The 288358-nt window shown below is 43.2% G+C and overlaps 1 protein-coding gene across 1 annotated transcript; it reads left to right on the top strand.

Annotated features, from left to right (window-relative positions):
• The first annotated feature begins 88052 nt into the window (after positions 1-88052).
• Positions 88053-208980, top strand: LOC124776859. The gene is made up of 4 exons (XM_047252034.1): positions 88053-88170; positions 169004-169104; positions 193818-193970; positions 207377-208980. Exons 2-4 carry the CDS (start codon positions 169020-169022, stop codon positions 207589-207591), a joined length of 453 nt encoding a protein of 150 aa, XP_047107990.1. The 5' UTR covers positions 88053-88170; positions 169004-169019; the 3' UTR covers positions 207592-208980.
• Positions 208981-288358: the final 79378 nt, after the last annotated feature.

Genomic DNA, 288358 nt, shown 5'->3' with positions numbered 1-288358 from the left:
TTACTGTCAACTCTAACTGCTGCCTGACTATCCATGTAAAGACCTTTAATTGCTTCCAAAAGTTTGCCTCCTATTCCATAATCTCGTAGAACAGACAATAACTTCCTCCTAGGAAGCCGGTTATATGCCTTTTCTAGATCTATAAAGCATAGATACAATTCCCTGTTCCACTCATAACACTTCGCCATTATTTGCCGTAAGCTAAATATCTGGTCCTGACAATCTCTAAGAGGCCTAAACCCGCACTGATTTTCATCCAATTGGTCCTCAACTAATACTCGCTCTTTACTTTCAACAATATCTGAGAAGATTTTACACACAACGCTGATTAAAGAGATACCTCTGTGGTTGTTACAATCTTTTCTGTTTCCATGTTTAAAGATTGGTTTTGATTACTGCTTTTGTCCAGTCTGATGGAACCTGTCCTGACTCCCAGGCCATTTCAATTACCCTGTGTAGCCATTTAAGACCTGACATTCCACTGTATTTGATGAGTTCCGACTTAATTTCATCCACCCCAGCTGCTTTATTGCACTGCAATCTATTGACCATTTTCTCCACTTCCTCAAATGTGATCCTATTTCCATCATCATTCCTATCCCATTGTACCTCGAAATCTAAAACATTACTGATCGTATTTTCACCTACATTGAGCAACTCTTCAAAATATTCCCTCCATCTGGCCAAGGAATCCACAGGATTCACCAGCAGTTTTCCTGGCCTGTCCAAAATACTTGTCATTTCCTTCTTACCTCCCTTTCGAAGACTGCTAATTACACTCCAGAATGGTTTTCCAGCAGCTTGACCCAAAGTCTCCAACCTGTTTCCAAAGTCTTCCCAAGATTTCTTCTTGAATGCTGCAATTATCTGTTTGGCTTTGTTTCTTTCTTCAACATACCTTTCTCTGTCTACCTGAGTTCTATTATGTAGCCATTTTTGATACGCCTTCTTTTTCCTTTTACGGGCTGCCTTGACTGTGCTATTCCACCAAGTTGTTTGCTTCATCCTACCTTTACACACTACTGTTCCAAGACATTCTTTAGCCGCTTCTAGTACTGTGTCCTTGTACCTTGTCCATTCCTTTTCCAAAGACTAATTGACTACATTTAACTAACTGGTACCTTTCTGAGATCATTGTTACATACTTGTGCCTGATTTCCTTATCCTGAAGTTTCTCCACTCTTATCCTCCTACATATGGACCTGACCTCCTGCACTTTTGGCCTCACAATCCCAATTTCACTGCAGATTAAATAATGATCAGTGTCATCAAAGAATCCCCTGAATACACGTGTGTCCCTCACAGCCTTCCTGAATTCCTGATCTGTTATTATATGGTCAATGACAGATCTGGTTCCCCTGCCTTCCCAAGTATACCGGTGAATGTTCTTATGTTTAAAAAAGGAGTTTGTGATTACTAAGCCCATACTGGCACAGAAATCCAAGAGTTGTTTCCCGTTCCTGTTGGCCTCCATATCCTCTCCAAATTTACCCATAACCTTTTCATAGCCTTCTGTTCGATTTCCAATACTGGCATTAAAATCATCCATGAGCAGAACACTGTCCTTGTCCTTTACTCTAACAACTACATCACTGAGTGCCTCATAAAAACTATCCATCTTATCTTGATCTGTCCCTTCACAGTGCGAATATACTGACACAATCCTAATTTTCTTGCTAGACACTGTCAAATCTATCCACATCAATCGTTCGTTTACATACGTTATTGCAACTACGCTGGGTTCCATTTCTTTCCTTATGTAAAGCCCTACACCCCATTGTGCTATTCCTGCTTTGAAAAATGAAATGTAAGGTAATTTGGACGAAATAGGGGGCTCCTTCAAAGTGATCGTGTACAAAATATCTGAAATGGAAACTCACCTTTTCTTGCCAGGCGTTTGCGGTGATACGCCAGGATGATTCTTGTAAAACTGTTTGAATCTTCCAATGCTACGCATGCTTTATCCTGTGTATGTGGCAGCTCTCACTGAAGATTTGTAAATGGGGTGAAGCAATTTTTTCTGCTCCCTTTCCCTTTCGCAGCATTCAGTCACACGCAATATAGTTTTGCGAGTATCGCCACGTAATATTGGTTTCCTTCTAACCGTAGGCCTACCGGTAGGGGTTGTTGACGACTCCCGAGATGGGCCAGCAACTGCCTCTTCACTCATTTTGATAATGTTTAGCACAACTGCACAATAAAAACACGCAGAACAGTACAGTGCAAAACAATAACGAAGCAGACGACAATGGCTACCTTGTACAATACAGTCAGCTACGTAATGTTGGCAGCAGTCGAAGGGCAGCAGTCTGGATGATTGACTGATCTGGCATTGTAACAATAACCAAAACGGCCTTGCTGTGCTGGTACTGCGAACGGCTGAAAGCAAGGGGAAACTACGGCCGTAATTTTTCCCGAGGGCATGCAGCTTTACTGTATGATTAAATGATGATGGCGTCCTCTTGGGTAAAATATTCCGGAGGTAAAATAGTCCCCCATTCGGATCTCTGGGCGGGGACTATTCAAGAGGATGTCGTTATCAGGAGAAAGAAAACTGGCGTTCTACGGATCGGAGCGTGGAATGTCAGGTCCCTTAATCGGGCAGGTAGGTTAGAAAATTCGAAACGGGAAATGGATAGGTTAAAGTAAGATGTAGTGGGAATTAGTGAAGATCGGTGGCAGGAGGAACAAGACTTCTGGTCAGGTGAATACAGGGTTATAAATACAAAATCAAATAGGGGTAATGCAGGAGTAGGTTTAATATTGAATAGGAAAATAGGAACGCGGGTAAGCTACTGCAAACAGCTTAGTGAACGCATTATTGTGGCCAAGATAGATACGAAGCCCACACCTACTACAGTAGTACAAGTTTATATGCCAAGTAGCTCTGCAGATGACGAAGAAATTGAAGAAATGTGTGATGAAATAAAAGAAATTATTCAGATAGTGAAGGGAGACGAAAATTTAGTAGTCATGGGTGACTGGAATTCGAGTGTAGGAAAAGGGAGAGAAGGAAATGTAGTAGGTGAATATGGATTGGGGCTAAGAAATGAAAGAGGAAGCCGTCTGGTAGAATTTTGCACAGAGCACAACTTAATCATAGCTAACACTTGGTTTAAGAATCATGATAGAAGGTTGTATACATGGAAGAACCCTGGAGATACTAAAACGTATCAGATAGATTATATAATGGTAAGACAGAGATTTAGGAACCAGGTTTTAAATTGTAAGACATTTCCAGGCGCAGATGTGGACTCTGACCACAATCTATTGGTTATGACCTGTAGATTAAAACTGAAGAAACTGCAAAAAGGTGGGAATTTAAGGAGATGGGACCTGGATAAACTGAAAGAACCAGAGGTTGTACAGAGTTTCAGGGAGAGCATAAGGGAACAATTGACAGGAATGGGGGAAAGAAATACAGTAGAAGAAGAATAGGTAGCTTTGAGGGATAAAGTAGTGAAGGCAGCAGAGGATCAAGTAGGTAAAAAGACGAGGGCAAGTAGAAATCCTTGGGTAACAGAAGAAATATTGAATTTAATTGATGAAAGGAGAAAATATAAAAATGCAGTAAATGAAGCAGGCAAAAAGGAATACAAACGTCTCAAAAATGAGATCAACAGGAAGTGCAAAATGGCTAAGCAGGGATGGATAGAGGACAAATGTAAGGATGTAGAGGCTTATCTCACTAGGGGTAAGATAGATACTGCCTACAGGAAAATTAAAGAGACCTTTGGAGATAAGAGAACCACTTGTATGAATATTAAGAGCTCTGATGGAAACCCAGTTCTAAGCAAAGAAGGGAAAGCAGAAAGGTGGAAGGAGTATATAGAGGGTCTATACAAGGGCGATGTACTTGAGGACAATATTATGGAAATGGAAGAGGATGTAGATGAAGATGAAATGGGAGATACGATACTGCGTGAAGAGTTTGACAGAGCACTGAAAGACCTGAGTCGGAACAAGGCCCCCGGAGTAGACAACATTCCATTGGAACTACTGACGGCCTTGGGAGAGCCAGTCCTGACAAAACTCTACCATCTGGTGAGCAAAATGTATGAAACAGGCGAAATACCCTCAGACTTCAAGAAGAATATAATAATTCCAATCCCAAAGAAAGCAGGTGTTGACAGATGTGAGAATTACCGAACAATCAGCTTAATAAGCCACAGCTGCAAAATACTAACACGAATTCTTTACAGACGAATGGAAAAACTAGTAGAAGCCGACCTCGGGGAAGATCAGTTTGGATTCCGTAGAAATACTGGAACACGTGAGGCAATACTGACCTTACGACTTATCTTAGAAGAAAGATTAAGGAAAGGCAAACCTACATTTCTAGCATTTGTAGACTTAGAGAAAGCTTTTGACAATGTTGATTGGAATACTCTCTGTCAAATTCTAAAGGTGACAGGGGTAAAATACAGGGAGCTAAAGGCTATTTACAATTTGTACAGAAACCAGATGGCAGTTATAAGAGTCGAGGGACATGAAAGGGAAGCAGTGGTTGGGAAGGGAGTAAGACAGGATTGTAGCCTCTCCCCGATGTTATTCAATCTGTATATTGAGCAAGTAGTAAAGGAAACAAAAGAAAAATTCGGAGTAGGTATTAAAATCCATGGAGAAGAAATAAAAGCTTTGAGGTTCGCCGATGACATTGTAATTCTGTCAGAGACAGCAAAGGACTTGGAAGAGCAGTTGAACGGAATGGATGGTGTCTTGAAGGGAGGATATAAGATGAACATCAACAAAGGCAAAACGAGGATAATGGAATGTAGTCGAATTAAGTCGGGTGATGCTGAGGGTATTAGATTAGGGAATGAGACACTTAAAGTAATAAAGGAGTTTTGCTATTTGGGGAGCAAAATAACTGATGATGGTCGAAGTAGAGAGGATATAAAATGTAGACTGGCAATGGCAAGGAAAGCGTTTCTGAAGAAGAGAAATTTGTTAACATCGAGTATAGATTTAAGTGTCAGGAAGTCGTTTGTGAAAGTATTTGTATGGAGTGTAGCCATGTATGGAAGTGAAACATGGACGGTAAATAGTTTGGACAAGAAGAGAATAGAAGCTTTCGAAATGTGGTGCTACAGAAGAATGCTGAAGATTAGATGGGTAGATCACATAACTAATGAGGAGGTACTGAATAGGATTGGGGAGAAGAGGAGTTTGTGGCACAACTTGACCAGAAGAAGGGATCGGTTGGTAGGACATGTTCCGAGGCATCAAGGGATCACCAATTTAGTATTGGAGGGTAGCGTGGAGGGTAAAAATCGTAGGGGGAGACCAAGAGATGAATACACTAAGCAGATTCAGAAGGATGTAGGTTGCAGTAGGTACTGGGAGATGAAGAAGCTTGCACAGGATAGAATAGCATGGAGAGCTGCATCAAACCAGTCTCAGAACTGAAGACCATAACAACAACAACAACAACAACTTTAAATAAAAGGTCATCATCAGCAGTTATCTGCTATATTAGCAGGTCCTTTGCCTCTCCATTTTCGGCGATCCATTGCTTCCTTCTTAAGGCTGCTGTATGTTGTACCGTCCATCATGTCATCCAGTATCTGGAATCTCTTCCTTCCTCGCTTCCTTTTCCCTTCTACATAACCTTCTAAAACTGTTTTTATCAGTCCGTCATTCTTTCTTAATATATGCCCAATCCAGTTTCTTTTTCTTCTCTTTATTACATCTAGTAACTGCCTTTTCTCTCCCACTCTTCTCAGTACCTCTTCATTTTTTACTCTGTCCATCCAACTTATTCCTTCCATCTTCCGCCATGTCCAGATCTCAAAAGCCTTTCTCTGTCTTTTTTCCTCATAGTCCATGTTTCAGCGCCATATGGAAGAACACTCCATACAAGACATTTTATGAGTCTCTTTCTGAGTTCTCTGTCCATACCGCTGCAGAAGATTCTCCTTTTCTTATAAAACGCCTCTTTTGCCATTGCTATCCTTGTTTTAATTTCTGTGGTGCACTTCCAGTCGGTGTCTATCCTGCTTCCAAGATACTTAAAATTTTGCACCTGTTCTAGTGTTTCTCCATTCAGCACAATTTTTATTTCCTTATTTCCTCCTATTGCCAATACTTTTGTTTTATTTGTGTTAATTTCCATTCCATATTTTTTTCCGTTAGTTGCAATGGTGTCCACCAAATCCTGTTAATCCTGCTTCCAAGATACTTAAAATTTTGCACCTGTTCTAGTGTTTCTCCATTCAGCACAATTTTTATTTCCTTATTTCCTCCTATTGCCAATACTTTTGTTTTATTTGTGTTAATTTCCATTCCATATTTTTTTCCGTTAGTTGCAATGGTGTCCACCAAATCCTGTTAATTCTTTTTCCCCTGTGGCTAGAAGGACCATGTCATCAGCAAATCTCAAACACCCTACTCTTCTTCCTCCAATTTCTACTCCTTTGTCATCTAACGAGCATTGGTCGATCATGTTTACCAAGTACAATAAAAGGTAATGAATATAAGCGTTCGTACTCTACTAAATGCCTAATATAACATCCTCACACCTTTTTTGCGGTTTAAATTTTCTACTAGCGTAGTTATGACTGCGAGAAACAAAAGAAAACAGAACATATTCACAGCAGAGAAAGGCAGCATTTTTTTTCGCATTTGGTTTTAACAGAAAACCTGTACATGGTTGTTTAAAAAAATAGATAGCCTATGACCACACGAATTTTCATTGGAGTATAGTGTAGAAATATTACTTATACTTCTTTACTTTACTTTACTTTACTTACTTCTTACATTACTTAATCCTTACTTTACTTACTTACTTCTTACTTTACTTTACTTATACTTCTTTACTTAATTACTTACTTAATTACTTAATTATTCAAGAACAGTCGATATTTATTATAACAACGTTTCCCCTTTGTATATTACATACACTGAAGAGCCAAAGAAACTGGTACACCTGCCTAATATCGTGTAGAGCCCCGGTAGCACGCAGAAGTGGCGCAACACGACGTGGTATGGACTCGACCTATGTCTGAAGTAGTGCTGGAGGGAACAGACACCATGAATCATGGACTCTCCATAAACCCGTAAGAGTGCGAGGGGTTGGAGATCTCTTCTGAACAGGACGTTGTAAGGTATCCCAGATATTCTCAATAATGTTTACGTATGGGGAGTTTATTGGCCAGTGGAAGTGCTTAAATTCAGAAGAGTGTTCCTGAAGCCACTGTGTAGCGATTCTGGACGTGTGGGGTGTCGCATTGTCCTGATGGAATTGCCCGAGTCCGTCGGAATGCACAATGGACTTGAATCGATGCAGGTGATCAGACTGGATGCTTACGTACGTTTCACCTGCCAGAGTCATAACTAAACGTATCAGGGATCCCATATCACTCCAACTGCAGACGCCCCATACCATTACAGAGCCTCCACTGGCTGTAAAAGTCCCCTGCTGACATGCAGGGGCCGTGGATTCACGAGGTTGTCTCCATACTCGTACACGTCCATCCGCTCGATACAATTTGAAACGAGTCTCGTCCGACCATGTAACATGTTTAAAGACATCAACAGTCCAATGGCGGTATTGACGGGTCCAGGCGAGGCATATAGCTTTGTGTCGTGCGGTCATCAAGGATACACGACTGGGCCTTCGGCTCAGCCCATATCGATGATGTTTCGTTGAATGGTTCGCACGCTGACACTTGTTGATGGCCCAGCATTGAAATCTGCAGACGTTTGCGGAAGGGTTGCACTTCTGTTACGTTCAACGATTCTTTTCAGTCGTCGTTGGTCCCGTTCTTGCAGGGTCTTTTTCCGGCCGCAGCAATGTCGTAGTTTTACCGGATTCCTGGTATTCACGGTACACTCGTGAAATGGTCGTACGCGAAAATCCCCACTTCATCACTACTCGGAGATGCTGTGTCCCATTGCCCGTGCGCCGACTATAATATCACGTTCAAATCTTGATAACCTGCCATTATAGCAGCAGTAACCGATGTAACAACTACGCCAGACACTTGTTGTCTTATATAGGCGTTTCTAACCGCACCGCTGTTTTCTGCCTGTCTACATATCTCTGTATTTCAGAAATTATGTCTATACCAGTTTCTTTGCCTCTTCAGTGTATATTAAAAATATATAGCCGATGACGTCCAAATTTTCTTTAGAGTACCGATTAAAAATGTGAAGTAAATCGGTCAACTACTTTTGGAGATTTTTGATAACAACCTATCACCTTTCTATATTAAATTTGTATTTGCATGTCCAGTAGGTGTATATAAACGCGCTTATTCGAATGCGAAATTTAGTTAAGATTTCAAAGCAATCAGCGAAGAGCTTTCAGAGATTTAAGATTTTGAACAAACATACATTTACATTTTTATTGATACAGATAACGTTTGCCAAAAATCTGTGTAACTGAAAAGCAAATTTTGCGTCACTGACAGTTTTCCAACTGCAGTGACTGGTTTCTTGAACTGATGCACGTATTTTTTCTATATAGTACTTTTTATAAGTTCCCAAACATTTGGGAAATGGCTGACTGTTAATCTAAAATAAAGTCTGCATTTTATGTAGTCATTTAGAAGGCACCTAGTCAAAATCAGGCGCGGCTCATGATTTCCATAGTGGGGAAGGTTACGACATTTATAGTTCGGAACTAATCTATACCTCTGGTTACGTTACAGATCAGTCTGTCACCATAACCAAGATTTCGGGACGGGGGGGGGGGGGGGGATGCAATATCACACGCTAACCAAATGTTCGTATATCGTATCTTTTTCTGTTTCATAATCAACTATTAACCCTTTAACTGCTCTGGACGTGTTAAAGCGCGCGCCTTTGTACCTGCTCCTGCGTGCTCTGAACCTGTTTACGCGCGCCACCAGTCCTTCTACCTGGTACTCTGAACGTGTCTAACTCCAAGATAAAATCTATAGGTAGCTTATTTATTCTCCAACGTCACATTTCCCGATAGTTTACCACAACATACAGTACTAAAACACGATTTTTGGAGAGATCTTTAGTGTGGCATGTTGCCACGGTGTCATGGACCTTGTCTGTGAACGGCTGCCATAAGCAACCTCAGCAACCCACACTTGTGTGTTAGAAAAGTACGCATTTTAAGTGATGCTGTGTTGTCCATTGCTCTGTTAAAACTGTTTGGACACCCTTGCTTGGTTTACACTAGTTTTGTTCTTGATTCATGTTTATGTCGAGTCTAGACGCACCAGGTTCCTTCACTTCTATCCTACACTCATGTTCCAAAATTTTATTTGACAAATTGCGCACCGATTTCATAATGTTTTGTTCTCAAACTCGTGATATACTGCTCGCAAGTAAGTAAAACTCGCTAAACTCATGCATAATACATTCACAAAAGGAAACCTGCTAATAATGCAAGTTACCCGCAATCAGCAAAGACAGAAACTAAAGTAACGGGACATATTTCGCTCAAGGGGTATATTGAAGGGTTCTTTCTCCAATCATTTGTCAGAGTCTCGCTAGGTGGTGATACTTATGCTACTGTTCTCTAGTGCACTCTGGCGAGACTTTTGCAAACATATCAAAGGTCTCTGTTGGATTCCTTTCATGTTAATTTCTTAAATCTGTTATCATTTACGGCATAAATTCCTCTTCTAAATTTACTGTGGTGTTTCTGACTATCTGGGAGGAGACTGAGCAGTGAAACATGTTACTTTTACACATAAACAAGAACGATCTGTCACACTACTACACTTTAAAACACAGTTTATATGTAATTCATGTCACACAGTCTCATACGGAACCTACATCCGCTTCCTTGTATACACTGTACGAGGTGCATTCAAGTTCTAAGGCCTCCGATTTTTTTTTCTAATTAACTACTCACCCGAAATCGATGAAACTGGCGTTACTTCTCGACGTAAGCGTCCTGCAGACGTACACATTTTTCACAACGCTGACGCCATGATTCCATGGCAGCGGCGAAGGCTTCTTTAGAAGTCTGTTTTGACCACTGGAAAATCGCTGAGGCAATAGCAGCACGACTGGTGAATGTGCGGCCACGGAGAGTGTCTTTCATTATTGGAAAAGCCAAAAGTCACTAGGAGCCAGGTCAGGTGAGTAGGGAGCATGAGGAATCACTTCAAAGTTGTTATCACAAAGAAACTGTTGCGTAACGTTAGCTCGATGTGCGGGTGCGTTGTCTTGGTGAAACAGCACACGCGCAGCCCTTCCCGGACGTTTTTGTTGCAGTGCAGGAAGGAATTTGTTCTTCAAAACATTTTCGTAGGATGCACCTGTTACCGTAGTGCCCTTTGGAATGCAATGGGTAAGGATTACGCCCTCGCTGTCCCAGAACATGGACACCATCATTTTTTCAGCACTGGCGGTTACCCGAAATTTTTTTGGTGGCGGTGAATGTGTGTGCTTCCATTGAGCAGACTGGCGCTTTGTTTCTGGATTGAAAAATGGCATCCACGTCTCATCCATTCTCACAACCGACGAAAAGAAAGTCCCATTCATGCTGTCGTTGCGCGTCAACATTGCTTGGCAACATGCCACACGGGCAACCATGTGGTCGTCCGTCAGCATTTGTGGCACCCACCTGGATGACACTTTTTGCATTTTCAGGTCGTCATGCAGGACTGTGTGCACAGAACCCACAGAAATGCCAACTCTGGAGGCGATCTGTTCAACAGTCATTCGGCGATCACCCAAAACAATTCTCTCCACTTTCTCGATCATGTCGTCAGACCGGCTTGTGCGAGCCCGAGGTTGTTTGGGTTTGTTGTCACACGATGTTCTGCATTCATTAAACTGTCGCACCCACGAACGCACTTTTGACACATCCATAACTCCATCATCACATGTCTCCTTCAACTGTCGATGAATTTCAATTGGTTTCACACCACGCAAATTCAGAAAACGAATGATTGCACACTGTTCAAGTAAGGAAAACGTCGCCATTTTAAGTATTTCAAACAGTTCTCATTCTCGCCGCTGGCGGTAAAATTCCACCTGCCTTACGGTGCTGCCATATCAGGGACGTATTGACAATGAACGCGGCCTCATTTTAAAACAATGCGCATGTTTCTATCTCTTTCCAGTCCAGAGAAAAAAAATCGTAGGCCTTAGAACTTGAATGCACCTCGTATATGATAAGATACTGTCATCCCCCTTTCCCATCTGTGTGAGAGGATGAATGAGCAAATGTATTTCTAGTTGCATGCTTGATGGTAGCAGACATGCCTGTCTGCTAGAGAACAGTAGGACCAATGTCGGAACAGGTTTCTAAAAGCAGAGAGGTTTCTATTCTTAGTATGGTCCTGTCCGTCCATTGTCATGTTGGTATAGGAAGCTGCCTCTCTGATCACTTCCGTTTGTATCTGTTAAGCATGCTCGATAGGGAGCCAGGTCAGTCTGTCCGCGGCGAGCATCTGAAGTGGTACGATCTCCGGCTAAGCGCGTGTCTGCTAAATGCGTAGGACAATGGATTTCTTAAGTTCAGCCTAACTGAAAATTTAATCGCCTTTATTTCAGGTTAGCTCTAAAATATGTAATGTTATCTTAAATTGCAACGCAGTGTAATTCGAGTGTGGAGTTCAGAATATCTTCCGGTAGTTGCTTTGTCACTACTTTGTGAGTAAAGTGGAACCACATGTTGATCAGTAACTCTAAATCATCAATCTTAAATGCGAATGTGCGTGAGATTATAACGTCTCATCTTGACAATATTTTTCAATATAGCAACTTTTCTTTACGTTCAACCCACGTGGGGTGTACTTTGTGGGACCAGTACCACGTGCTTATACAATTGTTTGACCCATCAGGTTAACAGTAAGACGATAGTAATCAGTTCGAGGTTTTTCGTTTGTAAATTGCGTTTCGATGTAATTTATTTTAATTATCAAAATTATTGTGGATTTACGCTCTTTGTGTAAACCAAGTTGACCACGTGTAGCATGTGATGTAATCATCAAAGCAGCCTTCAGCTATTCTTTTCGGGAAGATTCCACAGAGAGTTAGTATGAATTTAGTATACCAGTGTGTGGTAATTTCATGAGGGAGAGGACTGCGCTACGAACGTAACTTTTTTGGGTGAAAATTGAATCGGTTGGTTGTGGTTAATTTCCTCTTGCATATGTTTCAACGTTCTTCGTATGTTATTTTATGAATGCAGTGTTGTATGCAGTCTCCCAATCTTGGCTCCATATTTGATGTGTTCCGTAAGATTACAAACTCACATTTTCACAATCCTAAATAAGGCACCAGTTTAGTTCTGAATCAAGTGTAATATGCTGAAATTTTAACGGAACAATGATCAATGTTAAAATAAATGTCCAAATGTAAACCGATTTATTTCTTTTTATTTAAATTCTCTTTTTATATATATATCACCAGTTGTCGGAAGATGACTATTAAAAGATTGTAATTAATGTTAGTCTGGTTGGAAATTTGGTAAGCTAGAGTGGATACCTGGTGAAACAGTCACTCAGTAATGCAAGGTTGACTTCCCCTTCACTTTTAACTCGTTTTTATTGTCTTGAATATCAGCACCGCTTTCAGAACACATTAATGCAACAACATTACACTTATTCCAGCAGTCCATCGGATAGCCAATGGCAGAAACGAAAAACCTGTCGAAAACACTCAAAGCACTAATACTAAAAGTCGACCACAGACCATTAAAGAATAATAGAGATATACTGAGACAGGGATTCGATACTGCAGTTTCAGAAACTCTGTTCATTCCCTTTTGATGTAAACGGTGGAATGGGAAAATTGTGTGCAGGTTGGTAAGACACCCTTAGACTGAAACACCAGAGCCTCAGTGACGTCCGTAAGTGGTGTACTCCGAGGAAAATGCGCTCCCAAAGCTCTCCTGCATGGAGCTAAGCTGCATATCAAGGCACAGCCTTAAGACTGACTACTACCCGTTCGAAAAACGTCACGTGACATCACATAGCAACAGTTCTAAAAACGTTGACCGACATAATTTAAATCCGTGTGGGAAATATGCGTAGTGCGTTCAGATAGTTTAAATTCTCCATTACGTTACTGAGAAATTTATTTTAATATATGTTTTGGCGCGGTTCCACCTCACAGCCCTTAATTACGAGCTGCGCCTGATCAAAATGTTATAACAGCTTTCACTATAATGTTACGCACAAATATTGTTAATCTTCTCCTTCTTCTTCCCTTCCTCCTATTGAGGAGCCACAATAGCATTATCGTGTCGTCTTCTTTTTCTTATAGCGAAGTAGTAAATACTTCAAAATTCTCGGGCCCCGCCCTGAGAAACAACTAGAATTATATATTAATACCTTCAGCTGCTGACGGGCGTTGATATATATCAACGAGGACAGGTGAAAATGTGTGCCCCGGCCGGGACTCGAACCCGGGATCTCGTGCTTACATGGCAGACGCTCTACTCATCTTTTTTCTTTCTTTTTTTTTTTTTTAATCTCATTTTGTCCTATATTGTTAGTTGAATTTGTTCGGGGTGGACACGTCCACTGACACCCGTTCAGATTCATCGTTGATCGCCGGCCTCTGGTGGCCGAGCGGATCTAGGCGCTTCAGTCTGGAACCGCGCGACCGCTACGGTCACAAGTTCGAATCCTGCCACGGGCATGGATGTGTGTGATGTTCTTGGGTTAGTTAGGTTTAAGTAGTTCTAAGTTCTAGGGGACTGATGACCTGAGATGTTAAGTCCCATACTGCTCAGAGGCATTTGAACCATTTTGAAGCATCGTTCATCCGTTCACTCAGTTTTTTTTTATTACAGAGGATAGCTAATTCTCTGACCGTACACGCTGAGCTACCGTGCTAGCATCCATCTGAGCCACCGAGGGCACAGAGGATAGTGCGACTGCAGGGAATATCTTTCGCACGCCTCCTGCCGAGACCTACATTCTCATCTTATGTGTCCGTACCCAACACATTCATTACTTGTGGAAGAAATTCTTACCAGTTCCCGTAAGAGTTCGGGTAATATGTGTGCATCCACACAGAAGAGGAAGGTGATGGCCGGTATTGCTAGAACTATGTATTGTGTGTGAAATCTTATGGGACTTAACTACTAAGGTCATAAGTCCCTAAGCTTACACACTACTTAACCTAAATTATCCTAAGGACAAACACACACGCCCATGCCCGAGGGAGGACTCGAACCTCCGCCGGTACCAGCCGCACAGTCCATGACTGTAGTGCCTGATACCGCTCGGATAATCACGCGCGGATTGCTAGAACTATATACATATGTGGATATGGTGTCTGGTCTTTCGAACATATCCGAAAGAACAGATACCATATCCATATAAGTATACTGAGAATCAATGGTGGCTGAGGCTGAATGGCAGTCGCGACGCCGCATATCTGAGCGACACAAGAGAGTTATGACCATCCGCTGCCGCCGTGGACAACGACCCTATAAGGGCTCTTGTCACTCGGGGGTATGACGCTATGAACCCCACTCGACTGAAGCCACCGGTGTTTCCCCAAGTACGGCCCCAGCCACGCGGGAGCTGCAGCAGACAATCGGTGACGGACTGGCTCTATGCACTGCCGATTTGGGTTTTACTTTGAAATACACAGATGTTTTGCTGCAAGAAGAAGAAAAAGGTACGGCAGTGATCTTGTGGTTTCTTAGCAGGAGGAAAAAGAACAATATTAATAGCTTTTTTGAGGCATATGACAGTGGAGGCTGTTGTAACATTTACAGCGGGCATCTTCTAAATCAGTGGTTCAGAGCACTTCTGTCACTACTACCCCTAAACGAGATTAAATATCATCCAGTACCCTAAACAAAGTTTGGGATATACAGTAATGAAACATTAAAAAAAGCATTCCGTCTTCAAGCCACAAGTGGCCCATCGGGACCATCCGACCGCCGTGTCATCCTCAGATGAGGATGTGGATAGGAAGGGCGTGTGGTCAGCACACCGCTCTCCCGGTCATTATGATGGAATGAAACATTAGACCTTAAACAAATTAACACTACTATCCTGAAAGTGAGAAAATTTATAACACTTCGTTAAGATTCATTTTCATGCATTTTCTATGTTTTTCACTAAACCAAAAAATGAGTGAATGGGGTGTTTACCTCTGTTTATTTCTAACAATCGTTTTTGAATTTGGTTTGGTGCCCGCAATGGGAGACCGGAAGTCATCTACCAATTTCTTTTAGCGTAATCAAATGTCTACTTTCACGCCTGTAAGTTATGGTGAAAGATATTGGTGCTCTTAAGGACACTTCCGTCAACAGTAGGTACTGACGACAGACCAGCTGCTAAAACAATGACAGTTGTGTTACATGAAAACTTATTAATAGCGTGTTACCTTTGCAAGGCCATGAAATTGTACTTTGGGATTGGAACACAGGTCAAATTTCCAAATATGATAAAGGAGTTACTATTAGAATTTATCACTGATGGTAAGTGGTTACTACCACTGGGCGGCGAGTAAAAGCAGTGACCAAAACGTTAAACCCGACCATTGTGAATTAAATAAATTTTAGAAAGGAAGCTTTTAACGAGTATAAACCTGAACGTTAACAAACAGTTCGTGTTAACAGTTTTGGGGCATGATAGCAAGGCCTGATCCTTTAACATGATACGCTCAAAATTTGACAGTGGCTCATTGACCAATGGAGAAGTGCATGTTGTAAATTACTTGGAGGGAAAGGAACGTAGGCAACTGGATTCGGGAACAGACTAGAATTCTAGATAACTGTGATAGTGACGGAAAAACTAGTGGAAATGGGATGGGTAGTAAGCAGAACGGTGGTAGGTGGTAAAAGGAAGTTCTTTTCTGGATTCCAAGAAATAAGAAAATACTGGGAAGACTACTTATGGATAATAGGCAGACAGATTAAAAGATACGCAATAGAAGCGTTGATTCGTATTTCCGAGGATCCCAACGCAGGGAAATCTCTAGAGGAGCCTTCTACCTAGCAGTGGATATCAGGTGGCTGCTGTAGCTGATGATTGTGATGTGTTATGCGTTAAAGTGCGCCAAAATTTTGATAATAGGTATTATTTTCAACAAATTAATTTAGAATGGTTCGTAAACGTTCATCGATTGCATTTTGTTTTCACCCCTCGGAAAGATATGAGTCCTGATTGTATTTCCACCTGTTCTTGCATATTTCGCTTAAAATCCCATGAATATAGGTTTAATAAAAATATAAGTTCACTAGCTTAATTAAATTTGTTCATCCTTGGCATCAGGAGAATTTCACCGATCTCTAGCAGTTTCCTCCCAAATCTCTGCAGGATACATCGCTAGAACTGTGGAAGAGGTACTGTCCACATTTGCCTATACACTTTCTCCTATCTACATCTATAATCCGTTAGTCACCTTTCGGTGCGTGACGGAGGGTACTTTGTGTATCCCTGTCATTTCAGCCTTTTCTTGTTCCAGTCGAGAATGGTTCGCGGAAGGATGATTGCTGGTAAGTCCCCGTGTGGGCTCGAATCTCTCTGGTTTTATCTTGATGATCTTCTCGCGAGATACAGGGCATCCAAAAGAAAAGATCTTTGGATGTGTAAATATGCAATAATTATTTTAATTGCTTTGGCCTTTTAAGAAATTGTATTTTAACTGTACCTCTGGTTTTATATGCAACTCTCTGTGAATGTAACTTGTAAAAACTTTCTATACTTTACTGGTCCATAAGCAGGGAAGCTGAATGTAAGACCTGTAGTAAAGCCCCGGCGCTACGGAAGTAGTCTGACGGGACTGGAGGAGGTGGAGTTACCGCGCTAGGCGCTTGATTCCTTTGTGGCGAATAGCAGTTCCGATCTGACTGTGACGCTGAGTGATCAGCGGCAACCTTGGTCAGCTATTGTGATTAATTTGGATGTATAAATTGAGGCAAGAAGAGCTTGCGAGCATGTAAATTAGCCTCGAGTGGAATGTAAAGTGACGTATCGACCATGATATCATTATTGGCCCTGTTTGGTTAAATTTGCGCCTCCAAAAGTTATATTAGGGCGTCGCTAACATCATGAATCATGGCTAATTTACCGCCAATTTTATAGCCACTGTAATCTGCCACAAGTGCCACCACCTTCAGTAGAACTGTTATCTAAATATGTACGTCCAGTGGATCAGGCATTATATATTGAATTATAACTTTTGTGGAACTTCTGACTTAAGTCTGGACACCTGTGAGTATCCAGTCACATTCCTAGACAGGGCCCTTTCCAAGTGAATTAATTCCAAGTATCCTGCTTTTATTAAACTACGAGTCCTACATTTCGCTTCCCTACTTATGGACAGTAAAATATACAGAGTACATTTTCAGTTTTATTGTGGTGTATTAAATATGTCTAGTTTTCTGTATAGTAGTAAATGATTTACTCTACATAAGTTTTGATCTTAAAGTTTCCTAAAGGTGTGTTCGTAAAGAAAGACTGTCATTAAATAAGAAACTGTCATTAAAAATAATCAATGACAAAAACATAAAGTGCTTATAGCTGTCTGTAAGTAAAAGCATTATTTCACTTTGAACAGGTTCATAAACTTGTAATTGTTTGTTAGTTGCTAGGTCCCCTTGTTAACTGTTGAACTAAATTTGCATTATTCATTATATTTAAAGTCGTTACTACAGGTATTTTCAATTTTCTTAATTTTGTGTGTTACCATTTAAAATTAATTACTATACTTCAAACCATACCAGTTTAACGGAGCCCATAAGCTACTTAACTTCTGTGATAAATCAAAGTAAAGACTCCTTCTGAGCGAGCGTAGCAATCAGTACAATGATTTATTCTGCATCAAAACTCTTCTTATAAATAATAACTGTACTGCCCATTTGTATAGTGTAACTTCATGTGCAAATTTCTGTAGCCCATAGTAATCAGTACTGTTTCAAATGATTATGACCTTTTTCGTGATAGTTAATTAAAATAAAAGTAGTTCATGCTATTGCCAGTCAGATTTTGTTAAGGTTCATATGCCCTCTTGCGTTTGTTCATTATACTGCATAATAGTTTTGTCAATAGTAAATGTTGTTGTAAGACAGTGTGTAATGCTGAATTTATTCGCCATTCTATGTTCTGAATAAGGGTTAGCTGTTGCGTTGTTTGCTAAGGCAAGTTGCTGTATAATATTGAGAGTAACTGTGTTCGAAGAGATTATTTATGGTATCAAGTGAGGTTAGTTTTCTTAGGTGAAGTTTATTTCCGCTTTGCCATAAAACTTGATACCGCACTGCCTGATTAGGCTAGCGACCACCTGCATATATAATTACAGTTTACTTTCGTATTAGTAGAACGTAAGTTCAAAACTCGTTTGCTTTGCTGTTGTTAGTTTCACGTACTTCGCGATTACGAAATTATAGTCCGATTCCTTGTCATTTGGTACAGCCACGGTCATTCTAAAACCTGCTTAGGAAATTAACATTACCGGTGATTGTCAATTTGCAAAGGTCCGGTGGTGTTACACAGTAAACGTGGGTCCATCAACTCATACTTTCCGAGATAAACACTTGTTTATAGGAAGGACTGCGGGACTCTTAGTTGTGGATATTAGCACAGTCGTTGCAATGGCGTTCCGTCAAATGTGTCTGCAGGATGTTATGATGTCTTATTCACTGTGCTTTACCTAGCGTTAGGTAGCCTGCAGTCAGTTGTGTGGATCAAGTCTTGTTGTAGGTTACGTTGGTTTTCGTCATGTTTGTGTTCCTTATTGTCCTTATTGTACAGTACTATCAACCCCGGGTAGGTATCATGGTGTTCCACCTTCTTCAAAAAATGTTCAAATTTGTGTGAAATCTTATGGGACCTAACTGCTAAGGTCATCAGTCCCTAAGCTTACACAATACTTAACCTAAATTATCCTAAGAACAAACACACACACCCATGCCCGAGGGAGGACTCGAACCTCCGCCGGGACCAACCGCACAGTCCATGACTGCAGCGCCTGAGACCGCTCGGTCTACCTTCTTCCAAACGCAGATTTACATGTGAGTGTTTACTGTTATTAGGCTATTTGTACGTAAAAATGGGGTAGTACATTCATATTTTCTCTCTTCCACCCTTGTTAGCAGTGGAAGCATACCACTCGACAAGTGAAATGATATTCTGCTACGGTTTAGCAAATAAACGTAGCCTGCGAGCCCATGCCTTCTAAGTTGAAAAATATCCACAGCGCTGAGTGCCCTCTGATAACCTGTTTGGCAGACTTTTTCTAGCGTTTAAGGGACACAGATACCCTTGCACGTTGGAAGATTGGCAGTGGAAGGGCCCTCACAGACGACACGCCTGACATGAAGGAGCGTGTGTTACGATCAGTGGAAAAAACCCCTGGGACTACTGTGCGACGATTAGCAGCAGCAGAAGGCGTGTCTCACTCTCTTATCTGGGGGTACTTCAGGAAGAAATGCTGTACCCATATCATCTACAGGGCGTTCAGGCCCTAAGACCACAGGATCATCATGGCAGTCGGCGGTTCTGTCGATGAGACAGTGTTCACAAGAGATGGTGTCGTGAATTTCCATAACCAGTATGTACGGGCAGACGTAAATCCCCGAGCAATGCAGGTATGAGGGCACCATCACCTATTCTCAATGAATGTATGGGCAGCAGTACTGGGATAAATTAATAGGATCCTACGTGCTACCATAAAGGTGAACTGGGGCGCATTATCTGAACTTTCTGATTAATGTACTGTCTACATTGCAGCAACTAACACAAACGTGGTTCATGCATGATGGCGCACCAGCACACTTCTGTCAAAATGTGCGTGAACGTCTGACGCAGACATTTCAGGACTACTGGACTGGTCGGCGGATGATGGGTCATCAGTCCCCTAGACTTAGAACTACTTAAACCTAATTAACCTAAGGAGATCACACACATCCATGCCCGAGGCAGGATTCGAACCTGCGATCGTAGCAGCATCACGGTTCCGGACTGAAGCGCATAGAACTGCTCGGCCACAGCGGCCGGCGTGACACTGTTGAGCGAGATTGTGCTGGGGTCTTCCCACAGACTCCCCAGCAGATAATTAATACTATACTGATGGTTTCTTTCTCCGATCGCTATGTCGACTGCTACCATGTCTGGACTCAGAACGCTTTTTATCGGGCATGTGGAGGGGTTTCTCTTCCTTAAAAAACCCACATGTGCACGCCACACCTACGTAGCTATCCTGATAGTCATTTCCTGTGTGTAGCGCACCCCTGACCTATTAAACCGATTAAGGGAGGTCCTACATTGTTCCACCAGAAGTGGAGGTGGAAAAATTAGCAACCGTACAGTCATTTAGTCTCTGGTTTAGGCGTTCCATTCGGCTCCAAACCAGAGGAACACGATCGGTTCTGTGAACAATGCAAAAACTATAGCCCCTGTTTCCACCACACGGGCGAGGCTAGCTGTCTGCAACAAATCATCCAGCGCCTGTATAAAAAGAGGGTGGGCTCTCAACCCAGGCTGCAGACATCACTTGCTCCTAGATGAGTCACCATTTGCAGCTGGGTGCATGCAGTGCGCTCAACCTCTGCCAGCAGAGCCTCCTTCTCATCTCGAACGAGACGCTCCAGCAAGCAAACAGAGTGAACACTGGAATTGTTTCCCGACATGCCCGCTATTTCCCTTAGGGGCGCCATCATCATCCTAACATTGGAGCTCCCAAAGACTTGTCCAGACCTCTCGGGAAGATCCGTCACAATCGCAACAGGCGATACATCCGGTGCTGGCTCAGATGTACTTTCGGCAGTGAGCAGTACCTCAAACTAGTTACTGAGATGTAAGCAGACTGCTGATACATTCGGCTCACGCCCATAGACTGGCGGCCCAGCCATTGTTCACTAATCACCGCCGGGAAGTGTCGATCAGTGTGGACATGAGGACCAGAAGCCGCAGCAGCATGTCAGGTGGCCAGCGCCACCGCATCCCACAACAATAGTTTGAAGCCTGTCGACTGTGGCCAGCTCAGCTTCCAGATGTTAACGGACTGTGGCCGAATCTCTCTCCCTCCATACGCAAGAGGCGCAGTCCCTAACAATTTTTAATGAATATTTCTTGTTTATTTGTGTCATGAGTAACTGACATTAACCTGAGAAGTCGGTTAGTGCAATCTAAGTTCCACTGCTACACATCTCTAGTCTACACTACCCAAGCAAGCAATAAATTTACTCAAAACAAGGAGTAAGCTAGTAAACACTAATCCACACGTTAAAATACACAGGTGCAATTCATTTCTTGCAGAAGTACATTTTAAGAACAGAATCTCAACTAAATTACTGTATATTGCTCTAACTGCTACAGCTTTACAGGCACGTCCTCTCGGCTCTGCGGTAGCCGTTACACCTTTACTTGCCAGATCCTTCAAGAGGCAAAAGGCAGAGGTTTGAAGAAAGAGCAAATATGAGGTACGTAATATATCTTCGATATAAAATAAACTCAAAAATCAAAATTTTTGTGAAAGGTATACGACAGCTTGGGGTCTTCTCATATAATAACATCCATCCGTTATGGATCGTACTAAGAATACGATGTAATGAGTTTATTTGAACATCAGTCCTCACTTGCTAAAACTGTTTTTTGAATGGAGTTATACCAGCTGCAGTTGTCATTATTTGGAATATTTATCGTGCAATCCCATATTTAGACTATATATAAATATCCCGTTAAAAAGTTAAAAAAAGTATAATAATCCGTCAATTTGTACATAAAACATTATGACATAGCAGAATACAGATTGCACTACGTGAAATAAGTTGTATGCAAATTATATAATGAAGACTGCACAAGCAGTGCCATAGCTATGGTAGCGCACACACACACACACACACACACACACACACATATATATATATATATATATATATATATATATATATAGGGTGTTACAAAAAGGTAGGGCCAAACTTTCAGGAAACATTCCTCACACACAAATAAAGAAAAGATTTTATGTGGACATGTGTCCGGAAACGCTTAATTTCCATGTTAGAGCTCATTTTAGTTTCGTCAGTATGTACTGTGTTTCCTCGATTCACCGCCAGTTGGCCCAATTGAAGGAACGTAGTGTTAGCTTCGGTGCTTGTGTTGACATGCGACTCATTGCTCTACAGTGCTAGCATCAAGCACATAAGTACGTAGCATCAACAGGTTAGTGTTCATCACGAACGTGGTTTTGCAGTCAGTGCAATGTTTACAAATGCGGAGTTGGCAGATCCCCATTTGATGTATGGAACAGCACGGGGCAATAGCCGTGGCGTGGTACGTTTGTATCGAGACAGATTTCCAGAACGAAGGTGTCCCGACAGGAAGACGTTCGAAGCAATTGATTGGCGTCTTAGGGAGAACGGAACATTCCAGCCTATGACTCGCGACTGGGGAAGACCTAGAACGACGAAGACACCTGTAATGGACGAGGCAATTCTTCGTGCAGTGACGATAACCCTAATGTCAGCGCCAGAGAAGTTGCTGCTGTACAAGGTAATGTTGTCCACGTCACTGTATGGAGAATGCTACGGGAGAACCAGTTGTTTCCGTACCATGTACAGCGTGTGCAGGCACTATCAGCAGCTGATTGGCCTCCACGGGTACACTTCTGCGAATGGTTCATCCAACGATGTGTCAATCCTCATTTCAGTGCAAATGTTCTCTTTACGGATGAGGCTTCATTCCAACGTGATCAAATTGTAAATTTTCACAATCAACATGTGTGGGCTGACGAGAATCCGCACGCAATTGTGCCATCACATCATCAACACAGATTTTCTGTGAACGTTTGGGCAGGCATTGTTGGTGATGTCTTGATTGGGCCCCACGTTCTTCCACCTACGCTCAATGGAGCACGTTGTCATGATTTCATACGGGATACTCTACCTGTGCTACTAGAACATGTGCCTTTACAAGTACGACACAACATGTGGTTCATGCACGATGGAGCTCCTGCACATTTCAGTCGAAGTGTTCGTACGCTTCTCAACAGATTCGGTGACCGATGGATTGGTAGAGGCGGACCAATTCCATGGCCTCCACGCTCTTCTGACCTCAACCCTCTTGACTTTCATTTATGGGGCATTTGAAAGCTCTTGTCTACGCAACCCCGGTACCAAATGTAGAGACTCTTCGTGCTCGTATTGTGGACGGCTGTGATACAATACGCCATTCTCCAAGGCTGCATCAGCGCATCAGGGATTCCATGCGACGGAGGGTGGATGCATGTATCCTCGCTAACGGAGGATATTTTGAACATTTCCTATAACAAAGTGTTTGAAGTCACGCTGGTACGTTCTGTTGCTGTGTGTTTCCATTCCATGATTAATGTGATTTGAAGAGAAGTAATAAAATGTTCTCTAACATGGAAAGTAAGCGTTTCCGGACACATGTCCACATAACATATTTTCTTTCTTTGTGTGTGAGGAATGTTTCCTGAAAGTTTGCCCGTACCTTTTTGTAACACCCTGTATACATGTATGGTATATGTTTTCGGAAGTAGGCTACCTGATGGTGTTATATACAAGACGAGCAAGACACCAGTACTAACATAAGTTTGATGACTCACATAATTTTGATGACCCTACACTAAGTAACTGTATCTGCTAACATAAATCAGAATAATTTCTGTTCTGTTTAGCCACTGATTTTAACTGATAATTGTTTACACTGAAGACATAATCCTGCATCGGGCATGGATGTGTGTTATGTCCTTATGTTAGTTAGGTTTAAGCAGTTCTAAGTTCTAGGGGACTGATGACCTCCGATGTTAAGTCCCATAGTGGTCAGAGCGATTTGAACCATTTGAGATAGAGTTCTTTCCCTCCTATAAAGATAGAATAATATGAAAATAGTTTGTTGTCCAAAGATTTCTACAAAATTAATTTGATAGGTGCTTCCTAAAAACAAAGAAAAGTAATGATTATATTAAAAACTAATTATTTAGTTGACAGTATATGATACGTATTTTTTGACCAAAGATAAACACCCTTTTTAATACATTTCTCTTATTGTTTCATAACAACTACTACGGGGATTTTCTTGTGTGTCTCCAGCCCCTGAACAATTCTTGGTCAGCCATTGTTGTTCTTCCCATATAAAATTCAACTTCCGGGACCTTCATGTTTGTTAGCAACGCTAACGAGATGTGCTGTTTAAGACTTTCCCGACGTAGTAACTGCTTCATTGGTTCGAAGGCGCCCCGTCAGAAAATGCTGTGGAAGATGCACAGTATTTCGACGAAACCACTACTCGTCATCCTCAGGTGCTTACTGACGTGTTACTGCAATGGCTCGCCAATACATGCGCTGATTCGCAAGAAAAGCGCAGGCGACAAGGGTTGAGGCTATAACGTCATCGTAGACGAATCACAGAGCACGGCGACATCCAGTGCTCCCTGCCGTACAAACGCGCCACTGGCTTCTCATTCGCGACTCGGGAAAAGCGCGACCGCAAACATCAGCCCAGCGCGGATGCGGGCAGAGTGTTGACGCCCAGTTTGCTTTCATGCTCTGTCTATGTTGACTCAGATTCGTTCGTCTGCGGCTGACGATGCCTCAGTAACGCCAGTGCTGGTTTCCATGCCTTGCTGAGTTGAAATCCCGTGTCTATTGATCAGGTCTTTACTTCCACGAATTTGAACTTCTATTGTAATGATGGAGTCCCAGTACGTGGAAGCGGACGAAAGGATCTTTGTCTCTCCGTAGTTCATGCTATGTCCCATGTCAAGACAGTGTTCTGCCATAGCAGACTCTTCTGGCTGACCCAGTCTTGTGTGACCTCTATGTTCAGCTCATCTATCCTTAACAGTGCGACACGAGTGAATGTTTGATTTTCCACAATGGCACGAGATTTTATATGTTCCTGGTCTCCTTAGTCCTAATTCGTCTTTAACAGAACACAGCACAGTTTCCACTCGCGCTGGAGGGCGGAAGACACATTTTATTTGACGTTTTTTGAAGAGCCTGCCAATCTTAAAGGAAGCGCCACCAGCATATGGTAGAAAAACCATCCTCTTGGAGTTCTGTGTTTCTTCTGACTGTTCTGAGCTTTAGAGGGCGCAGCTTTAAATGCATTACGAATCTATTTATCAGAGTACCCGTTTTGTACAAACACAGAGCGAAGATGGCTAAGCTCTGCTGATAAGCTCCCTGCATCAGAGATAATTCTGGCCCTATGAATGAGATTCCGCAACACGCCACTGCGTTGAGATGGGTGGTGGCAGCTGGTAGCTCGTAGATATAGGTCAGTGTGAGCCGGTTTGCGAAACAGATTGTGACCCAAGGAGCCATCTTCTTTAATGTGGACCACGGCACCAAGAAACGGGAGGTCTAGGCAGCCCGTAAAGTCGTGGTAGAATTGGCGCTTGTGCTCTTAGGTTCCTTTTAAGATGTTCAGGAGACTGGCTGGATTTGAGGAGCTCGGATGACTTCCGTTGTTCTGCGTCATTTGGAGCCTTCTGGAGACGGCGATTCGCTGGGAGTCCTGTAGTAAATCCGTCATCTCATCGAAATAAGATGTTGCAGGTAAAAGAACTGTAGCGTTTCCTTCGTCAGCAGGTAAAATAGCAATATATGTATCGTCTCTTAAAGAACGGAGAGCTTTCCTTTGTTCAGCGTTGATGTCCTGCTTCGGTGCGGCCGTCCTGGTTATGGCCCTGCAAGCCTCTCGCCTTATTTCTTCAGCAGTCTCACTCGGAAGTTCCAAGAAACGTCGCTCAATGGCAGCAGGCCGTGGCACGTCAAAACTTCCAAGTCCCACCGCCTTGCACGCCAGTCATCGCAAGAACGTAAACCACGTAGACGTACTGTGTTTAATTTCACAGATTAACAACTGAGTGATGCTGTGATGTCAGTGTTGGAAAAGGGACTAATTTTACGCCCACTTCAAAGAAATTGCCTACTAAGGTTTTTATCAGTGCCTTTGTGCAATGTGTCTTAGAACTTCCGAGTGAAATGTGTGTGTGAAATCTTATGGGACTTAACTGCTAAGGTCATCAGTCCCTAAGCTTACACATTACTTAACCTAAATTATCCGAAGGACAAACACACACACCTATGCCCGAGGGAGGATTCGAACCTCCGGCGGGATCAGCCAAACAGTCCATGACTGCAGCGCCCGAGACCGCTCGGCTAATCCCGCGCGGCCTTCCGAGTGAGACTGCTGAAGAAATAAGGTGAGAGCTTGGAGGGTTATAACCAGGACGCCCACATCGAAGCAGAACATCAACACTGAAGAAAGGAGAGCTCTCTGTTCTTTAAGAGAGGACACAGAAATTGTGATTTTACCTGCTGACAAAGGAAACGCTACAGTTCTTTTGCCTGCAACATTTTATTTCGATCACACTGACCTATATATACTAGCTGCCGTCACCCATCTGAACCCAGTGGCGTGTTGCGGAATCTCGTTCATAGAGCTAGAACTGTCTCTGATGCAGTGAGCTTATCAGCAGAGCTTAGCCATCTTCGCTCTGCGTTCGTACAAAACGGGTGCCCTGCTAAACAGATCCGTAATGCATTTAAAGCTGCACCCTCTAAAGCTCAAGAACAACTAGAAGAAACAGAGAACTCCAAGAGGATGGTTATTCTACAGTATGTTGGTGGCGTGTCCTTTAAAAAGATTGGCAGGCTCTTCAAAAAACGTCAAATAAAATGTGTCTTGCGCCCTCCAGCGCGAGTGAAAACTATGCTATGTTCTGTCAAAGACGAATTAGGTCTAAAGAGACCAGGAACATATAAAATATCGTGCCAGAGCATGAAATCATACATTACCCACACGTGTCGCACTGTTAGCGGTAGATGTGCTGAACATAGACGTCACACCAGACTGAGTCAGCCAGAGAAGTCTGCTATGGCTGAACACTGTCTTGACACGGAACACAACATAGACTACGCAGAGTCAAAGATCCTTTCGTCCGCTTCCACGTACTGGAACTCCATCATTAAAGAAGCAGTCGAAATTTGTGTAAGTAAGGACCTAATCAATAGAGACACGGGATTTCAACTCAGCAAGGCATGGGAACCAGCGCTGGCAATACTAAGGCATCAGCGGCCGCAGACGAACGAATCTGAGTCAGCAGAGACAGAGAAGTAAAGTCCGCACACTTAAACTGGGCGCCAACAGTCTTCCCGCATCCGCGCTGGGCCGCTGTTTGTGGCCACGCATTTCCAGCGTCGCGAACGAGAAATCCCGTGGCGCGTTTGTACGGCAGGGGCACTGGTTGTCGACGTTCTCTATGATTGGTCTACGATGACGTTATAGCCTCAACCCTCGTCGCCTGCGCTTTTCTTGCGAATCAGCGTATGTATTGGCGAGCCATTGCAGTAACATTTTAATAATCACCTGAGAATCACGAGCAATTGTCTCGTCGAAATATTGTGCAGCTTCCACAACATTTATTTTATTTATTTTATCGTATGGCTAGGGCCCCCCGTTGGGCAGACCGTTCGCCGGGTGGCGGTCTTTCAATTTGACGCCACTTCGGCGGCCTGCAGTCGATGAGGAGGAAAGGATGACGATGAGGACAACACAACATCCAGTCTCTGGGCGGAGAAAATTCCCCGACCCAGCCGGAAATCGAACCCGGGCCCAAAGGATTGTTAATCCGTCACGTTGACCATTCAGCTACCGGGGGCGGACATTCCACAACATAATCCGACTCGACGCCCGTGAACCAATGAAGTAACACTAACAATCTTCTGATAAAAAATCTCTTTTCGTTTATGCTTCATTGCACTGAAGTGTATAATGATATAATTTAATATTTTATGTAGCTGTCTACGCCATAATTGAGTAAACTACCTATCTTTTTGTCTAATGGTACCTGACATTCAATAAATACGTAAACATCTCTGAGAAGTTGTCAGCATTGTGAAGCCGTAAATGTAAGGACGAGCTGAAAACACAGATGTCTATGCTAGTGAAATTGCGGTTGTTATACTGTTTTATGCAATTTTTATAAATTGTATTTTTTTAAATACATATGAAGATCAGACTGGCAAAAGTAATATTGAGTGTAGTTTTTCATATAACTGCGTAGTAACAAAGAAGCCAGTGAGAACAGACTGTCCACCAATAAACACAGGACCTGTAGCGAAAAGTTCAGAGGCAATTTATGGGAAGTTTGGACAACCACACATTGCAGTGTTATATTGCACTATGCATTGTGCAGTTTTAAAATTGAAAAAAAAAAAACATTCGAAACAAAAAATTTAAATCAACGTACCAAATATGGGAACACGATGAAAGTCACTTAAATGGCGACCAAACAATAACTCTACATCAGTTGCAAGTAAAATACATTATTGACATCTTGGATATTCGGGAATCCAACCGGATGTTCGCGTCGTTCTCGCACGATATTTCAACAGCGTGCCTCGCTGTCTTCTTCAGGTGCTACCTGAGACTGATCCTTGGGTCGATCGAGTCCACTATTTATGCCTGGAAGCAGCTGGGCTTTCCCTAATCGGTCCGCGCCGGGTCGAGTGTTCCATCTGTGGTCCGCGCCCGCCAGACTCGGCTTCAATGGACCCCTCCAGTCGCAGATGTTCCGACTATCCATAAATAGGTTGGCCACCACTGGTGATAGAGGGCTGCCCATAGCCACCCCTTCTGATTGTTCGTAAAATTGACCCCCATATAGGAAGTACGTCGAGGTGAGTACATGCCTGAATAGATCAAGGCATGTACTCACCTCGATGTACTTCCTGTATGGGGGTCAATTTTATGAACAAACAGAAGCCCTCTATCACCAGTGGTGGCCAACCTATTTATGGAAAGGTTTGAAGAGGAGGCACTCTCTTCAGCCACATATCAGCCCAAGTGCTTTTTTCGGTATGTGGATGATACCTTTGTCATCTGGCCCCGTGGTAGAGAGAAGTTAGATCAGTTCCTGCTACATCTGAACTCTTGCCATCCGAACGTTCAGTTCACAATGGAAATGGAGAAGGATGGACTACGTCCGTTCTTGGATGTTCTGGTGAAGAGAAAGGCAGATGGCACATTTGGACACAGTGTGACCCGCAAACCTACGCACATTGACTTATACCTACAAGCCAGCAGTTGCCACCATCCGGCACAGAAGAATGGAGTGCTCAAAACACTGGTCCACAGAGCACAAACTCTGTCAGATCCTAATAGTCTGGCCACAGAAATAGAACACTTACAATCAGTGTTCAGCAGGAATGGGTACTCCTCTAGAGATATCCAGAAGGCACTTCAACCTGCTAACCGCCCAAAGGGTCAAGAAGAAGAACCAGAAGAGGCAAAGAAGATGGCATACCTGCCATATGCCGGACCTATCTCTGCCAAGATCAGCAGGATTCTCCAGAAATATGACATCAAGAGCATATTTTGCCCACCCACCAAAATTGGGGCTATGCTGGGGAATGTAAAAGATGACCTGGGGCTACGCAAGCCAGCTATTTACAACATACCATGCCAGTGTGGGATGTCATACATTGGCCAGACCACCAGAACTGTGAACATCAAGTGTAAAGAACACCAGAGACATACCAGACTCAGGCAGGCAACTAAATCAGCCATAGCAGAGCATTGTCTGGAACTTGGTCATTCAAAGGATTACAATGACACCAAGATTGTGACACAAACCTCAACATTTTGGGACAGTGTCATTAGAGAAGCCATTGAGATTAAGGTCACAGACAATCTAATCAACCGTGACTCGGGATACCAAATCAGCACTGCCTGGAATCCAGCGCTTGAGCTTGTGAAAACTCAACGCAGGGCACTCCGGGATTCTACAAGAAATAGAAGTGGAGACCGAGAGTACAGCCGTGAGACAAGGTGTCTGACATTGGAGACCAGATCTGACACATCCCAGATCATGAACTCGACTTCAGAAGACGGCCAGGCCGGGCGCGGACGGCGGAGGGAACACCAGCGACCAGAGAGGGACAATGTAGCCGCGTCTGGCGGGCGCGGACCTCAGACGGAACACACGACGCGGCGCGGACCGATTAGGGAGCGCCCAGCACGAAACAGAAGAGGAAATCATAGTAATAGTCAGGAGATAGAGTACCCAACATCTCAGACCAGGTCTGACACACCTCAGATGATAACCACATCCTTTGAGGACGGCCAGAACGGGCGCCGACGGCAGTCGGAACATCTGCGACTGGAGGGGTCCATTGAAGCCAAGTCTGGCGGGCGCGGACCACAGATGGAACACTCGACCCGGCGCGGACCGATTCGGGAACGCCCAACTCCTCCCAGGCATAAATACTGGACTCGATCGACCCAAGGATCAGGGTGGCGGCACTGCTCTCTTTGTCAAACGCTCCATCCGGCACTACGCTGTCCGGCTGCCCACCACACAGTTCATCGAAGCGACGGCGGTCCTTGTCGACACCCACGCAGGACTTATCACGTTTATCGCCGTGTACCGCAGTCCGCGCCGCGTCTTGGACCTGGACGATGCTCGAGCTCTCCTCCGCCATACTGGGAAACTCTTCATTGCCGGGGATCTGAATTCCAAGCATGCCGCCTGGAATTCCCTGAACACTAACAATAGCGGCCGACACCTCCTCCAGGCTCTCGAGGAAGCTAATGCCTATGCCTGCGGCCCCGAGGACCCTACGTGCTACCCGTTGTCTGGCAGGCCGGATGTGCTTGACATCGCCATCACCAAGGGCCTCCCGCAATTCCTCGACGCTGAGGTGACTCACGAGCTCAACTCGAATCACCTGCCTGTCTTCTTTCGTTTGCGAATCGCCCCGGAACATACCCCGGGCTGCCTAAACTTACGCAGGACTAATTGGACTCGCTTCCGCGACCACGTGGACTACGCCGTCTCCGTCATGGCCGCCGACGGGAACGTCGCTGAAGATTCCATTGCCCACCTTACGGATGCCATCCATGATGCGCTACATGCCTCCACCCGACCGCCGAGGCCTCCCACTCTTCGGCCGCCTGATCTGCCGCAGCATATCCTCGATATGATCCGCACTCGCAACAGATTAAACCGGGAATGGCGGATCACTCGTGACGTTGACTTGAAGAGGCGGATCAACCGGTTACGCCGTGATATAAAGGCGGGGATCGCTGACCATCGCAACCTGCTCTGGGCGAGCAAGCTTCGGTCTTTCACGCCGGATCCTTTAGGCCGGCAGTCCCTCCGGCGCCTGACGAACCGGCGCTCCAGAATGCCGCCCCTCTCAGTCGATGGCCGGACGGCGTACAGCCCGGCAGACAAGGCCACCATGATAGCGGACGTGCTCGAGCGGAATTTTCGTCCCCTGCAGGATCGGGTGGACCCCCAGCGTGTTGAAACCATCCATGGCGACGTCGCTGCCCTCCTTCGCTCCGCCGATGTCGACGCTGACGGACAAGTCCCCTGCATCACACCAGAGGAAGTCCTGGAAGGCGTCCAGCAACTTCCAGCTTCGAAAGCTCCTGGCCAGGATGACATCACGGGCCGGATCCTGAAGCACCTCCCCTGGTCGGCGGTCGTCCACCTGGCGGCCTTCTTCAACTGGGTGCTTACCTCTACGGTCTACCCCTGGGCCTGGAAGCACTCCATTGTCGTCGCGGTGCCTAAACCGGGGAAGAACAGGGCGTCGCCCGCCAGTTATCGCCCCATTAGTATCCTGCCGCATGTGAGCAAATTATTCGAGCGCCTCCTCCTCCGACGGCTCCAGCGGATCATTCAACATCACGCCATATTGCCGCCAGAGCAATTTGGCTTTCGGCCCGGACACTCTGCAGCCCAGCAAGTCCTTCGTGTGGTGGAGTCCATTACCACAGCTTTCAACCGGCGGGAGTTCCGTGGGGCTGTCTTCCTTGATGTTCAGAAAGCCTTCGACAGCGCATGGCATGAGGGTCTGCTCTGGAAACTTCACCGCTTCGGCTTCCCGGTCCACCTGGTGAAGCTTATCGCCACTTATCTTCGGGACCGCACCTTTTGTGTTAAGGTGGGTGACGCGCTCTCCACGGCACGCCGCATTGCTGCAGGGGTTCCCCAGGGCTCCGTCCTTGGGCCCGTGTTGTACACCATCTTCACGTCTGACCGTCCGACGGTGCCTCGTGTGGAAAAGGCCGTCTATGCGGACGACACAGTGATCTACTCTCGCAGCCGATGGACAGAGGTCTTAGTTCCCCGACTACAGAGTGCCTGCAGCGCCTTGGAGGACTGGGCTGCCAAATGGCGTATCGGCTTCAATCCCGCAAAGACGCAAGCCATCATTTTCACGTGGAAGAGGTCGATGCCCCGCCGCCAGCTGCGACTTTACAATACCGACCTCCCATGGCAGGTGACGGTGAAATACCTTGGCGTCCTCCTGGACAAGAAGCTGACTTGGAGGCTCCATATTGAAGACGTCCGGGCTAAAATCAACTGCCACCTGGGTGCTCTCTACCCTGTGTTAAATGAGCATTCCGCCTTATCTGTAGCGAATGGTCTCCTTATCTTCCGGCTCTACCTTCGCCCGATTTTCGACTACGCCTGCGAGGTCTGGGGCGGTGCCGCCCCCACCTATCTTCACCGGCTGCAGACGCTGCAGAACAAGATCCTGCGTCGGATTTTTCATGTTCCTGCGCGTTTCCCGCATCGCTACCTCCATGACGCCGCCAACGAGCTGGAGGTCGTGCAGCGCCATTAAGTCATCGCCCGTCGATTTCGTGCTAAGCTGGAGTCTTCGATTAACCCCCTCATCAGGCGACTGGGGGAACCAAAACCACAGCGCGGGCCGCATAGGCGTCCCCTCGCACTGCTCGGCCTTTAGCGTTGCCGGGGCACCGCCCCCCTCCATACATCTCTGGAAATTAGAAGTTCCCACCTACTGTCCCACACACACGTCTGATACACACCAAGATAAAGAAGAACAGTAACTACCGTCCCTGATGACCCCATGATGAAGGAAATGCTACATAGTAAACCCTTCGTTTCATAGCTGCCAGGAGAAGCCAGCAGAATGTGGGCTGGGCCCAAGGATCAGTCTCAGGTAGCACCTGAAGAAGACAGCGAGGCACGCTGTTGAAATATCGTGCGAGAACGACGCGAACATCCGGCTGGATTCCCGAATATCCAAGATGTCAACAGATCGCCGGGAAAGCATGAAGAATTACAAAATACATTATTGTTCTACGGTATATAAGATACACTTAAAATACACTGCTATTTACAATACTGTCTGCAAACTATTGTAGTCTCATTCTTCCACTCCTTTAAACAAGTTACGTTTTCTGGGGGGTCATTTCACACATATTCTTTTGTACGTTTTGTTTTATGTGCTTCCGGCGCTTAACCGAGTGTGGGTTTGTTCCCTTTGTCTCTTCATGTACGTCGTCAAAATATACGATCTAATCTTCTATGCATTCTTCATGCCATCATCATCATCAGCAACAGCATCTGTATTATCATCATCGTCATGTTCGACAGATTTGCCACTGTCATTTCGTACATTATCTACAGGATCATTGCGATCTATGATCTCTGATATCAGCTCCAAGTTATCGAAGACTGCACCGTGTTATATCCGAACCCACGATATGTTGGACCGCTGACTATTGGACTTCTACTATAACTGCAACGATTCACATAACCGCAGTAGTTCATTGGAAAGAACCCAGCAGCCTCATTTTATTTGCGGATATTGAGGGAAAAAAATCTGTAAACATAAGTCATACATATGAGAAACGTCAGTCGTGAGAAATTGAGGCCTGAACCAGTTGAAGGAGGTGTTTACAAAAGAGGTCAAGAGTTTTAAATCCTCAGTAAAGTGTTTCAAGACAGAAGGGCAGTGCACTTGATTGGATAATGTAAAACAATATCTCACAAGTCATGACAGGCAACGGTGTGAGAACTTTGACGGCTCTCTATGATGTATAGGTACCTAGTAAGCCACGAACAATTGCAAGGATCATTGAGCTCGTAACTGCCAGACAGATACGTTACAGTAATTGCAGACGTCTCCAAAGTCGTCTGAATATTTTACTGTGGGTGATTTACCTAATCACATGTTACATTTGAATGACAAAATTAATAACAGTAGCTTCATTAATTAAAAGAGATACTAAACAGCAAAGCACAAAATTCATTTATGTGACAGTGGTGGACGTTTTCAATTTTTAAAAAAGAAAAATGGTCAAAGTAATCGAAAATGTTCTTAGCAGGGGCAGTGATATACACCTACACAGTATCACAGTAACAGTAGATTCGAGGCGAGCGAAACAAGAATAATCAAGATCACTTCTTCACAAACCCCCATAATACTTTCTGGAAAAACTTAAAAAAGTACCGCAGAGGAACATTTTAATAACAACTACATAATTAAGCCGTAATGATGGTTAAAATAGCGCCAGAAGTAATTATACAATCACTAGACATTACATGATGTTCTCCGTGATGCAACGATTACAGCAAGCAGATGATGTAACGTTTATAGTGTACGCATGCAGACGAGACAGCAGTTGCAAAGTCTGTCTATATTTCGCACAGTATCGTACAACGTTCTACGTTACCGCGGTAGACCCTAAAAAAACTTTCACTTTATTTGAAGGCTATACTGCGCGGTAAGGAATGGGAAATCAAAGTACGAGGTGCGTCTGGAGGAAAGTTAAATCTTTTGAGGGATACTAGTATTGGTAATGCAGAACAAAAATCTTCACATGAACATATGCTGTTTTCTTAACCGCATCTGACTTACAGCTCTTTGAAAATAACAGGCGTTAGTCGCATGTGTCTCTTCACCAGAAGTCACGTACGAATACTTGGAGGGTATTCCTTTGGCAACATGACGTCGTATGTACTTTCACCACGACGGAGCTCCTGCGCATTCCGTACGACCAGTAACACAGTACCTCACTGAAACGTGTGCTTGGTGTTCGATCGGCCGCCGTGGAGTCATTTCTTGGCCACCGAGGTCACCTGATGTTAATCCATTAGCTTACTGTTTGCGGGGTTGATTAAAGAGAAATCGACAAGGCTGAGTGGATACAAAGGAGGAACTTCTCGCTCATATTTAACGTACGTATGATCAAATAAACAACCGTACGGATGACCACAGATCAGCAACACAGTAGCTATCTACGAGAGCTGCGAAACCGTTATATGTAAGTTCTCTCTGTCAAGATCGATATCGTTCTCGTTGACCATCAGAAAATGGTTAAAATGGCTCTGAGCACTATCAGACTTAACATCTGAGGTCATCAGTCCCCTAGAACTTAGAACTACTTAAACCTAACTAAACTAAGGACATCACACACATCCATGCCCGAGACAGGATTCGAACCTGCGACCGTAGCAGTCGTGCGGTTCCGGACTGAAGCGCCTAGAACCGCTCAGCAACCGCAGCCGGTCCTGGAACCATCAAACGGGTGTCAGTCACTGAAGGCGGTATCTGACTACTGGAAACGGTTTAGGCCTATTACTGTTTTCCTACTATCCGTGTGAGTTCTTAAGCTTAGGATCACAAAATTAGTCAGCCCAAGAGAAATCACTTTAATAGCTAGTAAAACCGCCTCTAGCCACGATAAAGGCTTCGGTTTTTCGAAGAAGAGAGTCCAAAAATTTGTTCAGGTACTCTACACTGCGCAACAGAACTGAGGGATAACTATTTCGAACCCCTGTAACAGCGTCCCATTGCGACGCACAAGTTTTAAATTTGGTCCAAGGTTGCCTACAACTTCATGTATAATGGTGCAAACGTGTGGCGCCCTGCGACGTCACCCTCGGGGCTGGCGACGTTTCAGACAGTAAGGCTTTGACACATACGACAAAAATTTCGAAGTTCATGCACCACATTTCACCACAATCCTGCCCAAAGCCACGGTGGACGTGTAACATTATAAGAAAGTGGTCACAGGCCCTCTTACTAACATTTCACCTCTACTTTTGATGTCTCTGCGACACCCAGCACTGAAAACACACAGGTCAACTTATGGGTAGCCGACGAAAACATTTCAGACGCACGGCCGCTCATAGACACGAAAAGGCCTCAGCGGTGGCATAAAGGCCTTCATTGAAATCACCCACTTCCCTGGGGCGTTGATTCCTATACATCTCGTGGTTGAAAAGGACAGTTCGCAAAGTGATGAGCATCGGGATGATACTCTTCACAAACCTGCGACGCTGATGAGACGCTCGGTGGTTTCAGCCATTCTGTAAGGACGTTGTGGGAACGCATCCCTATTGAACGTGATCACACCCATTTGGAGACCAGCTCCACTGCTATTTTTGTTCTCGTGTACAGGCTGGAACCACTAGGGACCGTTCAAAACCATTCGACGAAATCTGAACGTGATCCGAAGCAGCAAAACGTACTTATGCTTTTTCGACCCTCCTATTTTTCACCCTACTATGTCGTGACCACGTTGGAGTGTAACATTTATACGTGCGTGAATGAAACGGCAAAGAGCCCCTCTAAGAATCCCTAGTTCGGTAACACCCTCGATGCCACCCACGCAACTTCACTCAGCACGTTACAAATGTTCCTGTCAGAAACTTCAATACCATTTTAGTCAGGCGGCATGAAAGCAAGCAGACGTTGAGAACGGAGTGGGGCAGAGTTATTGCCTTTCCCTGACGTCATTCAGTCTGTGCCTTGAGCAAATAGCAAAGAAAAGCTAGAAGAAATTGGGAAAGGAAATCAAAAATCAAGGACAACCATTAAAAATTTTGAGGTTTTCCAATGATGTTGCAATTCTATCAGAGCCAACAAGAAACTTGTAAGTGTAATTGAATTGTACAGATATTGTATCAAAACAGATTACAAGATGAATGTCAACAAAATTAAAACAAGTGAATGGAATACAATCGTGTTAATTTAGATGATAAAAGAATTAGATTAGGCAAATTGACAGTAAAAGTAACTGACGAGTTTTGCTATTTGGGTTAGCAAAACAACTGACTATTACCGGCCGGCCGTTGTGGCCGAGCGGTTCTAGGCGCCTCAGTCTGGAACTGCGTGACCGCTACGGTCGCAGGTTCGAATCCTGCCTCGGGCATGGATGTGTGTGATGTTCTTAGGTTAGTTAGGTTTAAGTAGTTCGAAGTCTTGGGGACTGATGACCTCAGATGTTAAGTCCCATAGTACTCAGAGCCATTTGAACCATTTTTTTGACTATTGCCTGATTAGAGATAAAATAAAATTCAGACTAGAGACAGCAAGAATTGCATTTCTGCAAAATAGGAATTTGCTAACATCTACACCGTCGGAAGCAAAAATCGCAGCACCAGGAAGGAGTTGTGCAGCATAAAGGGAAGTTGGTAGGCGTGTTTCTGCATCTGAAATATGATGTCTATCCGTATCTTGCCCAGTTGCATAACAGTGGCGCTAGTATTGCCACTATGAGGATGCTAATCAGGTTTGCTTTAAATACACGCTGTAACATCGTGAGCGTTAGTTACCTTCGGGACTAGATGTGGTGAGTTGATGTTAGTCAAGAATACCTTTAACGCGAAAAAGCCGCCGTTATCAACACCACACTGAGTTTGAACGAGATCGTGTAATAGAGCTACGAGAAGCTGAATGTTTCTTCTCCGGTCTTACAGAAAGACTTGGCAGGAATATAGCCACTGTACATGATTTCTGGTGGCGCTGGTCACGTGAATGTACTGTCGCAGAAGACTGGGCTCCGAACGGCCACGTGGCACTACCGAGAGGGAAGACCATCGTGTTCGGCGTATGACTCTGGCGCATCTTACTGTAACTGCAGCAGCAATCGGCAACTTAGTGACACAACACAGTTACAAATAGATTACTTCAAGGATAGCTCCGAGCCAGACACCCCGTATCGTGCTTTCCACTGACCGTAAATCGCTGCTATTTGAGTCTTCGGTGCTCTCAAGCGAGAGCTCGTTGGCGGGAGGGTGGGGGGGGGGGGGGCTCGGGGGCGAGGGGGGGGGGGGGGGTCAGAGTGGAGGTGTGTTGTGTTTGCTGATGAAAACTGATTCTGCCTCGATACCAGTGATGGGCGTGTGTTGGTTAGGAGGCCAGCTGAGGACCAGCAAGCTACCTGTCTGCGTGTTAGACACAGTGCACCTACACTTGAAGTTAAGGGCCAGGGTGCGATATCGATTTCTTATTACAACAGGAGCACTCTGATGGTTGTCCCACACGCCCTAACTGCAAATTTGTACGTCGGTCTGGTGATTCAACTTGTGCTGCCATTCATGAACAATAACCCAGGGAGTGTTTTCCAGCAGGACAACGCTCGCCCTTATACTGCTGTTATGACACAACATCGTCTACGGAGCTCAATCACCAGATCTGTTTCCAATCGAGACAAATGGGACATTATTGGACGACAACTCCAGCGTCATCCACAAACAGCATTAATCGCCCCTGTATAGACCAGGAAAGTGCAATATTCATGCAGCTCCAGCCCACAAACTGTCATCCGGCATCTGCACAACACAATGCATGCACGTTTATGTGCTTGCATTCAACGTTCTGGCAGTTACACCGGTCTTTAATGTACCAGCATTTCACATTTCCAATGCCGCATCTCGCACATACAGTAAGCTGTGGTCTTAGTATGTTAATCACTTAAATCTGTTACCTAGACAAACGTATTTACGAAATTTCCTTACTCTAAATTATTTTCTGGTGTTGCGGTTTTTGTTTTCGTCAGTGTAACGTTCATTTAGGTGTTACGAGGGGTTTTTCAAAGTATTTGTCTGTAATGTAACCTTGTACGGTAGTGAACATAGACGGCAAGCATTTCAGAGAAGAAGTAACAGAAGGTTTTGAAATGTGGTGCTATAGAAGAATACTGAAGACTAGGTGGGTACTTCGAGAAACTAATGAAGAGGTACTGAATCGAACTCGGGAGAAACTAAGTTTATTGCACCACTTCACTGAAAAAATTATCGGTCTATAGGATACGTCCTGAAACATCAAGAAATCGTCAGTTTGCACGGAAGTGTTGGATGTAAAAAATGTAGCGGGTGACGAAGAGATGAGTACGGTAAACTGGACCAGATGGATTTAGGTCGCAGCAGTCATACAGAGATGAAGTCTCCCGTAGGATAGACTAGTGTAGAGAACTGTATCAAATCGGACTTTGGCCTGAAAGCCACAACAGCATCAAATCAGAGTATGGGACATAACAATAAATAAATAAATAAGCTATGCAGTATCAGTTGGAGCATGTGTCAGATACAACCACGGAATAAAGATAGCCGGTCGGTGTAGCCGAGCGGTTCTAGGCGCTTCAGTCTGGAACCGCACGACCACTACGGTCGCAGGTTCGAATCCTGCCTCGGGCATGGATGTGTGTGATGTCCTTAGGTTAGTTAGGTTTAAGTAGTTCTAAGTTCTAGGGGACTGATGACCTGAGCTGTTAAGTCCCATAGTACTCAGAGCCATTTGAACCATTTTTTCTGAAGAAAGATAAAGATGATAAGACATATTATACGCATGATACAGCGAAAGAGGCTGCTATGGTGTTTAGGTGTTAGAAGGACGGAGACTGAAAGGGGAATTATAAAAATAACTATCCGGGTGCCTTCTGAAAGTGAGATATAAAGAAGAGAGAGGAGAACGTGGGGTCAATGCGTATAGGAAGCCGTGGACAGTAACAAAGTGCGGGATAACTATGGCGTAATAAAGACTCCCGGGGCACTGGACGCAGGAAATGGAATATGTCGGAAAAAAATCTCTGTAAACAAGGAAAAAAACATTAAAAAAGTGTATTACCTTCCGTTGTTGTAGCTGTGGAGATATTACAGCCATAATACAGCAAACAGAATAATGGAGATAAAGAGGGTATTTGTAGGAGATGTACCGAAGTGTAGCGTCTGTGATGCAGCTCTACAGAAGACTTGCCTCTCTGTCCTTGACTTTCGAAACTCTTACATCCACGTCAGCGCTTTTGTTGTGGCCTCTCGTATGCCAGATGTATACGTCGTTTCTCATCTCATGGTGACTGTAAGACAACGTTTTGAAATGTGAGTCATAAAGTTTTAACGTCAGCGATAAGAGCCTTTCTTAGCAAAGTGAGTTCTCGGCGAGGCAGAAACTTGGCCTTTTTCTTCTCTACCATTAGACATACAACAGATAACTAATGGAAAACTCGTGGAAACTAAGTTTTATGAGACTGAGTTTTAAAAGTAACGGTGCAATTATTCACTGCAAGCCACATTATAGCGCCCGTAAACACGTTATTAATAGTTGTATGTTTTCTTGCACTCATACTAATTTATGCTGGATTGTTTAGTTATAAAGCTTCTCACAGGAAATACAAATCCGAAAAAGCAAATTTGAGTAAATCGAAGATGTACGTATTTTTTCAGAGACTGATTGTATTAATATCAATTAGTTCTCGGAAATGAATACTAGCAGCATATTATGTTATTATTTTTTTGCTATAGAATTTAGATGTTGCACTCTTTGTAGTGATTATATACTGCGTTATTAAAAACATTGTACGAATTTTGACTGATGTAATTTCATTTTGAAGGTGTAGGGATGGCTATCTAGTAGCCTGAAACGTCTAACAAAGAATATCTCGTAGTCTAATAGGAGTTCAAATTCGTCACACGTTCTTCGAGATTTGTACATCTGCATCTATACTTCTCAAGTCACCTTATGATTTGTCACGGAGTTTATCTCTGGTACCACTATCATTTCCCCCTCGGAAGCGGGACAAGAAGTTCATTGTCAGAGAAAAACCGAGAAATAATGGCCTAAGGTTAGCAGATGAAATCGAGGAAGAAAACAGGAATAGAAAGAGAAAAGCTCAGGTAATTTACGTATTTACAGACAGACTGGTTTCCTATTGGACGCAAAGAATGCAACGGTTATGGTAACTGCTAAAGATTTAATCTCCTCTTGAATGAGTGGTTATGAGTAAGTCGTACGTTACACGTAATTTGTTCTGTAGTCGTAAGACTGAAATGGAGAAACAGCTGGAGAAACATTTACTGTCGTGCATAGATGCTGGACGTATCCGATCTGGTATTGTAGTCACGAAATGATGATGCTGTTTGGTTTGTGGGGTGCTCAACTGCTCAGTCATCAGCGCCCGACACGAAATGATGATAGGTTTCTGATACGTGAGAAGAGAAAATGGAAACACCAGTGGCTAAGAGGCTGATGAAGTAGACAGAGGGTGTGAAAATTAAGTCACCTATTTGGTCGCAAACAACCTGAGTATAGGAAGGACTGATGTGACCAAACAGCCCTCACATTGCACATCGTCCCCCTATGAATGGATCTCGGCAATATCAGTCAACATAGTTCTCAGTCAATGCAATGCGTCCACAACTTTCTGCCATTCCTATGCACAAGCTCTTTTGTGAGAACCGATTTTCGTATACCAGTGGTCCTTCTACTTAAATACTGTTGCTAAAGGACTCTCCATAAAATGGGATTGATGCTTGTGCCATGGCCAGCAGCACGTTTGTTTGGCCTGTGGCTTGGCAGCTTGACCGGGTGGCACGCCATGAGAGGGTGGTCTGCCCACGCACGTGGATGATGGGACACACGAGTCTCGCTGTGGTTGAGGTACGTGGAAAAGCGGACGATGGAGTGAGTCTGCTGGCAGCCAGGAAAGGAAAGCGTTCTCTAAAGCTGACATGGCCAGGAGCTGAATTCGAAACTACATTAACGGTCAGTGTGAGACAAGGCCGCTGTGTGGGAGCAAACAATCAAATAGGGCAATTGGTTTCTTTTTCTGGGCGAGAGGACGGCCATTCCAAAGGAGATGCCGACATAGTCTTCCACATTACAAAAGGAGTACTAGTAGGTTGCTTACTGACTGACGGCGATATATTGGTCGGCTGAGGGATGCAACGTGGTGTAGTCAAGAGGTGAATCTACGAGGAACAAGCAGGCTGGTGATTCTTCCAAAGCCGCAGACAACCTGAAAGAGACAAGTAATCAACAGAATCCTCAATAAGCAGACAGAACAGTAATGAAAGTGGAAGAACAAATCAGACGCTTTCGGTGTAAAATATATCTAAGGTAGAGTTTCAGCTGATCTACATCTACATGACTGCTGAACCACTTTCACACTATTTCCCTGCTCTTCCATTCCCTAACAGCGTGCGGCAAAAAATAACACTTAAATTTCTGCGTGAGAACTGTGATTTCTCTTATTTTATTACAATGCTTATTTCTCGCTATATTGGTGGGTATCAACAAAATATTTTAGCGTTCGGAGGAGAATGTTGGTGACAGAAATTCCGTGAAGAGATCACGTCGCAACGAAAAACACTTTAAGAGTTTTCTACGTCCAGCCGATTGCTGAATCGCGGAGTGCGGCAAAGATGACAACTACGGAGCAACTGGCAATTAGAAACCTTTGTCAGTAACTGCTAAGAAGAAACATTTATTGTGAAAGAGAGAATTACCGTGATGTGTTTGTTCGCAGAGAATGGTTCTTGGCTTGTCCTTTCAGAATTTGAGTCGAGTATCCGAGTATTGTTCGAGTAGTGAGCCTCGAGAGAGATTACCTCAAGAGTGTGATGAGATCGACTCACACGAACGATATGTGAATTAGTCTGTAACGGGAATACAACCCAAGCGTGTTCAAAGCAGTTCTAAGGCGTTTAGAAAGATATTTTGAGAAAATTATCGGCTTGTGTAGAGAGTGATTATTTCGCCGATTTTGGTAGAGTACAGGAAAACCATATTGAAGTGTGATCATTTGTGATTAAGGGTAATTTATAATTTGTGGTAAGATCTTTTGGGACCAAGCTGCTGAGGACATCGGTCCCTAAGCTTACGCACTACTTAATCTAAACTAACGTACGCTAAGGACAACACACACACCCATGCACGAGGGAGGACTCGAACCTCCGACGGGGGGAGCCGCGCGGACCGTGACAAGGAGCCCCAGACCGCGCGCCTATGATTAAGGGTTTGTTGCGCTTCTTAATAGCCACGCGTTTGATGGCGAACCGTGTTTCAATATTTCTGGGAGATTTTCCATTGGATGGTATATGTGAAGTGACGTGTTGACATGAAGTTGTTTAGTTATTTTGTGGTTGACTTTAGCAAGGCTTTTGATACAGTTGACTTTGATATATTACTGTTTAAAATGAAGCAGCTGAATTTCTCAAACAGTGCAATACACTGGTTCGACAGCTACCTCAAAAACAGGAGTCAACAAGTCATTTGTGGGTCGGAAAAGTCATCATGGAAAAACGTGCGCTCTGGAGTTCCCCAAGGCTCCGTCCTTGGTCCATTACTCTTCTCACAGTACATTAATGATATTTCTTCAGTGTTTCACTCCTGCAACTACCATCTATATGCCGACGACATCCAACTGTACATAAGTGCAAGCCCCAAGAACATTGCTGACGCAGTAGCGAGTATGAACGCAGATCTTTGCTCTGTTTCTCGATGGGCACAGAACCTAGGTCTGAAACTAAGCCCCAAGAAATCCCAGGTCATACTTATATCTCATCCAAAGTTAATCAGTCGGTACTTTCGCGAAACAGTCCCTCAAATACTCCTCAATGGTACCCAACTACCACACCAAAAAACAGTAAAAGACCTTGGAATAATCTTGGATGAACACCTAAACTGGGAAGAACAAACAGTCACAGCTTGCCGGAAATCGCTCTCCTCCCTACATGCAATTCAAAAATTTAGAAAAATGTTTCCAACCCATGTTAAACAAAAATTAGTCCAAACGCTAGTCTTGCCTAATCTTTACTACAGTGATGTTGTTCAATACGGCACAAATAGTGAAAATTCGAGATGCCTCGAGCTAGTGATGAATGCTTGCGTTAGATACGTATGCAATATACGGCTGTATGATCATATTAGTCCTTCATACTCCCAGCTAGGTTGGATACGCCCACATAAGGGACGCGATCTCCACACGATGTGCTTACTTCATCGATTTCTTAGCCACTGGTGCCCCCAATACTTATCTTCTCACATTAAATACCTATCATCATTCCACAACCGCAATACCAGATCGGATACGTCTAGCATCTTGGCTGTACCATTACATAACACAAAATCGTTCTCCGTGTCATTCTCCATCTCAGCCATAAGACTATGGAACGCGCTCCCCTGTGATCTACGTCTTATCCAGAACCACTCAACATTCAAGAGGGAACTCAAGACTTACATATTAGGGACGGTATAGGCACCATTGTTGTGCCCCTCTCATCTCTTTCTTTCTCCTCTCCATCATAGCTTCGAATTTTACCACTCTATTTCTCTTCCTCTAACCTATCTACCTCTTCTATATCTCTTTCACCCCATTCTATCGTCTTACGACTCTGCTTGATGAGAATAACTCACAATCTGCAAGAATATAACGAGAAAATTCCCAACTAGCAATAGGACTGACATTCATAAAAGAAAAATATGTTTACTTTCATTTACATAGTCACTACTACTATTATTATTATTATTCTTGATTGTTATAATTATTTTTTGATTGTTATAATTATCATTGTACTACGTTTACAATCTCTATTTTTTTCTTTAACATAAATACTGCATAGCATGTTATATGTCCTTAATGTTCTGTAGAAACTGAAATTTGTTGAATCTGAGTATGCCTGGTTAGGTGTAAGAGAGGGCCTGAAGGCCCTAATCTTCCCAGGTAAAATAAATGCATAAATAAATAAATAAATAAATAAATAAAGCATGCACTTAGCGACGGTAGCGTTGCACGGCGTTATTGTGGTTGTATAGGCGTACGCAGGCACTGAGGAATAGTGACTTTTTGGTTAGGATTTATTGTGTGGCTTCGGCGTGAGCGTCGTAATATAGTAAATTACGGAAATCTCGTTGGATGCCTGAATGTGTAGTCTATATGAAAGAGAATGGGCGTCCTACGTAATACTTATTTAATGAGAAAGGATCGGAAGTTCACTGAGAATTTGATGGCTTTTCTCCTTGTCCCTAAACAACAAATCAAGAACCATTTATCAGAGAACACGCTAATTCTCTCTAAAAGAGATCATTGGGTGCTGTGTTTTGGGTTTTAAATATTAGTGAGAGTCTACGCCTAAACTGGTCGAGCTTTGTTTCATTACGTACAGTTGATATAACTGAAAAGTAGCGCATTCAGCTTGACGAATTATCAGTAATATGCGACGAAGGCCTGCGTGTTCATGTTATTCTGTGTTGATACGCTGGCCATATAGTTGTGTCTAAGCGGAAGTCATATACACAGAGTTAATTTTAAGCGGTGAGTGTGATTGATTTTATATGTGCCATATGGAAAATCAATTTTATTATCACTGTGCTGTGAGTGCGGTTGATATATGCCATTGTACAGAAAATTATCGTGTTATTACTAAGCTGTGGAGATGGTTGATTCTGTATGTGCCATTGTACAGTAAAATGTAGTTGCAAAATGTACGTAGGTAGTATTGTAGTATCTATTGATAGCGTTGTTTTGGTAAGTAGTCGGTGATGGGAGAGCTCATAGATCTAAATTTATAAATGAAAAACAGAGTATTGTGTGTGTTCCTGTGGAACATATTAACATTGTGCTTTTCATTTATAATTATGTTGTTCTATCAAGAAGCAATGGAAGGATGCGTTAACATGATCTACATTTGGGTGAGTGCTACTAAAAGTAAGTCCAGATTAAGCCAGGGAATTGTCTTCTGATTGTTTGCTTGTTCCAAGTGGTTATTTGTGGAAGGTAGTTTCTGTAACCATTTTCATGTCCGTGGCCACGGACGATATATTGTGAACTATTGATGTTGGCGCAATTTTCCTTACTGGAGCGAAGCCAAATGTAAATTTTGTTAAGGATATTGTGCTGAGGCAACGTTAGGATTTTAGCTTTCGTTTCAAGAACTCCAACTGCGCTGCAGATTAAATGCAATTGTATTAACCATTGTCAGTTGGCAATAGGAATATTTTATGTTTAATGAATTGTTTCTAAAATTGTGCTTATACCTGCACAAGCCTCAGTGTGAAACCCACTCCATCCAAATCCAACGCTAAATGTGTAAAGCTTTCCAGGACGTCTTGGTATTTTCACCTCACAAAATATACCAACAAATTTCGGAAGTCACGATGTCACGGATTGCGCGGTCCCTCCCGCAGGAGGTTTGAGTCCCCCTTCGGGCATGGGTGTTTGTGTTGTCCTTAGCGTAAGTTGGTTTAAGTAGTGTGTAAGTCTAGGGACCGATGACCTCAGCAGTTTGGCCCCTTAGACATTCACACCCATACACACATACATTCAAGCTCAATTAACTTCTGCTGCGATTAAATCTGTTAGCTATGGATTTGGAATTTAAACAAAATTCACAAAGTCACGCTCTGAATTTTTATTTCTCTCTCTCTATTCGTTTAGTCGGTTCCGACTCTTCGTGACCCCATGAACCAAATCACGCCACTTTTTCCTGTCTTGCACTTTCTCCCGTAGACCTTCCAGGTTGGAACACATTGCTTCTGTGATGCCATCGATCCATCTCATCCTCTGACGTCCTCTTCTTCTAGTTCCTTCAATCTTCCCCAGCATTAATGTTTTTTCCAGCGAGGCATGCCTTCGCATTGAGTGTCCAAAGTAGGTCAGCTTTTGTTTTAAGATTAGACCTTCCAGGGAGAAATCTGGTTTAATTTGCTCCAATATTGATCTGTTGGTTCTCTTTGCAGTCCATGGAACTCTAAGAAGTTTCCTCCAACACCACAATTCGAAGGAGTCAATTCTTCGCCGTTCAGCCTTTCTAATGGTCCAGGTCTCACATCCATACATCACAACTGGAAAGACCAGAGCCGTCACAATACGGATCTTTGTAGCTAGTGTTATATCTCTGGACCTTATAACCTTGTCAAGGTTTGACATCGCCTGTCTACCGAGCAACAGGCGTCTCCGGATTTCATGGCTGCAGTCACCGTCAGCAGAGATCTGGGAACCGAGATAACTGAATGTGGTCACTACCTCCATGGTTTCTCCTGCTATATCCCACGAATTGGTAGGTGTAGTTGCCATAATTTTCGTTTTCTTCACATTCAGCATAAGACCAGCCTTTTCACTTTCGTCTTTCACCTTCAGTAAGAGTGTTCTCAATTCTTCTTCACTTTCTGCCAACAGGATCGTATCATCCGCGTACCTGAGGTTGTTTACATTTATTCCAGCTATTTTAATTCCTGTTTCTCCTTCATCTAGCCTCGCATTCCTCATGACATGTTCTGCATACAGATTGAATAAGTACGGTGACAGTATGCAGCCTTGCCGGACCCCTTTCTGAATCTTTATCCATTTCGTTGTTCCATACATAGTTCTCACCGTGGCTTCTTGGTCAAGGTATAAACTCCGTATCAGATGAATGAGGTGATCTGGTACACCCATGTTTTTCAGTACGTTCCATAATTTGTTGTGATCGACGCAGTCAAAGGCTTTGGCGTAGTCAATAAAGCAGAGGTACACATCTTTCTGGAATTCTCTCGCTTTTTCCATAATCCACCGAATGTTAGCAATTTGATCTCTAGTTCCTCTTCCTTTCCTAAATCCAGCTTGTTCTTCTGGCAGCTCTCGATCTAGATACTGGCGAAGTCTATTTTGTAAGATTTTCAACATAACTTTGCTAGCATGTGAAATAAGTGCGATTGTTCGGTAATCTGAGCATTCTTTAGAACTTTTCTTCTTTGGAATGGGGATGAATACTGATCTTTTCCAGTCTTCTGGCCAATGCTGCGTGATCCATATTTTTCGACATATTGAGTGCAGCACTTTCACTGCATCCTTTCCAGTCACTTTAAACAATTCTGCTGGTATTTCATCATGTCCACTAGTTTTGTTATCAGCCATATTTTCAAGGGCCCACTGGATTTCGCTCTCCAAAATATCTGGCTCTAGTTCTAAATTAACATTAACATCAGCAGTAGGAGCCCTGTCATGATGCGGTTCTTTCTTGTATAGGTCTTCTACATATTCTGCCCATCTTTCCTTAACATCCTTTGCTTCACTCAGATCTTTCCCGTTTCTATCTTTTATCATTCCAATTTTTGCCTAGAATTTTCCTTTAATTTCTCTAATTTTCTTATAAAGATCTCTTGTCTTCCCCATTACGTTACTATCTTCAACTTCCTTGCACTGTTCATTAAAGAATATATTTTTATCTCTTCTAGCTAATTTCTGAAAATCTTTATTTAATTCAAACATAGCTGATCTATCTCCCTTGATTTTTGCTTTCCTTCGTTCTTCTGCAACTTGCAGTGCCTCAACTGATAGCCATCTAGCCTTCTTACTGTTCCTTTTCTTGGGAATGTGTTTCTCTGCGGCCTCCTTGACAGTATTAGCTACTTCTGTCCACATCTCTTGCGAGCTTTTGTCCTCCAGCTGTAATACATTAAATCTGTTTTGTACCTCTACAGCATACTCGGAGGGTATAGAGTTAAGGTCGTATCTGCAAGTTGGGATACTTTTTGCTACATTCTGAAGTTTCAGCGGAAATTTTGCAATCAGGAGCTCATGATCTGATCCTCAGTCAGCCCCAGGTCTTGTTGTAGCTGACTGAACCGCGCTCTTCCACCTCTGATTACAAAGTATGTAATCAATTTGGTTCCGGTGATGGCCATCTGGCGAAGTCCAGGTATATAGGCGTCGTTTTGGTAGTTGAAACAGTGTGTTAGTAATTATCAATGAATTTTCTTGGCAGAATTCTAGGAGTCTCTGTCCAGCTTCATTTGTTGTACCAAGACCATATTTCCCTGTTATACCTTCTACAGCTTCATTTCCCACTTTTGCATTTCAATCTCCAACTATGAAGACGATATCCTCTTTTGGTGTTGACAGTAGTAATTCTTGTAAATCTCCATAGAATTGGTCAATAATTTCCTTTTCAGCATCGGTTGTTGGTGCATAAACTTGAATTACTGTGATGTTTAGGGGCTGACCTTGAAGTCTGATGGACATCATTCTATCACTTTTATATTTGCATCCCATCACAGCTTTTCTCACTTTATCACTAACTATGAAGGCTACTCCATTACTTCTGTTGTTATCGTGCCCAGAATAATACACCATATGGCCATCCGAAGCAAATTCTCCCATGCCAGTCCACCTCATTTCACTTATTCCCAATATGTCGATGTTAATTTTCTCCATTTCTCTTTTCACTATGTCTAGTTTTCCTTGAGACATGGATGCTGCATTCCATGTTCCTATGCAGTGCTTCTCTTTGCACCATCTTACTCTTCGTGAAGCTCCTCTCAACCTGGTTCCCCCCGGAGATCCGATCGGGGCACTTGAAACACCGGAACATTTTGAGCTGAGCGAAGCCATGGGGTTTTTTTGGGATAGTTCAGTGGTGGTTTCCCGTTGCCTTCTACTGTCCTCCAACTCCTATCTGCTCACCGACTCAGTTTCCCGCTGGGGTTGGTTACCCAACCTTCCGCTGAGTTGCTCGGCTTAACAGGGGCACCACGTGTAGGTAGGAAGTTGGAGAATTGAGGTGACAGAGGCTGTGAGAACTCTCTCGCTGAGTTTTTGTAATCGCGTATCACCCCCATTTTATGCCAGAGTCTCATGATGTCTGCAGAGACCCCCCTCAGGTCATTTCCTGGGCCCGAATTTTTTTTTATTTAGTTTTACTAATAAGGAGGACAGAACAAATATCAATAAACCAATTTTCTAGAAATTTCTTTCACTGGAAGAGGTGTCAAAAAGTGAACACGTGTCTCGGCTTATCCATAGATACTCGACCGTTTCTGAGAAAACGACCGTCGAACATTTCGACGTAATTTAGATGCCTTTTAGTGGACGATACACTTCGCCCAAATGGTGGCGTAGTGGCTAGCATAGCCGCCTCTCTCTCTCTCTCTCTCTCTCTTTTGCATCCCGTCTTCGAAACATGATTATTGTTTTTATTTTTTTATTTATTTATCCTTGTCCGTAGAGGGTTACTATACGAACGTTTCTTTTCAAGTTATGGGATAGAAAGGCGTTATATTAATTGTAAAATAACAAATGGGTTCACAATAAGTGTCACACATTTATTATACAGTATACGGAGTGCTCGGAAATTGCAGTTACAAACTTCTAGACTTGTAGAGTGGAGTGAGTAGAAAATAGTTTGAACAGGATTCCATGTCCGGAAACGTACTGTTTCCGCTCTACAATCATTTGAAAACATAGTGGTAACGCGACCACTTCTACAGGTAGCTGATTAGGTGTTACCAAGGCTTCTTTTACAGTTCCACTCATTAACAGCCACAGAAATCTGCTCTTGTACTCGTTAACGGATTCTCTTCAATATGGCTGGCCCGCAGTGGCCTAACGGTTCTAGGAGCCGGCCGGTGTGGGCGAGCGGTTCTAGGCGCTTTAGTCTGGAACCGCGCGACCGCTACGGTCGCAGGTTCGAATCCTGCCTCGGGCATAGATGTGTGTGATGTCCCTAGGTTAGTTAGGTTTAAGCAGTTCTAAGTTCTAGGGCACTGATGACCTCAGATGTTAAGTCCCATAGTGCTCAAAGCCATTTGGGCGGTTCTAGGTGCTTCAGTCTGGAACCGCGCTGCTGCTACGGTCGCAGGTTGGGATCCTGCCTCGGGCATGGTTGTGGGTGATGTCCTTAGGTTAGTTAGGTTTCACTAGTTCCGAGTCTAGGGGTCTGATGACCTCAAATGTTAAGTCCCATAGTGCTCAGATCCATTTGAACCACTTCTCTTCGATGTGGTGCAGTACGGCCTCTTCCAATTCGCCCGTGCGTTGTCTCCTTGGAGCACCACTGTCACACCTGCTGATGTTGAAGGTACCCCTTTCTTGAAGTCGTTGCGTAATTGTGGCGAAAAGGGTATGCGATGGAGTCGGACGTTGATGCATATGACGAGCGGCTCTTCCACTACCGTGAGCTTCGCTATTCAGAAGGGTAATGTGGGCGTAATCTGCAAACGTGTACTCAGTCACCTTGCTCTAACACACACACACTCGTGAATGATGCTCGAACAAAGTCGAAGAGGTAGGATAGACATCAAATAACATCAGCGTATCCGACGTAACCACCCATCACCATGACTACCGTGTTGCATACCTAACTAGCAAACATGTTTCCAGACGACTGTACACAGAAACGGATCGTTTACGGGCATGGGGGCCTATTCAAAATATTGTCCATTCAGTCCCCTTCACACATCGTAGAAGTTTGTAACGAGAATTTCCGAACAATCTGTCTTTGCATCTGGTATTATCAGGACTTAGAATCTTTCTATATTCTTATGTTTCATTCTTACATCACTTTCTCGTCCTTACATTTAATTCTCATGTTTATCCTTCAGGAAGATTTGGTGCATTCTCTTGGGTGGTAACAATCTAATGGTTCAAAGGCTCTGAGCACTATGGGACTTAACATTTGAGGTCATCAGTTCCCTAGAACTTGGAACGACTTAAACCTAACTAACCTTGGGACATCACACATCCATGCCCGAGGCAGGATTCGAACCTGCGATCGTATCAGTCGCGTGCTTCCGTACTGAAGCGCCTAGAATCGCTCGGCCACAGCGCCCGGCGAAGACACTTCAGTCTGCACCTCAGCATTGATGTGGGAACGTTTTCCTACCAGGAAACGCTTCATGAGACAGGAGAGATGAAAGTCATACGGAACGAGGTCGGGGTTATAGGTTGTATGGTCAATGATCTCCAATCCAAACTGATTAAAAACATTTCTTATGGCGTTGGCTGTATAGGGTCCTGCATCGCCATGGATAACCGTGTGCCTCTGGTCAACATCCCACATCTCTTGTTCTGGATTTCCATCCTCAGATGTTTCAATGTCTGAAAATACCGATCAGTATTTATGGTCTCAAGCAAAGTTAAGCACTGTCGGGCTGGGCTAACACTTGGCAGACTGTCTGCTTGAATGTCATCCTCACAGGTGAACCACTACGCGGGCAATGCATGGATTGTTGTTTTGTTGCTGGTGTGGTATGCGACACCCACGTTTCATACCCAGAGACTGTATGGTCGGGAAACTCAACACCGTTCTTTTCGTACCGCTGTAGGAACGCCAATGCTGCGGCCATACGTTTGGTTTAGTGTTCATCTGTCTGTTGCCTTGGCACCCACCTTACACACAGTTTATGAAAACAAAGCCACCTGGAGACGATTTCGTACAACAGTAAGCGAGACATGTGGAGGAACTGACTAGAGAGTTCTGAAATTCTGAAGCGCCGGTTCCGCAAAATTGCTTGGCGCATACTTTCCATCAGTTCTGATGTCACTAGGGACAGTCGGCCACTATGGTCTTCATCGTAAATATTGGTTCGTCCTTCAGTGTAAATAAACAAAATGCTTACAGATGACTACTGAGCGTCTTTGGAAAGCTTACTTGATAAATGCAAGAGTTAGTCAGCTGTTAACTTACAAAATTAATTTATAGAAGAATAACACACACTGATGAAACGAAAAATTATGACCAGTGCCCACCGCAAGACTGAATTCTGCATGGTAGCATTTTGAACCCGTAACGCGGTAAGGAAAGTATACGAGCGGAATACAGACGAATAGAGATTCATTCTAAGATCTATAGCCGGTCGGGGTGGCCTAGCGGTTCTAGCCGCTACAGTCCGGAACCGCGCGACCGCTACGGTCGCAGGTTCGAATCCTGCCTCGGGCATGGATGTGTGTGATGTCTTTAGGTTAGTTAGGTTTAAGTAGTTCTAAGTTCTAGGGGACTGATGACCTTAGAAGTTAAGTACCATAGTGCTCAGAACCATTTAACATCGATAAAGGCCACAAGTGGAGAAACCCTCTGACGTAAGCGACTTTGACAAAGGGCAGGATGTTATGGCCCTTCTCCAGAAAAACAGCATCTCGAACTCGCGAAGCTGATCGGCTCCACGTGTGCTGCTGTCGTGAGCATGTGGAGTGGTCCAAGGATGGCGAAATCACGAGTAGGCGACAAGGCGCTGGACGTCTCCGCCTCGTCACAGAACGTGGAAGTCGTAGGCCTGGCCGCTTTTTAAGACAAAGCAGGCGTGATCTGTGCCATTGTGATGAGGATATGTTGTTGTGGGCGCACAACGGCTATGTCTTGAGGGCCAGCGATCTGTGACTGACCCTAGGACAGCGTACAGACAAAAATGTTTTGGAGCACACCATTCTGTCAGTGTATAGGAACAAGTGTCTCGGAGCATGGCGTTCAATGTTCGTTGTTGAACATGGAGGACCGCAGCAGATATCTGTGTATTCCCATGTTAACACAACGACGCCGTCAATTATGACTAGAGGGTCAGGGGACCGTCGAAACAGGAAATGTGTGTCGCCTGGTCGAATGAATCACATTTGTTGTTACAGTAGGCCGATGGTTGCGTCCGAAAACGCCGCCATTCGGGAGAAAGGCTGCTCGAAACATACACCACACCAGCCAGGAACGCATACGGGCGGGGGATTTGTATGATATGGCTGACGTTCACCTGGGCTTCCATGTCAGCTCTGGAATAATCGAAGGCAAGATGATGACAGCTGTGAACTACGTGAACATTATTGCATCCTTTATAAAAGACATCATACACTAATGGCCATTAAAATTGCTACACCAAGAAGAAATGCAGACGATAAACGGGTATTCATTGGACAAATATATTATACAAGAACTGACATGTGATTACATTTTCACGCAATTTGGGTGCATAGACCCTGAGAAATCAGTACCCACAACAACCACCTCGGGCCGTAATAACGGCCTTGATACGCCTGGGCATTGAGTCAAACAGAGCTTGGATGACGTGTATAGGTACAGCTGCCCATGCAGCTTCAACACGATACCACAGTTCATCAAGAGTAAGTGACTGGCGTATTGTGACGAGCCAGTTGCTCGGCCACCATTGACCAGACGTTTTCAATTGTTGAGAGATCTGGAGAATGTGCTGGCCAAGGCAGCAGTCGAACATTTTCTGTATCCAGAAAGGCCCGTACAGGACCTGCAACATGTCGTCGTGCATTATCCTGCTCAAATGTAGTGTTTCGGAAGGTTCGAATGACGGGTAGGGCCACGGGTCGTAAGACATCTGAAATGAAACGTCCACTGTTCAAAGTGCCATCAATGCGAACAAGAGGTGACCGAGCCGTGTAACCAATGGCATCCCATACCATTACATCGGGTGATACGCGAGTATGGCGGTGGCGAATACACGCTTCCAATGTGCGTTCACCGCGATATCGCCAAACACGGATGGGACCATCGTGATGCTGTAAACAGAACCTCGATTAATCCGAAAAAATGACGTTTTGCCATTCGTGCACCCAGGTTCGTTCTTGAGTACACCATCGCAGACGCTCCTGTCTGTGATGCAGCGTCAAGGGTAACCTCAGCCATGGTCTCCGAGCTGATAGTCCATGCTGCTGCAAACGTCGTCGAACTGTTCGTGCAGATGGTTGTTGTCTTGCAAACGTCCCCATCTGTTGACTCAGAGATCGAGACGTGACTGCACGATCCGTTACAGCCATGCGGATAAGATACCTGTCATCTCGACTGCTAGTGATACAAGATCGTTGGCTTCCAGCACGGCGTTCCGTATTACCCTCCTGAATCCACTGATTCCATATTCTGCTAACAGTCATTGGATCTCGACCAACGCGAGCTGCATTGTTGCGATACGATAAACCACAATCGCTATAGGCTACAATCCGACCTTTATGAAAGTCGGAAACGTGATGGTACGCATTTCTCCTCCTTACACGAGGCATCACAACAAGATTTCACCAGGTAACGCCGGTCAGCTGCCGTTTGTGTATGAGAAATCGTTTGGAAACTTTCCTCATGTCAGCACGTTGTAGGTGTCGCCACCGGCGCCAACCTTGTGTGAATGCTCTGAAAAGCTAATCATTTGCATATCTCAGCATCTTCTTCCTGTCGGTTAAATGTCGCGTCTGTAGCACGTCATCTTCGTGGTGTAGCAATTTTAATGGCCAGTAGTGTATTTACGCCAGTGACTGTAACACTTTCTTTATTTCACGATTGCAATTTCGCCCTTAGGCCATTATCAAGTGCAGATTTTTCGGCTTTAGGCCATGTCAACTTAAAATAGTAATGACAACGACACATAAATGTGCCAGCTCATTTTATGTTGACATGGCTTAAAGCCACAAAAATCTTCACTTGACAATGGACAAGACCGAAATTGAAATCGTGATATAAAGAAAGTGTTACAGTCACTGACGTAAATATGATGTCTTTTATAAAGTTCTACGTGACTGTGAATCCCAGGTATAAAAAGTTAATTAGTGCATCTCTTCATGCTTCGTATCTTCTTCGAGGGCAATGGACTCTTACAGTGAGATAGCCGTCCGTGTCACAAGTCCAGAAGCCTGGCTGCAGTGGTTTTAGGAGCTTGATACTAAACTCACGTTGATGTTTTGGCGACCAAATCCGTCTGATCTGATCCTTATCGGAGCACATAGGGAACGTTATGGCTGCCAGCTACGAGACTACAGTCTGCCGGCCGGTACTTCGCGAAAACTGCGTAACGTGGGTGTATTCATCTGGTGCCACATACCTCTGGACGTGTTGAATCCATGTCACGCAGAAATGAATCTCCACTGCGTTACACATGTGGGGCAACACGCTATAAAGTAGGCGTTCACTACGTTTTGGCCAGTCAGTGTATTTCAGAATTCAACGTGTTTGAATTGGGTGAGATTTAGAAAACCATTGTAAATTGTAAATGATCACACATTTCTCCAAGTAAGTTAAGCTGCCAAAGAAACCAATTGATTTACTATCTGATTCGCCTTAAAATTGCAACGTCTTATTGCGGTGCAAAATATGCTGTATAATATATTGGAGTACGTTTTGTGCGCTTTCCATATCTGTTCAGGCAAACAAAATCAAGCAAATAAACAGTTACTGATTTAAATATACCTCTTCCAACGAGTGTTTAGGACCTGTAATTTGTGTAAATCTTGACTTCGTATTTCAGGACATCGGGAGTTGATTTCTGCATCGTGTTTTAATAATAGCCACTATTATTGGACTTAAAACGGTGTTGTTTAAACACAGAAAAATACAGGTATGACCGTGTTATGCTTCCAAGATGTACCACATGTCGTTCCTTACAAATCCTACTATCTGATTCAGTGTGCAGATGCAGTATCGCACAGGTACTGGTATTTGTCTAGAACATTTGCGAAAAATAAATTTATCAACACCACAAATATGTAACCAAGCATTTAATTTCTGCCGGTAGGGTCGGTGTCAGTTTTGATGTCATTTGGTTCACAAACCTTGACGGGACTGTTTTCTTTTATTTTACAGTAAATTGCCCTGTAAAACATTCATGTTTATAACATGCACATAATGTAGATGTCCAACCAATAAGCCAACAGAATCACAGTGTGAATTTTAGTAATCATCACTATATTCTAGCGTGAAAAATAATAATTTGGTGTTGCTGTTGTATGTTTGTCAGTAATTATCTTTTGAAATGGCTTCATTCGTCCAAGGTAGACTCGATTTCTTCAAGATCTGATACTAGTTGGTCCGCGTCTTTGTCTCGAAATGACTGAGAACACTAATGCCATTCTGAAGTCGCCGATTTATTAGAAACTGTTTCTTTCAGAAGTGATATTGGACATGACTTTCAAATACAGTTATGTATAAATTGTCTCTTGATCTCACACTATTATGACTATCAATTAGTAATTTCGTAACAGTATGTCCGACCTTCATTACTTTTAAAAACCAACATCTATCTAACTAAATGCAATACTCAGGCTGGGCTTAGCAGCCGGAGTTGGCGGTTGCGTGTGCGTGAGGTGTGATTGCTTGTATGAATGAATAGTGTGTGTTTCTGTTTTTCTGACGAAGGCTGTGGCCGAAAGCTAATGTGTAAGTGTCTCTTAATTGTGTCTGTCTGCAACTTAACGTGTCATCTTCACGGTGAGCAGCAGCCTATCTTTTCTTACATTGTAAATGCAATATAGGTACGAATAACAACTCAGTCTACAAGCCAGATACTCTGATCAGCCAGAACATTAAGACCGCCTACGGAATAGCCGATATGCCCACCTTTGGCATGGATAACAGCGGCAACGCGTCGTGACATGGAAACAATGAGGTCTTCGTAGGTCGCTGGAAGGATTTGGCACCACTTCCGCACACACAAGTCACCTAATTCCCCTAAATTCCGGGAGGGACGCGATGAACTCTGAGGAAACATTCAGTCATATCCCAGATGTGTTCGATCGGGTTCAGATCTGGCGAGTTACGGTGGCAGCACATCAAGTGGAACTCGCCACTGTGTTCGTCGAACCAATCCATCACACTTCTGGCCCTTGTGACGTGGTGCATTATCTTACTGAAAAATGCCACTGCCGTCGGGAAATATGATCGTCATGAAGGAGTGTATGTGGTCTGCAGCCAGTGTTCCCGTTGGCCGTCGTGGTACCTTGCACGAGCTCCAGTGGATCCATGGATGCCTACGTGAATGTTCCCCAGAGCATAATGGAGCCGACGCTAGCTTGTATCCGTCCCACAGTATGGGTGTCAAGAATTGTTTTCCTGGAGGACGACGGATTCGCTCCCTCCCATTGGCATGATGAAAGTATCGGTATTAATCAGACCATGCAGTGCTCTGCCACTGCACCAACGTCCAGTATCGATGGTCAAGTGTCCATTTGAGTCGTAGCTGCCAATCTTCTGGTGTTAACATTGGCACAAGCATGGGTCGTCGGCTTTGGAGGGCCATCGTTAGGAGTGTTCGCTGCACTGTGTATTCAGACACACTTGTACCCTGTCCAGCATTAAAGTCTGATGTTAGTTCCGCCACAGTTCGCCACCTGTCCTGTTTTACCAGTCTGGCCAGCCATCGACGTTCGACATCTGTAATGAGGGGTGGCCGCCCAACCCCATGACGCCTGTACGTGGTTTCACCTCGGTTCCGCCGCGTGTTGAAGACATCAAACCATTCCCCGAACAACTGACGAGTCGTGCAGTTTCCAAAATGCTCCTGCCGAGCCTCCGGGCCATCATAGTCTGCCCTTGTTCGAACTCAGATAGATTGCGCGCCTTCACCATTTTACACACGGACATCACGCTCAATGATACTACACGCACCTTGTGTTGTTCTGACTAGCAGCTGTTCCTCTACAGGAGACGCTAGTATCGCCTGGACGAGTTTATATCGATAGTAGGTCGGTGGTCATAATGTTCCGGCTGATCAGTGTATGTATATCTGAGTATAAATATTTTCAGTAAAGTTAATGAAACTTGTTGGCAGATTAAAACTGTGCGCCAGAACGAGACTCGAACTCGGGACCATTGCCTTTCGTGGGCAAGTGATCTACCATCTGAGCTATCCAAGCAACTCTCACGCCCTGCCCCCACAGCTTCACATCTGCCAGTATCTCGTCTCCTTGAGTAAAATTAATGTTTTCTTTGTTTTTGACAACATCAAAGACATTCTGATTATTTATTATAGTCTTTTTATTTTCTAAAATATCATTCCCTTTATTTTTATTTAAAATGATCGTGGTACGTATGAGGATGATTACCTTTCTGGAGTCAATCTCTTTTTCATGTGAATCATGTTCAAATGTTTTCGTCATTTATAAAACGAGTAATGAAATAACAAAACAGGACGAAAGTAATGAAAAACAGAGTTTTTGAACAAAACATGTAGATTAAGAGAGTTCGACGAATAGTGGTATCGGACGATTGATCTACGAAGTATCAGGTGCCAAGCGATTTAGTTTAAAAGAATGAGACAGCCATTGATTGTTAGAATTACAAGATTTAGTTATATAATTACAGTCCGAAGACATGCTCTGAATAAAAAGGCCAACATATGGAATCTATATTTAGAGAATCGATCTGTCAGAACTGTTCTCTGGACTTGGAAATATTGTTATAAATGTGATATGCTCCATTATACAATGTGCGACGAATTATTCTGTTAAGTTGCTATCAGTTCTTAATCAGAAAGAATGTAATGTATATCTCACTTTGAACTTTAGTGTATTTATAAGAGGGGCGTTCAATCAGAGACGCAACACACATTTTTCTGAAGGCAGGTTGATTTTATTCAGGATCCCAAACACCTTATTACACCCCACTCTTCTGGCTACAAAACCTTATTTTACAACATAATCTTCATTCAATGCGATGGCCTTACCACAACTTACTAGCAGGGCCTGTATGCCCTCATGGTACCAGTCTACTGGCTGCATCAATAAGCTCCCCATCATCCACGTTATGATTCCCGCAGAATGAATCCTTGCGTCGTCATGGACAAGGAGTAGATAGTTTGAATTATTGTGGCGACGAACATATTGAAGTTGTTGCTTCGATTTCCTGAGGGCCGACTGGTACGTGAGCGATCGGATAGGTCTGCACGACCTAGTTGCGATGATGACAAACACTCCGCCCAACGACTCACCGTGCTTTTGTTCACTGTCAGGTCTCCGTAGAAATACTGCAAGCGCCTATGAGTCTCTACGATGCTCTGGTTTTCCGCCAAAAGAAACTCAATGACAGCTCTCTGCTTGGAACACAACTCCGTTACAGACGCCATTTTGAAGGCTACATGTAGCGTGACATCTATCGGTAGTTCATAATGCTGTAGGGGATCAAGCGAGAATGTACCACGATGTCCCGAAAAATCCGCATTTCTGGTCGAGAACAAAGACCTGTTGCATTACTTATTGAACAACACGCGTAGTATGATGATCCAAGCGCAAAGGGTAAAGTATTAGACTCCATCTTAAGAGGGTTGACCAGTGGCTTAGAAGTGCCGTAAATGGCGTGGAACTAGTACCATGCGCTCAGGCGATCCACCACCGCTGCCATAGTGCTGAAGTGGTGTGTATGTGACAGTAGGTTGTGTGGAATCAGTGCGATAACGCTGGTCGATATGGAGCCGTAACAGAACGACAGAAAGGGACCAGCGTGTTTCGTCTTCCCCATAGCCACACTATCAACGAAGACACACAATTTGATGATATACCAACTCTCAAAGAGTCCACAGGGAATGATGGACCGTTCGCAAATATGTAATAGGGCATAACAGCAATGGTCGAGGAACTATCATAACTGACAGGAATGGAAACAAATGTGCCTTATCAACGACATGTTGGTTTCAAACCCGACGAAAATTGATACTGTCAGTGTACACAGATCCATATGAGAGGTGGCATGAGCCCCCTCTCATATTTCTATCTTACGATTTTCCTCTCTAATTGCATGCGGTGGAAAGTTGCTATTCCTTCACACGCGGACTTCCCACGCAGCGTCTCTCGTCACCCTGGTGGTCCGGTGACAGGCGGCCTCTGGTGATCTTGAAAGGGTAAGCCGACGGGTGTGAGGGAGTCGAGTGAATGCTTTCCAGACGCCGACATTGTAGAATAGCGGCTGAGACACGCCCTGAAGTAGCGGCTGGGCTAGAGGTTCTGTTACTTCACAGAAACACTTTCTGGTGGACTACCAGCGAGGCGTGGGAATGACTTGTGTACCCAGGCAGTTGTGGCGGGCAAATTCCCGCGCTTTCTGCAAAATCGTAACTGTGATTGGCTTGCTCAGGGCATAGCTCCGTGACGTAGCAAAATCGGCGCAGAAATTGGCGCCAAGAATCCCCATTGGTGGAATGGTAGTGCGCCGGCAATAGAGTGGAATTTTCCGCCGGTTTTCGAGTTGCTGATTGGAACGGTTAACCACGGCCACTGTCATGGGGGCGGGAATGTTCTGTGTTCGGTTTGTACGGGTGCTCTAGTGGGTAGTCGGCTCTCGCCTTTCAGTCGGAGTAGGTTACAGCACTGAGCTCTCGCTGCTCTGGACAGCATACCTTCCGTTGGCTGTCTAATATACTTTTATTTGATTGTAACTGTTTAACGAAGTTGCTGAAGTTTCGACTTCAACGTAACTTTCCGAGTACAGTTGGTAATTGAGCGTTCTGCGTACAAGCGGCCTATGTTGTCTGTCTTGGGCAGTTTTGGCTAAAGTTGACTGTATCAGAGTTACTGTGTGACTTCGCTTGTGAAAATCAATCACTGTACCGTCAGTGATTGTGTGGCGAGCCTTCTTCGTCTCCCTCAGAAGCGCATTTGTATTGATAGGAAGTCTTTAGTCTGGAACAACCAGACCAGGACAATTTGTTTCGGGCTATACTCGCGACATGATCATCACCACGACGGGACATCGAAGCAACCAGCCATCGCTTCCAGTACGCCAGATCGTGTCCTTGCAGCTAAGAAGACAGCTTGGTAATGTACGTCCGCAGCACCGGCAAAGCAGGCATTTTTGCTAGGCGATAATCAGAGCTCAGCAGGGCGCGCCCGTTCGTCTTTTCTAACTTTGTTCTATCTTGGGTGTTCATTGTCTGAGTTCTCGCTAATGTAGCAGCAATTAATGTTGGGTTAGCTGTGTGTCTCTCTTAAGATTTGAGTTGCAAGGAATTGGCTCCACATACCACTTCGTCATAAACGTCACAATCTAGTTTAGGGACAACTTCGCCTTCACAGCGATTATTTGAGTATCCAATTTGGGCCAATTTGATGTATTGTAAATTGTTTCATGTGTTTTTGTTTATTATTTTGTGTTTAGTCTTAATAAATCATATTGTTATTTTGGACAGAAATTTCATTCTGTTAATCGGTAGAGCAACCCTATCATTTCTCACTACGTTAATGAAACCTTCCTTTATTTAACTTATTTATCAAATTAAATTATTGCAGGTGCCAAACTCTTTTCTACTCCACTTGCAGGGTTGATTACAGTCAGTTCGCGTATCTTTTTAATCCATGTGCAACAGCAAAAGCCGGAGTTAGAATAGGGGGGGCGGGGGCTTAGAGCATCATTTACATATGTAGATTGTAGAAGAATTTAGTGTTAAATACACTGCTAGCCCCGGCACCTCGCAAGGAATGGAAACAAATGTGCCTTGTGAACGACATGTTGGTTTCAAACCCGACGAAAATTGATACTGTCAGTGTACACATTCCATCTCAACCAGTTTACGAGAGAACATTGCGAAGAGAACTGCATGCAATGGACATTTGGGGTCGAATATCTCGCAAAATGACACTGAACATAAAAGTGTTCAGTAACTGACTGTAATGTCGTCAGATAAGACGCTACTTTTCCTGCTTTCAAATGATGCTAGGCGCAGAAAGTTCTGACGGCCCAAAGAATGTTGAACTCCTAATGTATCGACGCATTTTGGGGATATTTTTCGTACAATGTCTTTGTCCCAGTCACTCCGATTACTGAAAATACATGGACCAGTATTTTACGATTTTATACTGCAGAAACTCTAGGGGAAACCGAAAAGATAAAACAAAGCTTAATGGCAATCAAAATGAAGGTACTAAGACAAAAAAATGGTTCAAATGGCTCTGAGCACTATGGGACTTAACTACTGAGGTCATCAGTCCCCTAGAACTTAGAACTACTTAAACCTAACTAACCTAAGGACATCACACACATCCATGCCCGAGGCAGGATTCAAACCTGCGACCGTAGCGGTCACGCGATTCCAAACTGAAGCGCTTAGAGCCGCACGGCCACACCGGCCGGCTGGTACTAAGACAGACCCAAGGAATAGCCATAAGGGAGAAGGGAAGAAATGTATCGATAAGGGACCAATGTGATACACAAGATAGAAATAAATGTATGTCGACAAGAAAAAGAGATTGATAGGATCATGTATAAAGTGCAATGCTCCAAAGGCCTTCAACTCCAAAAAGCGCATCACTTCTTAATATTGCCTCAACGTATCATCGATTTTAATATTTCCAGAGAATGAAACTTTTGCTAAGTTGTTTGTATAATTGTCTTTAATTTTTGTTTTAAAATGTTGCAGATATGTGACACCTGATGGTCGAAGAGAGCTACGTCTGTCAAGTCAGCGAGTTTGCTACACCCGGCCGACTGCTGTGCAGCCGACTACTGAGTCGCGGCGTGCGGCAAAGATGATAACTACGAAGCAGCTGGCCACTAGAAACCTTTGCAGGCGACTGCTGAGAAGAAACGTTATTGTTAAAGAGAGAGTTAGCGTGATATGTTTGTTCGCAGAGAATGGCTCTTGGCTTGTCCTTTTAGAATTTGAGCTGAGTGTCCGAATATTATTCGAGTAGTGAACCTCGAGAGAGATTATCTCAAGAGTGTAATGAGATCGGCTGACGCGTACGGTGCGTGAATTAGTCTGCAGCGGCGATAGAACTCAAATGTGTTCAAAGCAGTTCTAACTCGTTTAGAAAGACATTATGAGAAGTTTATCGGCTTGTGCAGAAAGTGATTATTTCTCCGACTTTGGTAGAGTGTAGATTCGCCAGGTATAGCAATGTCGGGCAATGTAGCACACTCTCGTAATACTACAATAACGTGTACTGACAAGACATTGCCTACACTCAACGACGTAATCTGTGTGACTTGAAATAATCGCCTGTACTAACACAAAGACGTCACGTAAGATTTGATATTGAGCTTTTCACGCTGTAAATCACACTACAGCTCGCTACATCACTATGTACAAAAGTATGGACGCAATAACACTTTTCGTGGTTTAATGGGGTCCGTGGTTGTTATACAACAACGCATCTACCAGGCCTCATTAGGCTAGAAAGATAAGCTACCACCAATGCTAGTGTCAGTCATCAGAAAAATACTAAATGCGAGAGTCTATGAACAGTAGGAATGATATATTTTTACTTCATCAGTAACGGCAACCTACAGCGAAGCTTGCTCTGTGTACTCTGGCAACACAAGTAAACACTTTCTCAACACGCAAGGAAGTATTCTCTTCTTTGTACTATTTCTTTCTTTTGGATTCATATTTGATATAATTATAAGTAATTTCGAAATATTTGTCCATTTCTCAGACCATTATCTACGAGGGTCACTCCAAAAGAAATGCACACTATTTTTGTAAAAATACAGTTTTCATTCTGCATGTTTGGAAGTTTTACAGTGTGTAGATACATCCTTCCCGCTTGTTTTCAAACTTAGTTCAATCTGTTCCCGTGAGCGGTGCCGTCACAGCATGTCTTCAAGATGGCTGCTACACTTGACGTTCGTCAGAAGCAACGTGCTGTCATAGAATTCCTGTGTTGTGAAAACGAGACAGTGGGAAACATCCACAAGAGGTTGAAAATGTTGTATGGAGATGCAGCTGTCGATGGCAGTACAGTTAGTCAGGGGGCAAGCGGGTGACGTGTTGAAAGCGGGCACAGCAATATTGAGGATTGTCCTTGCAGCGGCAGGCCTCGTACTGCACACACTCCAGACAATGCGGAGAGAGTTAACGAATTGGTGACTGCTGACAGACGCATCACAGTGAACGAATTGTCACGCTACGTCGGGATAGGAGAAGGAAGTGTTTGAAGAATACTGAAAGTGTTGGCGTTAAAAAAGGTTTGTGCCAGGTGGGTTCCCAGGATGTTGACAGTGGCTCACAAAGAAACAAGAAAAACGGTATGCAGCGAACTTTTGGAACAGTATGAGAATGGTGGAGATGAATTTCTTGGAAGAATTGTGACAGGTGATGAAACATGGCTCCATAATTTTTCACCAGAGACGAAGAGGCAGTCAATGGAGTGGCATCATGCAAATTCACCCAAGAAAAAAAAATTCAAAACCACACCTTCTGCTGGGAAAGTTATGGCAACAGTGTTTTTCGATTCCGAAGGACTCTTGCTTGTGGACATCATGCCAAGTGGAACCACCATAAATTCTGGTGCATATGTGATGACACTGAAGAAACTTCAAGCTCGACTGAGTCGAATTCGACCACATCGGCTAAAGCAGGACGTTTTGCTGTTGCACGACAATGCACGGCCACACATCAATCAAAAAACCATGGAAGCGATCACAAAACTCGGATGGACAACACTGAAACACCCGCCTCACAGTCCTGACCTGGCTCCATGTGACTATCATTTCTTTGGAAAACTGAAAGACTCTCTTCGTGGAACAAGGTTTGAAGATGACGGCTCCCTTGTGCACGCTGCTAAACAGTGGCTCCAACAGGTTGGTCCAGAATTTTACCATGTGGGTATACAGGCGTTGGTTCCAAGATGGCGTAAGGCAGTTTGATGGATGGAAATTATGTGGAGAAATGAAAATATTGTTCCTAAAGGATGTATCTACACACTGTAAAAATGTCAAACATGTAGAATAAAAGATGGATTAAAAAAAATAGTGTGCATTTCTTTTGGAGTGACCCTCGTACATTAAAATTTCATCAGTAGTCAAAATTTGGAATGCAAAATATTAAAATATACAGTGTTTAAGGATTCTGTATGTAAAAACACGTTGTTTCATCACAGTGGTTATAACATACCTGAGTCGTTCCCACGTAGTTAATGAAATAATGTCATAGTATAACAATTACACATTTCGAACTGTTCTCAAGAGTTCTCATTTGAAGAAATTTTGTCCCCTTGTTGCCACTAACTGCTGCAGACTGAGCCACTTGTTAGGAAAATGTGGCTCGAATTATTTGAGAGGCGCCATCTGCGTGCATCATGTATTCTTGGGTGGTGTCATCGTATGCATCTTATAATTTCTCCTTTAGTACCACTAAGAGTGCATCTTTCGATATATGACAAAAACGTTAGTAGATAAATTATATATAGTACTTGCATCATCTTCAATTACGATATAGCATAACTGTAGTGTTGCCCAACACTGTGTTTCTAGAGGAGGCCGAAATGCACGCGTTTAATTACACGCTGACTGGCGTGAGGTCTGGAACAGGACAATATCTTGATAATTGTAAATAAAGTACGTAGATGATGTAATACTTAACTTTAATCCACAATTGTAGAACATCTCTCGTTACGGTACATGCTTCATAATATTAATTATCAATGGAATACGGCGCCTTGCTAGGTCGTAGCAAATGTAGCTGAAGGCTATGCTAACTATCGTCTCGGCAAATGAGAGCGTAGTTGTCAGTGAACTTTTCCTTGCAATGTCGGCTGTACAACTGGGGCGAGTGCCAGTACGTCTCTCTAGATCTGCCGTGTGGTGGCGCTCGGTCTGCTATCACTGACAGTGGCGACACGCGGGTCCGACGTATACTAATGGACTGCGGCCGATTTAAAGGCTACCACCTAGCAAGTGTGGTGTCTGGCGGTGACACCACAATAACAGTAGACAAAACTTTTTGCACAGAGTAAGATTATTTTAACACGTCTACTATTTGTCTTAAATTCTTCAAATGGTGATGTTAACGATCTATATTTGGTTTAAAAAAGTACTTCTAACAACCACTAAAACCTTTCTAAAATGTGAAAAAGGAGGCTATTAAATTGAATATTTGGTTTGTATAATATTCAAAATTATGTTCATTAACACTATCTATACTGACTGCAGCCACAGGCGCTGTCGTAGTTGTCTAAGCCTGCAACACACTGCGCTGTGCTGCGCCACTAGCTGACTGTTATACTGCATCTCTATGAGCATTGTCCTGCAAAATGATGGTCAGCCCCTGCAGAAAGTGTCATCACTTCTGTCTCTATGCTGTTCATTTTTGGAACACAACCCACGACGAGCTTAGAGACAGATGTGATGACACTTTCTGCAGGACCTGACCATCATTTTCCTGGACAATGCTCAAGCATGTATAGTGCAAGCTGTTACTGATTTATTTGACTGATGGAGCTGCTAAGTGCTATACCACCTACTGCGCTCCCCTGACTTAAGCCCTCGTGAGTTCAACTCGATTTCTAAACTGAAGAAAACACTTCACGGCATTGACTTCAGAACAAATTCGTCGGGCAATCGACTGCACCGCTCAAACTGTCAACAGGACTGTTACTGCTAAAAGTATCCTACGACTTCCACATCGCTGGCAACGGCTTATACACAATCCTGGTGACTACTTTGAAAGTCAGTAAAATTTTGAAACACCTATCAATCTGTACGAGCTGTAAATAAATAGTTGGCACTATTAAAGTTCTAACCCTCGTATATATCTACTGACATATGTAATTAAGTCAGTACGGAACACTCGTTGCGCCAGACCTACTCGCACTTATCCGGATTTTTTCATTTTTTACATTGTTATGTCTCTTACATTTTGACTAGTGATGTATAACTAAAGTAAGTAATGATCTGAAAACGAACAAATACGGCAAATCGTTCCAAGCTAGTCACCATTAACTCAAATGTGGAATCATGTAAGACAGAAAGTTAAAAAAAAAATAGTAAGATTAAATTAAATTGCTGGTCCTTCTGCTAACGCTATGTTGGTATACCGCTCTGCTCTTAGTTGAGGCAATATCCGTATCACGATCCAACCCGTTCCTGATTCTACCACGTGAGGTAGAGTTTTTCTTCCAATTATAACACAACACAACACAAGCTGCATGATGTCTGTCAGCTTACTTTGCCAACACGATCCACTGACTTGCTCCAATGACATAGCTGTAGCGTGGTAGGCAGTGTCATTGATGCTCAGCATGTATTACTGGAAACATCCCATCACTAAAAGTAACAGTAGGTGGAACCAGCTTCAAGCGGCATACCTGACGACGCCAGTCGCCAGATCTGTGTACGGTTGCAGGACTGCACCAGTGCTTACTGAATCTATTGTCCAAGAGAGTCTATTGGTAAGTGTGATACCCATTAGGTAAGGTCATATTCAACGTTCTAAACAGGGTGATTCTTCAAGGGATTGTGATCTGCACACGTACAGATGGCGGTAGTATCGTGTGTACAAGCTACACTACTGGCCATTAAAATTGCTACACCACGAAGATGACGTGCTACAGACGCGAAATTTAACCGACAGGAAGAAGATGCTGTGATATGCAAATGATAAGCTTTTCAGAGCATTCACATAAGGTTGGCGCCGGTGGCGACACCTACAACGTGCTGACGTGAGGAAAGTTTCCAACCGATTTCTCGTACACAAACAGCAGTTGACCGGCGTTACCTGGTGAAACATTGTTGTGATGCCTCGTGTAAGGATTAGAAATGCGTACCATCACGTTTCCGACTTTGATAAAGGTCGGAATGTAGGCTATCATGATTGCGGTTTATCGTATCGCGACATTGCTGCTCGCGTTGGTCGAGACCCAATGACTGTTGGCAGAATATGAAATCGGTGGGTTCGGGAAGGTAATACGGAACGCCTTGCTGGTTCCCAACGGCCTCGTATCACTAGCAGTCGTGATGACAGGCATCTTATCCTCATGGCTGTAACGGATCGCGCAACCACGTCTCGATCCCTGAGTCAACAGATGGGGACAATTGCAAGACAGCAATCATGTGCACGAACAGTTCGACGACGTTTGCAGCAGCATGGACTGTCAGCTCGGAGACCATGGCGGCGGCTACCCTCGACGCTGCATCACAGACAGGAGCGCCTGCGATGGTGTGCTCAACGACAAACCTGGGTGCACGAATGGCAAAACGTCATTCTTTTGGAGAAATCCAGGTTCTGTTTACAGCATCATGATGGTCGCATCCGTGTTTGGTGACATCGCGGCGAACGCACATTGGAAGCGTGTATTCGTCATTGCCATACTGGCATATCACCCGGCGTGATAGTATGGGGTGCCATTGGTTACACGGCTCGGTCACCTCTTGTTCGCATTGACGGCACTTTGAACAGTGGACGTTACATTTCAGATGTCTTACGACCCGTGGTTCTAGCCTTCATTCGATCCCTGCGAAACCCTACATTTCAGCAGGATAATGGACGACCGCATGTTGGAGGTCCTGTACAGGTCTTCCTGGATACAGAAAATGTTCGATTGCTGCCCTGGTCAGCACATTCTCCAGATCTCTCACCAATTGAAAACGTCTGGTCAATGGTGGCCGAGCAATTGGCTCGTCACAATACGCTAGTCACTACTCTCGATGAAGTGTGGTATCGTGTTGAAGCTGCATGGGCAGCTGTACCTGAACACGGCATCCAAGCTCTGTTTGACTCAATGCCCAGGCGTATCAAGGCCGTTATTACGGCCAGAGGTGGTTGTTCTGGGTACTGATTTCTCAGGATCTATGCATCCAAATATGTAATCATATGTCAGTACCAGTATAATATATTTGTTCAATGAATACCCGTTTATCATCTGCATTTCTTCTTGGTGTAGCAATTTTAATGGCCAGTAGTGTATAAAATGGGAGTGTATTGGTGAAGCTACCATTTGTACTAAGGAGATTCATGTAAAAACTTTCTATCGTGATTATGGAAATTAACAGACTTTGAACGCGGAATGGTAGTTGGAGCTAGACGCATGGAACACTCCTTTTCGGAAATCGTTAGGGCATTCAATATTACGAGAGCCACAATGTCAGGTGTACCAAATTACAGGCGTAACCTCGCACTGCTGGCAACGCAGTGGTCAACGGCCTCCACGTGACGACCGAGATCAGTGGCGTTTGCGTAGATTTATCAGTGCTAAGCGACAAGCATCACTGCGTGAAGGAACAGCAGAAATCAATGTGGGACGTGCGACAAACGTATCCGTTAGGATAGTGCTGCCAGAGTTGGCGTTAACGGGGTATGGCAGCAGACGACCGAAAGGAGTGCCTTTGCTAACAGCTCGACTTCGCCTGCAGCGCCTCTCCTGGGCTCGTGAACGTATGGGTTGAACCCCAGACGACTGGAAAACCGCGGCCTGGTCGGATGAGTCCAGATTTAAGCTGATAAGAGCTGATGGTGAGGTCAGAGCGTGGAGTAGACCCCACAAAGCCATGGACCCAAGTTGTCAACAAGGTATTCTGCAAGCTGGTTCTGGCTCCATAATCGTATGGGCTGTCTTTACATGGAATGGACAGAGTCCTCTGATCCAACTGAACCGATCATTATCTGGAAATGCTTATGTTCGGCTTCTTGGAGACCATCTGCAGCCAACAACAACGGAATTGTTATAGATCATAATGCTCCATATAGATGGGCCACTATTGTGTGCGATTGGTTTGAAGAATATTCTGGATAATTCGAGCGAATGATTTTTGCGAGCCAGATCTCCAGAGATGAATCCTATCGAACATTTATGGGACATAATCTAGAGGTTAGTTCGTGCACAAAATCAAGCACTGGTAACATTTCGCAGTTATGGACAGGTATAGAGACGACATGGCTCAATATTTCTACAGGGGACCTCCGACATGTTGAGTCCACGCCACGCCGAGCTGCACCATTACACCGGGCAAAGGGAGGCCCGACACAATATTAAGAGGTAAGCTTTGTCACCTTAGTTATAAGGCACATGCAGCCGCAAATGTCGAAAATACCCGAAAAGTGAATGAGAAATGTTGAACATTTGACGTCAACAGATGATGTACCTCGCCACACGTGCAGCGGTTGAGCCTATTGCTCTGTCACACCCGATCACGCAAACACAAGTCAAGTATTCACGTCGCTGCGGTTCTGGCCTACGTGCACGACTATAGCATGTGATTTTGAGGGTTCCAGCCTTGCGAGTGACAGGAAGAATTTTTCTTTTGCATTGGGTTAGACAATTATTTGGTTACAATGACGTAATATTTATTATTTTCTTTACTGGCCTCGCAGTCCCCGCTTGTTTATTGGAAAGTACAGTAAAACTAAAAACTAATATATTGCATGACAAATTAGTGAGTATAAGTAAATGAGTAGAAGTTTACAAACTGCGTCGCTACCAGTAACTGACTTATCTTTTATTTACTGAATAAAGTCTGTAAATAAAAAAATGAGGGAGGGATGGAAAAATACACAAAATAAGAACAGCTTTCGCTTGGTTACAACAACTACACCGTCATCGGATGCAGACACAGAGAGCCATGTGGTCAGCACACCACTCTCCTGGCTGTTGCTAGTTTTCGTGACCCTTGCTGCTACTTCTGAATCTACACTCCTGGAAATTGAAATAAGAACACCGTGAATTCATTGTCCCAGGAAGGGGAAACTTTATTGACACATTCCTGGGGTCAGATACATCACATGATAACACTGACAGAACCACAGGCACATAGACACAGGCAACAGAGCATGCACAATGTCGGCACTAGTACAGTGTATATCCACCTTTCGCAGCAATGCAGGCTGCTATTCTCTCATGGAGACGATCGTAGAGATGCTGGATGTAGTCCTGTGGAACGGCTTGCCATGCCATTTCCACCTGGCGCCTCAGTTGGACCAGCGTTCGTGCTGGACGTGCAGACCGCGTGAGACGACGCTTCATCCAGTCCCAAACATGCTCAATGGGGGACAGATCCGGAGATCTTGCTGGCCAGGGTAGTTGACTTACACCTTCTAGAGCACGTTGGGTGGCACGGGATACATGTGGACGTGCATTGTCCTGTTGGAACAGCAAGTTCCCTTGCCGGTCTAGGAATGGTAGAACGATGGGTTCGATGACGGTTTGGGTGTACCGTGCACTATTCAGTGTCCCCTCGACGATCACCAGTGGTGTACGGCCAGTGTAGGAGATCGCTCCCCACACCATGATGCCGGGTGTTGGCCCTGTGTGCCTCGGTCGTATGCAGTCCTGATTGTGGCGCTCACCTGCACGGCGCCAAGCACGCATACGACCATCATTGGCACCAAGGCAGAAGCGACTCTCATCGCTGAAGACGACACGTCTCCATTCGTCCCTCCATTCACGCCTGTCGCGACACCACTGCAGGCGGGCTGCACGATGTTGGGACGTGAGCGGAAGACGGCCTAACGGTGTGCGGGACCGTAGCCCAGCTTCATGGAGACGGTTGCGAATGGTCCTCGCCGATACCCCAGGAGCAACAGTGTCCCTAATTTGCTGGGAAGTGGCGGTGCGGTCCCCTACGGCACTGCGTAGGATCCTACGGTCTTGGCGCGCATCCGTGCGTCGCTGCGGTCCGGTCCCAGGTCGACGGGCACGTGCACCTTCCGCCGACCACTGGCGACAACATCGATGTACTGTGGAGACCTCACGCCCCACGTGTTGAGCAATTCGGCGGTACGTCCACCCGGCCTCCCGCATGCCCACTATACGCCCTCGCTCCAAGTCCGTCAACTGCACATACGGTTCACGTCCACGCTGTCGCGGCATGCTACCAGTGTTAAAGACTGCGATGGAGCTCCGTATGCCACGGCAAACTGGCTGACACTGACGGCGGCGGTGCACGAATGCTGCGCAGCTAGCGCCATTCGACGGCCAACACCGCGGTTCCTGGTGTGTCCGCTGTGCCGTGCGTGTGATCATTGCTTGTACAGCCCTCTCGCAGTGTCCGGAGCAAGTATGGTGGGTCTGACACACCGGTGTCAATGTGTTCTTTTTTCCATTTCCAGGAGTGTAGTAACTCCTCAATTGTCCTGACAAGGGCTGAGTGCACCCCGCTAGCCAGCAGCACTCGGCAGACCCGGACGGTGACTCAGCAAAGTGCTAGCGAAGCGTGAAAGTGCTGAACTTCAGCAATCTGTCAGTAACCAGTGTTACCACTGCGGCAAGGCCACTGGCATTTTGCTTGGTTACAGCGAGGACAATAATTTTGTCGCTTCTTGGTCTACAACAGATCACATTTGCAAAAGGTGTTTGAAAAAGGAGTAGCCCATAGGAGAGATGTCCAGCCGCTGCATATGTGACAAGGTACATAAACTGGTGACGTCACATGTTCAATATTTCTCATCCTCTTTCCGGGTATTTTTTGACATTTGCGGTTGCATGTGTTATCTATTAAATTACTTGTCTCGGTGTCATCTAAGTCTTTAGGGGTTTTTAAATGCTAATAAGTATCACCTTGTATGCATATATATATTGTCACAAGTAAATGAGTAAAAGCTTCCAAACTGCGTCACTACCAGTAACTGACTTACGTTTTATTTACTAAAAAAAGTCTGTAAATAAAAAAGGAGGGATATATGGAAATACGCAAAATAAGAACAGCTTTCACTTGCTTACAAAAAAATTTTAGAGTTTTTAGAGAAGATAAAAAGAAAAATTTTGTTATTTAGCAAAAAATGTCACAGATGCACTATTTTCCCTCGAGGGAGTCATCAAAATTTTGACGATCGGAGATGGTGTTCAAATTGCCATGTGATGAATATTGTTATAGAGATGTCGCTGAAAACGACGTCCGGTTACCTCAATGCACAACTAGCATCTGCGTTCTAATGACTATCTAACAGGATCAAAACAAACAGGCGTTTCCTTGAACCAGCTGTTCTGGAGTGTTTATCTGTGTCTCGTACACACAACACTTAATGTCCCCTCGCTACAAAAAGAAATCTTTAAGAGCTCAGCAACATTTCATAAATAATATTCATCACACAACAATTTCAAGACTGTCTATGAACATGTCTAGTGCCAAATGATCGTGGATCATACGATGGCTAAGGGTGTGCCTGTGACATTTTTGTCACATAAAAAAATTTTCTCTTGCTTGTCCTTCAAACACGATAAAAATTAGTATACGAACTTTTTCACACCTTGTTTATACAAGGTGTTTGAAAGTCTTTGCATTTATCGCCTAGGGGTTACAGCTCACCTCATGGGGAACTAGTTTTGCGAGAAGTAAAATATTTGTGACTCTTCTTGGCGACGCTAGGCGTTTTTCTGTTGATTTCATCAACTCTGGGACGACAGAAGTTCATCAAACTAGCAGTGTCTCTTAAGCAGGTGTGTTGCCTCTGCATACTATCTACCCTGTAATTTTCAACAAGAAAATCTTAATAATTAGTGGTTCTAAGTAGTGAAAGATAATTTAGAAGCGAAACATATGTTCGACCTGCCCTCTTTCACGCAGAGAAGAGGACGAGACCACAAGCAACACAGACTGCATACGCACGCCCTAGTTGCCAACGACCTACCACCTTCCACTGGCATAACTTATAACAAAGAGACGCCTAGCGTCTCTCAGAACTATCAGTGAACTTGATCCCAATGAAGTGATCCATCATCCCTAGGCATCTGCTGCAAAATTTTCAAACGCTTTGTAAATAGGATTCTTCACGCGGAATTTATATACGTAGTATTGTTGGTTGGTTGGTTGTTTTTGGGGAAGGAGACAGCGAGGTCATCGGTCTCATTGGATTAGGGAAGGACGTGAAAGGAAGTCGGCCGTGCCCTTTGAAGGGAACTATCCCGGCATTTGCCTGGAGCGATTGAGGGAAATCACGGAAAACCTAAATCAGGATGGCCGGACGCGGGATTGAACCGTCGTCCTCCCGAATGCGAGTCCAGTGTCTAACCACTGCGCCACCTCGCTCGGTCATGTAGTATTGTAAATTTTCGTTTGTTCAAAACCTTAAATATTCGAAAGTTCTTCACCTATCGCCTAGAAAGTTTGACACACTGTTGCATTCCAATACGTGCGTTACTTCATATGTCTATTTTCTTAATCTATATAAAATGCAAATAAACTGGTTATATATAAAGAGTAAACGCTATTACCGAAAAGCCAAAACTTTATTAATCGACTTAGTTCAAAATTTTACACAATAATCTAATAAAACTTCGGACGGACACGGATTATACATATAGGGTGGTCCACTGACAGTGACTGGGCCAAATACCACATGAAATTAGCATTAAACGAAAAAATAGATGAATAAATCCTTTCGAGCGTGACGGGGGAAAACAGATGGCGCTTTGGATGGCCCACTAGATGCCATTGCCATAGGTCAAACTGATAGAAAATGCTGTTCTCTTAAACAGGTACCCCCATTTTTATTACATATTCGGATAGTATGTAAATAAACAGGAATGTTTGATTTGGAACATTTGTTTCGCTTTTTCATGGATGGCGTTGTAATATTCTGACAAATGTAGTAACGCAGATAGCTCTGTCTGCAATTCATTACTTAAACTAGGAATGATAATACGCTTGTTCAGTCATAATAATTACGAGGAAGACACAATCTTGTTAAAATGGAACGTATAACAGTCGCATAAAAGGCAGATATGGTGTTTATTTATGGCTATGGTGATCAAAATGCCCAACAAGCTTGTGCTATGTATGTTGATCGTTACCCTGACAGACAGCATCCAAGTGTTCGGACTTTTCGTCGGATAGTTAATGTACACACGTCAAAAAAAGTTTTGTATCACCCTTGTTCCCAGAATTCATGAAGATAGACGTTGACTGTGGATATTGTATCACAGACACAGTCCCTTTGACTGTTCAGTAATGCCATTAAACCCGGCCAAACATGTAAAAAAGCATGCATGAGCAGTGCATATTATACGGAAGGGGTCCGACAGCCGATCAGTTCCAGTCATTCCACCAGGATGGAGGTATACGGCTCGTGTTGTCTGTAGTTCTACCATGCTTAGACGGTCAATACCCGCATTGTTACTTTGTGCCAGGAAGGGCTCTCAACAAGAGAAGTGTCCAGGCGTCTCGGAGTGAACCAAAGCCATGTTGTTCGGACATGGAGGAGACACAGAGAGACAAGAATAGTCGATGAGATGCTTCGCTCGGGCCGCCCAAGGGCGGAGGAACCCTGACAGCAACGCCACCATGTTAAATAATGCTTTTCGTGCAGCCACAGGATGTCGTGTTACGACTCAATCTGTGTGCAATAGGTTACATGATGGGCAACTTCAATTCCGACGTCCACGGGGAGGTCCATCTTTGCAACCGCGACACCATCCAGTGCGGTACAGATGGGCCCAACAACATGCCGAATGGACCGTTCCGTATTGGCATCACATTCTCTTCACCGATGAGTGTCGTTTGTGCCTTCAACCAGACAATCGTCGGAGACGAGTTTGGAGGCAGCCGGGTCAGGCTGAACGCCTTAGACACACTGTCCAGCGAGTGCAGCAAGGTTGAGGTTCCCTGCTGTTTTGGGGTGGCATTATATTGGGCCGACGTTCGCCGCTGGTGGTCATGGAAGGCGCCATAATGGCTGTACGATATGTGAATGCCATCCTCCGACCGATAGTGCAACGATATCGGCAGCATATTGGCGAGGCATTCGTCTTCATGGACGACAATTCGCGCCCCCATCGTGCACATCTTGTGAATTACTTCCTTCAGGATAACGACATCGCTCGAATAGAATGACCAGCATTTTCTCCAGACATTAACCCTATCGAACATGCTTGGGATAGATTGAACAGGCCTGTTTACGGACGACGTTACCCACCAACCACTCTCAGGGTTCTACGCCGAATCGCCGTTGAGGAGTGAGACAATCTGGAGCAACAGTGCCTTGATGAACTTGTGGATAGTATGCCACGACCAATACAGGCATTCTTCAATGGAAGAGGACATGTACTGGGTATTAGAGATACCAATGTGTACAGCAATCTGGGCCATCACCTCTGAAGGTCTCGCTGTATGGTGGTACAACATGCAATGTGTGGTTTTCATGAGCAATAAAAAGAGCGGAAAGATGTTTATGTCGACCTCTATTCCAATTTTCTGTACAGATTCCGAAACTCTCGGAACCGAGCTGATGCAAAACTGTTTTTGATGTGTGTATTTCTAGAAACCGGAAGTGTTCAGCCAAAGAAGAAGACGCAGCCAAGAACTACAACAAATGAAGATGCCAAAATAAGTGTTTTAGCTGCAGTTTAGGCTAATCCGCACATAAGTAGCAGACAAACTGAGCGAGAAACGGGAATTTGAAAGACGTCGTTTTTTGAGAATTCTACGTCATCATACCTTTCACCCGTACCATATTTCTATACACCAGGAATTGCATGGCGATGAATTTGGACGTCGTACAAATTTTTGACACTGGACACAAAATAAATTACGAGACGATAACAGGTTTTTTTTAAAGAGTTCTATTTAGTAACGAAGCGTCATTCACAAACAGAGGTAATGTAAATCGGCATAATATGCATTATTGGGCAACGGCAAATCAATGATGGCTGCGACAAGTGGAACATCAGCTACCCTGGCGGGTTAATGTATGGTGTGGAATTATGGGAGGATATCTAATTGGCTCTTCTTATATTATTAATGGCAATCTAAGTGGTGCAATGTATGCCGATTTATTAATTAATATTCACTGATTCTACTACAAGATGTTTCACTTCATGACAGATTGACGATGTACTTTCAACATGATGGATGTCTGGCACATAGCGCGCGTACAGTTGAAGCGCCATCAAATAGAATATACAATGACAGGTGGCTTGGACGTAGAAGCACCATACCGTGGCTTGCACGTTCACCGGACCTTACAACCATGGACTTCTTCATTTGGGGAAAACTGAAAGATATTTGGTATCGAGATCCACCTACAACGCCTGAAAACATGCGTCAGCGCATTGTCAATGCATGTGCGACCATTACTGAAGGCGATCTACTCTCTGGTGAGAGAAATTTCGTTACGCGTATTGCCAAATGCACTGAAGCTGAAGGACATCATTTTGAGCATTTACTACATTAATGTGGTTGTTACACCGCGCACCTGTGGTCTAGTGGTGGTATCTTTGATCAATAATCAAAACGTCTTCGGTCCCGTGTTCGAATCCCGCCGCTGCTTAAATTTCTATTAATAATCAGCACTGGCGGGCGAGGACTTCCGGCATAAGATTTCAGTCTCATTCTGCCAACAGCTTTGTCAAAGAAGGAGGAGGTGCGGACAGAGGTTCAGGGCACTCTCTTGTCCTCCGGGTGGGAAACTGCCCCTAAAGGTGGAAGAATCAGAAATGATCAACGGCATGAGGATGCAGGAGGCAATGAAAACCACTGCGTTAAAGACACATAACGTGTATCCATAGGACATGTGGCCTGTAGCTGAAGAAGTGCCATGATGATCTCTCCATTGGCGAAAGTTTCAAGATAGTCCCCGATTCGGATCTCCGGGAGGGGACTGCCAAGGGGGACGTTACCATGAGAAAAAGATTGAATAATCAACGGAAGGATAACGTTCTACGAGTCGGGGCGTGAAATGTCAGAAACTTGAACGAAGTAGGAAAACGAGAAAACCTGAAGAGGGAAATACAAAGGCTCAAACTAGACACAGTAGGGGCCAGTGAAATGAAGTGGAAAGAAGACAAGGATTTATGGTCAGATGAGTATAGGGCAACATCGACAGCAGCAGAAAATGGTATAACGGGGATAGGATTCGTTATGAACAGGAAGGTAGGGCAGAGAGTGTGTTACAGCGAACAGCTCAGTGACAGTGTTGTTCTTATCAGAATCGACAGCAAACCAACACCAACAACGATAGTTCAGGTATACATGCCGACGTTCAGGCTGAAGATAAATGATGACGTTGAAAGGGTAATACAGTGTATAAAGGGGGATGAAAATCTGTTAGTCATGGAGGACTGGACTGCAGTTTTAGGGGGAGGAGTAGAAGAAAAGGTTACAGGAGAATATGGGTTTGGAACAAGGAATGCGAAAGGAGAAAGACTAATTGAGTTCTGTAACAAGTTTCAGCTAACAACAGCGAATAACTCTGTTCAAGAATAACAAGAGGCGTAGGTATACTAGGAAAAGGCCGGGTGATACGGGAAGATTTCAGTTAGATTACATCATGGTCAGACAGAGATTCCGAAATCAGATACTGGGTTGCAAGGGGTACCCAGGAGCAGATATAGCCTCAGATCATAATACAGTAGTGTTTAAGAGTAGGCTGAGTCAGGAAGAACCAATACGCAAAGAAGTGGGATACGGAAGTACTAAGGAATAACGAGTTACGCTTGAAGTTCTCTAAGGCTATAGATACAGCAATAAGGAATAGCTCAGTAGGCAGTACAGTTGAAAAGGAATGGACATCTCTGAAAAGGGCGATCGCAGAAGTTGGGAAGGAAAACATAGGTACACAGAAGGTAACTGCGAAGAAATCATGGGTAACAGTAGATGGATCGACGAAAGGAGGAAGTACAAAAGGGTTCCGGGAAACTCAGGAATACAGAAATACGAGTCTCTGAGGAATGAAATAAATAGGAAGTGCAGGGAAGCTAAGACGAAACGGCTGCGGAAAAAATGTGAAGATATCGAAAAAGAAATGGTTGTCGGAAGGACATACTCATAATACTGGAAAGTCACATCAACCTTCTGTGACATTAAAAGCAAGGGTGGTAACACTAAAAATGCAAGGGGAATTCCACAGCTAAATGCAGAGGAGAGAGTGGATAAGTGGAAAGAATACATTGAAAGCCTCTATGCGGGGAAGATTTATCTGATGTGATAGAAAAAGAAATACGAGTCGATTTAGAAGAGACAGGGGATCCAGTATTAGAATCAGAATTTAAAAAAGCTTCGAAGAAACTAAGATCAAATAATGCTAAAGGGATGGATAAAATTCCATCAGAATTTCTAAAATCATTTGTGGAGGTGGCAACAAAACGACTATTCATGTTGCTGTGTAGAATGTCTGAGTCTGGCCACATACGACCTGAATTTACGAAAAGCATCATCCACGCTATTCCGAAGACGGTAAGAGCTGACAAGTGCGAGAATTGTCACTCATGCATCTAAGTTACTTACAAGAATAATATATAGAAGAATGGAAAAGAAAATTGAGGATGCGCTAGATGACGATCAGTTTGGCTTTAGGAAAGGTAAAGGCACGAGAGAACCAATTTTGACGTTACGGTTAAAAATAGAAGCAAGACTAAGGAAAAGTCAAGACACGTTGATAGGATTTGTCGACCTGGAAAAGCGTTCGACAACCTAAAATGGTGCAAGATATACGAAATTCTGAAAAAAGTTGGGGTAAGCTATAGGGAGAGACGGGTCATTTGCAATATGTACAAGGGCCAAGAGGGAATAATAAGAGTGGACGACCAAGAACGTAGCACTCGTATTAAAAAGGGTGTAAGACAAAGATGCAGCCTTTCGCCGCTACTGTTCACTATGTACATCGAGGAAACAATGGTGGAAATAAAAGAAAGGTTCAGGAGTGGAATTAAAATTCAAGGTGAAAGGATATCAGTGATACGATTCGCTGATGACATTGCTATCTTGAGTGAAAGGGAAGAAGAATTACATGATCTGCTGAATGGATCGGAGAAAGCCGAAGGTAACGAGAAGTAGTAGAAATGAGAACCACGAGAAACTTAATATCAATATTGATGGTCACGAAGTAGACGAAGTTAAGGAATTCTACTACCTAGGCAGTAAAATAACCAATGACGGATGGAGCAAAAAGGACATCAAAAGCAGACTCGCTATGGCAAAAAGGGCATTTCTGGCCAAGAGAAGTCTACTAATATCAAATATCGGCCTTAATTTGAGGAAAAAATTTCTGAGAATTTAAGTCTGGAGTACAGCATTGTATGGTAATGAAACATGGTCTGTGGGAAAAAAGGAACAGAAGAGAATCGTAGCATTTGAGATGTGGTGCTACTGACGAATGTTGATAATTAGGTGGACTCATAAGGTACGGAATGAGAAGGTACTGCGCAGAATCGGAGCGGAAAGGAATATGTGGAAAACACTGATAAGGAGAAGAGACATCTCTTAATAAATAAGGGAATGACTTCCGTGGTACTAGAGGGATCTGTAGATGGCAAAAACTGTAGGGGAAGACTGAGACTGGAATACACCCAGAAAATAATAGAGGATGTAGGTTGAGGTTGGCACAGGAGATGAATTCGTGGGGGGCCGCATCAAACCAGTCAGAGGACTGATGAAAAGAATAAAATAAAATAAAAAGAAAAAAACAGGTTATTACGGTTGCTCACGCAGTTACAGCATGCGTTCAAATAATTTATGGAAAGGTCACAAAAGTAGATGTATCACATCGGAACAACAGAAATAAAGTCGAAACGTAACTACTTTTTGTGTTTTAATTTAAAAAACTACATTGTTACCAACTGTTCATCTAAATGAGTAAGGCATATTATAAGTGCTGGAATATTACAGCGCCATCCATCACAAATCGAAACAAATATTCCAAATCAATCATTGATATGTATTTACGCACTGTACGAACATGTAATAAAAATTGTGGTACCTATTTTAAAAAATGCAGTTTCTATCAATTTGACCTAGGGCAGCGCCATCTAGTGGGCCATCCATAGCGCCATCTTTTTTCCCCGCCACACTCGAACGGATTTGTTCTTCGTATTTTTTCGCTTGATGCTGATTTCGTGACATATTTGGCCCGGTCACTATCGGTGAACCACCCTGTGTGTGTGTGTGTGTGTGTGTGTGTATGCGGTCTAAGGCGCCTTGTTACAGTCCGCGAGGCTCACCCCCCCCCCCCCAACCGCCACCACCACTCCCCTCCCCATCGGAGTTTCGAGTTCTCGCTCGGGCAAAGGTGTGTGTTGTCCTTAGTGTAAGTTAGTTTAAGTTAGACTGAGTAGCATAAGCTTAGGGACCGATGACCTCATACAGGGTGTATCATAATTAATGGTGTAAACGTATACTGCTGAAAGTACACGACACTAGAAGCTAAAAAATCTCAGTAAACGTGCGGTCGAAAATTCATACCTTAAGAGCTAAGAGCAATATTTTATCTTCGATGCTGTGAAACAAATCTCTTCTACTGCAAGTTCTTTGCTTTCCATATTTTGGGAACTGGCAGTAGGGACCAAAACAAGTAAAAAAGTCCGGTAAACATGTGCTCTAAAATGCATTCCTGTAAAACTATAAGCACTTGTTCATCTTTGCCACTTTGAAACACAACTCCTCTAATGAAGACGATGAACGAAGTGCTTGGATTAAAAATGGTGTAAGGCAGGGATGTGGTCTTTCGCCCCTACTGTTCAATCTGTACATCTAAGAAACAATGGTGGAAATAAAAGGAAGGTTCAGGAGTAGAATTAATATTCAAGGTGAAAGGATATCAATGATATCATTCGCTGATGACGTTGCTATCCTGAGTGAAAGTGAAGAAGAATTACACGATCTGCTGAACGGAATGAACAGTGTAATGAGATTAAATCGAAGAAAGACGAAGGTAACGAGAAGTAGTAGAAATGAGAACCGCGAGAAACTTAATATCAGTATTGATGGTCATGTAGTAGACTAAGTTAAGGAATTGTGCTACCTAGGCAGTAAAATAACCACTGACGGATGGACCAAGGAGAACATCAAAAGCAGTCTAGCAACGGTAAAAAGGGTATTCCTGGCCAAGATGAGTCTATTAGTATGAAACACAGACCTTAATTAGAGGAAGAAGTTTCTGAGAATGTACGTCTGGAGTACAACATTGTATGGTAGTGAAACGCCGACTGTGGGAAAGCAGGAGAAGAAGAGAATCGATGCATTTGAGATGTGATGCTATATACGAATGTTGAAAATTAGGTGGACTGATAAGGTAAGGAATGAGGAGGTTCCGTGCAGAATCGGAGAGGAAAGGAATATGAGGGAAACAGTGTTAAGGACAAAGGATAGGATGATAGGGTATCTGTTAAGATACCGGGGAATGACTTCCATAGTACTAGAGGAAGCTGTAGAGGGCAAAAACTGTAGACGTAAACAGAGACAGGAATTCATCCAGCAAGTGTTACTCTGAGATGAAGAAGTTGGAGTGGGTGAGGAATTCGTGGTGGACCGCATCAAACTAGTCAAAAGACCGATGACCCAAAAATAAATAAATAAATAAATAACATATGCTGCTTACACACGGCGAGAGTTTCTACTGTTCGTCTTCGTGCTTACCAAACCCTACCTTGGCCAGCAATGTCATTGGATCTCTCCCCAATTGAAAACATTTCGAGCATTATATTCAAGGCCCTCCAACCGGCTCGAGATTTTGGCAACCTAAAGCGCCGATTTTATAGAATTTGGCACGATATCCCACACGAGGACATCAAAAACACTATCAATCAACGCCAAGCCGAAAAGCTGCTTGCTTAAGGGCAGGAGGTGAAACAATATGTTACTGAACTGCTCAATTTCTGAAGCTCTTCCTGTTGAATACATCGTTCAGTTTTTTTTTTCTGAAATTGCAGTCATTTGTTTGTCGGTACATGTGCATCACATCTACCGATTTACATGCCATTCAGATAATTCCTTCCTGGTGCGTCCTATTTTTAGTCTGAGAGTGTATTACAAAAAGCTAATTGTAGAGAAAACACTAATGATGACTTAGATATTAACCTCTGCCGATTGAAAATATTTACCATTCATTGAGTTTTAGGTCTGGGAACCAACCCACATCCAGAATTTCATGTTAATAACTCTGCAAGGATTTTGAAGTAGTTCCCGTTCACAAGTGAGATTTTCGCCAGTTTTTTCAATATCATTAATATTGATTGTAGTACGTATTTTTGAGAGACAGTTCGTAACACTTATACAGAGACAAGCAATTTTCTGGGAAGGGCAACTACATCTCAGAAACAATAAAAAACACTCCACGCTCACTCAATAACCATTCAGGGTATCATGGATATAATGAGAATTAAAAAGTTATGATTGATGAGATGTTTCCAACAGCCGCATAGCTGTGTGAAGGTGCTTCTTGCGCAACTATCCGTATCACGTCAGTATAGACGCAGCTTCAGGTTTGTCTGACAAGGATACAAATAACTGTGCGATCCAGGTTCACAGTAGTATCCCATTCATTTGTTTTTTCCCCAATTTTTTTTGTAAGCCTGGTTGGTTCATCAGTCATGCTTTGCACCTTTTGACAAGTGTCTTCGGGTGTACTCAATTGTTTTATGACAGCCCACCATTGTAGTTTGACTCTTAACGTGGATAACTTCCCAAATGCTGAGTCTACATTATAACAATATAACCATTTTGGGTAAATGTCATCGTCTTTTTGTCTTTTTCGGTTGAATGCCAACACTATTTCTACTATTTCAAAAAAAATCATACAGTGATTTGTTTTTTGACAGGTAAATCTAACATGAAAATGCGTTTATACTGACGTGAAAGCTGTAGATGCGAATAAAGCACCTTCGTACAGCTATGTGGCTTTTGGGAACACCTCTTCATTCTTGACTTGTTAATTCTTATTATTTTTATGATAATTTTAATGAGTGTTGAGTGTTTTTATCGTTATTCACTTGTTGTTGTGGTCTTCAGTCAGACTAGTATGATGACGCTCTCCATGCTACTCTATCCTGTGCAAGCTTCTTCATCTCCCAGTACCTACTGCAACCTACATCCTTCTGAATCTGTTTAGTGTACTCATCTCTTGGTCTCCCTCTACGATTTTTACTCTCCACGCTGCCCTCCAATACTAAATTGTTGATCCCTTGATGCCTCAGAATATGTCCTACCAACCGATCCCTTCTTCTAGTCAAGTTGTGCCACATAATTTCTCTTCTCCCCAAATCTATTCAATACCTCCTCATTAGTTATGTGATCTATCCATCTAATCTTCAGCATTCTTCTGTAGCACCACATTTCGAAAGCTTCCATTCTCTTCTTGTCTAAACTATTTATCGTCCACGTTTCACTTCCATACAAATACTTTCCGAAACGACTTCCTGACACTTAAATCTATACTCGACGTTAACAAATTTCTCTTCTTCAGGAACGCTTTCCTTGCCACTGCCACTCTACATTTTATACCCCTCTACTTCGACCATCATCAGTTATTTTGCTCCCCAAATAGCAAAACTCATTTATTACTTATAAGCGTCTCATTTCCTAAAATAATTCCCTCAGCATCACCCGATTTAATTCGACTACATTCCATTATCTTCGTTTTGCTTTTGTTGATGTTCATGATGTTCATCTTGTATCCTCCTTTCAAGACACGGTCCATTCCGTTCAGCTGCTCTTCATGGTCGTTTGCTGTCTCTGACAGAATTCACTTATAGAAAGATAAATTCAAACAGAAGGTAATCCGCATCTGATTGGTAACGATATCACATTTTAGCTTCAGTCACTACATTCACTGACTTAATATCGAAAAATTTGTCGCAACACTGTTTGTATTCTTACAGCAATTTTCACGTATTCTTCGGTGCAACCAAACGCTGCACATGATTTCACCACTGTAATAAAGAACCTTCGCTCCCCCTTCCGAAACGTTTACAGTTAAGATAAATGGGAAAAATTCCTGAGTCACCTGTAAATGGATGCTGCCACTAGTTAGCTAACTGACCGAGATGTTGTTTTCAACACAGGGTGATTATTCTTAATGTTTAAACATCTCCGAAGGGACGTGGATAACACCGAGGCAAATGATTTCATATAAGATACATGGGGTTGCAAATGTCGGAAAATACTCCAAAAGTGGGTGACAAATGTTAAAAATGTGACGTCACCAGATGACGTACCTCGCCACCGCACGTACCGCGGTTCAGCCTTTCGGTCTGCCGCACCTGATCGTCGCAATATAAGTCAATTCATGTCACTGTGGTTGTAGGCTCAAGGTTCGAGTCTTGCGTCTGGAAGGCAGTATTTTTTTCATTGCATCAGACACTTACGTGTTTACATCGAGGTAAGATTTATTATTTTATTCATCGGCCTCGCGGTCTTCACTGGTTTATTGCAAAATACAGTATACAAAAACCTACCGTATTGCGTCGCAAGTAAATGAGTGTAAGCTTCCGAATTGCGTCGTTACCAGTAAATGATCTACGTTTTCAATACTAAATTTATTTATTTTATTTATTTATGCATTATTTTACCTGGGAAGATTAGGGCCTTCAGGCCCTCCCTTACACCTAACCAGGCATACTCAGACTGAACGAATTTCAGTTTGCACAGAACATTATGGACATACCACGTGTTATACAGTATTAATTTAAAGAAAAAAATAGAGATTGTAACAGTAGTACAAGGATAATTATAACAATCAAAAAAATTATAACAATCAAGAATAATAATAATAGTAATGACTATGTATATGAAAGTAAACATATTTTTCTTTTATGAATGTCAGTCCTATTGCTAGTTGGGAATTTTCTCGTTATGTTCTTGCAGCTTGTGAGTAATTCACATCGAGCAGAGACATAAGACGATAGAATGGGGTGAAAGAGATATAGAAGAGGTAGCTAGGTTAGAGGAAGAGAAATAGAATGGTAAAATTCGAAGCTATTATGGAGAGGATAAAGAAAGAGATGAGAGGGGCACAACAATGGTGGCTATACCGTCCCTAATATGTAAGTTTTGAGTTCTCTCTTGAATGTTGAGTGGTTCTGGATAAGACGGAGATCGCAGGGGAGCACGTTCCATGGTCGTATGGCTGAGATGGAGAATTACACGAAGAAAGATTTTGTGTTATGTAAAGGTAAAGCTATAAATAATATCTGTTAAGAGAGAAAAAAAAAAAAGATCGGACAAAGGAGAAGAAAGACAAAATAAGAACAGCTTTTACTTTGTTACAGCGAGGAAAATAATTCTGCAGCTTCTACGTTTACAACAAAAGACATTTACTAAAGGTTTGGAAGTACTGCATCGCTCAATCATCCCTTCACACGAAAGCCCAACCTCTGCTCATGTGGCGACGTACTTTTTCTGGAGACGTCGCATGTTCAACATTTCTGATTTATTTTTGGGCGATTTCCCGACAGTTGCGACCACAGGTGTTTTATATCAAATTACTTGACTCATCGTCGTCTACGTCGCTCCGGGAGTTTTTAAACGGTAATAAGACTCGCCCTATACAGGGTGTTACAAAAAGTACGGCCAAACTTTCAGGAATCATTCCTCACACACATAGAAAGAAAATATGTTATGTGGACATGTGTCCGGAAACGCTTTCTTTCCATGTTAGAGCTCATTTTATTACTTCTCTTCAAATCACATTAATTATGGAATGGCAACACACAGCAACAGAACGTACCAGCGTGACTTGTTACAGGAAATGTTCAAAATGTCCTCCGTTAGCGAGGACACATGCATCCACCCTCCGTCGCATGGAATCCCTGATGCGCTGATGCAGCCCTGGAGAATGGCGTATTGTGTCACAGCCGTCCACAATACGAGCACGAAGAGTCTCTACATTTGGTACCGGGGTTGCGTAGACAAGAGCTTTCAAATGCCCCCATAAATGAAAGTCAATAGGATTGAGGTCAGGAGAGCGTGGAGGCCATGGAATTGGTCCGCCTCTACCAATCCATTGGTCACCGAATCTGTTGTTGAGAACCGTACGAACACTTCGACTGAAATGTGCAGGAGCTCCATCGTGCATGAACCACATGTTGTGTCATACTTGTAAAGGCACATTTCTAGTAGCACAGGTAGAGTATCCCGTATGAAAACATGTGCAGGAGCTCCATCGTGCATGAACCACATGTTGTGTCGTACTTGTAAAGGTACATGTTCTAGCAGCACAGGTAGAGTATCCCGTATGAAATCATGATAACGTGCTCCATTGAGCGTAGGTGGAAGAACATAGTGCCCAATCAAGACATCACCAACAATACCTGCCCAAACGTTCACAGAAAATCTGTGTTGATGTGATTGCACAATTGCGTGCGGATTCTCGTCAGCCCACACATGTTGATTGTGAAAATTTACAATTTGATCACGTTGGAATGAAGCCACATCCGTAAAGAGAACATTTGCACTGAGGATTGACACACTGTTGGATGAACCATTCGCAGAAGTGTACCCGTGGAGGCCAGTCAGCTGCTGATAGTGCCTGCACACGCTGTACATGGTACGGAAACAACTGGTTCTCCCGTAGCACTCTCCATACAGTGACGTGGTCAACGTTACCTTGTACAGCAGCAACTTCTCTGACGCTGACATTAGGGTTATCGTCAACTGCACGAAGAACTGCCTCGTCCATTGCAGGTGTCCTCGTCGTTCTAGGTCTTCCCCAGTCGCGAGTCATGGGCTGGAATGTTCCGTGCTCACTAAGACGCCGATCAATTGCTTCGAACGTCTTACTGACGAAACTAAAATGAGCTCTAACATGTCCACATAACATATTTTCTTTATTTGTGTGTGAGGAATGTTTCCTGAAAGTTTGGCCGTACCTTTTTGTAACACCCTGTATAATGACACCGAGCGCTGTCTGTATTATCTACGGCCTAAGCTTTCACTGGGCGGCGCAAAACGACACGAGACAATTTTTCAGACGTCAGCGACACGTCTGCTTCTTAGCGCGTTGTTTGTGCCTCTCGACCGCGTACCATCGCCTCTTGCGTAGCGAGTGCTGACACTAGTTCAGCATTACCGCTTCCACCGTAATCCAGTTCGCGTCGGTTGCCCCCGCGTTGATGCGACCTTCGCCTCTTTTCCACGATCAGCCAATACGGCGATACACGTATCGTCCCCGCGGGACATGGCGGCCTTTTTTGTGCGCCGCGCGGTGACGCAAGCCGTCGACGACCGTAGCGGGCACGCCGCGCCGAGCCGCCGGGGCACAGTGTTTTCCGGCGCGGCTGGAAATATCGTGGAGAATCTGGATGGAACCGCGCTTCCTGTCGAAGGGTGCCGGCCGGCGGCTCGAACCGGACCGATCAGCTGAGTGCGTGGAGTGGACTAGGTGTCTGCTAGGCGCGGGGGATGGGGGGGGGGGGGGGGGTGTCGGCGTGCCTATAGTGGGAGGCGGGACCGCGTGGCCGGGCAGTCCGGCCGCACTACTCAACAGCGTCGCACGACCGCCGCACGCTGGACGCCTTCCACTAGCTGCTCGCTCCTCCGCCGCGTGAGGGACACCTCTGGGAAGTCTGCTACTTGCTGCTGCAGGTTTGTCAAGTTACTCCCACGAAAATGTTCCACGTCACTTAGGTTTTTCCTGAAGAGCCACCGTCCGTTACATTGTATACATTGTGATTAACGCATCCGCGATTCAAACGTTCATGGAACGAATCCTATAACTCTAAATGACGCTTTCTTCTGTATTTACATTATTGTTCTGCAGTTGACAAGTAGCGGAACTCGCGGCGAAACGGGATACTTAATGTTTAACAATTTCTATAAAATAAGGGAACACAAGGAAACACTTCTTAAAGTGATAAAAAAAAACACCTTGTAGTGTAACCTAATGTACCTTATTTTAAAATCACTTAAAACAATACATTTTGCGTTTTTTACAATTTTTCAAAGAAAGTCTTGCATATTTCCCGTTCCGCCCCACCCACGGGGCAGAATGGGATGTTGTTGTTGTTGTGGTCTTCAGTCCTGAGACTGGTTTGATGCAGCGCTCCATGCTACTCTATCCTGTGCGAGCTTCTTCGTCTCCCAGTACCTACTGCAATCTACATCCTTCTGAATCTGTTTAGTGTATTCATCTCTTGGTCTCCCTCTACGATTCTTACGCTGCCCTCCAGTACTAAATTGTTGACCCCTTGATGCCTCAGAACATGTCCTACCAACCGATCCCTTCTTCTAGTCAACTTGTGCCACATTTCAAAAGCTTCTATTCTCTTCTTGTCTAAACTATTTATCGTCCACGTTTCACTTCTATACATGGCTACACTCCATACAAATACTTTCAGAAACCACTTCCTGACACTTAAGTCTATACTCGATGTTAACAAATTTCTCTTCTTCAGAAACGCTTTCCTTGCCATTGCCAGTCTATATTTTATATCTTATATCAGATCGTCAGTTATTTTGCTCCCCAAATAGCAAAATTCCTTTACTACTTTAAATGTCTCATTTCCTAATCTAATTCCCTCAGCATCACGCGACTTAATTCGACTACATTCCATTATCCTCGTTTTGCTGTTGTTGGTGTTCATCTTATACCCTCCTTTCAAGACACTGTCCATTCCGTTCAACGGCTCTTCCAAGTCCTTTGCTGTCTCTGACAGAATTACAATGTCATCGACGAACCTCAAAGTTTTTATTTCTTCTCCATGGATTTTAATACCTACTCCGAATTTTTCCTTTGTTTCCTTTACTGCTTGCTCAATATACAGATTGAATAGCATCGGGGAGAGGCTACAACCCTGTCTCACTCCTTTCCCAACCACTGCTTCCCTTTCATGTCCCTCGACTCTAATAACTGCCATCTGGTTTCTGTACAAATTGTAAATAGCCTTCCGCTCCCTGTATTTTACCCCTGCCACCTTCAGAATTTGAAAGAGAGTATTCCAGTCAACATTGTCAAAAGCTTTCTCTAAGTCTACAAATGCTGGAAACGTAAGTTTGCCTTTCCTTAATCTTTCTTCTAAGATAAGTCGTAGGGTCAGTATTGCCTCACGTGTTCCAACATTTCTACGGAATGCAAACTGATCTTCCCCGAGGTCGGCTCTTACCAGTTTTTCCACTCGTCTGTAAAGAATTCGCGTTAGTATTCAGAATGGGATAAGGGTATTTTTTGTTAAATTATTGCATAAACGTTGAATTTGAATTACGAATATCGTATCAGACTATGACAAAATGTTGTATAACAGTCAATTCAGACTAAGGAGTGTGTAATTTAAATAATTAAAATGTCATTCTTCAAAATAAGAAAATATTTTAATGTCATTCCGAAAAATGTACAATGCTTAATAACCACCAAACCACTAACTACTAGCCCTTTCGACAATAGTCACAAATCAGTATTTCCTCTTCATTTTCACTGTCTGCTCCAACACAAGAACTGTGTGCCGAATCTGGCATGCGACCCAGCCCTCATTAGAAACAGCAGAGACACTCAGCATCCTCTCTCTCTGATTCTCTCTTGTCCATCATCTTCTTCCTTTTATTTTTCTTAAGGTCTTTGATGTCCTCTGTTTTTTTTTTTTTTTTGGGTGCACAGTTTGATATTTTTGCCTTAAGGTGCATTGCACCTGACGTCTCTGTCCTGACATTTTTTTATATTTGTGCACCCTCCTCCTTTCTGTAGGCCTACTTTACGTGCGACAGAATTCTGCAGTTCCTTCTTATTAAGAGAATCTGTTAATACGCCAGTTTTTCCTTTTCGTCTTGTAGTCCGCCGAGTATTTTGACAGATTAGTGGGACTGGAATGACAGCCTCGAGCGATAACTGGAAAGCTGAGTTGTTCGGCGAACATAGCTGGTTGGGAGAGTCAGGCATCCATGAACATCCAGGCTGGGTTTGCTTTCTACTTGCATCAAAATATGATGGCGCAGAACGGGACACTATCCCATTTTGCACCGTCCCGTTCCGCCCCAAGAGCACTTTGAGTTTAACAACTTTAATGGAGTGTAATAACTGACGTATTTAAACGCATTAAATAACTAAAGTCTAATAAATGCCATGCACTTTAAGGGAATGTGTCAATTTATGGTATACAATTAACAATTAACAGCTTACCTGGCGTTGAAATTCACCAAACGTTAGAACAACGCGGTAACGTGACGGACAACAATTCACTTAGATCTCGCACTTCAAACTAAATCAGAATGGCTTCCCTCACTTCCCTTCCATTCGGAGAAATAGTTACATGCCCATACAACATGTTGCAACACTATAGAGTCTGGAAAACAGCAATTTCCCATTGTGCGGCGCTATCCCGATCTGCCCCAAGTTCGCCTAAGTGTCTGGTACAGGGTTCATCGAAATAATTTCACGCTACTTGTCGTCCGTTCCACTCTGGAATAACGCAGGATCTACATTATTACTCTGCTATCTACAATTAAGTGCCCGGCAGAGAGTTCAGAGTCCCACCTTCAAGTTACGCCTCTACCGTTCCACTCTCTAACCACACGCGGAAAAAACGGATGCTTACATCTTTCCGGGTGGACTGTGATTATTCTTCACTTAAAACTTCCGGGCTGATAGGCCGTGGTCGATGTATAAAACCCTCTTAGCGGAGAGTTTTATACATCGACCATTTATACATCGACCACTTAACGGAGAGTTTTAGACATCGACCACGGCCTATCAGCCCGGAAGTTTTAAGTGAAGACGATACCGGCTGTGAAAGCCTAGATTCTCTGATTACTCTTATTTTATCACGATAGTCATTTCTCCCTAAGTAGGTGGGCGCCAAACAAAACATCTTCACGCTCTGAGGAGAAAGTTGGTGATTTAAATTTCATGAGATGGTCCTGCCGCAGCGAAAAATGTCTTCGTATTAATAGTGCCACCCCAATTCGTGTATGTCTGTCCTGTATCGTTATAATACATAGCGAGCTGACATTCTTTGAACTGTTTCGATGTACTTCGTCAAGCCTATCTGATGCAGATCCCTCACCGCACAGCAATACTATAGAAGAGGGCGGAAAAGCGTAGTGTAAGCAGTCTCTTTAGTAGACCTGTTACATTTTCTAAGCGTTCTGCCAATAAATCGCAGCCATTTGTTTGCTTTACCCACAATATTAGTTCTGTGATCGTTCCAGTTTAAGTTATTCGTAATTCTAATCCCCAAGTATTTAACTGAGTTTCAGCCTTTAGATTTGTGTCACTTATCGTGCAACCGAAATTTACCGGATTCCTGTTAGTAGTACTCATGTGGGTGACGTCACACTTTTTATTATATAGTGTCAATTGTCACTTTTTGCTCCATACAGATGACTAAATCGTTTTGCAATTCGCCTGATGACTTTACAAGACGGCTGCAAACAATCGAAGAGGGCTGCTCACATTGTCTCCGAAATCGTTTATGTAGATCAGGAACAGCAGAAGCCCCACAACACTTCCTTAGGAAACGCCAGATATTACTTCTGTTTTACTGGATGACTTCCTTCAGTTGCTATGAACTCTGACCTTTCTGACAAGGAATCACGAGTCACAAAACTGAAACGATGCCGCATAGCCAAGCAATTTCATTAGAAGTCGCTTGTGAGAAACAGCGTCAAAATCCTTCTGGAAGCCTAAAAAGTTGGAAACAATTTGACGTTTCCAGTCGATAGCACTCATTACTTCGTAAGAATAAAGAGCTAGTTGTGTTTCACAAGAACGATATTTTCTGAATCCCTATTGGCTGTTTGTCAATAAATCGTTTTCTTCGAGGTGATTCATAATATTCGAGCACAGTTTATGTTCCAAAATACTACTGCAAATTGACGTCGGTGATATGGGGCTGTAATTCAGCAGATTACTCCTATTTCCTTTCTTGGTAATGTTGTGACTTGTGCAGCTTTCCGTACTTAGGGTACGGATCTTTCTGCGAGCGAGCTGTTGTGTATGATTGCTAAGTATGGAGCTATTGTATCAGCGTACTCTGAAAGAAACCTGACTCGTATACAGTCTGCACTGGAGGCCTTGGCTATATATAGTGTTTTAGTCGGCTTTGCTACACCGAGGATATCTACTTCTAAGCTACTCCTGACGCTAGTTGTGCTTAATTCGAATTCTGGAATATTTAGTTCGTATTTTTTTGTGTAGGAATTTTGGGAAGTCGTGTTTAGTAACTCTGCTTTAGTGGAACTCTCATCAAAAAATCACCATTGTTATCGTGCAGTGAAGATGTTGATTGCATCTTGCCGCTGGTATACTTTACATAGGACCAGAATCTCTTGATTGTTAGTCAACGATGTAATATAGTGTCGGAAGCAAGCCTTTTTGGAAATCCGAAAAAAAGGATTTATCTGTTCTTCAGAATCTTCTCTCTGAAAGACGCGGTGTACGAATTGTGCAAGCCGTACTTCACACGATGGTTTTTCGTAAATGTGTAATGACTGAGAGAGCTTAAAATGTCTTCACAAGTGCTGTCTGACAGCTCGCAGATCTTTGAAAAATGTCCTGCTTACCGCCTTGGGTTGCTGATAAAATCTTTAGTTGAACAACCCGTTTTGGTCGAGTGACCATCATGAGGTTTCTGTGTACGAAATTAAAATAACACGTAAGGAGGATTAAAAGAGTAAAGTGTCACAAATCTGTTAATTGGTGTATGTGTGAAGAACATCACATACGTAATAAAATGTCACAACTCAATATAAAAGCATCTACAGCATCGTATCACGCGAATATAAAATCATTCCCGTCGGTTAATAAAACCATGAATTTCTCACTGAAAATAAAAGTAGGACTAGACAGTCATATAGCCCATTATGAACAAATCATATCACAAAAACATAAATGATTCGCATTTATACATAGTTACCTGTTGCAACGTCGTAATTTAAATTACATCGTCTGTATATAAACTGTGCTAGGCAGTGCACTCTTTCATGTCATATCAGCAATGGGCGTTAACGCTGAGATCGGACGATACCTCATAGAGCCGACTGCACATCTGACATCTGTTTACCGGTAGAACCAAAGATGGTCATTGACGACACATCAACAGCAACTAGTTTCTTACGATTATACAAGCTGTGTGTCGTATGCTGCGTTAAAAAGTGTGACAGTCGTAACAGGTACGCTGTATGTTGCACCTAATAGACGCTTACGCTGGTTACAGTTACAGTTGCGCTCACAGATATACACACATAAAAGTAAGAACTTACCTACAAGCATAGACACTAGTGTGAAATAAGCTACAGTCTCATTTCACATATCGTACAGAAACTGTTATCAAAAAGTTCATATAACAAGCTGAAGCGTTAGTTGCGTCTAACGTAACATCAATTAAAATTAGACACAGTAACGGAGTCGTATGCTGAATTAAAACCATGTATTATGTAGTGTACAGCTAACCCAAGTTTACTAAATGTTCTGAATTATAACATATATAAGTCCTGACTCTTACGTAGACAGACGTAGCACCAGAATGAACCATATCAACAGTGAGCGTCTAGATCTAACCATGTTCAACACGTATACGTTGAGGTAACAAGGCGATACAGATACAGCAACTATTTTTACAGAAGTCTGAAAATGAATGAAAATAATACTGCGGCTATTTTACATTTTTGAGATGAGAGATATGCTTTTCCTTTCAGGAACGACATAACGTTTGGCCTCAGTGTATGTTCAAGGTTTCTGCAACGTGTGTCCCTTTTTGTAAGTGGGGATTGTCCTACGTTCTTTTGCAGCTACGCGAAACCGTTTGCTGTTGAACAGATTGTCGTCAAACATTAACTAGGGAACGTGGCTAGTTTCACAACGTTTTCAGTGTTGAATCAAGCTGAAATTGGAGTACTACTTTATGCCGTGCGGCTCTACACGATAACGGAGATTGATTAAAACGTGTTGCATTCATGACATACATCTCTACACGGACTCCACGAGCGACGTGAGGTACAGTATGTTTTTCGGCCTTTTGTGTTCTATCTGTGAAAGTACATCTGATCGAGGCCATATCGTTGAAGCCCAGCGCATGAGGCACAACATTTGAAAACGAATGTAGGCACTAGACTTTTCACGTCTGGCCAGAGGAGAATGCACTGTCGGTACCACGATTCGGGGAAACCGTTACGCTGCCAGTTAACTGCCATGGGCAACGACATGTTGACGGGATGGGTTCCCCGTAACAGGTAAGTCGGATATAAGTCTCAGATTTGTTAGAAGGTTTCTGGGGAAGTTGGTTCCAAAGGAGAACGCTTACAAGACGTGTGGGACGAGTTCTTGAAAACCGCTTTGGCGTTTGGAGTAGGCATGAGACCAGACCTCGAAGGAATTTATAGAGGCACCACTAGGATCGTAAAGGGTCGGTATAGCATTGTCAGTGGTGCAAAAAAGATGGCTCCGAACTTAAATAGGATTCTTTGGAAGAAATCTGAAGCTGTTCTTGCGAAACCTTCTTGAGTAAATTTAGAGAACCGGTAGCAGTGGAAAGCTCTACTATAATTATGGTACTACAATTATCATACATCTTGCGTACGGATAATGATAGAAAGATCAGAGAGGTTACACCACATACAGAGTCAGTCTACAGCCAATATTCCGTAGCTCAATATGCGAATGAAATATGACAGAAAATCAACAGTAATGGTAAGAAACATTTTCCTCCAAACACTGTGCACTGGTTTGCAAAATATTTATTTAGATGCCAGTGTAGAAGACGCTACCACCGTCACTTGAGGTAATCTTGGGATGGAATCTTCTAAAAAACCACAGACGACAATCTGCACTGTTCTTGAACTTCTTGCTTTGTCTCTAATGACTCTGACACCGTCTTTCTTCTTTTCTTCGTTAATGGTGACAAGAGTAAGACTACGGATTTATTCCACGTAAGATCGAGCTCCTCGAGGTGTCTATCAAACTTATATACAGAATTCATCGTAACAATAACTGTCATACTAGTTAGCTGTTTTCTTTAGCAGCTGTTTATGAAGCCGCGTATCAAAGCAAATCAAGAGGCTGCGGAACAGCAGCCAGATATTTCGGGTGACAACTATTCAGTCCTCTTCAGGTGTTTTAAAACACTGGTCTGAATATGGCTGAGTGGTTGTTAGCCGAAATATCGTGGCGAAGTCACCCGGCGGCAATCCCGAAAACTCATAGGACGCAAATTACTGCGGGAAAACTTTAAGAATCACATAAAAAGTGTTTAGATACATTGCAGTTGTAACGATGTGAACTTCAAGACGGTTAGTTACTACTCCAAACAAGTAATCAAAAATGTTACTTTTTGCGGTCAAGATTGTGGATAAATTCACCACTTAGTTCAGAAAATGATCACTGTATCCTCCATCTCACATTAAACGTAATGTAGAGCCTTAAAATGCTCTACTTTTAATCACGCAGATTTACTTGATACGCATATGCCAAAATAAGCTTTCGAAATTTCAAAAAGAAATCTGTACGTGGCCAACGTTTTTATGTCCCACGTGTTTATATGATGCTCCCGCCTTAACCGTACAATTACGTAAGGATACAAGGATACGTAGTGGCATAACAGAACTAAAAAAAAGAACACACACACACACACACACGCACACACACACAACCCCGGTTCCGACCAAACTTTTCGGGAGGTTTCCCTTGGTCATCAAGCGAATCTTGGACTAGAATTCCCTTCCAAATATTTTCAATAATCGGGAACCTCTGCCTCATTCACAGCCTACTGTGATATTTGGCTGAAAAGAAAAACACTTATGCAACAGTCCAGCAGTACCTTTGACATTTCATGCAAACACTATGGAAAAGTATATGTTGGTTAGTCAGGCAGAGATAAGCTAGGTTATCGGATCATCATGTATGTTGGGAACTAACAACCTTTTGCGAAACATCTTTTTAGAAAAAGCCATCAATGCAATGCTCATCGTGAGTATTAAAGCAGGTATATGAAAGTACTGGAAACCTATGTCACAGAGTATACCTTAGTTGTAAATGCACAAACTCAGTTTATTTTTTCTCCTTCTGTACATTTCAGCTATACAACTTCAATGGTTTTGAAACTTCCTGGCAGATTAAAACTGTGTGCCGGACCGAGACTCGAATGGTTTATATGGTTTTGTTTATTTCAACTGTTTTTGCGTAACATGAATGTAGTACTTTACTTTGTAAACACTCCGTACTTTCTGTGTCAGTAATATCTGTGTAAGGCGCACGTCATATCATCTGTGGTTACGACATTCAGTTGTCAGCTGACGGTGGCATAGGAAGCCGTAAGTATTTTCGTGATCCAGTAAAAAATATTTTGCTGAACGCCAGAGAATTGTTTTCTACTTAAAAATTTCATAGGTTTTTTCAAGGATATATACCATTATATATTTAATGAACTCAGAGCGATCTATGCCTTGTCGGTAACTGTTTTGCTACAACGTTTCTGTGTAGTGAGGACTTAGCGAGAGACATTAGCATGAGGGAACAGCTGCGCCCCGTGGCAAGTAATGTCATCGTTGTATAACACTTCATCATCCGTAATGTGCCAGTGACCGGACTAACATCCTTGATAAGTAGTAACCTCACTGTGTGCTCCCTCTGGTGACTGTGTGAAGTACACTGCCAGCCATACGGGCTCCGTGCTAAGTTTTGAAGAATTTGCTAGCATCTCTTACGTCACCTTATGTTTTCTTATGTGAATGACACGAAATCAAGAGTGAGGAATTAGAAATATCCATCGAACGACGCTGTACTTACGAAGTTAATGTGTCTTCGTATCTCTTACTTGGGATTCGCACCTCGTTCGTTTGTTGAATTGCTCCCATGCTGTCATAAATTTTCCATCTGTCGCATTGGCTATTTTAGGAAATGAATTTTCAAACAATCATGCAGATGCTTAAGATAAAACGTACTCTCTTTCTCTTTGCAGTAATCTGCATCCTGCCTGTTTCCGACAAGCCTTTTTTCCCCTTTCTTTAAGGGAATCTAGTGATCTCATGCTGCGGTGTCATCCCTAAAAAAATCGAATACAAGAACGATGGATGAAACATCACTGCTGAGAGATTCGCCAACAAATGGAAATAATTGTCAATCAAATTTACGGACATCATTTTCATCCTAATTTACGAAAGCAGTATTAGGGTGTGAAGGTAACTTACATGAAGCACAGAAATATATCAAGTGCTTTTCGTGATTCTACTTCTTGATTTTCGTTGCCCGTTGCTCTATTTGCAAACGCGAAGGCACCATAGGAATTCGTAGTCCAACAGTTGCGCGTAACGGTATGGTGCCGGGGAAACTGCAGTACGGTTTCGTTACACAAATTCTTCCGTTAGTAATGGAGCCTTCATGATTCGTCGTGGTGTCAACAGAGGATACTGATGTCGAAACACCTCTCCAAGTTCTGCACCAGAAGTTATAACTTCTTGCTGTTCGCCACTGCTTCAGAGTCGATATTGTTTTATTAGAATATGAGAAAGGTTATCAGTACATGCACCTTGCTCTGAATTATCTACTTCTCATGAACTCCACAAGGGAAGTGTTGCGTCTCTACTCATGTGCTTGAGTCGGTGATTAGTATACTTCTAAAAACCATAATTTTTGGAGAATGACTACAGGAAACTGCCATCTCAGTTCATCACAGTTTCACAGCTTCCAGAACAGAAACGGTATATTACCATTAAAAGAAATTCATGGAAGCTCGTCATGGTTACTACGTTACGGGCACTGCGTTTCTTACATGGCTGACATTTGAATGGGAAATGAGATGCCTTGCGGAGGCGGGACTGCCGGTAAGAACTGCACTCTGCTACACGATACCTACAGCGAATACCACTCACTGCTAGATAAGACGTAATTTCTTGGAAATTACGTTTATCCCATTAAATTATGCTATCTCGTCAATGGGTAACTCGTACTTGCTTTCAAAAAAATGGCTCTAAGCGGTATGGGACTTAACATCTGAGGTCATCAGTCCCCTAGACTTAGAACAACTTAAACCTAACCAACCTAAGGACAACACAAACATTCATGCCTGAGGCAGGATTCGAACCTGCGACCGTAGCAGCAGCACGGTTCCTGACTGAAGCGCCTAGAACCGGTCGGCCACAGCGGCCGGCGTACTTCCTTGCGCTTCACCTGTTGAGTTACGAGCAGCAAAGCAATATCTAACGATATTTCTCGGCATCTTTAGCAACTAAAAGTGAAACAGGAAAATCTTGTTTGGGCACAGATTCCTTTTTTCCTCTGATCGTTTCCTGATGAGCTGAGGGTCTACATTTCTAGTGCAAGTACTATTACTGATCAGTAGTGTCTCTTTTGCTGTATCTTATGAGGATCAGAGGAGATATCGTGAACCGTCATGTAGTCCACTACACGTGAAGAGCAAGTGATTACAAAGGGTTAACGTTCCTACCCCGACATACGCCTCCCTTCGGCTCTCCTTAAGTGTTTTCGAGACTTACGATTTAATGCAGGACGAAGATGTACTGACACGTGACGAAGTATTTACCCTTTGCTTGTGTTGTATCTGTTATTTACCAATAGTCCCTCACCTCTTGTTTTTCTTGACTTCAGTCCGAAGACTTGCTTGCTTCCTCTCTCCACGCTAGTTTAGCCTGCGTAAGCCTCTTAATTTCTGCATAGCTACTGCGACCTACTGCTTACTGTAGTCAGGCCATGCTTTTCCTATACAGTTTTACCCCTCCCCTAGCAATTCACATCTATTGCCTAACTGACGATTCCTTCACTGCTCAGGCGGTATCCTATCAACAAAGACCTTCTTTTAGTCAAGATGTGCCATAAAATTCTTTTTTCTCTGTTATGGTTCGGTACTTCCCCGTTAGTTACTCGATATATCTGTCTAACCTTTAACATTCTTCTATAACACCACATTTAAAAAGCTTCTATTTACTTGTTGCCTGAACTGCTCACTGTCCACGTTTCAGGTTCGTAGAAGGTTACGCTTCATACAAAGATCTTCGGGAAAGACTTACTAACATTAAAATTTATGCTCGATGTTAACAAATTCCTCTCTTTCAGAAACACTTTTTCTGCTGTATAAAGTCTGCAGTTGATATCTTCACAACTTCGGCCATCATCATTTATTTTCCCGTCCAAAATGTAAAACTTATCTACTAATTTTGATGTCTCATGTCATAATCTAATTCCTTCAGCATTACCTGATTCAATTCAACTACATTCCATTACACTATGCTCAATACGTACACAGGAGGAAAAAGAAAATGTTACGCCCACAAGGACAGGGTCATTTTTATTAACAGCTCATGCGACAGGAAATTCATCATTGTTGGAGTGAGTATACGGTAAATTCAGACCAAATGAAACACCCACGTTACGGTAAAGGGTGGCCAAACAGTCGCGTCAGTATGCAATGTACGCCTCTCAGGCGGAAACGCAGGCGTGTGTTCTCGCACACTAACAATCGTGAAGATGGGAGATTACATCTTGTAGTAAATTTTCCCAGACACCGTACAACCTCTCTTGCAATTTGGCAATATTTCTTGCAGGCTCTGGAAGACGAGTAACTTCTCACTTCACCACATTTGTTACGTGGCCAGTTGGCGAGAGATCTGGCGCTCTTGCTAGCCTGGGTACTTACTGTACTCCAAGAAGAGCACACTGTGTGGCAGCAGTCGTAGGTAGAGGTAGACGTTCATTGTCCTGCAGATAAAGGACATCACCTTCCTGTCGAAGAAGTAGTGGTAGCACGGGGATAACAGCCCGTGCAGTGTAGCGGACACTTGTTACTTTACCCAACAGAAACACCATATGTGGTCGCGAGCTTTAACTGGTGTCTCCTCACACTATGAGCTCTGGGGAGGGACCTGCGTGTCGCGAACTCATGCACTCCGGAATAGGTCGCTCACCAAGTCTACGCTAGCCGTTTGTGTCCATCACGCGCATACAGTCAGAACCTACTCCAATCACTGAAGGCGACAGAGCGACATCCCACCATCCGACTCTTTCAATGAAGCGGTGTCGGTGGCTGCCGGGCCAGAGGCACACGTGATCTTTGTTCTACAGCCAGGAGACGGTTTACAGTGGTCCTAGGTGACACAGCAAGAGCACCATGTACCCGAATATCTTCCCTAGATACTTTTCGGTCGTCCGCCGCTGCAAGAACTGCGTCGATCTTGATGTGCATTTGCATTACGCGAACGACCAGAACCTGGTCTACAGGTGTGGGAATGTTCCACAGATCACTGCTGAAAGAACGACACACCATCGATACAATGTGCCCAACATGTTCAGCAGTACGTGGATGCGCCCATCCAGCTTCCCGCGAAAGGAGAACGTATTTGTCGGTGAGGCATGGTTGTAACCTAGAATGAATTTTGCAACCACAGTTCACCTTTAAATGTAGCATAGTTACTGCCTGCAGAGACAAGAGGGAGGACGCACAGCTAGGCTTCCTGTGCGCCATCGTATCGCCGATGACCGTGAAAAATGACTCACAAACGCTACAACCCCTCGGCATACACGTATTATACCTTGGTTCCACTGAAGACAGTCCCTGAGGAAAGCGCATTTTTGTTGCGGCACTATATATTACTTCATGTAGCTCATAGCGTCTTAATGGACAAAGATGTAAAGATAGAGAAATTGAGACTTGCCAGGTAAATATTCACACTATGTGCTTTACATTGTCAAGCTATGGGTGATCTGGATTATTGCCATCATAAAGTCTGCTGTATCTGATAATGGCAACGTAGTTTGCTGAAACTGGTCTTCGCAACAAAGGCTGTTTTAAATTGTACATCCGTTTCTGAAATATCCGCAAGAAGAAGAGACAGGATCAGAGCACATGTGTGAAGACGTGTGTTAAGGCTTCCATGGTACTTGTGGAAACTATAAGGGGAAAAAACAGTAGGAGAAGACAGAGACTTGAATATATCCAACAGATGATTGATGACGCTGGGTGCAAATACTACTCTGAGACGAGAAGGTTGGCGCGTCTGATGAAACCAGTATGACACCGAAAAAGGCGCGCCATCATCGACTGGAATACCATCTCCAATGACCGCGCGGTAGATGGGATGTTAACTCTGATCTTCCTTGAGGAAATTGGATGATTTTTTTTTTATTTCGTCCGTCTCAGTTGCACTGATATAACATTCATCTGTAGTGGTGACACACCCATTTTCAAATAAAATCGTTGCTCCTGAGCAACAGTTCGGTTTTGTCAGTCAGTAGCAACGGAGGCATAGTCTAAGATCACTGAGCGTACTTGTTGCCCACTGTATACTTTCTAGTGCTTTTTGGCACCATATTGTATAAATAATTACAGTTAACAGCACGGTGTGTGGTTTGAAAACAGTAGTATCAGCCCGAAACCGGTAACCAGTACAGCTGAATTTTATATCAGTGCAACTGAGTCGGACGAAATAAAAAATAAATTATCCAATTTCCTCAGTACTGAGCAGCTGCGTACCTCCTACCCAGTGGCAGCATGCCTCGAATTATCTAATCTTCCTTCCTTCCTTTGACTGCAATAAGAGGAGAGGAAAATTATTCTATTCGTAGCAGATGGGGCTTCAAGGCCAGATGCAGATTGTGATACGTCATTTGTCGTTTTTCACTCTCTCTGTTTTGTGTATCTACAGTACTCTGTCATGCACACATGTGCACCAATGCTGGTTCGCATGTTCAACCAATAATGCACCCCCCCCCCCCCCAAACACGCACACTCACCTCGTGAAGACGTCCGATTTCTCTTTGCACATTCCACATTCTGGGTCGATGTTTCATTCCACCCAGTCAGTAACGGTAAGCGGACAGCGCTACTCTGCAACCAGTTTATCATGCTGTATGTATAAAAGTTACTTGGAGGTTGTGTGACGCATATCTCCGCCGCTGTTCATGACTACACATCACTCGCGCCATCATTACTGACCAGCGTCCACCTGTCTTCGAAATACTGTCAATATTTTTTGCCAGTATTCAACACATTCCCGGGCCTGTGGGACGCTACTTTGACAAATTTCACGCAATTTTGAGCATGGGCAGCGGTAAGCCCAATAACATTAATGTGACCACCTGTCAAAAGCCGGAATATGGTCGCTAAGGACGGAAGGTTATTTGTGTTCCTCCACTGTGCCTTCAAGAATGACGAGACCACCCAGGCAATGCTACGGAACATTCCGCAGACCATAACGCTCCTACCGACCTGGTCCTTCCGATGATTATTATTTCTTTCAGACGTTTCACGCCATACACGCCAACGGCCATCTGTCCTATGGCAATTAAAAGACGGTTCATCTGAAAAGGCCATCTGCCGACACTCAGTGGACGTCCACTTGTGCTACTGGCGTGCAAATTCGCCTTCGTCGCCTATGAACAGCGGTTCTTCAGGAAACACTGTTCGTAATCGTCTGGTGCATCTGGGCGGTCAGTTGCTCAACAGCTACACGTATATTCGCCCGTACACATCTCAGTAGCCGTTGTCCACCGCTGTCATCCATAGTCTGTGGTGCCCACAGTTGGCTCGGCGCCTGTTATGGATAGCGCCTATTTGCCATGTATGCTATACTTCAGCCATTGCGGGACGCGAAAAATTTGCAAACATAGCCGTTTCGGAAATGCTTCTACCCTTGGACGCTTTATATACCCGCCAGTACTTGGGCTGGCACCCGCCGTCTGGGAGTAGTTGTTGCACGTTGACGTAGAACATATTAATCTGACTGGATCGTCTGTCAGACAGGGTGCGCTGCTGCGATTTTACCTTCAGCCGTAAAGTTTGTTGTCAAGCGCAAACTGTGGACGAAAGAGAAAAAGGGAAACGTTCTTTCACTTTAACTTGTTGCACGAAATCCGTTTTACGGAAACTGCAGAATATTAGAACAATTTTCTTGTGGAGATAAGTACATTAAACTAGTTAGATTGTACCAGAAACTCCTCACCCCTCGTTCTCCCCATCCCCACTTCTTTAAAAAAACTCGCATTTACATTTTCACCAGTGTGTAATACAGTGATATAATTTTGCTGGTTCTTTCAGTGGTGTATGTGGATACTGTGTGCAAAATGTTTTGCGAATAGAGTTAGTAGTAAAGAAGCTATCTCTTTATGATGATTTACGGTCTGTATTCAGATAAATGGACAATATCTCGTCTGATGTAGGAATTTATTTTTCTTTTGTTGTAATATTTTGTTTCCCTGGGGCTCCGACATTTCGCCAATCACTTATTTAGGTTAGGGTTATCCCTATGTCTTATTACCACTTGAAGATTGTCCAAATACGCCCCTCTGTCAGTGCTTACACTACAGTTTCTCCCATTCAGGTAAATAACAAAGCAAAACAGAAGTCAGTTTTACTTACAGTACACCGTCCAGTTTCTAGTGGTGACGACCAAAGCCAAATAAGTTCAGATCCTTATCAAACCGACAGTTATAATCCTGTCTTAACCTGTACTGTCTGCGTAGATGGTCAGTATTATTCACCGAGCGAGGTGGCGCAGTGGTTAGTACACTGGACTCGCATTCGGAAGGACGACGGTTCAAACCCGTGTCCGGCCATCCTGATTTACGTTTTCCGTGATTTCCCTAAATCGCTCCAGGCCAGTGCTGGGATGGTTCCTCTGAAAGGGCACGGCCGACTTCCTTCCCTAATCCGATGAGACCGATGACCTCGCTGTTTGGTCTCTTCCTCCAAACAACCAACCCAACCCTCAGTATTATTGTCTTTGTGGTTAAGCACTTTCAGCGTCATGGATCGTGTTGATTTCAATTAATAACAGGAAAAATCGCCTATATTAGTTTCTGTTGGACTACAGCAGTGTTGGCATATGAAAAAGTCATGCTCACAGTCTTGTACCCATCGGCCTTATACAGCCGTTGCAAGAATGCAGAAAACAATTTCTGGCATCTTACTGAGTATTATCCTGCGAATGCCATCTCCATGTGACACAAACAAATACACATGTACACAGTAGAATAACTCTATACTGACGCTTGCACGCATATTACCTGCCGCCAGTGCTGGCCCTGTCACACGCCTCAGCTGAAACTAAAGGAAACTGATGAGCTGCCCGCATTAATAGACAAGTCATCTGTTGTGATATCATAAAGATTGCATGTATCTGTCATACTGCACAGATTCTCCGACCTGCAGAAATCACCGGACCGTGATCTGCTCTGTGCAGCGCAGACACCATTGACCGTCGTTTACATCTTCATCTCTGTGCCATGTCGATCAGTGAACGCGCTCGTCACACCGCATACAGCACGTATAACAACACCAGTAGGGACTGGTAACGCCATGTCGCAAACGTGTTCTCACCCGTACTGAACAAAGCAAAGCCATGAGAGCTCTGTTTTTTATTAGTGTTATCGCTAACGATCTATATTTCCTCAGTTAACTTCGCTGTAGCACTATTACTATCTTAATTCATCGCAGGGTGCAATGACAGTAATGTGACCACCGCCTATGCTCGACGTCAACTCGTAATAAACACTCACAGACGGCAGGTGGCAACACTGGCAGTGGAGGGTATACAAAGTGTGACACAGAAAACACTGCAGTCGTCGTTACCGGAATTGGAGCGATTTATCTGACGTCCAAGAGGGCAAGATCATTGCCTTTCGGGCCAAGGGTGGAAGAATTTCCGAAACGGCTAAGTTTCTAAACTGTACTTGTGCTGCCGGCCGGAATGGCCGAGCGATTCTAGGCGCTACAGTCTGAAACCGCGCGACCGCTATGGTCGCAGGTTCGAATCCTACCTCGGGCATGGATGTGTGTGATGTCTTTAGCTTAGTTAGGTTTAAGTAGTTCTAAGTTCTAGGGGACTGATGACCACAGCAGTTAAGTCCCATAGTGCTCAGAGCCATTTGAACCATTTTTGTACTTGTGCTGCCGTGGTTAAAGTATACCGTTTACGGAAAAATGGAGCTATCAAAAACAGGACAACTGTGGTGCACCACGGACCATAGATGACAGGGGTAGACGACGGCTGCGTAGATGTTTACAGGTCAATATTTGTGCAAATGTTGAGAAACCGACTGCCGGGACGGGCCAAGGGGTTACCAATAGTGTCTCCTCCACGACTGCTCGGCAAACGTTGCTGCGTATGTGTTTTCGCAGCAGGCGTCTGCTTGATGCAACTATGCAAACTGCCCTTTATCGGCGAGGATAACTGGAATTTGCACGCCAGTATAGCAACTTTATGTCCACTGAGTGGCGACGTGTGGCCTTTTCAGATGACTCACTGAATGTGGCCCATTGGACAGGTGGCCTTCCCACTGTGGACGAGCGGCTCTAGGCGCTTCAGTCAGAAACCGTGCTGCTGTTACGGTCGCAGGTTCGAATCCTGCCTCGGGTATGGATGTGTGTGATGTCCTTAGGTTAATTAGGTTTAAGTAGTTCTAAGTGAAGGGCACTGATGACCTCAGATGTTAAGTCCCATAGTGCTTAGAGCCATGTGACTCATTTGAACAGGTGACCTTTGGAGTGTACGGTGTGAAACGCCTGAAAGTAAACACACGGCAACAAACGTCGGAAGTTTCCAGTACGGAGGACAGAGCGTTATGCTCTGGGGAATGCTTTCGTGGCAGTCCCTGGGTAATCTCGTCATCCTGGACGGCACAATGGAGGAACACAAGTATGCATATGTGCTGTGGGACCATGTCGACCCCTACATGCAGGTCTTGTTTCCTCGAGACGATGACATGTACCAGCAGGACAATGCGACGTGTCACATAGCTTACAACGCATATGCGAATTTCCAAGAGCGCCAGGACGAGTTTAACGTACCTCCATGCCCATCAGTATCCCCGAGAATCTGTGGGACAACCTCTGTCGGGCTGTTGATCATCAATTGAGCAACCTAGCGCAGCTGGCAAAGGCACTGTAGGCAGTATGGCTACGTGTACCTGTCGGTACCTTCGAGAACCTCATTGACTCTTCCAGCACTTCTCACAGAAAGCTGCGTTGCAAAAAGTGGTTAGTCATGCTTCTCACAGGTGGTCACATTTGTTGTGGCTTGGCAAGACAGCCAAGCCACTAGCCGGCCGGAGTGGCCGAGCGGTTAAAGGCGCTACAGTCTGGAACCGCACGACCACTACGGTCGCAGGTTCGAATCCTGCCTCGGGCATGGATGTGTGTGATGTCCTTAGGTTAGTTAGGTTTAAGTAGTTCTAAGTTCTAGGGGACTTATGACCACAGCAGTTGAGTCCCATAGTGCTCAGAGCCATTTGAACCATTTTTTGAACCAAGCCACTATGAGGAAGTCGAAAGGCACGCGTTTAAGCTCACGCAGGCTGGCGCGAGGTCTGGAACAGGACAAGGTAATTATAATAGCCAATAACGTACGTAGCTGCTGGAATACTTAACTTTAATCCATAATTGGTGAGCATCGCTCGTGACGGTACATGTTTTACAGCATCAATAGTAACTGGTAATGGCGCCTTGCTAGGTCGTAGCAAACGACGTAGCTGAAGGCTACACTAACTATCGTCTCGGCAAATGAGAGCGTAATTTGTCAGTGAACCATCGCTAGCAAAGTCGGCTGTACTAACTGGGGCGAGTGCTAGGAAGTCTCTCTAGACCTGCCGTGTGGCGGCGCTCGGTCTGCAATCACTGATAGTGGCGACACGCGGGTCCGACGTATACTAAAGGACCGCGGCCGATTTAAAGGCTACCACCTAGCAAGTGTGGTGTCTGGCGGTGACACCACAACATTAATGTCACTGGGCAATGTATCATTCACTCTAAAACTATTTCTTCATGGGGACAATATTCGATACGCAACGTTTTGGCAGCGTTGTGGAATATCAGAATCAAACCGATCCTGTGAGCGTCGGCTGCGCGTGCTCGTGAATAAATATTGTGCTTCCGCTGACCACGTGTTCCAGAGAAGAAGTGTCTTTCGTGAGCGGCGTAGTCGCCTGATCAGCTCCAACAACGTATTTGTGTATCAGCAAAACAGGACACGATTCCTCCCTACACATAAGGCTATTTATAATATCTGAAAGATTTTTAAATACAAAAGACTTACAAGGCTGTGGCTTGTTGACTCAGTATTTGGCGGATACTGACGTTTCCCGTTATACTGGACCATTGAACCCACAGCGTAATCAACACATTTGTCTGGAGACAGCCGTCACTTGCCACCCTCTGAGAAACATTCCACAATACCGCGTGCAAAGAGCTACTCCGTCTCTTCAAATATTCTGTCGGCACGTTCCTGCCAGTGCGCTACTTTCCACTTACTGCATCATTACTCGCATAAGCACAGCTCCTTTTTTTATGTCATCCGTTGTGTTCCACTGCTTGCCGCTATCTGACGCTCCGGTCAACATAAAGAATCATTTAACCCGCCACAAATCAATAGGCTCGTGAGTGGGTCAATGGCTCGTCGAATATTTTTCCTACCCTTGTATCACAGATGAGGAGGTCCTTGACAGTCCCCATAGGAACAAGTAGCTGCTGTTGGCGGTGAGAGGCTGTTATCGGCAGCTCGTGGGAAGGGTGATGTTCTCGCCAGTCGCCCGCAGTGCCAGCCAGCACCGCTGCAGATAAGCCTAATCTGTGTGGTCCCTAGACTTGCCGATAAGACCGACGGACGTCCTCCGCCAGTGGCGAATGAACTTGGCTTTCCCGTTGCAGACAAATTTATCAGTACCCAGCCCAGATGCAGAGTCCGTTAGCTGCTAAACTGCGATTCAATCAATGAAATCACCATCACTGGAACGCCTTTCTGTTTGCAGCGGCTTAGGTATTATACACGTGACAAACTAGTCATCTGCTTTACTGGGTAGGCTTTTACAAAAAAATACCTACTCGTACACTTAGCTTTCAGAGCTTTTCGGCATCTTCTACCTGAATTAAATTGAAGATAATTCAGCCCCCATCCCGCCGATTCCGAACAAGGTTCTTAGGAGGTTTCCGTTGGTTGTCAAGCAAATGTTGGATGTGGAAACATTCCCAAGTGTCACTATGTCTGCTCGACTATCAAAAATGTTCAAACGTATGTGAAATCTTCCCTAAGCTTACACACTACTTAACCTAAATTATCCTAAGGACAAACACACACACCCATGCCCGAGGGAGGACTCGAACCTCCACGGGGACCAGCCGCACAGTCCATGACTGCAGCGCCTGAGACCGCTCGGCTAATCCCGCGCGCCTCTGCTCGGCTAACAGCTCGATCTCTGTCTGGCTGAATTATTACGATAAATTGTAGAAGGCGGCTACGTACCGAATTTTCTTAATAGTTTCAGCTGTTATTTGTTAATTCCAACGAAAGTACGCTTCCTTGCAACTTTATTATTTATTTAATTTTCATGTTAATCTCATGTATGTACAGACAACAGACATCAAGACAATATTGTCTCATCTTCAGTAAGTGCCTAGATATCATTGGTACTCACATCAGTCATAGTAGCTTGTATTTCGTAGGAGACGCATATAGACACATTCCCACAGGCTATAAGCAGAAGATTTCTATAATTATTCCCCCTTTCACTAGAGGGATTAAGTATCTTCAGAAAGGAAAAAGCAAATGTATCTTCCACAAGAACAAGCAGAGACTCTGTAATAGTTTAACACTACAATACTACACAAAATTTCTAAGAAGAGTTATTAAAAAAATCAACGAAAATGCACATTATGTCAGAAATCAGTAATTCCTACGACAGGATTGGGGTTTGGGTTGTTTGGGGAAGGAGACCAGACAGCGAGATCATCGGTCTCATCGGGTTAGGGAAGGACGGGGAAGGAAGTCGGCCGTGCCCTTTCAAAGAAGCCATCCCGGCATTTGCTTGGAGCGATTTAGGGAAATCACGGAAAACCTAAATCAGGATGGCTGGACGCGGGATTGAACCGTCGTGCTCCCGAATGCGAGTCCAGTGTGCTAGCCACTGCACCACCTCGCTCGGTCATTCCTACAACAGGCTTAAGGCTATACGGAACGTAGTGAAACGAGAGACAGAACAACCAGCGACAGAACAAGATAATATAACTATTGGACTGAATGAAAGGGCTATAAATGGTGAGTCAGAGGTAGCAAAAACATTTAATAATCATTCCCTAAATTTCGCAGAAGGTATAGGTATTAACACATCAAGAGAAAAATCACAGCAGTATGTCGAAAAATCCTCATAAAATTAAGTGATATGAATGCACACTATGTGATCAAAAGTATCCGGACACCTCGCTGAAAATGACTTACAATTCCGTGGCGCCCTCCATCGGTAATGCTGGAATTCAATATGGTGTTGGCCCACCCTTAGCCTTGATGACAGCTTCCTGGCATACGTTAAATCAGGTGCTGGAAGGTTTCTTGGGGAATGGCAGCCCATTCTTCACGGAGTGCTGCACTGAGGAGAGGCATCGATGTCGGTCGGTGCGGCCTGGCACTAAGTCGGCGTTCCAGAACATCCCAAAGGTGTTCTATAGGATTCAGGTCAGGACACTGTGCAAGCCAGGCCGATACAGGGATGTTATTATCGTGTAACCACTCCGCCACAGGCTGTGCATTGTGAACAGGTGCTCGAACGTGCTGAAAGATGCAATCGCCATGCCCGAGTAGCTCTTCAACAGTGGGAAGCAAGAAGGTGCTTAAAACATCATTATAGGCCAGTGCTGCGATAGTGCAAGCCCCCTCCGTGAGAAACACGGCCACACCATAACACCACCGCCTCCGAATTTCACTGTTGGCTCTACACTCACTGCAAGATGAAGTTCGCCGGGCATTCGCCATACTCACACTCTGTCATCCAGTCGCCACATTTTGTACCGTGATTCGTCACTTCACACAACGTTTTTCCACTATTCAATTGTCAAATGTTTACACTCCTTACACCACGCGAGGTGTTGTTTAGCATTTACCGCCGTAATGTGTGTCTTATGAGCAGCCGCTCGATCGTGAAATCCACGTTTTCCCACCTCCTGCCTAACTGTCATAGTACTTGCAGTGGATCGTGATGCAGTTTCGAATTCCTGTGTGATGGTCTGGATAGATATCTGCCGATTACACATTATGACCTCCTTCGACTGCCGGCGGTCTCTGTGAGTCAACAGACGAGGTCGGTCTGTACGCTTCTGTGCTGTACGTGTCCCTTCACGTTTCCACTTGACTATGATAGCGGAAACAGTGGACCTAGGGATGTTTAGGAGTGTGGAAATCTCGCGTACAGACGTATGACACAAATGACACCCAATCACCTGACTACAGAGGTCACTGTTGTGGAGTACCTGGCAGTAGGCGACAACATAATGCATGTAATATGAAAGACGTACGTTTTTGGGGGTGTCCGGATGCTTTTTATCACATAGTGCATCACCAAGTTTTCCTTCTGAAATTGAGACTTATACGTTCTCTGAACAATAAAAGCTCATCTAGTTTTGATGGTCTTTCCAACAGAATACTAAAGTCTTGTTCCCACATAATAAGCACAGCCTTACCTGACGTATATAATGCATCACTGAAATTAAGACTCATGTTATATATTATCTATTGGTCTTCAATAGGGCACTAAAGATTTGTTCCATACAATGAGCCCAGTCTTATCTGAAATATGTAATGCATCATTAACGAAGGCATTTTTCCAGGGAGAAATGTCATTGTTAAACCTTTCTTCGCCTGGAGATGACAATTAGGAAACTTGTTGAAAAGTTGCTGCAGAACGACGTCTTAACTTGGCTCATAACGCTAAAAGACTTTATCTCCGAGATTAGCTGAGAAAGTCTAAATTCGCGTATAATATGTCAATTTGCCAACAATAATATCCTCAGAGAATTAAATAATACAATAGCACCGAATGGTATTTTATCAGACCTATCCAAGGCATTTGTGTAAGTGAATCACAATATTCTCCCAGATAAACTTAAATTTTATGGAATTCGTGGTAGAGCCAACCAATGGATAATATCATATGTGACTAAAAGAACGCAGAGAGTTGTACTTAGTCATTCAACCAATCTAATGAAGGGAAATTTTTCTGACTTTACAGGAACCATGTATGATGTAGCCCCAAGGCTCAACCTTGGGTCCGCTATTATTCCTCGTATTTATAAACGATCTTGTGTCTTTTATACAACAAGCAGGATTAGTTCTTTTTGCGGATGACATAAGTATTGTAATTAGTCCAAGCATACATACAGCAACGGAAGAAACGGCACACTATGTTCTTAGTAGAATTATTGGCTGGTTTCCTGCGAATGGTCTCACACTCAATTTTAAACAGACACGATATATTCAGTTCTGCATACCTATAGGCACTACACCAATGATAAGTGTAATACATGGTGAGAAAATAAAAAATAGATTGAAAAGTTAAAAAAAATGTAGGTGTCCATACTGATGAGAATTTAAACGGGAAACATTACTTTTGGGATCTCCTAAAACAACTTAGTTCAGCCACATTTTTACTTAGAATCATTACAAATACTTTGGAAAAGGCAAATCAGTAAGTTGACATATATTGGATATTTTCATTCAGTATTGTCGTATGGAATTATGTTCTGAGGCAACTCATCTTTATGGAAGTCTTCTTTGTTCAGAAACGTGCTATAAGAATAATATGTGATGCTCACCCACAATAATCTTGTAGACAAATTTTTAATAAGGTGTTGGCCATTTTGATTACTGCTTCGCAATATACTTATTCCCTCATGAAATTGAGTTCAAAACGAATAATGATGTAATAATTACAAAAAGAGAAGAAAAATGACGTTCATTACTACACATTTAGTTTGCCTTTACCACAAAGAAGGTGCAAAGTGCTGCGAATAATATTTTGGTGCTCACTCAGTGATATAAGATGTCTGACAGACAACAAAGTAGAATTTCAAAATAAACTGAAAAAGTCTCTCCGTGGAAACACCTTCTGTTCTGCAGAAAAATTTCTATTATTGCAGCGTGTAAAAGGTGGTGGCTAGGGGTTACTAACTCAGATATGAATATTTTTAAATAAAATAAGAACAAATTTATAAATGTTTATCAAGTAGCCATATTTACGCCTTAATTTTCGATGTGAATGTAAAGCGGTACGTCCCACCCCCTTACGATTTATAGTGAAAGTGATCCATGGAACATTAAACTGACTAACTAACTTCAATGAATACAGTGATATATGCAAACGCACTGATATATTATGACTACCATCCTAAGTTAGACTCCCTCCAAATAGTTCTATATAATTTTAGATGTGTTTGACGGAAATATCTTCACACATGGGTACACAGTAAGTAGGATTTTATACTACTGACAAAATATTATGCAAATGCTACGGGTACGGTTATCTGTAATTATTTTACTTGACTACCAAATCACGTATACTTTCGGGAATATCAACTGAGGAATATTTGACTAATACCTGCAGTTACATCATAAGTGTAATGGAGGTGGTCACACGCGAGCTTTGTGTGGAGTAGATACCTGAAGATGAGACAATATTGTCTTGAAATCGATGGTACTTGTACGAGGCGAACATTATAAGAAACTAAAAAATACAGCCACAGGAAAAATGAATTTCATTGGAATTAATGAAAGACTTACAACGGGCCAAAAGTCGAGTAGTTCATTCCATTAGGAGTAGAAATGAAAAGTGTGCGGGGTTTCCCAGGAGGAATGGTTAATATTCAAGGATATCACAGGAACGATCATTCAGAACAAAAAACTCTAGTAAACACCGGATGTAAAGTGCAGAGCTATGAGCATTTGTTCATTTCCGCTACTGTGCAAGTCATCTCGTCTACTGAACAAGTGCTCATCTATCTTAAGGTATGCAAGTTTACTTTACTAGAACTTTTTGCTTTGAATTATCGCTTTTCTCATACCTTTTCGTTGTTCCTGGGACACCCTGCGCAAGATATGCTAAATTTATTAATACACACACACACACACACACACACACACACACACATACATACATACAAACAATTGTTTGATTTTTGACTGCGTCAGCGAACTACATGGGCCCAGAAATCTGTTAATATAAACCCAGTCCCCCAGCTCTGAGCAAGATTTTCAGGATGGTGCCTTTGGTTTTCAAGAGAATGCCAGAACAGTAAATTCTCTCCCGGTTATTTGGGAATCATTGCCCCCAACTTTCACTCTGCTGGGATATTTGCCTGGGAAAAGCGAAGTTATACAGCAACTAGCCTTGTTCTAATAAGTAGGGAATAAAATTTACATGAAAACTGAAACCTTCTAGCAGATTTAAACTGTGTCGGACTAAGACGAACCTGGGATCTTTACCTTTTGAAGGGCAGAGCTCTACTGATCGAGCACTCCAGCTCTGCACACGATCCGCCCTCGCAGCTTTACTTCTTCCAGTACCTCTTTCTCTTAGTAATTTTTGGTGAGATATTTAAGATTATAGCAGAAAAAGATCACAATAATTATTTATTTATTGATTCTTGTATTCAAACCACTTCGTGAACCGGCTCCACAAGTCATCAAGGTGCGTCTGACCTGTAGATGGTCGCCTAGCCAGAAACCGTTTACTATAATGTTAAATAAATAATTACTGTGACCTGCGCTGCCTTTTTCTGTTGTACTCTATCTTCTAACTTCGAAACATCACTGGTCTTAATCCACCAGGAAGTGCAAGGCACAAGATCTCGACGAGTCTCCCACCACGTTTTACATGGAGTCAGCTACGGAATTGGACCCTTTCCTATCTCGTATTTGTCGAGAATCTTCCGTGCGGCGAGTAATTCCACGTGACTCTCAAAGGGCGCTCTATTATCTAAGAACAGTCTGGCCTTGTGTTATAGTGGTGATGTGTGTGCCTGGAAACCAAAATGTCGCGGTACCGAATGCCGGTCGGACCACAGAAAATTTCAGTCTGCCTTTAATGTAGCCTCCAACTCTCAATGACGTGAAGATTTGCCAGTAAATAAGTGTGGTTCGGATTCCACGTTCAACTATAAGTTTCATTTCCCCGCGTAGATTACTCGTGTAGCAAAGAAACACGAAAGTCGCAGAAATTTAGTTCAATTGAAAGACTTTCACGAGTCCATCAAGCCACACAGAATTATTATTAAGGAAGAAATTTACCGTTCATAAATCTTCCTACGGTTGAAAGTCTGCCGCTTGAGACCTACTTACAGCTTATCCCATTGTTTGTTTGTTCAGCGTTGCAGGTCGATGGTTCCAATATATTTTTGACATAGTCTTAATTTTATAAATAACAACCAGAAACTTCTAGCTATGACTGATTATTATTGTTCGGTACAAAATAATAACACGAACACGACGAACTGAAATAGTTCGCTGCCGCAGTATTGTACCCTTGTCCCTAGGCAAACACAGTACAACGCCATCTTGAAAACGTGCACTTTAATGTGCATTTATGTTTTGTTTTCATACAGTTCATATGCATTGTAACCATCTGTTTTAAGATGGATACGTACGGTACACACTCTGGAGGGGGAAAGGAAGCATCCAAATGACATCGGCAGTCACAAATTGCTGGTTCTGAGCCCGTTTATAATACAATGATTGAAACATACCGAAATGCGGAAGGTCTACAAACATACGAAAACAAAAATTACTAAAAAAATTGCAAGGTATTTCGTCTTCGTGCTTGGACTAAAATATTTCAAGTCCTTTCTACAGACAGTGACAGAATTAATATCAAGCTTTGCAGGATAAATTTTCAAAAACAAATCAAATACAAACTAGAACTTCAGAAAGCTGATAAAGTAAATACAAAAAACATTTCGATGTGGAAAGGGACGGATAATTTCAAGTAATTTTATGCAGTGGGCGAAAGTGTCTGTTATCTTACATCAGAGACAACTTTTATTACGTAGAATTTAGGTAATGACGAACAAAGCAGTTGTCATTGATTAGTAATTGGCAGATCGCATCGAAGCATTGTATTTGGAATATATCGAGTAGAAAGGGTCGATCTCGGCTTTATAAAAATTGTATGACACGCTATGGGAAGTGAATAGCATCTGTATTTCAAACGCGTGCATCCTGCCGCTCGCGCCATCTTTTCCGCAGTTTCGTGGTGGGCACGCTACGTCACAACGCCTTCGTTACCCCGCTGATAGACTTGGCTCCACGATCCTGGCACACTGTCTCGTATTGTACTGTGCTGGCGAGAGCTTTAGTGAGGTAACACTGAAGTATCTCGTTTACTTTGCACGCTCAAGGTCAGGAAACGCGAACAACTGTATCTGTTTCGCTTGCAAGGTCACTCACGCAGGTATTCTTCACCACTTGTAACCGAGGACTGTCACTGCACCTCTTGAACCTCTCTAGCATTATTATTATTACAAGCCGCAGTACAGCGTCTGCGAGCCTGTAGGAATGTGCAGGGACTTGACTCATCGTGAAGCGGCAGGTGGCGTCCAGAAATAGACTGGCGCAACTGTACAGGGCGTGGGCCGCTCTCACTGGTACACTTGCGGCAACTAGCAGCCAAGTCAGCGACCGGATCTGTCATACGACTGTTGACATGCGGCGTTCGACTTTGGAAAAAGCCTTCCGATTACTTTAGATAGACACTATGATGACTTCTTCAGTAAAGCCAGAGCGATTTTCTTCGCTCAACTATGATCTGGGTGCGCGACCTCAGTCGGTAAGAACGGAACTCTAATTGGATCAATTTGTTGTCCGTCTGGTATACGTCCGTTAGCCTGTCCGACTGTTTAGACCATTTTTCTCAGGATGCCGGCCGGAGTGGCCGAGCGGTTCTAGGCGCTACAGTCTGGAGCAGCGCGTCCGCTACGGTCACAGGTTCGAATCCTACCTCGGGCATGGATGTGTGTGATGTCCTTAGGTTAGTTAGGTTTAAGTAGTTCTAGGGGGACTGATGACCTCAGAAGTTAAGTCCCATAGTGCTCAGAGCCATTTGAACCATTTTTTTTTCTCAGGGACTGGTAGAGGTATCAAATTGAAATTTATGTCAGATACTAAGGTCTACGGTCTCTCAACAGGATAAAAAATTTGATCTCCTAAGTCAGCGCAGTCGAAACATACGGAAGTTATGGGTCATATTTTTATGTTCCCAAACTCACTCATCAAACCTGTAGATTAATAGGTTTCTTAATTGTGTTTCCGCTCTTTTTAAATGATTTGTAGCCTGCCTGTTTGTTTAACCAATGGCTTATCTCCATAATAAAAACCACAATTTATACCTGTCGATTCTAGTGATCTGTAACCTTCCTACTTGCTTAATGCTTCTTACCGTATGTTAAGAACGAGCATTTGTAACTGTTGTTTGCTCATTTTTTTCCGCAACTTTGTTATTTAGTCAAAATGGCTTTGAGCTTTTCAACAAAATTTACTTTTTCCAGTTTTTAAATACGTTTTAACTGTGATGGCTAGTCAGGTAGATGTGCTGTGCTGCAGCTAGTACGAGGTGCATTCAAGTTCTAAGGCCTCCGATTTTTTTTCTAATTGACTACTCACGATGAAACTGGCGTTACTTCTCGACGTAATCGCCCTGCAGACGTACACATTTTTCACAACGCTGACGCCATGATTCCATGGTAGCGGCGAAGGCTTCTTTAGGAGTCTGTTTTGACCACTGGAAAATCGCTGAGGCAATAGCAGCACGGCTGGTGAATGTGCGGCCACGGAGAGTGTCTTTCATTGTTGGAAAAAGCCAAAAGTCACTAGGAGCCAGGTCAGGTGAGTAGGGAGCATGAGGAATCACTTCAAAGTTGTTATCACAAAGAAACTGTTGCGTAACGTTAGCTCGATGTGCGGGTGCGTTGTCTTGGTGAAACAGCACACGCGCAGCCCTTCCCGGACGTTTTTGTTGCAGTGCAGGAAGGAATTTGTTCTTCAAAACATTTTCGTAGGATGCGCCTGTTACCGTAGTGCCCTTTGGAACGCAATGGCTAAGGATTACACCGTCGCTGTCCCAGAACATGGACACCATCATTTTTTCACACTGGCGGTTACCCGAAATTTTTTTGGTGGCGGTGAATCTGTGTGCTTCCATTGAGCTGACTGGCGCTTTGTTTCTGGATTGAAAAATGGCATCCACGTCTCATCCATTGTCACAACCGACGAAAAGAAAGTCCCATTCATGCTGTCGTTGCGCTTCAACATTGCTTGGCAACATGCCACACGGGCAGCCATGTGGTAGTCCGTCAGCATTTGTGGCACCCACCTGGATGACACTTTTCGCATTTTCAGGTCGTCATTCAGGATTTTGTGCACAGAACCCACAGAAATGCCAACTCTGGAGGCGATGTGTTCAACAGTCACTCGGCGATCCCCGAAAACAATTCTCTCCACTTTCTCGATCATGTCGTCAGACCGGCCTGTGCGAGCCCGAGGTTGTTTCGGTTTGTTGTCACACAATGTTCTGCCTTCATTAAACTGTCGCACTCACGAACGCACTTTCGACACATCCATAACTCCATCACCACTTGTCTCCTTCAACTGTCGATGAATTTCAATTGGTTTCACACCACGCAAATTCAGAAAACGAATGATTGCACGCTGTTCAAGGAAGGAAAACGTCGCCATTTTAAGTTTTTAAAACAGCACTCATTCTCGCCGCTGGCGGTAAAATTCCATCTGCCGTGCGGTGCTGCCATCTCTGGGACGTATTGACAATGAACGCGGCCTCATTTTAAAACAATGTGCATGTTTCTATCTCTTTCCAGTCCGGAGAAAAAAAAATCGGAGGCCTTAAACCTTGAATGCACCTCGTATTTATATTAGGTGTAGATAGAGGTCCTAAACGGAAACACAACTTGTAAATACGCACTGGTAGCTCGCGGTAGCCATCGAGTCGGATCTCTAAGCCGTGGCGGACCCACTTACTCGCGTCGCTGAAAACTCGTATCCAGCGGCCGGCCTCTGGGTCAAGATACTGGAAAGTTCACTGTAGCGCCGCTTCTCCATTGGCCCATGGCGCCACCTTAAGATGATTATTAAATAAACCTCATCATTGTACCCGTTCTTCAGCCCCTTTTTACCAGCTATGTCATTTTTGTGTATAAATTTTAAACGCTTGATTGGCACGTGACGTAAGGTCCTAATGGTGTTTCATTTGTTTAAGACTGACGTTCAGTTTCGTTTGACTTATGTTACAGGTACGAGCGCCCTCATTGTGTTTGATCTTCGTAAGCTTGTAGGCACTCTAGCGGTCGTTGCTTCTTATACACTGAAGAGCCAAAGAAATTGGTACAACTGCCTAATATCGTGTAGGGCCCCCACGAGTACGCAGAAGTGCCGCAACACGACGTGGCATGGGCTCGACTAATGTCTGAAATAGTGCTGGAGGGAATTGACGTACGGGAAAATCCCCACTTCATCGCTACCTCTCAGACGCTGTGTTCCATCGCTCATGCGCCGACCACGTTCAGACTCAAATCTTGATAACCTTCCATTGAAGCAGCAGTAACCGACATAACAACTGCGCCAAATACTTGTTGTCTTATGTAGACGTAGACGACCGTAACGCCGTATTCTGCCTGTTTACATACCTCCGTATTTGAATCTGCTTGCCTGTACCGGTTTCTTTGGTGCTTCAGTTTATAAGGGATATCTTCTATAGTCAAACCATCAGTCTGTTGGTGCTAATCTTCTTGTGTCTCGTGGTTTTCTATATTTTGCTTGTGATGCAAAGTTCTTTGGTCACCATATCTTCGCGTTTTTTATGTTACTTTCTGAGAGTTTTTCAGTACTAGGTAAAATTCTTAACGAATGTACGTTTATAATCTGTTTACTCTGGTACATTTACAGCTATTAATCTGCTGTTAATTGTGATCTAACCCTGGTAATCACTAAATTCTTATTCTATATCCATTCTTGTAGAACTGTATTGTCCAGAGTTTGCTTGACGACTGCTTTCCGATTTAAGCTTAACTGCACGATCTTCCGAGGATGGCAAATTAATTTGCCGAAACTACTCAAGAAATTAAATTAATAAAAATTTGTGCAGCTAACGCCTGATTATTTCTATTCTTAAAACGTGTTTCGCAGCTGCTGATTGACAGCCACGAATAAAATTTTAAACCTACAGATTAGCATTGCATATATACGTCGTATCCGGTTGTTCAGCGATAAAGCGTGTGCCTGGAAACCGAGAGGTCACTGGATTGAGACTCGGTTGAACAACGATTTGTTTTCAGTCTTCGTTTTAACCTAGTCTTCACCTCTGAACAATGTGAGGAGTAACTGGAAACAACTTGTGGCTGGGATTCCACTTTGCACTGTAGAACACGTTTCCCATGTTGTACACGCAAGTCTCCAAAGTGTCTTCCAATAGAAAGACTTGTAACAGACCACTGAGCCACATGAAATTATTCTTATCACCTGTATGTACATAATTTATTTTGTATGAAATTTTTAGGATGTGAATCTTTCTCGGCCTTGTCTGGTTTTTATTTTTTCTTGCTTTTGATCTATACAGAGAGTTCATCCGAGGGCAAACACCCTATGGAGAACCCCTCTGGTTCGGATAAAAGTATTGGTTCATCTTATTACCAATAAGTGAACCCCTTCTTTTATAAACAAAGCGTACAGAACTGGTGAACTTGTCTGACCCGAGGCCATGTGAACTGCGCTGACGAATGTACACGGTTTCCAAGCAGCCTTCGATAACGTAAGGCATCGCCTGGCAACAGCCAATTGACTAAGTTCACACGTATACTGAAAGGGAGGAAGGAAGATAGGTGTTTACCGATTTATTGCAGACGGCATGTTAGTCAGGATTCTTTTTTTATGGGTCATTAGCGTTCTCTTGTGACAACCTCTTCAATCTCGGCACTTGCACTCAACGTCCTCTATTTTTTTTTAATCTTTCGCAATCTACGTATTCGCCTACAGCTTCTACCTGCACAGCTCTCTCCAGCACTATGGAAGTTATTCAATGGTGTCTTAACCTGTGTCCTATTATCCTGTCTCTTCTTCACGTCATGTTTTCTACATCTTTCGTCACTCATTCTACGGAGTAAGTCCTGATCTCTTATCTTACCGATGTACCTAATTTCAACATCCTTCTTAGCACCACGTCTCAAACGTCTCGATTCTCTTATTTTTCTGTTTTCCCACAGTCTATAAGTCACTACCACGCGATGCTATACTTCGAACGTACTTTCTCACACATTTCTTTTAGATTAAAGCCTATATTTGATACTAGTTTTCTTTTGGCCAGCAACGTGCTTTTTATCTGTTAGTCTACTTTCTGCATTCTCCTTGCTTCGTCTGTCATGTGTTATTTTGCTTCCAAGGTAGCAAAATTTCTTAACTTTGTCTACTTCGCCATGCCTAATTTTGATGTTAATTTTGCAGCTAATCTAATTTCTGCTACTCCTCATTATTTTCGTCTTTCTTCGGCTTATTCTTAATCCATATTCTGTATTCATTACTGTTCATGCCTCTAGACACATCCGGCAATTATTTGTCACTTTCACTTATGATGAAAATACCATTAGTGAATCATGTAATTGATATCCTTTCACCCTGAATTTTAATCCCACTCCTAAATCGTTCTTTTATTTACGTCATTGTTCCTTCGATGTATAAATTGAGCAGTAGGGGCGAAACTACGTCCCCAGCTTACACACTTTTCAATCAGACCACTTCTATCTTAGTCTCCCATTCTTATTTTTCACTCTAGGCCCTTCTACACATTGTATTTTGTACTTTGGTTTCACGACAAACGCGATAATTGGTCTCCTGTGCCGGCCGCGGTGGTCTCGCGGTTCTAGGCGCGCAGTCCGGAACCGTGCGACTGCTATGGTCGCAGGTTCGAATCCTGCCTCGGGCATGGATGTGTGTGATGTCCTTAGGTTAGTTAGGTTTAAGTAGTTCTAAGTTCTAGGGGACTGATAACCACAGCAGTTGAGTCCCATAGTGCTCAGAGCCATTTGAACCATTTTTTTGGTCTCCTGTTGGATTGAACGCAACGGCTTAGTCTGCTTGTAGTGGTGTAAAATGGTTATTACCGCTTACCTCTATCAACAATTTTTATTTATTTTTAATTGAAGCTTGAAGCATTTCTAATATCCAACTAAATTTTTTCGTTGCTGTATTGGTACACTACTGGCCATTAAAATTGCTACACCACGAAGTTGACGTGCTACAGACGCGAAATTTAACCGACAGGAAGAAGATGCTGTGATATGGAAGTGATTAGCTTTTCAGAACATTCACACAAGGTTGGCACCGGCGGCGACACCTACAACGTGCTAACATGAGGAAAGTTTCCAACCGATTTCTCATACACAACCAGCAGTTGACCGGCGCTGCCTGGTGAAACGTTGTTGTGATGCCTCGTGTAAGGAGGAGAAATGCGTACCACCACGTTTCCGACTTTAATAAGGGTCAGATTGTAGCCTATCGCGAATGCGGTTTATCGTATCACGAAATTGCTGCTAACGGTGGTCGAGATCCAATGACTGTAAGCAGAATATGGAATCTGTGGGTTCAGGAGGGTAATACGGAACGCCGTGCTGGATCCCAACGGCCTCGTATCACTAGCAGTCGAGATGACAGGCATCTTATCCGCATGGCTGTAACGGATCGTGCAGCCACGTCTCGATCCCTGAGTCAACAGATGGGGACGTTTGCAACAACAACCATCTGCACGAATAATTCGATGACGTTTGCAGCAGCATGGGCTATTAGCTCGGAGACCATGGCTGCGGTTACCCTTGACGCTGCATCACAGCAGGAGCGCCTGCGATGGTGTACTCAACGACGAACCTGGGTGCACGAATGGCAAAACGTAATTTTTTCGGATGAATCCAGGTTCTGTTTACAGCATCATGATGGTCGCATCCGTGTTTGGCGACATCGCTGTCTACGCACATTGGAAGCGTGCATTCGTCATCGCCATACTGGCGTATCACCCGGCGTGATGGTGTGGGCTGCCATTGGTTACACGTCTCGGTCACCTCTTGTTCGCATTGACGGCACTTTGAACAGTGGACGTTACATTTCAGATGTGTTACGACCCGTGGCTCTACCCGTCATTCGAACCCTGCAAAATCCTACATTTTAGCAGGATAATGCGCGACCTCATGTTGCAGGTCCTGTACGGGCCTTTCTGGATGCAGAAAATGTTGGACTGCTGCCCTGGCCAGCACATTATCGATATCTATCACCAACTGAAAACGTCTGGTCAATGGTGGCCGAGCAACTGGCTCGTCACAATACGCCAGTCATTACTCTTGATGAACTGTGGTATAGTGTTGAAGCTGCATGGGCAGCTGTACCTGTGCACACCATCCAAGCTCTGTTTGACTCAATGCCCAGGCGTATCAAGGCCGTTATTACGGCCAGAGGTGGTTGTTGTGGGTACTGATTTCTCAGGATCTATGCACCCAAATTGCGTGAAAATGTAATCACATGTCAGCTAGTATAATATATTTGTCCAATGAATACCCGTTTATCAGCCGGCCGCGGTGGCCGTGCGGTTCTGGCGCTGCAGTCCGGAACCGCGAGGCTGCTACGGTCGCAGGTTCGAATCTTGCCTCGGGCATGGGTGTGTGTGATGTCCTTAGGTTAGTTAGGTTTAAGTAGTTCTAAGTTCTAGGGGACTTATGACCTAAGATGTTGAGTCCCATAGTGCTCAGAGCCATTTGAACCATTTGAACCCGTTTATCATCTGCATTTCTTCTTGGTGTAGCAATTTTAATGGCCAGTAATGTAAACAAGTCTGAAAATTGTCTGTGCGTTGTTAGCCATATCGTGTATTTAGTCTGCTGGAAACTGTCAAACGAGCTCCAGGTGTTTTGATTGCATAGCGGTAGCAGCTCGGACCAAGCCGCTACTTAGCCACTGCTGAAGTACTGCTTATTCTTCGTATTTTATTGTCCCTAACGGTACATATCGATAAAACAAATATCAGACTGGGCTAATTTGGGACAGCTCTATCGAATGGGCACGTATAATTCCGCTTTGATTATACTTTTGCTCGTAAATGGAAACAAACCTATACTTCTGGTGGACAGTGAGCGTCACAATGAACGACATGACGAGCGGTGTTTGTTTGGGCTGACTTCAGCTGCAAATTGCAAAATCAAAATTGCAGATATCTGCCGAAACACCAGAGAAAATGAGGGCTGCTAGGAAGGACACTCGGCACATGTAGATGTTAGTCTGGGTAAAGTCGCATCTCGAAAATAAAGAATGCTTAGCGTGCAGTGGACATCAAGATTACAATGAAGAATGAATTCAAGGAGAAAGATTAGGTGGACGAAACTGGGCATGATCTTCTTATATGAACCGTTCTGTCATTCTCCTGAATGCACTTAACAAAATTATTGAATTTTTAGATGGCATAAAGGAGGTTGGTAATATTTAATGATCACAAGAGTGCAGGGAGAGATAATTAAGATGACGTGCGCTACTAAAATACATGTAGGGGGAGTGAGGCAAGTAGATACAGGTGGGACTGTGAGCTACCGCGCATGCGCCGGACGTACATGAGTGAGTAGAGGCTGTTGTTTACCGCGACGCAGTGCCACACGGCGTCCAGCTGTCAACAGTGTACTCTATGCGTGTTTATTGTTGAAATTGTGTTTTCATGAGTAGAAAGTAATTGTTGGCTAGTGTGTTTGAGTTGGCGTTCCAGCAAGAGGATATTCTTCAGGAAGTTCACTGTTGGCACAGTTAAACGCCTGTTTCTTGGTAAGAATTTCATGATAGTTTCATCTTTCTAGACTTTATATTTTAGAGACTTATGTTTGACTTAAGAGACACTTATTCAATGGGGCAAGTTGATAGCGTAGCTGGGGCAAATTGATACAGTGTATCAACGTACCCCAATACTGTAAAAATTAGAATTTTGTTCAAAATGGTTCAAATGGCTCTGAGCACTATGGGACTTAACTTCTGAGGTCATCAGTCCCCAAGAACTTCGAATTACTTAAACCTAACTAACCTAAGGACATCACACACATCCATGCTCGAGGCAGGATTCGAACCTGCGACCGCAGCGGTCGCGCGGCTCCAGACCTAGAACCGCTCGGCCACTCCGGCCGGCTAGAGTTTTGTCTTTTCTTACAGAAACATGGTGCGGAGGGAAAGTCCCAAATGAGAGCTTTGAAAAAGCCTATGAAGCCGTCAAGACCAAAACCATATCTTTACGTGAAGCAGCTTAGCCTTCGAGATCGACAAAATGACATTGTTTAGATTTATAAGAAAAAAAAGATGAATCGCAAAGTCAAACGGTTACAATGGGGTATGCCAAACCAAGACAAATTTTTCCAGACCAATTATAATCTCAACTCGAAGAGTATATAATACACTATTCTAAAATCTACTAGTGTCTTACACCACAAAACATCAAAGTTTTAGCTTACGAACTTGCTGTGGCTAATAGGAATATCATTACATTGCCTGATTCATGGATTAACCATAAAATGGCTACAGAGGACTGGTTTAGCTTATTTATCAAAAGACACCCGCGACTATCAATCAGGGAGCCTGAGGCTACGAGCCTTAGTCGCGCCACCAGTTTCAATAAAGCCAATGTTGATCTATTTTTTGACAATTTGAAGAGTACTTTAGATAAATACAAATTTGAATCTAAGGATATTTGGAATATCGACGAGACCGGTGTGCAAACAGTTCAGAGACCAAACAAAATCGTTGCTCGGAAAGGAGTACGCCAAGTAGGGAAAGCTACGTCAGCGGAAAGGGGGCAGACTGTCACTAGAGTATTGGCTGTCAGTGCCATCGGCAACTCAGTTCCTCCGATGTTCATATTTCCAAGAGTATTCTTCAAAGATCACTTCATCATTAAAGGACTACCAGGATGTATTGTAACTTCCTACCCATCCGGATGGATCACACCTGAATCGTTTCTGAAGTTCATTAAACATTTTCACGGCCACGGGCCACGTAAGATCTACCAAGGGCAATCCCTGCTTGTTGGTTTTGGATAACCATGAATCACATTTATCTATTGAAGTGCTCAACTTCTGCAAAGAAAATGGTATCGTCATGTTGTCGTTTCCCCCGCACACTTCCCACCGCCTGCAACCGCTTGACAGGTCAGTTTATGGTCCTTTCAAGAAATTTTACTTCGCTTCAGTCGACGACTGGATGATCAACAATCCAGGGAAAACTGTAGCAATCTACGACATTCCTAGCATAGTAAAGATGGCACTACCTAGAGCAATAAATGCTACAAATATTATGTCTGGATTTAAAGCAACAGGAATCGCGCGATACAACAGAGAAGTGTTTACTGATGGTGACTTCTTGTCCAGCGCAGTCACGGATAGAGAGATGACTTCACAAGACAGCACTGTCAAGACTTCTCAGGCTGGGACAAGCAAAGTGAACCGAACTGAGACTACAACTGCAGTTCCATCTACAAGTAAGGATGTTTCTCTAGGTGTATTCACTGTAAGCCCTCAAGACATCCGCCCATACCCTAGAGCGCAAAAATATCAAAAAAGGGAATAAACCTTTAAAATACGCTATCCTTACTAGCACACCAGTAAAGGAGAGACTGGAAGAGGAAGCCAAAGAAAAGGAAGCTAAAATGGTAGCCCAGTCAGAAAACGCCAAATAAAAAGCTTTTTAAAATGATAGAGAGTCAGACTAAGGAGAAGAAGAAGGTGAACTAAAAGAAATGCGTCCCAAAGAATAAAATGAAGGTTGCATCAGAGTCTGAGGAAGAAAACGACGCCTTGTGTCTCATATGTTTGGAGCCATTCTCCGAGTCCAAGCAATGTCAGGACTGGATACAGTGCATTTCTTGCAAAGAATGGGCCTATATAGAATGTGGTAACGTCTGTAAGATGTATACTTGTATTCACTGTACATCTGACTTTGTAATCAGTGATTCTGAGTAGGTTATGGACACAATCTCATGATCTGTGTGTTTAAAATAAGATAATAATATGTCTTACGTTACCTTTGTACTATATTCTGCTTAATAAATGTTTTCGATTATCTATTGAGTGATTATTTGCTACCTTAATGTCAATTAGCTTATTATTTATACATTTGTATCAACTTGCCTCTCGCTAGTATCAACTTGCCCCCATGTGGGGAACATTGATACACTTTGCAGCATTAAACAAATATTTTAATTTTGGGAGATACATGTGGTTGATCAAAGCGTAAATACCATAGAAAAGTGCACAACTAATTGAAGTATAATATTATAATTTTCCCAATTAAAACAAAATTAAAACAAAAAATGTAAGAAATAAAATCTGAAATTTGTCTCAACATGCCTCCCTCTCCCCTACGCCAATTCATTACCAGACTCGTTACTGAGCTTTGCTGACGCATTCTTCGCAGGGATAATTCACTATTCGGTTCTCTGCATTGTTACTAAATTCAGTTGTGTTGATAACCGATATGAGTGCATGGACAGTGCAGTGTGCAATATGGTTGCACTGTTGAACGTGATTAGGAAAAAGAAAGGAAGAAGAGGATGGAAGCAGGTGGTGCCACCATAGTCTGTTCCTCTGGAACAACAACAAGGGAGTCGCCGAGCTTGACTTCCCGATATGGCGGATGGATCAACACCAACTGAGCAACGTGTTCTGGCTCCATGAGGCACTGTGGACGGATTTAATTTTTTAAACTTAAGACATTCTTAAATAGTTCAGTGAACAGAAACTGTTGACGACCACCTCTGCTTTCCTTGCCAGTGACACACTAGTGATAAACGTTTCTTATGCTGACATAACTCACACTGGTTACCTTGGACTCGAATGGCACGAGCGAGTAAAGGGAGCGCGTGCTCGGAGGATCAGTAATGTGATCAGTACACATGCTGCTCCATCGCAGTGATAATACGCAGCAGTACTAGGTAGGAACGTAACCAGTTTGGACGTGGGCAGAAGAAAACAGCCAGTGTGGCTGATATGCGGTAAAGCAGTGAGTATAATGAACCAGCTGAAATAAAGGAATATACAAAGTGTCCATAATTAAAGCTCCAGTTTCAAAACACTGTCGAAAGACCTATTGCTCAAAATGACGACAAACTCGAACAGTCCTGGAACATTCCTACAATTCGATATTTCAGATACTTCAGATAGCTTTTAGTTCTTTCGGCGATGCGTTTTCAATCTTATCTATGCTTGTAAAACGACGGACCTTTAATGTTTTCGGTATTTATGAACAGAAAAAGCTACATAGGGCCATAACGCGAATATACAGATGGACGCATCATTATAGTACTGCTTTTGTCCAAAAATCCAGGAGCAAGCAATGAACGGTGGGCAGGGGTATTATCGTTGTGCAGACGCCATGAATTGTTTCACTACAGATCTTGGTGTTTGCATAAGTTGAACTCCTTATTGATCCAACTCATGAGAACGCATGGTCCATTATGCCGCTAAAATCAAAGAACACTGTGTGCACAGCCTTCGCATCTGACCGCACTTTTCGAGCGTTTTACCGACTTGGCGATCCAAAATGCTACCTCTGTGATGATGTAGCCAAGTTTCGAATTCATATATGTACGACCATGTGTAACTACCTTAATAAGACACGTTTCTGTCGTTCTGCATCGTTGCTGACTTCATCTGGCGACTCAAAAGCAACTTGCATTCGCCGCTGCTTTTGTTCAAAATTCAAAAATTTTAGAACAGATTTTGCTGTCGCACGTTCCATATTCAAGAAAACCGTAAAATTTCGTGGCATGAGCCAGTTACTGTGTTACCACCGTCAGCGACCGTTCTTAATATTTTCTGTCACTTATTTCATCAGTTTAGGGTTTGCTGAACCGTCCAGGGCGCTCGTCATATTCATCTTCGGGGCATCTTCGAAACCTTTATAGCACTTTCCTCATACTTAAAAAAAGCAATACTTACCATTTCTAATTCAGTGCTGCATTTTATCCAGTTCCTACGGCAAAATTTAATACAAATTCTCTAATCCATTTTTATATAACACAAACAATCGCTGTTACTGACAAAACACATGTTATCCCTTTGGTAGCTCAAGATAGACTAAATATGCCATATAGATAAATCCGTACTCATAATTAAAAGACTTATTTATTAACAGAACAAGCTCGATTTGGACTAACAGCTGGCGAGGAATTGCTAAATTTCCATTACTTTCCGGACACACCACATAATTTGTGACACTGAACTTGATATCGATCACAAACTGAAAACGTACAGGGCATATGTCTTACAATCCGAGGAACATTATCTAGGAAAAAGAGAAAAGAAACAAGACTGAAATTTTCTGAATTAATAGCCCTGGCAATTTTGCTTAGCGGCCCAGAGACGTGGGTGGCTAGAGGCGAACATTTTAGTAAGATACAGAAGTCATAAATGAGACACCGAGACGCGTAAAAGGCTCCATATGACTGCATAGATTTAAAAACGCCTACATACAGTGAGAACTGGACGTTTTTGAAACAGAATCAACCAAAATGGAGAGACGCGATTCTCACATCTGATTAGAATGCCAAGAAGAGAAAAAACCAAAAGAAGTTTCATGATGCGAAAGCTTGCAGGAGGACCTGGTATTGTTCCTACTAGTGTTCTTCTATGTTGTTGTTGTTGTGTTGTTTTGCTGTTATGTTGTTGTTGTGGCCTTTAGTCCAAAGACTGGAAGACCAAGGAAACGTTGGCAACAACTTTCTCCGTGACCGAAAAAGGCGAATCACCTACTGTCTGAAGAATAAGAAGAAAAAGGAAAGAGGAAGGAGAAGAAGAAGAATGAAAAGAACTTTATTCTGAACTGCTGCATTGAGACTCGAATCCCGCTCCTCCCGAATTCGATCAGAGGCTAAACTATCTATGGTGTTGCCTGGATCGGTGAGCGCATTAAGTCCGTTTCACACGAGCGACTTTCTGATCAAAACTGACTTCTCGTTGTGGATACGCATCACGTGACTGTGCAAATCCGCAGCAAACCACGTTGCGACTGGATCAGTAACGTCCATGCTCAACTGACTGAATCGAGTGCAGAGTTCTAAAATCTTTATTGCTGCAAAATGTGTATGAACCAAAACAACTGCTAACATCAGAAGTTAACCTGTTGTCAACGATCTTTCTCCTACTATACGAAGTAATAGGTTTTGTGATTTATGTCTTCTTAATCTATATTTCGTTGTTTGTTTTACTTTTTCAGCGCATTACAAAGCTTGCAGGAGGACCTGGTATTGTTCCTCCTAGTGTTCTTCCATGTTGTTGCTGTGGTTTTGTTGTTATGCTGTTGTTGTGGTCTTTAGTCCAAAGACTGGTTTGACGCAGCTCTCCGTGCTATTCTATCGTGTGCAAGGCTTTTCATCTCTAAGTGACTACTATAACCTACTACATCCTTCTGAACCTACTTGCTGTATTCCTCTCTTGGTCTTCATCTACGATTTTTACCCCCCACGCTTCCCTCCAGTACTAAATTGGGATCCCTTGATGCCTTGGAATGTGTCCTACCAAACGGACCTTTCTTCTAGTCAGGTTGTACGATAAATTTCTCCTCTCCCCAGTTCTATTCAGTACCTCCTCATTAGTTACGTGATCTATCCATCTAATCTTCAGCATTTTTCTGTAGCACCTCATTTCAAATGAATCTATTCTCTTCTTGTCTAAACTGTTTAGCGTCCTTGTATGGTTCCATACATGGCTACACTCCATACAAATTAGAAAGTACTTCCTGATATTTAAATCTATATTCTATGTTAACAAATTTCTCTTCTTCAGAAATGCTTTTCTTGCCATTGCTAGTCTGCATTTTATATCCTCCCTGCTTCGACCGTCATCAGTTATTTTGCTGCGCAAATAGTAAACTCATCTACTACTTTAAGTGTCTCATCTCCTAATCGAATTCCCTCAGCATCCACCTACTTTAATTAGACTGCATTCCATTACCCTCGTTTTGTGTTTGTTGATGTTCATCTTATATCCTCCTTTCAAGACTCTGTCCACACCGTTCAACTGCTCTTCCAAGCAGCAAGAGAGGGGAAAAAAACCAATGTGCACTCCGTGTGCATACCGGGAGGAGTCATTCCAGATGTGGAAAGGGTCCTTCCGGATGCCATGAAGGGTACAGGGTGCACCCATCTGCAGGTGGTCGCTCATGTCGGCACCAATGATGTGTGTCGCTATGGATCGGAGGAAATCCTCTCTGGCTTCCGGCGGCTATCTGATTTGGTGAAGACTGTCAGTCTCGCTAGCGGGATGAAAGCAGAGCTCACCATCTGCAGCATCGTCGACAGAACTGACTGCGGACTTTTGGTACAGAGCCGAGTGGAGGGTCTGAATCAGAGGCTGAGACGGTTCTGCGACCGTGTGGGCTGCAGATTCCTCGACTTGCGCCATAGGGTGGTGGGGTTTCGGGTTCCGCTGGATAGGTCAGGAGTCCACTACATGCAGCAAGCGGCTACACGGGTAGCAGGGATTGTGTGGCGTGGACTGGGCGGTTTTTTAGGTTAGATGGCCTCGGGAAAGTACAGAAAGGGCAACAGCCTCAAAGGGTGCGGGGCAAAATCCAGGACATGCGGGAACCAAGCAGCAATCGGTATTGTAATTGTAAACTGTCGAAGCAGCATTGGTAAAGTACCGGAACTTCAAGCGCTGATAGAAAGCACCGAAGCTGAAATCGTTAGAGGTACAGAAAACTGGCTGAAGGCAGAGATAAATTCAGCCGAAATATTTACAAAGGCACAGACGGTGTTTAGAAAGGATAGATTGCATGCAACCGGTGGTGGTGTGTTTGTCGCTGTTAGTAGTAGTTTATCCTGTAGTGTAGTAGAAGTAGATAGTTCCTGTGAAATATCATGGGTGGAGGTTACACTCAACAACCGAGCTAGGTTAATAATTGGCTCCTTTTACCGACCTCCCGACTCAGCAGCATTAGTGGCAGAACAACAGAGAGAAAATTTGGAATACATTTCACATAAATTTTCTCAGCATATTTTAGTCTTAGGTGGAGATTTCAATTTACCAGATATAGACTGGGACACTCAGATGTTTAGGACGTGTGGTAGGGACAGAGCATCTAGTGACATACTGGAGTGCACATCCGAAAATTACCTCGATCAATTAAACAGAGAATCGGCTCGTGGAGATAACATCTTGGACCTACTGATAACAAAAAGACCCGAACTTTTCGACTCTGTAAGTGCAGAAGAAGGAATCAGTGATCATAAGGCCGTTGCAGCATCCCTGAATATGGAAGTTAATAGGAATATAAAAAAAGGGAGGAAGATTTATCTGTTTAGCAAGAGTAATAGAAGGCAGATTTCAGACTACCTAACAGATCAAAACGAAAATTTCTGTTCCGACACTGACAATGTTGAGTGTTTATGGAAAAAGTTTAAGGCAATTGTAAAATGCGTTTTAGACAGGTACGTGCCGAGCAAAACTGTGAGGGACGGGAAAAACTCACCGTGGTTCAGCAACAAAGTTAGGAAACTACTGCGAAAGCAAAGAGAGCTTCACTCCAAGTTTAAACGCAGCCAAAACCTCTCAGACAAACAGAAGCTAAACGATTAGGTGAGGGCTATGCGTGAAGCGTTCAGTGAATTCGAAAGTAAAATTCAATGTACCGACTTGACAGAAAATCCTAGGAAGTTCTGGTCGTAGGTTAAATCAGTAAGTGGCTCGAAACAGCATATCCAGACACTCCGGGATGATGATGGCAATGAAACAGAGGATGACACGCGTAAAGCTGAAATCTAAACACCTTTTTGCAAAGCTGTTTCACAGAGGAAGACCGTACTGCAGTTCCTTCTCTAAATCCTCGCACGAACGAAAAAATGGCTGACATCGAAATAAGTGTCCAAGGAATAGAAAAGCAACTGAAATCACTCAACAGAGGAAAGTCCACTGGACCTGACGGGATACCAAATCGATTCTACACAGAGTACGCGAAAGAACATGCCTCCCTTCTAATAGCCGTGTACCGCAAGTCTCTAGAGGAACGGAAGGTTCCAAATGATTGGAAAAGAGCACAGGTAGTCCCAGTCTTCAAGAAGGGTCGTCGAGCAGATGCGCAAAACTATAGACCTATATCTCTGACGTCGATTTGTTGTAGAATTTTAGAACATGTTTTTTGCTCGAGTATCATGTCGTTTTTGGAAACTCAGAATCTACTCTGTAGGAATCAACATGGATTCCGGAAACAGCGATCGTGTCAGACCCAACTCGCTTTATTTGTTCATGAGACCCAGAAAATATTAGATACAGGCTCTCAGGTAGATGCTATTTTCCTTGACTTCCGGAAGGCGTTCGATACAGTTCCGCACTGTCGCCTGATAAACAAAGTAAGAGCTTACGAAATATCAGACCAGCTGTGTGGCTGGATTGAAGAGTTTTTAGCAAACAGAACACAGCATGTTGTCATCAATGGAGAGACGTCTACAGACAAAGTAACCTCTGGCGTGCCACGGGGGAGTGTTATGGGACCATTGCTTTTCACAATATATACAAATGTCCTAGTAGATAGTGTCGGACGTTCCATGCGGCTTTTCGCGGATGATGCTGTAGTATACAGAGAAGTTGCAGCATTGGAAAATTGTAGCGATATGCAGGAAGATCTGCAGCGGATAGGCACGTGGTGCAGGGAGTGGCAACTGACCCTTAACATAGACAAATCTAATGTGTTGCGAATACATAGAAAGAAGGATCCTTTATTGTATGATTATATGATAGCGGAACAAACACTGGTAGCAATTACTTCTGTAAAATATCTGGGAGTATGCGTGCGGAACGATCTGAAGTGGAATGATCATATAAAATTAATGGTTGGTAAGGCGGGCACCAGGTTGAGATTCATTGGGAGAGTCCTTAGAAAATGTAGTCCATCAACAAAGGAGGTGGATTACAAAACACTCGTTCGACCTACACTTGAGTATTGCTCATCAGTGTGGGATCCGTACCAGATCGGGTTGACGGAGGAGATAGAGAAGATCCAAAGGTGAGCGGCGCGTTTCGTCACAGAGTTATTTGGTAAGCGTGATAGCGTTACGGAGATGTTTAGCAAACTCAAGTGGCAGACTCTGCAAGAGAAGCGCTGTGCATCGCGTTGTAGCTTGCTGTCCAGATTTCGAGAGGGTGCGTTTCTTGATGAGGTATTGAATATATTGCTTCCCCCTACTTATACCTCCCGAGGAGATGACGAATGCAAAATTAGAGAGATTAGAGCGCGCACGGAGGATTTCAGACAGTCGTTCTTCTCGCGAACCATACGCGACTGGAACAGGAAAGGGAGGTAATGACAGTGGCACGTAAAGTGCCCTCCGCCACACACCGCTGGGTGGCTTGCGGAGTATAAATGTAGACGTAGATGTAGATGCTGTCTCCGACCGAATTAAAACGTCATCGGCACACCTCCAAGTTTTTATTTCTTCTCCTTGGACTTTAATCCCTACTCCAAACACTTTTGTTTGCTTTACAGCTTGCTCAATTTACGGATTGAATAACATCGGGGATAGGCTACAACCCTGTCTAACTCCCTTCTCAGCCACTGCTTCCCTTTCGTGCCCCTAAATTCTTATAATGCCATCTGGTTTCTGTAGAAATTGAAACTTGTCACACTGATGGCTCCAAACAGGAGAATTTCCTTGGCTGTTCTGTGGTGTTCCCTGATCATGTTACCCGGATTCGCCTCCCTGCTGAATATACCGTTTTCGCAGCGGAGCTCGACGCGATCCTGAAGGCACTGGAGCTGATGCATCGTGTTCGGGACGATCGATTTCTTCTCTGCTCCGATTCTCTTAGTGCCTTACGATCACTGCAGAACCTATACCCGACTGAGGAGATGGTCCAGCTGATATGTGACCAACTATACTTGCTCCAACGGCGGGGTAAAGAGGTATCCTTCTGCTGGGTGCCTGGTCATGTCGGCATATGGGGCAATGAACAAGCCGATCGGGCTGCCAAGGAGGCCTCCAGAGAGCAGGATGTGGTCCAGTGTCCTATCCCCTTGCAGTCGGTCATTGCTGCACTCCACAGGAAGTGCATGGAGTTGTGGGAGGACGAATGGCTGGCGGTGACGGCCAATAAACTGCGGTTGGTAAAGTCAACCACTCGGCCGTGGCGTTCCTCCTGCCGGTTGCTCAGGCGGGAAGAGGTGGTTACCCCTGTTTTATGTTCCGTTTTATATTCCTGTTCTGGGATTTTTCTTGACACCCGTCTCCCTATGTTACTGAACGGGCGCTGAAGACCTTGCTGTCGTGCGCCCAAAAACCCCTCTACTACTACTACTACTACTACTGTAACTTGTCTTTCGCTCCCTGTATTTTACCCCTGCCACCTTTTGAATCCCATAAGAGAGACGAAATATCTTATGGCAAAAATACTGGACAAGGGAAAATATTACACTATGTATAAATAAATACTTAAAAGGAAACGTTCTTTAACGTAAATTCTTTAAAAAACGCACAAGTCAGCTCTGTTCAACAAGGAAAATAGCTGTCGGTGTTATGTGGCATTTACAAAGAAAACAAACATTGTAAGATAACATTATATTGTTCTTGAAAAATCGGGTTCGCCAAGATCGTCTCTAAATCTTTTTGTTGATTACCGGTTTCGGCAGATCTGTGTTACCATCATTGGATTTTGTAGTAGCAAAGATCTGTGGAAATCAGTAATCAGTAAAAATATTTACAAGAGATGTAGGTGGACTTGATTTTTCGAGAATAATATAACAATTTAGATCGCCCCAACAGTTGTCACAGTGTCAAGCTTTTATAAAGGATAACGTATTCTAAATATTGTTTGATGTGTTCTTCAGTAAATGTTTTCTATAGCAAATAAATGTAGAGGTACTGAAATGTCTGGACGATTCTTTTCCCATTCAGTTCTCAGGAGGAAATTTTACTACACGATCTTTGTCCACTATAAGTTTTGGGTTGGTCATTAATGAAGTATTATCACAGCTTATTTCTGCATTCTGTTGCTGTATTTCTATTTTTTCATGAAATTCCTGCTTTCAGCGTTCCGGTGCCAAACTGCAAAGCGGACAACTGTCGTAATACACATAATTTTGGCACTGACGTGTAAACGAAAAAAGACACTCGTGACGTACGAGCAAACAGGAGTAAACTCCAGGGGTGCTGCAGTAGACTCATTGGCTACGGGTAGTCGAGTGAAACAAGAAAGTCGCTCACGTAAAAGGGCCTTTATAGCCGGAGAACAAACTCACTTGGGAAATGATGAGGAAGGTAGACTGCCGTGGCCTTTGAAAGGAACGACTTCTTCTTGCGTCAGCGTGTATGTAGCGCGTAAAGAACCAGCCATTAAGCTGTTGTGTGCTTTACGAGTTAGTCCACAAATCTCGATCTCGACTGGTCGACCCGACAGAGGAGAAAGCTGCGTCTTAATGGGCAGCGTTTTGTATGCTGGAACGCTACGGGCTTTTAGTGCCGTCTGTGCGGCTGGAACTAGATGTGTCACGAGCGACATGGCGTCTTCACGAGCTCTGAGAGAGTCTGATGTTGCTTTTCCAGCGTCATGTAATGGGCGTAGGAGCAACAAGCTCTACAAAGATACGTCTCTAACACCCTAAGTAACAAAAGACGTAAAAAGTAAGGCAAGTTTCTTGTAACAATAATTATCTTCGCTCCTTCATTTGGACGTCTAGCACGGGCAAGTCTATTCCTGGCACTATTTTATGAACAAGGGCTTCCTCCTTCTTATCCCATCACCACAGTAATGCGCACTTAGCCAGTGTTAAGTTACTGTGATACTTCCGTATGAAAAACTGGTCGTTATTCGTGCCCCATGAGTTGTCAGCTGAGCTGACTCACTCGGAATTTCCTATTCGGCATTGAATGTAACACAGCTTCACCAAGATCAGCCTGGAATTGAGCATAAAATGCGTGACACTCTGTAACACCAATAACGCAGCACCTAACTTTGTACAAGCCTTGAAAAACACGACATCTCTGGGAAGTAACTGTCAAAGTCAATAAAATTCACCAACAGCCGTGTAACTTAAGATATTATTTTATTTTACTTTATTGTGAAGGCTACCAGTTTCAGCATTACATTATACCATCTTCAGGCCCCATACGCCTCAGTCCAAATAAAATAGCAATTCTATCACGTCTTAGAATGAGGCCATTGTGTAACGATTGATTTCACGATATCCAGTGTGTTATGGCTCTATACGACATGTCCGTTTATTTGAATAGAGGCGTATGGTGCCTGAAGATGGTATAATGGAAAGCTGAAGAGAAGCCTTCACAATAAAATAAAACAATATCTTAAGTTATACTGCTGTTGATGAATTATATTGACATTGACAATTACTTAACCAGCCGATGTTCCCTGTTCATGATGGACCAACAGAGATCTCTGGGAAGTGTCGATAGAGCTGTAATATTTCCAAGCTGTCTTTATTCGAGTACAGTGACAAAGTATTGGGTGCTGCTTTCAGTTATTAGTTTAACTCTAGACGCTGCCGGAAGTAGAGTAAAGCTGGCTGATAACAATATTTAATGTCCATTTATAGTGTAACTTGGTTACTCCTACAAGACAGTTGCAACACCAGAGAACTGTACCGAAATGCAGCACGAAATTGACCAATGGTGCAAGGACTTACAAGGTGACCAGTAAGGCGAGGTTTACTATCTTTTGACCGAAAAAAGCATGTTCTTTGAGAATTTTTTTTCTCGGGATGTGTTATAGATATTAATGCCAAGTTTGGTCAAAATGCTTATTTATATTTCCTCTACAAACTATAATTTTTTAGACCGGAAATGTCGAAGAACAAAGGCGGAAGTGCCGTTGGAATGAAACAAAATTTCGATGTAGACCTCCATGCGCGGTCTGAAATCAAAACTGAGTTGATGCTAGAGAAGTATATAAGATTCTTTAGGAGTTGTACCTCCCTTAAGTTATTTGGAGCATAGGAAACAAAATGACGGCCATTTAGAACAAAATAGGGTTCTTTCATTGATTTTTCGACTTAGTCGGCTAAGTAAAAATATTTATAGTTGATGGATCGGAATGAAAGTGGTTCAACTCCTAGACAATTTAGTTAGCTTCGTTGGAAACAATCTTTTCAGTAGATTTGAAGTTACCATACCGCGCGATAAAGAAAACAAGTCATTTCGAGAAAAACGGGTTTGAAGTTTTGACTACATATAAATGCAATATTATGCAACTTACGTTCAATCTGCTATTCCAGGTCCACAAAATAGTGCTTCCAGTTCGTCACAGAGGGCGTTCTGCTCGATCTGGGCCATCCTGCGCTGCTCCAGACCCGCTCGTAAGGCCGGTGACAAGCGGTTTCCGGCGCTTGAATCCGGTGGTCGTCCGAATGCTTGGCGAACTGCATCAAATAGAGTCCCAGGGTGACGTCCATCGTTGTCATGGTCTTCAGAATTGCTGAATACCTTTCGTTGAAACTGCTCACTGCCAGGAGAGTCGCAATCTCCACAGTCTTCGCACGAGAATGCAAATGCTTGGGGGCTAACTTCCAAACGCACGCGTTCAAACTTTCATTTGAATTTTGCGTGTTTCCTCCCAAGCACCGGTACAATAACTCGTCCTCCGAAAGAAAAAAAAACTGGTGCTTGAAAAAGGCCGATTTCAGGCAGATGATTTTTTTTGCTCAACCGCGAATAACAAACATTTCCTTCCCGTATTCGTAAAACCCGTTTCAGGGGTGGATTCTTAACACTTTTATGGATCCAAAAATGCAATTTAAATAAAGTGGATTTTTTGAACCAAAAGATAATAAACCTCCCTTAACCCAAATACATTGCCTCGAAAAAAAAAAAAAAAAAAACAGTACACCGTGTTAGAGGTTTACAATTCACTCAATTGCTGCAAGAGTGCATATGGATTACATGAAATCATTACATTTACATATCAATGGCATAAGCGGTTCTGATGTACCAGGTATCGATTTATGTTCAAACACGCATATTAGTCGGTGGTGTAGCCTCCGCAGGTAACAAAGCAGGCGCTGACTGCCATCCACTCGATCGTACAGATGACGAATACTGTCTTGGGATACGTTCTGCCATGCCTGATCGACCAGTTCACCTAGTTCTGTAGAGAGTTATTGGTTGATGAGTCACGTGAGCCACTTCTTGTCCTATTACATAACACACGTGCTTGACTGGATACAAGTTTCGAGATCCTGCTGGCTAGGTAAGTTGCTGGACGTCTTGCACAGCACACTGATTTTCATATTGGAACAACACATTACCTTCCCATTGCAATAACGGCTAAAGAAGGGGTCTAATAACATTCTGCACTTAGCCGGCCTCGGTGGCCGTGCGGTTCTTGGCGCTCCAGTCCGGAGCCGCGCTGCTGCTACGGTCGCAGGTTCGAATCCTGCCTCGGGCATGGGTGTGTGTGATGTCCTTAGGTTAGTTAGGTTTAAGTAGTTCTAAGTTCTAGGGGACTGATGACCACAGCAGTTGAGTCCCATAGTGCTCAGAGCCATTTGAGCCATTCTGCACTTACCGAGAGCTGGTTAGCGTCATTTCGAGAAACACCCGAGTGAACGCGAGTTGTAGCTTATCGCACCCCAGACCGTTAGTCCTGGGGTGGGGCCAGTTTGTTTTGGACTAATGCCCTCTGAGACAGAGCTCACCAGGTCTAGTCCAAACAACCATCACTTCTTCGCTGAAGAACGCGGCTCGCCATTCCATCTTCCAAGCGATCCTCTGTTAGCACCAGTCGAGCAGTGCACGTCGATGCTGTGGCGTGAGTGGAAGGCAGGCGAGAATGGTGCGTGCCCGTAGTCCCATCGCTAATAACCGGTTCGCAGCAGTTCGTGTCGACACGTCTGGGCTTACAAGCCATCTCATTTGTGCTAAGGTTGCTGTACGACCTGCCACTGCTGCCCTTACAATACAACGGCGGGCGTCTGTGTTGCGTGGAAGCAAGGATCATCCGAAAGGACCATCCCAGCACTCGGCAGTGCACAGTTTGACCCCTTTCAAACTCGTTCAGTCAACATTTTCGGTACGCAGCGTGCCCAATTCTTAGCGTAGGTTATTTTTTCAGTAATTGCTTCTACACTGACTTTACCGATTGATAAACGGCGACATACTTCACCAGATGCCATCCAGCAGTCGTCACGGGTGATTTGGGCGACACGGTGGACGTTCTGTCGTCGTTGCCTTCTGTAAAGCGACGAAACAATCGTCTAACAACGATGAGGTCCACCGTAGCACCTCCACACAATTTCTTAAGCCTTTCATGAATACGACTGGGCGTTTTACATTCTGCGGTAAGAAATTCATCCACAGAATTCTGTCTTAGACACTGATGCTCATAAATTAAGGATAATGTTGATACATGGTTAAATAACGCTCTGGTGGGCGGTTTGCGGGCTTAAATCACCTTGGGGTATGACCATGCGGTGCATTTGCCCTGCGGTCGTCGCACGGTGACGCTGGCAGCAGTCCACATACGCAGTGGTGTGTTGGCGCATGTCAGAGTACGGTGCAGCGAGTAAATGTGCAGACGTTTTCAGACGTGCTAATGGTGACTGTGTGTTGAAAATGGCTTAAAGACCGCATAATGATGACGTTATGAGGGATAGAATACTAGGGCGACTGGAGGCTGGTCAAAAACAGCAGGTCGTAGCACGGGCCCTTCGTGTGCCGCAAAGCGTGATCTCACGATTATGATGACGATTCCAGCTGACAAGAAACGTGTCCAGGCACTACAGTACGGGACGTTCACAGTGTACTACACCACAAGAAGACCGATACCTCACCATCAGTACCCGCAGACGGCCACACAGTCTACAGACGACAGAACAGATATGGTTCATTCGTTCGGAGACCCGCAACGTGCATTCCACTGACCCCTGGTCACAGGAGAGCCCGTAAATCCTGGTGTCAAGAACACAGTACATGATCATGGGAGCAATGGTCCCAGGTTATGTTCCCGGACGAGAGCAGGTATAGTCTGAAAAGTGATTCTCGCCGTGTTTTCATCTGGCGTGAACCAGGAACCAGATACCAACCCCTTAATGTCCTTGAAAGAGACCTGTATGGAGGTCGTGGTCTGATGGTGTGGGGTGGGATTATAACTGATGCACGTAAACCACTGCTTATCTTTGACAGAGGACCTGTTATAAGTCAGGTGTATCGGGACGTCATTTTGCACCAGTATGTCTGCCTTTTCAGCGGTGCAGTGGGTCCCTCCTTCCTCCTGATGGATGATTACGCTCGGTCCGACCGAGCTGCCACTGTGGAGGAGTACCTTGAAACAGAAGATATCAGGCGAATGGAGTGGCCTGCCTGTTCTCCAGACCTAAATCCCATCGAGGACGCTGCACGTCTTCAAACCCCTACGACACTTCAGGTGCTCCGACAGGCACTGGTGCAAGAATGGGAGACTATACCCCAGCAGCTGCTCGACCATCTGATCCAGAGTATGCCAACACGTTGTGCGGCCTGTGTAAGTGTGCATGGTGATCATACCCCATATTGATGTCGGGGTGCATGCGCAGGAAACAGTGGCGTTTTGTATCAAATGTGTTTCGGGACGGTTTCCTCAACTTATCACCAATACCGTGGACTTAGAGATCTGTGTCGTGTGTGTTCCCTATGTGCCTATGCATTTAGCGCCAGTTTTGTGTAGTGCCACGTTGTGTGGCGCCACATTCTGCAATTATCCTTAATTTATGAGCATGAGTGTACATGCGTCAGTGCGCTAAACGCTACAGGAGAGTCGTTGTGTGGAGTGGTTTACGTGTTTAATTTCCGAAGGCATGCGTTTCAAGACGAATCGGGCAAGGTATGACGGTCACGTAAGTCTCATCGTAAGGTGATTGGTGGAGTACAGAGAATAGGTACATGATGCCCCTCTAATACAATGGTACTTTTCTCAATGAGAGAACATTCACGTACGCTCAGCAAAATGGACGAGACGTTGTGATGCGCAATCCTGCTCACCAGAAGAGTCGTCATTGTTTAGAAACATTCGGTTTTCTGTCCCGGAGCGGAAGTATGTTCAATTGATAATTGCAATCAGTTTGTGGCCGGAAGATCTTTAATCACGGCGTCGTCCTTGTACCTGTGTGCCGCTATTGAATTCAGTGTTTACATCCTTTATTTCAGCAAACATCAAAAGCAACACAAAAATATCACATTCCGCGAGCACATTACAATGCGATGTATATCAAGCATCAAATCACCAGACAAAATATTTAGGATGGTGCAACCAAGTTCATAGCATTTTTGTTTTGCATGTTCTGGTTGCTACGGCTCTATTTATGGAGTATCACTGTTTTGTTATTTACTGTTACTATCTGAATTTACATATTGTCATTTCGTAATCTGGAGATGGTGAGCGGAGTTGTGGACGCTAGAAGATCGAGTGCCAAGTGGAGAAATCGGAACATTTCCGACATATTCTTCTGTTTGAGATCATTAGAGGGGGCAGCAGTGGAAGCAGCCAGAAATATTTTTGCCCTGTATTGGGATAGCACTATTGGACAAAACACGCCAATCGTTTTAACATTAGTGGCTCTCCACCTTCAGGAAGACTTTTCGGCATTTCATGAAAACCTTTAAAACATATTACTCCACAATGATTCACATTATTGTACTCGAGAACTGGCAAATGGGATGAACTGTGACAATTTCCGATCGTGCGACATTTGCATGCAGAGGGGAAGGTTACAAAATCGGGTGTGAATAAGCCAACATCACAAAAATCAGTAGGTGGCCTTATGGGCATCTCTGCTTACTCGTCATCAATTCGCTCGTTAACAACACCGACCATTCCAATCCAGTATCGCTACTGATGACGAGAAAAGGTGTCTTTATGCTAACATAACGAAAAGGAATCGTTCAGCCCATACAAAGCAGCAACTCCTCGAAAGATACTGTTATGCATGTGGTGGAACAGTGACGGTGTGATGTACTACGAATTGCTTCCCTGAGGTCTAGCCATCACTGATGACATATGTCAACAACTGAGATGTCTTGAAGAATCAATCCAAGAACAACGACCAAGAATACTGCGTGAACTAATGCTACTCTACGATGACGCCCGCCCACATTGTTACACTGACGAAATATATTATACGGGAGTTGGAATGTGGAGTCATCCCGCACCCACCTTATTCGCCTGATCTTGCGCCCCCAGATTTTCACCTTTTCCATTCTCTATTATACATCCTTCAAGGAACTTTCTTCTCGGATGAAAATGCGCTCCGAACATGGCTCGCTGAGTTCTTCGCCTCCAAATCACATAATTTCTACAGTCGCGGAATCGAAAAGTTACCAAAGCATTGGTAGACTGTTGTGAATAGTGAAGAAGAATATATCATTGATGACTAAAGTCTCTGTTACGTGCATCTCTTGTATTTATAAGCTTATGGAAAAATGCTACGAACTGATGCCACCAACTTAATATAAGACAGTACACGTACTATGTTGAGGAAAGGAAAGGAAGTGTATCTTAGTGTTTCAATACAACCTACTACCACCCGTGAAAATAGGTCACAAGTCACAAAGAAACGCTCGAGCTAATGGCTAGCCATTAACAGTGACTATTCTTGGAGATGAGTTTTTAAAAGCCCCTCTGCAGTAGTAAAAACAAACATTCAGCGGCAATATTTTTTGTATAACGTTCCTTTTGCTTGTAGCAGTAGCCAGCCGAGATTGATCAGCGTGGTGTCCCTACAGTGCGAAGTAACTGTCTGGATGATAAGTTGTGGTAAAAAGGAGCCTCACATAATTCGTATCTGCCTGTTTCCTTGACACGCAGTCTTGGGAATAATTAATCCATGAAAAATCTCCTTGCTGAAAAACAGTACAGTAGAAGAATTTGTAACCACTGAAATACAACCAAAAGGTATCAGGATATGTTTTGCTTTGTGTTATGTGTCGTATCAGCCGCTACAGAATGAAGAGGACTATCCCAGGCTATCACACTGTATAGGTCTATTGGTCGACAAGGATGTACGAGGGCTGTTTCAAAAAGTAGGGTGACTTTTCAAATTGAGCGGCAACGTAGATTCGACTATCGATCTTTTTTTTTGTTATATTGGTTCACATGTCCAGAACATATGTTCACAGTTTCAGGTATACAGTATACTTCGTTTGTTTTTGACAGAAGAAAGGTTAGACGTGTTCTAGTGGGCTCGGCGATTTTTGATTATTATAAAAATGGAGCAAGGAATTTGCATCAAAATTTGTGTGAAAAATGGAATCAAGTGCTCTAAAACACTTGAAATGTTGACAATGGCATACTGTGAGTCTGCTCTAAGTAAAAAACGTGTTCACAAGTGGTACAAGCTCTTCCAAGATGGCCGAGGAGATGCCAATGACGAACCTCGCTCTGAACGCCCCAGAAAGTCAATAACAGATGATAGCGTCGAAACTGAGAAGAATATTATTTTCGAAAATCGTCGAATTACCGCAAGAGAAGTTGCTGAGGACTTTGGCATATCGGTCTGCTCGTGTAATGCATTTTTCGGGCATGAGACGTGTGTCAGCGAGTTTGTTCCAAGGCTTCTCAATTTCGATCATAAGAACCGTCGCATGAGCATCGCTCAAGAGCTCTTGAATGACGTCAGTGATGATCCTGATTTGCTCAGAGGAGTAATAACTAGTGACGAAATATGGGTTTACGGTTATGACGTCGAAAACAAAGCCCAATCGTTCCAATGGAAGCATCCCGGAGAGCCAAGACCGAAAAAAGCACACAAACTTTGATCAAATTTCAAAGATTTGGTCACTGTTTTTTCAATTACAAAAAATGGTTCAAATGGCTCTATGGGACTTAACTTCTAAGGTCATCAGTCCCCTAGAACTTAGAACTACTTAAACCTAACTAACCTAAGGACATCACACACATCCATGCCCGAGGCAGGATTCGAACCTGCGACCGTGGCGGCCGCGCGGTTCCAGACTGTAGCGCCTTTAACCGCTTGGCCACCACGGCCGGCTTTTCAATTACAGTGGTGTAGCCCATCATGAATTTTTTCCTCAAGGTTGTACGATTAATAAGGAGTATTACCTTGACGTTATGCGCCGTTTGCGAGAAGCAACGCGCAAAAAACGTGTGGAGAAACAATTCATGGCTTTTGCATCACGATAATGCACCTGCTCATTCATAGTTGCTTGTGAGAGATTTTCTGGCCAAGTACAACATGACAATCATGCCTGTCACCACATACATCGGACTTGGCCCCCTGCGACTTTGTCCTGTTCCCAACAGTGAAGAGACCTATGAATTGACGAAGATTTTCAACGACTGAGGAAATAAATACTGCATCGCTGGAAGTACTCAAGGCTGTACCAAAAAGTGCTTATGAGAAGTGCTTCGAGGATTGGAAGAAGCGGCCGGCCGCGGTGGTCTAGTGGTTCTCGGCGCTCAGTCCGGAATCGCGCAGCCGCTACGGTCGCAGGTTCGAATCCTGCCTCGGGCATGGATGTGTGTGATGTCCTTAGGTTAGTTAGGTTTAAGTAGTTCTAAGTTCTAGGGGACTGATGACCACAGATGTTAAGTCCCATAGTGCTCAGAGCCATTTGAACCATTTTTTTTGGAAGAAGCGTTGGCATAAGTGTATTGTATCTGAGGGGGATAACTTTGAAGGGGACAACGAAAATATTTTTTTTTCATAAAAATACAGTCACCTCACTTTTGGAACACACCTAGTATTTGTAATTTCCACGCCGATACACGGTGCTGCAAGATGCTGCAGGCACTTTCTCCTGATCGTATTGCTGGCTCAAGTGACATACTTTCTACCGCACTATACGGTATAGTATCCATGCTTTACCCCTTCTCTAGCCATCGTAATTTATTTTGTACCAGGTTTCCATTAAGCACTATAGGCAACAGGTATTACCACATTTGAAACCCATATTGACTGTTAATCGACCGCGAGTCTTTGAAAAATGTAAACTGTTTTTCAGAAACCGTTTCCAGACACGAATTTCTGCGGACTTACTTAAATTATGCTATCAAGAAACATGTTTCGAGATACGAGCCTCGGCCTCAGGCTAAAAATGGTTCAAATGGCTCTGAGCTCTATGGGACTTAACTTCTGAGGTCATCAGTCCCCTAGAACTTAGAACTACTTAAACCTAACTAACCTAATGACATCACACACATCCATGCCGAATGCAGGATTCGAACCTGCGAGCGTAGCGGTCGCGCGGTTCCAGACTGTAACGCCTAGAACCGCTAGGCCACGCCGGCCGGCGCCTCAGGCTAAGACGGCAAAGCAAAAAGCATTTTTTCCAAAGTTCACACAGACTACCCAGTCACGTTAATGTGACCAACTTTCACCACATTTTGCGGCGCCGCCCGCTGCGAGACGTGCAGGAAGACAGCGAGTGAGATTCTGCAAGGTAGCGACAGGGATGTGGAGCCATGCCGACTCTGCTGCCCTGGCCAGCTGCTCTAGGTTTTGCGGTTGAGGATCCACGTTGCGAATAGCTCGATCGAGGTAGTCCCAAAGATTCTGAGTTTGGGGTTCAATCCAGGGAGTTTGGTGGCTAGGGGAGCACGGTGAACTTATCCTGGTGCTCTTGAAACCACTGTGAGCTGTGTGAGACATTCCATTGTCCTGCTGGTACATGCCATCGTGCCGAGGAAACACAGGCATCGTAACCTACATCTACATCTACATCTACATTTATACTCCGCAAGTCACCCAACGGTGTATGGCGGAGGGCACTTTACGTGCCACTGTCATTACTTCCCTTTCCTGTTTCAGTCGCGTATGGTTCGCTGGAAGAACGACTGCCGGAAAGCTTCCGTGCGCGCTCGAATCTCTCTAATTTTACATTCGTGATCCCCTGGGGGGTATAAGTAGGGGGAAGCAATATATTCGATACCTCATCCAGAAACGCACCCTCTCGAAACCTGGACAGCATGCTACACCGCGATGCACAGCACCTCTCTTGCAGAGTCTGCCACTTGAGTTTGCTAAACATCTCCGTAACTCTATCACGCTTACCAAATAACCCTGTGACGAAACGCGTCGCTCTTCTTTGGATCTTCTCTATCTCCTCCGTCAACCTGACCTGGTACGGATCCCACACTGATGAACAATACTCAAGTATGGGTCGAACGAGTGTTTTGTAAGCCACCTCCTTTGTTGATGGACTACATTTTCTAAGGACTCTCCCAATGAATCTCAGCCTGGCACCCGCCTTACCTATAATTAATTTTATCAGATCATTCCTCTTCAAATCGTTCCGCACGCATACTCCCAGATATTTTACAGAAGTAACTGCTACCAGTGTTTGTTCCGCTATCATATAATCATACAATAAAGGATCCTTCTTTCTATGTATTCGCAATACATTACATTTGCCTACGTTAAGGGTCAGTTGCCACTCCCAGCACCAAGTGACTATCCGCTGCCGATCTTCCTGCATTTCGCTGCAACTTTCTAATGTTGCAACTTCTCTGTGTACTACAGCATCATCCGCGAAAAGCCGCATGGAACTTCCGACACTATCTACTAGGTCATTTATATATAATGTGAAAAGCAATGGTCTCATAACACTCCCCTGTGGCACGCCAGAGGTTACTTTAACGTCTGTAGACGTCTCTCCAATGATAACAACTTGCTGTGTTCTGTTTTCTAAAAACTCTTCAATCCAGCCACACAGCTGGTCTGATATTCCGTAGGCTCTTACATTATTTATCAGGCGACAGTGCGGAACTATATCGAACGCCTCCCGGAAGTCAAGGAAAATGGCATCTACCTGGGAGCCTGAATCTAATATTTTCTGGGTCTCATGAACAAATAAAGCTAGTTGGGTCTGACACGATCGCTGTTTCCGGAATCCATGTTGATTCCTACAGAGTAGACTCTGGGTTTCCAGAAATGACATGATACGCGAGCAAAAAACATGTTCTAAAATTCTAGAACAGATATATAGGCCTATAGTTTTGCGCATCTGCTCGACGACCCTTCTTGAAAACTGGAACTATCTGTACTCTTTTCCAATCATTTGGAACCTTCCGTTCCTCTTGAGACTTGCGGTACACGGCTGTTAGAACGGGGGAAACTTCGTTCGCGTGCTCTGTGTAGAATCGAATTGGTATCCCGTCAGGTCCAGTGGACTTTCCTCCGTTGAGTGATTTCAGTTGCTTTTCTATTCCTTGGACACTTATTTCGATGTCAGCCATATTTTCGTTCGTGGGAGGATTTAGAGAAGGAACTGCAGTGCGGTCTTCCTCTGTGAAACAGCTTTGGAAAAAGGTGTTTAGTATTTCAGCTTTAAACGTGTCATCCTGTGTTTCAAGGCCATCATCATCCCAGAGTGTCTGGATATGCTGTTTCGATCCACTTAATGATTTAACGTAAGACCAGAACTTCCTAGGATTTTCTGTCAAGTCGGTACATAGAATTTTACTTTCGAATTCACTGAACGCTTCATGCATAGCCTTCCTTACGCTAACTTTGACATCGTTTGTCTGAGAGGTTTTGGCTGCGTTTAAACTTGGAGTGAAGCTCTCTTTGCTTTCGCAATAGTTTCCTAACTTTGTTGTTGAACCACGGTGGGTTTTTCCCGTCCCTCACACTTTTGCTCGGCACTTACCTGTATAAAACGCATTTTACGATTGCCTTGAACGTTTTCCATAAACACTCAACATTGTCAGTGTCGGAACAGAAATTTTCGTTTTGGTCTGTTAGGTGGTCTGAAATCTGCCTCCTATTACTCTTGCTAAACAGATACCTTCCTCCTTTTTTTATATTCCTATTTACTTCCATATTCTGGGATGCTGCAACGGCCTTATGATCAGTGAATCCCTCTTCTGCGCTTGCACAGTCGAAGAGTTCGGATCTGTTTGTTATCAGTAGGTCCAGGATGTTATCTCCACGAGTCGGTTCTCTTTTTAATTGCTCGAGGTAATTTTCGGATAGTGCACTCCAGTATGTAACTAGATGCTCTGTCCCTACCACCCATCCTAAACATCTGATTGTCGCAGTCTACACTCCTGGAAATGGAAAAAAGAACACATTGACACCGGTGTGTCAGACCCACCATACTTGCTCCGGACACTGCGAGAGGGCTGTACAATCAATGATCACACGCACGGCACAGCGGACACACCAGGAACCGCGGTGTTGGCCGTCGAATGGCGCTAGCTGCGCAGCATTTGTGCACCGCCGCCGTCAGTGTCAGCCAGTTTGCCGTGGCATACGGAGCTCCATCGCAGTCTTTAACACTGGTAGCATGCCGCGACAGCGTGGACGTGAACCGTATGTGCAGTTGACGGACTTTGAGCGAGGGCGTATGGTGGGCATGCGGGAGGCCGGGTGGACGTACCGCCGAATTGCTCAACGCGTGGGGCGTGAGGTCTCCACAGTACATCGATGTTGTCGCCAGTGGTCGGCGGAAGGTGCACGTGCCCGTCGACATGGGACCGGACCGCAGCGACGCACGGATGCACGCCAAGACCGTAGGATCCTACGCAGTGCCGTAGGGGACCGCACCGCCACTTCCCAGCAAATTAGGGACACTGTTGCTCCTGGGGTATCGGCGAGGACCATTCGCAACCGTCTCCATGAAGCTGGGCTACGGTCCCGCACACCGTTAGGCCGTCTTTCGCTCACGCCCCAACATCGTGCAGCCCGCCTCCAGTGGTGTCGCGACAGGCGTGAATGGAGGGACGAATGGAGACGTGTCGTCTTCAGCGATGAGAGTCGCTTCTACCTTGGTGCCAATGATGGTCGTATGCCTGTTTGGCGCCGTGCAGGTGAGCGCCACAATCAGGACTGCATACGAACGATGCACACAGGGCCAACACCCGGCATCATGGTGTGGGTAGCGATCTCCTACACTGGCCGTACACCACTGGTGATCGTCGAGGGGACACTGAATAGTGCACGGTACATCCAAACCGTCATAGAACCCATCGTTCTACCATTCCTAGACCGGCAAGGGAACTTGCTGTTCCAACAGGACAATGCACGTCCGCATGTATCCCGTGCCACCCAACGTGCTCTAGAAGGTGTAAGTCAACTACCCTGGCCAGCAAGATCTCCGGATCTGTCCCCCACTGAGCATGTTTGGGACTGGATGAAGCGTCGTCTCACGCGGTCTGCACGTCCAGCACGAACGCTGGTCCAACTGAGGCGCCAGGTGGAAATGGCATGGCAAGCCGTTCCACAGGACTACATCCAGCATCTCTACGATCGTCTCCATGGGAGAATAGCAGCCTGCATTGCTGCGAAAGGTGGATATACACTGTACTAGTGCCGACATTGTGCATGCTCTGTTGCCTGTGTCTATGTGCCTGTGGTTCTGTCAGTGTGATCATGTGATGTATCTGACCCCAGGAATGTGTCAATAAAGTTTCCCCTTCCTGGGACAATGAATTCACGGTGTTCTTATTTCAATTTCCAGTAGTGTAAATCTGGTAAATTGAAATCTCCACCTAAGACTATAACGTGCTGAGGAAATTCATATGAAATGTATTCCAGATTTTCTCTCAGTTGTTCTGCCACTAATGCTGCTGAGTTGGGAGGTCGGTAAAAGGAGCCAATTATTAACCTAGCTCGGTTGTTGAGTATAACCTCCACCCATAATAATTCACAGGAACTATCCACTTCTATTTCACTACAGGATTAGTGGTGGGGGCTCTATTGTGAATCGTGACTGTGCAGTCGGTGAGTTACTTAATGTAACGCTACATTTGACCCCTGTTTTAATCTGCCAGGAAGTTTCATATCACCGCACACTTCGCTGCAGAGTGAAACTCTCATTCTGGAAACATCCCCCAGGCTGTGGCTAAGCCATGTCTCCGCAATATCCTTTCTTTCAGGAGTGCTAGTTCTGCAAGGTTCGCAGGAGAGCTTCTGTAAAGTTTGGAAGGTAGGAGACGAGATACTGACAGAAGTAAAGCTGTGAGGACCGGGCGTGAGTCGTGCTTCGGTAGCTCAGATGAGCGTCTCTTTGCCATCGGTTTAAGTGACACTAACCTCTGCAGCAAATGCAACCTCGTTGATAGTGTGCCTCATTGTTACACATGTGGAGATCGGATTATCAACTGGAGGTGGACCAGGGAGAAAATTGCTCAAATAACAATAACTTCAGCAAACACTGTACCGACTAACATTTTCTTCAGACCAGAGGAAAGTTACTATCCTCAGGCAAAATATAACGCAGTGATTTGGTTAATGGGCAAATATACAAGTTATGTTTTTAACAATATTGGGAGCGATGAACATATTGAATACAAGATGTATATGGAAAATGAATTCGAGAAAATACTTAAATCTCAGAATCACAATAAGAAATATGGTAACATGCTCCGAATTGTCTTCAACAATATGGGTATAGGTTAGGAACTGGATTCCTAGTAGAGGGGAAATGGGTTGGGTCACGTTCCCGACCGTAACCTCACCTGCAAGTCACACATGAAAAATAAATCAGTAGTACAGCAGATACAAGAATATGGCGACAAACATCTGGTGTCTGATATAAAGGAAGATCTTGAACTCCCTATGGATGCGTTTAGAAGGCTGGAACTGACAAAAATAACAAGGCAATGAAGTATTTTGCAATGTCGCTGTTCTTCTGTCCACGTAATTTACCCTGGAAGGAACACACATCAAGGATTTACTGAATGATTAATTTGGGTCTGGGAAATGATGATGAGGAACCGGCTACAGAAGAAGAAAATGTGCATGCTGAACTGCCACCAGTTGAAGGTGACAGTGAAGGTGCTAAATTGTGCTACTGCAAAAGACTCATTCTTTGAGTGCTGTAATTTATGACTGCAATTATCTGTCACCTTCAGAATGAGATTTTCACTCTGCAGCGGAGTGTACGCTGTTATGAAACGTCCTGGCAGATTAAAACTGTGTGCCGGACCGAGACTCAAACTCGGCACCTTTGCCTTTCGCGGGCAAGTGCTCTACCATCTGAGCTACCGAAGCACGACTCACGCCCGGTTCTCACAGCTTTACTTCTGCCAGTATCTCGTCTCCTACCTTCCAAACTTTACAGAAGCTCTCCTGCTAACCAAGCAGAACTAGCACTCCTGAAAGAAAGGATACTGCGGAGACATGGATTAGCCACAGCCTGGGGGATGTTTCCAGAATGAGATTTTCACTCTGCAGCGGAGTGTGCGCTGATATGAAACTTCCTGGCAGATGAAAACTGTCACCTTATTTATGTCATTTCATTGTACCCATTTTTGTTACTGTTTTTGTGGAATTAAAAAGCGGTTAAGGAGTTGCACTTAAAAAAAATTTAAAAAGAGATGGTAGAGCACTTGCCCGCGAAAGGCAAAGGTCCCGGATTCGAGTCTCGGTCGGGCACACAAAAAAAACGATTCAAATGGCCCTGAGCACTATGGGACTTAACATCTGAGGTCATCAGTCCCCTAGAACTTAGAATTACTTAAACCTAACTAACCTAAGGACATCACACACATCCATGCCCGAGGCAGGATTCGAACCTGCTACCGTAGCGGTCGCGCGGTTCCAGACTGAAGCGCCTAGAACCGCTCGGCCACTCCGGCCGGCTGGTCGGGCACACAGTTTTAATCTGCCAGGAAGTTTCACATCAGCGCACACTTCGCTGCAGAGTGAAACTGTCATTCTGGAGCATTTATAATTTTTAAATTGGGTCAGTAATTATATGAAATACTGAAGATCAGTTTTGCTGCGTCTGGAAGCCGTTAGTTAGGCAACGTGCAACAGGGACCGCGCGTCGTTTAAGATGCTTAGTAACGTGGACAGGGAGAGTGTGTTCCGCCAGTGATTGGCCATCTCGGCAGTGGCCCCGTTGGCAGCGACACTGCGATGCCTGCTATAAACGTAGTGCCGGGTGCCGTGGCGAGAGTGTAGTGCGGCGAGTTCTGGTGTAAACTGCCCAGATCTGGCCGCGGCGCGCGCCCACGCCAGGCCCGCTCGCAGCACGGCAGAGCATTGCCAGCTGCGGGGACGACCGCAGCCCGTTGCCCACTGGCCACTGCTGCACAGTGAGCAGCGCACACCGGGCGTCCGACTACAGCAGCCGCCGGACGCTGCTTGGGGATCCGCGGCGCGTTTGTGACGCAGCAGCAGCCTCAGCCGCACCGCCTCCGGTAGGCGCCGCTCACCGCTCCCCCGTCACGTTTGTTTGGCACCGTAGCGAGCTCCTGCCCTTCTTTAACACCCGAGTGGTTACTAACGGTATCTACGACATCTTTGCCCAAAAATAGTGACTAATTTGGGTCTACCTATGCGACGTTAAGTGGTCGTATCTTTTGATTGCACTGACTGAGAAGCTTCACTTTTTCACACCACCAAGGGACAGTAGACATCAGTGTGTGAAATAAATTTCAACTTGATACCTCTACTTGTTTGTGAGGAAAAGGTTTTTTGACAGTCAGACAGACAGAGAGACTGACAAGAAAGTGATCCTATAAGGGTCCCCTTTCTACCGAATAAGGTACAGAACCCTAAAAATGTGCATGAATTTCGCAAATAGAGATTTTGCGCAACTCAGCTCGCTCTGTACCGAAGAAATCCGCAACTCCGCACACAACGGCGCTCAGGCTTATGTCGTAATCCTTAATTCCACAAAGATATTTGACACAGTTCGGCGTTCTTGTTCAGTGAAGGAAATATCAACTCGCCTGCGACGTTAAGTGGTCATATCTTTTGATTGCACTGACTTAGAAGCTTCACTTTTTCACACCGCCATGGGACGGTAGGCATCAGTATGTGAAATAAATTTCAACTTGATACCCCTGCTTGTTTATGAGGAAAAGGTTTTTTGCCAGTCAGACAGACAGAAAGACGGACAAGAAAGTGATCCTGTAAGGGTCCAGATTTTACCGATTAAGGTACAGAATCCTAAAAATGAGCATGAATTCCGCAAATACAGGGTGAAAAGTATTTAAATCGACAAACTCTGGGAGGTTTTAGGCGATATCAAAACAAATATTTTTCCCTAATGTCATTTTTTTCCTATGAGGATTATTTAAACTGGTTGTGGCCGTATTACGCTCTTCATTTTTTAGAGGCCGTATTACGGTCTTCACTTGTTAGAGGGCGTTTTACGCTCTTCAGTTGTAGGCAACTGTTGTCCACCAGTGTAGTAGTGCATTGTCTCTGTTTACTAATGGATCGATACACCTGCAGTGAGTACACTGATATGGTTGGTGCATACTACGTAGCGCACCACAGTGGAGGACCTGCATAGCGTGTTTATCAACAACAGTATCCTAATCGCCGTATCCCGCATCATACGACCTTTGCTGCTGTGTACCAACGTCTGCGTGAGACCGGGTCATTTAGCAGATTACCTGGACAGGGAAGCCGTCGCACGGTAAGAACGCTGCAGTTTGAGGAAGCTGTCTTGCAGCATGTGGAGCGGGATCCTTCAATCAGCGCTCGTGCAATTGCATGTAACATGGGGACGAATCAGACGAATGTAAGAACAGCCCTTCGAGAGCAATTGTTACGTCCATTTCACTTACAGCGTGTCCACAACCTGGAACCAGTTAATTATTCAAAAAATGGTTCAAATGGCTCTGAGCACTATGGGACTTAACATCTATGGTCATCAGTCCCCTAGAACTTAGAACTACTTAAACCTAACTAACCTAAGGACATCACACAACACCCAATCATCACGAGGCAGAGAAAGTCCCTGACCCCGCCGGGAATCGAACCCAGGAACCCAGGGTTAATTATTCACCCAGAGCACAGTTTTCGCAGTGGTACCCAGAACAGTGTGAAATGCATTATACATTTCCATCCTCTGTGTTTTTTACCGATGAAGCAACGTTCGGGCGTGTTGGAGTCTTCAACATGCACAATTTGCATCTTTGGAGTGAGGATAATCCACATGCCACAGTTACTAGCGCTCATCAAGTGCGGTTCTTCGTTAATGTGTGGGTCGGTTTTGTTGGGGACTGTTTAATTGGGCCGTATCTGCTACCTAGGCCATTAAATGGCAGGCACTATTACAATTTTCTCGCCAGAGCATTGCCAGAAGACGTCCTGCTCCCTACAAGACAATGCATGTGGTTCCAACATGACGGGGCGCCGGCACATTTCAGTCGTAGTGTGCGTCGATTCATGGACCATCGGTTCCCAGAAACGTGGATTGGCAGAGTTGGTGCTGTACCATAGCCTGCTCGATCCCCAGATATGTCCACTCGGGACTTTTTCGTGTGGGGAGAGATGCGCAACCTTGTTTACGCAACTCCTGTTGCATCAGAAGAGGATCTGGTTGCCCGGATAGTAGCAGCAACAGGAACAATTCAGGATACTCCTGGGGTTTTTTCTCATATCAGACAGAACATGATCCGACGGTGTAACCTTTGTTTACGTGTCAATGGAGGCATTTTTGAAAATCTACTGTAATTGAAATTGGGTTGTGTTGATGTGTTGTGTTTTGGTCACAGAAAAATGGAAAAGTGTTCGTTGGTTTAATTAATTTGTCGCCAGAGAAATCTTCCTCTACCGGCTTAAATACTCGTCATAGGAAAAAATGACATTAGGGAAAAATATTTGTTTTGATGTCCCCTACAACCTCCCAGAGTTTGTCGGTTTAAATACTTTTCACCCTGTAGCGGTCTTGCGGTTCCAGACTGCAGCGCCTTTAACCGCACGGCCACTTCGGCCGGCAACGGTCTTTTCGCAAGATATATGTAGGAGGAAGCAGTATATTCACTGACTCTTCTAGGAACGAACGAACAGAATTAAGTGTTAAATGTGCTTACCATGCTTACCATGCATAATGTGTTTGCTCCTGAGTCATCGATATGAATATTTACCATCCTGCAACTCATGGTAGACATAGAAATACATAATAAATTGACCAGGTTTATTCACTAGTAGTTCCAAAGGCTACATAAATGACAAAAATTATTCGTGTGATATAATTACAAATTAACAGTTCCCTGCCGGGAATCGAAACTGGGCCAGTTCAGTTGACATCCAGTCACACTGACCCCGCGGTTACCGTGGTGTTCATATCTGTATTGAAACCATCACATGTTAGTACATACATGTCACTTACAGCAATTCACACTATGTAGCATAGCGCCTCTCCTGCTGCCTCTGTCACTAAGAACTGGATGACCATCTGCTTGACACTTTCGGGCTTAGTAAATGTAACGTGCTGCTTTCCTTTGGATATCATCTATTTCCTCTCGGTCAAATCTAGTAAGGTTCCCACACTAATGAGCATTACTCAAGAATCGGTCGAACAACTGTTTCATAAGGCAATAGTGGGTTGTATAAATAAATAATTTGACAGTCAAAGGCAACCATAAGGTCATTTACGAAAGGGAAAACTTCATACAGCTGTACTATTACAAAATGGTTCAAATGGCTCTGAGCACTATGGGACTCAACTGCTGTGGTCATAAATCCCCTAGAACTTAGAACTACTTAAACCTAACTAACCTAAGGACAGCACACAACACCCAGCCATCACGAGGCAGAGAAAATCCCTGACCCCGCCGGGAATCGAACCCGGGAACCCGGGCGTGGGAAGCGAGAACGCTACCGCACGACCACGAGATGCGGGCTGTACTATTACAGATAAAATTCCAATTTGCAGCTGTTACACTCCTATGGGTTGCGGACTGCTTTACTTATCGTTTACAGAGAGTCCAGGAAAAATACAATAGTTAGCACAGTCAACTTAGAATTGTGAATTTTCCCAAGAAACAAGGTTTCACAATACAATCAAAGGAATTGTCAATTTATTATTATATGATGCGAAAAAATATTTTTTTCATTTGTTATTTGATTTCAAACTTGAAATTAAAACGTTCTCTGAAGTCTTGGAATTCCCGGGACCGATACCTTGCCAGTATCAATGTCGATAACAGGCAAAAGTCGTCGCGATTCTCGATTCCCGGGGTGGATGAACTGTCTATACGCACAATTAAGTTTGTACGGGACCATCAGCACGCGAGTGCTACTCGCACCCGGCCAATTTTTAGAGAAAATTTTCGTTCTTCAATAACGTCATAATACTTGAGTAAAAAGTAATTTCTGCAATTCTACACCAGACTGACTTCAGTGATGTAGGCTTATAATTATGTGCAGTATGACCAATACAAGCCGTCTTTAAAACCGGAATGTCTTGTTCGTCGTCTCTTGCGTGATACAAATTAAAAAATTACAATCAATACTGCTTGACTGTAACTGTACCTACAAAACGTCTCAGAGTCGTGACAGTTTACGCAGTATTAGTGGTGTACAGTTTATGTGGGGGACTCGGCTGTTGTCTGCTTTTGGTGTTCTGCTGGCGGAAGGCGGTGACAGCTGTGGGCGCCGGCGACCTTGCGTCTGGTGATGTCTGCGAAGCCGCGTGGCCGCTGTCAGCACTAGCTCTGCTGACGCCGCTCCGTCGTCCTCCTCCAAACACTGCTGCTGGCACGAGGACGCCGTCGCGTGCCAGACAAGATGCATCGGAGCGCAACGTGCTCGAGTAAACTGCGCTACACACGGGACTCACACGGGACGAGTTAACTAACGCTGACGGGGACGCGTCCGTTAAGTGACGACCACTTGCTGTCATTTCACGTTGAGGAGCCATTTTGTCACGTGCAACACAGAATAAAGGTCCCTACAAACTGCGGAACCGACCGACAGACAAATTAGACGTGTGTAGGAACCAAGAGAGCCACCAACTTTCCTTGTCCTGCCATCGGTTAGGAACGACGACAGCCGTCGCCTCCTCCCCCCTCCCGCCCCCCCCCCCTCCCCGCCACAAACACTATCTGTGCCGAGCGCAGCGATCTCATGCCAACTGCTACCATACAAAAGTTCGTCTTTTGTCACTGAGCCCAGGTTTATATGCTGTTCTAATATACGTGATACAGTGCGAGGTGGTCGAAACTTTAATGAAAAAATCTGGAGAAATTTAAATGTTGGAGATGTTTGTGGGATACATCATGCGGGGGAGCACAGCAACAGAGATGCAAGAGATGAAGCACTTGTTCCATTTTTTAACGAATTCATAATGGTTTCAGATCACACGTAGAGACAGTAAAATATATTATATTTTATGAGTAAAAGTCTGTCGACCTCTGTATTTCGGTTTTATTTCCGGTACCTATCAAAAATGAAAAGCCAGAATACAAACAGATTAGATATTACATTTCGTTTCCGATATGTACCGGAAATGAAACCTACAAACCGAAACCGAAACATATGTAGTAAACGGACTGATAAGAAATGCAGCCTGTATTACTGACTTCGGATATGAACATCAAAGTGGAGGACTTTCTTACTCTTCCAAGCCGGCCGCTGTGACCGAGTGGTTCTAAGCGCTTCAGTCTGGAACCGCTCGAGCGCTACGGTCGCAGGTTCGAATCCTGCCTCGGGCATGGATGTGTGTGATGTCCTTAGGTTAGTTAGGTTTAAGTAGTTCTAAGTTCTAGGGGACTGATGACCTCAGATTTTGAGTCCAATAGTGCTCAGAGCCATTTGAACCATTTACTCTTCCAACCGTTTCTAAATGCTTCATTCGCCCATAACACCATATCCATCCATCCATCTAAATGTTTCATTTCTCTTGTGTCTTTTGTATGTATTAGATGATGTGCGCCAAAACATCTGTATTCTTCATTATTCTAATTTAAAATAAGTTACTGCTGATAGTGTGTGTAGCGTTACATTATGAAATAATGTGTGTATACTGTATGCAGTGACTGGTAGAGAGCAGGCCGGGGTGGCTGAGCGGTTCTAGGCGCTACAGTCTGCAACCGTGCGACCGCTTCGGTCGCAGGTTCGAATCCTGCCTCGGGCATGGATGTGTGTGATGTCCTTAGGTTAGTTAGGTTTAAGTAGTTCTAAGTTCTAGGGGACTGATGACCTTAGAAGTTAAATCCCATAGTGCTCAGAGCCATTTTTGACTGGTAGTGAGAAATGTACCGATAGCGTAGTACTGGCAGTTTACGTTTTAAAGTAACTTCTTTGCAAAACAGAATAGCGCACCAGAGAAGAACGAAATGATGTTACGCTGTGTTTTAAAATGACTAAGCTTGCATTCGGAAGGTCCTAGGCATCAATCTCCATCTTGCCATCCTGATATAGGTATTCCATATTCTTCCTAAGTTTCTTCTGGCAAATTTAGGGATTCTTTAATAGGTGATATATTGTGAAATCGAAACATGCGACCTTAAACAGGGTGAATCACCTAAAACTTGCACCGCAGATATTGCGGAAATGGAAAGTGCTATTGATGTGTGGTTTCCACATAAAGGATTGCTAGTTAGGGGATCACACTGTTAGACAATCAACAAATTGTAATCGCACTTAGAATCTGTACTTCTTGTACAAACATACAATTTTTTAAATGAAACAATTCCTACTGATTTTAACAAACTATAAGAAGGGCCAGTCAGAATGTCAGTGGTGTTTATTGCAGGATTCTAGTGTGAGTCCTTTGCGCGATACCATATTTTGGAAAGTTTCCACACCGACACATCTTTGTGGCATTCAACCTGCGTGGTTCCCAAGTACGATGTCGTCATGTTTGATTACAGAGTACTTGTGTGTTCCTCCGCCAAGTCAGTGTGTGACAGTGTAAGCGGTAGGTGGTGAGTTATCAATGCAGAATAGTCGACAGGCTCATGGTGTATGAAGTGTAGTAAGAATCAATTCGTTCATGTACGGTGTGTCCAGCAAGATATCCCAATAGACCTCATCTGTCTCAGCAGTTGTTTATCAACTTCTCCAACCAGTTACGTGAAAGTGGTAGAGTAACACGTAGACAACGTAACAGAAGGAAATAAGTGACGACATAAGAGGCGCGATCTTAATGTTCTTGCTGCTGTTGCAGTTGATCCTCACGATAGCCCCAAGTAATCGCACGAGAAGGTGGCATGAGGCAGCAAGTGTCCTACGCATTTTCCATCGACATAGGTTCCATCCCTATCACATCTGTCTCCATCACGAGCTGCATGGAAACGATTATGAGAATTGTGTTAACTTCTCCAGATGTATGATGATACTCCAGAGGTATCATGTATCTTGTTTAGCGATGAAGCCACATTTACCAGTCATGACCACTTAAACCGCCGAAACGTGCCTTATTGGTCTGTTGATGAACCCCGTTGGCTTCGTCTAGTGGAACGCTGGCGTCCATGTAGTGTGGTGTGGGATAGTGAACTACCAGCTCACAGGTCTGTTCTTCATACTCCGGAAACAGAACGCACACAGGTATCGCAACCTCGTAACAGACCGTCTTCCACGGATGTAGAAAGACGTTCCTCTGCAGACTAGGAGGAGCCTGTGGTGTCAACATGATGGATGTCCAGCCCATATTGCAAGAAGTACTACAGCATGTCTTCACGAATTGTTTCTAAATCGTTGGACAGGACGCAGCGGACCAGTAAAGTGGCCGACTCGTTTCCCAGATTTGACGCCAGTAGACTTTTTTCTGTGGGGGAAGCTGAAAGACGCTGTATACAAGGACATACGTATCAGTTACACCCGATGAAATACCACGACGTATTACTGCAGCATGCTCGGATATCTCCGCTGACACTCTGCCAACTGTGTAGCAGTCGTTCCATACCAGACTGGAAGCGTGTATTGCCGATGCCGGTGGTCATTTTGAACACAACCTGTGATGGTCAGTTGTATCGTTAATGGTCAGAATCCAGATCCCTAATGTATGCACTTGTGTTGTTCCTTTTTGTGTGCTACCACAGGTACTGTACAAGTTTCGGTGCGGAAACATTCCAAAATACGATACCTCGTAAACGACCTGCGATAGAACCCTGCAACAAATACCGCTGACGTTCTGATTGACCGTTCTTTTAGTTTGTTAATGTCAATTGGAACTGTTCCATTTAAAAAAGTGTATATCTGCACAAAATTACAGTTTCTTAGTATTATTACAGTCTGTTGATTTGCTAACATTACGATCCTCTGACTACGAATCTATTCTGTTGAAACCACAATATTTACGGTGCAAGTTGTAGGTGGTTCAACCTGTATATGTTTGTGCAATAACTTATAATGTCGCGATAGCCACAAATTGCTACAAACATTCATATCGCAGATTTTGACACATTAACTACATTCTTCAGATGTGACAGTAATTCACAAAGAGTTTCGTAATAATGTATAAACACTAATTACAAATCACGAAAAAAAGGTAAAAATATGTCAATAAAAAAAGCATGCATTTTGCCGGCTTCTATCACGTGACTAGGGTCAGCAGCTGTGTAGCGCTATTAAGTGAAATAAATTTTTCTTCACTTTGTTCTAATAATTAGAAAATAATGTACATCTTTTACCCAGTCAGCTGGCCTAAGCCTCTGTGACCATTTTCAAGTGTAGACAAATCAGAAACGTGCTTATAATGTCGAAATTACATTTACATCTCCGACGAAAATGTAGCAGCTCTGTGTACACTTTCTCGAATTGATTTAGAGGTTAACAAAGACGTACCTCCATACTCAATAACTTCCAGATCTTAACGCAGGATTGAAATTGAGCGTCGCAATATCATTTACTGCAATTATAGAAGCAGCATTTTTCATTGGCAGCTTCGCGCAAATATCGTATGCATGTTTCATTCTTCCCAAGTAATTCCTTTCGACAGTCTGACTTCTGCTGCTGGAAGTTTGTAATAGAGACGGCTACGCAACATTTGCCTGGTTGACCGCAGGTGCTCCTGTTTGTATCAACAGACAGTTGATGAATGTAAGCAAACAATGAATGAAAAAAGACTTGTAGAAACAGTGCCAGCGCGTGAGGGAAAGGTGGCATTTCGCGAAAGTTCAACAAAAACTTAGCACGAAGCGAGTGAAACGTTCGTACTCGCCCTGGTGTACGAAATGTGCTTCTGAATCCGATTTCTCCGTTTCTTACTCACTGGAAGTTCTTTCAGAGCAGTATCTGGTAAGAAATTGCATGGTCACATTCCTGAGCCCGTATTGTAAAGGATCGGCTATAACCGGTTCCGACAAGATTGCAGAAGGTGACGTTAGCCGACGAATCATGACCTACAAAAGTGAATATAAACTGATTGACATAATTCTTCATTACTGATATAGCTGTTTCGTAACAAATGACAAATACTGACGCACCGCTATAAAAATATATATTGTTACACGTATGTAAGATTCCAAAAATTTGTACACTTCTCCTTTATCCTCCTAATAAATTTTTTCTTTTTTTTCTGAAGACATTCAAAATGTGACCGTCGTTAAAAATTAAATGTGAGTTGAGATACTACTGTACTTCATTTGACGGTCTTGGTTACCTACTGTTGAGTTCAACTGCTTGTAATGACTGTGGTGAGCTATTTTAGACCTTGCTGTTACTTTCTCATCGAGTCTAGTATATATTTCGGAATAAAATTGAGACGCCAGTTGCACAAATATTTTTATTTTGCGTTACCGGCTTCACCTGATTAATCTGTGATCTTCAGAAGCTTAGAATTGGTTTATCGAATGTCAGTATCTTCACGGAAGCGTAATGCATTACATGTCCAAAAATGTATATACTCGTATTGTATGCGGTTGTTATAAACACACATTGACGGACTGACAGTTTACAGTGAAGGAGATATTGACATCTGCTAAATCAGTATTTAGCTTCTGAAGATAACAGATTAATCTGTTGAAACCAGTAGAGAGAAATAAAAATATCCGTGCAACTGGTAAATGAATTTTACTCTGAAATTGTGATGGTACAGTTTTGTAGCTTGTTCTACTTTTTGAATTTTTGTGATAGTTTGGTTCAAATGGCTCTGAGCACTATGGGACTCAACTGCTGAGGTCATTAGTCCCCTAGAACTTAGAACTAGGTAAACCTAACTAACCTAAGGACTTCACACACATCCATGCCCGAGGCAGGATTCGAACCTGCGACCGTAGCGGTCTTGCGGTTCCAGACTGCAGCGCCTTTAACCGCAGGGCCACTTCGGCCGGCTGTGATAGTTTCTTATCGCTTTTTGAGTACAACGTGGTGAATTAAAAGGTAGTGTTATAAGCATTATACAGTTGTAATTTCATTCTTTATACTCAGAAATAATAAGCACTTAAACATTTTCGCTTAATTTCAGCGTACTAAGTACTGTTTTTCAGTGAAGGAGAAACGTGAATGGTATGTAATAGTTACATGAAAATAAAAGTTTCTGAAATGCGGCGCTACAGAAATCGGGGAGAGCTTTATGACACTAGCTGAACTAAAAGAAGGGATAAGTCAGTCATGGCAACTACGATACATTGTGCGAACATATGACATCATCGTAATCGCAGTAAACATATTCGAAAGCCCGCGGCAAACAGTATTACAATCAACCGACAACTGCGATCGAGATATCTTGGTACCATCACCTGCAACATTGGGTGTGAACTTGGCCATGCTGCAAGATGGATGTAAGCAGAGTGGAACAGCGAGAATTCGTGAAAATAGCCCTATTCGCTGTCAGAAACGCTACTCAGTGCCAAGCGTAACTACGGAAAGTTGAAGGTGACAGGCCCATAGTCATGCTCATTCTGTCGTATGAGAGCCACGGTATTCTGGAGTCACCCTGTCAGGGACGGCCCCACCGTCAATGACAAATACTACCGTAACTTTCTGCTGTACCACCTGCGATATACACTTATGCGAAAACGTCTGGCACTGCTGTGTAATGCAATTATACTCCATGATAACGCTACAGCCCATAGTGCAGGCGTCATCAGGAACTGCGGTGGGGGTGGAGAAAGCTCTCCCACCCACCCGAATCACGGAATCTCAGTCTATGCGACTTCGACCTTGTTCCACAGCAGAAGAAACCAGTGCATGGGAAGGACTTTGCAAAGAGGTCGAAAATCCTCACGACATTTCGGCGACAGGCAGCACACATTGATGGCAATGACAATAGCATTCGTCGCCTTTCCCATCGTTGGCAACGCTGTGTGGATGCACTGGTGGACTATTTTGAAAGTCAGTAGAAGATTTTGATTCATTTTTGTTCCATTTGTACTCGTGCTCAATAAATGTACACAGAGTTCCAATGAGCATGCTACATTTCAATTTTTACCTCCTGTACTGAAATCCTGTTTTATGTTGGCATTCAGATACACGCTGCCTTACCGATTCAGTACATATCGTGGGATTTCCTTGTCGCATTATCACAATATATACCATCGTTGCCAAGAGTTATGGAATGTCCCTCGTGTCTATATTCACGAAAATAAATTGAAAATGACGACGACATCGTGATATTGTGCCTGTTGGACACATCTGACCCTAAGTCCAATGCCTCCGGTTCCGACCAAGTGTTCTGGAGGTTTCTCTTGTTTATGGGGAAAATACCGGAACTAGTGTGCCTTTCCTAACATTTCCGGCTAACAACACTAGTGACCCACTGCCGCATCGTTGCGAAAAGCAACCAGAGCACTATAACAGCCTGTGCTGGTAACTCGTATAGGAAATGAAAGACGAGGTAAACGTGGTTCGGATATCCTCTTAAATTCACTCAACGGAGTCAGTTTGATTCTGTAACGAAGGGTGCTCCAAGGCAATTTTTGTATGACGTTTCATATGAAGTGGGAGGAATAAATAAGATAAGGATCGGCAGCATGGCCAGTTATCTGAAATCGTTAATTAGTGAGCGCTTATGAGCTAATAGGCAGGATTAACAGTTTTAAGTGCCAAGTCCGCTAAAGAGCGCGCAGCGTCTAGCTTTAGCTGGAATCAACCAGTGCCAGCCAGCCCTTTCACGATTGGGGCAATCGATTCTGGTAAGCTCTTTAGTGAAGCTGCCTTCATCCGAGAACTTTTCTGCAATCTGTGAAAAGAAAAAACGCTCTGATTATTTTTTAATGCTTTATTATATAAGTACTGTAGTTTGGTGACTTAACATGATAACTTTTAACTGACGTTACTTGTGTTTAGATGTCTATGTTTCTTCGTCTGCCGGTGTATCAGTGGTTGTGTTGCAATGTTACTCCACGCTGGGTTTCAACGCGGCTCGTTAATTTCTCTCGGCGCAATCTTATCGCCTCTATAACGCGGAACTACGAGCGCCCACCGTAAACTGGTGTGGTACAAGGTCGTCGGCCTTAAGTTCTTGTCCGAATAAATCGATGTACTTAGCGACTAGCGGACCCATAGAGAAACCGGAAAAAAGGAGTTTGGATAGGTTTAATCACCTTGCATGAGTACAAATTAAAGCAACTGTACAAATCAATTAGTTAAAACTAGCTGTTTCCATTGCTGCGCAAACTGTTGTTTTACAATTCTCGCATCAGAGCTGCGACAGGCATGAGCTGAATTGACTCCCCGAGCCGTACATTAGCTACCCTTGGCATGGTACTGCAGCGAGGCACAATATCAAACTTAGAGGGTTGTGGATGGTTGGTTGATTTGGGGTAGGAGACCAAACAGCGAGGTCATTGTCCCATCGGATTAGGGAAGGATGGAGAATGAAATCGGGCGTGCACTTTCAAAGAAACCACCCTGTGTGTGTGTGTGTGTGTGTGTTGTTCTTACCGTAAGTATAAGTAATGTGTAAGGTTAGGGACCAATGACCTCAGCAGTTTGGTCCCTTAGAAATTCACATAGGTTTGAACATTTTGAAACCACCCTAGCATTTGCCTGAAGCGATTTAGGAAAATTACGGAAAACCTAAATCAGGATGGCCGGACGCGGATTTGAACCGTCGTCCTCCCGAATGGGAGTCCAGTGTGCTAACCATTGCGCCACCTCGCTCGGTAGGGGTTTCCCTCACCTGTATCAGCACAGTGGTTACTCATTTCAGCCTGACAAATAGTGTCCAAACAGTGGTAACATGAAAACTCGGGATAAAATAACCAAATTGAACACCGAGGAAGACACATAACTGAAACGATGTACAACACTCTCTGCGTGACAATATACATATGCGATGACTATGACAGAATTGTGTATGATCTCGGCCTTTAAGGCGACAGAATAATGTGGTGCCGTGGTTAAGAAATCGTTCAGTATTTCCATTAGTATCCAACAAAACTTTTCGCACTCTTTCACTCTTTTGGAAACAAAGGTTTCAGACTGTGTTTATATTTGTCGCCAGATGTTTTCATCTTCATCTGCTGCCGCAGTAAGAAGTACTTAACTGTTTCTGGTTCAAACGCTATTTTAATTTTCAGTTTTTTGCCGTGCCGTTTTCTTTTTATTTTTTTTCATGCGATTATAGTCACATAGAACGGTTGATGTCGGTCATTCGATTATTTGTAGCCTTCGGCTCGTAACTGAGTCTGTTTAGCTTTCTCCTGACTCTCCTGTCTCTCGTGTCACCCTTGTGCAGGTAGCCTAATTGTGGCTCATCAGTAATATCTAAATTACTTCCCAGGCGATGTGTGTGGGTTCTGGTTCCTTAATCAATTCCTTCCAGGTTATACGTCATTAAAAGATAGACAAGCGTTGTGCGACCACGCATGACTGCAGGACATGCATTGTGATGACAATTTTGTCCGGTCTGTTGCGATTTACAATCATTTGCAATGTTTAGTGATAAATAAAAGCGTTCTAATTCCCATACGCTATTGCGAAAGTAATTTGATAACATCAGTCGAAACACACTCTAGGAAATAATACGATACTGGAAATTTAGAAGGTGCAGCATTCGCTTGAGACTTGATTATCTGTACGTTATATCTTGCTTTTTTATCTATGAATTTATTTCGCCTGACATGGTTAGGTCCTCCACGGCCACACACATCGTTTTCTTCCTCAGCAAGGTAGAGCCATAATATTAGAGGCGACCAAAATATTTCCGTTTGAATGCGTTTCTCCACCGTATTTGCAACGTAGCGCGACTCCGATGCGGGTGTATAATCACCGACATGTAGGCAAGAAATTAGTGTGACAATCGTATCGTTTGGACGTGTGTACGGTGTACGTTGGAATGGCGACATTATTACCAAATGCGTCCAAATACGACTAACTTTCTGTTATTCTCTTCATGGCTGCTGAAGGACAAATTCCGTAGTCATCTACAGTGGGATGAACAGTGTATACGTGGTAGCATGTTTGTCGCTAACCACCGCTATGGAATGGTGCGCGCGCTGATCGCGGTCGACAGAAGACATCGATCGATCTTGGGTTTTTTATTAGCAGGCGACGTTAGTTGGTGTCACGATTGGGAACCGGAGGCGAAATCGTCGACGATGCAGTTGTGTCATCCATAGTCCCACTGTCCCAATAAATTCAAGAGCTAGCCATCTGCTGGAAAGGTGATGCTCATCCTGTTCTTTGAATACCGTGGCCCAATTCTTCTAAGAACCTGGTGTCTCCATCGCTGGGGAACGGTACTGCACAACACTAGAGCAATTACGGCCTGCAGAAAGGGATAACTGCGACAAGAAGAGCTGCTGCTTCGTGATAACATACATCTCGATATTGTAAATGTCACGACACAGAAGTTACGCCAGTTCAAGTGGGAGATACTTGAACATAAGCCCTATAGTACTGAACTCTCCCCATGCGATTATCACGTCTTCGGTCGCTTACTAAAGACCTTGAAGGGTCGACGGTGCCTGCCGAACGAGAATGTGCAGCAGACTGCCACGGACTTCATTACGCAGCATAACAAGGTATTTTACCAAAGTGGTATATCCAACCTCGTGCGCCGGTACAATGATTGCCTCTGTGCTCATGGCGATTTTGCCTGATTGGTATACCGATTCTGGACTGTAAGACTTTCGAATGGAAACCCTTTGATCACCCCTTATAAGTGTAGTACATGAACAGTAAATAGTTATAATAATAATAATAATAATAATAATAATCGTAAGAATAATACCAGTCAGATTAAAGGTCATGCCTCTTAATCGAAGTCTTAATCCCGTGTGATGGGAACATTAAAGATAAGACGGCACAGAAGAAAATGAAGTATTATTATCTGAGGTAGCTTCTTCAGAAAGCTGGATGTGAACTGCAATTGACTTGATTACACCAAACAATGTAAGCTATGTTGCGCAAAACAAAGACAACAGTAATGTGACAATATGCGGGATGACAGGGGGTATTAGCACAGATATTTCTATTGGTGACAATGTATTGAACGACGTTACATCAATATGTACCTCATTTGCAGACTAAAAATTATAGCTATTAGTAGTAGAATGTTTTTAGGTTGGATATCATCTACAAGAACATATGGCAAGCAAGCCATTAATGCTTATTTTTCCCTGTGCGGCAGGTTAGGTGTTGCAGAGTGGACACACGGATGCAAAACGATTAATTTATGCTGAGACGAGCAGTCGACTTAGTTGTGTATGACCGAGCAGAAAACATCACGTAGTAAATTATGTGAAGTATTTGTGGGAAGATTGGTTCTAACGCAGAGAAAAACAACAAACTAAAATGGGTACATGTTACGGTACCTATGATAGCTATATCTGCAGGTATACCCATAAGACTCTCTACACCACAACGATATCTAAAGGAATGTATGGTAGCAACACAGAAGGAGTGAACGTTGGAGAAGAAGCTGATCGTCGGAGAGAAGAGCGTAAAAGAGTAAGATTAGCAGAGGAGATGGAGGGCTGAAATAAACGTTGACAGTCAAATGTTTTTTATTCCAGTCTCTGATCACAATATCAATTCTTTAGACGATGACCGGTTTCAGTCCGTACTGAACATCCTCAGATCTTTTTTACACCATGTCCTAAAGTGATAAGACCATAGTGGCATCGTCAAAACATATAAATATAATCAGCACAGCATCGTCACATAGATCTAAAATAAGGTGTAGAATAGGCCACATCGTCCACACAGAGATTATTGCAATAATGTGGCCTATTCTACACCATATTTTAGATCTATGTGACGATGCTGTGCTGATTATATTTATATGTTTTGACGATGCCATTATGGCCTTATCACTTTAGGACATGATGTAAAAAAGATCTGAGGATGGTCATTACGGACAGAAACCGGTCATCGTCTAAAGAATTGATGTTGTGATCAGAGACTGGAATAAAGAACATTTGACACTATTGGATCACTGTTTGTATACGCGATTATGTTGCAGCTGGTGGAACGTTGACAGTGTTGATAATATGCTACGAGTAATAGTTCGTTGTTGAACATATGGAAGCTGGGACATCTCGTGATAGAGGAGTCTAATCCCCTCTTTTATGCTGAGTGGCTTTGAATAGTAACTGGGTAGTGTGTTCAAGATTCGTATGGGCTGATATGAAGAAGGAGATGGGGAAGAATTAGGTGTTATGCATAGGCAAAAATAAAAATTCAGGACATATCAGATCTTGAGTTGTTGTTAGGGAATGCTGGTAGATGTCTGATATGCGGTGAGGGGCATTGACGACACGTGTCGTTTCTTGAAAGCTCCTTATATTTGCCGGGTCAGGTGGGTGTATTAATAGCTTTCTGACTGATTTGACGTGGTCCACCACGAATCCCCTTCCTGTGTCGACCTTTTCATGTCAGGGTACTGTTGCACCTAACATCCTCAATTATTTGTTGGATATATTCAAACCCCTGTCTTCCCCTACATTTTTTGCTCTGTACACTTCCCTCTAGTACCATTGAGGTTATTTCTCGATGTGTTAACACATCTCCTATCTTCCCTTCCCTTCTTCTTGTCAATGCTTTGCACACATGCCTCTCCTCGCCGATTCTGCAGAGAACCTCCCCATTTCTTGTCTAATGTGACCACCTGGCTCCCCATGACGGTTAACTGAATTTTATTGCTTTGTTTCAGAGAGAATTCCGCCAACATGGCCAGGTCACTGCTCCCATCGCAGCTTCTCGCCCAATGTGGGAGTTCGCTACTTGTGCTTTTGCTGGTCTGCCTGCCCGCTGGTAAGTCGTATCACGTCTGTATTCCAACAAGACATGTGTTTTTGTACAAACTCCTGACAGTGCGCTCGTTGATACATAGCAGAAGGATAATTGTGTAGGAACCCGAAGCCCAAGATTAATACAGGGTTATTTGCAAGTACAACCAGTGTTTCAGGAGACGACTGCGTAGAAGCTACATACGGAAAATAGACATACATCAGTGGATGGCATCTCTCCAAGTTTTCAGCTCACAGTTCAGGTGCTCAATATGGGCATTATTTGCGACGCAGCAAATGTCAATACGAGAATCAAATTCTTGCCATAAACGTCCCAATACGTCATGGTCCATATCAGCTACCATATTAGCTTCCTTGAATTTCTCCCAAAGGCAGGAACACACGATCTTTGACATAAGTAGAACTCTCATGGGTCCAAGCGAGGTGAGCATGAGGGCCATTGAAGAACAGAAGATTCATGATGGGAAGTACGTCCCATCCAATGCTGAGGCAGTTCGGCATTGAGGTAATGGCAGAAAATATGGTGGAGCACTGTCTTACTACAAAATGAGGTGCCACTGTCTTTCTATAATTGTAGCATAAGTCACTGCAGCAGCATTTCCGGGTAAACGAAACCAGTCACAGTTTTTCCGAAAGAAGAATGGTCTATATACTGTTGAAGAGAATATGGTAAGAAAGACGTTAACTTGAGATGGAACACGAATGTGTTCCACAGTCTGGTGTGGACGTTCTCTGCCCTAAACACGTACGTTGTGAGCACATGGAACATGGCTTCGTCACTGAAGAGCAAGTGTTTAGAACTGGCTTCCTTCAGTAGACACGGCAAGCCACTGCAGAAGTCAGAACCGCAATGGCTTGGGTCCACAAGCAGACTTTTGCGTAGAAGGCGCCAGACAGTAGACTGCGGTTCTCTGATAAGGAGTGTCGTCTATTTGTGACGAAACGATTCCCGCACGCGGTCTAACTTCCCTGCAAACGATCCTGATCCGCCTGTTTGCTTCGCATAACATAAGGACCCAGTCTCACGGAATATGTTGTCCCACCTTTTGTCTGTTCTGTCTCTCTGAGCTCTCACCTGTTATATGGCACGAAACGATGGCTGAAACGTTGCAGCTGACTCACACGTAGCGCATTCAAGAACACAAAACGCACGCGTTTTCCTATTATATAACGTGTCCTATCATACCTGCCCCCCTCCCGCCAAGGTGCTACGAATCGAAACTTGGAAAGAGGTTTCACCCACTTTTATGTATCACTTTTCTGTATGTCTTCCAGTTTTCACGCAGTAGTTTTCTGAAACACCAAGAAGTTCTTACGAATAACACCATAAATTTGATGGGATAAAGCCTTCTCCTTCGTCACAATCAGTAGCCTCAAATATGCACTACATTGGCGGATAAAGCGGATTTTTACGTGTAAATGAGTAGTGTATATTGTCTGCGTATCTAATCGAGCATTTGCTATAAAACATAAACACTAATCACACGGAGCTTCTCGCTGGGAAAGGTGGTATACGACTGCTGTGTGTGTGACTGTGTATACAACGGTAAGGGGACGTGGGCTACACAGTGGCAACTGTCGTTGTAGGGAAGTGGACAGGAGCAGAAGTGATAAGTGAACAAGTTAACGCAATAAACAGAAGATTTACTTAACCTGTATTCCTCCCAGTGACGTAGACTCATTGCAGATGACGCAGCAAGAAATAAAGTCCAGCTCTCAACGTCAACAAGAATTAAGCTCTCTGAACTAAGAATGGACGATGGTGTCGGAGCTGCGACTGGGCTGTCTCTGCATAGCTTCACGTGGTGAAGTGTCTTCCAGCGCAAGAAGGCTGAGTGACAATCATTCTGTATTAGTACTTCAAAGGGGGTTCGTAGCCGAGAACCACTGGTGGCATGTCCAGTGGGTGCGCATCTTTGGTTCCGCCGGATCCTGCACAATTGCTATCGGCGTCTGATGCAAACTTGCAGTTCCGCTGACACCTTTGACGCCTGTGATGTGGTACTGATATGCGATACCACACTGACAACAATACAATGGAGCAAAATATTTCTGTCTAACATTAGAAAGTGCAGGAGACTTGCGTGCTTTGCTCTGGACTAGTGACTAGAGTCACAAATCAGTCTCAGGTAGGGCTTGCACAAAGTAAGATGGATCTGGCGCAAAAATGCGTTTTCATGCTGAACACTGGACGAGTCCATCCCATCGTTCTGAAGCTATGGACGCCTCAGTTGCCTGAGGCTACAGACCAGCGCATTTTGGGTGTCTTCGTTGCTCTCTCTTTATTAACTAGCATGGCTGTGCAGCTAAAAGAGGCAAATGAGGAAACAAAAATCTCATTAAAAATGTGCCTGAGAGGACTGCAGGAACCGCTAGCTACTGCAATGTCACAATAACGAGAATAAAAGGAGATGGGCAAGCATAGCTAGAAGTACTTTCTAAGCCTACATTACTTTAGAGAGATACAGGAGAAGAAAATTTTATACTTAGGCAATAAAGGCGAACAGGTTGCCAGAGGACTGACACATAACTTCCACGTGACACATGTTTTTTATTTTTCACTAGCTGAGCAACCATTGCTTCGCTCGCGTGTACTGTATACTCTAATTAAGACCATAAAGCATAGACTTTTCCGAGTGTAGTTCTGACCAGAACACTATTGATAGTTGAAGTTTTTATTAATCCAGCCTTTTGAGTTATTGTAGCGATATTTCCATAGAACCTTTCAGCCTTTAACACGTTTTTCTTTATTTCGAACCAAGATAATGAAATATTTTCATAAAATTTTTCATTCCCAGTGTCACGCCTTGGGGGTTGAATTTCCAAAATTACTGAAATACGTATTTCTTTATTTATGGCGGAGAAGTCAAATACCACATTTTCATAGATGTAGCTTTGAAAATGCTGTAGTACTTATTTAATAACCACTTCTTTAAAAATCTTTCACGTATTATTTCATCGCCTTAGGGATTGAATTTCCAAATATGTTGAAACAAGTATTTTTTTGTTACTGACCGAGAAATCAAATACCATTTTTCGCACTTCCAGCTTCAAAATTGCCTTAATAGCAACATATTTTCAGAAGACCTTTTATCCCCTATTTCACCCCCTTAGAGGTCGTATTTCTAAAAACCGCTTTTCAAGGGATACCTACCACATAAGATGGACATCCTTTCCAAATTTGATCCCCAGCGATTTGTGCTTGGCAATGAGGGGTCAGTCAGACATTTCCTTTTATGTATAGAGATTGTAAGTGTCGTACTAAGTACGTCGTTCGCCGCGCTACATTTTTATATCTGTTTTGTTTTTTAAGACCAGTTTTGCTTTGTTTGATCCTTTGTTTATGCAACTACTTTTTTTTTTGTACACTAGGGAGAAACTAATGACTTTGAATTTTTACTTATGTATTTGGCGATTTATTGGTTGAAATAACATACACTGTTAATATTATTGTTTGCAGACCCGCTAGCTTAGCTTACAAGTTACACGTTTGTACCTAGGCTTCATCTGTCGAACTGTAACTCACTTACTGGACAGTGACCATTCACAATAGAGCCTCCACCACTAATGTGGTCTCCTCCCTAACAACCGCTGTGCAGCTACAGGCCAAGTTATTTCACGTGCGCCCTACTGTTTACCTCAGAGTCGAATTTTAAATTTTTTGTGAATGTATTTATTCTTTATAAACACGTGCTCTGATAAGTGGAACCCAAAACGTCTGAAAATTTGCGGCTGTGTCGTCCAGTAAGTACTTTACTGACAGCCATCGTCCATGTGATGTCATGGGCGCAGAGGAGCCATCAGCGAAATGGAAATGCTATCCATTTTTTTTGGTTTGTTTCAGTTTGCAGAGCTAAAGAAAATATTTTTTTGAAGAAACGCCATATTTCATTTCAAAAGCTACTCACTGTAAATGAGTGCAATACTGGTATTTGTGTATACATTGACTTTAAAAATGGTACGGGCATTACGCAAAGGCAATGTACTATAGTCCCTACAAATTACAGTACTGGCCATTAAAATTGCTATACCACGAAAATGACGTGCTACAGACGCGAAATTTAACCGGCAAGAAGAAGATGCTGTGATATGCAAATGATAGCTTTTCAGAGCATTCACACAAGGTTGGTGCCGGTGGCGACACCTACAACGTGCTGACATGTGGAAAGTTTCCAGCCGATTTCTCGTACACAAACAGCAGTTGACCTGCGTTGCCTGGTGAAACGCGATACCTCGTGTAAGGAGGAAAAACGCATACTATCACGTTTCCGACTTTGATAAAGGTTGGATTGTAGCCTACCGCGATTTCGGTTTATCGTATCTCGACATTGCTGCTCGCGTTTGTCGAGATATGATGACTGTTAGCAGTGGGTTCATGAGGGTAATACAGAACGCCGTGCTGGATCCCAACGGCCTCGTATCACTAGCAGTCGAGATGACAGGCATCTTACCCGCATGGCTGTAACGGATCGTGCAGCCACGTCTCGATCCCTGAGTCAACAGATGGGGACGTTTGCAACACAACAACCATCTGCACGAACAGTTCGACGACGTTTGCAGCAGCATGGACTATCAGCTCGGAGACCATGGCTGCGGTTACCCTTGACGCTGCATCACAGACAGGAGCGCTTGCGATGGTGTACTCACGACGAACCTGGGTGCACGAATGGCAAAACGTCATTTTTTCGGAAGAATCCAGGTTCTTTTTACAGCATCATGATGGTCGCATCCGTGTTTGGAGACATCGCGGTGAACGCACATTGGAAGCGTTTTATTCGTCATCGCCACACTAGCGTATCACCTGGCGTCATGGTATGGGGTGCCATTGGTTACACGGCTCGGTCACCTCTTGTTCGCATTGACGGCACTTTGAACAGTGGATGTTACATTTCAGATGTGTTACGACCCGTGGCTCTACCCTTCATTCGATTCCTGCGAAACCCTACATTTCAGCAGGATAATGCACGACGTCATGTTGCAGGTCCCGTACGGGCCTTTCTGGATACAGGAAATGTTCGACTGCTGCCCTGGCCAGCACATTCTCCATATCTCTCCCCAATTGAAAACGTCTGGTCAGTGGTGGCCGAGCAACTGGCTCGTCACAGTACGCCAATCACTACTCTTGATGAACTTTGGTACCGTGTTGAAGCCGCATGGACAGCTGTACCTGTACACGCCATCCGAGCTCCGTTTGACTCAATGTCCAGCCGTATCAAGGCCGTAATTACGGCCTGAGGTGGTTGTTCTGGTTACTGATTTCTCAGGATCTATGCATCCAAATTGCGTGAAAATGTAATCACATGTCAGTTCTAGTGTAATGTATTTGTCCAATGAATACCCGTTTATCGTCTGCATTTCTTCTTGGTGTAGCACTTTTAATGGGCAGCAGTGTACACTATTTCATCGGGGACCTATTAGTGTTGCGTCCAGACTTCACCTTTGTGACATCCTGAATGCTGTAGGCAATTTCAGTGGGGTGTCTCAATGACTGTGGAGGAATGGCGACTCATTCGTCCTCAGGAGCCGTAGCCAGAGGTGGTAATGATAGTAGACGCTGGAGTATGGAACCAAGTCGGCGTTCTAACTCATCCCAACGGAGTTCCATTGAGGAGGGACTGGTCAGATCAGTCCATTTCTGTGAGTGTTACAGTCCACGAACCATTGCCTCACAGTGGACTGTGGAAAAACCGAAAAAGAAGAGAATCGGAACATTTAACGTGTGGTGCCGTAGAAGGAGGTTGAAAATTAGGTGGGCTGATAACATAAGGAATGAGGAGGCTCTCCGTATAATCGGCGAACAATGGAACATACCAAAACACGGAAAAGGAGAAGAGGCAGGATAATGGGACCTGTTTTAAGACATCAGGGAATAACTTCTATACTGCCAGATGGAGCTGAACAGTGTAAAACTATTGGGGGAAGACAGAGATTAGAATTTGTTCAACAAATAACTAGTGACATAGGGTGCAAGTGCTATTTTGATATGAAGAGGTTTGTGCAGGAGAAGAATTCATAAAAAAAAAAAAAAAAATCTGGGACAGATCAGGCATCTGCTTATGACAGCAACCAAAAACGTGAGTAACCCACCTCCCTGCTAACCTGATGGAACTGCATACTTGAATAGGTGTCTCCATACTCTTCTGTGACGATCATTAGGCGTCAGACAAATCCTGAACCCGACACCACTGACTCAAGTTGCGCACCATGTGTTCCATCGCCCACATCATTCGCCCACGATACTGCCTGAAGGTTTCTACTGTTGATCTTGTTGTTCGTGAGTGACGCCTGAAGGCCAAACTGATTGACTGGAGGCGACTGCGTACTGTATGGATTCAGTACAGCATCTCCAGTCGTCTCCAAAACGAGAACGCTCAATACTGCCTCATTTTCATCAGAGTGCACTCAAGCCACAATTCGTACATAGCGGTCATCAGCTGCTGTTGTTGAACGTGTTGACAGTGGCTGGTCATTAGGAAACAGGTCTTCACTGTTTTGTGTCTAGCGATAGCGTCTGAGATGTCGCTGTTGCGTACACCAGGTTGGCGGGCAATACTACTTTCTGAGAACGTTTCTTGTCCTAAACAGAGTAATGTACACAAAAGACGCAGTGTCCTGTTCAACAATCAAGACGCAGAGATCTTTACTCAGCTGCGCAGAGAATAAAGTTTTGCCTTTACATCTAGATCTCATCTTATGATGTGTACCACTTTGCTGTTCCAATCGGGAATGGTCAGCGGGAAGAACGATTGCTGGTGAGATTCCGCGTGAGCTCTAATTTTTCTGTAATTTTACTTTCGTGAAGTTTTAGATGGCTATAAGTAGGCGAAAGCAGTATATTGGTTGACTCTTACACCATATTTATGGATGTCCATCTTACTGCATTGGAGACAACACGCTGCCGAATATAGATTCCTGATGAAAGCTAGTCCACGTGTGCTAGTACCAGGGATCCCACAGTAAATACGCCAAGGAAGTGAAGCAGTCTTTTGTTAGTGGTGGGCCCTGAGGATGGCGGTAATGTGCCACCGAAACTAGTAGTGTGAAAGTAGAAAAGTTTTCTCAAGATACAGCTGGAGCGATACTTTTTCTCATAAACTACTTCTTCTTCGCTTTGATCCCGTGTAGTTTGCGGTCCAACGTACTCAAGATTTTTGAAATTTATTTCGTTTAACCCTCTGGGCGGATGTTCTTCCTGTGGCGTCAGTCGTCAGTTACCTAAAGGAGAGAATCCGCGCGTCCCATATGCGAATCTTGTAAACTCTGTTGTTTGTGTGATCGTATTTTAACCGTTTGTGAGTCGCATTTCATGAGGCGGAAATTTGGGACCAGCCTAGAATTTATCTTAACCCGCCTAAGAACAGAAGCAGGCTGGCAGTGCACAAGACACGGTCGCTAATCCGCAGGCAGATTCGATCCGGGTCTGGCTCACCTCTCTGTCCCTCAAGTCAGCGTGCTGAGCGTTACGCAACATGAGCCAGTCACTTCTAGGAAAGTAAGGTCTCTGACTTACGGGGCTCCGGAACGCCCTATACTTGCAATGTTAAAATAACGCTTATAAATTACATATTTCCTCACAAAGTATTTGAGGTAGGAAGTTGAACTTCTTACAGATTATTTATTGGAATATGGGCTACAACTTAACACAGGGATTTTACAAAATTTTAGTTCAGTTATTAAAGATGATTTTTTTTCAATTGTAATGAAAATTCACAACTTTTTTGCAATTTTTTATTTATATATTCAAAAATATACAGTTTTTTGGAAAAAGGCTGTGTTAAATTATGCAGAAGGTATTGTGTAACATTTACTGAAAGTTTGAAACAAATATGTTTGAAAGATCCTTAGAAAACATGTAATTAGTATGAGAAAATAAAAGGTTTGGGAATCGAGCGACAAAGATTGAATTAACTTTTTAGTGCATTCCAGGACCATAGGATGGATTATCTTCATCCTCTGCAAACTCCTCCTCCTGCTTCCTCTTGTTCCTCCTCCTGTTTACTCTTGCTTGTATTTCTAGACTCTTTACAGCCCTGTCTGCAGCCCGAAGGCATTCCTTGTCTAAAGCAAGCATCGCTCGTTGTTGTGTTCGTAGATTTTGCTACCATTTTCTTCAGTTGCAGTTACTACAACACTGTTCCAAAAGGTGGTCATGTATGAACACTTATCACATTTCAGTTGTATTTCACTAGCAAGCCCTACGTGCTTTATTATGGAGAGTTCTAGACCAACTTCACTACAATGAATACATCTTACACAGTTTGAAAAAATTCCTTTGAGAACCGACATATCAAATATTTCATTCACATCCGATTCGCCCATAAAACATTCATAGTTTTCACTCATTGAACCAAGCTTCTTCTGTGAAGTATTTTCTTTCCCACTTTGACTGCAATGGGCAGGTGTACTTGAGAGGTTAGGTTCACTCACTTGGTTATCGTCTTTATTGTTTACGGTAATAACACATACTTTTGGCTTTCCAACATTTCTCCTTTTCTTAAAAGCCTTCAGAGGACTTCTAATAAGTTTACTTTTACTCATTATTATACTTCAACAAAACAGAGACTCAAGAAACAGAATTAATTACGAATATTTTCGAGATTATGACAGAGTAAATAAACATGAAACAATCGACAATCACACCAGCGATATATATTGAACCATCACAGGTTAGCCACAACACATACTTTATCTCACATCACTAAAATGTACCTGATGAACACGGACGTTAATAATAACACCATTTGACAGCAGTTTAACAGCGCCACAGTGGGTCACGCCCATGTAGAACACATTTCAAAAAAAAATTTAAAAATAGTTGTAGTCTTCGGAATTGAATAAATTATATATCTATTAAAAGGTAATAGTCTGCAGATTCAAAAAACGCAAAAAAGTAAAAATTGAACTTTTCATGATTTTGAGCCTTTCCGGAGCCCCTTAACAATGACCCACACCATTACACACAACACGTTTCATGTAGGACCAGCAGGAACTGAATGCCGTAGACGAAAAAAATGAATTGAGAAGTGCTGATTAGTCCGGTGAACTGAATAGCAAGGAAGCGTTCCTAACAGGTAGCGGTTACTATATGGCAACACACCTTTTGGTTTCAAGAGAGAAACTGTATGTGATCCTGAGAAGCAGTTATAGTTCAATTAACACTGTAGTGCACTTGTCCACTGCAGTGGGCAGCTGTTAATAGTCATTCCTTTGGCATTTTTAATCAGTCCTGAGGCTGCAAATGCACGCAGTTCACTCTTGCAGATACTCCCCACTAGTGCTGTACTCTCCGTGCATTTGCAGCCTCAGGACTGATTAAGAACGCCAAAGAAACCACCTTTAACAACCGTCCACTGCAGTGGACGGCTGCACCACAGTGTTAATTTCCAAATAAAGGGCTCCAAGTGCGGGTTCTCCGCAACAAAAATTTATCTGACAAGAACTGGCATGTGTCTGCACTTTCACGTTTAGTTTCGTTATCACAGTAAATGAAAATGCTTGTCGTGGTCTGGCCAGTATTAACATTGGTGTTTGCTCTGTCGTTGCTCCTTCGACATCCGAGTTAAACATCAGTCAGACTGCAAATATCGATGACGTGCAGACATAAACAACAGTTATTTAAGGGAGGGTCGGTACTTATAGTAAAGCGTCGGATTTCTGATATAGCAGCAGACTGGCGGTCTGACACGCGCTTCGGCTACGCGTAATGATTGCCTGGGATCTAAACGAATTTGAGTTTTGAGCATTTTATGTCTGAACTACACAAAATATAAAGTTCGAACAGTTAAAATTAAATTATTTCCTCCGTTGATTACAGAGGGAACGGTAGCACTGGCGGCAATGAAAATGAATTCATGTCTCGGCGTCGTAAGCTGTGCGCTTTCCATGGACAAGGTTGTCTCCAGGACTCTTACCCTACAACACAACTGACTGCGGAAGCTGTTACGTCAGTCTTCTAGTCTGAAGGTAATAAAGGAAGATGTCAGAGTCACGGGTGTTGGCCATCGCGTTAGCGTCCCTGTCAGAGAATTTGACTAACAAATTGCTTCGCTCTATTTGTTCCGTCTCATGCGTGGTTAAGCACTTCGTGCCGGTTACGGAATGAAACCACTCAAGGACGGTAAGCTGACGTCAGACAAACATCTTTTCGGCGGAGTGAACGAAGTAAGCATTTCAATTACAGCACTTTAGGCGCTTTGTTGCTAACTGCAGAACATACACACGTGCAACTGGGATATGTATTAATCGTCCGGGGAGAAGCTATTTTAGTGGCAACTTACGAGTTATTTAAAAACTGTAGTCTAATTTACAGGCTTTGATGATACATGAATGACTGATGCAAGTAATGAAACACTAATAATTTCCTGCTAAATACTTGCGAGTACAAAATTAATATCATTTCCTGTTGTGAAAAAAAAAAAAACTGGTTGCTTCATTTGTTTCTGAGCTATCACGCAGGTTGATGACATACGAAATGAATACCAGTCAGGCTTCTATTAAGGGGGGTAGGTACACTTCTTCGTAAGTAAGAGAGACTGTTCGATGAATTTTTCATATCGTACAAACCATACTTACAAGTGTCTGAAACTCTTGAATCTATTTCATTTATGAAAAACTGAATGAGCTGTTACGTTTTAAACTTTATGTTTAGAAAAAAATCAAATTTTGTAGTTAATTATCTCAATTTTTATCACAGTTTTTAATAGATTTGGAAAATTCTAGAGTTTCATACACCTGTAAGTATGGTTTGTATGCTGTACAAAATTCATCAAAGAATCTCTCTTACTTGTGAAGAAAAATGTACCTATAGCAACAAATGCAGCCAATAGTAAGCGAAAAAACGATGAAATTTCACATGTAAAAAAATTTATTTTGTTATGTTTTTGAACTTCTACTGCTATGAGTGTGAATCCCGAATCCTTCCTGGTCATGCTGACAAAGTTTTATGAATTTATTTGTGAAAGTATAGACAGTGGAAATTAAAATGTCCTCTGGTGTCTCTCCTGCTCCAAGTCGGCCCGTTTGACGTCCTACCCCCCTTAACATCAAACACAGCATCTGCTCGAGTAAAAGTTACGGACGACTAGAAGATACCAATGGACACACTAAAAGCTGCAGAAGTGTGTTTTTTAGGTTTTAGCAAACGTTTCGACATTTTCTTTGACAAAGTTAGCAGACAGAATTTTTCACCACGTGTTATACAACGTTTTCGCTTGTACCAGACGTCTCGTCAGTATTACATGATATATGGTACTTAAAATTCGTCATGGACATGCATTGTCAGGCGTCATCCTGGCTTCATATTAGGTGTGAGGGTCTTTTCATTGTATGCCAACGACATATCCTCCGTTCTGTCCCAACTGTCAGAACCACGTGTATGCTAATGACCTCTGGTTATAGGTAAGTGTATAAGAAATTAACTTGAGAGCATCCACCGTGAAGGTCAATGTCAACATGTGCATCGTAATAGGCATGGAATATTGGGTTAAACTTCAGACTGCAAAACCCAAGAGATACTGGTAAGCCGGCTGGGGTGGCCGAGAGGTTCTAGGCACTACAGTCTGTTCTAGGGGACTGATGACCTCAGATGTTAAGTCCCATAGTGCTCAGAGCCATTCTGATACTGGTAAGGCATTCAAGGGTTGGAAATACCTCGAAACTTTAATACTAAATGGATGTGAATTGCTCTTCCTTAACAATGGATCTGGGAATGATACTGAAGCAGAATACATACATGCAACTGGACTGAAGGCATTGTGATTCTCCATCTCTTACAAAAAGATTGAAACATGCCTGAATAAAATGGTAAAGGGTCCCTTTGAGACATCCAGTTTTGCAGCAACCTCAGTGCCACCTGCACACCTTTCATGAGCATTTTAAAAAAAGGAATTGTACAGACACAACCCATGACAGATTCCTAAGCGCCTGCAGGCAGGCAACCTCTCGACCCTCTTAAGCCGAGTGGCAGTAAGCTGCTGCTCTAATGCCTGCTTGCAGGCTCGCAGGATCTGAACGATGTCGAAGGGGTTGCTTCCATGCAGGCACATGAATTTCAGAGCTGTGGACTTCTTTCCGCATGTGTCGACACCTTGTTGATTGAAGCATCATCGAGCAAGAGGGCGGTGTTAGAGGACGCCTTGCTTCTGCACTGTTACAGAGGAAGGTTGTAAGCGCCTTCGAGCCAAATTTCAAACCTTTGTATCTCACCGGGAGACAGTTACGAAATTTCTTAAAAGCAACCCTTTAATTTTATCGTGCATTATACAAGGTGTGCCAGAAATGTTAGCCGGCCGCGGTGGCCGAGCGGTTCTAGGCGCTTCAGTCCGGAACCGCGCGACTGCTACGGTCGCAGGTTCGAATCCTGCCTCGGGCATGGATGTGTGTGATATCCTTAGGTTAGTTAGGTTTAAGTAGTTCTAAGTTCTAGGCGACTGATGACCTCAGATGTTAAGTCCCATAGTGCTCAGAGCCATTTGAACCATTTTGAACCAGAAATGTTGCGACAAACTCCAAAGGGCTGAAGAGGATCCCTTGAGGATAGGATCCCATGTCCAGGAACGTCACTCAACGACGCTACAGAGCGTCGAAGTTATAGGCGCTGGCACCTGCCACTACGTTACCGCTTCAGCAGCGAACGTAACTTTGTACGCTGACAGACCGTAGGCGGACGTCTTGAGACTTTATTCGTTATTCAGTGATCTCAACCGATTGCCACGATTGCCAGTGGAGTAGATGGAGCTAGCTGCTGGCTAGACAGGCCTTGACTCCTATGAATGCGACTCCCTGTTGCCTTGATTGATGATGGTTTCAGACACGGGTTTCTATCTGCAGTTACTTTTTCTCGTGGGACCGTCTGAAATCTGCGATGTTTTACGTCGTACGGGAGCATAAAAATTTTTACTGGATACTATGGACAGTGTACTGAAAATCATTACATCAGAACTTACTTCATTTGAGACTAGTTATTGTAGCTATTAAGAGTACTATGTTTTCAGTTTCGTTAGTACTTCCAAGTACATGTGGCAAGAGCAAGCCATTAATACTTACACCGAGTTGACGAAAGTCTCGGGATACCTCATAACGTTGTGTCGGTCCAGTGTAGTGTAGCAACTCGACGTGGTGTGGACTCAACACGTTATTTCAAGTCCGCTGCAGAAATATTGAGCCATGCTGCCTCTATAGCCGTCCATAATTGTGGAAGTGTTGCCGGTGCAGAATTTTGTTCACGAACTGACCACACATTGCACCCCATAAATGTTCGATGGGGCTCATGTCGGGCGATCTGGGTGGCCAAATCATTCCCTCGAATCGTCCAAAATGTTCTTCAAACCACTCGCGTACAGTTGTGGCGCGGTGACGTGGCACATTGTCATTCATAAAAATTCTATCTTCGTTTGGGAACATGAAATCCATGAATGGCTGTATTTGGTCTCCATGTAGCCAGACATAACCTTTTCCAATGATTGGTTCAGTTGGAGCAGAGGACTCTGTCCACTTCATGTAAACACAGCCCACATCATTATGGAGGCACCACCAGCTTGCACAGTGGCTTGTTGACAACCTGCGTCCATGGCTCGAGTCTTACCATCAGTGCTTACCAACTGAAATCGGGACTCATCTGACCAGGCCACAGTATTCCCGTCACCTGGCATCCAACCGATATCATGACAAACCAAGGAGAGGCACTGCACGCGCAAAGGCACTCGCGTTGGTTGGGTGCTGCCATAGACCACTGACGCCAGATTTCGCTGGAATGTTCTAACAGATAGATTAATCATATTTCACATTGATTTCTGCGGGTATTTCACGCAGTGTCGCTCGTCTGTTAGCACTGACAACTCTATTACCGCTGCTCTCGGTCATTAAGTAAGGTTCTCAGTTGGCACATTGTTCCTGGTGAGAGGTAATGCCCGAAATGTGGTATTCTCGGACATGCTTGACATTGTGGATCTCGGAATATTGAATTTCCTAAAGATTTCCGAAATGCAATGTCCCGTGTATCTAGCTACAACAACCTTTCAGCGTTCAGAGTCCGTTATTACCCGTCGTGCGGCTACTTCCACGTCGGAAACCTTTTCGAATGAATCACCTAAGCAGAAATGACAGCTCCGCCTATGTTAATGCTCTTTTATACCTTGTGTATGCGGTAATACCGCCATCTGTACATCTCCATATCACTATCCCATGACTTTTGTCACCTCAAAGGATAATCCCTGGGCAGCAGGTCAGATTTTGAAGTGTTGACGCAAAACGGATAGCCTTTGCTGACTTTGCAAAAAACATCAAGTAGTAAATTACGTGACATGTTTGCGGGAAGACGTTAGACACAGAGAAAACACAAGAAATACAATGAACTGGGTACACATTAAGGTAACAATGGTCACAATATCTGCAGTTACACCCCTAACACCCGATATGTATATGTTGTGTGTGTGTATTTGTGCAGACATACACTTTTTAAAAGGAACAGTGCCTACTGACATTAACAAAATAAATGTAAATTAGAATGTCAATGTCATGAAGCATTATTGCATTTAAAACGTGTATGTTTGCACAGAAAATACACTGTCTAAGTGTGTTATTACAATCTATTGTATTGGCTAACAATGCGATCCCCTAATTACCAATCCATTCTCTAAAAACCGAACATCAATAACATTTTGCATTTTCGCAATATTTGCAGTGCAGGTTTTAGGTGATTCACCCTGTGCGTGACAATAGATACTTTGGCTTTCCCTATCACTTCGACCGTTTCCTGTTCCGCTCATGAAAGGTGTACTGGAAGAACGACGGTCACTAAGAGCAATATATCTAATTTCCCCGATTTTTACCGTTATTGCCATCTTAGTGAGTGGAAGTATATGTTGCCTAACTCTTGCAATATATGTTCTCGGATCTTTTAACAGTAAACCTCTCCGTGATGCACAACGCCTCTCTAAGTAGCATCTACCACTAGATTTTGACGGGTACGCTTTTAATCCATGTATCAGATTGTATAACCTACTACAATGTTCGAAATCAGAGAGACAGAGAGAGAGAGAGAGAGAGAGAGAGAGAGAGAGAGAGAGAGAGAGAGAGACACTTTTGAAAAAGCAATACAAAAAAAAAAAAAAAGACCAATACAACTGCACTGCACGGGACATCCACACTTCTATAACACTGAAGGCGCTCCAAGAACCAGCAGCATGATGAGCTTGACCATGGGTTGCTGCAATTACGAGTGTGTTTATGGAACATGTAAATGTAGGCCCCAAATACTGCGTTGGTGCTAAAGTTTGTAGCTTTATAAATGCCGTGTCGCGTCACCAGTACAAAGTCCCGAAGCAGCGACTGGTGCTTACCACAATCAAAGTGCTAATGGGAAATTAAAGATTTACGTACGGTTTTACACTGATTTCTGTAACCATTACTTCACAGGAGTCTAATATTTCAGTTTTGAATCTTACTCTTTCGATTGCGATTTCTACCAGTTCCTGCTTAACTGGTCGGTGGTTCTCTAGACGATTCCGACCATCGTCAAAATTCGACGAAAGCGGATCAGCAGGTATGTTCAGTTGGTTTATCCTGATTGAGAGAATTTAAATCAATTTATGTTGAACAAAATACTGTGAAAAATCGTAGTTTTCATCTAAAATCTGTAGGTTTGCTTCAGGTGCTATTCGAGCTGTTGCAATAAGAATAGAAGTAATATTATAATGGCAAGTGACGAACATGGCTAGACGGTGGATACTTTGCGTAACGGACGACATCTTTGAGAGGAGGGATGTCTGGGAATAGCTTAACACTGAATCTGAAACTTACAACATACAGTCGGAAACTTCGATTTGGACCATGATTCAAATTAAAGATATCGTAAATTTTTGCCTCTGATATTGCTGCAAAGCCATTATGTCCAATTCACAGTTTTTAGTTTAGGTACTGTCCACGTACTCAACACTTATTCTTTCTGGTTTGTTGGTTCCCTGTAAAACTAACTGATAATTATGCGGGAAGTCATCGGTATTGAAAACTTGGTATTACCTCATGATTTGCCTACGACATGTCCAAAAAGCTCTGGAAAATAGAATCCACGTTCGAGGGCAATTTTTTTTCATATCCAATGCCACATTCACATTTAAGAAATCCCTCCATTTTGTTTGCAATGTGACCACAGCCATAACTTCACACGATTAGCTGATTTTGTCAATGTGCCATTATAAAGTGGTTAGTTCTGTTCTCATATTTTTACACGATCGGTGTAGTACACTCGAACGATTGAAACATTTCGAACTCGTACTCCACACACATCAAAAAAAGTTTTGCATCAACACGGTGCCCAGAACTCCTGAAGATAGACGTTGACTGTGGATATTGTATCACAGATACAGTCTCTTTGACTGCTCAGAGATCTCACTAAACCTGCCCAAAAATGTAAACAATCATGCATGAGCAGCGCCTATCAGACGGAGGGAGTCCGACAGCCGATCAGTTCCAGTCATTCCACCAGGAAGGAGGTACACGGCTCGTTTGTCTAGTTCAAACATGTCTAGACCGTCAGTACCGCAGTTCTCTCCACAAGGGAAGTGTCCTGGCGTCTTGGAGTGAACCAAATCGATGTTGTTCGGACATGGAGGACATACAGAGAGACAGGAACTGACGATGACGTGCCTTGCTCAGGCCGCTACCTACGGATTACGGCTCGGAGGAACGCCGACAGCAACACCATGTGGAATAATGCTTTTCGTGCAGCCATAGGACGCCGTGTTACGGCTCAAACTATACGCTACGCAATAGGCTGCATGATGCGCAACTTCATGCCCAACGTCCATGGCGAGGTCCATCTTTACAACCACGACACCATGCGCGGTACAGATGGGCCCAACAACATGCCGAACGGACCGCTCAAGATTGGCATCACGTTCTCTTCACCAAGGAGTGTCGCATATACCTTCAACCAGACAATCGCCAGAAACGAGACCAGGTCAGGCTGAACGCCTTAGACACACTGTCCAGCCAGTGCAGCAAGGTGGAGGTTGCCTGCTGTTTTGGAGTGGCACTATGTGGGGCCGACGTACGCCGCTGTTGGTCATGGAAGGCGTCGTAACGGCTGTACGATACGTGAATACCATTCTCCGACTGATAGTGCAACCATATCGGCAGCAGATTGGCTAGACATTCGTCGTCTTCTTCCGCGCCCCCATCATGCACAAATTGTGAATGACCACCTTCAGGAAAACGACATCGCTCGACTAGAGTGGGCAGCATGTGGTCCACAGATTAACCCTATCGAAGATGCCTGGATCGATTGAAAATGGCTGTTTGTGGACGACATGACCCACCAACCACTCTAAGGGATCTACGCCGAATCGCCGTTGAGGAGTGAGACAATCTGGACCAACGGTGCCTTGATAAACTTGTGCATAATATGCCACGACCAATACAGGTATACATCAATGCAAGAGGACATGCTACTGGGCATTAGAGGTACTGTTGTGTACAGCAATCTGGACCACCACCTCTGAAGGTCTCGCTGTATGGTGGTACAAAATGCAGTGTGTGGTTTTCATGAGCAATAAAAGGAGTGGAAATGATGTTTATGTTGATCTCTATTCCAGTTTTCTGTTCAGGTACCGGAACTCTCGGAACTGAGACGATGTAAAACTTTTTTCTTATGTGTATTTGAATAACACTTCTGCCACAGTGACATGTGCACCTAAACACAAAAACTATTGATATACTGATTGTTTGACACGGTGTCAAATCAACTCGTGGAAAGCAATGTTGTAGACAATACAACACGATATTTTATTTTCACGTACGTTTTTATATATGTGATAATAATAGTGAAGGTAGAAAATGGAAGTGTGTTCCAGTGTTATAAACCACAACGAGCTCTTGCAAACACAGTGATACCTACCAGGAACATATAAAACTTTGTTAGCTTGGGAGAGTTCCGGCGACTTTTCTGGTCAAGGTATGGTGTGGCAAGCACGAAAATCAGAAGTGACGGTCTGGGGTGCCATTTCTTGTCATAGCAGGACCCCTTTGGGTGTCATCTGTGACATCCTTACAGCACATCATTACGTCGACTGTTTTGTACTCTCCTTTTGTTTCCATTCATGGCAAGCCGTTCTGAGCTAACATTTCAGCAAGATAGCGTCCGACCGATCATGGCGAGAGTTTCTATAGTTTATCTTTGTGGTTACCAAACCCCACGTTGGTCAGGAAGACCTCCGAACCTTTCCCCAGTTAGTAAAGTTTGGAGCATATCAGCATCTCGATATTTTCACTATCTAAATCGCCAATTGGACAGAATTTGGCACTATATTCCCCATGATGACACCCAATGAATCTATTAATCAATGCCAATAGTCAGAGGTGTACCAAAGCTTTACTGAGTTGCCCAATTTGTGAAGTTCTTTCTCTTGAGCGAATCACCCAGTTTCTCTGAAACTGTAATCATTTGTATGAATGTGGATGTGCACCACATCTATCGATTTCCATATCATTCGAATAATTCCTTCGTGGTGCCTCTTTTTCTCTGAGCGTATTTATTACCAGCTTATGACTTAAATCATGGGACCACCTACAACAGCCATTATTGTCAGAGTTGTCTCTGTTTCTTCTCCCAGTCAAGTTATTGAACTGAGGTTCGAAGTTTTTTTAGCGCACTGGCGAAAAGTATGGAGACTAAGTTATGAGAAAACATCTGTTGTAGACTGATACGACTTATTGTGGAATGTGCTGATACGTTTCAGATTATTTGATTGGACATTTTATCACATCTCAGTTCCACAAACTGATACGAAGGACACATAACGTCCTAGTCGTCTTAAGGCGAACTCCAAGAGTACATTGTGGCTGATGTAGAATTGCTGACAAACGAAAGAATATGTGCAGATTGAAAAGAAGGAATATTAGGCGATAATGTTGTCCACCTGTATTGTTGATTTTAGTTAAAAAAAAAACACCCTAACGCGTTCCGGTCACAGCCATAGTCATAATCCGTCAGATAAGAAACAGAACAATGAGAAGTAATATTTACACAAGCATCAGAATAATATATCTACAGGTAAAAATAAAATTATAACACATTCAAAACGTCGGTACACTACATCTTGTCATTTCTCATGTATACCTCCACCATACACTTGTGCTGTTTACTGAGGCAGAATGCTTAAAATAAAAATCTGCTGCCGCTTGTTAGCGTCAAATGCAAACAGACTTCTACAATTTTTTCTACTATTCTTAAAAAAATTGTTCAAATGGCTCTGAGCACTATGGGACTTAACATCTGTGGTCGTTAGTCCCCTAGAACTTAGAACTACTTAAACCTCACTAACCTAAGGACATCACACACATCCATGCCCGAGGCAGGATTCGAACCTGCGACCGTAGCAGTCGCGCGGTTCAGGACTGAGCGCCTAGAACCGCTAGACCACCGCGGCCGGCCTACTATTCTTAGTTAGCAGCACTAGTCTATGGTACAAATAGGCATGAGAACTGACAAGATACAGTGTATCGAAATTTTAACAGTGATATGTTTCCATTTCGTCCTTTATATGTATTATTATAATAATTTTAGAAATACAGCCACTGATTTGTTCTACTTCTAATCTGACAGATTGTGATGATGGCTGTGACCGAAATACCATAGGGCGTATAATTAAAACACGTAGCGATCTAGGTGGACAATTATATTAGTTGATAACTATGATCGCGGACTCACATAATGATGTTAAGTCATTTATAGACAAGGAAGATTAGAATTTAGCGCCTCGCCGACTCTCGTTAGGGTTGTAACTTAAGGCTGGAATGAACAACGAAGAGGGAGAAACTCGACTGAGTCCATTTCAAAAAGAACCGTCCTAGCATGGGCGTTAAATGATACAAGGAAACGACGAAGAATCCTAATCCATTGGCTGAACGGACATCTGAATCCTTTCCATCGCGAAAGCGAGTTCCGTTCGACTTCTTGTGCGCCACCTCGCTTAGGTGTAGCAAACAGACAAATGCACCTGAAACCCAAAGCCAAAAACCAACAGACTGTGCCCAGACAGAAACAGTACATATGTTCCGTATAACTTTGTCCTTCAACTTCCAGAAACAACCATGCTCTGCTACTAAAATGGTGCACACTACTGTAGTAACGTCGCCTGGGAATGGAAGGACTGGGCAAAACAACGACTGAACATCATTCGTATCAAGATTTTTATTCGTGTTCTTCCGAAAAAGTAGCTTTACCAATTAGGTCAGCAGGACCTTGATATATTAAACAAAACAATTCAGACAAGATAATTTAAAAGTTCTTAAGATTTAAGTTTCTTACGGTTTAAGTACAAAACTCATTGAAGTCCAAATAAGAGTTTTTTACAATAAGTAGAACATAACCTAAGAACAGTCCCCGAAACAGGCAGCCAATACACATCTATAGAAAGTGGGGCTAAAATAAAATACCTAGCCGGCCGAAGTGGCCGTGCGGTTAAAGGCGCTGCAGTCTGGAACCGCAAGACCGCTACGGTCGCAGGTTCGAATCCTGCCTCGGGCATGGATGTTTGTGATGTCCTTAGGTTAGTTAGGTTTAAGTAGTTCTAAGTTCTAGGGGACTGATGACCTCAGTAGTTAAGTCCCATAGTGCTCAGAGCCATTTTAAAATACCTAAAAGAGAGTATATCAAAAGGAAGAAAAAGAATTAAAGCTGCTCGATATGAAACCACCATGCATTGGGCAATGTGGTCCGGACGAACGGTCCCAAAATTACTCTAGGCAGACGTGATACGCTCTTCACCATGCTCCTCCTTTTCTAAGCAGCCAGTGGGCCCATGCCCCAAGACACAAACATACAATGATAGCTTGAAGAACAGAAGTAGTTTTTAAATAAAACAAGTAAAAAATTAAGTCATCAGTTAGACCCTGACAGCGCAGACAAAACAGTTGTGGTGAGTTGTTAAAAGGTAATAAGGTACCAGGCCAAGGCAATCCTACCCACTTACACCTGATTGGAAGGAAGTTCAGGAGATTCAGTTTCAAATCACGCTATGCGGTGGAACCGGTAAATGCTTAACTGTCGTGTGGGACGGAAACGTAGGTGGAAGGAAGAAGCGAATGGTTGGCTGATGAACTTTACTTACGTCAAACACAAGCTTGGCTTGGAGTCATAACCCAGCAAAATACAGCACAAGAAACAAGATTTGCCCGCTAAGACACATGAGCCTGCGGGCTACAAATAGCTAAAGAAAACGACTTGGCGATTTATTGTCAATGCAAAAAAAAAAAAAAAATTAATTAATTAAAAAAATGGACGTCTTGAATAGTGATACACTGAACATAAAAAGATTACAAAACCTCAATAATTTAAAAGAGACAGTCAAATCACAGCTCTATGACTGGCAGAAAACTGAAGCTATTATGTTTTCACACGAGTGACGTGCTACTCGGATCGCCTGGCTAGACACAGGAACAGGGAACAACAGGAGGCTGAACTCAGTCCGATATAGAAGCAGCAGGGCACAAATACACGCTGGAAGCGAACCAGTCATTGTTATCACACTCACTGCGGGGAGCAAGATCAGACTTTACGAATGCCGCGTGGCTACGGCACCTAAGCAACGGACTAAAAGTAGTTCATCGAACACCCATAGCCGCTTTGCAGTGACAAACAGTGGAAAACTTGGAGCCGCCAGGAAATGTGTGGATGACGATGACCCACCGTTCGCCTCCAAATCTCGCCAGTCAAAGGAATAATATGTCCACTCCCATTTCCGGTGCACGTCCCTCGTGTCCGAAATATGCTCAGCCAGGCAAACTTGGAGGTCACCACGGACGGCAGAACAAACAGGCAGCCCGTTTCCCCTGAGACCCACGCTGCCCGTGCTGCTTCACTTACTGCCTCTCCTGGAAAAATGCCTCAACGCCAATCGCAGCAGACGTGCCCCTCGCCACTTAAACGTCGAAGATCGTTTTCCAGGAGACGTGGCGTCAGCTTTCGATCGTGCAACGGTTCATTATTGTTATTAGTTGTAGCAGAAGCAGTACTAGAAATACTTTCAATATTAACTTCATTAGTGCATAATCAAGCAGGTATTGACAGATGTGAAAATTACCGAACTATCAGTTTAATAAGCCACAGCTGCAAAATACTAACGCGAATTATTTACAGACGAATGGAAAAACTGGTAGAAGCCGACCTCGGGGAAGATCAGTTTGGATTCCGTAGAAATGTTGGAACACGTGAGGCAATACTGACCTTACGACTTATCTTAGGAGAAAGATTAAGGAAAGGCAAACCTACGTTTCTAGCATTTGTAGACTTAGAGGAAGCTTTTTACAATGTTGACTGGAATACTCTTGTTTTTATATGGATGTACAAATTTTGTACAAGAGTCGAGGGGTATGAAAGGGAAGCAGTGGTTGGGAAGGGAGTGAGACAGGGTTGTTGCCTCTCCCCGATGTTATTCAATCTGTATATTGAGCAAGCAGTAAAGGAAACAAAAGAAAAGTTCGGAGTAGGTATTAAAATCCAGGGAGAAGAAATAAAAACTTTGAGGTTCGCCGACGACATTGTAATTCTGTCAGAGACAGAAAAGGACTTGGAACAGCAGTTGAACGGAATGGACAATGTCTTGAAGGGAGGATATAAGATGAACATCAACAAAAGTAAAAAGAGGATAATGGCATGTACGAATTAAGTCGGGTGATGCTGAGGGAATTAGATTAGGAAATGAGACACTTAAAGTAGTAAAGGAGTTTTGCTAATTGGGGAGCAAAATAACTGATGATGGTCGAAGTAGAGAGGATATAAAATGTAGACTGGCAATGGCAAGGAAAGCGTTTCTGAAGAAGAGAAATTTGTTAACATCGAATATAGATTTAAGTGTCAGGAAGTCGTTTCTGAAAGTATTTGTATGGAGTGTAGCCATGTATGGAAGTGAAACATGGACAATTAATAGTTTGGACAAGAAGAGAATAGAAGCTTTCGAGAAGTGGTGCTACAGAAGAATGTTGAAGATTAGGTGGGTAGATCACATAACTAATGAGGAGGCATTGAATAGGATTGGGGAGAAGAGAAGTTTGTGGCACAACTTGACTAGAAGAAGGGATCGGTTGGTAGGACATGTCCTGAGGCATCAAGGGATCACAAATTTAGCATTGGAGGGCAGCGTGGAGGATAAAAATCGTAGAGGGAGACCAAGAGACGAATACACTAAGCAAATTCAGAAGGATGTAGGTTGCAGTAGGTACTGGGAGATGAAGGAGCTTGCACAGGATAGATTAGAATGGAGAACTGCATCAAACCAGTCTCAGGACTGAAGACCACCACCACAACAACAACAACAACAGTGCATAATCAGTATTATTTACTCCTACTGTCAATGTAGACATTCAAATCATTTTGATACTATCTGCCATACTATAATTGTTATTTCTTAGGGAACTATGATGTAAAGAAAGTACTGTATGTGTGAAATCCTGGTGTGATGTAGAGAGGATCTGATGGCCGTAATCAGGTCAAGCTAAATGAGTGAATCAATAAATAAATAGAATATGTCAGGGGATTTTAAGGTTTGACGTGAGTTGAAGTAAAATCTTTTGGATACCACTTGATAATGGCCTTAACCCCGAAACTTAATTGTGAAATAAAGAATCCCTGCAGTCAACGGCGAATATGATGTCCTTTAAAAAATTCTACGTGACTGTGAACTACAATCATGAGATGTTAATCGAGTGGTCACTTACGTGTTACGTAGGACTGTAAGGATAATTACGTTCAGAAGGTTTATAACTATCAAAAGATTACATTTTAAACATCGATAATACATCTGGTCTTGAATTTTTCTAGGTTAATGTATGTCGTAAGTTATCGATTTTTCGTATCAATGTTTTAATTAAGTGATTTTAATTAAATCATCGGCTTTGGATGAAACAAAGCACTTGTATCGAGGCATTTCGACCATGTACGTAGATTGTTATACTTTAACTACTTTAGAATGCTTCCCAAAAAAAAAGTAGTTAGGCATTACAGTCATATTAGGCTTAGTAGCCTTTGTTTAGTTAAAAACATCTTTTCTAGTGAGAGGTAACCTTGTCTTCCAGTAACTGCCAGTCGCCCTGGGGACAATTTCTAAAAGAGAATGGTTCAAATGGCTCTGAGGACTATGGGACTTAAGTTCTGAGGTCATCAGTCCCCTAGAACAGAACTACTTAAACCTAACTAACCTAAGGACATAAAACATATCCATGCCCGAGGCAGGATTCGAACCTGCGAACGTAGCGGTCGCGCGGATCCAGACTGTAGCATCTAGAACCGCTCGGCCACCCCGGCCGGTTCTAAAAGAGAAGCCAAATACGAATAAAGTAATTGCAAGTAAAGAGATCGATATAGAAAGAGACGAATAATGTTAAGCAATTTTATGTTATAGCCAAAAGTGACTGCTACGTTACATTAGAGTCGAATTGTACTGGGCGAACATGTAGGTTGTGATGATCAGAGGGCTTTCGTTCTGAAGCAATCGATGAGATACAGATTTAGTTCTCCAAAGGTTAATCTACGAAATGAACGGAGAATAAAAAGAATCATATGGCACAGTGAACTTAGTATCAACTGTTGTGTATGAATTGTGGAATCTGTCGTTCTCATGTAACAGGAGAGCCATCGCAGTTGCTACTGGAAGTGTAGAAGATGGCTGCCTCTGCATCGGCAGTGGATCTGCGCTGACAACGGTGTGTCTCGATATGTTGCAGCTCGCGCCATCAGCTGCTACCAGTGTAACTCCTTCGAGGATCCTGACTGCGACAAGATAACGATGGGCAACGCGACGTACGATCGCCTTCTCAAGCCGTGTGACGGCGACTATAACGGAGCGGAGCCCTTCTGCCGCAAAATGGTTCAAACGCGTGAGTACTGCACACAGTATCTAAATTTAGTGAACAATCTGAACTGCTTTCGCAGAAATGAAATAATTTTCTTCCGCTACTGAGTTAGAAATGTCGTAGTAATACACTGCCGAGCCGAAACATTACGACAAACGGGTTAACAGCGTGTTGGTTGACGTTTGGAATGCAATACAGCAGCAATTGGCTGGTGTCGATTCGGCGAGTCCTTGGTAAGTTCCTAGAGGTATGTGGCAACAGTAACCGCACATCACGTGTTTGCGGTCGGTGGGTGCGTTTTTGGCTTGCACCAGCGTGCAAGATGTATTCTGTCGGGTTCAGATCAGACGAATATGGAAGCCAGGATATCAACATGAGCTCACTATCATGCTCGTAGTGACATGGACATTTAATCTGCTGGAAGAGGGTATGTCTATTGGGGGAGACATCTAGGGATGCAGGGGATGCAAGTGGTGAACAATAATGTTCACTTAATCCTCAGCAGTCACGGCGCCTTCGTTGCTACCAGGGATCCCAGGGATGCACAGGTGAATATCCACCACAGCTTAATACTGCCCCATTGACCTGTGTCCCTGCTACAGTACATGCCTTGAACAGCTGTTCGACTCGATGACGGAGTACCCAGACACGACCAATGACATGTTGTAACAAGAAACCTGATTCATCCGGCTGGGCGACACTTTTCTGTTGATCGACGGTCCGATCTCTATGATCCCGTGCCCAGTACAGTCGTAACTGACAGTGTACTGGGTCGGCATGAGATAACGTAGGTTTTATCTGCTGCGCAGCCGGATGTTCAACAATTTGTACTGAATGGCGTGTTCCAAAACACTTGTGCCTGCACTGGTATTGTAGTCTGTCGTCAGATGAGTCACAAATTGCCACTTGTCGCCTGGGCGTGATTTCACCATCTTTCAACCACTTTCCATATATGTTCACAACAGTAGCAAGTGAACATCTAATTAGCTTCACTCTTTCCGAGATGCTCGTATTCAGTTGCTCGGCCATAATTATCTATGTCAGGGAAAATTTCCCCATCTGCAACCCGTATCGTCTCTAGAATGAGTCACCACTCGAGTCTGATCCACTTACATACACTACTGGCCATTAAAATTCCTACACCAAGAGGAAATGCAAATAATAAACGGATATTCATTCGACAAATATATTGTAGTAGAACTGATATGTGATTACATTTTCACGCAATTTGTGTGCATAGATCCTGAGAAATCAGTACCCAGAACAACCACCTCTGGTCGTAATAACGGCCTTGATACACCTGGGCATTGAGTCAGACAGAGCTTGGATGGCGTTTACAGGTACAGCTGCCCATGCAGCTTCAACACGATACCACAGTTCATCAAGAGTAATGACTGGCTTATTGTGACGAGCCAGTTGCTCGGCCACCACTGACCAGACGTTTTCAGTTGGTGAGAGATATGGAGAATGTGCTGGCCAGGGCAGCAGTCGAACATTTTCTGTACCCAGAAAGGCCCGTACAGGACCTGAAACATGCGGTCGTGCATTATCCTGCTGAAATGTAGGGTTTCGCAGGGATCACATGAAGGGTAGAGCCACGGGTCGTAACACATTTGAAATGTAACGTCCACTGTTCAAGGTGCCGTCAATGCGAACAAGAGGTGAGGGAGACGTGTATCCAATGGCCCCCCATACCATCACGCCGGGTGATACGCCAGTATGTCGATGGCGAATACACGCTTCCAATGTGCGTTCACCGCGATGTCACCAAACACGGATGTAAACAGAACCTGGATTCATCCGAAACAATGACGTTTTGCCATTCGTGGACCCAGATTCGTCGTTGAGTACACCATCGCAGGCGCTCCTGTCTGTGATGCAGCGTCAAGGGTAACCGCAGCCATGGTCCCCGAGCTGATAGTCCATGCTGCTCCAAACGTCGTCGAACTGTTCGTGCAGATAGTTGTTGTGTTGCAAACGTCCCCATCTGTTGACTCAGGGATCCAGACTTGGCTGCACGATCCGTTACAGCCATGCGGGTAAGATGCCTATTATCTCGACTGCTAATGATACGAGGCCGTTGGGATCCAGCACGGCGTTCCGTATTACCTTCCTGAACCCACCGATTCCATATTCTGCTAACAGTCATTGGATCTCGACCAACGCGAGCAGCAATGTCGCGCTACGATAAACCGCATTCGCAGAGTCGGAAACGTGATGGTACGCATTTCTCCTCCCTACACGAGGCATCACAACAACGTTTCACCAGGCAACGCGGGTCAACTGCTGTTTGTGTATGAGAACTCGGTTGGAAACTTTCCTCATGTCAGCACGTTGTATGTGTCGCCACCGGCGGCAACCTTGTGTGAATGCTCTGAAAAGCTAATCATTTTGCATATCACAGCATCTTCTTCCTGTCGGTTAAATTCCGCATCTGTAGCACGTTATCTTCGTGGTGTAGCAATTTTAATGGCCATAGTGTATGACATGCCCGCCTGATATACTTGCATACAGTTTTTTCAAAAAAAAATTTGGTAAAATTGTATGATTACCTCGTATCTCATAGTCTCATTCAGTAGCTTCTTGATGAATTGCCTATAATTTTGTTGGAAGTGAAAAAGTAATGGAGATGAGCGTTTGGTGTCATTGGCCGGGAGGCCCCTTGTGGGGCAGGTCCGGCCGCCTTGGTTCAGGTCCTATAAAATTTGACGGCACATTGGGCGACCTGCGCGCCGGATGGGGATGAAATGATGATGAAGTGACAGCCCAGTACCTGAGCGGAGAAAGTTTCCTACCCAGCCGGGGATCGAACCCGGGCCTCTAGAACAGCAATCCGTCACGCTGACTACTCAGCTATCCGGGCGGACATATTTTTGTTAATGATGATAGTTATTGTCATATCTCGACAATACGTAACATAATGATCGAAATTCCAATAGTTTGTAATGAAAAGTAAGGTTTGCTATGTGACAGCATTTGGTGCATAATAAGTCGCACATTACTGCATATGAATTTTAGCTAAGATACAGAATTTTTACTTGATGTTGGGAGCAGATCATTTATCTCCAATTTGAAGAAAAAGGACTGTATGTAGCTCACACAGTTGCGCTCGAGCGCATGGAGTATAGAAGTGGAATGAAACATTCGTGACATCCCTTCTATCTCAAACTGTTTTGGCAAACGTTAGCCCACAAGAGGAGAGAATTTAGCATGTGGTTAATGTGCAGAAATTACTTTTATCCGCTATATGCAAGTAACTTATGATATCTTCGACGGAGAAATGTAATTTTAAGGGTCATCAATAGTTGATGAAAAGAAAGTGCTATGGGTTTTACAATAACGTTATTCACGTATTATTCGTTTATTTTTGTACCAAGAGTGGGCTCCTTCATAAACTATTGGCCTGTCTTGCCCCTGCGTTCTTAGGTTCATAATACACTGTTTCAGGATTCTGACGCAATGTAAACTACATTACATGTTAGTGAGATAAATGTTTGTGAACTCCAACCTTTTTTTTTTAAATAACAGAAGCAAATTTTAACAAAAGAGCAAGAGAAGTATGTATTATATTGACACTGATGACACTTTTCTGAAGAAAGTGAAAAGGAGTAAGAAGTCTGGAGAAAATGAAACGCAACTTCTTTTGTTATTTCAGGAGAATCCCATACCCCAAGTGTTTTAATAATAAACGGCTGGAACTGAAACTCCTCAAACAATTTTATTTCTGTACATTAATGATCCGAAAATACGAAAACAGTTCACCGCTCATTGTCTAATATCTTTTAGTTCGGAATGAAGGACAGTATTTTTCACCTCAACTATATTTTTTCATCTGAAACATCTTTTAGCTCGCCAAAGACACTGATAATCTGTTTTCACCTTCCGCTCATGCGGACAAAGCATAAAGCACACACCTACCGCATGAACGAGCTTTGACCAAGGCAAGAACGTTTGATTGGTTTAAACGGCTTATAGATGGTACGGAGTGTTTGAGAAATGACAAGCACTCTAGCCGACTGTCATCAAGTACATCTTCCTCAGTTGCTAGTTAAGTAATACACTGTTTCAGGATTCTATTGCAATTGAAACAGCATTGGTGTGTCTGCACGAAGAATATATGTAAACTCTACGGTGGTTTGGCAAAAGAAGCAAATTTTAACATAGCAACAAGAGAAGTTAGATACTCGTATAATTCAAAACTCGCCACCAATGACACATCTCTGAAGAAAAAAAAAGTAATGAGTCAGGCGAAATAAATCCCCACTTTTGTCGCAATTTCGGCCGAATCCTATACCCCAGTGTATTTTTGATAATTAATTGCTGGGACTAAGAATTACCAGAGGATTTTATTCCTTGACCTCATTGAAACAGGAAAATAATTCAGTTTTTAGAATCCTGTTCCACATAATTCCCCAAACAGTGACATTACCATTTATGATCACAAAATATCTAAACTTTTTACGTACTCTTTACTGAAATGGTTCAAATAACACAAAGCGAATTTTTTTATAATCGTAAATTGGAATCAGACTTATCAGAGCAGCCTGGGATTAGTCCTCCCTCGGACATCGGTGTGGCCGGCCGAAGTGGCCGTGCGGTTAAAGGCGCTGCAGTCTGGAACCGCAAGACCGCTACGGTCGCAGGTTCGAATCCTGCCCCGGGCATGGATGTTTGTGATGTCCTTAGGTTAGTTCGGTTTAACTAGTTCTAAGTTCTAGGGGACTAATGACCTCAGCAGTTGAGTCCCATAGTGCTCAGAGCCATTTGAACCATTTGAACATGGGTGTGTGTGTTTGTCCTTAGGATAATTTAGGTTAAGTAGTGTGTAAGCCTAGGGACTGATGACCTTAGCAGTCAAGTCCCATAAAGATTTCACACACATTTGAACATTTGAACTTATCAGATATCAGTCTTACTGGCCTCTTTCTGGGGTATCATAGAACGGCTCACTACGTCACACTGTAAAACTTCCGCTTTCCTCCATGGGTTGTTTAAGGGAACAGACCAGACAGCGAGGTTACCGGTCTCATCGGATTAAGGAGGGACAGAGAAGGAAGTCGGCCGTGCCCTTTCAAAGGAACCATCCCGAAATTTGCCTGGAGAGATTTAGGGAACTCGCGGTAAACCAAAATCAGGATGCCCGGACGCAGGATTGTACCGTCGTCCTCCCGAATGCGAGTCCAGTGTGCTAACCACTGCTCCACCTCGCTCGGTTTTCCTTCATGTTTAGGCACCGAACGCACCTTCGCGCCCTGCGTTGTTCACGTAGTTGAATTAGGTTCATCGTCATGCATAGCAAAGACACAACATATTTGACTTCCTGATTTTCTGAGATTGCTATTAGATCTTGTTTTTATATGGATGTACAAGAGTCGAGGGGCATGAAAGGGAAGCAGTGGTTGGGAAGGGAGTGAGACCGGGTTGTAGCCTCTCCCCGATGTTATTCGATCTGTATATTGAGCGAGCAGCAAAGGAAACAAAAGAAAAATTCGGAGTAGGTATTAAAATCCATGGAGAAGAAATAAAAACTTTGAGGTTCGCCGATGACATTGTAATTCTGTCAGAGACAGCAAAGGACTTTGAAGAGCAGTTGAACGGAATGATATAAGATGAACATCAACAAAAGGAAAAAGTGGATAATGGAATGTTGTCGAAATAAATCAGGTGATGCTGCGGAAATTAGATTAGGAAATGAGACACTTAAAGTAGTAAGGGAGTTTTGCTATTTGGGGAGCAAAATAACTGATGATGGTCGAAGTAGAGAGGATATAAAATGTGGACTGGCAGTGGCAAGGAAAGCGTTTCTGAAGAAGAGAAATTTGTTAACACCGAGTATAGATTTAAGTGTCAGGAAGTCGTTTCTGAAAGTATTTGTATGGAGTGTAGCCACGTATGGAAGTGAAACATGGACGATAAATAGTTTAGACAAGAAGAGAATAGAAGCTTTCGAAATGTGGTGCTACAGAAGAACGCTGAAGATTAGATGGGTGGATCACATAACTAATGAGGAGGTATTGAATAGAATTGGGGAGAAGAGGAGCTTGTGGCACAACTTGACTAGAAGAAGGGATCGGTTGGTAGGACATGTTCTGAGACATCGAGGTATCACCAATTTAGTATTGGAGGGCAGCGTGGAGGGTAAAAATCGTAGAGGGAGACCAAGAGATGAATACACTAAGCAGATTCAGAAGGATGTAGGTTGCAGTACGCACTGGGAGATGAAGAAGCTTGCACAGGATAGAGTAGCATGGAGAACTGCATCAAACCAGTCTCAGGACTGAAGACCACAACAACAACAACAACAAATGTTGTGCTGAAATTCTATTCCTTTCGACGATAATGGCTCGCTCTGCTTGAAGGCATTTAATTCTCCAATGTGTGAAGCTACCTAGGATCTCCAATGTAACTATATTAACAAGTTTGATAGCGTTTCTTATGACATCCGTTTATTTCGATTTCCGTTTCTTGAGTATAAATAACAATGTGGCTTCACTTTTTTGATCTACGATAGCGTCATTAACTCTGTTTCGGGTGCGTTACGCACTGACGACATACAGTCCCATCAGCTGGTGGATGACATTACGTCTTCGGTATTGTCGCCGGCCGCGGTGGTCTCGCGGTTCTAGGCGCGCAGTCCGGAACCGCGCGACTGCTACGGTCGCAGGTTCGAATCCTGCCTCGGGCATGGATGTGTGTGATGCCCTTAGGTTAGTTAGGTTTAAGTAGTTCTAAGTTCTAGGGGACTGATGACCACAGCTGTTAAGTCCCATAGTTCTCAGAGCCATTTGAACCATTTTTTTTCAGTATTGTCTGGTGTTTTGTCTGTCATCCTGCACTGTCATTCCTCTGATGTCCATTACACCAGTTACGAACAGTAAATCGCAGTACTAACTGTGACTTGTATGTTAGACATACGAGGGGCGTTCAACATGTGAAGCAACACATTTTTTCTGATAGCAGGTTGGTTTCATTCAGGATTCCGGTACACGACATTATTGCCCACATTTTTGGCTACGAAAACCCTATTTTTTAACATAATTTCCGTTCAGTGCCACCGCCTTACGTCATAATACTGGGAGGACCTGTATGCTTGCACGGTACCACTCTACTGTTCTGCGTCGGAGCCAACATCTTGCTGCATCAGTAACGTCCCCATCATCCACATACCGTTTCGCGCGGAGTGCATCTCCCATAGATCCAAACCCGTTGCTCGTTCCGGTCTTCTGTTAGACGACGAGAACACAGTGGCTGTACACTTTTGAGTACCCCAACTATTGGACGAGTGTGTCAGTACTGCCAACTAAGACGTCCAGTCCTGCAACAAAATGTTTGTTTGTAATCTGTCGATTACCTCGAATAAGTGACCGCAGGTTCCAACTTTGCACGAGTGGGCGGTGGGCAGGCAGGCGGGACATCGGACAAGCTGGCGCGATCTAGTTGCAATAATGACAGACGCCTCGCCCATCGATTCACCGTGATTTTGTTCACTACCAGGTCTCCGCAGACATTCTGCAAGCGTCTATGAATATCTGCGATTCTCTGGTTTTCCGCTGAAAGAAACTCAGTGACAGCCCGCACCTTGGAACGAACCTCCGTTACAGACGCTATTTTGAAGGCTACGCATAGCGCCGTCACCTATTGGAAGTTCATGAAATTTTAAGGGCTGAAACAAGAATAATTCACGATGTTCCACAACACATTCACATTTTTCCAACCAAAATAGGCCGGGAAGAAAAGTGTGTTGTACATTATTGGCCATTAAAATTGCTACGCCACGAAGTGGACGTGCTACACACGCGAAATTTACCCGACAGGAAGAAGATGCTGTGATATGAAAATGATTAGCTTTTCAGAGCATTCACACAAGGTTGGCGCCGGTGGCGACACCTACAACGTGCCGAGTTGAGGAAAGTTTCCCACCGATTTCCCATACACAAACAGCAGCTGACCGGCGTTGCCTGGTGAAACGTTGTTGTGATGCCCCGTGTAAGGAGGAGAAATGCGTACCATCACGTTTCCGACTTTGATAAAGGTCGGATTGTACCCTATCGCGATTGCGGTTTATCCTATCGCGACATTGATGCTAGCGTTGGTCGAGATCCAATAACTGTTAGCAGAATGTGGAATAGATGGGTTCAGGAGCGTAATACGGAACGTCGTGCTGGATCCCAACGACCTCGTATCACTAGCAGTCGAGATGACAGGCGTCTTACCCGCATGGCTGTAATGGATCGTGCAGCCACGTCTCGATCCTTGAGTCAACAGATGGGGACGTTTGCAAGACAACAACCATCTGCACGAACAGTTCGACGACGTTTGCAGCAGCATAGACTATCAGCTTGGAGACCATGGCTCCGGTTACCCTGGACGCTGCATCACAGACTGGAGCGAATACGATTGTACACTCAACGACGAACCTGGGTGCACGAATGGCAAAACGTCATTGTTTCGGATGAATTCAGGCTCTGTTTACAGCATCATGATGGTCGCATCCGTGTTTGGCGACATCGCGCTGAACGCACATTGGAAGCGTGTATTCGTCATCGCCACACTGGCGTATCACCCGGCGTGATGGTGTCTGGTGCCATTGGTTACACGTCTCGGTCACCTCTTGTTCGCATTGACGGCACTTTGGACAGTGGACGTTACATTTGAGATGTGTTACGACCCGTGGCTCTACGCTTCATTCGATCCTTGCGAAACCGTACATTTCAGCAGGATAATGCACGACCGCATGTTGCAGGTCCTGTGCGGGCCTTTCTGGGTACAGAAAATGTTCGACTGCTGCCATGGCCACCATATTCTCCAGATGTCTAACCAATTGAAAACGTCTGGTCAATGGTGGCCGAGCAACTGGCTCGTCACAATACGCCAGTCACTACTCTTGATGAAGTGTGGTATCGTGTTGAAGCTGCATGGACAGCTGTACCTGTACACGCCATCCAAGCTCTGCTTGACTAAATGCACAGGCGTATGAAAGCCGTTATTACGGCCAGAGGTGGTTGTTCTGGGTACTGGTTGCTCAGGATCAATGCCTCCAAACTGCGTGAAAATGTAATCACATGTCAGTTCTAGTATAATATATTTGTCCAATGAATATCCGTTTATCATCTGCATTTCTTCTTGGTGTAGCAATTTTAATGGCCAGTAGTGTATATCTTACTGAACGCTCCCTGTAACGAAGACGTTGAAAGTGAAATATCATGAAAAATTGAATCTTTGTTATATCAGTAACTATTTTCTCTTCAGGGGAGATCCATGGATTCCTAAAACTTGCAAATAATATCCGTGTTTGAAAATGAAATACTTGCCACAGTTAATTATGTCTCCGTTATCATGTCTGAGTAAGCGACTAGTTGTCTGTTCTATTTATGGCAATGTGACATGCTAAACACATTCCGCATAAGAAACGTATTTTTTACGCCTTATTGTTTGTGTTAAACATTGAAGATGAAATTAAGAGTCCGCTGGAAGACGATTGGGTACGACCACAGTCGACATGAAGTGATGAGCCAGACGTTATTATCACTTGATTAATAGCATGTTGGTCCACCTGTGGAACGCTGTGCAGCAGTGATATTGTGAGGCATGCATTCGGTAAATCCTCGGTAGATGTCTGATCTCTACGTACAAGTCGCTGAATTTATGTAAATTTTGTGTCAGTGGAGTGTGGATGTGGAGCTGGCGCTCGATAGCGTCCCCGACGTGTTGCATCGGGTTGAGACGAGGTGACTTCGTTGCAAAGAAAACAACGTGAGTTCAGTACCATGCTTCTGAAACCACTCTGACACGAGTCTGGCCTTGTGATACGGACAGTTATCCTGCCGGAAGGTAACAGTGAGTGATTGCAGAGGCGTTGGAATTTAATCCACGACGCTGGTACAAAAACTGCTGATCAGAAACTCTACATAACCATGTCTCCTCCCCTTTATGACCGAACACTGGCAGTGCATATTTCCATCACCATTATTTAAACCTGCTTGCCTTCGAATCGAGTGCCATTGCAGAAGTGTGCTTTAACAACATCAGCTACGGAGTAGGGTTATATTTATTGTAAAGAACTGAATATAGTGTACCATTTTGAAATTAGTCTGTTCTGTGGAAAACATTATTAACGGTTTCTTCTGTGGCTTACTATCTAGGAGAATTTATTATAGCGCTAGTATCATTTGCAAGCCGGCCCGGTTGGCCGTGCGATCTAACGCAAGGCTTTCCGGGCGGGATGGAGCGCCCGGTCCCCGGCTCGAATCCGCCCGGCGGATGTGTGTCGAGGTCCGGTGAACCGGCCAGTCTGCGGATGGTTTATAGGCGGTTTTCCATCCATCTGCCTCGGAGAATGCGGGCAGGTTCCCCTTATTCTGCCTCAGTTACACTATGTCGGCGATTGCTGCGCAAACAAGTTCTCCACGTACGCGTACACCACCATTACTCTACCACACAAACATAGGGGTTACACTCGTTTGGTGTGAGACGTTCCCTAGGGGATCCACCGGGGGCCGGACCGCACGATAACCCTGGTTTCGGTGTGGGGTGGCAGAGGGGTGAAGTGGACTGCGGTGGTCGTCGTGGGTTTGTGGACCACTGCGGCTGAGGCGGGGACGGAGCCTTTCCATAGTTTCTAGGTCCCAGGTTAACATACAATACAATACAATCATTTGCAAAAAAGCACAAATTCTGGATGACGAATTTTAAGTGAAAGTTCGTCCACAGTAACAGATGTGTCTCCCATGGGGTGCCAGGCGCAGCATTTTCTCAGGTATTTCGGGAGGAATTTGCAACTTAGTTTCTAAAATGTGTAGCTGCAATCAGCGCCCGCCCCCTCGCCACACCCTCAAAAAAAAAAGAAAAAAAAAATACTGCTCAACAAACCTTCCATTCAACACTCAGTGACAACCGAAAGTGTCGATTTATTTCCCATTACGAGCAAAATGGATTTTAAAGCGGAATTTTAAGTGTCCATTCGATCGAACGGTCCCAAATTGGCCTAGGCCAAATTCATTTTATCCATTTGTGTTAACAACAACACTAAAATACGAAGGACAACCAGTACGCCAACAGCGACAGCACAGCCCTGGCGCATGCTGACTGCTACCCCCATGCAGTAGCGCTACTCAACTGATGCTGGAGTACTCGTTTTTCTTCGTGTTTTAATGTTGCTGCTAACACAAATGGATAAAAATTATCGCACTACACTAATATGCGACAGCTCTATCGAATGGGCAGGTAAAATCCCGCTTTAAAAATGATTTTGCTCGTAATGGGAAACAAATTGACACTTTCTGTTGTCACTGGGTGTTGCACGAAAGATTTGATGAGCAGCATTTGTTTGGGCTGACTACAGAAACTCACACTGCAAAATATAAACTTCAACTATGAACCGAAAAATCAGGGAAGAAGCGCCTGACGACTTTTGGGAGTGACACCCTGTATAGTGAACAGGAGTAGACCCAAAGTTGAGCCCTGTAGGACATACCTCCTGCATTGTACCAAAACACTAAAATTTTTTGTCCTGCAAACGTTGTTTGAAATATTCCGCATAACTTTTTGCTTTGTTTTTGTAATCTGTGATCGAAACTAGTTATCAGTGAAGCCATCAGTTCCATAAAACTTATGTTTTTCTAAGAGGGTAATAATTTACGTTCTAGAGCAGGGGTTCCCAACAACATTTTCTCGAGGACCCCCTCATCTAGCATGATTGGTACCTTGTCATATCGGAGTATCAAGTACCTAAAAAGCCAAATGAGTCTTTCTATATGTTTTCTATTTTTGGTACTTAGAAAAAACAGTGACATATTCATTATTGAAAAAATATTGAGCTTAAAACTTTTTCAATTTAGACATCATTGTTATTGTTAAATTTTTGATTATTGCTCAAAATCTTTGTCTTCAAATCTGTGTGTTTAGTATAACAAACTCCTTAAAAAAATAAAAATTGAGTATGAACTAAAAATGACAGGAAAAAATGAAAACTGAGTGTATTGGTCTTTCAAATGTACAACACTTAGGATTGCATTGAGTAGACATGTGTGAACAATAAGAAACCACTAATTTCATGCCGGGTATTATTTATTTGAAAAAATACACTTACAACAGAGTACTCCATCAATATACAGTTGGTTTTAATTTTCAGTTCTTAGTTGTCAGTTGCAAAGAGGCAGCGCGCACAGTCTAACGGCATACAGCAGAACTATTTGCCTCTATCTAATTCTAGTTTTGCTAGTGTGCTAGTGTCAGTTGGCTCTAGGAAGGCGCTAGATCCAGAAGCTAGCGTTCGTTAAGGCTCTGCTCATGCAGGAAGCGGCCACAACAAAAGATCTGTTATCATACATGTTGTGTACATAGTTCCACGTAGTCAGCGCGTACACAACTTTCCCACTAGAGCGCGCCCCGCTAAGCGCAACAGCGCAGGCGCAGCGCTCGTCCGCCTCCGCACTACGAGATGGCGCTGCCATAGAGACAGACCAAATTCTGCTTCCGCCGATCCGCGTATTAATATGTACCGCAGGCAATCAGATCGTTGTTAACGTAGAACCTTTTCTCCTCGCGGATCACACTCACGCAGTGATACAGGAACGCGTGAGGTATTATAACGAGTGTACAGACCTCCGATTAGTAAGTCTGCATTTGTCTGTACCAGTCTGTACGAGTTCTACATTTGTCTGTACCAGTCTATAGTCAAGTATCAGTCTGCGCCTAGTAAGATTCTCATATTCCTGTACATAGCCACGTAGATAAATGTGTAGACACTTTTGTCAAGTATCAGAGATATGTGTGAGAATAAGATTAACGTACCAATACCAAAGGAACTTCAGACTGTCAATTGTAAATAGCATCCAGAACCAAGTTAAGTAATTTTTATGTTTGTTATTATTTTAATAAATGTGTGTGAAAATTAATCAAGTTCTGTTTAAAGTTGGTCACCGTCAATCTGCTACTCTAAGCGTGCAAGTGGCATTTCTATTGTCTGACCTAATGGCAGAAGATAAACACGCCACGATAAGACCACGAGACATATTGCTGACACTCGCCTACTTCGTTAGAGCGACAAGTCAAATAATCTGATGGTGCGTGTACTGAAGATCTTACAGTACACACACCACAATACGGAATATATTTAACGTATTTTTTTATTCTAATAGCATCTTGTGGACGCCTCTGGCAAAGCTCGCGGACCCCTGGGGGTCCGCGGACCACCTGGTGGGAACCACTGATCTAGAGAATCAAATGCCTCGGAAACACCACGAAATGTACCGACTGGCTGTAGATGATCTTCACGCCATTTTTCTCGGGGATGACTAATTCTTTTTACATAGTGCTCACAACGGCCTTTGGGAGGCTGCGTGAAACGTCCTTTCCCAGCGAGTTGCTTTCCCCTGCCTTCAGGCCTGCCGCGTTGAGACACGCCACAAGTCTCATTTCCTGTGTTGCAGTGCAACGCGACGAGCCGGTGGTCCGCGTGCGCCGCACGTGCAGCTGGGAGCGCAGCCGCAACCCGTGTTACCAGTACGAGGACGACGACCACCTGGAGGTGGTGTGCCAGTGCTTCGCGGACGGCTGCAACGCGGCCACGGCGCCGGCGTCTCTGGGCGTCGCGACGATGCTGTCCGCCCTGGCGTCCGTCACGGCCTTCCTGCGGCCGCACTGACTGCCGCTGCAGCTGCCGCTCCTCCAGACCTCGCTCTGGAATCCAGGCCTCTGCACCGCACCACGTCCAGCTGGCCGGAGGCCGCCGCTCGCCTCGTCCGGCGAGGTCGTCGTCTCTCCGTGTGGACATCCGCGGCGAAAGTGCTCCGTGTTGTGCTGCGACCCAGTGTCCCGAAGGACCAGCGATCCCAGAGGCGAAAACTCATCGCGTCTCGCCATCATAATGGCTTGCTTTTGGTCATTTCCATTTCTTACTTCAACCGTATTCTAGAGGCGAGGACAGCGAGATAGCAATGTATCTCATCATAAACGTGACTGCAGTGAGATACGCCCAAATTGCCGCTAATCGCAAGAGTTCTCTCACTGTCCTTGCCTCCACGTATTACCTCTATTTCTCAGCCATCATCATCAGCAATCTTACATTCACTACTGCAGTAAGACACAGCCTTCTCCACGCACTATGACCACTTACATAGTAAATACTCAACAAAATTCAGTTACCTCCGAGAACACTGAAAAGCTCTAACTTCTGCCCCTCTCCCAGATACCTCTCATTTACATTCTGAAGTGAAAATCACTACCCATACAATTTGCACTGTTCACGTGACGGTGGGATTTTTACACTACGAAGAAACGTCAGGTAACAGGACAAATACTCATGAAATTGATTACATTCTTCTAGAAATATTTGTGACAGCCGTGTAGACGCAGCATGTCAGTATGTTACCATCGAAAAGTACAAAGGGACAAATTTTGAAACATTGCTACCAATAGAATGTGATTATCTGGAAAAATGGTTGTATCATATTATTGTTACTCTACAGACAGATAGAAAGTGCGGTAGGAAACGATAAGTGTGCAGAAAATGCAAACGTTTCTATTACATTCCTCTTATCGAACAACATAGTGGTTGTGTCCTTTGTTAATGGAACCCTTTAAATTCGCCTTTTCTTTCAGCTCTACATACATGTGCTTTTTGTGGTACCAAGTAATCGCACATATGTACTGGAAGCGCGATTCACATCTAATAGCTTATTTACTTCCCCTGCAGCTAATTTTTGAAAATGTGATATGAAGGAGAATACCCTAGACAGGCAGTAAATTTTTAATTCCAAAATAATCAGTATTTTTTCCTTTTTATGCCCTGTGAAAATATCAGATATACAATGCATTCAGAGAATTTCAGCTTCCAAAAATGTGCTCCAGGAAATTCTACTCTGCAATATGTGTAAAAGTACAAATCTTCAAATATACCAATTTTTTGATGTATATACGACTTGCCACAATAGTGAAACCAATTGTTGTTAAGGAGTAATTTCTTTTTGGAAACGCAAACTTGTGTGAATACATTAAAAACTAAGTTTCGAGCCACAGTGTAGTCTTTGTGACTCTGAATAAAATTATTATGTAAAGAAAATATAAACATCTTCATTCATCTGTTGATTTTATGTAGAAATGGATTTCCAAGATGGGATTCTGTGCTTTATTACACTGTTTGTTAATATTTGAAAGGCTGTGAAAGTGATGTAACTACTTTGAAAGAGAAGTTAATAGAAATTCAACACACACTACCACATGTACATCCAATTAACATTTGTTCATTTTACTATGTTTGTATTTATGTTCTTTCATTACCACATCTTTAAAAAAAACTAGTAAAAGTACACATCATGTCTCTCACACTAACAGAAGTGAATTTATACCTAAGGGTTTATTGTCATGTAGAAGCGGATTTCTGGTTAAGCCAGTACATGATGGATAAATGCTTTATCCAAGATTCTCCTTCGCGACTGTAATTTACGAGCGAGGGAGATAAGTGATTTCTTCTGTTGTTCCTCGTTTCTCTTTTCCACTCAGAAGAATTTCTTCTTACCTTTTACTTTTCTTAATTCTTTTAGAGATAATCATTTATGAATTTATGTTGGAATACGTTTTCAACAGAAGTACATTTCAATAGCGCAGGACGACTTCCTACTCAAAGAGGAATCTGAGATTCTTAGACATATGTGTACCTGACAGTCTGAAGCTACTTTTTTACATCACTCTCTATGCGGGAACTAGAAATCGGATTTCTCTTAATTTTCTTTGTGCCTTGTGGACAGTTGGTTATAAAACTATATCGATGCTTTAAAAGCGTATTATTTGCCTGCTGATCTCAAACGGAGATTCGCTTAATGTGCAATGCAAACAGGCAAATCTAACTGAAAAAGGGATACTCTTCAAAGTGTCATTTCTACTATGTTAAGCAAACTTGTACATCCACAAATTGTACATCCACCTTGAAGTTCACACAGGTATATCCAAAGAAAATCATCTACGAGCAATGATTGTACATATGCCAATGATCGCGCAGTAGAACGAAATCTATTGGTTTCAGCGTTCCACGGGAGAAACGAAGGTGAGCAACCAAATCTCTTCAAAAGCGATGAATATTGCCAAAAACAAAGGTTCTTAGAGCAAAACATGTGTTTTAAGAACATGTAAAATCTTGCAAAATTAAAGGTGCGTTACAAATAAAGAAGATATGAATTGATGTTTGTTTTAGCGAGGACATTGGACGACAGTAGTCCATGCAATCTGTTGGCTGTAATGTTGTGGTGGTGTAATTGCTAGCAACCTGCCTATTCCGCAAGGTAATCCGGGTTCAAGTCCTAGCCATGGCTCAAATTTTAATTCATTCCTTCAGCTTCCATAATTATCGTAAAAATAAAGAGTTGATATCGTTTGCTACCTAAACGGTTGTAAAGCACTAAACAATTCGCTACAGTATTTGTATGTGAAGCTTTATCCATTGTTTGTGAGCACTAATCATCTCTGATCAATGGGATTACTCAAGAAAGTATCTTGAAATCTGAAAGTTTGCTTGAGATCTTCTAGGTTCTCCAGGGACTCCCAAATCACTTTGTCAGTGCAACAACCAAGGTACATAATCTTATATATACTGTATCCCGTAAAAGTTTGGTTTTTAGGCGCAAAGTCTACAGACCATGCTTCCAGCACCTTATAATGTAAGTGCTACATCTGATAAATACAAAAATTTTGCAAGGATTACACAGCACATAGTACCTAATATAAGGTCATAATGTCACAATAGTTCTTTCAAATCGTTGAACAATAAACAGATAAAGAATAAAACAATCGCAATTAACAGAATCTTCCGTCGGTTGTTCTTGGTAGAACAACATTATAATAAATGTGTCATACTCCATGTTCCATACCTCCTGATGCAGCCTTGTCTAGTACTAATTTTATTTTATTTTATTAGTTTTGTTTATTAATATAAACTGTTATGTAGGCATGCCATTCCTATTTTGTCCTAAAGGTTTTCCTGTCAACTCCATTGTTATTTATGTACTGTTCAGTTTTTACTTTTTCGTTGCAAGATGTTACTTACTGTATGTTTCTACTTCAGTCTAGATGTGTTACTTCTCTTCCAATGTTGTTTGCTAACATTTAACTTCTTTGGTGATTGTACTCAGTAAATGTCTGAAGATGGCCATGTAAGCCGAAAACCGGTTAACAATCGCAATACTTTTTCTAAAGCGATACTGCAAGGTAATCTTTTGGGTACACGATGGGATCTACAAGGTAAGCTTTAGCTTTGAAGCTTTAACAACACCCGCATTTACAGACAAAACTATGGCTGCAAGGTCTGCCTGTTATGCAAACAACTGCTTTTCACATCAAATTCAGACGTGTGTCAGCACCTTTATGCCATCGCCAATCGGTATTTTTTATTTAGTTCTTTAAAATGTAAACGAGTTTTAGTGACATTTATTGTAACGAAAATTAGGCCTAAAACAGTTATTGTAGGTTGTTATCATCGCCTTGGATAATGCAGTGCTCTCTGCACATTATTGGATATTTGCATCTATAAGTATCCATTAATGTATAGAGGACCTTACATAACTCAACAATGTAAAAATTAAGGCACTGATAGCAACAGACAGAATCTGTCTTTAGGCCTAATTTTCGTGAGAGTAATTGTCACTTCAAACATGTTAATATTTTATAAAACTAAATAAAGAATATCTACTGGCGAAGATGCTGAATCATGTTTGGCTATTATATGAAGAAACAGCGGTTTGCATGGCAGACTGACAGTATATCCATAATATTAAGCGATGTGTACATAGAGGATTAGACCTAACACTCGCTGGCATTGTACGGAAGTTTTCTGTAGGAATACACTCAATTACATGTCTACATTACAGTCCATTAAAAACTCTGTTATCATGTTTAATTCTCTGATACGAAGACAGTGCTATACAAGTTGTAAGCTGATATTTCAACTTCCTACAGCATCGTGCACGAAGGACTTGGGGGCCATGATAATACTCACGCGAAAAGGTGTTTAAGTCGTTTTGCCAGATCCCTGTCCGTCGGGTGTTCGCCATTATATTTTATATGATATCGAATAATTACGAAGTTCTTGAAAATCGGTATTGAAATGTGGCCTAGAATTACGCAATAAATGAAAAATAAACTTTCGAAGCTTTTCATTTTTGTTAAGTATTTTGTGTGGCTACTCTTCGTCACAAGACACACATCTGCTCAGTAATCCTATTCTGCCAATGCCCAACCCAGCATGTCAAGAGCGTCGGTACGAATAGCTACCGCGACGCGTTGTCGCATGTTTTCGAGGTTCTGTGGTAGAGGTGGAACATAAACGGTGTCCTTGATGTAACCCCACAAGAAAAAATCAGTGATTGGTGAACACACGAGTAGCACCAGATCAGCGGCCGCAACACGACCTGTCCATCGACTTGGCAACGTCTCATTCAGGTAATCTCGTACACGAGTTGTGTTGGAACTGATGACCATGCCCTTTAGTCCCTTTACCCAACAAACAAACCAACCAACCAACACAACTGTGGAAATGTGGAGGGGCGCCATATTGATGAAAGATGAAATCCATCCTATCAGTGTCAAGCTCTGGTATGAGCCACATTCGCGGCACGTCGAGATAGGTGGTACTATTGACAGTTCTCTCAGAATAGAAGACGGGTCCATAGACTATGTTGTTGGACATGGTACAAAACACACTAATTCTCTCGGAATCCCGGACGAGCTCGACAGCTGCTTGTAGATTATTTGCCCGCATATTCGTGTGCTGTGCCTGTTGAATTTTTCCGAAAAGTGAAAGGTGGCTTTGTTACTTAAGATTAATTTACTAACGAAGCCGTAATATTTAGATTTTTCTGCAATTGGCGAGGAGATGCGGACAACACAGTTTTTAGCCACGGTTTATTGCATCCTGGAGCTGCACTTCATACGGGTTCACCTTCAGCCGTTTTAGAAAGATTTTTCACGCTGCTGAATGAGGTCCGTTCTGACGAATTAGAAAGGTAGACTGTATGGGACATCGCAACATCATGACGCTCACACGGTCCACTATATGTTTTGACACTACTGCTGAGCTCGAATGTTTCTTGTCGCACAAAGGGCCTTTCTTTTCGAGAATTTCTTGTACCAGTTCACTGTACTGTTGTAATTTTGCCACGGAAAGCGCTTCGCACATGCACTACCGATTGGCAACGTGTAAATTCTAATAACCAAAATGCTTTCTCTTCGCGGGTCACCGCCATTTTCAGCAACTACAGTCAGTGGCGCCCTTGTCGGTTGTTTTCCAAACTAACTTGCCAGCACTAAACACGTTTAAAAAAGAGAGAGAGAGGGAGAGATTTGTATTCACATACTGTAGCATTTATTACATTTTTACATTATGTATGACAGTCTACTTACACCAGTTTTTTTAAAAATGTATCATATGCTTTAGAATCTCCTCGCATTATACAATTATGCCAATTTATTTGATGCTACTTGGCTGCCACGAATCTGTGGGCAAACAAAATTAGAAGGACTACTGGCGACTGTAACTAATGTAGCAGAATGCTGACGCTTCTTAGGAACTCATTGTGTTTTCTTCATTGAACTTGATACAATATGAAGAAGAAATTAAATACTTCAACCGACCATATTTAGATATCACCGTCGACACCTTTATTATAGAAAGAAAGCAGCTGAGTTCTTCAATTTGCGGCATCTGAATAATGAGCTCTGACCAAGATGGCCACACAGAATGCGACTCACAATCGATCTTTATAGCGAGGCGTGTATGAAAAATAAACTTAACATTTTGATATTGTGGTCTTCAGTCCGAAGACTTTATTGATGCATCTCTCCACGCTATACTATTCAGTGCAAGCCTCTTCATTTCTACATAATTGCTGCAACCTAGAGCTATTTGAAACTGCTACTCAGTTCTTGGTTTCCTACAATTTTTATACGCCACACTTCATTCCTTTACCAAAATGACCTTACCTTGACGTCTCACAATGTGTCCATTCAACCGATTTCCTTCTTTGAGCCAAGCTGTGCCATATTTTCTTATTTCCCCAATTCGAATTCCGGAGGACGACGGTTCAATCCCGCGTCCGGCCATCCTGATTTAGGTTTTCCGTGATTTCCCTAAATCGCTCCAGGAAAATGCCGGGATGGTTCCTTTCAAAGGGCACGGCCGACTTCCTTCCCCATCCTTCCCTAATCTGATGAGACCGATGACCTTGCTGTCTGGTCTCCTTCCCCCAACAAACCAACCAACCAACCCCAATTCGATTCAGTACCTTCTCATCTAAACTTCAGCATTCTTGTACAGTACCATATTTCAAATGCTTCTATTCTCTTGTCTGAGCTGCTTATTGTCCATAATTCACTCCCGTAGGAGGCAACACTGCTTACATGTACCATCTGGTTGGTTCAAATGGCTCTGAGCACTATGGGACTCAACTGCTGAGGTCATTAGTCCCCTAGATCTTAGAACTAGTTAAACCTAACTAACCTAAGGACATCACACACATCCATGCCTGAGGCAGGATTCGAACCTGCGACCGAAGCGGTCTCGCAGTTCCAGACTGCAGCGCCTAGAACCGCGCGGCCACTTCGGCCGGTGTACCATCTGGAAAGACTTCATAAAATTTAAATTTATATTCAGTTGTAACAAATTTCGCTCTTTCAGAAAGTCTTATCTTGCTGGTTCCAGTCCGCATTTTACATATTCAACACTGTGGCCATAGTTGGTTATTTTGCTGCCCAAATAACAAAATTCATCTACTGCTTTGAGTCTCTAATTTCCTAATATAATTTCCTAAGCATCACCTGATTTAATTCGACTATATTAAATTAGCCTTGTTTCACTTTTGTTGATGTTCATCTTAGATACCTTGCCTCCATCTTTAGGTTAGTGGAGGTAGCGCAAGTGCCCTTTTTCCGCGCTGTTTCTTAGGCTAGTAGAGGCAGCCATGGTGTGTTGTATCGTCCTGATGGAATTTGAACTTTCCGCCATTTTCTGGGGGAGAGGCAGGGTTTAGGTTAGTGAAGGTAGCCCAATTGACCTATCTTCCCGACATTAAACTTCCCACCATGACGCCCTTGCGATGTTGCCATATCTATCGCCGCCATCTTGGATCCGCCATCTTGAATCAATTTGGCAACAATACAACGTAGGGTGGTACGAACTTTGCACCACTACTGCCGGGTAGTGACAATTATCAGTGTGAAGATACCAGTCAGTGTGAGTTGACTTCCAATAAACAAGTCCCAACATGCCATCATCCATGTAGGGAAGGCAGCGAAAAATCGATCGATTGGAGAAAATTAATAACTATAAATTGAATGGTTTTTCATCATCCTTGAAATCTTCTACAAACTATGATCTAATTTACGTTTCTCTCTCGTCTCAAGAAAAATTTGGAAATTTGGTGTAAGTTCCTATGGGACCAAACTGCTGAGGTCATCGGTCCCAAGGCTTACACACTACTTAATGTAACTTAAACTAACTTAAGCTAAGGACAGCGCACGCACCCATGCCCAAGGGAGGACTCGAACCTCTGACTGGAGGAGCCGCGCGAACCGTGGCAAGGCGCCCCAGACCGCACGGCTACCCCTCGAGGCTCTCGTCTCAAGGACTTTTAGAAAATTGCTATGCAAAATTTAGTATTTATCAAGTGAAACATATCGCATAAGGGAAATACCCATTTCACTTGAAGCAAGTTTCCTAGATCGTCTTTTTTTCCGTTTTCTGTCGTTTCTTAGTTGCTTCAAAATTCATGGAGGTTTGTTCCGTCTTTGCAACTAAATGAAAGACACTTTGGTTTTTTGCTGTACGCGTTTCACTTCTTTTATTTACTAAGCATCTTCAGTGGCCTGTAATACATGTCTGTTTGGATATATGTAATAATTTCATCATGCAGTGGTAACAACAATGTTACGATGTTACGTTTCCTCATGTTTTCCAGATTAGAAACAACTTTTGTAGCACAAGTTTCATGAGGTTAAATCATCATTTCGTGTTAATGACGATTTCCAATGTTGCTAGTCCGTGTTTGTTGTCCTGGAGACGTGTTCATACAGTCCCCATGCAAAGGGACCTTGCAGTGAAAAAGAAAGTAATCAATGATCAAATCAATGTAAGTCGTAGCTCAGTGATCATAATAGACATTAAAACAATAACAAACAATAATGTGAAAGATAACCTAACTAAATAATTAACGAATCGTTCTCTCTTCTGGCCGTCACTCTCTCTGTCTCTCTCTCTTTCTCTCTCTCTCTCTCTCTCTCTCTTTCTCTCTCTCTCTCTCTCTCTCTCACACACACACACACACACACACACACACACACACACACACACACACGCACACACACATAAAGCATAAAAAGAATAACAGATCCTCATTTGTAAGCACTCTCACAATGAATGACACATTCACACATAACAAAACACACTCACAAGAACACTCACACACACCACACACACACACACACACACACACACACAAACACAAACACAGACACACACACACGCTAGAACAGACACACACACACACACACACACACACACACACACACAACAATTGAAAAATATCAAACCACAAACTCTACATAAACAAAAGGAGAAAAGGTAAGCCCACAGCGACAGATGACAACACTGCAAACAGTAAACACACACATGTTGATCACACAATGAAAAATGTAGATAATGAGCTGTAATAAATGATGCTGGAAAATGCCGGGAATCGGCCATCTGGAGTATGGGGACTGAATGAATACATCTCCAGGACCACATACACGGACTAGCAACATCGGAAATCGTAAGTAACACCTAACGATAATTTAACCTCACGAAGACGCTTCATAAATAAAAAAATAAAAGAAACGAAACGTCATGACAGAAAACAAACTGTTTTTCATTTATTTGCGAAGACTGAACATACCTCCATGAAGTATCCTAATCAGATAATTTTACTAAAATTCCCACATCTCTGGTTGCCGCACTACGTGCGGAGAGCTTTCCCAGGTATCTAGGATTGGAAAAAGTACTGAAGAAGACGCCCTCCTTCCATCAAGAGTCATTATTGTGCTGTAAGCCTAAATGTCGAAACAAGTCGTAGCTGTAGAAGTTCTTTGCGGTTGTGACTGAAAATGATATTATTTTGTGAAGTATGAGGTGAACGTGGGAATATCATCCAGTAACAATCCCCTCACGTTTTTTTACACTGCGTAAACATTATTCCTTTTGTGAACGGACTACGTACTTGTCAAACTCATTCAGCTTAGGTTTCGCTTGTGTGCTTCCTTAAGAACAGACGACTGAGTACTCGAATCGTTCCTTACCTACCAGCAGGAGACGCGCAATCTTCTGGCGCACACTAGGAGTCGCCCGCTGTAGTGGCAGGTAACGAGGTCTCGGCGCTGACATCTCCGGCAGACGACGCTGGAGTGTCACGTCGACGAAAAGGCGTCTCACGTGTTCCCGCCACGTCGGTAACCGGCAAATCACTGATTCGCGCCCACTGAAATTTACTTCACAGGAAGACTATATCTGTCGCTTCCTTTTTACTGAAATATATGCAGAAGTTTGGTAGGTTTCGAGATATAAAGTACCGCACTGTCGTTTAGTGAACAAAATACAGAGTGTCCGTGCTTAAAGTTCCAGTTTCAAAACGCTATGTAAAGAGAACCACTGTTCAGTACGACGTCAAATCTGAACAGCAACTTATTGACTCAAGGGGAAGCTTCGTGGAACAAAAAATAATTTAGCAAAAATTTTACCAGTAGATAGCACTGTAACCTACAAATGACGGATAAAACGGAATACGACGACTACGGTTTGTGTTGCACATTACACCATGTGTACTGTTCAATGTGCATGACTGTTCGGCAGTCAACTGTTGTGGCACTGTTAGGTAAGCCCATCCACCAAGGCGAGATTGTACCGCATCGGATGGGAAAAAATCAGGTTTTAGTCGTCCTGAGGCGAAAAACCACATAAAAAGCAAAATGACATCACTTTCCCGCTGTTGTGAGACTGACACAAGACACGTTCAGTGTGCTGACCACTGTTTTCTGCCACAAGTGTAAATCGAGAAACTGCATGTTCCACAAAAACGTTCAGAATGCGTTGCGCAATGTGTATCTGTAATTCAGCTACGTTCGTAAGTGGAGCAGTGAACACAATATCTTTCAGAGAACCCCACAGCCAGAAGTCACACAGTTTAAAATCAGGTGATCTTGGCGGCCAGGCTGCAGGGAAATGACGGCTGATTATTCTCGCATTTCTGAAATGCCTCTGCAGCAGCCGCTTCACTGGCTGTGCAATGTGCAGAGGAGCGTCATCTTGCATAAAATTGATTTTACCCACGCATCCACACTGTTGAAGGGCTAGAATGACGCTGGTGCGCAAACTCTCATAGCGTTTACCGATGGCGTTACAGGTAACAGTCTAAACATTCTGCGTGGTGTCTGTTTGTTCTATATCGTGTCTCCCTATCACTTTCGCGCAACGACGCTCTGAGCGTGTTTTTTAGGGAATTGACTAGTTTGAACCTGGGACCTGTTGCTGGTAAGGAGACGCCAGACCACACATGACATGTAGAATTCAGAAGAGTTCAGTGAGACTTGCGATGATATAACCAAATACTTAATGATTTCAGCGTCAGCTCCACTGCACTCCCTGTGAAAGAATCTTAATACTAACTAAATTTAGTGGAAGGGGTTCAAGGCTTTCCTATTTTTAGTTAGTTGGTAAAATAACGTCGAAAAAGCAGTTAAGTTTACCATTGGAAATTTTATTCTACTCACAAAACATTGTTTATAAATTGCACTATTGATAAAAGGAAATGTTTTAATACAGGATGGTAAAAACCAACTGCGTTCAACAAAAATGTGAACGAATATTCCCTGAATGGGTTTCCAAGTTCTACAATGGATCGAAGGATGACCTGTGCCATATCACATCTATAATCTAGGTTTAAATTAAGTTTCACAAAAGAGCAAACTATCAAAATGGTCTACAGTGACCCTCAATTATCTTTAATTACTTATCTAACTTGTCGTAAATTACAGTGGCTGATGTGGCTTCTCAATAACTGTACAACAGAAAAATCATTGCGTTTCAGATTTTTATTTCAACTGGCAAATGTGAACACCATGAGCTTTAATTGACGATCGACACTAGTATTACGCAAAATGGGGGTGTAACAGATGAGACTTCTGCAGTTCTGAGTGAAGCCTTATGCGCTCAAAAATGCAGCATCGCGTGCGTTCATTACCTTGTCGGTGTTCGTCAGGGGGCGGCGGGCAGCACAGCTCCGCTCACCTCGCCATCTCTGAAGCGACTCTGTCCTAACATCTCCTTACTACAATTTACCGAAGTTGGTTTAAAAAAAAGCTATCTGGCTGTGGTTTCATCTGACCAATCAGGGTCTCAATGTTAACCTTAAACTCCGCCTACAAAAATTCTGTCTATCCTATGAGAAACGTTATACTTTTCGTGGTGGGGCAATGTTTTTAAAATTTGCAACATAACAGAGACGCGAAAAAGTCTCACGCTAAAACTTGCAGCTGGTGTGGTCCTTTTAGCGTTATCGTAAGATCTATACTGTTCTTCTGGAGGGCTCTATCTTTTAACATGGGCTGGGGGGTGGTCCTAACGTAACAGAGACGTGAAAAAGTCTCACGCTAAAACTTGCGGGTGGTGTAGTCTTTTTGTGTTATCGTAAGATCTATACTGTTCTTCTGGAGGGCTCTAGCTTTTAACATTGGCTGGCTGACGTAACAGAGATGCGAAAAAGTCTCACGCTAAAACTTGCGGGTGGTGTGGTCCTAGCGGTTAGCTGGCGACGTTGGTGTCCGTCCGTCCCTTATCGTAGGGCCTTCCAGCTTAACACGGTTCTGCTCTCAGCTTCTGTTCTCGTTTCTCCCCTCGGAACTGCGTCTGTCTCACGGTGGGAAGGTATGACATGCATTTAGGCATTCTGGTGTTAGTCTGTGGTATTCCATTTGCTCACTCGTTACTCGTATTACTTTGGTTAATTTAATGTCACGATTTATTCGGAGCTATGTGACATACTACTGGATTTGCTTATCATGTCAGGGTTTTCATGGAAGATGTTGGATTTGCCTGACACCTTGCAACAGGACCCGCAGAACGAATCTCCTCGAAGAAATATGCTCCTGCTACAAGCCGTCAACCCTCACCACGCAGTCACTTATGTAGAATGAAGCGGTACCGGTTGATTTGCGTCATGATTTTCTGTTGCCCATATACTGCAGTTCTGCGAATTGACATGTCCTTGGTGGTGGAAATGGGTTTCGTCTGTGCAGGGACTGATCCATCTCCGTTCATTTTTCACTTCCACGTGCGAAAGAAACTCCGTAACTCTTCAACACAGATGATTTTGTATAGATAACAAAGCAGGATATTTCCTAGGATTTGTGCACCGCGCTCGCAGGCATATCCAACGTTCGGGCAGTTCCCCGTGTAATGCATGTTTGCACACAAACTCTCGACCTCGCCTGTAGTTCTGTAGCCATATCTTCGGCAGACGTCGAATCCCTGCTCTCCTCCCTCTGTAACATTGCTCTTCGAATTTTATAAGCATTTTCTTCTAACTCTTAGCAGGCGTCGGACCAATGCCTTATTTCATACCCGTGAATGTCCGCAACGTCTGCAGGGCTACTGGCGCACAGTCAGGATTCTTTTAAAAGCACGTGTCTGTTTGTATACATATTCTGTCACTTATCTAATGCTTAAATTTTCGTTTTCTCTTTTCCAAAGACGTTTGCCCCTGCGCCTGTAAATAAATGATGTGTGGCTAGGGCCTCCCGTCGGGTAGACCGTTCGCCTGGAGGAAGCCTTTCGAGTTGACGTCACTTTGGCGACTTGCATGTCGATGGGGATGAAATGATGATAAGCACAAAACAAAACCCAGTCCCTGAGCGGAGAAAATCTCCGACCCAGCCTGGAATCGAACTCGGGCCGTTAGGTATGACATTCCGTCGTGCTGACCATTCAGATACCAATACTGCATCGGTAATATGCTGCTCAAATGTCAATAGCAGTGTTTGAGATTAGGGGGAATTGGATAAGATGGTAATTGGATCCAAAACTTGCTTGCAAACAGAAGTCAACAAGTCGTTCTTACCAGAAATAATAGACAGATGCAAGTATAATTTCAGAAGTGCCTCAAGAAAGTGTGATAGGACCGTTACTGTTTGCAGTTTACGTTATGCAATGAATGATACTGGAAGCTCCATAGCTGTGTTCGCAGATGATGCGTTAGTCTATAAGCAGGTAGCAACGCCATAACACTGCAGCAAATTTCAAGAAGAACTGCAGGAGGTGGATTAGTAATGCAAGGCCTGGCAGTTAATTCTGAAAGTAAATAAATGTATCGTGTTGCACATAAATAGGCGAATAAATCCGCTATTTTACGATTAAGCTATTGGCGACAAATCACTCAAGATGGTTACTAGCACAAAATACCTACGAATAACTATCTGCAGAGAGCTAAAATGGAATAATCACATAAAACAAATTTTAGCAAAAACATTCCTGGCAAACAGAATTCTACTAATATAAAAAAAAAATGGTTCAAATGGCTCTGAGCACTACGGGACTTAACATCTTAGGTCATCAGTCTCCTAGAACTTAGAACTACTTAAACCGAACTAACCTAAGGACATCACACACATCCATGCGCAAGGCAGGATTCGAACCTGCGACCGTAGCAGTCGCGCGGCTCCGGACTGAGCGCCTAGAACCGCGAGACCACCGAGGCCGGCCTACTAATATCAAACATAGTCTTTAACCACAGGGAGAAATTTCGGAGACCGTACATTTGGAGCACAGTACTGTATGGTGGGGAAGTAGGGACTGTGGGGAAACTGGAACAGAAGAGAATCGAAGCGTTTGAGACCTGGTGCTACAGACAAAAGTTAAAATTAGGTGGACTGATAAGATACGAAATGAGTAGGTTCTCCGCAGAATCGACGAGGAAAGAAATATGTGGAAAACACTAACAAGGAGAAGGGACAGGATGACACAACACCTGTTAAGACATCAGGGAATAACCTCTGTTGCACTGGGGTAAAAACTGTAGAGGAAAAGAAAAATTGCAATACATCTAGAAAATAATTTAGGACGTTGGTGGAAAGTGCTGCTTTGAGATGAAAAGTTTGGCACGGATGAGAAGATTCTTTACGAGATAAATGACGTACAGAAGGCTTTTTCCACCAATTCTTGAATATTGCTCATCATTCTGCGAACCTTACCAGGTTACATTAATAAAGAAGAGCGTTACGGAGTTGATCGACAGGATCTATTTGCAGACGCTGCATGAGAGGCATAGTGCGATACTGAGAAATTTGCTATGGAGTTTCCGAGAGAGTACGTTCTGCTATGAGTTAGGTAACATGTTATTTCTTCCGACATAAGGATCGTGAAATGGAAACAGAGAGAAAATCTGAGAATTTAGAACGCGAGACTTTACCTACAATCATTCTCCTCACGCCCCATTCACGAATGGAACACAGACGAGTTGGTGGAAAATGATACCAGAAGTACCCTTCGTCACCAACCGTCACGTGGCTTTCGTAATAGCGAAGTGAAAGTAAATGGACCCAAAAACAATGGCCAGACTTCAAGGACACATCAGTCCAACACAGAACGAAATATAAGCTCTGCACGGATGAGAGAACTACTGTCGAAATCCGCACTTCATCTAAAAATCCGTTATCCGCATCCGATCAATATTTTATCCCCGTCAGCGTCAGTGGATACAAAAATATTGTAAGCCACTGCAACGGGTTCGATAAGCAACATTTTTGAGGTAGGCGTGCCCCTGGATAGAATTTTCGTCTGTTGAATGCAGACCTCGGAATTTATATTTCTTGGACTAAGTACATAGAGGCTGATCATGGGCATATAGTGTAGTCAAATTGTTGATACGTTGCTTAAGGGGCTCTGGAAAGGCTCAAAATCATGAAAAGTTCAATTTTTACTTTTTTGCGTTTTCTGAATCTGCAGACTATTACCTTTTAATAGATATATAATTTATTCAATTCCGAAGACTACAACTATTTTTAAATTTTTTTTGAAATGTGTTCTACATGGGCGTGACCCACTGAGGCGCTGTTAAACTGCTGTCAAATGGTGTTATTATTAACGTCCGTGTTCATCAGGTACATTTTAGTGATGTGAGATAAAGTATGTGTTGTGGCTAACCTGTGATGGTTCAATATATACCGCTGGTGTGATTGTCGATTGTTTCATGTTTATTTACTCTGTCGTTATCTCGAAAATATTCGTAATTAATTCTGTTTCTTGAGTCTCTGTTTTGTTGAAGTGTAATAATGAGTAAAAGTAAAGTTATTAGAAATGCTCTGAAGGCTTTTAAGAAAAGGAGAAATGTTGGAAAGCCAAAGGTATGTGTTATTACTGTAAACAATAAAGACGATAACCAAGTGAGTGAACCTAACCTCTCAAGTACACCTGCCCATAGCAGTCAAAGTAAGAAAGAAAATACTTCACAGAAGAAGCTTGGTTCAATGAGTGAAAACTATGAATGTTTTATGGGCGAATCGGATGTGAATGAAATATTTGATATGTCGGTTCTCAAAGGAATTTTTCCAAACTGTGTAAGATGTATTCATTGTAGTGAAGTTGGTCTGGAACTCTCCATAATAAAGCACGTAGGACTTACTAGTGAAATACAACTGAAATGTGATAAGTGTTCATACATGACCACCTTTTGGAACAGTGTTGCAGTAACTGCAACTGAAGAAAATGGTAGCAAAATCTACGAACACAACAACGAGCGATGCTTGCTTTAGACAAGGAACGCCTTCGGGCTGCAGACAGGGCTGTAAAGAGTCTAGAAATACAAGCAAGAGTAAACAGGAGGAGGAACAAGAGGAAGCTGGAGGAGGAGTTTGCAGAGAATGAAGATAATCCATCCTATGGACCTGGAATGCACTAAAACGTTAATCGAACCTTTGTCGCTCGATTCCCAAAACTTTTATTTTCTCATACTAATTACATGTTTTCTAAGGATCTTCCAAACATATTTGTTTCAAACTTTCAGTAAATGTTACACAGTACCTTCTGCATAATTTAACACAGCCTTTTTCCAAAAAACTGTATATTTTTGAATATATAAATAAAAAATTGCAAAAAAATGTTGTGAATTTTCATTACAATTGAAAAAAAAAATCATCTTTAATAACTGAACTAAAATTTTGTAAAATCCCTGTGTTAAGTTGTAGCCCATATTCCAATAAATAATCTGTAAAAAGTTCAACTTCCTACCTCAAATACTTTGTCAGGAAAGATGTAATTTATAAGCGTTATTTTAACATTGCAAGTATAGGGCGTTCCAGAGCCCCTTAAGTGGCGTCTTTCTATCTGAATTACCGAAACAGATTTTATGAAACATGCTGCGTGATATTTCCTCGGGTTTGGGAAGTCAGTTGATCGTGTTACAAGTTGTCACATCTTGCACACTATTAACTGTTAGTCATTGTTGCATTTATTAACACACGTCAATTCGCTATAATTTTAAACCATATTACAGTGTGGTAACTGTTAGTTTAGTAAGCGTTGCCCTGTATACTTGCAAACATATTTAAGAGAAAATTCGGTTGTTTTATTGATTTCACGCCGAAGATTATTTGCGTCATATGTGACATGCAAACAGGAGAGAAGTCAAAAGCGAAGATTCCACTGGATGGAGTATACTAGAACGTAATGTGAATGAAACAGGAGTGGGGCAGACACAAGGCAGCTGCTGATTGAACGAAAGCAGGATGTACATGTAATTCTGCCAGATGCAAGAAAAACGGACATTTTACTAACTTTAGTCCTTGTAAACGCCAGCAGTGTATCTACCGCCCCCCAGTAGAATGCACGTTCAAATAAAAATGCTGGCATTCGGTCCAAATGCTGTACTAACAGTCCTATGAAGTATACTCGGATTACAATCACGGTGTTCTACATATATAGACGTAATGACAGCGTCTGGAACGTTCCAGAGAGGGCCAGAGGACGACTGCATGGGAGGCAAGCTGTGCAGCTCCTAGCGGCTCCGTCCGCTGCGGGACCGGGTGACGTCACATGGAGCCAGCAGCAGGCGCCACGTTTGAACCTGCCGTTTCCGCGTCCCTAAAAGCGTTAAGCCTACGTCTTTGCTTTCACTCAATGACCAAAGCCCTCCCTCATGGCCTACTGAGTGTGTACACCTGGTCTCTGTTAATACTATTGCAGTTTATTCTAATTCCGACCGCTTCTCTGATAACAGAATACCGGTATGATGATATATGAGCCAAATCTAACGTGTTTTAAATTGTATTTTCTGCCCGTTTCGCAGCAGGTAATTTTTAGCCACGGCCAACTTCTGAAGGTCCCCTTATTTCATATGTCTTGAATCCTCTGCACAATATTCGGCAACAGCGTGAATAGTCTGACCAATGGAGATGCTACCACATTCACACTTGATACCATACACACGAGGAGCTCAGTGACGTATATTGAATTTAATGGGATGCAATATATCTCTTATCTTGGAGGCAGGCCAGATCACTGCTCTCAGCCCATGTCTCTTCCTTCTGCTGAAAACGTGCTCAGTAGCGCTTTCTTTTGTTCAGGGTGATGAAACCTGTTGGCGTTTAAGACCAGGTCAGTGTACCAAACATCCAAGAACGGAAGGTCACCCATGTCCAACTCGGCAGTAAATTTAATGTTGGAATGGACACCACTTATGTTGTCCTCGAACTGCCACAGTGCATTTTCAGAATGAGGCAATATGAAGAAGACATTGTCAACAAATAGTAGGAAGCAAAATAGTCGCAACCTCGCAGAGTTCAGAGCTTGCTCCAAAATGTGCTTCATGGAAAGGTTCACGATGGCCAGAGACTGTGGGAAGCCGATGGCTGTGACATCGGCCATCTCGTGCTATTTGTTGCAGTATAGAAAGGACATTGTCGTTGAGTCTTGGCAGAACAGGCTTACAATATCAGGTGAAAACTGTTGGACCGAAAGACCCAGAGTGTCCTGACTACGACGGCATAGACATCTATTGAAAGCCCGAGTGTTTTATTCGAAATGACTTGGCTTGTAAACTGAGAGGACTTTATCGAAACATGCAACTGTAAAGACTCCAAGGACACACGTGTAATAACACGGATGTCATAAGGTGGCAGAATAAATGAAGGTCAATTTCACACCTTACGTAAGAGTTTTATACATCATAATGGGAAGGTGAATATGACACCTAACTTACTTCGATAAAGAGCAGATTTGCCTGTAAGTATGTAATGCAAAAGGGATTACACTCAGTCGACGGTATTAACACGCCGCTCCTTATATAATGCATGTCAATGAGCAGAAGGTGAAACAAACACCAAAAGGATATGTTTTGTGTAGTAGCATCCAGGGGCAGAAGCAGAGGCCGCACCACGGGACGCACAACGAAAAGCTCTTCGGGGGCGTCCCGCAGCGAGAGTCAGCGACCAGTCAGGTGACGCATACTGGAGAGCAAGCAATGAGCCACCAGAAGTAGGACAGAAAGAAGCTTTAGAAAGCTGCGTTTCGGAATTCCAAATGGATACAAACAAAACCAGTGACACAGTTGATCACGCGAACAGCGTGTGGTACACATGTGATGTACACATGTAACTTATAGTCGTCTGGAGCGGGCAAGAAATGTCTTATTGTCGGAAACGAACCAGGAACGAGTAAAGTGCCGAGATTTCGAAGCAGTTTAATGGTAGAGCCCTTGCAATTGGCACAGAGAGCTTCCACAAAATAAGAGGAACACTCCCATTGGTCGAAAAAAGCCGTGGCATGGAGAACAAAAGAACCCAGGTGGGGAGACAGCTCGGCTACGAGAAAGACAAGACCGAAATTTTCGAGGACTCTTCCCTGAACTGGTGTCAAGTGCAGAACGGGCCGCATAACGCTCTGTACGGCGCAAAGGAGAAATTTGTGTGAACACTGCTATCACTGCGGCTGACATTCAGCTAGATATTAGCTGTAGAATCGTTGAGCTCCAACTGTGGAGAAACGAACCAGCTAGTTAGTTAATTGTTCTTGCAAGGACTGAGAGGGCATTTTGATATGCACGCTGCTCCAGCCATGCGCTTGCATATCGCCGTATTCCAAGACTATGGATCAGTACATGTTTTCTCGCATAACAAGAAACATAGGGAGAGTTTCTGTTGGAAAAATCAGCAGAGGCTTAATTAATTTTTGTAGGAATTTCAGAGGACAGGAGCAGCCATGCAGATGACAGCTCATTCAGCTAAGGTAAATATCGTGAGGAGAGGCGTGAAGTTGTTGGTTCACCAGCTTGTGTCCACTGTAAACTCGAGCGACCTTGGGCAATCTTTTGCGCAACTTATCCCAAAACTAACCATCCTTAGTAGACTTGATTGTCATCCTAAATAGTACTGAACTTTGAACCGGAATCAGATGATTTATCAAAGTACTGGCCAACATTATGACGTAGGCGTAGGAATAGTGTTGTAAATAAACTTCTAGTTAAAATTTACCATTGTTGTCTATAGGATTATTTCACTTTCTGCGGACGAGATGCGTTCGTTTGACAACTGTCGTAACATTGTCACATTGTAAACTGTGTAAATGCGTGTATTTCTGTGATAAGATTGCTACATTAAACCAAAAATATTTACAGCTTACACAGTTGTTGTTCTGTCCTCAAAACCTTCCAATGTAAATTTATTGTTATTGATGTGTAACTGCCTTAAACGTACACAACAAATACCAAGAGAAGCCTGGGTCTCTCAGTTTCTAGCAGCAGCCTCCATATGGCGCTCACCAACTGTGACCACTTTCTGCTTCTGCACCACGTCCATCTCTGCGTCATGCTCGTCAACCAATAGTGTTTCTAGGACCCGAAAGGAGCGCTGTAAACCACTGACCACATTAATTACGACTTGTACCTGGCAGAGACGGAAATCCTTCCTCTAACAGTCACAAGCCACTCGTACAATTCCGATCCTATAGTTGGACGAGACAGTTCAAATCCTGCAGTCAAACAGTTCAGTTCACTGCCTGCAATTATGCTATGGCCACAGTTCTACGAGTTCCGTTAAGAACAAAACATTCCGACGCATTAGTCGCTAATTACAGAGTATTGAGACAACCAAGAATGTCTGAAAAATTACTTTCAGTCGTAGTGAAAATATCATAGACAGGCAAGAGACAACAAAGTAATTTACACTTCATTCTATAGGAGATAGGACATCAAGTGCCAAACATCAAATTGCACCGAAGTTAAGTACCATTTTGTAATATACTCTTAATAAATGTTATTCGTTATTTCTTATTGTGTTCCCACATTTCGGTTCTAGTGCAGTCCTGCTGCGACAGTAACTGACTGATGCTGCTACTGAGTGTACGACGAGGGCAGACTATGTTAACACTCGGCTTAGGGGCTGATGGGATCGACCGCAAAGGCATTTCCCATTTGCAGTCTCTCCTGTCATCCACTGTCCCAACTGTCATCTTAGCTTGAGCGAATATTAGTGCTCTTCCAAACAGAATCCCATACAAGAAAACCAGTTCCGTCTCTAAATATAGTTATTGATACTTTAGGTACTTTGTCTATGCAGGGCTCTGTTTAAGAAGAGTAGCTCAATGTCGTCATAGGGTCGAGCCGCGCACATCTGCTTTCATGCTCCGTAACTAACTCGCTGTGAATAATAATCTGTAGCCGTGATCCAACAGTCACACAGTTTGTGCATTGGTTACATTTCGAATCAATAAATTACACAAAAACGCAAAATAAAAGTTATATGAATAATTTAATAACAAAGGTTCTGCTCTAACATCTATAATTGATGTGAGTGACAGAGAACTACATTGAATAATGTTTATTCACGAATGGACATCTCAAATAAACAGGAAATGGTCCTACAACATCCATTTAAAATACAGACAGAAAATACCCTTGTCAAATGTAGTAAAGTTAAGTCGGGTGCGTTAAGAGAAAGGTAGCAATATCTCCAAACTAAACAGTCATCAAAGATATGCAAACATTAAGTCCATTTTTTAATCACAGTACACACTATATTAACTATCTAAAAACAGTTCAGAGTTCAACATAATGATTCCAAAATGAAATTTTCGTTCTGCAGCGGAGTGTGCGCTGATATGAATCTTCCTGGCAGATTAAAACTGTGTGTCGGACACAGACTCGAACTTCGGATCTTTACTTTTTGCGAGCAAGTTTGAAATGTGGAGACGAGATATTGGCGGAAGTAAAGCTGTGAGGACAGGTCGTGAATCGTGCTGGGGTAGCTCAGCCGGTAGAGCACTTGCCCGCAAAAGGCAAAGGTCCCGAATTCGAGTCTCTGTGGCACACAGCTTTAATCTGCTGGGAAGTTTCAACATGATGACTCACAAATTGACACAAGCAATACAATGAATAGTAACGCATACTCAGCCTACCCTCAGTTCCGTAATTCAAATGGAAAAAGCTAGAATCCTACTCTGGCACATATTCAGACCTCTCAAAGTGTAAAGTCCCTTCAGAGATTAAAGTCTGGTATCGGCTGTTCACCACCCAGACTCAATCACCTTGTAACCTCCCCACAAAATTTGTATAAGTATTCTTATTCAAATGCTAATGGACATAGAGCTAAGTGTAACCTCCCAGCAATGGAATTTAATGACAATGACAATAAATGAAAAATAGTAATCTGAGCCATGTGTAAGCTCCCCACAAAAATGAAAGTCAATTCAATAAAAATGAAATCTCAGTGACAATGAAAACGCAAATAGACCGAAATGTCGATCTTAGGCCCTGTTCTTACCTCAGTAAAATTGCATCTGCTCTTATTTTTCGCCATAGCTTGGAGGAAATGCATCGCAAAAATTCTTTGAACTTAAGTAAATTTTTTCTTTAAGGAAATGCATGGGAAACTTTCTTTCAATAAAATGTTTGTTTTGTTAAAATGCTTGGATTGAAAACAAAATTATTATTGGGGCGATTCTTGAACAAATTAATTACACTTAAGATGCATTACATTATCAGATGAGCGCAATGCTGCTTCATTACCTTATTTAAAAAATATACCTCGTCCTGAATCTTGACCAGAGGCCCATGTCGACGCCCGCCGACTCCTCACACACAACTGCGACTGTCTCTCGCGCGCTACTACATGCTCTCGCGACTCGTTACGTACAACTGAACTCTCTCGCAACTCGACCGCAACTGCTACTGCCGACTCCCTACATGCTACTGCACTCTCGCGCGGTCAAGCGCAGACTAGCAACGATAAATAACTCTCTGGTCAGAGATTCTGTCATGCCTCGCCATCGCTGTACTAAATACATACGCGTTTCATAACCCTCCACTGGGGGGGCAAAAATTTGGCAGCGATGGTGAGTCATTTGGACTTGCAATGAGCAACAAATTTTTTCTTAATTAATTAACTTTTACAATTTACAGGATATTCAGATGTAGTACATGAATTAAATGTGGTGCACATGCACCGAGTACAAAACATTTCAGACAATGACAATGAGTACAGAACATATGACATAAGTGCACAGTTACTGACGTTCAGCACAAAACATATTAACACATGACATAAGTGTACATGCACTGAAGAATTCTTCAACGTTTTCACAACAAATAAATGTAATAGCAAGAAAATCATCAAATCACAAAATGTATATACAATATAAATGACAAGAGTGCTCATATACTGTACTTCAAAACAAATCAAAAGAAATGTACATAGAATGGGTAGAAATCATGTTACAAAAATGACAAAAGTGCACACGCACTGAAAAACTCTTTAGCATTTTCATAACAAATGAACGCAATGGTAAAAAATCATGTTGACAAGTGACGTAAGTGCACATGCACTGCAGTTGAGAATATATTAGTAAATCAAAATGTATACGCAATGAGTACAAATGGCATAAAGTGCACACGCACTGTAAAACTCTCTAATATTTTTATGACAAATAAACCTAATGAGTACAAATCATATTGACAAACGACAAAAGTGCACACGCACTGAAGTAGTGAACATATCAGGAAATCACAAATGTATACGTAATGAGTACAAATGGCATAAAGTGTACACTCACTGAAGTTAAGTACAAAACATATTAACAAATGGCAAAAGTGCACACTCACTGTAATACTCTCTAATATTTTTCTACAACAAACAAACAAATCAAGGAGTGTAATAAAGTCCACATGCACTGCAGAAGTCTTTAGTAATTTCAGAACAACTGATCTTATTAAAAAATGAAAGGAAATGCACACACACTATATATGACTTTTTCATTTTACAAGAATTAGGAAAGGAATAGGAAGGATTGCGTCATGGTTGTAGCACTTAGGTTGCACGCAGCTGCACTGAAAGTCCATATCTTTCCACAGAAGTACAGCACCAAGTGAGACAATCTGAAGTTCTTTTCCCAGAAGTGTTTATCAGCGTAGCCAATACACTGAAATGTCGTAGTAATATTCCATGTTATCATTTTGGCAGTACATCAGGTACACCAAACAGTGGGACCATAATAACGTCTCCATCGCTCACGGTGGCGGACAGCATGTCGTGTCAACACCACGCTCTTACAAGGCACACCAACGTGGAATTAGTGCAAAAACCAAATATAGTGCTCATGAGGATATACAGGACAAATGGATATTGCAGTAATTCAGGGTAGTTAGGCCAGAAGGTGAAGGACATTAAGTCACATACTAGTCTTCACTGAAAATTACATTAGTAGTTTGCGGCATTCATTGCCCAGTTATTGAACATTTCTGTACCATGTACGTAGTATTACAGAATAATGTTCATTAATTATTTTACATAGAATATTTGCACCCATTCTCTAATTACAAATCATCATAAGTCATTACTTAAAACAGGAGGTAGTCAATAATAATGTTGATAATCATTGGTCATCCCAATACAGTCATCATTTCTCAGTTACAAAGCATTATTAATTAATCATTTGTCATTTCAATATAGTAATAATCAGTAGCCTTCTTTTTCCTAATTACAAAGCATTATTAATCATTTGTCATTTCAATATAGTAGTAATCAGTAGCCTTCTTTTTCCTAATTACAAAGCATTATTAATCATTTGTCATTTCAATATAGTAATAATCAGTAGCCTTCTTTTTCCTAATTAGAAAGCATTATTAATCATTTGTCATTTCAATATAGTAATGATCAGTAGCCGTCTTTTCCTAGTTACAAAGCATTATTAAATAATTGCATTCTTTTCCCAGTTACAAAGCATAATGAATGGCTTTTTTTTTTTTTTTTTTTTTTTTTAGGTGACATATTATTCATAGCTGATCAGCATTACTCAGAACTCTCTCTTAAACTGGTATCATTATTTGGGACTGGTAATAAATTTTTTTGTTAGCAATGCATTGCCTTGGGTAATTATAGAGCAAAGCAAGAGAGAAAAATTTGCTTCTGGGTTGTTGGTGTAAATGAAAATGTGTAACGTCATTCGTTATGAGTCAGCTGTAGCAAGGTTATGAAACAAGGAAGTATATGTGATCACATTTATAAATGATAGACACTGAAAGGTGGCTACACTGAGCCACTGCGCCAGAGATTGCGCCAAAGAGTATTATTCTGCCGCCTCCACAGTGCTTGTCGAGAGCTCGTAGAAGTCAGTGCCTGTCGAGGACTCGGAGTAGTCTGTGCTGAGATGTAGTGAGGAGTGTTTGTTGAGATGTGCTAGTAGGCGGTGCTTGCTGAAATGTGATACTGAAGAGTCTTGTTGAGATGTGGTAGTAGAGACTCGGTGTGGAGATATACATTGGCGCCAGAGATTACGCCAAAGAGTATTATTAAGCCGCCTACACAGTGCTAGTCGAGGACTCGTAATAGTCAGTGCTTGTCGAGAGCTCGTAATAGTCAGTGCTTGTCGAGAGCTCGTAGAAGACAGTGCCTGTCTAGGACTCGTAGTAGTCAGTACTTGTTAAGAACTCGTAGCAGAGAGTGTTTATTGAGATGTGCTAGTAGGCAGTGCTTGCTGAGATGTGATACTGAAGAGTCTTGTTGAGATGTGGTGGTAGAGAATCGGTGTAGAGATATATTGTAAGGATTAGAGTGATTTTCATCAATATAAATGAGGTAACTAACTCCGTTTCTTTTTATTTCAGTGTCCTAAATAATGCGTCATTACAGGTTCAGTCAACAAAGCATCTGGCGTGTGTTCTTGTATTAGAGTTTAATTCTGCTTTCCTTACGCAATTATAGTATTTGTAATTTTCTTTTATCACGTCAGTAAAATTGGTATTTAAAAATTCTTGTCTTGTTGAAGAAGAACCGTGCCAGATGTGCGTTGAGTCATACTTCCACATACAGAACAGTTATACTTGTGCTTTGGTTTAGTAGGTTTTATAGTTGCTGGGGACTTAATTAATTAAGTGTGTTAACAAAAATTTTCATTTCATTCTTTGTTGTTGTTCTTTGCAGTCAGATAGCGTAATAATACTAGTCAGGGCCAACCGTTTACGAGATTGCGTAATCGGACACACAGCTACCAAAAATAAAAAGTATTTTCATTATATTTAATTAAGCCCCCATGCAACACAACTGGGTAAAAAAATGCAAGTACTAGTATAGGTTTAATAAGTAACAAGTTTAGTAAGTATCATGAAAGGCTTCTCCTGGAAAAAATACAAAATGGATTATTGAGCTGAAAGAAGAAACGCATACTATGCTGAAAAGTAGTGAACTTCGAATTAACAGGTAGTGAAATGTGTATAAAAAATGTGTTCCATAGCTGTCCTTTCCAAAACCTTCAGTCATCATACCATACGATATAAAACATACTGTCAAAACAAACTGCAACAAATACTTAAATAACTACATAGCATAAATACATAAACTTCAACATCATCCTCATCTGTAAAGAAAAAAACTTCATTATCCATATTATCATAACTTACTCTTCATCAGCATTCATTATCATCTGCAAAAAAAATCACTTCATTACTCATTACACAACTATTCCTTATCTCTAGCATATTTCATCACTAAAACTAAGATGTGTAGTTCTGTCTGTCAGCCTGCATCAATCGCCTTGTATTCTGAAAGAAAAAATTAGTTAAGACTGCTATTTTACGATGTATAGTATATTCTTGTTAATGCTTGTTAATTCTGATCCATTTACTCTTCCTCATAAGGTTTTTGTATCTTCTTTCGTCTATTCCGTAGGTGAAATTCCCATTTCTGTTTAATTTATTTCCTTTACGCATCATTTCTTTCTGAAATTGATGAACAAAGGTTAATGTCTTGCATTTAAATCATATACCCATTAAATAATGACTGGTTTATGGTGACATAATTAAGCATACAGCATAACATGACAGAAAACGTAATATGTCAAAAGCATAGACAGTGTTCAAAGCCAAAAATGTACAGAGAATATCACAATGCAGCAGCAAAAAAAGAAAAAAATGTAGAACAGTCACGATGTTGAGATATCATAGGGCAAAAAATGTCAAAGTCAACTGGTATGTGTTATACCTTAACTATTACACAGTGCATACAAACAAAACATGAAAACAATCGTACATACATAAGAAAGACAAAATGTGACGTTCGTTGTGTTCAGCTTGTATGCAGTGTAGTTAATAGAGGCGAGAATTAAAGACTTTAATGGAGAGAGTATTTGATAAAATTAATACGTCACTACATAGAATTGCATAATTATTCATAAAATACGTAAGTTTGTCTGGAAAAATATGCACGGTCTGATGTGTAACGACAAGAAGAGCGACCTGCTAACCTTACTTTGCCGGGCACTTGCCAAGAAAAAATACGATAGTCATCAATAATAAGTCACATAAATATAATTGCATAAGTGGTCATAAAATGTGTAAGTTCATCTGGAAAATATGCACGGTCTGATGTGTAACGACAAGAAGAGCGACCTGCTAACCTTACCTTCCCAGGCACTTGCCAAGAAAAAAATACGATAGTCATCAATAATTAATCACGTTAATATAATTGTATAAGTGGTCATAAGTGGCATCATAGCACGTTAAATCATAAAGTGGTTTCATTCAATAAAGGGTTTAATGTTCGACACATGGTGGTTGCCCTTACTTTTCCTGGTTCTCAAAGTTTCGACGTGTACAACATTGGGGTGAGGAATGCTGCGAATACGATATGGTCCTGTGTATAGAAGTTCAAATTTACTGCACTTACCTTTAATTCTGCTGGATAAATAGTGTGTACGTACTAATATCTTCTGTCCAATGTGAAAGTCACGGCGTGTACAAACCTGTTTTTGCTGTCTTCTTCGGCGCTCTGCGGCACGTTTGATGTTGTTTAGCGCAATGTTAATGATTTCATGGTGTCGTAATCGACGATATGTAGGAAAGTGTACTAATTCTTTAATTTTGTTAGGTGGTTCAGCATTTTTCAGTATAACAGATGGAGATAGCATAGTGGATTCATTTGGTATGGAATTAATTACATCTTGGAATGAGAATATGTGTGTGTCCCAGTCAATATGTCTTTTGTGGCAGTATATTCTACACAGTTTACCAATTTCTTTCATTAATCGTTCACAAGGGTTCGAAGAAGCATGGTACTTGGATATATAGACCGGAGAAATGTTTCTAGCTCGTAACATGCGTGTCCATATAGCAGAACGAAATTGCGATCCATTGTCAGAAATTACTTTCAACACATGCCCTACATGAAATAGAAAATGCTTTACAAATGCTTTCGAAGCAGTTTTAGCAGTAGCTTTGCGTAACGGAGTGAAAGTAACAAATTTTGAAGTGAGTTCAACAGCGACAAAGATGTAGCAAAAACCTCTATTAGTTCTCGGAATTGGACCAAAAATGTCTACTGCGGCCATATGTCTTAATTTAACAGGTATAATTGGATATAATGGAGGAATATGTGAAGTGGTGTCTGACTTAGCTTTCTGGCAAATTTTACATGACGCTAAAACTCGTATACGTTTCTCCATGTTGGCAAAATAACAGTTCTGTCTCAGTATAAGAAAACATTTTCTGGCTCCGTAATGTGCATAACTTAAATGAGTATACCATATTAATTTGTTAACCAGTTCGTCAGGAATGCATAATAACCAATTGTTGCTGTCAGGATGAGAGCGATGAAGTAGAATGTCATTGCGTACAGTGTAATGGTTTCTAATCGTAACATTATTCTTATTTTGCAAGAGGTGTTTAATTCCTTTCCACACGTTGTCTTTATTTTGCTCTTCTGCTATGTCCTGTAATGACGACGAAATAAAATTTTCAAATGCAACTTGCTGAATGTACATGACACTGAAATTTGCTTTGCAGAAGTTGGTTGCTACGTCTTGCTGATTGTTGCTGAGAGAACGCGATAGTGCGTCTGCTATAACATTCTGTGTGCTGGGAATGTGAACAATCGTAAAATTAAATTCCTGTAAATAAAGTTTCCATCTGCTTAATCTGTCGTGAGTGAATTTAGCCGAAAGTAAGAATTGTATAGCTCTATGGTCTGTGTAGACGGTGGTATGTCTGCCATAAAGAAAGTGCCGAAATCTCGTAAAAGCCCATACAACACATAATGTTTCCAATTCTGTAACGGAATAATTTCACTCAGCAGGTGACAGAATGCGACTTGCAAAGGCGATGTTTTTAATTACTGTAGAGCCATCTTCAATTTCCTGAAAAATATGTACGCCTAATGCGGTGTTAGAACTGTCGGTCGCAATGGAAAAATTTCTGGTAAGATCTGGGTGCGATAAAAGTGGAGCATTCAACAAGGCTTCTTTCAGTTTCATGAATTCAGAATGTGCTTGCTTATCCCAGGACCAAATAGCATTTTTACCTGTTAATTGGCATAATCTAGGTGTGTCTAAAGCAGAGTGATGAATAAATTTACGAAAAAAGTTAATTAAGCCCAAAAAACTGTGTAATTGTTTCTTTGTCGTAGGAACAGTAATGTCACGTAGAGCTTGAAGTTTTTCCGGATCAGGCGCAATGCCTTCTGCTGAAATTACGTGTCCAAGAAATTTTATAGAAGTTTTCCCAAAGTGCGATTTACTAAGATTAACTGTAAGTCCTTGTGCATGAAGAGTTTGCAACAGTCGTTCAAGAATCATATTGTGTTCAGACCAGTTAGCTTCTGCGATAAGAATGTCGTCTACGTACGTCGTAATTCTGTCCTTAAGTTCTGTCGGAAGTATTGTGTTCAAACCGCGAATAAAAGCTGCAGAAGAAATAGCTAAGCCGAACGGTAATTTACAAAATTGATAACAGTCACCAAAACAGAGAAAAGCTGTGTACTTTCTGCAATTCGGATGAAGTTGAATTTGCCAAAATCCCGATTTCAAATCTACTGTGGAATAAATAGCCGTACCATGAAATTTCTGTAGTAGTTCCTCTAGTGTCTGTGGTCGATCTGTTTCATTAATAATTATGTCATTGATGTGACGTGAATCAAGTATGAGGCGAAGTGAGCCATCTTTTTTCTTAACAATATGTAGCGGGTTTATGTACGGACTAACTGCTGGTTCTATAATTCCTTGGTCAAGCATATCCTGCAATTCTTTTTTAACCTGTTCTCGGTGGATATATGGAATGGGATAATGCTTTGCTTTAAATGTGTCGTGCTGTTTGACTTGAAATTCATACATAAAACCGGACATAGTACCAGGAATGTTGTCGAAAACTGGAGCTTGCTGTAAAAGAATTTTGTGTAGTTGAGTGCGTTCGTCGTCTGTATTTGCACTGCTTTGTTTAACTTTATCAGAAATCATCTGTATTACATCGTAGTCAGCTTCATTTGGAGTGTTATAGTTATGTACGTACGTATCCGTGAACAATGTGGAATTACAGTCTATGTTACGTGTTATGGAAATGACCTCTGTACGATTAATTGTTTCTTCTTCTGCTGATAAAGAATGCTGAAATTCTAAAGCCAATTGCACATTTTCATCCTTCAACACTAAATTGGAATTTTGAAAGTCAATAACTGCGTCGTGTTGTACCAGAAAATTAGTACCTAAAATAACGTCTGTTGTCAATAAAGGAACAATCCAAAAATTTGAGTGAAAAGTATGACCTGCAATACAAAATGATAAATGCGTCTGTAATTTTACATCTACTCCTTTGTCGATACTGCTCCTTTTACTTTCGTTTTGCCTAATGGTAATGTAGGATATGTATTCTCTTTGTTACACTTGTTGAAAGTTTCTTCATTTATTACTGACATAGGTGATCCGGAATCGATTACTGCTGAAAATTTCGATGAACCAATTTTAATTTCAATGAAAGGATGTGAAATAGTTTTCTGAACAACTGGTCTTTCTCGCAAAAGAGTGTCTCTGATATCGTCAAAAGTAATTACATTTTCGTGAACAATATTCTGTGTGTCAAAGGTAGTGCTTGTGTTACTGGAAGATGCGACCTGTACAGTATCTAGTCAAATTCTATCTGACGTTTCATTATGGTCAGGAGGATGTTGTGGTATTTCTACTATTTGAACTGTTCTATTACTTCTTCCACACGTATTACGCTCTGGATGATACCTACTGTCGGGCTCATTCATGAGAATAGGTTCTTGTGGATAATTTTGTTGTCGGTATGACCGACTGTTATTAAACGTACGCTGAAAATTGTCCTCATTGTCTTTACGTCTGTCGTAATAGTCATTCCTACACGGTGCATTGCGATACGAATTGAAGTACTGTGTTTTCTGCACGTAGCTATTTCCTTGCTGGCGAGCGTTACTATTTGTTGTACCAGGGACTATACGTCCACGCGGTGAAACATTAAAGCTTGGTTGACCTTGTGCATTACATTGTTGGTTAGGTATGCTAATCGGCTGGTTTTGTTGCTGTTGTTGTGAAAAACCTCTGTTGTTACTAAAATGTGGTTCCTGTTGCTGAAAATTTTGACGATATTGATAATCAAAATTTTGTCTGCTATTAAAGTTCTGGTGATTGTCGTTCCTAAAGCGTCTGTTACCTTTCCTATTGAAATTACGTGTCTGATCATAATTGCTGTATGTTATTGGTTATTATACGAAAAGTTTTTGTTTACGAAGGAATAATCTGGTTGCTGCACTTCTAAAAGCTGCAACAGATCCCTGAATGCCGAAATATTTTCCTTCTGCTGACCCATTAGAAGTGACACTCTTAAAGACCGTGGTAATTTAGAGATACATAGTTGAATAATTGCAGATTCACTGTACGGTTCACTTAGGTACTGGTTTTGTTGCACCATGTGCTCAAAAAATTGCGTCACACTGGGAAAATTTGAGTTCTCATAATTTGGAAAGGCTAATTAACTGATCTTTAATTCCGCGCTGTGTCGTCTTCGACCAATACGCTGACAGAAAAGGATTCTGAAACTCTTCTACCGAGTAGCACTGTCTCGCGATCGGTCTCATACGAGTTGCCGGTTCGCCTTCCAAAAAACTGCAAATAAATTCAAGTTTGTGTGTTACGGGCCAAGTCGGTGGAAAAGCAAAGCTAAATTGTTGTATCCAGTCCAGTGGGTGAATCTGTGTTCTGTCATTTTTAAACACTTTAACTTTCTCACTGACAGAAAATGTTTGTAATCAAAATTATCGTCTCTGTATGATGGAACAGGTTCAAGATTGTAAGAGAATCTATTGAACTGTGGTTGTTCGGAATCTAAGTCCCATACTTTCTGTAGATTACCCAAATTATATGCGCTGCGTGAGTCTGACAAATGTTCGCAAAGTGGCGTCTGCTGTGATGTGTTATTAACTGAAATACTTGTCATCTCTGTTACTTCTTGCTGTAAACTTGACAATTTTCTACGCAACGTGTTATTAGACGAATCGATCTCGTTAATTATCTGCTGTAGATTTTGAAATTCAGGTGTTTGATTAAATGAAACCGGTGAGGTATCGTCTGATTTGCTGTCATTATTACTTTCAATAACGTCAATACGACTGGCCAATTCATCACATTTTTCAGTCAGTATTTTTACCTGATCATCGGTTTTAGTATCAGAGGCATTAATCTGTTTTTGCAACTTACTTGTAGTTTCGTTCAGTTTTTTAACATCAGCTTTGATGATATCGCAATCCTGAGTTAGATCTAATTGTTCGAATCTGTCTGTCACTGTCTGAATATCTGCGGTGTGTGTATCTGTTTTTGATTTAAGATCAGAAATTTCATCACGTAATTCGGTGCTCAACTGTTTGATGGTATTAATTTCATTGGACACTGCAGCAATATTGTTGTCTACATATGTTTTTGCCTTTGCAAACATTTTACGTTTTTCTTCTTGTCTCTGTATAGTGATTGTTTCCATGACTTGACGTTTCACTTTATTTTGATCCTGAATAAATTTGCGGAAACGCGTATCACTGTTTTGTATGTGCTGATAAAAGCGCTCGTCAATCTGAGTGTTCTGTTGTTCGAATTTCGCGTCTATCTTTGCGTCCACTGTGCGCGAAAGTTCTGCTGTCATTAATTTAAATTCGTCGCGTAATTGTGTAGCTTTTTCAGAGCATTGTTTAGCGACTCCGCTAAATTCGTCTCTAAGTGTTTCTGTTGTAGCTGTTTGCATTTCCCTTAATTCCTGAGCAACAGACCTAATTTCTTCGCTACTTTTTTTTGAACAAGCCTCAATTTCCTCGCGTAACTGTTCCTTAGTATCATGACATTGTGCGGCAACAGCTCTAATCTGTTCGCTAAGCTGTCTGGAATTGTTGTCTAATTTTTCATTTAACTGTCTGCAGTTGTTGTCTTGTTTTTCGTTCTGTTGTTTGACCTGTTCACTAAGTTGTTTGAGATCTTCATTATTATTGTCTAGTTTTTCATTAAGGTGTTTGTTCTGTTCAAGAATTTGTAACAATAATGGCGTCGTTTGATCCAAGCCAAAATTAGCATTTCTATCCTCTGTGCTGTTTAATGGTGGATCTGGAATTGTCACGTTTTGTGTATCCATTTGGATACTCTGTGACCCACAAAAAGGTCTGCTTATCGAATCTCCACTGTGCGTCGCTATTTCGGAATTAAATGTATCCTTCGTACTTTCAGTACACTGTCCATTTTCGTTAGAAAAATTTGTCTGTACGTTACTTGAATTTCTCAAACCGGGTGTGTTAAGCTGGGCAGCACTCATTACAATAGGGCGCCCCGCGTCATCGATTGTCGTCAAATCAACGGAGGACATAACCGAGTTCGTTTGATCATTATTAAGACAAAAATCATCATTAGTGGTTGGAACGCACTGATTGTCAGTGAACGCAAGATCGTCATCATTACACTGCGCGTCACAAGCACTATCGGTGAAGTTGCTTAAGTCAGTAATTTCATTCATTATACCTCGCGATACACTATTCGTAGTCTTTCGCGGCATTTTTACTACAGTCACTATAATTCACACATGAAATAAGCACAATGCAAAAAGTAGCAAACACAAATACAACAGAGCAACGAATTGCCGATGATCTGAGGAAAGAAATTCACAAAATTAGTAAAAGCGTTGCGCCAAATGCTAATTATATTTAAGCAAATAAGAGCAGATATCTGACTGTTTCTTAGAAGATTCCCAAAGAAATACGATCCTGGCCGGATGTCACCAAGTGTAGCCTCCCCACAAAATTTGTATAAGTATTCTTATTCAAATGCTAATGGACATAGAGCTAAGTGTAACCTCCCAGCAATGGAATTTAATGACAATGACAATAAATGAAAAATAACAATCTAAGCCATGTGTAAGCTCCCCACAAAAATGAAAGTCAATTCAATAAAAATGAAATCTCAGTGACAATGAAAACGCAAATAGACCGAAATGTCGATCTTAGGCCCTGTTCTTACCTCAGTAAAATTGCATCTGCTCTTGTTTTTTGCCATAGCTTGGAGGAAATGCATCGCAAAAATTCTTTGAACTTAAGTAAATTTTTTCTTTAAGGAAATGCATGGGAAACTTTCTTTCAATAAAATGTTTGTTTTGTTAAAATGCTTGGTTTGAAAACAAAATTATTATTGGGGTGATTCTTGAACAAATTAATTACACTTAAGATGCATTACATTATCAGATGAGCGCAATGCTGCTTCATTACCTTATTTAAAAAATATACCTCGTCCTGAATCTTGACCAGAGGCCCATGTCGACGCCCGCCGACTCCTCACACACAACTCCGACTGTCTCTCGCGCGCTACTACATGCTCTCGCGACTCGTTACGTACAACTGAACTCTCTCGCAACTCGACCGCAACTGCTACTGCCGACTCCCTACATGCTACTGCACTCTCGCGCGGTCAAGCGCAGACTAGCAACGATAAATAACTCTCTGGTCAGAGATTCTGTCATGCCTCGCCATCGCTGTACTAAATACATACGCGTTTCAACCTATACAACCGAATCACGCATGTTACTGTAGACAGATCAAATTTCTTTCTGCACTCAACATAAAGTGAGCAGAATAGCACCCATGAGCTCTTTACTCGAAAAGTCCCAGTCTTCAGTTGACTTCCATAGAGTTCTGCACTCAATATAAAGTGAGCAGAATAGCACCCATGAGCTCTTTACTCGAAAAGTCCCAGTCTTCAGTTGACTTCCATAGAGTTCTGTTACTGTCTGCTTTTCCTTTGGTTGAAGACCGCCCTCACCAAAAGTACATCTTCCTTACATGCTGCAAACATGATGTGACTCATCATGACCACTTCCCAGACTAAACTAATATGTTACAGGAAGATATGTTTAAGAAATGTTATAAATATTGAGTCACGGACAGATCGTTCAGAATAATTACAAATAAAAGGTTGTCATAAATAAATAAGCTAGTGTTTTAGCGCCAGTGCACTCATGTTAAATGATAACGAATTATCGTTACAAACTATTTAAACAATTATTTAGGGCTGCCTAATAGAAGCCTCTTTTGGTTCTCTGTCCAACTGTGGTGTCCGCTACCATATGCAACTGACCGCTTTTAAATTTGCACAGTTTTGTAATAACACTTGCAATCAAAATTTGAATAAAGTTGCTGGCAAAATAGAAAACTGTTCATTAAGAGAGACAAACAAATATGACAAAACATGAAGTCTTCATGCTGTACTCGTTTGTTGTGCAACTGTTGAGGATACGCTGTCCTGACAAACATTTGCATAATGAAAAGATATAAAAAACATAATAAACTAATAAATTAAATAGATACATATTAGTAGCTTTCACTGTTGATAGCTGTAGTGCAATGCTGTCATCTGAGATATGATACGCTGAAATCACATGAAGCGCTTAAAAGTTGTTAATTCAGAGGTTCATTATAAAAAATTTTATTCGCTGTTAAATATTAACTTTTTAGTTTTAAAGACATTGAAATATTGTTGTATCATTGTACGAACCAGACTTTTATGAGCTGTCAAACATATTGAGGTGTGCTGATTGTGAATTCTTACAGATTCTTGAAGAACTCTAAGAAGCCATCTTTCAGTTTGTCTCAAAGCCCACCGTTGCTGGTCATTCCGCATTCTGCTAGGAGAGCGACCACTGTCCAGCTCCGCTCTGTTGGGATTCACCCACATCTGGTCTTCATTTTGGGTGGACCTGGAGCAGGCGCTATGTCTGCCATGAGCCCCAGGCTCAGTTCCGTTCAGCCCACCTTGTAGCAATTTTGAGTGAGGGACTAGCTCGCCTAAATAAGCGTAACATTACTCTGTCAAGCGAGTATATATGCTGCTAGTTCAATCATGGCGTTTCCACGCAATTTATTCAACAGTAGCAGGAAATTGCTGTTCTGTTACCGAGGATATTTGGGCAGAATTAATAACAGCTTTTAGTTGCAGCATTCCCAACAATTATCCATCGCATGTAATGGAAAAAGAGGAAAATCGTAATATTCGCACTGTCATTTAACTTAAAACAGCAATGTATTTTTTTTTTTCGGATGTCTGCAGGTATACTCACCGATATTTGTATCGGTTCTACCTTTTGTCGGTAAACTAAGTATTACTGCGAATGACCGCGAATATGTCTGCGAAAAACCGCATCAGCGCAGACCTCCTCAGGGTCATCTCACAAGATATATTTCTCCACGAATGAAGGTGGGAACTTTTGGTAGATTTTCTCTCGTTCATAAGGCAACGAATTCTTTGATCTCAAAAGAACCATATACTTGTTTAAAAGTGTGTCTTCTACATTCATTCGCGAACAACATTCTACTACTTTTTACAGTTACGTTTAATACCAAAGCTTTCATTTCGCTTTCACAAATGTTCAGAGTGCCCTTCACCGGAAGCACGAGAGACGTCCAAACCACAGTCAAACTTGTCAAGTGCTTTTGTGAGCATCTTTGGAGTTATGATGTTCACTGCTGTTGATACGTGGCGTTGTCTATCACTCAAAATTATTAGAAGGGGAGGCAGATGTTTGGAGCCTAAAAAAAGTGACACATACCTTGAAATCAAGTGACCTTTGAGGCGAATGGTGCATCCCCATCCCCGTACGTCCCTTTCGGCGATTCATTGTTAAGGCAATTTATTGTTAAGAAACGATCTCACATCGTGGTGCCAGTGCGGTATTGGCCTATCCTGTCTAGTAATGGAATTTTCGGCGTTTTCTTGCAATTGTGGAAAAAGTCAGATCTGCTGTTGTCATCTTCGAATGCTTTGACATGTAGGAGTTGCAGCGTCGTACTCAGACAAAAAGTACTCCTCAAAACTTGTAACTTCATCGCACCTTTTTAACCGAAGATCGCCAATCGCCTTTTGTTCCTGTATTATCGCCATTTTAACTCGACGCATATTGGCAATGAATGAGTGAGCGACTATCGGGAGAACTCCTGTCGTCAATAACATAACCAGAAGCACACAACCGGAGCCGATTCGCAAGTTAAAATTCACTCCAAACTTATACGTTCATTTGCGTAGAAGATATTAACTGCCTGACAAAAAAAGTGAAGCACGCAGAAGACACGTTCGGATGTCAATGTAACTTCACAGATGCACACGTCAACAGCAAGTATATAGACGATTAGAGTTGCGATTCTCTGTTATTGGTACAATGGTCAACAGAGCGCATTAGCATTGTTTATGTTGCTGTTGTTACAAGACGTGAACAACTTCACTGTGAAGGACATAATTGTGTAAGACGTAGTTATCAGCCAGGCTGAGTTCGAAAGTTATGTCACTCTGGGCCTCCATCTGGCTAGGTGGTCGGTCGAATCGTGAAATATCCAGATTTTTGGCGCATTTTGCTGTGACAGTGGCACGATTTTGGACATAAGGGAACGCGTGGTCAAGCATACACGTCACCAAGACTCCGACTGACCGAATAGTCATCGGAAGGAAGAATCACCCAGTAGTGCACCAGCATCTTGTAACCTCTTCACATCTGCGCCTGCTGTCCGGGCCGACCCTGCGTGACTGCGCGGCAAGGCTCAAGCGATAGAATAGAATTCTTTGTCATTGTTTACGTTCTAAGGATTTTTTTGTTAAAAAGGACTGTGCAAGAGTTATCTTTTACTTACTTACTGTTTAAGAGAGGTTTTAATGTGGTTTATTTTTTCTCTGTTGCTGGCACTGATTCCTCGTGGTACCAAGAATCAAAAGTTTAGTCATGTCAGTCTGTGGTTAAAATTTAAAAGGATTTTCATTTAATAACCTCTTATGTTCAGAGATATTTGGTGATTATTGTATTTTATTTTGCGCTATCATGTGCACTGTAAATAAATGTGATCATTCAAAGGACAAATGATGCAAAAACTGTGGACCTACCCTTCCATGTGATTCTTTTCCTATCGCAACCTTTATCTTCAGGTTTCATATGATTTCAGGGCACAGTTGATTGGGGGAACTATGACGGCACAGCGGTACGTCACGGGCAGCCTGCGTCCTCATGTGTCACCACTTATGTGACATTACCATGGTGCCATTTTTCAAAAGGACGATCCTCGTCCGTATGGCACGTGTCTCTATGAAGTTTCTGCGTGATGTTGAGGTACTAGCGTGGCCAGCAAAATAGCCACATTCGTCCTCGATAGCCCGATAGAACATGTGCGGCGCTGTATCGGGAGTGAACTGTGTCACAGTGACAGTTTACGGCTGTAAGGAACCAGCTACAACAGTTTTGGCCCAGTCTGTCTAGCGGACAATGCCACACTCATAAGAGCTCGACTTTGTAAACACATACCCTGTCAGCCAGTGAATTTTCATTTAGTTTCCTCCTCCGTTTCTGGTGCTTACACTTTTTTCGTCAGACAGTGTTGTCTTGTGAAACCAGATGAATCCGTATGAAACAGCATGTATATTAATAATAAGAAACAAACAACGCATTAGTATACCACACGAAAGTTCTTCTGACAAGTAACGCCCTCTGCTGCCGTTGACACATGCACCAACTACCAACATGATGAATCATGGACGCAGTGACGCTTCACATTCCTCCACAATATGCAAACGAAGATCCTCTGTATCTTGTACTGGGGACTCTCAATATGTCCTATACATAAAAGAATAGTGAATTTAAGTCCTGAGAACGTGGATGACAGAGAACGCCTACATCTCTTCCCAGGCACTCACGACGAGTCGCCACTACAACTACTGAGAGATTTCTAGCGTCCAGAATCGGCAAAAAAAACTTCTGGATAACGCGTTCTTAATAATTACAACAAGTCATAGTGAGACTGTTGAAATTAACAACTAAACTTTTATTTTATTAAAATTCGTAGTTAGTTTTTCGTTTCAGTTTTTAGATGTAAAACAGGCACGTACAATGAAGTCTGCCAATTGAGGTTTACCTCTCCAAAGCTTAGATGACTAAAACGATACTCAATTAATATTCGAGGATGAGTCAATAAATAATGAATCACAAATGCCAGAATACTGGATGCCATTTTGACTCCGTGTGGTTCTAGACGGCGACAGCTTAGGTCTGGTGGAAGATAGGCTACCCACAGTTAGTGAGTTCCAGCCAATGCAAGATGGCAGACGAAGCTATAGAAATGAGCCGGACTAGAATTGAGCACCGGACTAGAATTGAGCACAGTTGTGCGATTTGCGGCCCATGGGGTATTGTTTCCTTAGTCTTCGTTGGATTTGTCAACATTCAATCATCGACTGTATTCAAACACAGAATTTTACACATTACTTATCTTCATTGGTGGTAGAACAGACATATCTCCGTATTTTAAGATAATTTTTATTCGGTTCAAGCTAGAGTATCTACCATGTCAGTGGCCTGGAGATGGACCAACTAAAAATGCAGTTCGTGTTTTGTTTCAGATGCAAATGACAAATATCTGTGTAAATGATGGTACTGTGAGAGGAACAAGAAAAGTAACACTTACGTCCAATAGCAGCGTTTTGATTATGTTGTATTTTTCGAAAACTGGGAGTGTACATGGTCGCAGGCATGAGCTGAAAGTGTACCAACGACTACGAGTGACGACTATGAGGTCACGCATCACACATCACTTTACTACGCGTACGTGATATGCATGTGCGTTAGCCCGAGGTTGCTCCACGCGTTATGAAGTACCCCGTTATCAGTCCACATAGCATACATGACGGTAACATGGGTTGCCTAACTATCAGGTAACCACCTGTTCGCTTTCCTCCTAAATAACGTTTCTTTCTGCGCTAACCGTAGGGATTAGCGTTTATTACCAAAGATATCTTTGTTTTAATATCTCTTTGTATGCTTATTTCTAACACATCCTGCAAACTTGGTTCATGTTCACGATTTCAAAGCTGTAAGCAGCATTGTGAACACCTGTTTCATGAATGATCGGATGTAGTCTCCGTAATGACATGTACGATAACGTCTCATGCCGATGTTTGCTGTATGTCAATTTTCATTGTTTCTCCCCAAAAATATTCTCATTCCCTTTAAGTGTCACATTTGAAACCCCAGTTACCCGGTCACCAACCCATTCTAAAATCACATTAGATTTTTTCGACTGTTCGTTCCGTTAGTTCGTACCTGGGCTAATGTTCGAAAACAGTTCTTGTTACCCAGTCAACAAGAGCCAGAGGAACATTTATGGGATAACTAAAACAGGGTCAAAAAGCTGATAAACCGCTCTGTGTTATCCACGTATCGACTTATGACCTGAATAAGAAGTATCTTTTCAAGAACATGAGGAAAATTGAGGTAAAATCTGTGTTAGGGTATCTAAAAGTTTTCTGTTGAATTAATAAAAGTTCCTGCATGGATTAATAACGGTGCACTGATTCCGCATCTAGAAACCTGTTAGAAAAAATCGGTAATAGCGTCTTGCAACTTGGAACTGAAAAGCTAGGGAGTTTGCAAGGCATGAAGTCGATATGTGGTGCCGAGAAACTTCTACTTGCCACGCAGTGTGTCATGCAGGCGGCACAAAATGCATCAAAAAAGTTTCTAAAATCTGAGAGGCAGCTGACTGAAATAACGTCACAGTTCCATAAGAGTGTTGCATACAAAACTACATTAAATATGTTTTTCACATCTTGAGAAAGCAATTCTTTTCGTTATACTGCTCCGTCATCTCAAAAGTAATTTCTAGTACAGTCGTCCCAGGTACGCATGGCTGTATAGCGGGGACGAGGTACGGACGCTACTACGACTTTCTAGCTGACGCTCTAGGCGTATCCGGGCGCAGATGACATACGAAACATCTCTCTGAAATTCTATGAGATATTGGCCTGTGACAATGAAATACCTCTAGTTCTTTAATTAGTTGCTTGTAAGTTTTCCAATTATTATTGTATTTCTAATAGGGGGCTGATGCCAGCGAAACTGGAGAAAAACCATCATAGTACTTCAGTAAACATTGCTAAAATAACGTAAAAACGTTGCTGAACCATAGTCCTTCACCTCCAACAAAATATGTTCATCATTTAGTGTGCTTTCAAATATTACAAATTCAGTTATAAAATTATGTACAGCGTTACTTATTCCTTAACTGGAATATCTAAATTGTTCTCGCAGTTCTAACAGTTAATGTAGCATGTTTTTAGTATTATTCTGGAAAATAACATTTGCTTAATAGCTTGCAAATAATGAATATATTCTAAAATGGCCTTTAGGAAGATATTTTCTATAGAAACCCACAGGAAGGTTCAACGCTTTGATGACATAACCGAAATTCTAGCCAAGGCGAGGCGCGAGTTGAATGACATCCGCAAGACGTGAGAGTTTCACATGGTTGTGTGGACGTTCTGTGCGGTGTACTCGTATGAGGATACGGGGGGTGGGGGGTGGGGGGAGGAGGAGCCGGCGTGGGCGGGGGTGGGGGGGGGGAGGAATATGCAGCACACCCGTAGCATCAAAACCACCATCTTAAATGTTCTCTATTTTTGGTTAATTCTTTCTCGAAACTTGTCAGACTGATTCTGGCTGATGTGGTTGTTGTTAGTGGTCCCTCACACACAGATAGCTCGCTCATTAATTAGCCAATAGGTTTTCAGTCGAGATGGTGACAGCGCAGAAAACAAAAGGCGTTTTGTATTTAACGTTTCAACAGACGCAGCTCAGTTACAACGGCGCGGAGAGTTTTCATGGGGTCTATGACACTATAACCCATACAGCTCAACGCTTTCGACGATGACAGAAGTTGTTTTAAGGACAGGTTGTTTACGGATGGGGATATCCACAGGTCACCCTCCCGTGCGTGTCCAAGAAGTAGACAGCATTTAAAAGAGTTGTGCACGCAGTCCACAGACGTGTACTCATCGTGACAGCCAAGGGGTAGCCATGCCTCATATGTTTGTCTGGCGTGTTATGCGATGGCGTTTCAGTTTGAAACCATACACATTAAATTACTACAAGCCGCACGTGACGATGATAAGCAACAATGTGTAGAATTTTGGGAACCTGCTCTGGGTGCGGAGGTGGAAGATAACAAATTTCATTTATGTTAAATACTACTTTAAAAACAGTCGTAGGTTGCAAAATATGCTTTATTATATTAAGAGCAACGAGTTTCGTCCGGATAGCGCATCATCAGGTTATGTTAAAAAATCAGAAATTTTCTGCCAAAAAGCATCCGTAAGAAATGCGAGATAGCATGAGATTGCCTTTTAGTACGTTTTATTCGATATCTTGCCCTGTTGACGGATGCCTTTTGGCGAAAAATTCTGATTTTTTAACATATCTGATGATGCCCTATCAGGGCGAAACGTGTTTTTCTTTACAGAATATCGTGCAACCTAAGATTCTTTTTCAAATAGTAGCAATAGGTTTTCTACCACCACGTCAAGATGGAATGGAATAATTTTCATGTTTAGTGTTCAGCTACGCGGCTACGTTCCATTCACGCGGAAAGTGAACCGCAAGAAAGAACGAATATGGGGAACACAATAGCCATGCGCCGTAGTCCAGTACGAAAGGGCTAAACCACATCCGGTTTGGGCTGATCCCCAAGAAAATATTTACGGTTTTATTTCTCGGAGACTGCGGTTACGGAAATTGCATAATATGTAGAGTTAACACGGCGAAAATTTAATTTATCAGCAAAACGGAGCGTCATAAGGCTGTTACGTGCGTGTAACAGTATTCTTTATTAACCAGTATATCCCCTCCGACGCCGATTCTTTAAGGACTTGGGCTCGGAGGTATCAAACAGCTTCACATGGCGCCGACTGCTTTACAAATGACTCAACGTGATAAATATTTGACGTTAAGTATGTTGTTGTTGTTGTGGTCTTCAGTACTGAGACTGGTTTGATGCAGCTCTCCGTGCTAGTCTATCCTGTGCAAGCTTCTACATCTGCCAGTACCCACTACAACCTGCATCCATCTGAATCTGTTTAGTATATTCATCTCTTGGTCTCCCTCTACGATTTTTACCCTCCAGTACTAAACTGGTGATCCCTTGATGCCTCAGAACATGTCCTACCAACTGATCCCTTCTTCTAGTCAAGTTGTGCCACAAACTCCTCCCCAATTCAATTCAATACGTCCTCATTAGTTATGTGATCTACCCATCCAATCTTCAGCATTCTTCTGTAGCACCACATTTCGAAAGCTTCTATTCTCTTCTTGTCTAAATTATTTATAGTCCATGTTTCACTTCCATAGATGGATACACTCCATACAAATACTTTCAGAAACGACTTCCTGACACTTCAATCAATACACGATGTTAACAAATTTCTCTTATTCAGAAACGCTGTCCTTGCCATTGCCAGTCTACATTTGATATCCTCTCTACTTCGACCATCATCAGTTATTTTGCTCCCCAAATAGCAAAACTCCTTTACTACTTTAAGTGTCTCATTTCCTAATCTAATTCCCTCAGCATCACCCGACTGAATTCAACTACATTCCATTATCCTCGTTTTGCTTTTATTGATGTTCATCTTATATCCTCGTTTCAAGACACTGTTTATTCCGTTCAACTGCTCTCCCAATTACAATGTCATCGGCAAACCTCAAAGTTCTTATTTCTTCTCCATCGATTTTAATACCTACTCCGAATTTTCCTTTTGTTTCCTTACCTGCTTGCTCAATATACAGATTGAATTATGCTTCCCTTTCATGTCGCTCGACTCTCATAATTAACATCTGGTTTCTGTACAAATTGTAAATAGCCTTTCGCTCCCTGTATTTTACCCCTGCCACCTTCAGAATTTGAAACAGAGTATTCCAGTCAACATTGTCAAAAGCTTTCTCTAAGTCTACAAATGCTAGAAACGTAGGTTTGCCTTTCCTTATTCTAACTTCTAAGATAAGTCGTAGGGTCAGTATTGCCTCACGTGTTCCAATATTTCTACGAAATCCAAACTAATCTTCCCCGAGGTCGGCTTCTACCAGTTTTTCCATTCGTCTGTAAAGAATTCGCGTTAGTATTTTGCAGCCGTGACTTATGAAACTGATAGTTCGGTAATTTTCTCATCTGTCAACACCTGCTTTCTTTGCAATTGGAATTGTTATATTCTTCTTCAAGTCTGAGGGTATTTCGCGTATCTCATACATCTTGCTCACCAGATGGTATAGTTTTGTCAGGAATGGCTCTCCCAAGGTTGTCAGTAGTTCTAATGGAATGTTGTCTACTCCCGGGGCCTTGTTTCGACTCAGGTCTTTCAGTGCTCTTTCAAACTCTTCACGCAGTATCATATCCTCCATTTCATCTTCATCTACATCCTCTTCCATTTCCATATTATTGTCCTTAAGTACGTCGCCCTTGTATAGACCCTCTATATACTCCTTCCGCCTTTCTGCTTTCCCTTCTTTGCTTAGAACTGGGTTTCCATCTGAGCTCCTGATATTCATACAAGTAGTTCTCTTTTCTCCAAAGGCCTCTTTAATTTTCCTGTAGGCAGTATCTATCTTACCCCTAGTGAAATAAGCCTCTACATCCTTACATTTGTCCTCTAGCCATCCCTGCTGAGCCATTTTGCCCTTCCTGTCGATCTCATTTTTTGAGACGTTTGTATTCCTTTTGCTTGATTCATTTACAGCTTTTTTATATTTTCTCCTTTCATCAATTAATTTCAATGTTTCTTCTGTTACCCAAGGATTTCTACTAGCTCTCGTCTTTTTATCTACTTGATCCTCTGCTGCCTTCACTGCTTCACCCCTCAAAGCTACCCATTGTTCTTCTACTGTATTTCTTTCCCCCATTCCTGCCACTTGCTCCCTTATGCTCTCCCTGAAACTCTGTGCAACCTCTGGTTAAGTCAGTTTATCCAGGTCCCATCTCCTTAAATTCCCACCTTTTTCAGTTTCTTCAGTTTGAATCTGCAGTTCATAACCAATAGATTGTGGTCAGAGTCCACATCTGCCCCTGGAAATGTCTTACATTTTAAAACCTGGTTCCTAAATCTCTGTCTTACCATTATATAATCTATCTGAAATCTTCTAGTATCTCCAGGGTTCTTCGCTGTATACAACCTTCTTTCATGATTCTTGAACTAAGTGTTAGCTATGATTAAGTTATGCTGTGTGCAAAATTCTACCAGGCGGCTTTCTCTTTCATTTCTTAGCCCCAATCCATATTCACCTACTACGTTTCCTTGTCTTCTTTTTCCAACTGTCGAATTCTAGTCACCCACGACTATTAAATTTTCGTCTCCCTTCACTACCTGAATAATTTCTTTTCTCTCGTCATACATTTCATCAACTTCCTCATCATCTGCAGAGCTAGTTGACATATAAACTCGTACTACTGTAGTAGGCGTGGGATTCGTGTCTATCTTGGCCACAATAACGCGTTCACTATGCTGTTTGTAGTAGCTTACCCGCACTCCTATTTTTTATTGATTATTAAACCTACTCCTGCATTACCCCTATTTGATTTTGTATTTATAACCTGTATTCATCTGACAAAAAGTCTTGTTCCTCCTGCCACCGAACTTCACTAATTCCCAGCATATCTAACTTTAACCTATCCATTTCCCTTTTTTAAATTTTCTAGCCTACCTGCCCGATTAAGGGAGCTGACATTCCACGCTCCGATCCGTTAAGGATATAAGCGAAAAAAGGTTTAGAAAAGCTTGTTGGAAGTCGCTAAGCGTTCTCAATATCTAGCTATGGGTGAGCGTATCCTCGGCTTTTGAAGGAAAAGCTCGTCCATCAGCGAAGCAGAATCCTAACCGAAGGGGCTCGGGTTCAGTTCCCAGTCGGGTAGGAGGTTTTCTCCGCTGCGGTGCTGGGTGTTGTGTTATCCGTACATTTATATAATCATAAATGACGAAAGTCCCCTCAACAAACGGTATTATATCGTCTTTCCACTATTGAGATGGCTGTATGGGTACAAACAGAAAGTCGAGAGAGTAAAAAAAAAAAAAAAAAAAAAAAAAAAGCAGAAGCGAGTTTTTCAAGTATTTTAGCGATTATGACGTCATATCTCCCGCACTATGTGTCGCACAGAGATATAATTTTGCATAAACATTCTCTGATATATGGTGGATACTGCCTACAAAATATGTTGCGAACAGTTTTAGTAGTTAAGACATACCATATGAAAACGTTACCACTGAGGCTGAAATTTAGTGCAAAAAAAGCGCAAATGTAATATCGTATGTGTGATAATTTGCGCTCCGTCTGCTAACGCTGCACTAATATCTATTCAGAGTCTCTAATTGGAATCCTTGCCTTATATCTATATCTTGTCGTTCAAGAGTTGGCTGCATCTACATCTACATATATACGTACACACTCCGTAAGCTACCGTATGATGCGTGGATGAGGATATTCTGTACTACTACTAGTCATATCCTTTCCTGTTCCACCCGCAAATAGAACGAGAGAAAAGTGACTATCTGTATGCCTCGGTACGAGTCCTAATGTCTTCAATTTTATCTTCGCACTCCTTACGCGAAATGTACGTTGACGGTAGTACAACTGTTCTGCAGCCAGCCTCAAATGCTAGGTCTTTGAATTTTCTCGATATTGCTCCCCGAAAAGAACTATCGCCTTCCCTACAGCAACTCTGTAATATTTGCGTGTTTTTCTGTAACCTACAGGTAACAGTTCTAGCAGCCTGTCTCTGAACTGATTCGATGTCTTCCCTTAACCGACCTGGTGCGGATTCCAAAGACTCGAGCAGTACTCAACAAAGGGTCGCACTAGTGCCCTGTATGACGTCTTCTTTAAACATGAACCACACTTTCGTAAAATTCACCCAGTAAATCGAAGTCGACCATTCGTTTTCCCTACTACAATCGTTACATGTTTATTCTGTTTCTTATTGCTTTGCAACGTTACTCTTAGATACTTAATCAACATAACTGGGTTAAGGAGCACACCACTAATGTTGTATTTGAACAGTATGGGATCCTACCCATCTGCAATAACTTACATTTTTCCACATTTAGAGCTAGCTATCACTCACCACACCAACCAGAAATTTTGTGTACGTCGTTTTGTATACTCCTACAGCCACTCAACGCCGACACCTTCCCACAAACCTCAGCATCATCAGCAAACAACCTCAGATTGCTACTCCCTCAGCCAGATCAGTTGTAGCAAATAACGATAGTCCTATCACACTTCCTTGGCGCATTCCTGACCGTACCTTTGAGATGCCATCGACCATAACATCTTGGGTTCTGTTACTTAGGAAGTCTTCGAGCCACTCACATAACTGGGTACCTACTCCGTATGCTTGTACCTTAGTTAATAGCGGGCGCCGTGTCAAACCTAGGAAACGTAAGAATATGGAATCCACCTGTTGTCCTTCATCCACAGGTCGCAAAATATCGTGTGAGAAAAGGGCAAGCCGAGTTTCGCCGGAGTCATGCTTTCTAAATCCGTGCTGATTTGTGGTTCAAATGGTTCAAATGGCTCTAAGAACTGTGGGACTTAGCATCTGAGGTCATCAGTCCCCTAGACGTAGAACTACTTAAACCTAACTAACCTAAGGACATCACACACATCCATGCCCGAGGCAGGATTCGAACCTGCGACCGTAGCAGCAGCGCGGTTCCGGACAGAAGCGCCTATAACCGCTCGTCTACGGCGGCCGGTGCTGATTTGTGGACACAAGAACTTCCATTACAAGGAAATTTATTATATTCAAACTGGGAATGTAGTGTCTAGGATGCCCGCATTCGCGGATCGCTATACAAACATATAAACAAATCGTACTAATGTGTTTTATTAGAAAAAGTACATTAAAAGTTAACTTTTGCAGTTACACAGATGTGTCACAAGCAAAGGACGGCGTAAAAAGTAAACAAGCTTCTTCAGCTTCTTCAATATAGACAATTCTAAGTCTGCACTACATAGAGAGTGCAAAGGAAGTGATCCAGCGTTGACGCTGCTGCACAAGTGCCTAATCTTGAAGCTGCTATTGAACTGGGGCGTCGCCAGTCTGTCACGGCGCTTACGTCCTCGTCACATAGGGACCGCAGCTGTCGCGATATCGTCCTGGAGGGAGTTGCGATCAGAGTGCGATTGACTGACCACTCCTCACAGCCATCTCTTCTCTGTCGTTCCCGACTGACGTGCCGGCGCGTAACAGGGAATATGTTCAAGGATTCTGCGGGAAACCGATGTTGCGCTGTCAGGCAGAATCAGCGAGGTGTTTGCTTGTGATCCGTGGATCTTATCGAATGAGAGTGTCCGCACGTTCCAGCGTTGCAGGAGTCACAGCTGAATGTGGCCGCCTCGCACACAGGAGATCGCACAGCTTTGCGCCACCCTGTTGCTATGATGACAGATGCCTCACCCGACGACTCACCGTGATTTTGTTCAGTGCCAGGTCATCGCAGACATTCTGCAAGTACTTACGAATATCTACGATACTCTGGTTTTCCGCCAAAGAAACTCAATTACAACTCTGTGATTGGAACGCACCTCTGTTACAGGCACCTTTTTGAAGACTACATACAGCGGCGCTACCTATCGGAACTTCCTGAAACTATGAGGGCTGGAGCGGGAATATTCCACGAAGCCTCACCACAAATTCCGCAGTTTTTAGACGGAAATTGAATGACAAAAGACAGTGTTACAGTAGTTACTGAATGTCAAAAAAATGGTTCAAATGGCTCTGGGCACTATGTTACTTAACTTCTCAGGTTATCGGTCGCCTAGAACTTAGAACTACTTAAACCTAACTAACCTAAGGACATCACACACATCCATGCCCGAGGCAGGATTCGAACCTGCGACCGTAGCGGTTGCTCGGTTCCAGACTGTAGCGCCTAGAACCGCACGGCCACACCGGCCGGCCATTGAATGCCCCTTCTAGTAACTTTCTTGTTAACCGTCCTGTGTGTACAGTTATCTAGAGCATGCATTCAAGTAAGACCTGTCAAGAAAGCTTGTATGTGGTGCTCTGGCCTAGGTATAGCAGTTTATTTTGAGTTTGTATGTCCTTTAGATTTTTTAAAATGTTGTACTTATTTTGATGAGCAGCACTCTGTAATGCAGTTATTCTACACTACTGGCCATTGAAATTGCTACACGAAGAAGAAACGCAGTTGATAAACGGGTATTCATTGGAAAAATATATTATACTAGAACTGACATGTGATTACACTTCACGCAGTTTGGGTGCATAGATCCTGAGAAATGAGTACCCAGAACAACACCTCTGGCCGTAATAACAGCCGTATACTCTGGGCATTGAGTCAAACGGAGCTTGGAAGGCGTGTACAGGTACAGCTGCCCATGCAGCTTTGACACGATATCACAGTTCATCAAGAGTAGTGACTGGCGTATTGGGACGAGCCAGTTGCTCGGCCACCATTGACCAGACGTTTTCAATTGGTGAGAGATCTGGAGAATGTGCAGACTAGGGCAACAGTCGAATATTTTCTGTATCCAGAAAGGTCCGTACAGGACCTGCAACATGCGGTCGTGTATTGTCCTACTGAAATGTAGGGTTTCGCAGGGATCGAATGAAGGGTAGAGCCACGGGTCGTAAAACATCTGAAATGTAACGACCACTGTTCAAAGTGCATTCAATGTGAACAAGAGGTGGCCGAAAGGTTTAACCAATGGCACCCCATACCATCACGCCGGGTGATACGCCAGTATGGCGATGACGAATACACGCTTCCAATGTGCGTTCACCGCGATGTCGCCAAATACGGATGCGACCATCATGATCCTGTAAACAGAACCTGGATTCATCCGAAAAAAATGACGTTTTGCCATTCGCGCACCCAGTTTCGTCGTTGAGTACACCATCGCACTCGCTCCTCTCTGTGATGCAGCGGCAAAGGTAACCGCAGCCATGGTCTCCGAGCTGATAGTCCATGCTGCTCCAATGTCGTCGAAATGTTCGTGCAGATGGTTTTTTTGTGTTGCAAACGTCCCCATCTGTTGACTCAGGGCCGGCCGCGGTGGTCTCGCGGTTCTAGGCGCGCAGTCCGGAACCGCGCGACTGCTACGGTCGCAGGTTCGAATCCTGCCTCGGGCATGGATGTGTGTGATGTCCTTAGGTTAGTTAGGTTTAAGTAGTTCTAAGTTCTAGGGGACTGATGACCACAGCCGTTAAGTCTCATAGTGCTCAGACCCATTTGAACCATTTTTGTTGACTCAGGGATCGAGAAGGGCTGCACGATCCGTTACAGCCATGCCGATAAGATGCCTGTCATCTCGACTGCTAGTGATGCGAGGCCGTTTGGGATCCAGCACGGCGTTCCGTATTACCCTCCTGAACCCACCGATTCCATATTCTGCTAATAGTCATTGGATCTCGACCAACGCGAGCAGCAATGTCGCGATTCGACAAACCGTAATAGCGATAGGCTACAATCCGACCTTTACCAAAGTCGTAAACGTGATGGTACGCATTTTTCCTCCTTACACGAGGCATCACAACAACGTTTCGCCAGGCAACGCCGATCAACTGCTGTTTGTGTATGAGAAATCGGTTGGAAACTTTCCTCATGTCAACACGTTGTAGGCGTCGCACCGGCGCCAACCTCGTGTGAATGCTCTGAAAATCTAATCATTTGCATATCACAGCAACTTCTTCCCGTCGGTTAAATTTCGCGTGTGTAGCGCGTCACCTTCGTGGTGTAGCAATTTTAATGGCCAGTAGTGTAGTTGTTTTACCATTATGTGAATGTCCTTACGGTCCGTTACCCGTTATTGAATTTGTTCGTGGATATTGCAACGCCTTGGAAATTTGGCCGGATACAGAGACTATCATTCGGTGCAGAATAATGTTGTAAGCTTAAAAACAATATCATTTTTAAAACTGCGGAAATTCATTACCAAATTGTTTCCTATTTTTCGTATGTTAATAAATGTAAGTTTTAGAGGTTGTAATCGCTCACAGCTCAACCAGGCCCCACCACTCCTTATTATGCCACAGGATAAAAGATTGATGTAGTATCTTGTATCTGGCACACAAGAATAGTAGATGGCTTACGTCTCCTTCTTCATTGCATAAATCACATCACGGAAATTCCTTCAGTCCTATTCGGAACAGATGGGGGAAATTTGGCGTGGCTTAAGCACATAATCGTTGTTATGAATCGTCTGCTTCTATTCGAGTCGTTAAACAAGGGAGTGCATTCACAAGCGTTTCGCAGACTGCATTAAAACTCTCAGCCCGCTTTCTGTGCACGTCTCTCGAGTTAAAAATTTGAATGCGGACCTCGTTTCTGCTATTCGGTGATGTGGCGGTGGAGGGAGCGGGCGAACAGAGGTGGTGCAGCTACCTGACGTCAGAGGCGGCTCGCCAGTTATCGGCATAATGCAGCCCGTTTAATTAGCCACCATTCACTGCGCGGGCTGTGTGAGCCGGGAACACACACACGCCGCGGAACAAGTTACGTCACACGGCGAACCATAGCCCCGCTGCGAGGCCGAGCCGTGAACTGGAAAACTAATTGCCACGATAAACGTATAAATTATATAATGAAATAATGGTTAACGAATAAACAGCGTTAAACTCACAGCATCGAAAAAATCGTTTCATACAACAGCGGCTGTAACTCTCGCTTGTGTTAAACAGGTATCTGCATCTACATCTGCACTCTGCGAACGACTGTGAAGCACATAGCAGAGGATACGTCCTGCTGTAGCAGTTATTATGACTTTTTCCCTTTGCATTCACGTATGGAGTGCGGGAAGAACGATTGTTTAAATGCCTCTGCACGTGCTTTTATTAGTCTGATCTTGTCCTCACGACGTATACGGGAGCAATATACAGGGTGAATCACCTAACGTTACCGCTGGATATATTTCGTAAACCACATCAAATACTGACGAACCGATTCCATAGACCGAACGTGAGGAGAGGGGCTAGTGTAATTGTTAATACAAACCATACAAAAACGCACGGAAGTACGTTTTTTAACACAAACCTACGTTTTTTTTAAATGGAACCACGTTAGTTTTTATTAGCGCATCTGAACATATAAACAAATACGTAATCAGTGCCGTTTGTTGCATTGTATAATGTTAATTACATTCGGAGATATTGTAACTAAAGTTGACGCTTGAGTACCACTCCTCCGCTGTTCGATCGTGCGTATCGGAGAGCACTGCAACATACATCGCGTTTCTACAGAATGATCTGCCAACGTTGCTCGAAAATGTCCCACTGGAAACGTGTCGACGTATGTGGTATCAGCATGATGGTGCACCTGCACATTCCGCAATTAACACTAGGCTGACCTTTGACAGGATGTTCGACGGGCGTTTCATAGGACGTGGAGGACGCATAAATTGGCCAGCCCGTTCTCCTGATCTTACACCTCTGGACTTCTTTTTGTGGGGTACGTTAAAGGAGAATGTGTACCGTGATGTGCCTACAACCCCAGAGGATATGAAACAACGTATTGTGGCAGCCTGCGGCGACATTACACCAGATGTACTGCGGCGTGTACGACATTCATTACGACAGAGATTGCAATTGTGTGCAGCAAATGATGGCCACCACATTGAACATCTATTGGCCTGACATGTCGGGACACACTCTATTCCACTCCGTAATTGAAAACGGAAACCACGTGTGTGCGTGTACCTCACCCCTCATGGTAATGTACATGTGCGTCATTGAAAAAGACCAATAAAAAGGTGTTAGCATGTGGACGTAATGTGCTGTTCCAGTCTCTTCTGTACCTAAGGTCCATCACCGTTCCCTTTGGATCCCTACGTAATTCGGTGCTCTCCGATACACAGGATCGAACAGCGGAGGGGTGGTACTCAAGCGTCAACTTTAGGTTACAATATCTCCGGATGTAATTAACATTTTACAATGCAACAAACGGCACTGATTACGTATTTGTTTATATGTTCAGATGTGCTAATAAAACTAACGGGGTTCCATTTAAAAAAAACGTAGGTTTATGTTAAAAAACATACTTCCGTGCATTTTTGTATGGTTTGTATTAAACAATTACACTAGCCCCTCTCCTCACGTTCGGCCTGTGGAATCGGTTCGTCAGTATTTGATGTGGTTTACGAAATATATCCAGCGGTAACATTAGGTGACCCACCCTGTATACGGGGTTGCGATATATTCCTAGAGTAATCGTTTAAAACCACTTATTTGTTAGTAGACTTTCTCGGGATGGTTTTCATTCACCTTTAAGAGCCTGTTACTTCAGTTTCTTCAGTATTCTGCAACATTCTCCCACAGATCAACCAAACCAGTAACCATTCACGCTGCCCTTCTCTGTATACGTTCAATAGTCTTTGTTCGTCGTAACTGCTAAGGTCCCACACACTTGAGTAAATACTCTAGACGCGTTGCACGAGTGATTTTTAAGCAATCTTCTATGTCGACCGATTTCATTTCACTCGTGTTCTACAAATAAACTGAAGTCTGCTACCTGCTTTACCCACGACTGAACTTACCTGCCGCGCTGGATTAGCCGAGCGGTTTACGGCGCTGCAGTCATGGACTGAGCGGCTGATCCCGACGGAGATTCGAGTCCTCCCTCGAGCATGGGTGTGTGTGTTTGTCCTTAGGATAATTTAGGTTACGTAGTGTGTAAGCTTAGGGACTGATGACCTTAGCAGTTAAGTCCCATAAGATTTCATACACATTTGAACATTTTTGAACTTACGTGATGGTTTCACTTCATGGCCCTACTAACTATGAGGTATTTATATGAGTTTACAGATTCCAGCTGTGACTCACTATAATATTCATAGATTACTATGTTTTCTGCTTTATTGAGCTACATAATTTTACATTTCTAAACATTTAAATCAAGGTGCCAATCCCTGCACCACTTTGAAATCTTATCAAGGTCTGACTAAATATTTGTGGAGCTTCATCTGCATCTACATGGATGCTCTGCAAATCACGCTTAAGTGCCTGGCAGAAGTTTCGTCGAACCACCTTCAAAATGATTCTCTATTATTCCAATCTCGAACAGCTGGCGGAAAAAACGAACTCTCATATCTTTCCGTGTGAGCTCTGATTTCTCTTATTTTATTATGATGATCGTTTCTCTCCATGTAGGTCGGCGTCAACAAAATATTTTTGCATTTGGAGGAGATAGTTGGTGATTGAAATTTCGTGAGAAGATTGCGCTGCAACGAAAACTCCTTTGTTTTGATGATGTTCAAAACAAATTGTTCAAATGGCTCTGAGTCCTATGGGACTTAACATCTGAGGTCATCTGTCCCCTAGAACTTAGAACTATTTAAACCTAACTAACCTATGGACATCACACACATCCAGGCCCGAGGCAGGATTCGAACCTGCTATCGTAGCGGTCGCGCTGTTCCAGACTGAAGCGCCTAGAACCGCTCGGCCACACCGGCCGGCCTTTGATGATGTCAATCCCAAATCCTGTATGATGTCAATGACACTCTCTCCCCTATTTCTAATCAGTACAAAACGTGCTGCTCTTCTTTGAATTTTCCTGATGCTCTCCGTTAATAATATCTCATAAGGATCGCAAACAGCGCAGTATTAATCAAAAGAGGACGGATAAGATGCGTTGCATCCTCTAAGTATTATGCCAATAAAACACAGTGTTTGTTTCGTCTTTCCCACGACATTTTCTGTGTATTCCTTCCAATTTAAGTTGTTCGTAATTGTAATTACTACGTATTTAGTTGAATTTACGGCCCTTAGATATGTCTGAGTTATCATGTAACCGAAGTTTAGCGGATTCCTTCTAGCGCTTATGTGTATGACGTCGCACTTTCCATTATTTAGGGTCAACTACCAATTTTCGCACCATATATAAATCTTTTCTAAATCGTTCTGGAATTTCTTTCGATCTTTACTAGACGATAAACGACAGCGTCATCTGCAAACAGCGTAAGACGGCTTTTATATAGATAAGGTACAGCAGAGGGCTTATAACATCACCTTGGGGAACGCCAGAAATCACTTCTGCTTTACTCGATGACTTTCCGTCAATTACTACGAACTGTGAACTCTCTTATAGAGAATCACGAATCCAGTCGCATACCAGACGATATTCCATCAGTGCGCAATTTCAGTAAAAGCCGCTTATGCAGTGCAGTGTAAAAGGCCTTCTGCAAATCTAGAAATACAGAATCAATTTGAAATTCCTTTTCAGTAGCACTCAACACTTAGTGTGTGTAAAGAGCTAGTTGTGTTTCATAAGAGCGATGTTTTCTAAATCCGTGTTGATGGTGTGTCAATCGAGATAATTCATAATGTTCGAACACAATATATGTTCCAAAATCCTGCTGCATGTCGATTTTAATGATATGGGCCAGTAATTTAGTAGATTACTCCTACTACCTATCTTTAATATTGGTGTGACCTCTGTAACTTTCCACACTGTACTTCTTTTTGGATAGCTGCACCATCAACGAAAAATCGAAAAACATGAGATTATATTAACATTCGCACCGCACACTGCGGTCCTAGGGAGCCCAGCGTAATTTTTATTGTGTATTACAAAGAGTATGTTGTCTACAATTTATTGAAACTTGGCATATATTAGGTTGGAAACACTGTCTACATGTATGCGATATTAACTCAAACATTTGCATTGTCGTTTCGGTAGTGTCTAGCTGTAAAGATTGTTGAAGGTCCGTGGGGTCTTGATCATCCCAGTGTGCGTTCTGTGTAGCTCATTTATGCAGATTGAAAATAATAACTTGGTAAATATACAATATTGAAATATATATTGTGTGTAACTTATGACTGTTTCCTTTCAATATAGCCCTATATTATTTTATTTTATTTTTCAGCGACAATGAGTAAACGACTCATAACAGATGACAATATATATAATGCACTTACGGATGAATTGGACCAGGAAGACGATTTATTTGGAGCTCTGGATTCTCAAGAAGATCCTGATTTTGTCGAAACACAGGAACCATCAGGTGCAGAAGAGAGTAGAGACGACGATGATGATAGTCATGATACTTCTCCCAACTCAAGCATCCTACTAGGTAAGAATGGCTATAATTGGTCTTCAACCACACCATCTAAAGGAGGAAGAACTAAATCCAGAAATTTAGTTACTCACCTCCCAGGACCAAAGGGTCAAGCAAGGTCTATTTCGAATCCAATTGAAGCATGGCCATTATTAGTGGCAGGTGAAATGCTGGACTTGATTGTCACTTACACGAACGACGAAATTACCCGCAAACATTCTTCAGTCGGAAACCCGGAAAGTTACCATAACACTACAAATATTGTAGAGCTAAGAGCTGCCATTGGGCTCTTGTATCTCTGCTCACACAAATTTAGAAGAACTTTGGTCTCCGAAATTTGGCAATGCCCTGTTTCGCGCTACAATATCGCAAAGGCGATTTCAGTTTTTGATTAGTTGTCTAAGATCTGACGACAAAGCTACACGCATGTGAAGAAAACAAGAAGAAAAATTTGCACCCATTTGGGACATTTGGAATAAATTTATTGATAACTGCAAATCCCTTTCAGATACTGTACAATAGACGAGCAGCTAATGGGCTTCCGTCGCAGATGCCCATCAGAATATACATCTCTTCAAAGCTGGACAAATATGGAATTAAGATTCTGATGTTGAATGATTCGAAGGCTTATTACATGCTAAACGCTATTCCATACACTGGCAAGGTAGTGACAGAAAAAAATTATGCTGTCCCATCTTCTCACGTGAAAAAGTTATCAGAACCCATTAATGGCACTAATAGGAACCTGAATGTTGCCAGCTGGTTTTTGTCAGTTCCTCTTTATCAGACATTGATTGAAAACTTCGGTTTGACAAAGTTGGGAACGGTAAGAAAAAATAAACCTGAAATACCACAATCGTTTTGGTGGGGTACAGTGGACCCCTGTGTGAGGTGCAAGGTAATTAATATCATGTGTGCTATGCTTGGGTTAATATTGTCCGCAACACTATTAATACGCAACGTGAAGAGAGACGGAGCCAACACTACTTCCTTGTGTACGCCCGAAGTTCTCCATCCAAGATAACATGCTAAGTTCTCAAAATGTCGGTAAAACACAATTTGCCTTTGATGTGTATAAGACGCTACTGTCATATGTTCCAAAGAAGTATAAAGTTGTATTCTCGCTGTCTACCATGCACTACTCAAGTGACATCGACAAAACAACAGGAAAACCTGGAATGATAATTTCACACAAGGAAACGAAAGGTGGTACTGACACTTTTGATCAGCTGTGAAAAACTTACACCACTGCACGTGCAACAAGGAGATGGCCTATGAGGTTTTTCTGTGGCATTTTGGATCAAAGTGGGATAAACGCCATGATTTTGTTTACCCTTTTCAGCACTGAAGTAAAGAAGCCACGAGCGAAATTTCTGCATAAACTGGCATGGAACTTAATTGCACTTCACCTAAGGGCTAGATTCAATATACCTATAAATGAATGTGAAGAGAACTTAGAAAAATATTGGAAATAGATACCAGACAGACCAGAACCTCTAACCAGCAAAGTGAGATGTTTACTACGTTCAAGGAAAAGGGACAGAAAAACAAAAATGTTTTGCCAGGATTTAAAAGAGCGATCTGTGATGAACGTAGAGCCCTAATTTGCACCGAGTGTGCTCACTGACAGTGCAAATGGTGACTTGTATATTAGTTACAGTTTTTCACTTGATTCTAATATACATTAGTTCCATCTTTCTGATGCGTTTTTGCACAAATATGCTATAACAGTAATTTTGTAAACACCCTAGGCCAAAATATCCTGTACAAATCAAATAATCCGTTATATATTACATTATATTAGTTTATACATTCAAGTTCAGACTCATGTTGAATTTATACATTAGTAAAAAATATGTATAAAAACTGATTTTCGGTATAGTGTTGCCGCGCGGTGTAGCCGCGTGGTCAGGGACGCCTTGCCACGGTTCGCGCGGCTCCCCCCATCGGACGTTCGAGTCCTCCCTCGGGTATGGGCGTGTGTGTTGTCCTTAGCGTAAGTTAGTTTAAGTTAGGTTAAGTAGTGTGTAGGCTTAGGGACCGATGACCTCAGCAGTTTGGCTCCAAATTTCAGTATAGTATTGAAGTGCAACATGTTCAGAATTTGCAAATACCATATGTTACTCATTGTAGTAACTAAATAAAGTCAAGTAAGACATTCTGTTGCATTACACACATTCAAATATGAGAAAGCTAAATATAAAAAAATACAAAACATTATTTATTAATAATACTACGCATATTTTATGAATACCATGTGTTACTCAATAATAAAAAAAATGACTACAGTTAAGTACATAGTTCTTTAGAACGTCCCTTATACATAAGACAGTCCAATGTATATATCAATGAGCTTGGAACACATTATATATGATAACATTTTGGTGGGGTACAGTGGACCCCTGTGTGAGGTGCAAGGTAATTAATATCAAGTGTGCTATGCTTGGGTTAATATTGTCCGCAACACTATTAATACGCAACGTGAAGAGAGACGGAGCCAACACTACTTCCTTGTGTACGCCCGAAGTTCTCCATCCAAGATAACATGCTAAGTCCTCCCTACCAAGAAATTTTCAGTTCAGTCACAAATTTTGCCTGATACTCCATACGATCGTACTTTTGATAATTAACGTAGGTGCTACTGAGTCAAACGCTTTTCCGAAATCGAGAAACACTGCATCTACCTGACTGCTTGGCATTCCTGTTGCCATGTGAGAAAACTAAGAGTTGGGTTTCAAACAATAGTTCAAATGGCTCTGAGCACTATGGGACTTAACTTCTGAGGTCATCAGTCCCCTATAACGTAGAACTACTTAAACCTAACTAACCTGACGACATCACACACATCCATGCCCGAGGGAGGATACGAACCTGCGACCGTAGCAGTTGGGTTTCACACGATTTTTATTTTCACCTCAATGTTACATACGATGTAAAAGAAAGCGTTATAGCATGAATATACCGAGCGAAAACTACTAAAATGATACTCGATTATTTCCATACCTGTCGGATATTGTAGTGCAGGATTTTATGGAGTGAAGTTTTGGGCTGGATTGCGCTAGCTTTCACAGTCTTACGATAGCATTTGTTTATCAACATATGTAGACATTCATAGCCAGAGGGAAAAAAGTTTAAAGCAAGACAGAGTTTGGAATAAATCCAGAAATAACTGAGGATGTAGGTTGCAAGTGCTAGACTGAGATAAAAAGGTTGGTACAGGACAGGAATTCGCGGCAGGCCGCATCAAACCAGTCTGAAGACTAACGACTCAAAAAATTAGATAATCATCCTCTCCAGCTTGTCCAGTCATGATGTGGGGAGCTATTTGACATGACAACAGGACTGATTTGGTAAATGCTCAAGGGAGGATGAATGCTCACCAGTATGTGGCAAGAATGATAAACCCTGTCGCCATAATCGTGGTCTCAAATGGCATATTCCATCAGGATAAGGCCAGACCCCACACTGCAGTCCACACCACAAGTGCCGTGAAGAATTTGTGAAGTGGCTGACCAGTCTCCTGATTTGTCACCCATGGTGCACGTATCTCCCGCGCAGTCGCGGATGGCAGAGGCATGAGTGAGGCAAGTGTCGTAGGCATGCTCCATCGACGTAGGTTCCATCCGAATCACATTTCTCTCCATCAAGAGCTGCATGGAAACGATTATGATAATCGTCTTAACTTCTGTACATAGGTATTAAGAGAGGATACTCCAGATTGTTTAGTGATGAAGCCACATTTAGCAATCATGGCCATGTAAACCGCCGAAACATGCACTATTGGTCTATTGGTAATCCCGGTTGGCTTCGTCATGTGGAACGTCAGCGCCCATGGAGTATAAACATGTGTTTTTCGTAGATAGGTCATTGAACGAGCACAATTATCGCAGTCTCTTAACAGATCATTTTCCACGGATGCTATAACATGTTCCTCTGCGGACTAGGAGGAACCCATGGTACCAACATGATGGCTGTCCAGCCCATAGCGCACAAATTACTACAGTATGTCTTCAGAAATAGCTTCCAAATCGTTGGACTAGATGCAGAAGACCTGTAACTTGGCCGGTCCGTTCCCAGGATTTGAGGCCTGTAGGCTTTTATCTATGGGGCAAACTGAAAGATGTTGTCTACAGGGCATACCACTACACCAGATGATATGAAATGACGTATTGCTGGAGCCTGCACCAACATCTCCATTGAAACGCAAGCACGTGTACAGCATTCGTCCTATATCAGACTGGAAGCACGTATTGCCGTTGCCGGTGGTGTTCATTTTGAACACAACCTGTGCTGGTCAATCGTCTCATTACTCGTCAGAACCCACATAACTAATGTATGTACTCGTGTTGGTCTTTAGTGTGTGCTACCACAGGCTTTGCACAAGTGGGAACTATTCAAAATACGATATCTCGTAATCGTCTTGCATTAGAATACTGCAACAAACAACGCTGACATTCTAATTCTCACTACTTGTAGTTTCTTAATGTCAAATGGCATTTGTTTCATTTAAAAATTATGTTTGCACAAAAAATACAGTCTGCAGCTCGTGGTCGTGCGGTAGAGTTCTCGCTTCCCGCACCCGGGTTCCCGGTTTCGATTCCCGGCGGGGTCAGGGATTTTCTCTGCCTCGTGATGACTGGGTATTGTGTGATGTCCTTAGATTAGTTAGGTTTAATTAGTTCTAAGTTCTAGGTGACTGATGACCATAGATGTTAAGTTCCACAGTGCTCAGAGCCATTTGAATCATTTGAACAAAAAATACACTTTCTAAGTATTATTAAAATCTGTAGGCTGAGAGGTCCCCTAGTTATGCAAAACATCGTTTCTTTCTCAGTACATGTTTCAGCATCACTGTGCGATCGCCAGTGGGTTTCCGTTTTATTTAATCTTCACACTTGGTGCCGGCCGCGGTGGTCTAGCGGTACTAGGCGCTCAGTCCGGAGCCGCGCGACTGCTACGGTCGCAGGTTCGAATCCTGCCTCGGGCATGGATGTGTGTGATGTCCTTAGGTTAGTTAGGTTTAAGTAGTTCTAAGTTCTAGGGGACTGATGACCATAGATGTTAAGTCCCATAGTGCTCAGAGCCATTTGAACCATTTTTTTCACACTTGGCGTGCCTAATTTTTCAAGACCTGAAACATGTTTGAGTACTCGAGAAAACGGTGTTTTGCATAACTGGCGGACCTCACATCCCACAATTTTAACTGGAAACACTGTAAACACAAGGAGCTGAAAATCCAAATCATGACTATTATTATAATCTGTTTGTTGGCTGATAATAGGAGCCTCTGACTACCAATCCCGTCTGTGATAATAGCTAATCAATAGCACTTTCCATTTCCGCAACATTTGCAGTTCAAGTTTTAGGTGGTTCACCCTTTATATGCGGACTGGAACGTTATATCATGTAATGCTGTTCTGAGTAGATTTATTTTTTCTTTTTTGCAAACGATAAGTAACATTGGACCAACAAAATACAAACACACGTTATTATGGGTTTCAGTTTCACAGACTGTTTTATCATAACGTATTAGCACAGGAACTCTGGTAGATGAGAGAAGCGTTGGTGGCGGAAGTAATGTGCACTCGTGAGTCGTGCTTGGATAGCTCAGCCGACAGATCACTTGTGCAAGATAGAAGAAAGTCCCAAGGTTCAAACCCCGGTCCGGCACACATTTCTACAGGACGGCCAGCCAGTCAAGGAATATTTAGTACTAGCTGACCCAGCGAACTCTGTTCCGCCTTAAAGCCAATAAATAATCGGATTTTGGATGTTAAGTTAAATTTTTTGTTAGGAAATACAAATAAAAAATTAAGTATTTTAATGATTTTTTATTCTTTATGTTTTTTGGTGCATAGCTTCCAGTCTTCAATTAAGTACCTTGTGATACACTACACTTTTTGTTTTATTGTCAGGCGCAAGAACAAACAACGCAGATGGTCTTCCGACCCGTGAAAATGCCACATATAACTGACCATGTGAAAAACGTGGATATTCCAGATTTAAACTACAAACTTTCAAGGATTGGCCTTGTGATTTCTTAATGGTCATGGCGAATGCAAGACGGATCGGAAATTGAAGTCTTTTAAACTCAAATAGCATATCGGTTGTCCGCAGCTCGTGCTCGCGTGGTAGCGTTCTCGCTTCCCACGCCCGGGTTCCCGGGTTCGATTCCCGGCGGGGTCAGGGATTTTCTCTGCCTCGTGATGACTGGGTGTTGTGTGCTGTCCTTAGGTTAGTTAGGTTTAAGTAATTCTAACTTCTAGGGGACTGATGACCATAGATGTTAAGTCCCATAGTGCTCAGAGCCATTTAAACCATTTTTTTGAGCAGTTCGGCGCTAGCGGCCGTGCGAAGCGGAGGTCCGATACTTCCGCCTGTGCGGCGTGTGCGAGTGTTTGTTTACTTGTGGACTTAGTCTGCGCGCGGGCTAGTAACAACGATCATGGCGAACAAGTACAGGAAAACTACATTACGATTCAATTTCTGCAAAGACTACGAACGACCAAAGGCTTTAGCAGTGGAACGATTCATTCGAGAGGACGTCAGGATACCGTCAAACGATATTGTCGGAATTCACCTGTCCATCGATAGTCCCACGGTGTATGTTAAGATGGTAAATGACGCGGCGTGTGAGAGAATTCTACAGGCGACAAAAGCAGGTCTCCGATTTTGCCATAGTGACGGGAATGTCGGCCCGGTAACTGTAGAACATGCTGGTCTGGGTGTACGGACAATACGTGTTTTTGAGCTACCATTTGAGCTCCCGGCTGACGAAGTTATCGAGGCTTTTAAGCCATACGGCACGGTACATGGTCACACAGCAGAACGCTGGACACAATTCGCCACGTACCCCGTTCTTAACGGAGTGCGACGGATCACTGTTGATCTTCAGAAGCATTTACCGTCCTATCTGACAATTGGTGGCTGTCGGGCTGTGGTGATTTACGCCGGTCAACCACGTACATGTTCTGGCTGTGGCCAGGAAGGACACCTCAGGTCGAACTGTATGCAACGGCGGATTACGCAACTGCCTTCAGATGTGCGGGAGCCGTCGCCGGCGATGACAGTACTACCGATCACCTATGCCAAAGCCCTCACAGCGTCCGCTGATGATCGAAAAGACACAGCCCCGGTGGAAGATCAAGATGGCACTCTCCGAAACCTTGTAGCAGACTTCGGGATGACAGAGGATGCTGCTCCATCGAGCATACAATCTACGGCGACAACATCAGATGAGACCGAACTCCCACCAAGCACACCGATAGAGCACGAAGCAGTTCCAGCCACTACGGATGCTGTTCCGTCTGGAACGCACTCTGTGACGACAACATCAGTTTCGACCGAACTCCCGCCGAGTACAACGATGGGACTCGAAACACTTCCGGTTCCTACGCATGCTTTTCTGTCGGGCAGTCGTGATTCCCTCCAATCTCAGGACACGGAAGGAAGATCACGCAAACAACGTTCCCCGAAATGGAGGAAACGGCGTCGTCGCACGGCATCTCCTAGGGATGACTCCCCTTGCCTCGACGACGATGTGCCTGTGGACCAAGACGACACAACAGCCTCTACGAAACAGGATGAGGCAATGGAAACTGTTCGATCAGACCCGCAGCGGTCTGTCAAATTGACGGTACCGGGACGTGGTGATGCTGAAGAGGAATCACAACCAGTTGGCTCTCCAGACGCAGATGCTGTGGCTATGGACACGAATATATCACTGCCTGCAAAGATGTGGTATGACGATATTGAGGAGGCGCCGGACGTCATACAGAGGCAGCCGGCACTCACGAAAACAGCTTAATAATTGCTGAAGGTGAAGGGAGAGGGGCGAGAGAACGTCTTCTAACTCAGCCCCCAGCGCCGATGCACGGAGATGTTGTTGCGCATCGACAGAGTGGGATTCAACGCCATGCGAACCGTATCGCGACATTAAATATAAATGACGTGCGTTCACCGGCCAAAATACACCTACTGAAGGAAACGATTTGGGCATCTGATGTGGATATTGCTTTGCTGCAGGAAGTCCACATAGCTGCACTCCCATACATCGCAGGCTACCAATCCTATTCGTCACATGGAGATCACAATGGGAGTGGGGTGGCAGTTTACGTGCGAGATGGCTTCCCAGTGGAAAACGTGTGCTACCTTCCGTCGGCCAGGGGAATGGCTTTCACGACGTTTGGGACACGCATCATCAATCTTTATGCACCGCCGGGAAACAATCGGCGGCGGGAGAGGGCGCGATTTTATGCAGAAGACATTGCTCCACTATTCCATGGACGTTATGAATGTGTAATAATTGGTGGAGATTTCAACTGTGTTCTCAGCCAGAAAGACCAATGGCCGCAAGCAAACATCAGCCAGAAGTTGCGAATCGTTGTCAACGACCTTGTACTTAGTGACACGTGGGAATTACGACATGGAGATGCACCGGGATACACCTATGTGACAAGACATTCGGCGAGCAGGTTAGATCGCATTTATATCTCACGGGCTCATGCAAATGATGTCCAGGACGCGGAACGCTGGCCATTGGCATTTTCCGATCACAGCGCTTACGTCTGTACGGTGCTTCTTCCCCGTAGAGAGGTGTGGAACAGTAAGGCCCCGTGGAAATTAAACATTCAACATCTACATGATCCTGAATGCCGTCACCGGATCCTTGAGACATGGACGATGCGCGAGCGAAGGGTTGGAAGGTATGCGACGAAGCTTGATTGGTGGCTGACTTGTGCTAAACCGGCGCTTCGCCGTACGTTCATCTCATATAGCAGGGAGATGGCAGAATGGCGCCGCCGTACGACCGACTTTTATTTTGCAGCGCTGCGCGACCTGGACGATGGTCCGCCGGGACAGGACGTCTGGATCGAACACAAAAGGATAAAAGCTAAACTAGTGGCTTTAGCTCGGAAACATCTTCAGGGAGCCATGGTGCGCTCCAGATGTCACGATACGATAATGCACGAGATTCCTTCCATGCACCACGTCGTGAATGAACGAAAGCACCGACGACGCGTTTTGGTACGGGAATTAATTACCCGCGAAGACTGAAGAGTGACGCGTCAAGCGGACATTGTCTCTGCATTCGTCGACCATTACCAACACATCTATCGGGAAGAAGCAGCCTCTGTCGATGACCTCGAACGTATAGCCACGTACGTCTCCCGTACACTGACGGTGGAAGCCGCGGGAACCTTACTGGAAGCCATTAGCTGCGGGGAAGTACATGATGCGATCGAAAAGGGCGCGTTGAATCGGTCCCCAGGCGTTGATGGACTTCCTGCTGAATTTTATCGAGAATTTCGCAACGAAATGGCACCGCGATGGACGGAAATGTACAACGAGATGTTAAATTCCGATGCGCCTATTCCACCGGCTTTTATGGAAGGCCTCTTGGTGCCAGTACATAAACCGAAGCCAGGAATTACGGTCACACATTATCGCCCCATCACCCTGCTTAATGCCGACTATAAGATCTTTACACGGTTGCTAGCGTCCCGATGTCGTATATTAGTTCGTAGCGTTCTCTCTCCAGAACAGACGACACCGGGTGGATCGGTGAATGTGCAACCAGCTACTGGCGAATGCCGTGATGTGATAGCGCTGGGGGAGGAGTGCTGGCTTAAAGCGGCGATGGTGGCGGTTGATTTTGACAGTGCTTTTGATAAGGTGCGCCACAACTATCTGTACGCTGTACTGGAACAAACGGGATTTCCAGACCGTTTTACTGGTCTCATTAGAAGGATTTATGGAGGCGCACAATCCTTGGTACAGGTTAATGGGCGTATAGCAGGGCCCATTCAAATTCGACGATCCATTCGCCAGGGCTGCCATCTTTCGATGCTGCTGTTCGCGATAGCGTTGGAACCATTAATTGGGAGGCTAACAAATTCTCTTTCTGGGATGGAACTGCGGGGCTACACCTTCAAATGTCGTGTCTATGTGGACGACCTCCTGCTGCTCGTTCGTTCTGAGGAAGAGGTGAAGACGGTCCTTGAACTGTTGTTGGACCACAGTGTGACGGCGGGTAGTGCAGTGAACATGAACAAATCGGCGGCAATGCCGGTTGGAAGGGGCCTTACGCCGGAAGAAATCAGTCCGTTTCCTTATGTGCAACGATTCCGCTATCTCGGCATAGACTTTACCTCATCTGTAAAACATACTGCGGCAGTTAAATACCGACGTATTTTACAGACAAGACGTACCATGGTCCGACAACATCACCTACGGCGCCTTGATCCTTTGCAGCGAGTAGAATATCTGAACACTCATGTGGTTTCTCGAATGGTGCATATATCGCAGATCCTGCCCCTACCACTCACGCTCGGACGTCGACTTAAATCAGCACTAGGCTATTTTATGATGATTGGGTCGCCCCTCAAGGTGCGATACGCAACGCTCACGCTCCCTACGGACAAGGGGGGACTCGGACTTCCGAATGTTCACTGCCGAGCGACGGCGCTCCTTCTAGCCACTATGTACAAGCAATTTCCTTACATCCCGCCTACTGGATCTCCTAGTTCCAGCGTCCCTCACACCTCCGGTGGCGGTGGGCAACATTACGTCACATTTTGCGCATGTATCAACATTTATCGTGGAACTTAGTTATATCAGAGACGAGCTTCCGCGCACGAGACCACCATGCGCGAAGGATTTTTATGTTTGGCTGCTACGACGGATAAGTCGTAATGTCATTGAACTCAAACACCCCAAGTTGCATTGGCCGAAGATTTGGAGACATGTGCACCAAAAATTCCTTCCTACCTTCGTTCGGGCACTGTGGTTCTCTGTCGGCTGTGGCAAGTTCAACACCAACCAACGACTCCATGCAATTGGACTAGCGGACACTCCACTATGCCCGAAATGTCGCCAAGTGGATGACGACCATCACCGCTTAACTTGTATCACGGTGGAGGACGTATGGCTCCTAGGAAGACAGATGGTGGCTTGCTACCTCCGTGTGACCTCGCAACATGTTACACCTGCTTCCTTCTTACATCCGGAGAGTGACTACTTTCCGGCGACTAAATCACACTCGATCATCTGGGTCAAAGGTTGGACGATCGCGTACCTCTATGGGGATGCTGCCAAGTCGCGACTCGACTTTTGGTATTTCTTGCAGCAAGCCCACAATGAGGTTCATAGATGGTCACACAATCGGAAAACCTTTGCCAACTATCTTCTCTCACCGCTCCATATATAATGCACATACTATACCATGATATGATCTACATGTTCCTTTTAACAGAGTGATCTTTCTGGAAAATAAATAAATAAAAACAACATCCCTGTTCCTTTACATTTGTGATTTGGTTTACAATGATTTTTTTTTGTTTTTTTGTTTTTGCAGAGGATGCATTTCATTTCGTGTTTGTGAACAGCCTAATTTTGTATAAAAAAAAAGCTTGCTCGCGAAAGCAAAGGTCCCGAGTTCAAGTAAAAAAAAAAAAAAAAAAAAAAAAAAAGGAGCCATCTGAACCATTTTTTTGAGCATATCTGTTGGGGTCATCGGGATCCTCGGAATGAGAACTTCCTCACCTTGGAATTTTCTTTAGAGTATCGTCACGTAAATAACATTGTTCATCAATTTACTTACCACCAAACGCGTACCGTTGCACAGTTTTGGTTGGTTTATGTTTAGAAACATGATTACTACGGACCCAACTTTTAGGCGTAAGCCGCCGCAGTGGCCGTGCGGTTCTAGCCGCTACAGTCTGGAGCCGAGCGACCGCTAAGGTCGCAGGTTCGAATCCTGCCTCGGGCATGGATGTGTGTGATGTCCTTAGGTTAGTTAGGTTTAATTAGTTCTAAGTTCTAGGCGACTGATGACCTCAGAAGTTAAGTCACATAGTGCTCAGAGCCATTTGGACCATTTGATTTTTTAGGCGTAAATTGTACGGTGGTAAGCCAGGCACATCCAAGGAGTTTAAAAATTCAATTGGATAGTTGGTGGCTTCATCTTCATATGTTACTTAGTCAATAGATTCGAATGAATGCATTTTACCAATGATCTCATTCTGAATTATGTAGTTTAGGTCATCTACATCTTTATTCTTAGCCGCTAAAATTGATCACTCACTTAACCATTCATTACTTTTGCAGCGAGTTGACATTTACGTTTTGTTATTCCATGCCAGATGTGTTTTTGTTATACCATGTTTTCTAGCGGTCGAACGGGATAAAAGAAGTATCCTGTGTCCGTCTCCTGGTTCTAAGCTACCTCTCCATAAATTTTCAGCCAAATAAGTCCAGCCGTTCTTGAGTTATAAATAGTGTAACTAACACGACTTTCTTTTATATATATATATATATATATATATATATATATATATATATATATATATATATGTTTTCCATTGAGTCCTTCAGTTACTCTCGCAGTAGACCGCCACTTGTGCATATGTGCCAAATCAGCCTGTCCTTCATGGTAGCAACAGTTTATTCCAGTAAAAGCCGCTGACAAGGAACGCCTTCAGCCCTCTGCTGAATAGACTGGCGTACGCACAACACCGTTTCAACCAATAAGGAACGTGGGAAATTACTCACGCATGTGGTCACTGGAGAGCCCTGACGGGCAGAGGGCAATTGCCTCTCTTCCTTGAGTCCTAGTACGGAGCCTTGTGTCGTCCGCCTCTGCTCTGCCTTGAATTCCAGCTTTGAGCCAGAGCAGACGCTCTCTGGTGTTCAGTCCTCAGCCAGAGCTGATGGCTCCCACCGTCCACCGCTGGCCTGCTCAGCAGGACTCGCCATTAGCCACACGAACGTCAACCGCGACCTCTCACGTTCCCTCCCTCCTTTATCGTTTCTGACCAGACTCCTAGAATGGCAGTCAAAATTTACCACCACCCCTGACGCGAGACCTTTCTTTAGACCGGCACACAGAAAATCTGTCCCAAGTTCAATGACTTTAACTCTTTTACTTTGCCACCTTCCTTCTGCCGCTTGCCCATTCCGCTCCGCGTCCTTTACATATTTTTAATCGGCCAGGAAGCTCCGGATTACCACACTCTCCATTCCTTAGTGAAAATCCATTCCTGAAACTAGATTTGTCCAAGCAACGAATAGCTAACTCATAATAAATGTTCTTCTAACGCTCTAGTGTGCGCACCTGAATTTAAAAAGATAAATCCTCAAATATCTGTGCGTGAAGATACAGTTTTCTAGCGTCGTTTTTAAAAAGCGACTGTTTTTCAGATTCAGAAGTTTAAAACTTTCTTCGTATTGACTCAAAAAGAAAAAAGAAAAAAAAAGAAAGAAAAAGAGCTTTGGTATCGAATATATGTGCGATGTTCACTATTAACGAAAAGAAACTTATGGGACCAACAATTTAATACAATAACAAGTTTTTGGGTTTTTGTCGAAAGTAGCCTGTGAGGTTTATGGGGCCTTTTAGAAATTCTCAACTCCATAAATTAGTCCTTATTTATTTGCAAATAAACCTAGTTGGTTTACAGATTTTATATAGAGAAATCAATGATGAAATATCTACATCTACGTATCTACATCTGCATATATACTCCGCTAGCCACCAAGCGGTGTGTGGCGGAGGGCACAGTTCGCGCCAAAGTCAGATTTTCCCCCCTTCGTTCCATTCGCGGATCGCGCAGGTGAAAAATGACTGTCTGAACGCCTCAGTACGAGCACAAATTTCCCTTATCTTTGAATACCGATCATTGCGAGATTTGGAGGTTGGTGGTAATGATATATGATCTACATCCTCGGTGAAGATCGGATTTCGGAATTTAGTGACTAGCCGCTTCCGTTTAGCGCGTTGTCTATCTGCAAGTGTGTCCAAACTTCAAACTATCTATGAGATTTGTAACGCTCTCGCGATGGTTAAATGTACTAGTCATGGATCTTGCCGATCTTCTTTGGATCTTCTCAATCTCTTGAATGATACCCAACTGGTATACAGACGAACAATACTCTAAGACTGGACGAACTAACGTATTGTAAGCAATTTCCTTTGTTGAAGAACTGCATCGCTTCAGGATTCTACCAATGAACCGCAATATAGAGTTCGCCTTGCCCGATACTTGTGTAATCTGATCATTCCACTTGAGATCATTTCGAATAGTCACACCCAGATACTTGACGGTTGTTACCGCTTCCAAAGACTGGGCATTTATTTTGTACTCGTACATTAATGGGGATTTTCTCCTTGATTTACGCAGTAGGTTAGACTTACTAATATTGAGAGATAACTGCCAGTCATTACATCACGCATTTACACTCCTGGAAATTGAAATAAGAACACCGTGAATTCATTGTCCCAGGAAGGGGAAACTTTATTGACACATTCCTGGGGGTCAGATACATCACATGATCACACTGACAGAACCACAGGCACATAGACACAGGCAACAGAGCATGCACAATGTCGGCACTAGTACAGTGTATATCCACCCTTCGCAGCAATGCAGGCTGCTATTCTCCCATGGAGACGATCGTAGAGATGCTGGATGTAGTCCTGTGGAACGGCTTGCCATGCCATTTCCACCTGGCGCCTCAGTTGGACCAGCGTTCGTGCTGGACGTGCAGACCGCGTGAGACGACGCTTCATCCAGTCCCAAACATGCTCAATGGGGGACAGATCCGGAGATCTTGCTGGCCAGGGTAGTTGACTTACACCTTCTAGAGCACGTTGGGTGGCACGGGATACATGCGGACGTGCATTGTCCTGTTGGAACAGCAAGTTCCCTTGCCGGTCTAGGAATGGTAGAACGATGGGTTCGATGACGGTTTGGATGTACCGTGCACTATTCAGTGTCCCCTCGACGATCACCAGTGGTGTACGGCCAGTGTAGGAGATCGCTCCCCACACCATAATGCCGGGTCTTGGCCCTGTGTGCCTCGGTCGTATGCAGTCCTGATTGTGGCGCTCACCTGCACGGCGCCAAACACGCATACGACCATCATTGGCACCAAGGCAGAAGCGACTCTCATCGCTGAAGACGACACGTCTCCATTCGTCCCTCCATTCACGCCTGTCGCCACACCACTGGAGGCGGGCTGCACGATGTTGGGGCGTGAGCGGAAGACGGCCTAACGGTGTGCGGGACCGTAGCCCAGCTTCATGGAGACGGTTGCGAATGGTCCTCGCCGATACCCCAGGACCAACAGTGTCCCTAATTTGCTGGGAAGTGGCGGTGCGGTCCCCTACGGCACTGCGTAGGATCCTACGGTCTTGGCGTGCATCCGTGCGTCGCTGCGGTCCGGTCCCAGGTCGACGGGCACGTGCACCTTCCGCCGACCACTGGCGACAACATCTATGTACTGTGGAGACCTCACGCCCCACGTGTTGAGCAATTCGGCGGTACGTCCATCCGGCCTCCCGCATGCCCACTATACGCCCTCGCTCAAAGTCCGTCAACTGCACATACGGTTCACGTCCACGCTGTCGCGGCATGCTACCAGTGTTAAAGACTGCGATGGAGCTCCGTATGCCACGGCAAACTGGCTGACACTGACGGCGGCGGTGCACAAATGCTGCGCAGCTAGCGCCATTCGACGGCCAACACCGCGGTTCCTGGTGTGTCCGCTGTGCCGTGCGTGTGATCATTGCTTGTACAGCCCTCTCGCAGTGTCCGGAGCAAGTATGGTGGGTCTGACACACCGGTGTCAATGTGTTCTTTTTTCCATTTCCAGGAGTGTATTTTCTGCAAATCCTCATTTATTTGTTCACAACTTTCGTGTGGTACTACTTTCCTGTAGACTACAGCATCATCGGCAAACAGTCTAACACCGCTGTCAATACCATTAACCAGATCGTTTATGTAAATCCTAAAAAGCAGAGGACCTATTACGCTGCCCTGGGGCACACCTGAAGTGACGCTTTTTTCTGTTGAAGTTTCTTCATTCAGGACGACATACTGCTCCCTGTCTGTTAGAAAACTTTCTATCCAACTGCATATGTCATCGGATAGACGGTAAGCGTGCACTTTTTGGAGCAAACGACAATGCGGAACTGAGTCAAACGCCTTTCGAAAGTCGAGAAATATGGTATCAACTTTTGAGCCGGTATCTAGAACCTGTTGTATATCATGCACAAAGAGGGCCAGCTGTGGCTCGCATGACCGCTGTTTCCTAAAGCCGTGCTGGTTTCTGCAGATGAGCTCCTCAGAGTCTAGAAAGGTCATTATGTCTGAACACAAAATATGTTCCATGATTCTACAACAAATCGATGTCAGTGAAATTGGCCGGTAATTATGTACATCTGATTTTCTCCCCTTTTTTTAATAGATTGCTATGACCTGGGCCTTCTTCTAGTCCCGTGGAACTATTCTCTGTTCCAATGATCTCTGTTAGATGATGGGTAAGAATGGTGCCATATTTGTAGCATACTCAACATAAAATCTTACGGGGATACCGTCTGGGCCAGATGCCTTCCTGGCGTCTGACGATCTTAACTGTTTTACAATCCGAGATACACCAAATTCTATGTCATCCATCCTTGCGTTTTTTCTATAAATAAAAGGGGGAATGGTGCTGCAGTCCTCTACCTTAAACGAGTTTTTGAAAACTAGGTTTAGAATTTCGGCCTTCTGTTTATCATCGTCCATTACATTACCCGTACTGTCAGCAAGAGAAGGTATTGAATTATTTGTAACGCACATAGATTTTACGTACGACCAAAATGTTTTGGGCATATTTTTAGAATCTGCAGATAATGTATTGCTTTCAGATTCGTTAAACGAATCTATTATTGACCTTTTGACAGATGCCTTCATTTCGCATAATTTCTGTTTGTCAGCGGGGCAGTGACTACGTTTAAAACGACTGTGCAAAATTCTCTGCTTTCTCTGCAACTTCCTAATATGTTTGTTGTACCAAGGTGGATCCTTCCCTCCCCTATATTTTTGCTAGGCACATACTTCTCTAGCACTTAGTGGAGAATACCTTTAAATTCCGACCAAAGATGCTCAATATCGTGTGAACATTCTCAAGTCTTAGATCAATTTGATAGACGGCGTATCATTTTCACGGGAATCCATCTCAGTGTTTCAGAAAATGTTACTAGAAAAATAATAGCAGACTGAATGACAACGCAATTAAGATGTGACTTAGCAAAGGCTTCTAATAATGGTTGGCTCAAATGGGTCTGAGCACTATGGGACTTAACATCTGAGGACATCAGTCCCCTAGAAATTAGAACTACTTAAACCTAACTAACCTAAGGACATCACACACATCCATACCCGAGACCGGATTCGAACCTGCGACCGTAGCGGTAGCGCGTTTCCAGATTGTAGCGCCTAGAACCGCTGGGCCACCCCGGCCGGCTCTAATAATGGGCTACTTTCTCTATAGATGAATGAGAATGTTTACTTTAGTCTATGTCAGTCATTTATCGACCCCAATTATCATTGGATTACGGGACACTCCTTCTGGAAGTGTTCACTGTGTGAACTCAATTTGCGGCAATCTTGTGCTTTGGATGAATCGATGAACTTATCCTCAAAGTGCTCTCTGACTGACATTCCACGTCATGGAGTCCATACCTTTCATCGAATATGATGAAATGTAGTTGTCAGGTGTGCTTCTGTCCAAAAATCAACCAGATTTTTCAGTAACAACTGCAACACTATGGACTCCGAAAATGTAAAGTAGTCTTCTTTAAGTGTGAACTCAATTTACTGCAATCTTGTGCTTTGGATGAATCGATGAACTTATCCTCAAAGTGCTCTCTGACTGACATTCCACGTCATGGAGTCCACACCTTTCATCGAATATGATGAAATATAGTTGTCAGGTGTGCTTCTGTCCAAAAATCAACCAGATTTTTCAATAACAACTGCAACACTATGGACCCCGAAAATGTAAAGTAGTCTTCTTTAAGTGGTAAGGCATGTGTGTGGTCTCATAGACGTTTAGAACAATACACGTCAGGTAGTTGTGTTTCTATCTGATACGAAACTTCGATGTATATGAGCTTAATAAGGACAGTAGCTACTCTCAGTAAAAAAATTCATGAGTTGTTCTGAGGCACAGATGTAAAACGTTGTCCTCGTATTGACTCCAACAATTTACAGTGATACTATTGCTTATATGATGTAAAACAGTGGTCTGTTATATGTCTACCTGGATTGTAACCAATCTCAATACCCCTTTTACCAGGCTGCCGGTGACATCGATCAAGCAAATTTAGATGGGGTGATAAATCAGCGATTATTAGTAGTGAGCTTCCAAATCAGGTCTCGCCCAATAGAAAGGTGCCTAGGGCTGATGGGAACACTGTTCTAACATCTGACACATTCCTCTTGCTCTCAGGAAACACCAGGAGGTGCTACCATTTAACACAACCATGCACAATAGAGAACTAGGGAGATTCTGCCGTCCTTCCAAATAAGCAATGATGTCTACACGATAGAAGACGAAATGCATGCTTTTTTTTTAATAATGCGTGTTGGACAAACACACTGCTTGGCAAGAAGACTGAAGCACCGGAAGGGGCGAGGGGGGGGGGGGGGGGGGAAGGGAGGAAGTGAAATGTATCTTCACGGGTTGAGAGAGTATGTGATGTTATTTCGGTGATTACATAATCGAGTCAAATTTACGAAGAGCTCGGCACAATCGTCCCACACGTCACTTTAAATACCCTCTGACCTTGATACATGGAAGGATTCTGTTGGGCAGAGTGTCTTAAAGCCGTTGTACCTGATTTTGCCAACGGCCTTGTCAAAGAGGGCGGAGGAACAAACAGAGGTTCAGGACACTCCCTTGTCCTAGGGGTGGCAAACTGCCCCTTAAGGCGGAAGAATCAACGAAGATCAACAGCATGAGGATACAGAAGGTAATGGAAACCACTGCATTAAAGACACGTAACGTGTATCCACAGGGCACGTCGCCTGTAATTGAAGAAGTGTCATGATGATCTCTCCTTCAGCAACAGATCCCGGAATAGTCCCCTATTCGGATATCCGGGAGGGGACTGCCAAGGGGGAGGTTCCATGAGACAAAGATTGAATAATCAGCGAAATAATAACATTCCACGAGTCGGGGTGTGGAATGTCAGTAGCTTGAACGTGGTAGCGAAACTAGAAAATCTGAAAAGGGAAATGCAAAGGCTCAATCTAGATATAGTAGGGGTCAGTGAAGCGAAGTGGAAAGAAGGATTTCTGGTCAGGTGAATACAGGGTAAAATCAACAGAATCAGAAAATGGTGTAACGGGAGTAGGATTCGTTACGAATAGGAAGGTAGGGCAGAGAGGGTGTTACTGTGGGCAGTTCAGTAATAGGGTTATTCTTGTCAGAATCGACAGCAAACCAACGCTGACAATGATAGTTTAGGTATACATGCCGACATCGCAAGCTGAAGATGAAGAGATAGAGAAAGTGTCTGAGGATATTGAAAGAGTAATACAGTATGTAAAGAGAGATGAAAATCTAATAGTCATGGGATACTGGAGTGCAGTCGTAGGGAGAATATGGGCTTGAGACAAGAAATAAGAGAGGAGAAAGATTAATTGGGTTCTGTAATAAGCTTCAGCTAGTAATAGCGAATACTCTGTTCAGGAATCACAAGAGGAGGAGGTATACTTGGAAAAGGCCGGGTGATACGGGAAGATTTCAGTTAGATTACATCATGGTCAGACAGAGATTCTGGATTTAGGTACTGGATTGTAAGGCGTACCCAGGACCAGATATAGACTCGGGTCACATCATGGTAGTGATGAATAGTAGGCTGAAGTTTAAGATATTAGTCAGGAAGAATCAATACGCAAAGAAGTGGGATACGGAAGTACTAAGGAACGGCGAGATACGCTTGAAGTTCTCTAAGGCTATAGGTACAACAATAAGGAATAGCTCAGTAGGGAGTACAGTTGAAGAGGAATGGACTTCCACAAAAATGGCCATCACAGAAGTTGGAAAGGAAAACGTACGAATGTTCTAATGGCTCTGAGTACTATGGGACTTAACTTCTGAGGTCATCAGTCCCCTAGAACTTAGAACTACTTAAACCTAACTAACTTAAGGACATCACACACAGCCATGCCCGAGGCAGGATTCGAACCTGCGACCGTAGCGGTCGCGCGGCTCCGGACTGAGGCGCCTAGAACCGCTCGGCCACCACGGATGGCTCGGAAAAACATCATCCACACAATTCCCAAGACGGCAAGAGCTGACAAGTGCGAGAATTATCACACAATCAGTTTAACAGCTCATGCATCCAAGTTGCTGACAAGAATAACATGCAGAAGAATGGAAAAGAAAATTAAGGATGCGCTAGATGACGATTAGTTTGGCTTTAGAAAAGGTAAAGGATCGAGAGAGGCAATTCTGAGGTTGCGGTTAATAATGGAAGCAAGACTGAAGAAACCTCAAGACACGTTCATAGGGTTTGTCGACCTGGAAAAAGCGTTCGACAATGTAAACTGGTGCAAGATGTTCGAAATTCTGAGAAAAATAGGGATAATCTATAGGGAGAGACGGATCATATACAATAAGTACAACAGCCAAGAGGGAATAATAAGAGTGGACGAACAAGAACAAAGTTCTCGTATTAAAAAGGATGTAAGACAAGAATGTAGTCTTTCGCCCCTACTATTCAATCTGTACAGCGAGGAAGCAATGATGAAAATAAAAAGATTCAGGAGTGTAATTAAAATTCACGGTGAAAGGATATCAATGATACGATTCGCCGATGACATTGCTATCTTGAGTGAAAGTGAAGAAGAATTACATGATCTGCAGACACAAATGAATAGTCTAATGAGTATAGATTGAGTGTAAATCGAAGAAAGGAGAAGGTAATGAGAAGTAGTAGAAACGAGAACAGCGAGAAACTTAACATTAGGATTGATGGCCACGAAGTAGATTAAGTCAAGGAATTCTGCTACCTAGGCAGTAAAATAACCAAAGACGGAAGGAGCAAGGAGGACATAAAACGCAGACTAGCAATGGCAAAAAAGGGCATTCCTGGCCAAGAGAAGTGTACTAATATAAAATCTCAGCCTTAATTTGAGGAAGGTATTTATGAGAATGTACGTCTGGAGTACAGCATTGTACGTGGAACATGGACTGTGGGAAAACTGGAGCCGGCCGGAGTGGCCGAGCGGTTAAAGGCGCTACAGTCTGGAACCGCACGACCGCTGCGGTCGCAGGTTCGAATCCTGCCTCGGGCATGGACGTGTGTGATGTCCTTAGGTTAGTTAGGTTTAAGTAGTTCTAAGTTCTAGGGGACTTATGACCGCAGCAGTTGAGTCCCATAGTGCTCAGAGCCATTTCAACCATTTTTTTTTGAAAACTGGAACAGAAGAAAATCGAAGCATTTGAGGTGCGGTGTTACAGATGAATGTTGAAAATTAAGTGGACTGATAAGGTAAGGAATGAGGAGGATCTGTGCAGAATCGGAGAGGAAAGGTATATGTGGTAAACAAAAAAAAAAAAATGGTTCAAATGGCTCTGAGCACTATGGGACTCAACATCTGAGGTCATTAGTCCCCTAGAACTTAGAACTACTTAAACCTAACTAACCTAAGGACATCACACACATCCATGCCCTAGGCAGGATTCGAACCTGTGACTGTAGCAGTCACGCGGTTCCGGACTGAAGTGCCTAGAACCGCACGGCCACCGCGCCGGCTGTGGTAAACACTGATAAGATGATAGTACATCTGCTAAGACATGAGGGAATAACTTCCATGGTACTAGAGGGAGCTGTAAAAGGCAAAAACTGTAGCGGAAGACACACTCGTGAACTGTGCTCAGGGAGGACTATTATCGAAGCGCCTTTGTCTAAAGCTGTAATTCTACCGTCGCAATCATTAAGTGAGATTGATTTTGGGCAATTAATATGTTTGTTATCTCGGAATTTTACAAGGAAGCCTTTACGTGGCTCGAGATATCTGTCTTGTAGCTTCTACCACTGAAAATATTTGGGCAATTCTATGGTTCGAATCCTGATAAATTTCTGACATCAGGTCTAATTCCTGGAATACCTGTACCAGTCCTGTGTCAACAACAAAATAGAATCTCAACATTCCACTATATCCCCAAACATTGACTACTGCTGGATTAAAGCCACGCCTCTGTCAACAAATCTCATCTTCATTACACCTGCTCACACACCCTATTCCTTTTACTGAGTATTTGAAGCCAGTATTCTCTCCCCATTAAATCATTCGTGAGATCTACCCAAAGACTTCAACCCAACCATTCCCTGTAAAGCTATCCGGCACGGTAACTGAGTGGTCAGCCTGACAGAATGCCAATTCTAAGGGCCCAGGTTCGATTCCTGGCCAGGTCGGAAATTTTCTCCGCTCAGGGACTGGGTGTTGTGTTGTTCTAATCATCATCATTTTATCCCCATCTACGGGCAAATCGCCGAAGTGGCGTCAAATCGAAAGACTTGCACCCGGCGAACTGTCTATCCGACGGGAGGCCGTAGTCATAAGACATTTACATTTGCTGCAAAGCTAACTTACCTGCCTCCTGTCACCTACATCCTTGCTCTTGACCAATTCCCGTGCTCATACTACATGCTTTTAACATATCACCTCCCTCCACTCCCATTTAAATCCAAATCCGTTACCTAGAAAATGTTACTAAGAGCCCGCAGCATCATACTGACAGGACTCGAAACCACGCACGTCACCAGTACCTCATCAAGCTGCAGAACATCGATATTATTCGTATCAGTTTTTATGTATTTTGTTTTAATTCAAAGGCTGAAGATTACAAACTTGGGAGCTGTTGTCAGCCCGCCCCCTACTGCGAGGATTGGAGTTAACGAACTACAAAAACAAAAAAAGAAGAAAACCTACGGAGAACGCGGTTTGTGGGCATTTTATGGAGTCGGAGTTCCATGAGTGCTACTTTAAGTGAGCGCTTTAGAATGGCAGAGGAACAGCTTCGGATCCGCGGTGGACGGACCCTAGTTGGGACCCGCGATGGCGGCAGACCTCTTTGTGCAGACTGCGCGGCTATTGATCTAGCCTCCCTCCTGGCCACGAAACAAAGGCGTCACAAACACACCGCTAAGACAACAGCGGTCGACGTCCGCTGGCCTGCCTCAACAACCGCAGGGAGGCCTCCAGTTGCCGTTCCGCGCCGCGCTGCGTACGTCACCACCTTTGCCCCGAGTGTAAGTTCCGTCAGATCTGTGACTTTCTACTTCACAGGCGTAAGAACACTTGTGGAAACAGAATTTCACCCGCAGAACTTGCTGAACGTGATGTCTGACCGAACCAACCAAAATTCTGGTTTTACTCGCCAACCCTTTCGTACTCGGGGCATAAGTGCCTTCACTCATCTACATGTGTCACAGCTAGAAAGACTACGGTGTGTGATCAAGGATATATCTTTTTATGTTTGTATCATCAGTCTTCTGACTGGTTTGATGCGATCGGCATGAATTCCTCTTCAGTGCCAAAGTGGCGCTTGCACTTAACGTCCCCAATTTTTTTAACATGTGCTCCAATCTCTGTCTTTCCCCACATTTTTTGTTCTCTGAAGCTTCCTAAAATACCAAGTTACTTGTTCTCTCATGTCTTAACAAATGTCGTATCACCGTATACCTTATCTTGTCAGTGTTTTCCACATGTTCCTTTCCTTGCCGATTATGTGGAGAACTTCCTCATTCCTTAGCTTACCAATCCACCTGGTTTTTTATTGATTTATTTATTTTATTTTATTTTTATTTTTATTTTGCCCACATGATTCACTACAATTCAGTACTGTGCACCAAACGTACATTCTCAGGAATTCCTTCCTCGAATTAAGACCAATGTTCGGTGGTAATAGAATGCCTAAGACTGCATGAGGCGACAAGTTAGAGCATTAACGCACAATCAGCTTAACAGTTCATGCATAAGAATAATACACAAAAGAATGGGAAAAAATTGAGGATGTGTTAGATGAGGATCGGTTTGGCTTTAGGAAAGGTAAAGGCACTAGAGAAACAATTCTGACGTTGCGGTTGATAATGGAAACAAGACTAAAGAAAAATCAAACCACGTTCATAGAATTTGTCGACATGGACAAAAAGCGTTCGACAATGTAAAAGAAATGAAAGAGGAAGCCGCCTGGTAGAATTTTGCACAGAGCACACCATAATCATAGCTAACACTTGGTTTAAGAATCATGAAAGAAGGTTGTATACATGGAAGAACCCTGGAGATACTAAAAGGTATCAGATAGATTATATAATGGAAAGACAGAGATTTAGGAATCAGGTTTTAAATTGTAAGACATTTCCAGGGGCAGATATGGATTCTGACCACAATCTATTGGTTATGACCTGTAGATTAAAACTGAAGAAACTGCAAAAAGGTGGGAATTTAAGGAGATGGGACCTGGATAAACTGAAAGAACCAGAGGTTGTAGAGAGTTTCAGGGAGAGCATAAGGGAACAATTGTCAGGAATGGGGGAAAGAAATACAGTAGAAGAAGAATGGGTAACTTTGAGGGATGAAGTAGTGAAGGAGCAGAGGATCAAGTAGGTAAAAAGACGAGGGCTAGTAGAAATCCTTGGGTAACAGAAGAAATATTGAATTTAATTGATGAAAGGAGAAAATATAAAAATGCAGTAAATGAAGCAGGCAAAAAGGAATACAAACGTCTCAAAAATGAGATCGACAGGAAGTGCAAAATGGCTAAGCAGGGATGGCTAGAGGGCAAATATAAGGATGTAGAGGCTTATCTCACTAGGGGTAAGATAGATACTGCCTACAGGAAAATTAAAGAGACCTTTGG

This window comes from Schistocerca piceifrons, chromosome 2 (assembly GCF_021461385.2).
Source record: "Schistocerca piceifrons isolate TAMUIC-IGC-003096 chromosome 2, iqSchPice1.1, whole genome shotgun sequence".
Taxonomy (NCBI): domain Eukaryota; kingdom Metazoa; phylum Arthropoda; class Insecta; order Orthoptera; family Acrididae; genus Schistocerca; species Schistocerca piceifrons.
The sequence above is the reverse complement of the archived record's forward strand: the minus strand, read 5'-3'. Positions and strand labels throughout refer to the sequence as shown.

Excerpts from the sequence above, each read along its gene's own strand:
- LOC124776859 (XM_047252034.1), top strand. The coding sequence starts at position 169,020 with ATGGCCAGGTCACTGCTCCCATCGCAGCTTCTCGCCCAATGTGGGAGT. Across the intron at positions 169,105-193,817 it reads GCTGGTCTGCCTGCCCGCTG|CTCGCGCCATCAGCTGCTAC; the intron begins GTAAGTCGTATC and ends GATATGTTGCAG. Across the intron at positions 193,971-207,376 it reads CCGCAAAATGGTTCAAACGC|TGCAACGCGACGAGCCGGTG; the intron begins GTGAGTACTGCA and ends CCTGTGTTGCAG.